Source organism: Oncorhynchus nerka, linkage group LG22 (genome assembly GCF_034236695.1).
Source record: "Oncorhynchus nerka isolate Pitt River linkage group LG22, Oner_Uvic_2.0, whole genome shotgun sequence".
In the NCBI taxonomy this organism is placed as follows: Eukaryota; Metazoa; Chordata; class Actinopteri; order Salmoniformes; family Salmonidae; genus Oncorhynchus; species Oncorhynchus nerka.
This window is the reverse complement of record NC_088417.1, coordinates 20,492,278-20,752,277: the sequence shown is the minus strand read 5'-3', so window position 1 is coordinate 20,752,277 and position 260,000 is coordinate 20,492,278. Positions and strand designations below refer to the sequence as shown.

The 260,000-nt window shown below is 42.2% G+C and overlaps 9 protein-coding genes across 16 annotated transcripts in view; 3 read left to right on the top strand and 6 right to left on the bottom strand.

Annotated features, from left to right (window-relative positions):
- Positions 1-8,718, bottom strand: part of LOC115104503 (polycystin-1-like protein 1) — a 37,585-nt gene extending 28,867 nt beyond the window's left edge. The window contains exons 1-17 of the mRNA XM_065006796.1: positions 8,688-8,718; positions 8,161-8,280; positions 7,879-8,047; positions 7,485-7,724; positions 7,188-7,320; positions 6,865-7,068; positions 6,536-6,717; positions 6,156-6,359; positions 3,327-3,490; positions 2,555-3,079; positions 2,235-2,438; positions 2,083-2,145; positions 1,004-1,069; positions 709-894; positions 468-545; positions 149-291; positions 1-65 (exon numbers count right to left, since the gene is read on the bottom strand). The exon at positions 1-65 is cut by the window's left edge and continues 56 nt beyond it. Of these exons, the coding sequence (XP_064862868.1) occupies positions 1-65; positions 149-291; positions 468-545; positions 709-894; positions 1,004-1,069; positions 2,083-2,145; positions 2,235-2,438; positions 2,555-3,079; positions 3,327-3,490; positions 6,156-6,359; positions 6,536-6,717; positions 6,865-7,068; positions 7,188-7,320; positions 7,485-7,724; positions 7,879-8,047; positions 8,161-8,280; positions 8,688-8,718 (2,777 nt within the window). The remainder of the gene's footprint in view (positions 66-148; positions 292-467; positions 546-708; positions 895-1,003; positions 1,070-2,082; positions 2,146-2,234; positions 2,439-2,554; positions 3,080-3,326; positions 3,491-6,155; positions 6,360-6,535; positions 6,718-6,864; positions 7,069-7,187; positions 7,321-7,484; positions 7,725-7,878; positions 8,048-8,160; positions 8,281-8,687) is intronic.
- A 13,399-nt stretch (positions 8,719-22,117) lies between these two features.
- Positions 22,118-26,365, bottom strand: spag6 (sperm associated antigen 6). Its single transcript, XM_029625931.2, has 11 exons — positions 26,197-26,365; positions 25,980-26,075; positions 25,651-25,817; positions 25,149-25,332; positions 24,869-25,074; positions 24,493-24,666; positions 24,175-24,327; positions 23,655-23,846; positions 23,358-23,474; positions 22,887-23,032; positions 22,118-22,695 (listed from the first exon to the last, which is right to left on the bottom strand). Exons 1-11 carry the CDS (start codon positions 26,219-26,221, stop codon positions 22,632-22,634), a joined length of 1,524 nt encoding a protein of 507 aa, XP_029481791.1. The 5' UTR covers positions 26,222-26,365; the 3' UTR covers positions 22,118-22,631.
- Positions 26,366-37,558: 11,193 nt separating this feature from the next.
- bmi1a (bmi1 polycomb ring finger oncogene 1a) lies at positions 37,559-46,607 on the bottom strand. Of its 2 annotated transcripts, none has more exons than XM_029626499.2 (10): positions 46,261-46,607; positions 42,166-42,296; positions 41,802-41,898; positions 41,514-41,569; positions 41,155-41,205; positions 40,625-40,733; positions 40,092-40,137; positions 39,424-39,522; positions 39,070-39,150; positions 37,559-38,792 (listed from the first exon to the last, which is right to left on the bottom strand). In XM_029626499.2, exons 2-10 carry the CDS (start codon positions 42,281-42,283, stop codon positions 38,460-38,462), a joined length of 990 nt encoding a protein of 329 aa, XP_029482359.1. In that variant the 5' UTR covers positions 42,284-42,296; positions 46,261-46,607; the 3' UTR covers positions 37,559-38,459. The 2 variants fall into 2 exon arrangements, with proteins under 2 accessions (XP_029482359.1, XP_029482360.1); XM_029626500.2 differs by lacking the exon at positions 46,261-46,607 and adding an exon at positions 43,080-43,471.
- Positions 46,608-47,452: 845 nt separating this feature from the next.
- On the bottom strand, positions 47,453-54,539 carry commd3 (COMM domain containing 3). 4 transcript variants are annotated; one of them, XM_029626501.1, is made up of 7 exons: positions 54,390-54,539; positions 52,986-53,059; positions 51,488-51,551; positions 49,214-49,270; positions 49,057-49,113; positions 48,923-48,986; positions 47,453-47,670 (listed from the first exon to the last, which is right to left on the bottom strand). In XM_029626501.1, exons 1-7 carry the CDS (start codon positions 54,408-54,410, stop codon positions 47,630-47,632), a joined length of 378 nt encoding a protein of 125 aa, XP_029482361.1. In that variant the 5' UTR covers positions 54,411-54,539; the 3' UTR covers positions 47,453-47,629. The 4 variants fall into 4 exon arrangements, 2 of the variants coding, with proteins under 2 accessions (XP_029482361.1, XP_029482362.1); XM_029626502.1 differs by lacking the exon at positions 48,923-48,986; XR_003859827.2 differs by lacking the exon at positions 47,453-47,670 and having other exon boundaries at positions 48,452-49,113; positions 52,991-53,059.
- Positions 54,540-92,982: 38,443 nt separating this feature from the next.
- On the bottom strand, positions 92,983-168,143 carry mllt10 (MLLT10 histone lysine methyltransferase DOT1L cofactor). 3 transcript variants are annotated; one of them, XM_065007050.1, is made up of 19 exons: positions 167,471-168,143; positions 164,140-164,219; positions 159,707-159,761; positions 143,979-144,088; positions 143,795-143,898; positions 140,381-140,474; positions 135,168-135,260; positions 130,473-130,568; positions 129,950-130,277; positions 128,160-128,831; positions 114,801-114,949; positions 104,798-104,915; positions 104,075-104,156; positions 97,528-97,718; positions 97,042-97,191; positions 96,882-96,946; positions 96,485-96,756; positions 95,149-95,230; positions 92,983-94,775 (listed from the first exon to the last, which is right to left on the bottom strand). In XM_065007050.1, the coding sequence occupies exons 1-19, from the start codon at positions 167,631-167,633 to the stop codon at positions 94,485-94,487; spliced, it is 3,195 nt and encodes a 1,064-aa protein (XP_064863122.1). In that variant the 5' UTR covers positions 167,634-168,143; the 3' UTR covers positions 92,983-94,484. The 3 variants fall into 3 exon arrangements, with proteins under 3 accessions (XP_064863122.1, XP_064863123.1, XP_064863124.1); XM_065007051.1 differs by having other exon boundaries at positions 96,909-96,946; positions 167,471-168,131; XM_065007052.1 differs by lacking the exon at positions 135,168-135,260 and having other exon boundaries at positions 96,909-96,946; positions 167,471-168,118.
- Positions 168,144-182,437: 14,294 nt separating this feature from the next.
- skida1 (SKI/DACH domain containing 1) lies at positions 182,438-188,891 on the top strand. Its single transcript, XM_029626494.2, has one exon. It carries the CDS (start codon positions 183,063-183,065, stop codon positions 185,715-185,717), a length of 2,655 nt encoding a protein of 884 aa, XP_029482354.1. The 5' UTR covers positions 182,438-183,062; the 3' UTR covers positions 185,718-188,891.
- An 18,232-nt stretch (positions 188,892-207,123) lies between these two features.
- pip4k2aa (phosphatidylinositol-5-phosphate 4-kinase, type II, alpha a) lies at positions 207,124-243,589 on the bottom strand. Of its 2 annotated transcripts, XM_065007048.1 has the most exons (11): positions 242,526-243,589; positions 214,842-214,939; positions 214,648-214,744; positions 213,903-214,055; positions 213,681-213,827; positions 213,542-213,580; positions 210,709-210,822; positions 208,486-208,599; positions 208,098-208,335; positions 207,623-207,726; positions 207,124-207,515 (listed from the first exon to the last, which is right to left on the bottom strand). In XM_065007048.1, the coding sequence occupies exons 1-11, from the start codon at positions 242,664-242,666 to the stop codon at positions 207,435-207,437; spliced, it is 1,326 nt and encodes a 441-aa protein (XP_064863120.1). In that variant the 5' UTR covers positions 242,667-243,589; the 3' UTR covers positions 207,124-207,434. The 2 variants fall into 2 exon arrangements, with proteins under 2 accessions (XP_064863120.1, XP_064863121.1); XM_065007049.1 differs by lacking the exon at positions 210,709-210,822 and having other exon boundaries at positions 242,526-243,570.
- Positions 243,590-246,161: 2,572 nt separating this feature from the next.
- On the top strand, positions 246,162-251,830 carry armc3 (armadillo repeat containing 3). The gene is given in 16 exon segments (XM_065006795.1): positions 246,162-246,209; positions 246,377-246,423; positions 246,425-246,477; positions 248,422-248,547; positions 248,735-248,784; positions 248,786-248,804; positions 248,966-249,007; positions 249,010-249,131; positions 249,238-249,420; positions 249,968-250,151; positions 250,232-250,299; positions 250,301-250,412; positions 250,415-250,454; positions 250,594-250,793; positions 251,488-251,600; positions 251,726-251,830. Coding segments are annotated over 16 exon segments (1,512 nt in total).
- Positions 251,831-259,968: 8,138 nt separating this feature from the next.
- Positions 259,969-260,000, top strand: part of msrb2 (methionine sulfoxide reductase B2) — a 4,962-nt gene continuing 4,930 nt past the window's right edge. Inside the window, exon 1 of the mRNA XM_029626490.2 lies at positions 259,969-260,000. This exon is cut by the window's right edge and continues 300 nt beyond it. The gene's annotated coding sequence lies outside the window, so the exon portion shown is untranslated.

Here is a 260,000-nt window from a genome sequence, read left to right as displayed (position 1 = left end):
CTTCCTTGGTACAGGGTCTTAGGAGGGCTGTTTCCTATACTGAAACTGTACTCATACAGCAGGTCCTAAACCACACAATAAACACATCAGTAAGATGGTGATGGAGATACATACAGTACTACTGCTGTTGGTTAGACTGTATGTGTACCTCTTTCCCAGAGGTGCAGAAGATGCTGAAGTGTGTGTGTATCTCGAAGCCACTGCTAGGCTGCACCTGACAGGTTATCCCTTGGGGGCTGGGGCTAGTGGACAGGAACAGCTGAGTCCGCCCCAGTACTGCATCGTGGGAGTCTGAGTTCAGTAACAGGAAACAAGGACACGCACTTTGATTAACAGATAAAGGGAGTGAGACATTTATTAAAAAGCAATCAGTTAATCAATACAGTAGTGAATTGATCCATCCATCTCTCATCCTCGTACAGCATCTGAGATTCAGAGGGCAGACACGACATCTGGACCTTACTCACTAGCTGTGACCTCCAACATGTATCTGCTTCCTGCTCGCAGAGTGAAAGGTCTGAACGTGATGAGAGCAGAGGAGATTCCTAGAGGCAAAAACAACAGGTGATCAGGTACAACAACGTACAGTCAATCTATCAAAACAATTCAATGTATATTTGAATTAGTTGATTTGAGACTGGAAACCTGCTGTGCACGTACACAGTTTGCACAATGCAGTAGTTAAGTGGATTGCTGATGGATGTTTACCTGTGTATGTGTAGGACTCAAACAGCTCCTGTTCTAACAGTTCTCTGGGCAGGTCTAGTAGTGTGGGGTCAAGGACCACCAGGGAGGGGCTGGAGTCCATCAGGTTACTCCCCTCATCCTCAGCTGATCCTGGGACAGCAGGAGCAGAGTCACCCTGTGAGCTCTCGAAGCTCCCACCACCCACACCTGACGATAGACATACAAGAACACACACAGGCATACACAGTATAAACACAAGCAGTAAACACACACACACAAACACACACAGACACACACAAACACAGGTGAGCCCTACCTGTTGGTCTGCCCACTGACGCTCCCGGGTCTCCCTCCTCTATCCCCAGGAAGGGAACATTATAATCTGTAGGACAGACATTCACAACTAAATCTCTGTAAAAGTATGAGTCTACAGAAAATACTTATGTTATTCAATCCAATATGTACATCTACTGAAATAAATCTGCGTGGCATTACCCCTCCTGTCTCAGCCTCCAGTATTTATGCTGCAGTAGTTTAAGTGTCAAGGGGGCTAGGTTCAGTCTTGTTATATCTGGAGTATTTCTCCTGTCTTATCCGGTGTCCTGTGTGAATTTAACTATGCTCTCTCTAATTCTCTCACTTTCTTTCTTTCTTTCTTTCCTTGCTCTTTCCTTGCTGTCCCCAGTCCACCTGGCCGTGCTGCTGCTCCAGTTTCAACTGTTCTGCCTGCGGCTATGGAACCCTGACCTGTTCACCGAACGTGCTACCTGTCCCGGACCTGCTGTTTTCAACTCTCTAGAGACAGCAGGAGCGGTAGAGATACTCTGAATGATCGGCTATGAAAAGCCAACTGACATTTACTCCTGAGGTGCTGAGCTGTTGCACCCTCGACAACCACTGTGATTATTATTATTTGACCCTGTTGGTCATCTATGAACATTTGAACATCTTGGCCATGTTCTGTTATAATCTCCATCCGGCACAGCCAGAAGAGGACTGGCCACCCCTCATAGCCTGGTTCCTCTCTAGGTTTCTTCCTAGGTTCTGACCTTCATAGGGAGTTTTTCCTAGCCACCGTGCTTCTACACCTGCATTGCTTGCTGTTTGTGGTTTTAGATTGGGTTTCTGTATATCACTTTGAGATATCAGCTGATGTAAGAAGGGCTTTATAAATACATTTGATTTGATTACCAGTGAAGTTATATGTGCCTGTCTGATTGCCTGATGGTTCTAGTGTTCCATTGGGGTCCCAGCTTGTCTCTGCTGTGGAGGGATCTGAAACAAAAAAGCAACATGTTTCATCTAGGACTTTTCAATGTCCCTTAGTTGTGGGTGTAAAATGGTTTGCTACTTTAATCTACTGTGTGTCAATAATACCAGTAACTCTTAACTGACCTGATCCGGGGAAGGGTCCTAACGCTCCACCACTGACTGACTGTCCAGGAAAGGAGCCCTCAACTGCAACACAAAGAGGACTGAACTAAGAGAAGTATAAAGACGCAAATATATCCATCCATCTATTCATTTATTCCCTTTATCTTCCTTACCAGGACGTCCACTCACATCTCCACTCTCCAGGACGGGGAAAGGGAAGTCGTAGTCATTGGGAAAATCGGGATCAATGGGGAATTCCTCGATGATGTCACTCTGGCCGAGGGGGGCAGAGTAAAGGATGCTGCCATCGTCTAAGGTAACTACAGGGGACTCTGAGATGAGGTAAGGGGGCCCACTGGGGTCAAACCCTCCCAAGTCTGAAATAAAATAAAATTTAAAATTTACACCAACATATTTCAGAGCTACGAAACCTATCAAAGAAAAGCAGTCGGCAGAAGATAATATGTTTTATTGTGTGACTCTTAACCCTTACCTGGCTCAGGTGTATCAGGAGTGAAGCTGATTGGAACAGAGATGGGCTCGGGGGAGGAGTTTGGTGAAGGGTTGGCCAAAACACTGTGGTTTGGTAAAGAGAGAAATGGAGGGCTGTAGTTTGGTGTTTGGTTGTTCCCAGCTGCGCTATTGATTCTCTGAAGTTCTACTGAACCCTGTGACCTCTGTTTCCAGGGGCGACCACCAGGTGATGGAGAATAGAGGGGGAAGGGGGGCAACGGGGTGAAGGGAGGCAGGGGGACTGGGTCGGGAGTTGTGGGGGTCGTAGTTTGTATCTCAGTATGGCTGGTCACGTTTGATGACATCAGACCGGTCACCAAGCTGGCTGGGATTGATGTCATATTTGAGGATATCTCTGTGGATGAGGACATCACGCTGGCTGTGGTTGAGGGTGTGTGTGGGGGTGATGATGGAGGGGTGAGAGTCAGGGCTGGAGGCAGGGGAAAGGTAGGGCCACTAATGATGTTGGAGGGAATACTCAGATCCACACTGTGGCAGAAGGGGACTTGAAAGAGAGGACACAGAGGTTAACATACACACACTATAACACCCCACTCATCCCTCTCAACATATTATTACACACAGATACACTCTACTGTATAGGAGTAGTGTAGGGCCTGTGTCACTCCCATTCATTTGGAATTCAGGCCTTTAGAGTTCTTATTATACACTTAGCTGGATCTACACATCAGAAGGACTGGTCTACAGACCTATCCTGCTGTAGTCTGTATGGTGAGGGATCTATGTCTTACCGTCTGTGTCCACCTTACTGGAGGAGTTGACCAGGTAGAGAGTCCAGGTGTAGCTGATGGTTCTGGGGGAGGGGCCACAGCTATCACACACTGCTCTGACTGAGAACGACTGGTCCCAGTTCACTACGTCCCCCTGGCACTGGTAACAATACACTGACACTCTCCTAGAGAGAGAGAGTGAGAGAAGGTCAAGACATAATAATACTTCTAGAAACATGGTGTCATGGTGATATAGATACTCAACGTCCTTCAGGCTATCATTAAAACATAAAACAGGACAGGGACTCACTGAGCCAGATCAAAAAGGGTAACACCCACATTTGGTTCAAACTTAACAAAGGCACAATTTATATATAGGTGCGGTGTATGTATATATATATATATATATATATATATATATATATATATATATATATATATATATATATATATATATAGGTGCAGTGTATGCTTCTCCCTCAGATTCATCTCACTATATTTGGAACCAGGGGCTCATAACCCCCATATGTAAAACATAAAAATAAAAAAAGGTAACAAATTAGACCCTAATAGCTACAGGGGAATGTGTGTCACTAGTAACATGGGGAAACTGTTCTGCTGTATTCTCAATGACAGAATACAAACCTTCCTACGACAATATAACGCTCTCAGCAAAAAAACGAATTGCCATTTCTATCCAAACACAGAATAACAGACCAAATACACACAATACACACAGTAATACACCAGCATGTTCATCAGAAAAGTAGAGGAAAAGTATTTGTTGATTTTAAGAATGCTTTTGATTCCATATGACATGATGGATTATATTACAAAAGCCTCCAAAGCGGCGTTGGGGATAAATTATACGACATCATCAAATCTATTTACTTGAACAACACACGTAGTATTAAACGGAACAATAAAAGAACATCGTTTTTTCACTCGGGGGAGGGGTGAGACACGGGTTTAAGTCCAAACATGTTCAACGTCTACATCAACAAACTAGCAATGTTGTTGGACCGACCTGCAGCCCCTGGACACCGTCAAAGATGAAGAGGTCAGATTCCTACTCAACGCAAGTGACTTTGTCCTCCTGTCACCAACAGATCAAGGTCTTCAGGAACAACTTCACATTCTTTAGGAATACAACATCAACTGGGCAATCAACATTCAGAAAACTAGTCATGATTTTCCAGAAAAAGACCAGGAATCAGAGCAGCAGACACTCCTCCAAATTAAGAAATACCATGGTTGAACATGCCCAACGGTACAACTACCTGTGCCGTTCTGAGCTGAACCCTGAAGAGAGTCCCCTATGTCATCTGTTAAAAACACTAAACAACCCTATTCTCCAAACACACAGGGAAATCAATCAAGTTGCTACAGAAATTAAAACCTCCTATTTGAAAAATTGGTACAGACTAAAGTAAATTGCTATTTGGCTCTCAAAACAGAATACAAATTGGCAGAATATCTGTACTCTGTCAGAGATCCAAAACAGAGACAGATCCAGACCAAATACAGGCCCAGCGACCACCAATTGTCTACAGAAAAAGGGAAACACAAAAAGACATGGCTACCTAAAGGGGAGTGTCTATGTGGTCACTGCACGACAGGGGAGGTAGAGACAGAGATGCACTTTTCATCTACTGTGAGAAAAACTCCCAAATAAGATCATGTTTTTTAAGAAAATATCTCAATTAATTCCCATCTTCTATGCATGTATTAATGACATGAAACTTGGAATTATTCTGGGTGAGGGAGAAACAGCCAATATTACTGCCAGATATGTATATGATTGCTATAGAGAGACCTTTTTTTAACTAGACAAGTCAGTTAAGAATTTTATTTTATTTACAATGACGGCCTACCCCGGCCAAACCCTAACGACACTGGGCCAATTGTGCACCGCCCTATGGGACCCCCAATCAGCTGGTTGTGATACAGCCTGGAATTGATTCAGGGTCTGTAGTGACGCCTCTAGCACTGAGATGCAGTGTGCCTTAGACCTCTGCACCACACGCTGAAGTATTTACATTGTATATAACTTACTGGTAATACATAGTGGAACCAGAAGATTACACAATACAACAGCTGTGGTGTTGTACCTGTATCCATGATTATATGTACTAGTATTATTATTACTACTGAAATGAATTGTATTTCATTATCCTTATGCATTGTACTGTATTTACTGAAATGCTGTACCACTATACTGCTTTGGTAATATCTACAAATTGTATTTCATGCCAGTAAAGCAATCTGAATCTGAATTTGAATTAGAGCGACAGAGAGAGAGAGAGAAGACAGTGAGAGAGAGAGAGAGAGAAGACAGTGAGAGAGAGAGAGAGAAGACAGTGAGAGAGAGAAGACAGTGAGAGAGAGAGAGAGAAGACAGTGAGAGAGTGAGGACAGTGAGAGAGAGAGAGAGAGAGAGAGAGAGAGAGAGAGAAGACAGTGAGAGAGAGAGAGAGAGAGAGAGAGAGAGAGAGAGAAGACAGTGAGAGAGAGAGAGAGAGAGAGAGAGAGAGAGAGAGAAGACAGTGAGAGAGAAGATGGAGTGAGAGAGAGAGAAAGAGAGGAGAGAAAGAGAGGAGAGAAGAGAGATGGATTATCAGTGTGTATCAGTCAAATCAATAAATTGATAAGATACATGAAGTTCTTTCATTGATAAACATTAAAACAGATGTGTATGAAAACACCCTCAAATAAAAGCTGACATTCTGTACCGCCACCTCCTGACAAACGTTATATCTCAAATCTAAAATGCTAGCTAAGCACTTCACTGTCCAAATACATATGGAGGGGAGTGTACAAAAAGTAAAGTAACATCAAAGTGTTCCCCACCTGAGCAGACTGGGTGTGACCGTGATGAAGGTGTCAGCTGTAGATGAGCGTTCTCCACTCTGGACCGTGAGCATGAACCTGAACTGGTCAAAGTCCCGTTTCAGGAACCCCACTGGAAACACGATCACAGAGAAGGAGGTGGGCACATATTGGTCGAAACAGGAGCTGTCGATGGCACTGATTGGCTTACAGGTCCAGCTATAGCTGTAAGGGGGAGGGATTTAGTAACAGTAGAAAGGGTCCGTTTCATTAAATGGCCAATCCCAAAACAACCTCTAAGAGCAGTAGGGCTGGCCAACCTGTCTCCTGGAGAACGGGTGTGTATGTAGGCTTTTGTAGGCTACTGACAGACTGACAGCCAGTGTTACTGCTGTAGTTACCTGAGGTGGTTCATGGGGTAGTCGGGGTCATAGGAGAGTTGTCCGTTTAGGGAGATAATGCTGCTGTTTCTGCTGCTGAGGAACACGTTGGTGCCTCCATGGATGAAGGAGACCAGAGGACTGGGCACCACCTCCACACATACACTGTAATTACTGTACACCACACTGCCAACGATCTGGACCTACACACAACCACAGGACAACGTTATGATAACATAATTATAAAAACTATAATATTTTGTCAGGTTTTCAATGAAAAGGGCTAGCAACATACATATTGACAACATATAGTATTACAGAAAAACAGAATCTGTTTTGACTCCACTCACCTTGGCTATAGCGGTGTAGATACCATAGTGTAGGAAGTGGCTGGGTAGGGTGATGCTCTGTCTGTCTGTGTGAACAGGAGGTAGAGGTACAGGCAGGCCTGTAGAGTTATACAAAGACCAGTTGTACTCCAGACCCTGGAACACATCACACTGGACCTCTGCCTCATACGTCACCCCCAGACCCACTGGCTCATACCTCCGTGCCTGGAGAGGAGAGGAGAGGAAAGGGAATCTGGGGTCAGTCTGAATATGACCCTGTGTCTGTCAGTCCAAATCCTTATGCCAACAGGCCCAAACCTTCAGTCTCTCAGTAACACTCTTACCTGTATCTTGAGCGGTCCCATGTTTTTAACAGCTGGAGGTTTACAGGGGCGGTCGACCACAAACATCTGTGCGGTCAGGGAGGCAGAGCTGACCAGGTTAGACACGGTCACCTCAACCGTGAACTCTCCTGTCCTGCATGGGGAACAGTCACACACTTTGCCATGTTATGTCACCGTCTGTCACATTCACCAAGACTGCAATCAGTTCACAATCAAGTGCAGGAGCAACACCATTGATTGGGTAGGACAATTATAGACTGCACCTTTAATAGAAGTTTCTAGAAGGTTCCATCTGACCTGTGGAATACATGCTGTTCTGTGTTCCCTCCCGTCCTGGAGGTTCCGTCTCCAAAGCTCCAGGAGTAGGAAAGGTTGGTTCCAGAGTTGACCCTACAGGTGAAGCTGGCGGTGTGGTTCAGAACCACAGATGGCTGGAGGAGCAATCTGTTAGGGCGCACAGCTCTCTGGACCAGGACAGGATGCACCTCGGAGGTGAAGGAGCTCAGCCCGTTGGAGGCTACCACCACCACACTGTACCTGGGAGGACAGGAAGGAGTAGACTAGATTTGTAAACCTGACAACTCTATAGGGTGTATTTGTTCAGGAAATATCAAACATGTGTGTGACCACGTGCCTACTGATTATGACTAATCAATGATTAATTGTGTTCATCAAAGAGATGAGTGAGAACCTGTCAGGTGTGTGGTATGTCTTTTTTAAGGAGCGCGACGTGGTCCGAAGTGGTCGGGAATCTCCAAAGTGCCAGAGGAATTCCACAGGGTCCGGTTCTTCTGTCCGGGCCCGGAATGTTATATCAGTATTTGTGGCATACGCCTGCTTCTCTGTGTGGATACTCACAGCTGGGAAAGACAAATGACGTACGGGAAATAAAGATTACATTTCATGAATGAATGATTTCAGAACGTACACTGCCTGTTTCTGACATAGATAGGACGTCATATGTCATACGCACATTGCATCCGGTGCAGCACAGAGACGGGGACACAGTGGCTCACACTCCCCACTTTGTTCTCAGCCAACACACACACCTCAAACGCACCCAGAGACAGGAACACGTGGGACACTACAGCACCTGGAGACACACATACACAGATAAAGCACCCAGAATTATATTCACACACATAGATAAAGCACGCAGAATTATATTCACACACACAGATAAAGCATACAGAATTATATTCACACACACAGATAAAGCATACAGAATTATATTCACACACACAGATAAAGCATACAGAATTATATTCACACACACAGATAAAGCATACAGAATTATATTCACACACACAGATAAAGCATACAGAATTATATTCACACACACAGATAAAGCATACAGAATTATATTCACACAGATTCCAAACTGATTTGAGACAAATTTTGAAATGGATGAATTGTGATGTTATTCAGTATTTTCCATAATCCATTTTGTCTGGTCTGTAAGTATGAGAACCTGTTATCACATCCAAGCCTGGTTTATACCTGCATTGACATAGGTGGTCTGGTCTCCCATACTCCAGGTGTATGAGACGTTAGTTCCCTGTTCTAACAGAGCCTCAAAGAGAACCACCTGGTTCTTATGAAACACACTTGAGTGGGCAGAGAGGTCTAGACCCGCTGGAACCTTCTCTACATAGAACACACGTTCCGTAGCCATACTTCTGTAGAACTCATTATAGGCCCACACTCTGATCTGGAACACTCCCTCTGGGAATGCAATAAAGATTCAACAGTTAGACAAATATCAACTATTACGTTGTGTCCAAAATGTCTTCATGCCGAATTTCAGGAGAATGTAAGGTATTGTTTTTATTTTTATTTCCATTTGCAAACATAATTACTTGTTTACCTTTAGTGAACTGGTGATAGGTGGATGCAGTCTTTCCCAGCGAATGAGAGACACCGTTCACATATGAAGTTGGCAACCCGTCTCCGAAGTCAAAAACAAAATGGGCGCTGTGGGAGAAGGAGTGTCCTCTGAACAGGAGGAGGGACGTGGCGTAGGTCCCAACAGCCTGCAGGTGGAGCGCTGCCCTATCCGACCCAAATGGGTACTGGACCTGAACTTGACCCACGGGGCCATGAACCCTGACCTCTAGGTGTCGGCTGACTGAGGTGTGGCCCAGGGGACAGTAGGTTGTCACGGTAATGTTATACATCCCTGGAACAACTGCCTGGAGATGAAGGGAGCTCACACTGGTGTTCCTAGGACAGAGGGAGAGATGGACAGATGATGAAGAGACAGAGGGAGTGGTGTGGAGCGAGAGAGATAGAAAGACAGACAGACAGAAAAGGGAAAACATAAAACCAAACAGAGAGAGAAACAGTAGGGAGAAAACAAGGTAAAAAAAAACGACTTTCTGTGACAGTAAATACTGTGACAGTAAATATCTTCAGGGGATAGACTTACCTGTCTGTGTGACTGTGAGTGGTGAATTCTGGGAGAGACACCTGCCACTCAAACACCATGGCCCTGCCTCTGACCACTAAAGCTGTTGCGTTGATGAAGTCAGCTAATCGGATCACGGCAGGTGTGGCCAACACTAAGAGGACGTCACCAATTGGCTCCTCCGTGGTTACCTCATGTGCTAATTTCAAAGCTCCTGATTTAGAGGAAGTAAAAGTCAGCTAGAGGGTAGTTACTAGATGACCATGTTAGAGAGGACAGGGTAGTTACTAGATGACCATGTTAGAGAGGACAGGGTCGTTACTAGATGGCCATGTTAGAGAGGACAGGGTAGTTACTAGATGACCATGTTAGAGAGGACAGGGTGGTTACTAGATGACCATGTTAGAGAGGACACTGTAGTTACTAGATGACCATGTTAGAGAGGACAGGGTAGTTACTAGATGACCATGTTAGAGAGGACAGGGTAGTTACTAGATGACCATGTTAGAGAGGACAGGGTAGTTACTAGATGACCATGTTAGAGAGGACAGGGTGGTTACTAGATGACCATGTTAGAGAGGACAGGGTAGTTACTAGATGACCATGTTAGAGAGGACAGGGTAGTTACTAGATGACCATGTTAGAAAGGACAGGGTAGTTACTAGATGACCATGTTATAGAGGACAGGGTAGTTACTAGATGACCATGTTAGAGAGGACAGTGTAGTTACTAGATGACCATGTTAGAGAGGACAGGGTAGTTACTAGATGACCATGTTAGAGAGGACAGGGTAGTTACTAGATGACCATGTTAGAGAGGACAGGGTAGTTACTAGATGACCATGTTAGAGAGGACAGTGTAGTTACTAGATGACCATGTTAGAGAGGACAGGGTAGTTACTAGATGACCATGTTAGAGAGGACAGGGTAGTTACTAGATGACCATGTTAGAGAGGACAGGATAGTTACTAGAAGACCATGCTAGAGAGGACAGGGTAGTTACTAGATGACCATGTTAGAGAGGACAGGGTAGTTACTAGATGACCATGTTAGAGAGGACAGGGTAGTTACTAGATAACCATGTTAGAGAGGACAGTGTAGTTACTAGATGACCATGTTAGAGAGGACAGGGTAGTTACTAGATGACCATGTTAGAGAGGACAGGGTAGTTACTAGATGACCATGTTAGAGAGGACAGGGTAGTTACTAGATGACCATGTTAGAGAGGACAGTGTAGTTACTAGATGACGATGTTAGAGAGGACAGGGTAGTTACTAGATGACCATGTTAGAGAGGACAGGGTAGTTACTAGATGACCATGTTAGAGAGGACAGTGTAGTTACTAGATGACGATGTTAGAGAGGACAGGGTAGTTACTAGATGACCATGTTAGAGAGGACAGGGTAGTTACTAGATGACCATGTTAGAGAGGACAAGATAGTTACTAGATGACCATGCTAGAGAGGACAGGGTAGTTACTAGATGACCATGTTAGAGAGGACAGGGTAGTTACTAGATGACCATGTTAGAGAGGACAGGGTAGTTACTAGATAACCATGTTAGAGAGGACAGGGTAGTTACTAGATGACCATGTTAGAGAGGACAGGGTAGTTACTAGATGACCATGTTAGAGAGGACAGGGTAGTTACTAGATGACCATGTAAGAGAGGACAGGGTAGTTCCTAGATGACCATGTTAAAGAGGACAGGGTAGTTACTAGATGACCATGTTAGAGAGGACAGGGTAGTTACTAGATTACCATGTTAGAGAGGACAGGGTAGTTACTAGATGACCATGTAAGAGAGGACAGGGTAGTTCCTAGATGACCATGTTAAAGAGGACAGGGTAGTTACTAGATGACCATGTTAGAGAGGACAGGGTAGTTACTAGATGACCATGTAAGAGAGGACAGGGTAGTTCCTAGATGACCATGTTAAAGAGGACAGGGTAGTTACTAGATGACCATGTTAGAGAGGACAGGGTAGTTACTAGATGACCATGTTAGAGAGGACAGGGTAGTTACTAGATGACCATGTTAAGAGAGGACAGGGTAGTTACTAGATGACCATGTTAGAGAGGACAGGGTAGTTACTAGATGACCATGTTAGAGAGGACAGGGTAGTTACTAGATGACCATGTTAGAGAGGACAGGGTAGTTACTAGATGACCATGTTAGAGAGGACAGGGTAGTTACTAGATGACCATGTTAGAGAGGACAGGGTAGTTACTAGATGACCATGTTAGAGAGGACAGGGTAGTTACTAGATGACCATGTTAGAGAGGACAGGGTAGTTACTAGATTACCATGTTAGAGAGGACAGGGTAGTTACTAGATGACCATGTAAGAGAGGACAGGGTAGTTACTAGATGACCATGTTATAGAGGACAGGGTAGTTACTAGATTACCATGTTAGAGAGGACAGGGTAGTTACTAGATGACCATGTAAGAGAGGACAGGGTAGTTCCTAGATGACCATGTTAAAGAGGACAGGGTAGTTACTAGATGACCATGTTAGAGAGGACAGGGTAGTTACTAGATGACCATGTTAGAGAGGACAGGGTAGTTACTAGATGACCATGTTAAGAGAGGACAGGGTAGTTACTAGATGACCATGTTAGAGAGGACAGGGTAGTTACTAGATGACCATGTTAGAGAGGACAGGGTAGTTACTAGATGACCATGTTAGAGAGGACAGGGTAGTTACTAGATGACCATGTTAGAGAGGACATGGTAGTTACTAGATGACCATGTTAGAGAGGACAGGGTAGTTACTAGATGACCATGTTAGAGAGGACAGGGTAGTTACTAGATAACCATGTTAGAGAGGACAGTGTAGTTACTAGATTACCATGTTAGAGAGGACAGGGTAGTTACTAGATGACCATGTTAGAGAGGACAGGGTAGTTACTAGATGACCATGTTAGAGAGGACAGGGTAGTTACTAGATGACCATGTAAGAGAGGACAGGGTAGTTACTAGATGACCATGTTAGAGAGGACAGGGTAGTTACTAGATGACCATGTTAGAGAGGACAGGGTAGTTACTAGATAACCATGTTAGAAAGGACAGGGTAGTTACTAGATGACCATGTTAGAAAGGACAGGGTAGTTACTAGATGACCATGTTAGAAAGGACAGGGTAGTTACTAGATGACCATGTTAGAGAGGACAGGGTAGTAAAAATCCCTTGGCTTCCGTCCCCTGTAGTTTCTCCATGTAGTGAGAAGGAGCGAGGATCAGATTATCAGATGTGCTTGAGAGGAATTCCACTAAAACCTTATACAATTCTGATGTTGAAATACAGGTTTAGTTGGACAGCAATCAAGAATGCAGGAATTATTGGAGGGGGAAAGCCAGGTAAGGAACTTTTTAATGTTACTCTGCCCCTGTCTTGGCAGTTTCTAATGTTACTCTGCCCCAGTCTTAGCAGGTTTTAATGTTACTCTGCCCCAGTATTAGCAGGTTCTAATGTTACTCTGCCCCAGTCTTAGCAGGTTCTAATGTTACTCTGCCCCAGCCTTAGCAGTTTCTAATGTTACTCTGCCCCAGCCTTAGCAGTTTCGAATGTTACTCTGCCCCAGGCTTAGCAGTTTCTAATGTTACTCTGCCCCAGTCTTGGCAGTTTCTAATGTTAGTCTGCCCTAGCCTTAGCAGTTCCTAATGTTACTCTGCCCCTGTCTTAGTAGGTTTTAATGTTACTCTGGCCCAGCCGTAGCAGGTTCTAATGTTACTCTGCCCCAGCCTTAGCAGTTTCTAATGTTACTCTGCCCCAGCCTTAGCAGTTTCTAATGTTACTCTGCCCCAGCCTTAGCAGTTTCTAATGTTACTCTGCCCCAGTCTTAGCAGTTTCTAATGTTACTCTGCCCCAGGTTTAGCCGTTTCTAATGTTACTCTGCCCCAGTCTTAGCAGTTTCTAATGTTACTCTGCCCCAGCCTTAGCCGTTTCTAATGTTACTCTGCCCCAGCCTTAGCCGTTTCTAATGTTACTCTGCCCCCGTCTTAGCAGTTTCTAATGTTACTCTGCCCCAGCCTTAGCCATTTCTAATGTTACTCTGCCCCAGTCTTAGCAGTTTCTAATGTTACTCTGCCCCAGCCTTAGCCGTTTCTAATGTTACTCTGCCCCAGGCTTAGCAGTTTCTAATGTTACTCTGCCCCAGTCTTGGCAGTTTCTAATGTTAGTCTGCCCTAGCCTTAGCAGTTCCTAATGTTACTCTGCCCCTGTCTTAGTAGGTTTTAATGTTACTCTGGCCCAGCCGTAGCAGGTTCTAATGTTACTCTGCCCCAGCCTTAGCAGTTTCTAATGTTACTCTGCCCCAGCCTTAGCAGTTTCTAATGTTACTCTGCCCCAGCCTTAGCAGTTTCTAATGTTACTCTGCCCCAGTCTTAGCAGTTTCTAATGTTACTCTGCCCCAGGTTTAGCAGTTTCTAATGTTACTCTGCCCCAGTCTTAGCAGTTTCTAATGTTACTCTGCCCCAGCCTTAGCCGTTTCTAATGTTACTCTGCCCCAGCCTTAGCCGTTTCTAATGTTACTCTGCCCCCGTCTTAGCAGTTTCTAATGTTACTCTGCCCCAGCCTTAGCCATTTCTAATGTTACTCTGCCCCAGTCTTAGCAGTTTCTAATGTTACTCTGCCCCAGCCTTAGCCGTTTCTAATGTTACTCTGCCCCAGTCTTAGCAGTTTCTAATGTTACTCTGCCCCAGGTTTAGCAGTTTCTAATGTTACTCTGCCCCAGTCTTAGCAGTTTCTAATGTTACTCTGCCCCAGCCTTAGCAGTTTCTAATGTTTCTCTGCCCCAGTCTTGGCAGTTTCTAATGTTACTCTGCCTAAGGCTTGGCAGTGTCCTTCTGTTCAGGCACACCATCTTAAAACAGTTGAAAAGCTTTAAACATTCGCACAAACATAGACATATTATCGTGAATCAGAGTAAAGTACTTGAGAATGACATTTTTCCTTACCATTTACCTTGGTACTGAGGGCTAGGCTGGGCCAGGTGACAGGTGGTAGAGTTATGTCCATGGTGACCGTGTGTGACCACTTTCTGACCAGCTGAACACACACGTTCACGGACCTGTTCTCAGAGGAGACTAGGTTCTCAGCTCTGACCTTAACCTCAGTGGTCCCAGTACAGTCAAACAACAAACCCACGGTCACCTCCTCCCCTGCTGTGTAGCTGTTGTTCTGGTACAGCACGGATGTGTTCGTTAACACCACCACAGACATGTTCGACCCTGTTGTGATGGTGAACAACGCTGTGGTCGGACAGTTGACCGTGACTACTCTTGGAATGTTCAACAAAAATTCTCCGACTGGATCTTGGACCAGGAAGTGTGTGTGGAAGCCAACCCAGCTGATTGGGTTGAAGGCTTTGACCGTGACCAGATAGGTCCCTGCGATCGAGAATGTCATGGTCAAGGTCCAGCCCTCAGTGATCCTGTTGAGCACAGTAGTGTTGCCCCTAGCAACTGTCCAAAGCACCTTAGAACCCATGCGGTCAGCCTGGCTGGTGACCGTGAGGTTGAGTTCTGATCGTGACGGAACCACAGCGCTCCACGTTCCAGCCGGCCAGAGGGTGCGTATGCGGTCGTACACCACCAGGGGGCAAGGGAGACAGGCGGAGAGTAGCGGCACAGCAGAATCAGAGAGGGAGAAGACTGTGGCTGAGAGGGTATACTGTCCCACGGTGGAGGGGAGGGGGTAGTGCAGGTGGAACTGGAGGTGGCAGCTGGTCTGGCCATAGGAGGAGCAGAGGTGCAGGGGGCTAGAGAGCTGGGGGTAGGAGGACAGGGAGAGGGTGTGGGTGAATTGGAGGGACACGGTGTGATCGTCATTGTCATGACCATGGGTTTGGTTGTGGTTGAGTTCAAGCGCTAGAGTAAAGTTGTAGAAGTGGTCAAGTTCATGACTGTAGGTTTGGTTTTGATTGAGGTAGTGATCTTCTGTTTGGTCATGGTTTTGATTGTTTTCATGGTCAGCATCGTCATGATTGAAGGTTTGTTTGAGGTTGTGGACATGGTCTTGGTTGACGCTGTGTTTTCCCTGGTAGGTCAGTGTGAGGTTGAGCATTAGGCTCTGTCTCTGCGTGGTGTAGAGCTGCAGGTCCACAGAAATGTTCTGACCAGCAGCCAGATGGTACCCAGACCGACTCTCCAGAGTCAAATCACACACAACACGCTTCACCACCGCCTGTACACAGAGAAAGAGCACCCCTATTTACAAGTGGAGTCTGAAGAAATCAGGTAGAGCTATCAAACTGAATGTGTTACTCAATCTACCTGTAAAATGTTAACAGACTGTTTATAAGTTAGTGCTTACAGTGGCAGACTACTCACAATATGGATGGTTTTCTCAGTCCAGCCATATTTATTGGAAGCATTGACCTTGACAGTGTGAATCCCCTCAGTTTTAAACAGTTGGCTCTGAAAATACAGAATAGAGTCCAATTGTCATGATGTCATAACAGTGAACGAAAAGTTTTGACCCCTAGAAAAGCCCAAGTCAGATGTGGTGTAAATATCTCACCACAGTGCTGCTCAGACAATCAGAATCAGGAAGGCAGTCTAACTTTACATCCCTCCTCTTCCCCTCCTCTTCCTCTTCATTATCACTGATGAATCTCCAGTGGAACTTCACCCTGATTCCAGCTCCTACATATGCCTGGAGGGTGAGGGTATCACCCAGGTAGGCCTTCTCCAGAGTCCGGGATAGGGTGTCCTGGGCTGGGTAGGGCAGGCAGGAGGGGGTACCCCCTTGCCCCTGGACCAGGCTGACCTCCAACCCCTCTGGAGAGGGACGAAAGACAGAGAGATAGAGGGAGGAGAAGAGCTTGGAGAGGAGGTTGGAGACTGAGATCTCTAGAGAGAGAGGGAGAGGGGAGATTGTGAGATGTAACATTTCTTATTCCCATTAATAAAAAATAAAACATCTATTTGTTTTTGACATACTAATTTGGTATGTTCCAGGGTTTTCCAGCATCCAATCAGAGGAGAAGGTGAAGAAGCCATCGTCCTGGACGATGACACTGTGTGAACTTTGACCTTTGTGGGCCTTCCCACTGAATTGAACATCCACAGAGGATAGGTTCTCTCCTTCCAGGCCATATATCCCTGACAACCATACAACAGTCCAATCACAAACAACAAATCAACTAATCAGTCAATTATGAGGTTATTCATATGTAATTACCATTTTACACTCTAACTTCTATAAAACCAGGTAAATAGTGGATTGATAAAAAGTTTAACTAACCTGTAGGCTGAGTGGGAGGAGCCGCCAGGTATCCAGAAACCTCCAAGAGGAAAGGCTTCCCAGAATGCACTGTGTCAGTCAGTACTTCCAGGCTGACATTCCGGATGTAAGGCCCCAGTGTTCTGTATACAGCCAACATGTCCTTCCCATCTCCACACGGCAGACAGACAGAGTCACAACACCTGCAGACAGATAGGGTATACATACAGTAGGTATCAGAGATGCTTGAATTAACATACAGTACCCAGCGGCCTAGGCAATAGTTTTGTATGTAAAAATAGGAGACAATTAATCTAAACTTCTCCTGGGTATATTCAAGTTTCAAGTTTCAAGTTTAATTGACATCGTGTAATATACATTTTACTCACTAGGGCTCTCACAATCAAAACAGCATAAAATATATATCTCACCACCCTGTAGAGTTGTTTTGTGGAACTGTGTCTGACTCCCCTTTAGTAGAGATGTCTGGACACTCCCTGGCCACAAGCCCTTCCATCCCATAATGACCACAGTAACACGTTTCCCCCGACAACGCTGCCACATCGTACCTGCAACATACAGGAAAAAATCATTACAGGTTTAGTTGTCTGATTACTTTTAAATCTCTCTAGCTCTCTCACGCTCCCTCGTTCTCTTTCTCTCTCTCCCTCTCTCTATCTGAAGAAAGTCTGTGGTTTAGGAATGTGTAGACATGCCTTACAAATGATTTGTCTTCCCTTCATACAGGACACCATGCCTGCTTAGTGAAAATGTAACTCAAAAACATCTTACACAGCATTGGTAGAAAGGGGATGTTTCTATGTATCCACATCAAGGATGCATGTCAAGTGCATCACAAGAGGTGTTTTTAATTTGTTATGTTTCTATCAAACATTATACAGTTTGTGAATCTTTTTTTTTTTTTAGTAGGCTTTATTTTCTGTGGTGATATAAAAGTACAATAACTCCCTCTCTTACCCGCCATCCAGACATCCCTGTGAGCAGGTGATGGGGTGGAGTCCTCGACAATCCGGGGCTTTAGACAGACCACTGGCCGGTCCAGCAGAACTGTTGTTATAACACCCCACAAACCACTGCAACACTGGGTTACAGAATAACAGTCAAGACACAAAAGGTAAGATTGTTTATTTGATCCAATTGGTTTACTTTAAGTGGTTGTGTAGGCTAGTCAATTATATTACAATGACTTACATAAATGAACGCAATGTAAAACGCTTAGGCCTGTAACAACTACACAAATGGTCATTCTTTGACAAAAAATGGTTTAGTAAAACACCAGGCGTTTTATTGCAAAATAATATAGGTGAATGAATCACTTGTTTTCCGTGTTAGTGGCCTGTCGTTTGGATTAATTGTATAGACGACAGCTGGGCTGTTTTTATTGCCTTAGGCCTTATTGTAAAAGCGTTTAAAAATGCCTACCTTTTCCTGAAATGGTTTCAATAGCTCCGTTGACAACAAACGCGTAAATGCAAACTATAAACGTTTGTGTGCATAAGAAATGCATTTTCCATTTGTCTGCCTCCGTTGGTGGATCTGCGTCAGATCGGGCGGACTGGCTGCAGTAAAAGAGATGCAGCGAGATGGAGATGAAGGACTGAAGAGGCTGGAGCTAAAAGTTAAAGGTGGGCGTGTTTTCACGTTAATAAGAAATGAGAACAGGTAACAGCTGCAACCCCGAAACCACTGTATGCGGAGTGAGAAACAGAATACACACTGGTGTGAGAAAATGTATGAAAGAGTGAAACAAACGATTTCACTAAAGGAAGAGAGAAAGCATCCCTTTGTACGATCATTTACAATTCTCTTAACCGGGAGCAGATTGCAGAGAATGTGCACGTGCACACACACTTTTATAATTAGCATTCCTGCAACTGGCAGTCAACCTTCACACAATCATCTATACTCTATAGTCATAGTTAGACTACATTGCCCTGCAGTCATTGCAAGTCAATACCTGCCACTACACAGGCCTTCATGTGCATGCCACATCTGGTCAGCAGGGTTGTTAGCGTCATTATGGTATTAATAAGCCTATGAATGATATTGACTTACTAAATTGCAGGATATGTGTTCTCTGTCAAAAATACGTCCCTTCATGCACCATGCAAACACTGTGTAATAGGATTGTAAAAGCCAGTAGTTGTCCTCATGTACTCTAGCCATGTTGCATGGTGGACTGTGCTTGTTGAGTTACAGTAATTGTACAGTAACATGCATCCTTATGCACAGGCCAGAATCTGTATTGCCTTCAGAAAGTATTCACACCCTTTGACCTTTTACATATTTTGTTATGTAACAAAGTGGGATTCAAATGTATTTAATTGTTGCTTTTGGCCAATGATCTACACAAATACTTGTAAGAATGTAAGAAAAATAAAACTCTAATATATCTTGATTAGATCAGTATTCACCCTCCTGGCCTCCCGAGTGGTGCAGTGGTCTAAGGCACTGCATTGCAATGCTTGAGGTGACACTACAGACCTGGGTTTGATCCCAGGCTGTGTTACAGCTAACCGGGAGACCGGCGAGGCAGCGCACAATAGGCCCAGTGTTGCCCGGGTTAGGGGAGGGTTTGGCCGGCAGGGATTTCCTTGTCCCATTGCTCTCTAATGAGTCCTTGTGGCGGGGCGGGCGACTGCAAGCTGACTTCGGTCACCAGCTGGATGTTGTTTCCTCCGACACATTGGTGCGGTTGGCTTCCGAGCTAAGCGAGCAGTATGTCAAGAAGCAGTGCGGCTTGATAGGGTCGTGTTTCAGAGGACGCATGGCTCTCAACCTTCATCTCTCCTGAGTCCATAGGGGAGTTGCAGCGATGGGACAAGACTGTAACTACCAATTGGGGAGAAAAAGTGGTAAAATGACAAAACAATAATGTTTTCAATCTCCTGAGACATTACATGTTAGAAACAGCTTGGCAGCATTACAGCTGTGAGTCTTTTTGAGTAAGTCTCTAAGAGCTTTGCACACCTGGATTGTACAATTTTTGCCCACTATTATTTAGAAAATGATTCTTCAAACCAGGTAGGCCAGTTGTTGTTTATTGCTAGAAAGACATGTTCAAGTCTTGCCTGCAACTAGACCACTCAGAAACATTCAATGTTGTCTTGGTAGGCAACTCCAGTGTAGATTTGGCCTTGTGTTTTAGGTTATTGTCCTGCTGAAAGTTGAATTAATCTCTTATGTTAACCACTATTATTGAACACAGAATGAGTTATTATGTGACTTGTTAAGCACATTTTTACTCCGGAACTTATATAGACTTGCCATAACAAAGGGGTTGAATACTTATTGACTCAAGACATTTCAGATTTTAATTTTTATTAATTTAAAAAATGTTATACAGACAAAATTCCACTTTGACATCATGGGGTATTGTGTGTAGATCGGTGACACAAATTCAGGCTGCAACAAAACAAAATGTGGATAAAGTTATAGGGTGTGAATATTTTCTGAAGGCACTTTACAGCCTTAAGCACATATTCTTGCAGCCTTTAACCCTGGTGAGGCTAATAGGCCTGAATAATATAGGACTTCCTGATTTTGTTAAGAATAATGACAAAGTGAGGGTGATTATCACACACACTGTGGGGATTCACGCCTGTCCAGGTGCTGTCCCTCTCTCTCCCTCTGTGTGTGTGTGTGTGTGTGTGTGTGTGTGTGTGTGTGTGTGTGTGTGTGTGTGTGTGTGTGTGTGTGTGTGTGTGTGTGTGTGTGTGTGTGTGTGTGTGTGCGTGTGTTGTGTGTGTGTGTGTGTGTGTGTGTGTGTGTGTGTGCGTGCGTGCGTGCGTATGTGTGTGTGTGTGTGTGCGTGCGTGCGTGCTTGAAATTATGAGTGCTTCTCTGTGAACATTAAATCCTTCTTTGTTTATCTCAAATGTTAAGATGACTGGAAATTAATAGATTACCCAATAAAATAAATATATTACTCACACGCCCTATCGAATGTTGCAAGAAATGTATAAACAAATTGTCCTTCCATATGGATGAACGTTCCAACCCCCCTTGGAAATCACAAAACGAAAACATGTTTTTGTATTTTAAATGAAAGTTAGATTTCTAAATTAGCAGACAACCTAGGTCTGAATTAGCAGACCGCCTTTCAGTCTAAAAAAGAAAATGAATTACATGAGAGCATTGTAGCGTCAGAAGATTTGTAGCCTAACGTAGTTTATATGATTTGGGGCTTTAAAAATGCAACCATTATGCTAAGGAAAATGCCTCTATTTATCCTAACAATTAGCCGGTATAAGAAGTCTATTATTAATTAATTTAACGATTTAGTGAGACAAAAAAGCAATAACACATTTAAATGTACATTTCGACAGACTTGATTCATTCTAAATTGTGCTCCAGAGAACTCGCATTGAGTCTTCTCCTCTCTCTAGTCTGAGAGGCTGCAGTGAACCTTGGATTCTAAACCATTGATTCGACGGGCCATTTCAATTAAATCCAAATTGACATCTTACCCAACCCAACAGCAGCTATTTTCATTATATTCTATACCCAAGTTTTTTTTATACAAAATATTCTGGTGGTCCTGTAATAAGGCTCCTCACCCATGCAAGTCAATAGCAGACTCGTATTATTTTTATTTTAACTTTATTTAACTAAGAAAGTCAGTTAAGAACAAATTCTTATTTTCAATGACGGCCTAGGAACAGTGGGTTGTTCAGGGGCAGAAGGACATATTTTTACGTTGTCACCTCGGGGGATTCGATCGCGCGACCTTCCGCTTACTAGTCTAACGCTCTAACCACTAGGTTACCTGCCTCCCCAAATCATTCTGCACATCATATCGGCCAGTAGTGGTTAGAAAGACTCGCACATACACCAAGCATATTTTTACCGTCAGTGCAATCTTGATTTAACCCATGTCACGGACAGTAAACAAACAAACAGGGTGTCGCCATGTGCTGCACAAAACTGTTTATAAAATGAAATGTGAGACGGGAGGAGAATGCGGCCGCCAGGGAGCAGCAGAGTGCTGCTTACAATTTATATGGGTCTGTGCGGTAGCCTACAACAACCGCAGAGGCAGATGTCAACAGCATTCTGTCTGTATGATTAAAAATGTGCCCGAATATTTCTTATTCATCTAAATTAATTTGTTGACATTCAACTGAGTACAGGTTTATAAGATGAGGTCCAACAAAGGAATCGTTAGGAAGACATTATATTAATGAAGACGATCCATGTACAGGTCATAGTTCGTCTAGGAAACATTATTTTATGGAGGAAATTCTGAATATGGAAATAACAATGCAAAGTTCGTATCTAAAATTGAGTACATCTTTATTTTCACTGTCCTGTTTTAATTAAAAATATTTATGGTGTTAGGCTTGTTATGTTTCATTTACTATAATGTTTATTTTATTTTTTGAAAGACCTGCATGTTGGATGAAAAGCAATAATGCACACAACATTACATTTCCAGTGGAAATAATCATATATCCTATAAATATAAAATAAACCTATGAATATTAGCTGCATATACAATGGTTCAATACTAATAAGTGACTTGTTTAGGCATACAGAGTACACTGTTGAGCAAGTTAATGATGCAATTCCTCTTAACAAATGCTAACACAGACCTACACAGCTATGACAATGCATATACAGTCCATATGATAATGTACTGGCCATTGAGACAAAGACAGACAACATAATCACTGCAATAATAAGAGATTGTTTTATATAGGTTTGCTGTCCTCATATTCATGGTCGGGGGTGAAATCGTCAGTAATAGAGGTATGTGAGCCCGTAACCCCCAGTAAGCTGGGCTAAGACCCTCAAACAGGCTGGTACTTCTCTACCCGCGCCAGCAGAGTCTCTGAGTAGCCAGGGGAGTAGTACCTACAGCAAGAGAACAGAGGACACATTTAGGGTTCACTTGGGGCTGAGGAAATGCCTGGTAGTGGAAACATGCTAGATGAATATGATGTTTTTGACTGAGGTTGTGTGTGTGTGTGTGTGTGTGTGTGTGTGTGTGTGTGTGTGTGTGTGTGTGTGTGTGTGTGTGTGTGTGTGTGTGTGTGTGTGTGTACCTGACTATCTCCTCAGGGTAACAGTTGTTGATAGAGTTGATGTACTCCTGCAGGGCAGATCCAGGATCAGCCTTAATTTCCTGAACCTTCTTCAGGCCTCCGCTGGTTACAAACAGACGACGAGCCTTGCTGTCATGGGGCAGCACCTGGAGAGGGGGAGAGAAGGGGAGAGGGGAGGATACAAGGAATACAATGCACTGGATTTTGAAACCCTGGGCTGTCTGAACCAAACTTTCATGGCTGGTTTCCCAGACAGAGATTAAATCAAGTCTTGCACTTATAAACTACTGATGAAAATGATGTTTCTCAAACATGTTTTAAAAAATGTCCTCAATTTATATGTATTAAAACATTCTGATTTCCATGTTGAAAAGAGTATTAGGCTGTGTGGGGCCCTTGCAGAATATTTTCTGTGATACCTAGTAGTCTGAAGAGGCCTATGTAAATAAGTGTTGAGAAATGCGCCCCCACCTTGCTGAACTGGCAGACAACATGTTTCAGGATGTTGCTGGGAGCTTCGTAGAGCAGGGGCTCCAGAGCAGGCAGGTAGGTGCACTTCTGTAGGATGCTCTTCAGAGCCTTCTTAGCCTGGGGGACAGAAGGAGGGAGGGGAGATGTCAGGATTCAGGATAATAGAGAATATGTTATGGTCTTACTTTCTGCAGCTCTTATGACCCTCAGAATTGTTTAGTAAGATCTTCAGTAGCATCCCTGCCTACTACACAGGTTTTGTGTAACCTGTGACAACATTGACCTATGACACCTTACCTTGACCTGCAGGTCCTCTGAGCTGTCCGTGTCCATGTAGAGGGCCAGCAGCTTGGGCAGGACGTTAGCTGTGGACACGGCCCTAGCATGCTCCGGGGTGTGGCGGCCGATCTGGCCAAACGCCCACGCTGTGGCCGCCTTGATGTGCTCCTCTGGCTCCTCAGACAGACAGATGGCCAGCTGGGGCACCCCCTACTGGGCCGGAGGAGCAACAACAACCAGGGAGGACAGGAGGAGGCGAGAGGTTATGGAGGAGAGGGAAGGAGGGAAGAGAGAGGTTATGAAGGAGAGGCAGGGAGCAAGAGCAAACACCTCGTAGACAGTGCACACACAAACACACACACCTTGGAGACATGCACAGTGCACACACACCTTAGAAACATGCACAGTGCACACACACACCTTAGAGACATGCACAGTGCACACACACACCTTGGAGACATGCATAGTGCACACACACACCTTGGAGACATGCACAGTGCACACACACCTTAGAGACATGCACAGTGCACACACACACCTTAGACACGATGACGGCCATGGCAAGGTTTTCAGAGTGAGCGGCCACATATCCAAGCATCATGATCCCAGGTAACCGCACGTTACCACGGCTATCACCCAGGTAGTCAATCACCGCCGCCACACCACCCGCATTCACGATCATCAGAGACAGCTATACACACACACACACACACACATTCAGGCGAGGGTAGGGATACAGGTGAGAATATGTTTTGGTACCTCTAGTGTGTGGTGTTTGGTGTAGATGAATGTGTGCTTTGAAGTGTGGTGTGTGTATCATCTGTGTACCTCTGATGTTTGGTGTGTGTGTGTGTACCTCAGGTGTGTGTTTGGTGATCTCTCTCATCAGTGTGGTAACATTCTTCCTGACGTACTCATCTGGGTCTCGGAGGCAGGCCAGGACAGCAGGGAAGATCTCTGCCTCCACCACCATCTCAGCCAGGTCCACCGAGTGCTTACTGATCTGACTCAGGGCAGAGAACACCTGCCTCTGAATGGAGGGGGGAGGACATGGGGAGGGAGAGGAATTGAAGAAGAGGAGAGGGAGGAAAGAAAGAGAGTGGGATGCAGGGTTTTAGAGGCGACTGTAACATCTAACCTAATCTCGTTTATGTCTTTCCACATGACATACATTTAATCTGCAAACCTGTCTAGGTAGGCCTTATTTTGTCTCAGTGTTCCTGCCCGCTCACCTTCAGTTTGGCATCAGGGTTGAGGACCATCTGGGCCAGGTGTGCGATGGCGCCGGTGTCGACCACAGTCTGAGCCAGCTCAGGGGAGTGCTTGGCGATGTCGCTAAGGGCAGAGGCAGCGATGCGTTTCAGGGCCACCTCTGGTTCCTGGATACACAGCACCAGCAGAGGAACAGCCCCCGCATCCACTACCGCCTGAGACAGGTCTACATACAGAAAGGGGAGGGGTGTTACTGTGTGTGTGTGCGTATGTGTGTATGCGCGTGTACTATATCCTTACGTGCATTGTGGCGTGCAATGTATCCCAGAGCCCAAGCAGCAGCCTCCTTGACCCCAGGGTCAAACTCTTCCAGAGAGATGACCAGAGCGTCCAGCGCTCCACAGTCCACCACGGCCTGGGCCAAAGCAGGGCTGTGCTTGGCCACCGCACGCAGGACAAACGCTGCTGCCTTCTTATAGAACCTCTACACACACACATACACACGCACACAAACACACCGATGGGAGAATAAAATATTTAATGCACATTTAGCAGATGCTCTTTAGCAAGAGTATACATTCAGAGCAGTGGCCAAGCACCCAGATCCCTGTGAGAAGGTAGATACCAGATAGAGAGTGAGGCCCTGCTGTGGTGTGAAAGGTGCTTTAGGCTCTGCAGTGGCCCCCTTCCCAGGGGACAATGCCAACACATTCAGTGTCAGGGACAACATTCAGCATGGTGAATGAGGGAGGGTATGTAGGTGTACACAAACACATACACACATACACAGACAGAGACATACGTTCTGCTCGGTCAGAGAGTAGACGAGCTGTGGGAGGATGTCTCCCTTGACGACGGCCTCTGCCAGGTCGTCATTGTAGTTGGCCAGTCGTCCTAGAGCCAGAGCAGTTGTCTGCTGGATGGTAGGAACCACATCTAGCAGTAAAGGCCTCAGCAGGGACATCACACCTAGAGGAGGGACAGGTACAGTAGGGAAGGACTTGTGTCGTGTTATAACAGATAACATGAGCTATAGAAATGTGATCAGAAGCACATCAATGAAAGTCACCTGAAAGAGGATATTGGTTTAGAGAGAAATGGGTACTGTAGGCGACCCAAGTCCCAACTTACCAGCATTTTGTAAAGTTTCAATGTTTTGTGGTCTTGTGGCAAGCTCAGCAATAGTCTGCACAAACTGTGTCCTTGATTTCTGATACTGCTCAAACACTAAAAAATAGATCCATTAATATTTCAACAACTGAGTCATCATGTTCTTCAAGTTTTCCCTGGCACTGCTTAGGGTTCAATCAAAACAGTCGTGAAATCATGCAACTTCGAATGATCTTACCTTGTAAAACCTGTCGTTGACTCATGATTACAATTATATATATTTTTTTAAATAACTCCACTTTTCTAATAAATGTCTAATAAATATGTGAGTTTTCCATGAAAAGCAGCAGTAAACAGTGCAGTGCAGCATCTAACTCCCGCAGCCTCAAGTTTGGGTTAGCATGTTACTGTTGCCGTAGCAACAAACCGGAAGCAAAAACTGGTTGCGTCACTGAGCTGTAACGAGATACACGTCTCTTAGCCCTCACAATGGGAGTCGTTGTCCACAAAGCGTCACGGAGGGCTGTCTAGCTCCCGCCTTTCCTTTCTTTCGATGAGTGAATACATCTCATTATTGTAAATCTTGTTTTGAATATTCGATTATATTTGTTGACGTCAACCGCCTGTATTCAATGGAGAGAGAGAGATGATATGCATACATGAATATGCATACTCTAATGGCTGCGTTTCAAACTCATTAAAAGACACCCTCCTCCACTTACCTTATGCCCTTGGGGGAATCCCCGCGGCCATCTTTGTCGTGGGTCGAAATGATTAGCCAAGCCAAGTTGACAAAGTAAGCCCTTCAGCCCTCGTTTTTGGTCGAATTTGTGAGTGTACAATTATGTTCCAGTGAAGGGAAATCTTTAATGTTACAGCATACAATGACATTCTAGATGATTCTGTGCTTCCAACTTTGTGGCAACAGTTTGGGGAAGGTCCTTTCCTGTTACAGCATGACAATAGCCCCGTGCCCAAAGCCAGGTCCATACAGAAATGGTTTGTCGAGATCGGTGTGGAAGAACTTGACTGGCCTGCACAAAGCCCTGATCTCAACTCCATCGAACATCTTTGGGATGAATTGGAACGCAGACTGCGAACCAGGCCTAATCACCCAACATCACTAATGCTCTTATGGCTGAATGGAAGCAAGTCCCTGTAGCAACGTTCCAAAATCTAGTTTAAAGCATTCACAGAAGAGTGGAGGCTGTTATAGCAGCAAAGGGGGGACCACAAGATGTTCCATAAGCAGGTGTCCACATACTTTTGGTCATGTAGTGTATATGTACAGTACCAGTCAAAAGTTTGGGCACACCTATTCATTCAAGGGTTTTTCTTTATTTGTATTATTTTCTACTTTGTAGAAAAATAATGAAGACATCAAAACTATGAAATAACATATGGAATCATCTAGTAACCAGATAAGTGGGGGTGGCAGGGTAGCCTAGTGGTTAGAGTGTTGGACTAGTAACCGGAAGGTTGCAAGTTCAAACCCCCGAGCTGACAAGGTACAAATCTGTCGTTTTGCCCCTGAACAGGCAGTTAACCCGCTGTTCCTAGGCCGTCATTGAAAATAAGAATTTGTTCTTAACTGCCTGTTAAATAAAGGTAAAATAAAATTTTAAAAAGTGTTAAACAAATCTAAATATATTTTAGATTCTTCAAAGTAGCCACCCTTTGCCTTGATGACAGCTTTGCACACTCTTGGCACATCATTACAACACTGTATATAGACATAATATGACATTTGAAATGTTTTTACTATTTTGGAACTTTTTTGAGTGCAATTCAAAGTAGCCACCCTTTGCCTTGATGACAGCTTTGCACACTCTTGGCACATCATTACAACACTGTATATAGACATAATATGACATTTGAAATGTTTTTACTATTTTGGAACTTTTTTGAGTGCAATGTTTACTGTTAATTTTTTATTGTTTATTTCACTTTGGTTTATAATCTATTGCACTTGCTTTGGCAATGTAAACATATGTTTTCCATTCCAATAAAGCCCTTAAATTGAAATTGAATTGAGTGAGAGAGAATTTTTTTTTTTAACCAGAGAGATGTCTGAAATCCATCAGATAAACAGTTTTTTTTATGAAGCTAGCAATGCAAATAATTAATCTCAGTGGTTGACAGTATACAGGACCTGTATGTTGTCAATCACAGAGATTAATTATTTTCAGGTAGCCTGTTATTGCATGTTGACTAATCAATCGCAGTGACATAACTGCAAATCTAATTCTCAGGCAAATTTGGTGACTTGGCTTGGTAGTTGGCTTGGTTGGATAGCAAGCAAAAAGTTACCCATGTTATGCTTTTGAGAAAACTGGTCCAGCCACATGGTAGCTAGCTGTCGTTGGTTCAAATCAAGCTAAATGTACTAATATGAAAGTGGAATTGTAAACTATATATAGGCTAAACCCACCATATCTTAATTTATGAATGAGGTCCCAGGCGGAGTGTTCTCGGTTGAACGTGGACGCGCATCGGACAGTCCTTGCACTTTGAAGTATAGCATGCCGACCGAGAGAAACGACGTAAAAAGTGTGCCCCTTCTGCTTCTGCTTTCCATTGTCTCACCCCCGCAAACATATATTGCCCAAGTAAGAGAGAATCAGTATGATTTTTTTCTATGGTGAAATAATCAATTTAGTGGTTGATGACTTGGCTCACACCTTCACGCACATAAAAAAAGCTAATTATAGAATAACAACATTTGAAGCTTCAAATGGTTAGCCTACACTGAAACGTTGAAGTGAGAGAGATTCTACACAACAGTTTGCAACAAGTTTGCAACAATGTAGCCACCATGGGGATATCATGTGGTGCAACTCCATTGAACCAATAGGCCTATAGACTTTATATATACGCACTAATATATATAAATATATATGCTTAGTCTATATGGTGACCAAAAAATGCTATGCCATTAACTACATCAAACATTAGGCTATAGGCCTAGCTACGGTTGATTGTAAGTACTTTTATTCCGAAATTAAACTTTATGCTAAGGAAATTAAAGTAATGTAAAATAGTAATTGTTTAGATATATTTTTGTATCTTCAAAAGTCTGACATGAATGACTAGGTTTGATTCCGTCTACTCAACCCTGCTTTAGGGCATCAGAGGAGCTGAGAACAGCGTGACAAATGAGAGTGCTGAGGGCGGAGAGTGAAGACTAGACTAGCTTTCAGGAGATGGTTGTAGCATAGACAGTACGTTATGAAGACAGGCTAAAACTGCTTCTCCAATCGAAAAACGTGTAGGCGATGTCATAGCGACTTTGGCTAGCAAAGATCATGTGTAGAACAAGTCACCGGGTCTAACGGTCGTCTGGCGCCCTGAAATGCGCGTGTGCAGGCCGTCAAATCAAAGGCACTTGACATAAAGTTGTTTTTGACGTTTCAGTTGGTCACTTTCACGAGGTTGGAGTAGTAACATGTTCAACTACTTAAGACATTGTCTCGAATCTAGCTTGATCCTTTAGACTTTGAGAAAATTAACAACTAAGGAATAATGCTTAACTTCTGTCATTGACTTAAAACAAATTTAAAAACCCGGCCTGGTCTGTTTGGTCTGTTTCGCAGGCGTTCCCGGAAGTCTTGCGATGTTGCGCCCCTTAGTTTAGAAACTCTGTGGTAAGTAGGCTGGGCCTATATGCAGCGCACCGGAGTTGGATATGACCTGGGCGAGCCAGCCTCTGTTGAAGACCATTGTCCAGCCCAAGAACTACATGTAGCCTGCTTTTGTTTTTTAAATCTCTATAATGAAAAGCGCTATACAAAATGCATATATGATTTGCATTATTATTATTAATCATTAGGGTAATAGGTTGTTTCATGAAATGAGTTCCTTTTGCATCCCTAAGATATTTAAAGTACAAATTGTACACACACATTGCATTTTAAAAACCTGTTATATTATATAAAGTGCCCTTTAATATAGACCACATTAAATATTCAATAAATACGATTTTTAATATGAATAAACTTGCTAAAGTGCCAAAGTTCAGCATTTTGACATGTCTGTCTAAGCATTCTCTGACTTCTAGGAAGATTTTAACCCCCTTAACCCCATAATTTCTCCAAGTTTTCACCATCATTGTAAGCCCTATTTATTTTGTTACTTCTGAAGATGATGATTTATTTAATGTGATTAGTGAATCATAAAAACAAGCCTCATTTTAAGGTCAACCCTGTTACATAAATTGAACTCTTGTTTTTTTATGGTGAAACTATTCCTTAAAAAAAAAAAACATTGAACATCTAGTAGTCAAATCATAGTGTTAAAGCAGGTGAGCGGGTTCTACTCTTTTTAGCAATTTTGAGGCTGCGGGAGTTCATAGCAAGTCAACCCTGTTACCTATAGATAGACAGACAAGAAATGTTTTAACAATGTAATTTTGGAGGTGAAAGCTTGCATTTATTTGCCCCTCCCTGGTGCACACAACAAGTTTCTATTCCCCCTGTAACAAGGGGATTTATGGATGGATTAAGATTAAGTTGTCAACCCTGTCATTGTCAACAGTTACCTTATTTGTCACTAAATAGGCACTTACTATAGTCATTTTTTAATTTAACCTCTTGAGATGGGGAAAAACGTTTTTTATTATGTTGAACATAATAACAGCTCTTCATGACAGAATGTAAAAATTTGGTGAAATAAAACGTTTTTTAAAATTCAAGTTACACAACGCACCTAACTGGTGGACCACCCAAATACTAACGACATTGACAGTGTGCATAACCTACGTTCTTTCAGACCTGTCAGACCAATATGCACAGCTCCAAAGTTTCTCACATATGAAACAAATTAATGAAACCAAAGTTCTACCATGTCGGCTACAAGGCTACAAGAGAAATCATACATTTGAAACGTTTTAATGAATATTGTATTTTGTCAGGATTAAAAACATTTATTATTTAATAAAAAGCTAAAAGTAAAAAAGCTAAGTCGTTTCATGGCGAGATATTTTAGCAGAATGTTAAAATAAACAATATTAGGCTAATGCACGGGCCTAATTTCTGTCAATTTGGGAAATAATCTGTCGAAATTTAGCATGATTCAAATGAATTGACATATATTTTCAGTAAATCTCATTCTTGATCAGATAAGGAATGAGTGGGGATAGAGGTTCTAACGAAACAGCCATGCAATAAATTAAATAATAAAAAATAAAAATAAACTTTGAAAATGACCTTTGAATGTCATGAAAATAGTGATCTCAAACATCTGCATTAGTGCAGTCTAAATACTGAAGGGGTTGTTGTCGATTTACTGAGAAACTTATACAGCCAATATGGTGTATCGCGTACACAACTACAAACCAGCAAGCAATTGCAAATACAATTTTCTTGGGATCTTGTGGTCGAGCACTCAAAACCGTCAATACAACCTTCACAGATACCGTTTTAAAATTGTGCAGTGCCTATAAATATACATAATAACAAATAAAACATGTTTATAAGTCATTATAATCAATATCAAAATTGCCCTTTCCATTGTTGCACTGATAAGACATACACCTATTTATATGGAATTTTCATATATTGATGGTAATTACATGTAACTAACACCTAGATTTTTTTGAAAAAAGCCTTCTATAGTAATTATTTGACGCAGTAATTATTTCACATGACTGGGCATATAGATATGCATCTGTTGGTCCTTAAGAAAAAAGGTAGGGGCGTGAATCAGAAAACCAGTCAGTATCTGGTGTGACCACCATTTGCCTCATGCAGCGCGACACGTCTCCTTCAAAGAGAGTTAATCAGGCTGTTGATTGTGGCCTGTGGAATTGTTACGTCTCTCGTCGGAGTGCATGGACCAAAGCGCAGCGTGGTAAGTGTTCATGATATTTTATTACTCAAACAACACTCAAACAAAATAACAAAGACAAAAAACGAACAGTTCTGTAAGGCAAATAAACTATACAGAAAACAACTACCCACAAAGCACAGGTGGGAAAAAGGCTACCCAAGTATGATTCCCAATCAGAGGCAACGATAGACAGCTGCCTCTGATTGGGAACCACACTCCGCCAAAAACAAAGAAACAAAGAAATAGAAAACATAGAAATTAAGAAACTAGAATGCCCAACCTAGTCACATCCTGGCCTAACCAAAATAGAGAATAAAAACCTCTCTATGGCCAGGGCGTGACAGGAATGTTGTCCCACTCCCCTGCAAAGGCTGTGCAAAGTTGCTGGATATTGGCGGGAACTGTAACAAGCTGTGGTACACGTTGATCCAGAGCATCCCAAACACACTCAATGGGTGACATGTCTGGTGAGTATGCAGGCCATGAAAGAACTGGGACATTTTCAGTTTCCAGGAATTGTCTACAGATCCTTGCAACATCGGGCCATGCATTATCATGCTGAAACATGAGGTGATGGTGGGGGGTGAATGGCACGACAATGGGCCTCAGGATCTCTTCAGGGCATATCTCTGTTCACAACGTTGACATAAGCAAACCGCTCTCCCACACAACGCCTTACACACTGTCTGCCATCTGGCCGGTACAGTTGAAACCGGTTTTTCATCCGTGAAAAGCACACTTCTCCAGAGTGCCAGTGGCTATCCAAGGTGAGCATTTGCCCACTGAAGTCGGTTATGACGCTGAACTGCAGTCAGGTCAAGACCCTGGTGAGGACGACAAGCATGTAGATGAGCTTCCCTGAGACGGTTTCTGACAGTTTGTGCAGAAATTCTTCAGTCGTGCAAACCCACAGTTGTATCAGCTGTCTGGGTGGCTGTCCTCAGACGACCCGCAGGTGAAGAAGTCTGATGTGGAGGTTCTGGGCTGGCGTGGTTACACGTGGTCTGCTGTTGCAAGCCCAGTTGGACATACTTCAAAATTCTCTAAAACGAATTAGGAGAAGGCTTATTGTAGAGAAATTAACATGACATTTTCTGGCAACAGCTCTGGTGGGTGTTCCTGGATTCAGCATGCCAATTTCACGCTCCCTCAAAACTTGAGACATCTGTGGGATTGTGTTGTGTGACAAAACTGCACATTTTAGAGTGGCCTTATATTGTCCCCGGCACAAGGTGTACCTGTGTAATGATCATCATTTGTTCAGTGTAATAACAAAATGATCTAACAAAGGTGTGTCAAAATGATTGGCACCCCTGTTTTCAATACTTTGTGCACCCTCCCCTTGCGAGGATAAAGGCACCTTTTCAGGGATCTTACACCAATCCATATATCATTTTACCAGATCCTTGATATCCTTCGGTCTGCGCTTATGGCCTGCTCTCTTCAATTCAAACCACAGGTTTTTAATGGGATTCAAGTCCGAAGACTGAGATGGCCATTGCAAAATGTTGATGTTGTGGTCAATTAACCATTTCTTTGTGGATTTTGATGTACGCTTGGAGTTTCAGCCTCCAGGCAGAGGCAACCAAGTTTTGGCTAAAATGTTCTGGTACTTTGTACATTTCATAATGTAGTTTACCTTAACAAGGGCCCCAGGACCAGTGGAATAAAAATAGCCCTGTGACATCAAAGATCCACCACCATATTTTACAGTGGGAATGAGGTTATTTTCTGCATATGCATCCTTCTTTCGAGGCCAAACCAACAAGTTGTGTGCTTGGCCAAAGAGCTCTATTTTCATGTCATCTGACCATAGCACCTGGTTCCAGTCCAAGTGCCAATGCTGTTTAGCAAACTCCAGGCATTTACATTAGTTGTTTGCTCTCAATAAAGCTGTTTTATGGCAACCCTTCCGAATAGCTTATTGGCATGGAGGTGGTGTCTAATTGTAGATTTGGAGACTTAGTGACCCCAAGATGCGACCAAGTTCTGTAATTCATCTGTGGTTTTTGGACTTTTCTTTGCCTCCTGAACCATCTTCCATACTGTGCATGGGGACAAATACACATGCCCTCTACCAGGCAAGTTTACCACTGTTCCAGTGGTTTTAAACTTCTTCATTGTTGCCCTAATAGTGGAAAGTGGTATATTTGGGTTTTCAGTTGTTTTTTATACCCATTGCCTGATTTATGAAAGTCAACAACCATTTGTCTCTTTTCATTAGTGAGTTCTTTACCTTTCACCATGGGGATGGATGATGAAGGGATTTTACATGTGTGTTACCTAATTGTTATACCCCAGTGAAACAGGAAGCCATGGAAGGCCACAATATAGTTCCTGAAGCTCAGATGAACTTGAATAAACTAGAATGATAATGCAGATTTTATTTTGTTTGATTTTATATAGAATCATTTGAATGGGTGCCAATAATTTTGGCACCTATCTTTAAGCCTTTTATTTACTTGTTAAACAAAATCTCTTTCTCTGAGTAAGTGTACGCCTATTAGTATAACATAATGTACCTTTTCCAATCCTTTGAGCATACAATTTAGCTCAGTATTTGTATTATACAGTCTTTTTTGCTCATCTTTATCAAGGGTGCCAATAATTTTGGAGTTGACTGTACATACATACTGAAGATTTATAAAATAGGTTAACATCTTTAAGCATATTTCAAATGTTTTATAATGCGCTATATTTATAGAGATTTTGTCAGATTTAAATTGAGTGTTGTCACTTGGAAGACCAGACATTTGATGAGAAACTACCTTACAGTATCTGAACCCTGTAGTTTTATTTCATTGAGTTCATCTCAAAGTAAAATCAAAGAATATGAGCCTATTTTATTTCTTATAACAATGTCCATATTATCTGATCTGCTGCCACAACCAATATGTGTTCGCCATAATGGATAAAGCTTGAAACCACTCAATGCCTCTTCAAATGTAATTTACCTTTGATAAAATCAATGGCCTTGAAAAACATATAGAGTAACATATCATCACCATGGCACACATGATGTTTGTTGTGCACTGGTCACATTTTAAAGGCTAAACCTTGGCATCTGCAGTGAAGGATTGTTGGGTGACCCATGCATTAATGCAATCCACTTGCCTACAGTGCACCTACCCATCACGCCAGTAGGCCTATAGGCTGCGTAAAACAAAACCACTTGAGGACCCGATGAAGTTCCAATCAGCTCTGTCCCAGTTAGGTGTGGAGTGCCTTGAAATAGAAATAAGGAGTAGCGATTGCATATATATATATATACACAGTACCAGTAAAAAGATTTGACACACCTACTCATTCAAGGGTTTTTCTTAATTGTTTAATATTTTCTACAACATAACACATATGGAATCAGGTAATAACCAAAAAACTTAAATAGATTTTAGATTCTTCAAAGTAGCCACCATTTGCCTTGATGACAGTTTTGCACACTCTTGGCATTCTCTCAACCAGCTTCACCTGGAATGCTTTTCCAACAGTCTTGAATGAGTTCCCACATACGCTGAGCACTTGTTGGCTGCTTTTCCTTCACTCTGCGGTCCAACTCATCCCAAACCATCTCAATTGGGTTGAGGTCAGTGATTGTGGAGGCCAGGTCATTTGATGCAGCACTCCATCACTCTCCTTCTTGGTTAAATAGCCCTTACACAGCCTGGAGGTGTTGGGTCATTGTCGTTTTGAAAAACAAATGATAGTCATACTAAGCGCAAACCAGATGGGATGGGATATTGCTGCAGAATGCTGTGGTAGCCATGCTGGTTCAGTGTGCCTTGAATTCTAAATAAATCACTGACAGTGTTACCAGCAAAGCACCATCACACCTCCTCCTCCATGCTTCACTGTGTGAACCACACATGCGGAGATCATACGTTCACCTACTTGATGTTGAGATGTGTCTGTTACTTGAACTCTGTGAAGCATTTATTTGGGCTGGTAACTGCAGCAGAGGTAACACTTGATGGTTTTGCGACTGCATTTGAAGAAATGTTCCCGCAATGACTGACCTTCATGTCTTAAGGTAATGATGGACTGTCGTTTCTCTTTTCTTATTTGAGCTGTTCTTGCCAAAATATGGATTTGGTCTTTAACCAAATAGCGCTATCTTCTGTATACCACCCCTACCTTGTCACAACACAACTGATTGGCTCTAACACATTAAGAAGGAAATAAATTGCACAAATGTACTTTTAACAAGGCACACCTGTTAATTGAAATGCATTCCAGGTAACTACCTCATGAAGCTGGTTGAGAGAATGCCAAGAGTGTGCAAAGCTGTCATCAAGGCAAAGGGTGGTTACTTGGAAGAATCTCAAATATAAAATATATTTAGATTTTTGAAACACTTATATGCACTTAGTGTACCTATGCATCATGCCAGCAGGCCTATAGGCTATGTAAAACAAAACACTAGTTACCTAATGTAGGCTACATAAAAAATGTAAACCAGCACACACATCCAAATGTTGTCTATTGCACGAAATTGTGTCAAATTAAGTCACATCATGCCATCTGCAAATCAACATCAACGTCCCAATCTGAATAACATACCTTTAACTCACCACTATAAACCGAGGACTAATACTGCGTTTATATGCTAGTTGGAACTAGGAAACTCGGACATGTCCGACTTCCTAACTGATTGAAGTCGCACGTGTCGGCTATATATAACCAGTTAGCAAGTCGGAAATGTCCGAGTTTCCTATAGTTCCGACTAGCACATTGAACGCAGCAAGACTTTCCAATATCTCTCAGCTCAGTAAGAATATGGGATGATAAAAAGGCCTACATGTAGGTTATCTGGAAATGTAAAACTACTCACATTGACCAAGACTATAAACCCATCACAAATGAGTTTGTAAAATTATTGAATGACATTTGGAAAATCGTTTGATTGTGGCTTTAGGCTACGTCAACCACTTTCTGGTTCTTTTGACCAGTATTACCACTTTGTCTCTCCTCCACGAGCAAAATTGGCTTTATAAAACCTGATCGTTTCTAGGTCAATATTTATATTTTAATCCATATTTTTAATGTATAAAATGTCAACAAATAAAAACCGGTTTATTTTTGTGGGGGAGACGAATCTCGTATGAACAGTGTACTGTAGTTATTAACATGTCTTTAATAGCATCTATTTGTAGCCAATGGAAAATGACCTCAACATTAAATCCTTAGCTATTGATACATTTTCACTTCGATGGCAGACGAACAAAGACATGCAAATATTGGAATATTTAAATATTGCAATATTCCATGTTAGTCCACAAGCAATTGACAAAAAAATATCTCGATCTGAAATGCACCTAAATGTGTAGATTTCTGTAGAAAACCTATTTTGTAATTTGAAGAAATGCTGTGTTCTTTCAATTTGTTAGCAGCAATTTCTTTCACCCATTAAAAGTATAATCCTTGCTACAGATATTGAGTGCGACGGAAAATATCTAAGTCAAGGATATTCTAGGCCTATTCAAAACACGACATATATTTGCGACTAGTAGTGGTCTCTGGTGAATTAAATTAAATCAATGCTGCGCCAGCACGAGACATCTTTTCAAAATGTCCGTGGAGGGCTGCTTTGTCTGCGATATTTTATTATTCGAAAAAAAAAAAAAGATATTTAACTTAATGCATGAATGAAACTAAAATATATTAAATGTAGGAAAATGTAAATTGTCAATTGACAGACATTTTCAAAATGCCTACAAAGAGGGGACAATACCAGATGAATGAATCACAAAATAAAATAAAAACACACCCAAAACGTCTTTAAGTGTAAAATGTTTTATTTAGATGTTATACTGTGCAACAGTAACAATACAATAGTTGTCCATACAATCGAGCGATACAAATATGCAGAACATGGGAGACATCAAAAAACATTTGTCATCTAGCATGAAATTAAAAAGGGGGGTTGTTCTGGACAGTATTTGACATAATTACTGATTAAATATGCATATATTTCGCTATATACATGGGTGTGTGTGTGGACTTTCTGAACTTCTTGGTTGCTTCAAGGGTTCAGGGATGTCGAGGCTATAAGCAATTCGATTCCACAGCAGCTAAAAAAGTATGTCCCCCCCAGTAGCCTACAGCCTAATAAAAGCTCTGTACATTTAGCAGATCTTTCATATGTTTTCTCATAAAATTATGGGCCCAATACTACAATAGTTGATTCCACATAATATATTGATTATTATATTTCTCTGTGAAATGCTTTCCAAAAGCCAATCGAAAGAACAATAGATGCAACGTTTCAAATATTAGTAAAGCCTATAGGTTTCTACCATGCTTTATCTGACAACAATAGGCTGAAATACACACTTACAAGAGTCAACACATGTATATTCTGATATGGAAAAAAAATAATTAAAATAAAGGAAATAATATAAAGGCCATCTTCAGTCACATCTGTAAAATAAAACATAGCTTTTTGGGGGCTTTCATTTTTGACCATTCATCTATCACCAACATCCCTTTCACCAACTTAATGTCACATCCCTGCTATGTTCCTATTGAAATGCTTCACTTCCACTACTTAAACAGATATCATATATTTATAACAACAACAATAACAAAAAGAGAGCGTCTACAACAATGGAACTACATTGGCATGAAGATAATAGCTGAGCGGTCTGGCGTTGGCTGTCGGCCCGGATTTCAGGCCAGTCATCCCGAGGACGCAGAAGAACCATTCAGCGAGGCCTTCCGTGGTTTTTTTCCAAAGGGGAAGGGTCTGGTAGGGGCTGGGGCTGAGGTGGAGGCTTCATTGACGGGCTTGGAGATGTGGGGGAAGTGTGGGTGTGGGGATTGCACCGGGGTGCCAGGGCTGGGCAAGGAGGAGGAGGTGGAGGGGACAGCGGCAGGGCTGCAGGCTTTGTCGCTGGCTGAGTCGCTCTCAGCAGACCGACCAGTGCTGTTCTGGCCCTCCTGCTGCAGATGACTCATCTTCATCTTCTTACAGCTCGGTCTGACGCGGTACTTCAACGGCAAAGGGCCATTCTGAAAAATATTTGTAATACTTAGAGCTACTTTGTCTCAACTTGCAGGGCAATCATGATTTTTTCCTTCATGGACAATAAAGCTTTTGAACTGCGAACTTTCATGCATTCCACACTTTGAAGTAGGCCTAAGAAATATCACAGAGCCAAATGTTGAAATAAAAAGTCATGCAATAATTTACAACAAAAAAAACATTACTTCCAACTTGTTAAAAACGTTTACATTGCCTTTAATTGCATGTTTTTACTAACTTCCCCTTTAATATTATGTTTCTTACCCTTCTCCAGGTGTAGATGTAGGCTATGTCCATTAATGTGTAGTAATCTTTCAGTGGCTCGTCTTCATACATCACTTCAACCTACATTGTAGAAATTACAAAATGATTTATAAAAATAGGCCAACAAGTACTTATTCTACTGAACTTCCATTGTCCTTCAAGAATTGCTGAATATCTTTGATCTTTTTTATTGTTTCAATAGAAGCATATGAGAGAATGATCTTGCAGTGATATGGACTAATGTTGTTAAATTCATCTTATTTAAAAAAATATATATATAATAATAATATAACATAGTGATGCAAGAGTTATGGCTGCCCTTGTGTCATTTCATATAACCAAACAAATGTTTACCTGATAGGTACAGGGGATGTCCATCTTACTGCGGAGGAACTTCCTCAGGTGCATGATGGTCATGGCTGCTGGACACTGCAGATACCTCTTATTGTTCACCTGGAGGAGGACAGAGCCAGTTAGATCAGCTCAAACCTCCATTTTACTACAGACCAAACTCAGACAGAAAACTGAAGCTGTCTGCAGCAAATACACAATAAAATAGCAAGAGAAAATAATGTAGCTACAGTTAATAAAGACAATTTAATTTGAGGGACTTTATATGCAGGTTGATGTTTATTTTCACGAGTCTTGTCCTGGAGGCAGAACTGAGCAATTTGGCTATATTGTAAAAATGTATACAAAGAAAAATGTGCTTTTTGGTTAAGGCTAGGTTTAAAATCAGATTTGTAGCTGTGCCAGCTAGTGACCACTCTGCAGAGCTGCCTCCAGAACAAGATTCATGCCGAAAAAAGGCTAACCTGCACTTTATACAGTACCCTTGTTTACAATAAAGAAAATGGAAAATGGAGATGAGACATGCAGTGAGATTTGAAGACAAGCTATTTAAGGGTCCAGATTTAAGAACAATCTTATATCAGAAACCAAGCAATAGGCTCTGTGCAGCAACAGAGTGTAAGAACTATCTGATATGGAATGCTTCTGAGCTTCAGCCGTAGGCGGCCTACCTGTTCTTTAGTCAGTTGGTCCTCAGCCACGCCGGTCTGTTCAGCCCTGAGAAAAACAATGTTACACTTGTTTTACAAAATGTGTTAGAAAACATCTTGATAATGCACTCAAGATTTTCATGGTTGGAAATTCATGCACAAAAAAAGCAGAACACTGGTAAAACCAAAGTCTCAAAATTAAAATGACTATAGAAAGGAAAACATACACTGTAATGTATTGTAATGAAACAGGCAGGGAATGGTGCTCAAACCGTCAACCTTCTGGCCCCAAGCCCAGTGCACCATCGACTGCACCACAAAAGCATGGTCGAGAGGCAACGTCGATATACACACTTATAAACCAGGGTCACTACAGAATAATAAATAATAAACACACTGACCTAATCAGTTTCTGAACACACTGAACTAATAAATATAAGTATACATCTAAATGTTCTAACATAATTGTCTTCCTTAGACCTTATGATGAATCAATAGCGAACTAGATGTAATAATTTTTAAAAAGCCTGGCTGTAACAGACTTGTTGACGTACTTGTTGTGATCGAAGAACTCAATGGAGAGGCTGATGATCTCATCGTCTGTGATGATTCTCTTGTCCTCGTCTGCCACCTCCCCTCGATCCTCATTAGACCTTGTCGTAGCTACAGACACAAATTAACAAGTTGTATGAGTTTTCACAAAAACTTGTAAAACCGTGAAAGTGAGAGCTTAGTATTCTCCTATAATGATAGGATTTCTATCAGCTAATATTGAAGTTAATTTTAGTGGCTTTGTAGAGGGAAAACCATTAGAATATTACTGGAGCAGGAAATAAATCAACCATTATTTTTGTTGTTAGAAATAAAACTACTTAATGACAATTCCCTTTTTACATCTCCAGTAGACTTGCACCCTATCTGCCCTAGGAAAGAAAGGTCATGAACCCTTTCCTTAACATTTACATTTGAGTCATTTAGCATATGCTCTTATAGGGTAGTTAGGTGAGACAACCACATATCACAGTCATACAAGTTTTAAAAAAATCTGAAATAAAGCAACTATCAACAAAGAGTGCAGACTCACCATCTACAGAAGGGTGATCTGCGTAAAAGTCTCTCCTTCTCTTCATCTCATCTAATGGGAAAGAGAGAAAAAACTGTCACAAATGTTTATTTGAATAGGGATAGAGATACAATTGAAAAATGTAATTATCAATCAGCTGATGCATTGCAACCTCATGCTTTAACTATATAGCACCCATTTCCAGAATCAGTCCACATTTGGGTTTTAAACCATTTTCCAGGGGAGACAAGCCAGCAGCTCCGATTAAACAGGATAATCAACCATTCAGGATGCACCATTTAGTAGATACAGAATACATATGTCACAGAGAACAAGACAATCACATGACTGATAAGAGGGATTTAACACATTCCACTTACTTTTGAAGAGACCAGGGACCAGCTTGTAGACAATGTCTTGTAGGGTTTTGTCAGACCTTGAAGAATGTTCATAATCAGTCATATTTACCCAGAACTCATTGCATTCTATGAGGTTTTAATAAATTGACGGATGTTGAGAAAGTAGCAACATTTGAATGAAACTAGACCAATCCTTTGACGACATCTAACTGCATTGGGTGGATTGGATAATAGCCAGAAACAGCAGAAATGCGAGAAAACAATGCAAGGCTATAGAACAAATGTAAAAGAAACAAAGTGATTAATTACCTTATATTGAGCAGAGGCTTGGTTTTGTGTACTGGCACGTCACAGATGGGGCAATACTTGCTGGTCTCCAGATAGCGCACAATGCACATCTTACAGACTGAAACCCAAGGGGAAAAAACTGGATCAGTTTCTCAGTGGATAACACAATACCCTACAGTCCAACGATGAAAAATGCCTGTTACATTTATCATATAGCGGTTACATAAATAGCCAATGCAATTATGTGAAAAGAGAATGTGAGAGTGAAATTGGTCAACAAAAACTTGAGTAATTAACTAGATACCTACTAGTGTGAATTTGCAACAGTCATATTTATCATGATTGGTCCAATTCCCATGTCTGCATTCAGCCAAGTGTCACTCACATGAATGGAGACATTCTATAATGGTTGTGGCATCGATGAAGTATCCACCACACAGCACACACATGAGGTGGGGGTTCAGCTCAGTTATCTTAATTCTGGTCGTTCGATGCATCGTCATGGAAGGAAGATCCCTGCGAGGGACAAAGGAGCAGAGTCACAATCTGACAGGAAGGTAGCCTAGATCTTGTTAATGAAAATATAATTTAGACTTGATAAATTGAGGATACTTTTGAGAAGAAAAAAAACAGACAGCAACAATGAAATGCCTATCATTGGATCGGGACTACAGATCTTTCACAGCTTGATAAAGTGGTCGTTCATTAAACCGCTTTAAACCCATTTGTAAGGATTTTTTGTTGTTCTACTGTTAGAGAAACACCCATACTTTATGATAATAGTATAATAACCAGGGAAGGGGTTGGTCGTTTTTCAGAAGCTGACCCAAAGGTTGATTGATAGCTAACAATTGGTGGGAGTCGATCCGTGTGGATTTGTCGAGGGCACAGCTACAGCCGAAAGAGCTGCGTTGTCATAAATCAATCCTTTCATTGGGATGGTTCATATAGCCTACCTCCCAGTGCTCCTCTATAGATAGATATGGGAGAATGGAGGTCGTTGGTCGCTCAGGAAATGTGATAGTACCCTAGTCCTATAAAACGAAGAAACGCTGTCGACCTATCCAACCTACATCAGGGTATATATTCTAAAGCGATTCAGTGTATTAGTGCCAAAACACAGAGGGGTTCTTACTTTCTAATATTGGAACCTGATGATAAGAAACATCATTCCGGCCAATTGCAACATTTCATATCACATTCTTCAATGAATTAATCTTTCAACTCTCGAGGATGCGGGAGACCGTAAGCTAATTGACTCGGCGTCAGGTGTAACCACACACACTTGGAAAGTCTTACCGTTTCTATGGCAACTTAGGTTCCACTACTTGGCATCTCGCCAGGGTCCAATACGGAGAGATTTGCTTCGCCCAAGATCAGATCACCGCTCGCGTTGATGATGTGACTGCGAATAATATGAAAATAAATATATGTCCTTCCCTCGCGAAGCCAATAGACTACAGTCCGTCCCCGCACCATGGCTGCCATTTTGTAAAGAACGTCTCGCTCGAAAACCATAGTGCAATTCCCGACAGGGTTTAACATTTTTTCACACCAAAGCCTGTTACGTTCAGTTCCTATGTCGCCAACCATATAGGTTACCCATGCTTTGTGCATTAGTTTGGATAAATCTAATCGTTGGCCGTCGCTTGTGTCGTTTCCGTGTACACGCTGCACAGGCAGCCTGTGTGCACGGCATAGTAGAATAACAACATCACTCGACCAAGTATGTTCTCTGGCCGTATGAAGTTGAAGCCCGAGAGAAACCTCGCCACTGTTCAGCCAACGCGACATGGATTACTAATGAAGTGCCACATAACAGTCTAGTTCAAATAGCCAGCAGGTAACAGCAATGTGGAGTAGAAAGAGGTTTAAAAACGAATGTCTGGAGGGAGGGAAATAATGAAATAAGTTTCACAATATACGTCTAGTTGTGACGCCTTTTTGTAGCCTAGACATCTTTCTTCTTCTCAATGGCTTTTTGTCTTTCTGCCACAGATAGGATGCGATCACATGAGCCGTCAGTTAAAACATGGGGAGAAATGACTGATTCTGCGTGTCAGATGCTTTTGGCTTCCTAGCACTAGGAATAAAACTCATGACAAAACAAGAAATAGTGAGATTGCCACTGGGTCATGCCTGCATCAAAGGTGACCCGCGCAATATGTTGCATGGTGGCGCTATATACATTTAAACGGATTCTGTGTGTAGCCTATGGTGAAAAAAACCCTACGGGGCTTGCAAACAGAACCATCGTCATTTTATAAGGATGCACCTTAGTTCAAATATATATAGAAACACCGATATTGGCTCTGCCAAAAGGCCACTGGTGTGGAATATCCCAGCTCTTCCCGTCAGTAAAAAACAAATGTTAATAATGTGTATTTGAATGTAATGCAGTGGAGGACCCTACAATGTCATTACAGGGGCTGTCACGCATCGTGTTTGCAATGCAAACAGATAGCCTGTTACGCTATCAATCGATTAACTACTGATGTTTGCACAACTGTTACCACTGGTAATATAGCAGAGCCTTTGTAGAGTAAGTGATACCAGGCTTTAACATGCATATTGCAACTTCATCTACAAGTATCACCATGGAACACATTTATCTGTATAGGACACAGCCTAACAACAAATAAAGCACTGAATAAAAAAGTAGTTGAGAAACTCATAGAACAGGGTATTATTAATAACGATGTTGGCCAGATTTGCTCCCAATTGCATTCTATCTGGCCTACTGTAACTCAGCTCAACCTTCTGAGGCCATGAACTGTGTGCTGCATGGTGCAACCCAGGGTTTCTCCATCTAACTATAATGAATGGCTGAAAATGGGAAGTAGAATAGGCGAGTCCTTCCTCAAACAATGTGGAGAATCGTCTGTGTATAATCTACATACAATTTACAACATTTTCGTGTAGTATGGATAAAGATGCATGTCACATTTTTCTCCATAAAGACAGGCTAGTCTTCGAGGGCTGTGGTTGTTTTGGTCTAGATATGTTGCACCATTCTCTCTATTTTTGGATGGAACCTTAATCTATTCATCAAAGCTAGATTTCCATCATCATTTCAGAAGACTTCCCCACATGGGAAAGAGGAGGCCTCACTTTATATAATTAATCAAGAACTGGGCAGTCAATGTCGAAATCTCTATTTACCTGGCTGTGTGTTAAAGTTGCATTCCAAAAAGTATCACAAACAGAAACCTTATATCAACACAAATCAGGCTACACCAGAATTTCAACTAGCACCGGCATTGGCAACCTTAACCCACCCACAGAGGATTTCTGTGAGATTATCAACTGTCAAACAGCGTTAGGCTATTTATCTTTCCCACCAAACAGTTCCCTTCCTCATGACAGAATATCACACTTGATAAACTGGTCATAACGACATTATTAAGAAGGTAAGCATAAAAATATCAGACACCATGGATCCATGCAAACACATTTCAAACTATTCAAGCAACAGAATATTCCACCACAGTGCAAACCGTCAAACATGTCTGATCTTTGCATGGTTGGTTTGTACCATACTCCTGCTTTATAAACTTGTTATGCGCCCTTGTGAGTTAACGGTCAGATTGTTGGTTCCAAACGTGGGGGGAATTACAAATCCTCAAAACTAAATGTTGACAGATGGAGGCACATAGCCTGCGCAATAAAGTCGTGACGAAACTCAATAGTAAATATATGCCTTTTACAGAGAATTCAAAGATGGTTGGCTAATTGAGAGGACCCTTGTTCTGAATCAGTCAATGGACCTTTGTACCATCTTGACATGATGGTAACAAAAATCTGAAAATTGGTTTATGCATGATTAATGTGCGCCAATATCGTTCCTTTGTCAACTTGCGTGTAGACCTATACATTAAAATCCTTCTTTAACAACTAACTGATCGTGCTGATATTTCAGTAAATCGTAAATGGTTTACCCTCCACCAGGCTACAGAGGACCGGTTCAACAAGAGGGAAGTTAAGTTAATAAAAACAAGACTTGATGACATGTGCGTAATGCAACCACACTGATCTATCCCCAACATCCAAAAGATCCTATTTCTATAAAATGGGGACAGTATATGGAACCAAACCAACCAGGAGAACCATTGGACTGTGTGCTGCCGTAAACACCTCACCAATCTCGGTCTTGTTCGATTGAGATCACTGGCTTTGTGGAAATCTAAACAACGTCACGGAAACACTCTCAATGGACACTCATAAGAGATAATTACATTAAATACTAAAGAATTCAATGCGCTGGTCTGTTGAGCGCAAAACCAAGGCTTGCGCAAGAAGGGAACACAATTTTAGAAGCAGTGCGAGGACAGAGCTCCACGTCCGTGAGTGCGAGACACAGTCAAAGCCCCATCCACCACGGGCTGGAAACGCATTTAAACCCGCAGAAAAACACATATACGCGGCGAAAACTTAATCGTTATTCATCTGTTGGTAAGAAAATATATCGAATAATACATACCTAGAGACTTGGCTGGCGATCAGCGATATTGGAGACGGAGAGACAATGAAAGTTAGGAGGCGATCAGCAGAAAATGAATACGAGCTCAGCCGCCATCTTGAAACAAGCTGCAGACGCTGTCAATTGCAGAGAGCGCCAGACAACCCGGGGCTCATTTCAGATGTGTAAAATTCGTAGTGTCCTCCTTCTATGCACTTTGGGCGCGTAGTGTCCTCTGTTGTCTAATATTTCAGACTTTTGACTGTGCGTTCCGAACGGTGTGTTTGTGTTCCCAATGAGTCTCTTCGAAAAATGCAGCAGTGTGGCTCAGTGTAAACTGACACCGTCCCCAAAATGGCTTGTAGTTCGACCGCCCCGCTTTGGTCACGTGGTATCATTCCTTAAGGGTGGCCTGGAAATTAGTGTCGGTGTATTCCGGGGGCTCGCCAATTCACGATGCTTCGTAAAATGACACAAAGAATGTGTTATCCAAAGCCCATCATGATCTCGTAATTTGCTTCAAACGTTGTAGTTGTGTCACTCAAGATATCACTGATGTTTCTAAACAATAGCCAGTGTGCGTTTTTCAAACCACGTTTCTATTATGTGCCTCTGCTGTGTCCCTTTCCAAAGACATGAGCTTGGCAAAATGCGTCTTTGTCATACATGCGTTGGTTAGGATACACTTTCCAAAGCCGATGGAAGGCTGGGGCTACTGTGTTGATATTCCTTGGCAAACGACCCCATACAATACTAATTCATGATCGTACTGAAGACGGGGACATTTAGGAAATGAAAGCATCGGTAATAGGTCGGCTACTATAGGAGGCTCTGTACGTAAACTACATGCGGTACTGTTCCCTCTGGTGAGCCGCAATATAATTTAACTAATGCATTGCCACCAGTAAACTAGATATGACACATTATACTAATCTTCGGCACGATATTCTCTCCAATTTTGATAATTTATTTGCCACAAACATACCCCTTCACCGTTATGTGGCAGTGGAAAAATCTATTTCCAAGACAAAAACTCCTATCAGTCGGAGACTGCATTGACTACACATCTAGAGTTGATATGAACTATGCATTGGACTATGGGGACACACGCATGCTATATAGCTTACTTTAATATAATTTGGCTCTTATTTTATGCCTGCAAATTACCATGCATGCATTGAACTGTTTTTTTGACAAAAATAGGCCTACATCATTGAACGGATACAAATATTTAATGACGAATGAAATGAGTATAAAATACAAAGCGGATATCAACGCCGCTTGAAATCGCTGAACTTCAGTGCTTTCAGGAGATGAGGGAAGCAGAGGAGATCACGTGAGAAACCGGATTCCACTGTTCGAGCAGGCTAGGCTCACAACTGCATAGCCCTCAAGACTCTTGGCAGCGTCTTTTATCTTTCCCACCAAATCCTGAAAACAAAGTCACATACACAGTCGGTACTCTTCCAAACAGAGAATGACGGAAAGTTTAAATCACACACCATTTAATGGTTTCCCCTCACGTACTGGAGGAGTTTGGACCACTGTTGAGTGTAAATTATAACCTTGCCTCAGTCTGAATCCTGTCAATTAGATTACCAGGATAGTTTGCACTGAAACCTGCCAGGGTGAGAGTCAATTCCATTTAAATTCATAACGGAATAGTCTTCACAGTAGGCCTGAGTACAATTCGTTCATTTGTGAATGTATTTTTGATTAATTCTAAGGATGTTCAGGTCAACTGAAATTTAATGCAACCGTTCTGGTTCACCTCATACCCCAAAGAAGGATAGATGGTGTTCCCGAACATACACATTACCAAACTTCCTTCCTCAGAACTGTGTCTTGGCAACAGGGTAAAAACATTTCTAAATATTTTTTTTCTGCCCCCTATTTCAATACTCTTAAACTAGCCACGAAGCGATAGCTACTACAGGACGTTAAAGCAGACAACCTCAAGTCACAGTGAAGATAGGTCTACAAAACATACGGGATTATGTTTACGTCGAACTCAATTGAAGGAAAAGTAAAAACAACATGTAACAAATTGAGACTTTTTTTAGGATAAGTTCATAGGCTACACTTAGATCGAGACATCACTGCCTGCCCTGTCACTCAGCGGTTATGCTTATTTCTTGGCATCACTATTCACACAGAAAGTAATGGATGGAAATACACAAATCGAGTGAATATTGAAAAAAATACGAAATACTCTGTTTTTCTGATAATTTATTTTTTAAAATTGTTTAACAAATGTGTAAAAAAAATGAAACAGTCTGCAGAACACTATTGAATGAGATTACTGCACATAGATTAAAATACACTGGAGCTATTTGCAAAGTCAGGTTTTAATCTCTGCTCAATGTGGCAGAAGTACATCTAAAACACAGATCACTGTTGAAAGACATGCTATTCAAGAAAAAGTTTAATAATCATTTAACAAACATCAAATATAACTAACATGACTTTATTTGTACTCATTCACGTGGACCTAACAGCTAGCCAATAATTATATACAGATCTGTAAAGTATGCCGATTTGGAAAATACAGTGTAGGCTATCTATTTAAATCAACTGCCACGTTCAAGAGTGCATGTAAAACATTAGACTTTCTGTGAAATTACCCTATTCAACTAATGGTGAACCCCACATTCTATATAGGCTGCAACAAAACATTAGCTACCTGAAGTTGTTCCATAGTACAGCAAAAAAAGGACTTCTTCCGACGATCCTCCGTTGTTGATATTCTGTAAAAGTATAGGCTTACGTTTGTAATGATGACAAGTTTAGATCATTGGGTTCTGGAAAGGGACATACCTCAACGTTTAATGAAATCAGATAGGACGGCTCGTTGACCTCATGCACATGCCCGTTCTGTCATGGAAACAAAATATGTTAGGGCTACGAAGTAACCAGAAGACCTCTAAACCATAATTATCCGATTCTATTGTAGTTTATTATTACCAACCAATACCTTGATAACACCAGGCGCCATGACACGTCGTTGATATGAGGAGGGCATCTCCCTATACTAAAAGGACAACCAAAATACAGATTTACCAATGGGCTACAGATGCACACAATAGGCCTATATTAAACACATATATTTACAAGGCAAGAAGCATGCATACAGGAACTCATGAATACCGATTTATAAAGGCTGTTCAACGATAACCTTATGCATTAAAAACCTTTGTTTGTTTAACCCAGAGTCATTCCACATATTAGGCTAAGTGATCATATTACGTGTGTTAAAATCAAACAGCAAAACATCTTGTCGCGGATGGAGCCCTATGGGGAACAGGGCAACACTTTTCAGCATTCTGAAGCTTGGTTGTCAGGAGGGAGACAAAAGGGGGCAATCGTGGTGATTAATTACAATGTAAAAGCAACTATCAATGCGCTACAAACAAACGCTCATCGTAAAAGAACTGCGCTTTCTCCAAAGAAAATAAACCGATTCAAAGTTTGTGAAACAAATTGTCATGTCACATTTGCAGGTTAATTCACTAATCTTAAAACGGTTACACGTCACAAATAAATTTGACCCGAGTTAGGCTAGGTCCATTCCCTAGTCTGCTGCACTCTATGAAAGTGAAGCATAAAACAATTGAAGAGATATTGTCAAGCACATTGACCATTTCTATACACTTTTTGTAGCTCAGCTGGTTGAGCATGGTGCTTGTAAAGCCAGGGTAGTGGGTTTGATTGCCGGGATCACCCAAATGTACAATTTATGCACGCATGACTAAGTGATTTTGGATAAAAGCATCTGCTAAATAATATACACACACATAGGACAAAAATATAAAAGCAACATGCAATAATTTCTAAGATTTTACTGAATTAAAGTTCATATGAGTGAATCAGTAAATTGAAATAAATTCATTCGGCCCTAATCTATGATTTCACATGACTGGGAATACAGACATGCCTCTGTTGGTCACATATACCGTTCAAAAAAATTGCCATTGATAAAATACAATTGTGTTCGTTGTCAGTAGTGCCCATACCATTACCCAACCATGGGGCACTCGGTTCACAGCATTGACATCAGCAAACCTCTCTCCCCACACAACAGCATACACGTGGTCCATGATTGTGAGGCCAGTTGGATGTACTGTCAAATTCTCTAAAATGTTGGAGGCGGCTTATGGTAGAAAAATTAACATTCAATAATCTGGCAACAGCTCTGGTGGCCCTTCCTGCAGTCAGCATGTCAATTGCACACTCCCTCAAAATTGAGACATCTGTGGCATTGTGTTGTGTGACAAAACTGCACATTTTAGAGTGGCCCTTTATTGTAAACTAATTTGTGCACAACATTTGTGAGAAAAGCTTTGTGTGCATATGGAAAATGTCTGGGATCTTTTATTTCAGCTCATGAAACATGAGACCAACACTTTACATGTTGCGTTTATATTTTTGTTCAGTGAACTAAATCTGTCAAATAACTGCAAATAATGCAAAGCAAGATTATTAAATTGACTCATCTATATTTCCTGATGACACACAAAGCTTTCAAACAAAAATTGGTGGTTCATTTAAAATGTAACTGTTCAATACATTTGAAATAAAAACCATAAAACTGTTATTACCCAACTTCAAACAAACTTTAATTATATATATATATAATGAAAACCCCCTATATTGTTTTATTGTTCACATTTTTTTTAGACTGCCCTTGATGTTTCAATGGGGATGGATATGTGTATTGGGGAAGATATATAATATGACTGGAAAAGTTCAATAGCGTGGATTTATAACATTTGTAGATCTTCAGATGTTAATGAAGTGTAAACTGCATGGTCAACGTGATGTTCCATGAGCCATATAGAGAACCCATAACAAAAATGTAAGGCTCCGATAAGGTCTTGTTTGTGTCTGCATTGTTGGCATGTGTTAGTTAGGATGTGACTATGTTCCCACAGTTTACAAACTACTATCTCTGTACAAACAGACAATGTAGTGTTTTATATTTAAATCTAATACTTTAAAATCAAGTATATTTGTCCAGTCAACACTTTAGCCACAATAACCCCATAGTCATGAATTATGGCATTTCAAATAGGCTGACTGGAAATGAAAACATCAGAAAAAGTTACCCTGACAATAGAATTTCCACATCACTTTTATATTTCTGGAAGAAAAAAAAAGAGTCCGTTTGGGGTTGAGATCTGGTATGGATTTGCATTTCTTTGCAATAAGGTAATTAAGATGTTATAAAAAATAATAAGGTAGTCATCACCTGGTATGTGATGTAGAATACATATATTCTCTCCGCATCAAACCTAACATCCTCCAGGCACAAGCTGTAATGACAAAATCAGCTCCATCATTTATCAATATATTCATCATAATTAAGTCCCTTTCACCTCATGTAGGCCTACGGATTTTATTTAGCAGGTGAAGTGGAATGCTCTTGATAACAGAGTGCTCCACACTCACACTTGACTTCTTCTACTACTTGGACTAACTTTGCTGATAGCTATTATATTGAAGAAAAATGTACTTACTATGACAGAGATATGTAGTTGTCCCACCTAGCTGTTTTAAATAGGCAATTCCACCGCTTTTCAACCTAATTTTCATTATCTCCAGCACAATACCAGTGTGTACATATGCATGTGAAAATTGTGTATTTAGACATTTTGTAGAAAACAATAAAGTTCAAAAGTTCAACTCGATGAAATTATCAAAGTTATAACATTTATAACAGTGATTTTCAAACAGATTTACAGTGATGTTGGGATTAAGAAAACTGCAATGAGTTTCTAATCAGAGGGAGTTTCCCCCCCACTTTTAATCATACCTTGTGATAACACAAGCTAGGTTTCAATTGGGGACAGATTTTCATGCAAATATTCTAAAATCCACAAAGAAAATATGCACATTTTCCCACCACAAAAACAGTTGCGTTAAATAGCAAATGTGCCTACTCTATAATCTTGGCACCTGCGCTCTAGCCAACAGCTCGCAGATACTGTGTGGTTAGGCTAGTCTACATGAGATTATTATGGATAAGAGCAAGAATGTTTATTTGTCAAACAGCAGTCAAGTATCTATCATCTTGTCACCAGAATAAGACCATTGATATTTATTGGAAAGGAGGATCAAGATCACAGGGCGGTGAAAGTGCATGGTGAAGTCTCCTGTATAACATATTTAATCTGTAGCCTAATAAACTGCATGCTTTCCCGAGTTACTGTGAGAGGACCACTTAACTTGGATATGATTGTTATTTCAATATTTACGCATAAAAACGTTTCCATCTCCATTTCTGACATACTTTACAAAAATATCCCACAATGTCAAAGGAACAAGTTATCTGTCTGCTTTCATGAAATTGTACCAAAACTGTCAGTTTCCATCACAGCTGTCCTGATTTGTTTTGGTATAAAGTATGATTTTACTCACATAAAAGTGTAGATGGAAACATTCTTCTCTTTAACCATTTTTTAGGGCCCTTATCTTTTTAACCACAGATCATAGAAACGTGCTGTTTTCACATATGTAGACACTGGTTTGGTGCTGAGATAATAAATAGGGGCTTGAAAAGTGGCAGAATTGCCCTTTAAGATGAATGCACTACCTGTAAGTCGCTCTGGTAAGAGAGTCTGTTAAATGACAAATGTATTATTTTCTAAACTTGACCCTAGTCTCTGGGGGACGAGATTAATTATTTAATAACTTCAGAGAGGTCAACCTCCATTAGCAATAATATAGCAGGACAAACCAAGCGTTACCTTACAGTGGATTTGTCCACGTTTTGTTTGACCCCCTCCAGTATGCAGGTGGTGGCAGATGAATTCAGGTTGATCTATGATCAGAAAAAAAACATTGACCAGTTATTTATTCATTAAAAAAATAAATTTGAACCTTTATTTAACTAGGCAAGTCAGTTAACAACAAGTTCTTATTTTAAATGACGGCCTAGGAACAGTGGCTTTACCTGCCTGTTCAGGGGCAGAACGACAGATTTTGTACCTTGTCAGCTCGGGGTTTGAACTTGCAACCTTCCGGTTACTCGTCCAACGCTCTAACCACTAGGCTACCCTGCTGCCCCTATCACACATATCGTAAAGAAAAAAATACACTCAAACTAAATAAATATATATATATATATTTTAAAATGGTATTAGTCCACTGTTAATACCTATCAAGTGGACTAATTTTTAAAAAAATAGCTAAATATATTTTGAGAGGATTTTTCCTTTAACTGTAGCCGAATGTCTCGGCAAGCTTTTATAGTGGGTCTAATTAAACAATAAGGCACGAGCAGTTTATAAGGTTAGCATTTTATAATAGCAACATGGCACCTTGGAGGTCCGTGGTATATGGTCATTATACCACGGCTAAGGGCTGTATACAGGTACTCCGCATTACATCCTACATAAGAACAGCCCTTAGCCGTGATATATTGGCCATATACCCCCTCATGCCTTATTGTTTAATTAAAGTATATCATCTAGTTCTAATAACCTAAACGTTTATACATACAGAGACGCAAATTACTAACAGCAAGGTGCGTACACGAACACACACACAATGAATGAAACAATTTAGGCTACGACTAGAAATATATGATTAAAATCCCATTTAGTCACTAGGGAGCACCTTTTTAGTTCCAGATTGCTTCCTACATTTTCTAACCTATTTTGGAAAAAAATGTAGCCTAGCCTACATTCTCAGTTATTTATTCTTTAACTAGGTAAGTCAGTTAAAAACAAATTCTTATTTACAATGACGGCCTACCGGGGAACAGTTCAGGGGCAGAACGACAGATTTTGTACCTTGTCAGTTCGGGGATTTGACCCAGCAACATTTCGGTTACTGGCCCAAAGTTCTAACCACTAACTTTGGCTACCTGCCGCCCCAAAATTGCTACTACTTGGTGAGCAAACTCACTGTTCGCCTGGGTACACGTTGTTGTAGCCTGATCAATAGTCATATTTACTATAACTACCACTTGAAACATAAAAGATGCTAACACTGTTACATTTGATTCATTTCAGATCCACGGGTGTTAAAAAAAATCTATCGTGCATTCCACATTTTTCAAAACGAGCCTCCAAGTCAAACTGGGAAGAAACCGGAAGCTGTGAAAGAAGCATAAATAAAAGGCGACGGTGGAGAGAGAGCAGGCTTACCGAGAACACTACGGTCGGCATGGGCGGTTAGCGAGCTGCGAAAGGTTAATTATATCAACACAGAGGAGGTCTTCAGGTCGAAAAGCGACGGGTCTGCTAGAGACTGCAGCCCTTTCTGCACCGACTCAGACAACTCCATTTTGAAACAGAAACAACTCACGAAACCGGATCACGTGACGTAATCAGCTGACACTACATGCAGGGGAGAGGGCAAAGCTCACATAGCGTTCATTCACCGCTCGTGATGGAGTGAAAAAAATCTACAGCTCCACAATGTATCACGTCTGTTTGTTTCATTTAGGCTACAGTATCTTTCATTGAGAACAAAATAAATATAGGCATAGTTTATTCTCATATAGGTCTAAATCATTTGCAGGATTGGGCATGTGAGGCTATAGGATGGAGCCACTGCATATTTTGTTGCATCATCAAATCAAATGTTATTTGTCACATGCTTCGTAAACAACAGGTGTAGACTAACAGTGAAATAATTACTTACGACCCTTCCCAACAATGTAGAGAGAACAAATATATAAATAATAGCAAAAAATAGATACAATAAATACACAATGAGTAACGATAACCTGTCTTATATACACGGGTACCAGTACCGAGTCCAAGTGTAGGGATACGAGGTAATTGAGGTAGATATGTACACATAGCAGTGGAGGCTGCTGAGGGGAGGACGGCTCATAATAATGGCTGGAACGGAGTGACCAACCTCATGTGACATATAGGTAGGGATAAAGTGACTAGGCAATTGAATAGCTAATAAACAGTAACAGCATCGTATGTGATGAGTCAAAAACGTTAGCGCAAAAAGAGTCAATGCAGATAGTTAAATAGTTAACCAAGACTAACTATTTAGCAGTCTTATGACTTGAGGGTAGAAACTGTTCATGGTCCTGTCATTTCCAAAGGTCTTAGATGGGGTCCTGATAGGAGTCACATTATTGCATTCAGAAAAGCTTTGAGGGTAGAGTAATAAAGTAGGCATACTCTTAACTTTGGTCTGGACCTTAAGTGTAGCATGCTTCTGAAGACAGGGCAGCGATTCCCCAAACTCTTTTGGATCCTTACATGGATCTTGTTTCCCTTAATTGAAAATCTGTTTTTTTAACCCAGAGGAAGGCCCATCATGTTTAGACTAATTAGGCTATCTGAATAGATATTTTAAGGAGTGAGTTGCATTGATTGAAGGTAGTCTGGTGGTAAAACAATATTCAGAAAACCACCCCAAAGACAATATAGATATTTAAAATTCTCTCTGAAAAACCTTGTTTCTGATGCAGATGGGGAGAATGGGTTGTCCATGACTGGACTGGCATCAGACAGACACCTATACCAGAGCAGTGTGTCTAGGGTTTAGAAAGACAACCTGGAGCTGATCAAGGTCAAAGTTCATGACCTCTCACCTGGCTGGCTCTCAGGTGTCATCCCAGACTGTGCAAAGGCCCCCCAACTTTTTTTTACATTCATTTTTTATTTGCCAATATCCAAATATAGGATAAACATTTAGTATTGCAAATTGTATTGTTGTTCTTTTCAGAACAATAGGAGATAACTGAAGTATTTATGTCTTCATGAGAACTCGTTTTAGTTTTGTTTTACTCAGTAACAACCTGAGTTGTTAACACTTGTCTTTTTAGTCTCTGGGGGCTATAGGCACACATCTCAGCAAAACCCGTTTTTGACACTGGACTTCTTATTTAGCTTTTTTTTATTTTTTACTTGTCTATCTGGCTCGGTCCCAGCGCTTTATATCCTCTCTAACTTGCCCACTTTTGTCCTCGGGATTCCGGCTGACCATTAATCAACCGCGAGCACAAATATTAATCTAAATTTGGCCCCTCTCCCAGTCACGCCTCGAGCAGAAGGTCAATAATCGAATCTGCATAAATCTGCATTATACCACTGACCGATTTCCAATTATCAGCACCAGTCAGAATAGCATAGCCTATATAGCCAAGATGTACATAATAATAACTTTCAAAGAAAGAAAAAAAAATGCGTTGGGTGTAGGCCTACAGCCTAATCAATAGACTATGCTCTCCACATCCAAAAAGTCAAAACAATTCATTCACATCCGTTTACTTCATATATTAATTTTTGCTGTTAGATGTTTGGTAAAATCTTGCCTGATACAGTTTCCAGGTGATTCCCCAAACAGAAGAGGCCTTTATAGCCTATTCTAACGGCTCCTATTTCTGGACAAAAGCAAGGTAGGCATATAGTGTTAATATCAAAATCGAAAGTTGTTTTTTAGTAGAAGTTCTCGTTTAAAAAGTTCATTCATTTCAATTGGTGCCTCAGGCCATCGTAATTTAACGTTGGATATCACTGATGAAATGTGTTTTGTCTAAATCTGAATTTATCAAAACCCCAGCTCATTCTTTTATAGGATGACGTTGTCAGTTTAGCCACACTGACCATACACAAACTGAAGTCATTGAATATACTAGACCTTTCCAAACCGTTATTTTAGTATTTTTCAGTCGCCTAGTCATGATTGTGAGAGGCTAGGACTCGGGTGAATAGCTGCTAATGTGAAAGTAGAGATCAACAAGTTGTATGAAGGTTTTTTTAATGTATTTTGTTTAACATTTTACAACTTTTACTCTCTTTTATACTCTTAAATCAAGAAACAAACATAGGGCTTTGGAACCCTGAACATGTCTGGAACAGAGAGAGAGATGTTGTTTGTCGATATTGCCTTTATCAAACCAAGAAGCAAAATATTTTATATTCTTTTAAACAAAATATTATACGAACGTTTTTCTAAAGTCGATGACTAATAATCATATCGTCGTTTAATGGATGGTTTATTTCGCTTTCAATTCATCAGCTGAAAAATAGTAAGGGGTCATCGAATAGTTCTGACAACCCAAACTAACCTCACTCACATTAATCAGAATAAAAATATCCTACACACTGCGGGCCCAGAGAGTATTAACTCGACAACATGTGAAATATATATTAAATAGGTCTACAAGCAAACGAGTGTAGAAAAAAAACTAGTGGAAACGTACAAGGGGTCCTACTGTGCTAAATATAAGATTCTTTAACTTGCTCCTTTAGTTTTCAAAGATGTTGTTATATTTTAATGAGGATGTATCGTAAATTGTAACTATTATCCCATAATCAGTGAAGGACAAAAGCTCTGTGGCATAAATTGTCGGGTTGGTCAATAATGGCAGGTATCACGGACCCACAATAAATACATGCATTTGGGCCTAATATGGTTCAACGTAATCTAAGTAATATGATTAAATGAAAAGTAATGAAAGTATAATTAGACTTCTGATCTAAAGACAGCCCATGCGTTTCAATCAACTCAAAACGTTTTAATTGAAGATAGGCCTATACAGTATATGGTCTTGCAATACTTTAACCAATGCTCTAAAGTGTTGATTAAATCATGGCACGTGACATTGGTGGATTGCTTTATAAATAAATCAACGATTATTTATTCACATTAATATACATTTTCTTTATTAACCACCTAGCCTACACATAGGTATGTGTTAATTATCTGTTAATGATCAAATTGATTAATTATGACTTAATGTGAATATCTTTACCATGTTTAGTTTTGGATGAAAGTGAAAAGTTCTGAGGGGAGACTTGATGTTGTTATTTTCTGTTTTAAACGTTCACACCAGTAGAAATATACTTTTTCGAGCTGAAAGACGATGGCCAGAACTTACCTATGATGTTGCATAAGGATTTAGGTCAATAAGTCATCGTCTTAGTCAAAGTGTGATATATTTGGTTTTGAAGTGACAACTGCCCACTTCGTGCAAATTCGCCTGAATGCGGAGTATTGTACTATGATATGATGCACACATTATTTTCAGCCTATATTTTGTTTCAGAGCCGGGTTTTATTTGAATGTTACCACCCACCAGTATCACAGTGTTTACTAATCAGGAACAGCTGCAAAATTATTCCTGATTGCGACTGAGATTAGCCTTTAGTCCACTTGACCGCTTGAGCCATGGAGCAAATGAAAATAGGGTGTGCAAATGTATGTTTCTGCACCTCCACTATTTTTTTTACCAGAAAAGTATAATAATTCATTAGATAATTTGTAAATGTTCACCTATTTTGGAGCTACTCTGTATAAAATATACAGTACCAGTCAAATGTTTGCAGCCCAAATAAATGCTTCACAGAGTTTAAGTTACAGACACATCTCAACATCAACTGTCCAGAGGAGACTGTCTGAATCAGGCCTTCATGGTCAAATTTCTGCAAAGAAACCACTACTAAAGGACACCAATAATAAGAAGAGACTTACTTGGGCCAAGAAACACAAAAATAGACATTCGACCGGTGGAAATCTGTCCTTTGGTCTGATGAGTCCAAATTTGAGATTTGTGGTTCCAACTGCCGTGTCTTTGTGAGATGTAGAGTAGTGGAACGGATGATCTCTGCATGTGTGATTCCCGCCGTGAAGCATGGAGGAGGAGGTGTGATGGTGTGGGGGTGCTTTGCTGGTGACACTGTCTGTGATGTATTTAAAATTCAAGGCACACGTAACCAGCATGGCTACCACAGCATTCTGCAGCGATTCGCCATCCCATCTTGTTTGCGCTTAGTGGGACTATCATTTGTTTTTTCAACAGGACACTGACCCAAAACACACCTCAAGGCTGTGTAAAGGATATTTGACCAAAAAGGAGAGTGATGGAGTGCTGCATCAGATGACCTGGCCTCCACATTCACCCGACCTGAACCCAATTGAGATGGTTTGGGATGAGTTGGACCGCAGAGTGAAGGAAATGCAGCCAACAAGTGCTCAGCATATGTGGGAACTCCTTCAAGAATGTTGGAAAAGCATTCCAGGTGACTACCTCATGAAGTTGGTTGAGAGAATGCCAAGAGTGCAAAGCTGTCATCAAGGCGAAGGGTGGCTACTTTGAAGAATCTAAAATCTAAAATACATTTTGATTTGTTTAACACTTTTTTGGTTACTACATGATTCCATGTGTTATTTCATTGTTTTCACGAAAGCTTTGCTTCCCCTCAGGCTTCTCTGCTTTGATTGGTGTAAAGTTAACTCTTTGGTTATTCTGAGTGGCATAGCGGTCTAAGGCACTGTATCGCAGTGCTAGAGGCATCACTACAGACCCGGGTTCGAACCAGGGCTGTATCACAACAAGCCGTGATCCCGAGTCCTATAGGGTGGCACACAATTGGCCCAACGTCGTTGTTGGCCGGGGTAGGCCGTCATTGTAAATATGAATTTGTTCTTATCTGACTTTCCTAGTTAAATAAAGGTAACAAAATACAAAATAAATACAAAAATAGAAATTACAAGTGTCTTTCCAGATAGAAGATTCAAGGAACTTATAGCTAGCTACATGTCATTTGCAGCATGCATGATGATGAGCAAAGTGACTGTAGCCTATAATTTCAATTCCCCTGTGAGAACCATGGGCACAGGCAGACTTGGCTTTGCTGTACCGCAGCCAAAGCCTGCCAGCAGCCTATGCCTACCAAAGGGTGCACCGTGTCCATTCAAATTTAGAAAAACACATATGAGCTATCTTTCAATAGTTATCCATATTACCAGAGTTTCATCTAATTCTTTCTAACTATTTCTATGGCGGATTTGCAGACACAATTTATGGAATATGTCCAAACTTTGGAAATAACAAGAGTAGGTGGCGAAGTCAAAGAAAGGCCAGTCGTTTCCATCTGTGGCTAAATTTTCCCTAAATCAATCTTTATAATAACAATAATGGATTGGATTTATATAGCGCTTTTCTGCTAACTGAGGTATTCAAAGCACAGTACATAGTAAGGGGGGAACTCACCTCATCCATCATCAATGTGTGGCACCCACCTGGGTGATGCATGCCAGAACACTCACCACACATCAGCTAGCATTGTGGAGAGGAGTGATACTGTATATGCTATTTAGGAATGAGGGGGTGATTAGGTGGCTATGATGGAAATGAGCCAGGTTGGGAATTTACAAGAGACACACCTCTGTGATGCTGAACATGCCAAACTCCGCAGAGCTTGGGTGGGACAGGTGTATTTCTCATCTTTCAAATCAAACAGTAGAGGCACAGCCATACTTATCCATAAAAATGTTCCATTCATAATTGACAAAAACATATCTGATCCAGAGGGGAGATTTATTTTGATAACTGGGTCACTATATGGTCAACCAATTACTATATTAAACATATACGCCCCTAACACAGATACTCCTGCCTTCATGTCAAAAATTATAACCCTGTTCAATGAGCATTGTGTCTCCTTTGGCGTGGTGGCCGGAGATTTTAATTGTACCCTTGACCCAACCCTAGACAAATCATCTCAAGTCCCCACCACAAATCCTAGATCTGCAAAGATGTTGAAAGAGATGGGACTGATAGATATCTGGAGAGAGACTAATAGCTCAACTATGGACTATACATACTACTCTAATGTCTATAACACCTACTCCCGTATAGATTACATTTTTATCCCAAAGAGTTTCATAAATTCAGCCACTTGTACAATCGGACCCATAGCACTTTCAGATCACGCCTTTGTCCACCTCCGTTTTGACCTCTGCAAAAACTTCCCGAGGTCAAAGAGCTGGAAATTCAACACCTCCATGCTATCAAATGACGTGTTCCATACATTGGTAACTACATGGATAGACAACTACACACAAGACAATAAAGATTCTCCTGTTTCTCCGGCCACAATGTGGGACGCTGCTAAAGCCACACTAAGAGGTCATCTAATTGCATATGCTTCCTCTAAGAAAAAAGCAATGGAAGCATACAGGCTAGATCTTGAGAGGGAGCTGGAATGCTGTGAAAAAATACATAAACAATCCCTAGACAGCACCTCCTGGAGTCATCTTAAAGCAGCCAAAGCCAAACTGAATTTGGACTACACTCGGGAGATAAAAAAATAAGTTTTCTTTACTAAACAGAAATACCATGAGTATAGCAATAGGCCCAGTAGATTGCTTGCTTACCAATTAAAAAAGGAGCAGTCAGAGTGTACAATCATGGCTATCCGAACAGCAGAGGACGAGGTCACATATGACCCAAAAAATATAAATGGAACTTTTCATGATTTTTACTGAAAACTATATACCTCTGAGAGAACACACGGAGGCAGAACTCCACTCTTTCCTAGAGGGAATCTCGCTACCTAAACTATCAGAGACTGACCAAGAAGATCTCAACTCCCCCTTCACTCCTGAGGAGATCCTGGAAGCAATTACCTCCATGCCACCTAATAAGTCCCCAGGCCCAGATGGATTCCCCGGAGAGTTCTACAAAGCTTTTTGGCCCCAGCTCAGCCCTATCTTCATGCCAATGCTGGAGGATTTTTGCAAAAACTGAGTTCTCCCAGACTCAATGCACACAGCTCGCATTACAGTGTTGCTAAAAAAGGACAAGGACCCCCTATCCTGTTCGTCCTTCCGGCCCATAAGCTTGTTGGATTTCGACTATAAAATAATTACCAAATTGCTTGCCAAAAGACTAAACACTCTTCTTCCCAAAATAATAAAAGCGGACCAAACTGGATTTATTAGAGACAGATACTCTTCTGATAACATTCGCCGTCTTTTTGATATTATTGATCAAGTAAACGCACAGAAGACCCCTGTCCTGCTGGCTTCACTGGATGCTGAGAAGGCGTTTGACAGGATGGAGTGGAGCTTTCTGTTTTCAGTCTTAGAAAAGTTCAATATGGGCCCAAATTTTATTAAATGGATCAAATCACTCTCATCCAAATGCCATGGTGACTACTAATGGACTGAACTCTGACAAATTCCCTCTGGAACGGGGCACAAGACAAGGGTGCTCGCTGTCCCCGCTGCTCTACTTGTTGTGGGCGGAGCCTCTGGCAGAGCTGATAAGGAGCAATCCAAGTATTATGGGTGTTTCTGCAGGCGGCCTGCAGCACAAGATTTCGCTTTACGCGGATGATGTCTTGCTCTACATATCCAACCCTGAGAAATCCCTCCCTCTCATTTTAGACACAATTGCCCAGTATGGCAAGTTTTCAGGTTATAAGATCAATTTTAACAAATCCACTGTCTGCCCTCTCAATATTACACTCACCAGCTCTATGAAGATACTTTGTCCTTTCCAATGGAAAACACAGGGGTTTCAATACCTCGGGATCTTCATAACACCAGATCTGAATAGCCTTTTTAAGGAAAATGATCTTCCACTCCTGGATCGAATCAAGAACGATCTCCAAACCTGGATCTCCCTCCCAATTAGCTTAGTAGGAAGAATTAATGTAATCCGTATGAACATCCTCCCTAGACTGAACTACTTATTTCAGATGCTCCCATGCTATCTCCCAGTTTCCTTCTTCAAAACAACTAACCAAAGCATCACCAAATTTATATGGGGCAATAAAAAACCTAGGATCATGTTTTCCACTCTATTGAAACCTGAATCTAAGGGTGGTCTTGCCCTTCCCTCCCTTCAATTGTACTACTGGTCTGCCCAAATCCACAACATGCTAACATGGATCACAAACAGACAAGAGTCAACGTGGATTCAGATAGAAGCCCAATCCTGTGGTTCATTGCCCTTAAGCTCAATTATATTCATGAATAACTTTAGTGAAGTGGGCAACATAGCCAAAACCTTTGTGATTTACAGCACCCTACTAGCGTGGAGGGACTGTAAGAAATACCTGGGCATTTCCTCCCAAATATGTTCTCACTTGCCTATAGTAGGCAACCCAGACTTGCCAAAAGCCCTGAGGGATGCCAACTTTAATCTTTGGCATACTCTAGGAATCAGGACCTTTTCAGACCTCTTTCATCAGAAAACCACTACACTGAAATCCTTTCAAGAGCTCTGCAGTGAATTCGATGTGCCAAGATCCCATTTTCTTTTTAAAATATCTTCAAATTAGACATGTAATTTCCTCATTTACCTCCAAGAGGAGGTTTAGAACTCAGTTGAATGAAGTTGAAACCCTTCTTGTCACAGCACAATCCATTAAAGGCTAAATATCTTACATCTATAGACTCCTTTCTGAGAAAGGAAGCTCCTCCTTTACTCCTTTGAAAATAATCTGGGAAAAGGACCTTGGTCTGACTATCAGTGATGAGTTATGGGCGGAGATTTGCGACAGGGTGTACTGCTCCTCTACCAGTGTAAAAATGAAAGAATCTAATTACACATTTTTGTACAAATTGTATTATACTCCTTTGAGATTCCATAGAATGAAAACAGATATGTCTCCTAACTGTAAAAGATGTACCTCTGAAAGTGGAACCTATATGCATGTATTTTGGAGCTGTAGAGAGATTGCCAGATTCTGGCAATCTGTACATACTGCTGCACAGAAAATACTAAAGGTACAGTTTGATATGACCCCGTGTATCTATCTTCTTAATGCCCAGCAGGACTTTGTTCTTGATCCTGACAGAGAAAATTTGCTTATGACTATTACATACTTTGCTAAGAAATGTATTCTTATATTGTGGGCCTCTAATACCCCTCCTACATTTAAAATGTGGATTGACCAGATTGTTGACTTTCTTCCTCTTGAAAAGCTTACTTATGACCTCCACAAGAGACAGCCCAAGTTTGATAGACTCTGGTCTCCACTATTCAACTATATTTCAAACTGGACAGAGTGAACGGGGTGACTAGGGAAATGCGCAGATACATGTTGTGTAAGGTACTGTAAAACCTAAAAACAAATTATTGGCCCGTCGTCTCAGCGAATGCTTGAAATAGCTGATAAGAACCTTGATAGTGCTGCTGCAAGTGGTATATGTTTTTTTGTGTGTTTTTATTTTAGTTTTTGAGTACATATGTATGTATATTTTAATTAATTTAACCTTTATTTTACTAGGCAAGTCAGTTAAGAACTAATTCTTATTTTCAATGACGGCCTAGGAACAGTGGGTTAACTGCCTGTTCAGGGGCAGAACGGCAGATTTGTACCTTGTCAGCTCAGGGATTTGAACTTGCAACCTTTTGGTTACTAGTCCAACACTCTAACCACTAGGCTGCCGCCCCATATGTGTGTATGTACGTATGTATGTATATATATATGCACCAAGGAAAATAAATAGATTAAGAAAAATAAATGTTTTTATTTGACTTTATCATTCATTTTATTTGTATTTTAATTTTTAATTTTTTCAAATGTATTATTATTTTTTGACTTTTTTTTTAAGCCTGTCACATCTGTGAATGTGGAATGTGTTTTGTTGGTTGATTGAAAAACAAGAAAACTTAATAAAACTTTAAATTGAAAAAAAAAAAAGATGGCCACACTATACCAATAGATGCTGGTATGCTGATGTGCTAAAATATGCTAAATATATTTTAAAATGCTTTTCTCATGAACCATAGGACCAAATTGCACCACATTTGGAATGTAGGACCGTGGCATGTCTTAACTTAGTTTGAGAAGCTAAGGGATTAGTAAAAAGAAGATGGCCGAGTTATTGACAAGTAAAACATCTGATTTTACATGTCCTTTTAAACCACTGTAAATCCACACCACAGTTTCCTATCAACTTGAAACTTGTCATTGCTATTATGGACCTCCCTAAGATGAACTACACTGAGTTGGCATTGATATACATATGAAAAAGTAACTATTAATAACTCATTTGCATATGTAATGGTAATGCTCAAAATCATCTTCTCCTCATGAACCATACATCATATTCACTCCACATTTGGTATTTAGATTCATTGCGTTAGTCTTTAATAGTTTGGAGAAAAATTGTTGCTACTTTCAAATATGGCAACACTGTAACTATAGATGCACGTTAGCACATATGCTAATGCAATTTTTTTTAAATCTTCCTCTCATGAACCATAAGTTAAACTGACTCCAAATTTGATATATGAGAATGATTAGTTGCTGCATTCAAAGTCAGACATGCTACACCCCTAGATGGCACCATATCACACCGGGGCTATAATACCTGAACCAATGGACATTTTATTTATTGAACCTTTATTTAACTAGGCAAGTCAGTTAAGAACAAATTCTTATTTAAAATGACAGCCTACCCCGGCCAATGCTGGGCCAATTGTGAGCCACCCTATAGGATTCTCAGTCACTGCCAGTTGTGATACAGTCTGGAATCAAACCAGGATCTGCAGTGACACCTCTTGCACTGAGATGCAGTGCCTTAGACGACTGGGCCACTTGGGCCATGAAATGTTATAAGTAACCTTATGTGTACACTGAGTGTACAAAACATTAGGAACACCTTCCTAATATTAAGTTGCATGCCCTTTTGCCCCCAGAACAACCTCAATTCATTGGGGCATGGACTACAAGGTGTTGAAAGTGTTCCACAGTGATGCTGGCCCATGTTGACGCCAATGCTTCTCACAGTTGTGTCTTGTTGGCTGGATGTCCTTTGGGTGGTGGACCATTGTTGATACACACTGGAAACTGTTTTGTACACTCAGTGTATGTCCTTGGAAGTTGTGTGAATATAGTCACTGCAACCTTAGATGGCTGCCCCAGACTAGTTGGTGGCACTATAGATGTCATTGGCACCAGAGGCACCATAGGATACTAGAACAATAACTACTGATTGAGTGGACTTTGTCTCATGCAAATGAAAATGTTGTTTCAATTATGTGGACAAACAATGTGATTAGTAGAGCTGTATAATCACATATTGTTGCCCTATTATGTGGTCTGAACACAAATATGTGTTAATAAAATATATTTGTTAAACAATGAAGTACAGATTCAGAGTTGTTCTAATTTCTGAGTGCACTGTGCGTTCTGTGAGGCACACGGCAGTAAACAAAGTGACCCCAAACTTTTGAAGGGTATTGTATATACTGTAGTTTGATAACTGCTGAGCACTGTAAAATTCTATATTTTTACCTCATAAATCAATTCAAATCAAATGTTATTGGTCACACACATATAGAGCAGATGTTATTGTGGGTGTAGCGAAATGTAGTGAAATGCATGTAAATGTATCCATTTATGTTGGAAGGTAAAACCAAATGATATATGGATGTGGCTGTAAATACTCTACAAGCTCTCACAGTCTCATGTCAAAACAAGATATTCATCCATGTTCCTCACACCTCAAATTTCAAAGTTGTTCCAAATGTCAAATTTCAAAGGGTTTAAGTTTAGACATTAGTTCCAAATTTGTAAGGTTAGGGTTAAGTTTAGGCATTAACTCTGAATTCTTAAGGTTAGACATGAACCCTCTAGGTTCTAAGCTGGGGGAGGGGGGATTCTAAGCTAACATATGGATTTGTTTTAAGATGGTCATGATTGATTTAGAATTTTTATAACACCCCTTAAGGTATTAAAAAAGTATATATAAGAAATGTATATGGATGAAACACTGAATTTGGCATTACTGCTATTAGCCAATAGAAATGCACTGAATACCAGATTCACTACGTGGAACAACAGATAGTCCCCCAAAAAATATAAAGGAAGTTTGTTCTGAAGTGTCTGTACTATATCTGAGAGATATAAGAAAGATCAGGAAATGTTTTACTTTTTTTTTTTTTTTTTTTTTACATGTAATTGTCCCCTTATTTTAGGCAATAAACAATCTCCATATGTGACTCGTTTGAGGAAACTAGGTGTATGTGCGTGTCACTACTTGCACCATATGAACGTAAACTTTTTTTTTCTCATCAAAATCCGTTTTTTTTAGCAAAAATGCTTTTTGGAACATGTGAACTTTCATGTGCCTTAATAACAAACTTGTCTGCCATGTATAAATACGAATATAATTGTTAAATTACGAGCCTAGTTGGTTTAGCCATGGAAAAGGTCAGCAACCTTCCCGCTAGCCATGATTGGCTGAGAAAATGAGTGGGCTGGACATGCCGAGAGATGAGTTCGGATTGGTCTGCCATGTAGCACGCTTCAGTCTATAATATGAGCTGGACAGTATGTGTAGGTAATCCTTTCTAACGTGTCTTTTTTTTAAAGATATCATGTAGTAGAACTGCATAAGTTTTGCTTTCCACTTTCTGGAGAACCAAGTTTTGAAATCAGTGGAATTAGAGTATGATAGCTAAGGAAATTGAGAAAATTCTGGCCTTTGATTGCAAATATGCAGAGTCGGAAAGAGAACACAGAAGCCTCCGGATTACATCTTCAAACTAACGGCAACCATGGCATCCGTGACAGAGAGGGAGAAGTGTCCGTCTATGTATACGGACGGGTAAGAGAGTCTAGCTAGCTACATTTTCAGATATTACACGTTTCTAATTTTGTCAGAAAGTAATTTTCATTTCAAGTTCAAGTGAACTGTTAGCTAGCTAGCTAATGTTAGCTGGCTGGATAGCTAGCTAACATTACGCGTGTGATCTGTGTAGTAATATTATTTTATCTCTGAGCCATTTGCATTGCTAGTTATAGCTTAATTGTTAGCTGGTTAACATTGAACCTGGTTGGTTAGCTACCTGCAGATTCATGCAGGGTAGTAACGTTATGAGTTGGGATTATGATGAATTGATTCATGTCTAAACAAAAGACTCCACTATGCAAGAAACTATTTCAATAGAATGTTTATGATGTCACTGTGACAACTGTCGATAGATGTAGCTGGTAAATTCGCTCTGTATATCTACTCTGATTTCAGAGCACTCTCGTCTGAGTGTGCCAGAGTGCAGAATAACTGATGAATTTACGAACGCTCAACATCCATTGAATATGGCCGGTGTCAGTAAACGTTGGGAAAAAATAGTTATTAAATTGTTGCCAGTAGCACAGTTGCAGTCACCAATACTCTGGATAACATAAAAACAGCCTAACCAGCTCTGCTAGGGTGAGTAAAATGGTCAGATTGAACTGTTCTCTCATTTGTTTCTGGAAGTAGCTAGCAAGCTAGCCAATGTTAGCCAGTTAGCTTGGGTGCTTGACTGCTGTTGTTAGGTCAGGACGCTTGGATCAACCCTACTTTTCGACCAGAGTGTGCGCAGAGAGCGAAAAGTTCAGAATTTACGAACGGACAATCTGACAACCCTCTGAGTTTACGAACGCCCAGAGCTCACTCTGCCACTCCAGATTACATTAACAAATACGTAGTATAAACCAGCCTTTAGTCTTGAAATCTTTAGTTGTTTAGAACATAGCCTCACATGTGAATCCTGAAAGAGATCGGTGGGGCTAAAGCTTAAAAGGGTGTGAAAGATGCTGAATGGGTGAAAACAAAGAAGAGCTTTCCAGTAGGTACCAAAACATTCAAGGACCATTTTCTCAAAAGTGAGGGTACAAGTTTATCAACTTTCAAAGCAGAATTACTTTCGCGTTGTTCCTCAACTTTAGTGTATGCTATACCATTTCCTAGTCTCTACTTTTATCCAATGTAAAAAAAATCACAATTTTGCTACATTAGACTGAATCGAGCCAGTTGGTCACATATATACTTTCATTCATTTTTTAAACTGGTACTGGGACCTTCAGAAGATGTATTTATCCCCTTATTTTAGGCAATAAACTATCAGAAAAAAAAAGAAGAAACCTACACACTGCTCTTAAGCTTTATCTATCGGCCTATAAATAAACTTTCTCCGTATATACTTCAGAAGAGTCTTGTGAGGATTGTGGGCAAAACGGAGAACACCATCGTGTTCGTGAGAGTCTCATCTTTCAACAGAGTGGTCATAAAAGTTGGTAGGCCAAACCGTTCAGACGCTACATACGATTTTGTGAGAAGACCGAGATTTTGTGAGAAGACCGATTTTCGGGATGTCTCATGGTCTGACAAACACCACTCTAGCTCTGCCAATATACATATCTCAGCCTAAATATCAGCGGCACAGGTAACTTCCACAAAGCTGTGAACGATCTGAGAGACAAAGCAAGAAGGCCTTTTATGCCAACAAAAGGAACATAAAATTCGACATACCAATTAGGATCTGGCTAAAAATACTTGAATCAGTTATAGAACACATTGCCCTTTATTGTTGTGAGGTCTGGGTTCCGCTCACCAACCAAGAATTTACAAAATGGGACAAACACCAAATTGAGACTTGGCATGCATAATTCTGCAAAAAATATCCCCAGTGTTCAACGTAAAACACCAAATAATGCATGCAGATCAGTATTAGGCCAATACGCGCTATTGATCCAAATCCAGAAAAGAGACGTTAAATTCTACAACCTAAAAGGAAGCGATTCTCAAACCTTCCATAACAAAGCAATCACTTACAGAGAGATGAACCTGGAGAAGAGTCCCCTAAGCAAGCTGGTCCTGGGGCTCTGTTCACAAACACAACCACAGAGCCTCAGGACAGCAACACAATTAGACCCAACCATTTTTTATTTTTTTATTTCACCTTTATTTAACCAGGTAGGCAAGTTGAGAACAAGTTCTCATTTACAATTGCGACCTGGCAAAGATAAAGCAAAGCAGTTCGACACATACTACAACACAGTTACACATGGAGTAAAACAAACATACAGTCAATAATACAGTAGAAAAATCAGTCTATATACAATGTGAGCAAGTGAGGTGAGATAAGGGAGGTAAAGGCAAAAAAAGGCCATGGTGGCGAAGTAAATACAATATAGCAAGTAAAACACTGGAATGGTTGATTTGCAGTGGAAGAATGTGCAAAGTAGAGATAGAAATAATGCGGTGCAAAGGAGCAAAATAAATAAATAAATACAGTTGGGAAAGAGGTAGTTGTTTGGGCTAAATTATAGATGGGCTATGTGCATGATCATGAGAAAACAAAAAGGCCACTGTGACTGACGCTAAATTAAGAAAAGCTTTGACTATGTAAAGACTCAATGTGCTTGGCCTTGCTATTGAGAAAGGCCGCCGTAGGAATACCTGGCTCTCAAGAGAAGACAGGCTATGTGCACACTGCCCATAAAGCGAAGTGGAAACTGAGCTGCACTTCCTAACCTCCTGCCAAATGTACAACCATTTTAGAGACACATATTTCCCTCAGAACACACAGATCCACAAGGAATTTGAAAACAAATCCAATGTTGATAAACTCCCATATCTACTGGGTGAAATACCACAGTGTGCGTCACAGCAGCAAGATTTATGACCTGTTGCTGCAAAAGGGAAACCAGTGATGAACAAACACCATTGTAAATACAACCCATATTTATTTATTTTCCCTTTCATAGTTGAACTATTTGCACATCGTTACAACACTGTATATAGACATAATATGACATTTTAAATGTATTTTCTTTTGGAACTTTTGTGTAACGTTTACTGTTATTGTTTATTTCACTTTTGTTTATTATCTATTTCACTTGCTTTGGAAATGTAAACATATGTTTCCCATGCCAATAAATCCCCTTGAATTGAATTGAGAGAGAGTCAGAGAGAGAACAAGTTTTTTTGTGCAGTGATTCTGCCCCCTACGGGTTCTGAGTGTTGCCCGCTCTCTCTCTCTCTCTCTCTCTCTCTCTCTCTCTCTCTCTCTCTCTCTCTCCAAATCATTTCATATAAATAAAAGTAATTTATTCTAGCAGGGTATATTAGTTGTCTGTCTATTAAAGTCTGTATAGGCCTAATTAAAGTTATACTTTTAAATTTGTGTTTAATTTGTCACTGTAATGCCAACGACTCTTCTGTTCTGTTGTAGGCCTAGTTCCACAAAACCTTGAAATCGATATTCTGGTCATATCCTATATTGTCCTTTATATTGATCCTTGTGAATGAAACGTCAAGTCATACGATATATATATCGTTGTCATCCAAAGAGCCATAAGATATCTGGTGACAGACAGGCAGGGAGGGATTTATATTTATTACATTTAGGGGGACATTTAGATGGATGATTATGGCTAATCATGTAAATGACGCACTCATTTTATGTATCTGATGAAAAAATGCAATGAGAGAGAGAGGGAGAGAGAGCGACATTGTATATATGCATAATATGACATTTGTAAAGTCTTTATTATTTTGGAACTTCTGTGAGTGTAATGTTTACTGTTCATTTTTATTGTTTATTTCACTTTTGTATATTATCTACTTCACTTGCTTTGGCAATGTTAATTTCCATGCCAAAAAAGCCCCTTGAATTGAATTGAGAGAGATGTAGGAACGGTAATTACCGTTTCCTCGTCAAATATCTCATTAACATATCTTAGCCTAATTAAATTATATGAATTACACCAGAAGCCTTTAGTATTAAAGTTGCTTCCGGCTTCATTGTTCTGGTGAAAACCACGAAGAGACGCATGCGTGGTGAGAACAAGGGATACGCACGGCTGAATCCGGCATTCTTTGTCTTCAAATATAGTCGATTTGTATGCATTTTCATTAGGCTACAGTAGCCGATAGGCTATATCTCTGTAAATACTCGTTTACAGTAGGATGTGATCATGTGTAGACCACTTGCCCGAGTGAACAAAGAACGCACATACAACACACGCACCACACGCACGCGCTAGTGGCCGCTGGGTGGCAGTGGTGTGGTTTGGGTGATGAGCGAGAGCCAGCCTCCCCCTCCCCCTTACCTCTCTCTCTTTTCGGCTTGTATAGAGAATCAATGGAGGGGAACAAAGAGCGGAGAGAAGAGGGGGAGGGGGAGCAGGGACTTGATCGACAGGAATTTGAATGTTTCCAAAGTTCTCATCATTGATCGAACTGGTGCACTGTCTAGATCGCCCTCCACACACACTAATACCATCATTTCCACAATGGGTGCATTGCCAGTAGGCCTGTAGACTACAATAGTTCAGGGTTTGACAGACAAACATAGTTGTGGACTGGTGATTAGCGACGAACAGTTCTTCCTTGCACTTATTTATGGCCTAATTTGTGTTAGCCTATACAGCATATAGAGATCAAGGACTTTGAAAGGGCAGGTTTCAATGTTTAGACCTAGGCCTACAATGTTAATGATTTAGGCCCTATACAACCATCTCTTTAGAATAGCTAAAGATGAAAATCCCATCAGTGTATGAATCAGTAAACCAGGAGCCCATGATGTTATCATTTGACTGTGCATAGACAACTAGCCTACTGTAGGACTCAACAACAACAACAACAACAACAACAAGCCAGTATTCACGTGAAGTCTTGGTCAAGGAGGACACAAGCTGCACTGTCTGGGTCATAGGCATGGATTTTGTGAAACCCATAGTGCAGAATATAATATCTCATTTAATGCACCTAAATATCCAACCAGTGCACACAATATTTGGCCTGTATTTTTTTTTAATGTAGCCTATATGTTTTGAAATAATGGTTACATTATTAATTTTATTAGGTTATTTTCATTATTATTAATATTATTATTATCATGAGGACTAATATCAGTATATAAATAATAATATAATAGGCACTATAAAGTTACCGATTGTTTATCTGATTTATTTAAGACCTTCATGACATTGTATCATATCTATAAGGTCATTTAATTTTTTTACAGAGTAAAACTTGTTTTTCTCCTCTTTTCTGCAGCGGTTTTTCCTCTCTCGATCTAGCTGTGGAAAAGGTCATTTAATTTTTTTACAAAGTAAAACTTGTTTTTCTCCTCCTCTTTTCCGCAGCGGTTTTTCCTCTCTCGATCTAGCTGGGGAAAAGCAGCTCTCTTCCCGGCTCTAGCTTCTCGCAGCAGCCTCCCTTGCACGCACAGATCTCGGTGTGAAATCCTATATAGCTTTACCGGCTTACGGAACATTCCACTGTGTAATAGTCTAAATACAGGGCAGTCGGTGATATATGCCTGTGTCAAGCCTGCAGGAATAGTTTAGTTGCCTACATGTTGTCAGATTTGAGACATATCCCTCGATCCACCGCTATAATTTCTCCATTCACAGTCGTAAGGCACGTTGGCATAATTTCTGTCGCACGTGCAGCCGATTCTTGCGGGTGCACACCGGGCTGCATGGGCTGCTCATGCAGATGGGCTAACACTAACATGTAGGTCTGCTCTTGTATTTCCATATTTGCAACATACTTTTTGGTCATTTGGTCCGTCTGTTTACATTTAGACACTTTTCTCTTCTACAAAAGCTGTTCACTTTATTTTTCCTTGAAATGAGGATATTTATAAATACTAGACCGTTGAATAAATGCCCAGAGAAACATAAAATAGAACACACAAGGTCAGGACCATGATTGTTTTATCTACTGAAGAAAATGTTGGACAAAAGTCCCAAAAAAATTGCTCAAAAAGTAAATAAATAAAGAATATATAGGGCCTAGGCCAAAATAACTCAAATAAGTCACGTTTTACATAGGCCTATATTTTTGTAGTGTGAAACATTTTTTTTGTAAAAATGAAGCCTATCGGCCTATATTTTATTTTAGATTTGCGTTGATTTAAAGTATTTTCCAACAGCAACAGTTGCTTTCCTTTGCATTGTCTGTGAATCCTGAAATACTTTTGAAATTAACAAAAATTGGTATGCTATAGGCTATCTGAAATCTCATTCATTCATTCAATGTGTGTGAGTGTGTGTGTCAGTCATTACCTCCGCCCTCGGGCGATACTTGGCCCCGGCGTGGTGCATGTTCCCCGGGTGAAGGTTAGCCAACTCCCGGCTCTGTGGTTGTCTGTCTGACTGGGGCTGTTGGACAAAATGGAAGCCGGGTGTGATGTGTAGGCTGTATGCCTACCTCTTCATATAGGCTAGTGGGGTAGGTAGGCTACGTCTGCACCTTCGGCTCTCTCCTCAAACAGTGAACTCACATCTCTAGACGTGCTAATTTTTATATTATTAGGCAAGTCAGTTTAGAACAAACCCTAACCCGGATGACGCTGGGCCAATTGTGCGAGCCCCTATAGGACTTCCAATCACAGCCAGTTTGTGATACAGCCTGGAATCAAACCATGGACTGTAGTGACACCTCTAGCACTAAGATGCAGTGCCTTAGACCACTGCCCCACTCGGGAGCTAATGATAGGCCTCAATGCGGCAGGGTAGCCTAGTGGTTAGAGTGTTGGACTAGTAACCGGAAGGTTGCAAGTTCAAACCCCCGAGCTGACAAGGTACAAATTTGTCGTTCTGACCCTGAACAGGCAGTTAACCCACTGTTCCTAGGCCATATTTGTTCTTAACTGACTTGCCTAGTTAAATAAAGGTACATTTTTATAAAATAAAAAAAAGTGATTCCGATCAAATTAAACCATGGCTGAGGCATCCATTGCGCACCCCTAACCCTCTTCTGCAGAGCTAAAGATCTGATTTACGTTCTGCGCATGTGTTTCTTTACATCTACTATATGCACATATTTGTGGTCACTATCCACAACAAGCTCTCACTGCAGAATTAAACGTTTAACCACGTTTCTCCAAACATCACATTACAAAGTTGCTTCAAAGGTCAAATTTCAAAGTGTTTTTAACATCCTGTAGGGCTTTCACTCACTGGTAGAATGTAGTGAAATACGGATAAATTCAAGAGGGTGCTACTTAATGAATGTCTAAACATCATTTTCTTTGCCCTCATTTTATTTAACCAGGCAAGTCAGTTAAGAACAAATTCTTATTTTCAATGACGGCCTAGGAACAGTGGGTTAACTGCCTGTTCAGGGGCAGAACGACAGCTCGGGGGTTTGAACTTGCAACCTTCTGGTTACTAGTCCAACGCTCTAACCACTAGGCTACTTCTCCAAGCGTCCAATTTTGAAGGTTAAGGGGTTAAGGTTTGGGATAGGGTTAAAACTAAAAAATGAGTGTCCACCACTGGGATCAAACATGCAACCTTCTGATCTAGAGTCAGGAGATTACACTGATCCAGAGTCATGGGATTACACAGATACACCACCTCTGCCCGCAACATCCTAGCAAAACCCAAGACTACTTGACAGCAATAGTGCTCATTGTTGTCCCTAATGGCAGGTTTTGAAGGTATTTTCCCACGTCTTCAGGACATGGATAGACATCTAATTTCGAAGTCACTCTTGAGCGATCTGCTTGCACCATCACCATCCCTTCACATTTCTCACTGTCAATCATTAATAATACTTCTTCAGATTTTACAGGTGAAATCTCCATGCAGCATCTGCATGCCATCATTTGATCTCAATCAGTTTAATGGAAATATGCATTTAGATCTTCTTGGGTTATGTACAGTGTTGTTTTCAATTACGTTGCATTAACAAACTGTAGCATAGCCTACCTGTGTTTTCCCCCAACCAAAGTGCACATTACAGATTCAAAGCAATAACACTATTATAGTTTTAATGTAATTTATTTGTAGGCAAAAACTGCATCTATCCCACATATTATACCTATAAATGTTAAGATTATTGATATATTTTCTCTGTGGAAACATTGTGAATAATAATTTATATGGAGGTGTTTATATCCTCTTCTTCTTCTTCTTCTTTTGCTGCAAACCCATCCATTCTCTCTATCTCTGGCTCTGGTTCAGTCTCCCTCTTTCTCTCTCTCAGAGGTAGTAGAGAGAGAGAGAAAGAGAAAAAGAAAGCATGCTTTTTCCATGTTCTCCCTCATAGGCAGGCGTCCACTGCTGCCCAAATTAAAGTGCTTTTACAATCAGGCAGGGTGAAGGACGCCCAGGCCTCTCAGGCATCTTGTGCAGGGGGATCAACTTTCATACATGTGCTCTGAAAGAAGGATGTTTCTTTGTTCTGTTTCCTCAATAATATCTGCTGCCTGTGTGTGTGTGTGTGTGTTGTTTGTGTGTGTGTGTGTGTGTGTAATGGTGTTTCTATTTTTAATTGTAGAATTTATTAACCTTTTACAACATTTTGTGAATTAAAATGCAAGTTTGCCGTTTAAAGATGAAGATGACCAGATAGCTTGTAAATTGTGCAGAGGAAAAAAAGTTACAATAGGACACTTATTATCAGGGTATTGGACGGGTATTATGTTTCACTAATTGGTATTATGTTTCACTAACTGGCATTATGTTTCACTAACTGGTATTATGTTTCACTAACTGGTATTATGTTTCACTAACTGGCATTATGTTTCACTAGCTGGCATTATGTTTCACTAACTGGTATTATGTTTCACTAACTGGTATTATGTTTCACTAACTGGTATTATGTTTCACTAACTGGCATTATGTTTCACTAACTGGTATTATGTTTCACTAACTGGTATTATGTTTCACTAACTGGCATTATGTTTCACTAACTGGCATTATGTTTCACCAACTGGCATTATGTTTCACCAACTGGCATTATGTTTCTGTCACGCCCTGGCCATAGAGAGGATTTTATTCTCTATTTTGGTTATGCCAGGGTGTGACTAGGGTGGGCATTCTAGTTTCTTTATTTCTATGTTTTCTATTTCTTTGTTTTTGGCCGAGTGTGGTTCTCAATCAGAGGCAGCTGTCTATCGTTGTCTCTGATTGGGATTCATACTTAAGCAGCCTTTTTTCCACCTGTGTTTTGTGGGTAGTTGTTTTCTGTATAGTTGATTTGCCTTACAGAACTGTTTGTTTTTTCTCTTCGTTATTTTGTTTGAGTGTTTTGAGTAATAAATAATCATGAACACTTACCACGCTGCGCTTTGGTCTGATCCTCTTTCTGACGAGAGACGTGGCAGAACTACCCACCACAAAAAGACCAAGCAGAGTGGTCAGGAGGAATGGACATGGGAGGACATTTTGAATGGGAAAGGATCCTGGACGCGGGAGGAAATCCTGGCTGGGAGGGATTGCCTCCCATGGGAGCAGACGGAGGCAGCAAGGAGGGAGCAATTTCACAAGGGGTCAAGGCTAGCACAGAAGCCCGAGAGGCAGCACCAATTTTTTTGGGAGGGGGCACACGGGGAGATTGGCAGAGTCAGGGTTTAGACCTGAGCCAACTCTCCGTGCTTACCGTGGGGAGCGTGTGACTGGTCGGGCACCGTGTTATGCGGTGATGCACACTATGTCTCCAGTGCGCAGTCACAGCCCGGTCCGCTATATTCCAGTTCCTCGCATTTGCCGAGCTAGAGTGGGCATCCAGCCAGGACGGATGGTGCCGGCTCAGCGCTCCTGGCCTCCAGTGCGTCTCTTTGGCCCAGGATATCCTGCGCCTGCTCTGCACACTGTGTCTCCGGTGCGTCTGCACAGCCCAGTGCGTCCTGTGCTAGTGCCCCGCAGTTGCCCGGGACGAAAGTAACCATCCAGCCAGGACGGGTTGTGCCAGCTCTACACTCGAGACCTCCAGTGCGCCTCCACAGCCCAGTGTATCCGGTGCCTGCTCCACGCACCAGGCTTCCAGTGCATCTCCCCAGTCCGGTGAGACCTGTTCCGGTTCCACGTACCAGGCCTCCAGTATGTCTCCCCAGCCTGGTAAGCCCTGTTGCAGATCCACGCACCAGGCTTCCATTACGTCTCCTCCGTCGGGTGAGACATGTTCCGGCTCCACGTTCGAAGCCTCCAGTGATGATCCATGGCAAGAAGCCTCCAGTGATGATCCATGGCAAGAAGCCTCCAGTGACGATCCATGTCACGAAGCCTCCAGTGATGATCCATGGCACGAAGCCTCCAGTGATGATCCATGGCACGAAGCCTCCAGTGAAGATCCATGGCACGAAGCCTCCAGTGATGATCCATGGCACGAAGCCTCCAGTGAAGATCCATGGCACGAAGCCTCCAGCGTCGATCTGCGGTCCGGAGCCTCCAGCGACGGTCTCCTGTCCGGAGCCTCCAGCGACGGTCTCCTGTCCGGAGCCTGCAGCGACGGTCTCCTGTCCGGAGCCTCCAGCGACGGTCTCCTGTCCTGAGCCTGCAGCGACGGTCTCCTGTCCGGAGCCTGCAGCGACGGTCCCCTGTCCGGAGCCTCCAGCGACGGTCCCCAGTCCGGAGCTTGCAGCGACGGTCCCAGGTCCGGAGCCTGCATAACTGTCACGCCCTGGCCATAGAGAGGCTTTTATTCTCTATTTTGCTTAGGCCAGGGTGTGACTAGGGTGGGCATTCTAGTTTCTTAATTTCTATGTTTTCTATTTCTTTGTTTTTGGCCGAGTGTGGTTCTCAATCAGAGGCAGCTGTCTATCGTTGTCTCTGATTGGGATTCATACTTAAGCAGCCTTTTTTCCACCTGTGTTTTGTGGGTAGTTGTTTTCTGTATAGTTGATTTGCCTTACAGAACTGTTTGTTTTTTCTCTTCGTTATTTTGTTTGAGTGTTTTGAGTAATAAATAATCATGAACACTTACGACGCTGTGCTTTGGTCTGATCTTCTTTCTGACGAGAGACGTGACAGTTTCACTAACTGGCATTATGTTTCACTAACTGGCATTATGTTTCACTAGCTGGCATTATGTTTCACTAGCTGGCATTATGTTTCACTAACTGGCATTATGTTTCACTAACTGGCATTATGTTTCACTAGCTGGCATTATGTTTCACTAACTGGCATTATGTTTCACTAACTGGCATTATGTTTCACTAACTGGCATTATGTTTCACTAACTGGTATTATGTTTCACTAGCTGGCATTATGTTTCACTAACTGGCATTATGTTTCACTAACTGGCATTATGTTTCACTAACTGGTATTATGTTTCACTAACTGGCATTATGTTTCACTAACTGGTATTATGTTTCACTAGCTGGCATTATGTTTCTCTAGCTGGCATTATGTTTCACTAGCTGGCATTATGTTTCACTAACTGGTATTATGTTTCACTAACAGACATTATGTTTCACTTACAATTTTGTTGTTTTGTTCAGAAAAGTAATGTGACTACCCACTAGTCCTGACAGGCTTGGAAACAATACGTTGAATTTATGATGTGAAAGAGGAACATTCTAAATGCTTCTTCCCCTACACAGTAGTCTGGGCTGAACCAGAAATGACAGTAGTTACAAATGGAAATATTGTATGTCATTGTTGAGACGCTAAAGTAAGATGACTGTGTAAACTATGTTAATATGGTCAATATGAGGAGAAACAATATCCCCCAGATTCTACCAGTAGATTTTAGAGTGAATATGGTCCCAGGCACAAACCCCAACAGATTCTACTAGTAGATTGCAGAGTGAATAGAGCCACAGGAGAGGATGAAGTGTGTGTGTGTGCATGGGGGGTATAGGATAAAGCAACAATATGTTTCTTTCTGATGGAAACAAACAAAATCTATTTTCTGTCGGATTCTATTTTCTCCTGTTTCTTTCACTGTCTGTTCATCGATCTCTCCGTGTCTCCCTGCCTCAGCCCCTCTTCCATCAATCTATCCATCTTTTATGTCTCACTCCATCCTCCCCCCTCTCTCTCTTGCTGTTTTGCTTTTGTCCATATCACTCTGTCCATCCGTCCATCCCCGGCCTCCATCCACAATGAAGGACGTGTGTGTGTGTGTGTGTGTGAGTGTGTGTGTGTGTGTGTAAGTAAAGCAGGGCAGTGCGAAAGAGGTCTGATCCATACTAATGTCCATTGATAGGAAAATCAATGCTGCATTGATCCCAGGGAGAGAGAAAGAGGGAGAGAGGGAAGGAGAGAAAGAGAGAGAGGGACAGAAAGGATTAGATGAGTTTTGGAGGGAAGAAGGCCAGAGGAAGGAAGAAGACAGGGAGAGCCAAAAGACAGCGAGAATTGGAGAGAGTGAATGAGAGAATGAGAAAGGAAAGGAAGGATTAGGCAGATGGGAGGGATGGAATGGGAGAGAGGGATGAAGAGCAGGAATAAGAGAGGTGGAGAAGATTTGAGAGAAAGATCTTCAGATGATTAGGCCTCTGTCAGCAAATACCCTCCCTCTCTCTCGCTCTCTCTTCTCTCTCCTTCTCCCTCCCCCTCCCTCTCCATTTCCTTTACCCTCTCCCTCTCTCTCTCTCACTAGAGAAGTTGATCAGCCTACACCTAGAACCTGAGAAGAGAAAAATAAGTGGAGAAAGAGAAATGAGGTGGAGAAGAGTTAGAGAAAGGGAAGGGAAAATCAATTTTTCCCAGACAGACAGCGGCTAATGGGGCTCTGAGGTAGAGGACATTTTTTACCCCGTGGTCCCTGGGAACCCACAGTTCTAGAATGACTAGAATGGAAATGAACAGTTCTGTTCATGAACAGTTCTATTCTATTCATGATATTCTATCAATTGTAATTCTATAGTGAAACAAAGCTCAACTGAAGGATCACAGACTGACCCGACCCAACCCAGAGAGCACAGTGTTGTTTACTACTGCATTTTATTGAGGAAATTGGACAACCCAAAGAGCAGAGCGTCAGCAAGGTTACACAACCCACTCCTGTCCTGGATCTCAGAGAGAACATCAGGTAGATAAACCTTTTCATTGGACAACATGATTAATTTATTATCATTACAGAGAAATATGTGTCTGACCTCGAAGGTCAAGGTTTTTAGACATCCAACAGTATGATGCATGATGACAATGCACCCGTGAATTACTGTACATATACTATTCTATCCATATATTCTTCAGATATACTATATATTATATCCACATACTGCCCATAATGTCTACACGTCCCATCATCACATACAGTGGGGCAAAAAAGTATTTAGTCAGCCACCAATTGTGCAAGTTCTCCCACTTATAAAGATGAGAGAGGCCTGTAATTTTCATCATAGGTACACGTCAACTATGACAGACAAAATGAGGGAAAAAAATCCAGAAAATCACATTGTAGGATTTTTTATGAAATGATTTGCAAATTATGGTGGAAAATAAGTATTTGGTCACTAACAAAAGTTTATCTCAATACGTTGTTATATACCCTTTGTTGGCAATGATAGAGGTCAAACGTTTTCTGTAAGTCTTCACAAGGTTTTCACACACTGTTGCTGGTATTTTGGCCCATTCCTCCATGCAGATCTCTTCTAGAGCAGTGATGTTTTGGGGCTGTTGCTGGGCAACACAGACTTTCAACTCCCTCCAAAGATTTTCTATGGGGTTGAGATCTGGAGACTGGCTAGGCCACTCCAGGACCTTGAAATGCTTCTTATGAAGCCACTCCTTCGTGGCCCGGGCAGTGTGTTTGGGATCATTGTCATACTGAAAGACCCAGCCACGTTTCATCTTCAATGCTCTTGCTGATGGAAGGAGATTTTCACTCAAAATCTCATGATACATGGCCCCATTCATTCTTTCCTTTACACGGATCAGTCGTCCTGGTCCCTTTTCAGAAAAACAGCCCCAAAGCATGATGTTTCCACCCCCATGCTTCACAGTAGGTATGATATTCTTTGGATGCAACTCAGCATTCTTTGTCCTCCAAACACGACGAGTTGAGTTTTTACCAAAAAGTTATATTTTGGTTTGATCTGACCATATGACTTTCTCCCAATCTTCTTCTGGATCATCCAAATGCTCTCTAGCAAACTTCAGACGGGCCTGGACATGTACTGTCTTAAGCAGGGGGACACATCTGGCACTGCAGGATTTGAGTCCCTGGCGGCGTAGTGTGTTACTGATGGTAGGCTTTGTTACTTTGGTCCCAGCTCTCTGCAGGTCATTCACTAGGTCCCCCCATGTGGTTCTGGGATTTTTGCTCACCGTTCTTGTGATCATTTTGACCCCACGGGGTGAGATCTTGCGTGGAGTCCCAGATCGAGGGATATTATCAGTGGTCTTGTATGTCTTCCATTTCCTAATAATTGCACCCACAGTTGATTTCTTCAAACCAAGCTGCTTACCTATTGCAGATTCAGTCTTCCCAGTCTGGTGCAGGTCTACACATTTGTTTCTGGTGTCCTTTGACAGCTCTTTGGTCTTGGCCATAGTGGAGTTTGGAGTGTGACTGTTTGAGGTTGTGGACAGGTGTATTTTATACTGTTAACAAGTTCAAACAGGTTCCATTAATACAGGTAACGAGTGGAGGACAGAGGAGCCTCTTAAAGAAGAAGTTACAGGTCTGTGAGAGCCAGAAATCTTGCTTGTTTGTAGGTGACCAAATACTTATTTTCCACCATAATTTGCAAATAAATTCATTAAAAATCCTACAATTTTTAGGATTGTAGGATTGGATTTTTTTTCTAATTTTGTCTGTCATAGTTGAAGTGTACCTATGATGAAAATTACAGGCCTCTCTCATCTTTTTAAGTGGGAGAACTTGCACAATTGGTGGCTGACTAAATACTTTTTTGCCCCACTGTATATTTATACTCCAGTCTCCGAAGTTGCTCGTCCTAATATTTGTTAGATATTACTGCACTGTTGGAGCTATGTGTATGTGCTATGTGTACAAGCATTTCCCTACATGTTTCTGTTGCTTGGAAAACGGTTTTGACTTTGGTCTTCCTCGCTCAATCACCAGGCCTTGGTGTGTTCTGTTTCCCATGAGGGCAAGGTGAATGCTGGCTACTAACTTACTTTTTATTTAGCTATGTCATGTGTACGGAAATGTTATGTCATGTGTACGGAAATGTTATGTCATGTGTACGGAAATGTTATGTCATGTGTATGACAGTGTTATGTTAACATTTGGGTTGAACTTCTCATATCAGTCTTGTCTGGTGTGAATATGCATAAAGAGAGTCACTGGAGTCTGGAGACTTTCATAAAGTTCTATCTTACTTGTTACAGTGATATACATAGCTGGTTTCTGTTATCACTGTTAAACATATCATTATTTTTCTCTTTGTCTCTCTCTCTCTGAGGTGACATTGGGTACCATGGTAACGGCACACTCTGTTTACGCAATGTCTCACTTCATCACAAGCTGTTGATGGGTTTGATTTGCATGTGTGTGTTCTCCTGGTTACACACACACAACTTTAAGGTCTAATCTTATTTTTTATCTTCATTGTTTTGATTATTTTCTTTTTTAGGAACGCAGCTGGTGCAGACTTTGCACTAGACAAAACGCTTAGTAAAAACTTCAAAAAGTTAAACGTTATATTGATTATTCTACCACCTGGAGAATGTACGCCAACATCACTGGAACATGTACTGGTGATGCTTCATTGTCAAACTCATAAACATTTCCGAAAGAAAAGAAATGAGTACTTTGACACATAACGAAACAGTTTATCAGAATAGTTTTTTTTTTTGTCAGAGATCTGACCTCATACACTTCACCGCTTAAGCCGGTGAAATTAGTGAAGAGGGAGGGGGAGACGGAGAGAGGGAGGGAAAGAGAGAGAAATAGAGAGAGGGGGATGGATGGAGAGAATAGGGAGAGAGAGGGAAAGGGAGAGAGGTAGGGAAGGAATAGATAGAGGAGGGGAGGGGGGTAGCCAGTTGAACCCCCTGTCGAGCACAATGAGGGAGAATAGATTCCATACCAGGAAATCCATTAGAGCTGGGAACGCTACGGAGCACGGAATACTGCCATGTTTTCAAAAATCCCTCATTAACTGTCATTTATAAATTACAATCAGCAGCATGGCCAGAATGACAAGCAGAATATCAGACTCACTGAATAACTGGGAGTATAGTTAGGTATAGGATGGAAGAAGAGAGAGAAAGAGAAAGGAAAGTGCAAGGAGTGAGAGAAGGGAGCGAGGAAGGCCTCTGGAAGTACAGAGGAGTTGTATGAAGTCCCCAGACACTGAGCTAAGGTCAGTATTGAGTTGTCCCACTCTATTGGGTACATTATGGTTTGGGGGAGAGTAAGCTGATTTTAGATCTGTGAAGGGTAACTTCTACACTCAGAAAAAAGGTGTTATCTAGAACCTAAAAGGGTTCTTCAGCTGTCCCAATAGGAGAACCATTTTAAGAGACATTTTTGATTCGAGGAAAAAACCTTTTGGTTCCAGGTAGAAACCTTTTGGGTTCCATGCAGAGACCTTTTTACAGAAGGTTCTACATGGAACCAAAAAGGGTTCTACCTGGAACCAAAATCTGCCTTTCTGCCCTTGAGCAAGGCAGTTAACCACCCACCACAACAACTGCTTCCCGGGCGCTGATGATGTGTATATTGATTAAGGCAGCCCCCGCACCTCTCTGATTCAGAGGGGTTGGGTTAAATGCGGAAGACACATTTCGGTTGAATGCATTCAGTTGTGAAACTGACTAGGTAGCCCCTTTCCCTTTCAAAAAAGGGTTATTTCTTTCTCTCTCTCTCCCTCTCTCACTCTCATTTCAATTCAAAGGGGCTTTATTGGCATGGGAAACATATGATTACATTGCCAAAGCAAGTGAAATAAAACATTACCAAAGCAAGTGACAAAACAAAAGTGAAATAAACAATCAGAAATGAAAAGTAAAAATTACAATCACAAAAGTTTTAAAAGAAGAGAAACATTTTAAAATGTTATGTTATATACATTTGCACATTGGCTATGCACAATGTGCAAATGCTCTCTCTCTCTCCTCCTCCCTATTTCCTCTTAAAAGTCCTGGTTTCCAATCTTCACCCTCTGTCAATCTCTCTACTCTCCACCCCTGAATGAGAGACAGCAAGTGGAGAGAAAGTGGAGAATGAGAGAGAGGAAGATGGATTATGGAGTGGGGGTGGGGGTGGGGTGAGAGAGACAGAATTAGGAGGGGGGAAATAGTGAGAGAGAGAAAAAAGAGAGAAAGGGTGGGACACTGGAAGAGGAAAAAGAAAGGAGAGGGGAAAAGGGTGAAGGGGCCTCTGAGAGGGAGGAGAGGAGAGGAGGTTCATTTGCACATATTAGAGAGGGCAGGATTTTTCATTAAAAAGAGATTGAAGTTGATATATGCCTGTGTGCTCCTGACACACTGTATGCTCTGATTGGGTAAGTCCTTCACAGAACAAAGGAACCCCCCCCCCCTCTCTCTCTCTGCCTCACACACACGTTCTACGGCTGCTAAAGACAGCTGTAGCTCCAGCAGCTCAATGCCTACGAAGCCTTTATGAAGCCTTATAACTGTGAATAGAAGCATTACTATTAAGCCCTCGATCTCTGGCTCTATATCTGAGGTGATAGAGACTCTCCTTGTTGCCATTCCACACCTCTACTCCCTGCTTAAGCAGCTGTTGGGTGTGTTTGTGGGTGTGTGTTTGTGTGTGTGCGCAAATAATGTTAACAATAAGAAACAGCTCTATCCTTGACGGACTGACCAACTGACTGCGGGTGCAACTAGCTCTCACAGTCTCACGTCAGAATTAGACGTTCATCCATGTTTCTCAAACATCAAATTTCAAAGTTGTTGCAAACGTCAGATATTGAAGTGTATAAGGTTAACTTTAGGCTTTAACTCTTCATTTTGAAGGTTAAGGTTAAGTTTAGGCATTAACTAAGGAATCTTAAGGTTAGGCAATACCTCTGAATGGTTAAGGTAAGGGTTAAGGTTTGGGATAGGTTGAATTTTTTTTTTTGCTGAAACAACTTGCTATCACTGCTTGTTGTTTGAATTAGCAACCTTTGAATGGTACATTTTTTGCAACCTTTGGAACCAGAAGCAGATGCTTACACCTATGCACCATCCCTGTCCACAACACTCACTGTTGCCCCTGGTGGCCGGTTTCCACATAATCTCCCAATGTCCTCAGACATCGATGGACGTCGAATACGGACTGGTATCACGGTTGACCTGGCTGGGGGGTGTGGGGGTGCAGAAGTGGCGTCTTTAAAAGAATGAATAACATACAGAATTCAGAATCATCTGAAAGATTCAACTGTAACTCACAATTCTCTCTCGCTCCTCTCTCTCTCTATCTGATGAACTCTCATTAGTAGACTGTTCTCCTTGAAGTGCCGTTTTGTTGAATAAGTTATGCAATCACATCCCCATAGTAGCACGCCCCCTCCCCTCCACCCCCCTCTGGTACCCCCTACTCCCATCTCCCTTTGTCTGGCCATTGAAAGGCCACTACTCTCTCTCTCTTTCCCTCTCGCCCCATCTCTCACTCTGCTCTCCTCTCCTTCTCAGGTTTGCCCTGCACTCTCCCACATAATAAAAATAGTACATGGTATACATCTCTCTCCACACGCACGTGCGCACACTCGCACACACACACGCACACACACACACGCGTTACAATATCAAACTTCTAATTTGAGTAATGCACTTTCCAGATTTCATTGAATCTTCCTAATTGGAGGGTGAGTCTTCAGGATCTGTGGTTTGATTCAATTCTTTAACTCCTGGGTTTTCTACTGATTAGTGTCCATGGTTGTCTGAGAGATCCACTGGTCTTAGTCCAGTTGAAGTGTATGTGTGTATGTCCTTGCATGCTTGTGTGGTCTCAAGGGCTTGTAGATTATGTTGACAAAAGGTCCACCTGGTGCCCTTAGATTACTTTTCTCCCCCTCATCCTCCATTAACCCCCTTGTTGAATTGGGAATATTTAGAGATTAGACACAAACTTAATGATACGATTTTAACATTAATGTCTGTTGAGAGGCTTGGGGGAGGCTGTAGTAGTGAAGTGACACAGGGAGGCAACAGTATAATTTGTTTGTATTTTATTTAACCTTTATTTAACTAGGCAAGTCAGTTAAAAACAAATTCTTATTTACAATGACGGCCAAACCCGGACGACGCTGGGCACCGCCCTATTGGACTCCCAATCACGGTCGGATGTGATACAGAATGTCAGTTGGGCTGAAGGTCATCTTAATCCAGCTAACCTGACCTAAACACACTGCTGCCTTTCAGAGAGTCAAAGAAGAACGAATATCAACACTAACCTCTAGAAGCCTGCATGGCCTGGTGTGTTCTTTCTTCCTTATGGCATTGATTCTCTCTTTCCTTTCTTTCTCTCTCTCTCTCTCTCTCTCTCTCTCTCTCACACTCTCTCTCTTTCTCATTTTCTCTGTTTATCCATCCCTAACTCTCCCTCTATCTCCATCATCTGTGTGTGTCCTTGGAGGGAGAACATGATTAGGATGTGAGTGTTTCTCTAACGTAGCGCTTGTCTTCTGTATGCTAACAGATGTCAAGGACCAACGTGACACAACCACACTGTTTGGAAGGGCTGACTCATCAAGGACAGCCATATATTGGAATACAGAAAGGGCAGCCTGAATTCCTGAATATGGAAGTTAGAAAGAGTTCATTAGAATAACTAATGTCTTTAAAGACACACACACCTGCTCTCTCTCTCCCCCCTCTCTCGTTCTCCCTCCTGTCTCGTTCTCCCTCCTCTCTCGTTCTCCCTCCTCTCTCTCTCTCTCTCCCTCCTCTCTCTCATTCTCCCTCCTCTCTCTCTTGTTCTCCCTCCTCTCTCTCGTTCTCCTTCCTCTCTCTCGTTCTCCCTCCTCTCTCGTTCTCCCTCCTCTCTCTCGTTCTCCCTTCTCTCTCTCGTTCTCCCTCCTCTCTCTCGTTCTCCCTCCTCTCTCTCTCCCTCCTCTCTCGTTCTCCCTCCTCTCTCTCGTTCTCCCTCCTCTCTCTCGTTCTCCCTCCTCTCACTCTCTCCCTCCTGTCTCATTCTCCCTCCTCTCTCATTCTCCCTCCTCTCTCTCGCCCTCCTCTCTCTCGTTCTCCCTCCCCTCTCGTTCTCCCTCCTCTCTCTCGTTCTCCCTCCTCTCTCTCGTTTTCCCTCCTCTGTCTCGTTATCCCTCCTCTCTCTCTCCCTCCTCTCTCTCGTTTTCCCTCCTCTGTCTCGTTATCCCTCCTCTCTCTCTCTCCCTCATGTCCTTTCTTTACTGATCCTCCCCCTTTTTTGACTACATTCCTCTCTCAGCGCTGTGCTCTCAGTATCTATCTCTCTCTTTCTGTGCATTTGTGTGTATGTGTTGGGGGTCACTGGACCTCATGTAGTGCTGCCTTTCCCCACCCTTGAGGTGGAACAGAGCCTGGTGATAGGTGGAGGGGATGGGGGAGGGATCAGAGAGAAGAGAGGTGGTGTAACAAGGCCTAGATTGTAGGCTGCAAAATAAACATGGAAAATTGCATTTATGCACAAAATCTATTCACACATCTGTACTCCCTCTCTCTCACACACACACACACACACACACACACACATTTGTTTTACTATCCTTGTGGGGACCAAACAATTGATTCCCATTTCAAATACTGTTTTTCCTAACCATTACCCCTAACCCTAAAATGACCCTTTGTCATTGTGGGGAGCGGCTAAATGTGTTTTCCTTGTTTTACTATCCTTGTGAGGAATTCAGGTCCCCATAAGGATAGTGAAACCCAAAACACACACACAGGGCCTCCCTGCATCTCCATTATAAATGAGCTTCTGCAGGTGAATGGGTCTCTGTGTGCTTGGTGCAGCCTGCGGGTGCCTGACTAAAATGGATGGCCCTCCTCGTGTCTGGAGATTACAGCCAATTTAAATCCTATCCCCTTGACATCCGTTACAGCTGGAATTATTTAACATAGCCTTATAGGAACGACTCAGGCCCTTCCTGGACTAGGTTATATTATTCATTATTATGAGTCCAGTAATGAGCCAATGACGTGTCTATTTTTACCTGATGATCTCAGATCTATATCCTGTCACATTCATCATAACCATGCAGGATTACATTAATATCTGCCATCTTAGGGTGTCTGGGTCATGAACGTCCATCTTTCATCCTGACCCTGAACCGAGAAATACACAGCCCGACCAGACCCAGTAAACAGACCCATTCACCCATGCAGCCTACACTGACTTCATAATGTGATACGTTCTATTTATCCACCAATCACAGTAATCAATTGATTAATCAATTCATGTTGATCCTTGCAGGGGAGAATTTCAAAGCATGCTATTGCTAACATTGACTTGCATTGGTTTTTGGTTAGGAAGTACTATGGTAGGGCCTACAAAACCAAAGCATGGATTTCAGTCTCCGTTGTCCATAGACTGACTTCAAGGTAAGGAAAGAAATATCTACATTTGTAATTCAGCTGAACCCTCCCTTTGAATATGATTTGAAATCTTCATCAGTTGATAGACTACAGTAGAGCCTTCTACAATAAAGGGCTCTGGACTGCAGTAGGCCTTAAACTAAACGTGAAAGCATTACAAAATAAGTACCCTAATATAATCTCGTCAGAGTGCTCAGAGTCAAAGTAGGGACAGGTCATGAAAATGAAAAGGACTATAAATAGATGCGTGTAGAGTTGGCTAACTCTGTCTAGAGACGTACCTAACCTGCTTCTACAGTCCTGCTGCTCACGTTTGTGTTTACTGCGTTGCCTGTATTTCCCCATTGCGATGGGGAATAGCAGAAATAAAACAAACCTAGTGTTTTTACTATATATGTTCCTTGTTTAAAGTGCAACTCTGTTTTAAACTGTGAGGCAATTTAGACACGGACTGACTAACAGTGATCGGTCTTCAGTTTCTCGCTTTTAATGTTGGAGCCGAAGTCAACGGTTCGGTCTGCTGCACCTCGCTCGGTTGAAAGATCAACTCCACCCCGCTGACAAATAGAAAACCGCACAACACACTACTAAACTGTGATTTAAAGTAGCCCACAGAGCCTTACAATTAACCAGACATTTTTTTCTGAAATTTACGTGTTTATTTTACGTTAAATTTAGAAGTTGCCCTCTGAAAAAAAATCATATTTAGAAATCCAACTAATCCAGCCTGAATGCATAATTTACCGTAGATGTGTTTAAGACGTTTGCCAGTAAAAATATCGAAGTTGAAATATTTGTTTTCACTAAGATATTTAAAATAGGCCTATTATAATTGAGTTTACATCATTAGATTTAGTGTTTGTAAAATGTCAAATGTATTTGTCCAATAAGAAAGTTAAATAATTGAAGGCACATCCATCATGAGGTTTTGAGTGATAATTTCCTAAATATTTCAACAAATTCTAAAATTACAAGTATTTAGTTACAGTTGAAGTCGGACGTTGACGTACACCTCAGCCAAATACATTTAAACTCAGTTTTTCACAATGCCTGACATTTAATCCTAGTAAACATTCCCTGTTTTAGGTCAGTTAGGATCACCACTTTATTTTAAGAATGTGAAGTGTCAGAATAATAGAGAAAATTATTTATTTCAGCTTTTAGAAGTTTACATACTCAATTAGTATTTGGTAGCATTGCATTTAAATTGTTTAACTTGGGGCAAATGTTTTGGGTAGCCTTCCACAAGCTACCCACAATAAAGGTTGGGTGAATTTTGGCCCATTCCTCTTGATAGAGCTGGTGTAACTGAGTCAGGTTTGTAGGCCTCCTTGCTCGCACACACTTTTTCAGTTCTGGCCACAAATTTTCTATAGGATGAGGTCAGGGCTTTGTGATGGCCACTCGAATACCTTGAATTTGTCCTTAAGCCATTTTGCCACAACTTTGGAAGTATGCTAGAGGTCATTGTCCATTTGGAAGACCTATTTGCAACCAAGCTGATGTCTTGCTTCAATATATCCACATAATTTTCCTCCGTCATGATGCCATCTATTTTGTGAAGTGTACCAGTCCCTCCTGCAGCAAAGCACCCCCACAACATGATGCTGCCACCCACGTTCTTCATGGTTGGGATGGTGTTCTTCGGCTTGCAAGCCTCCCCCTTTTTCCTCCAAACATAACGATGGTCATTATGGCCAAACAGTTCTATTTTTGTTTCATCAGACCAGAGGACATTTCTCCAAAAAGTACGATCTTTGTCCCCATATGCAGTTGCAAACTGTAGTCTGGCTTTTTTTATGCCGGTTTTGGAGCGTCTCCTTCCGGAGCGGGACTGCTGCTTGGTCCCATGGTGTTTATACTTGCGTACTATTGTTTGTACAGATGAACGTGGTACCTTCAGACGTTTGGAAACTGCTCCCAAGGATGAATCAGACTTGTGGTCTGCAATTTTTTTTTCTTTTGTTTTTCCCATGATTTCAAGCAAAGAGGCACTGAGTTTGAAGGGAGGCCTTGAAATACATCCACATGTACACCTCCAATTGACTCAAATGATGTCAATTAGCCTATCAGAGGCTTCTAAAGCCATGACATCATTTTCTGGAATTTTCCAAGCTGTTTAAAGGCACAGTCAACTTAGTGTATGTAAACTTCTGACCTACTGGATTAAGTGAAATTCTAAGTGAAATAATCTGTCTGTAAACAATTGTTGGAAAAATTACTTGTTTCATGCACAAAGTAGATGTCCTAACCGACTTGCCAAGACTCTAATTTGTTAACAAGAAATTTGTGGAGTGGTTGAAAAATGAGTGGGCCTTTTATGGGCCTCCCGGGTGTTGCAGTGGTCGAGGACACTACATCGCAGCGCAATTGGCCTAGCGTCGTCCGGGTTAGGGAGAGTTTGGCCGGTAGGGATATCCTTGTGTCATTGCGCACCAGCGACTCCTGTGGCGGGCCGGGCGCAGTGCATGCTAACCAAGGTCGCACGGTGTTTCCTCTGACACATTGGTGCGGCTGGCTTCCGGGTTGGATGCGCGCTGTGTTAAGAAACAGTGCGGCTTGGTTGGGTTCTGTTTCAGAGGACGCACGGCTTTCGATCTTCGTCTCTCCCAAGCCCATACGGGAGTTGTTGCGATGAGACAAGATAGTAATTACTAACAATTGGATACCACGAAAAAGGGGGTAAAATTAAAATAAAATAAGAAAAACAAGTTTTAATGACTCCAACCTGAGTGTATGTAAACTTCTGACTTCAACTGTATAGGAAGAGAGGAGTATGGAGAGGGGTAGGATGGGGGGATAGGCAGAGGATTGTCAGGCAGCAGAAGAATACAGACTGTCTGTGAAGAGGGATGAGGGAGAATCCTGCTGCTTCTCCTCAGGGCCATTATCCTACAGGAGAGGAACCTGTGGGGGGTAGCCTATACACACACACACGTCTGATGCCGGCAACATTCCATGGGAATCCCGTCAGCTGCTTCAGTGCTTTCCTCTCTTCAGCTCTCCTTTTTCCCCGCTATCCCCTCCTCCGTCTCGCTGTTCCTGGCCCTAAACACCTCTGTCAGAGTGATCTGGTTCTATTCTGAACAGGAATCTTGGCCAGGCAGTTTTCAGTGGATCATCCCCCTCTCGACTCCCATCCCATAATGATTTAATCCAAACTACAGCTGCTAATGGTTTTCCGCCGCACTCAAGTTATTCTAACTGGTAATTATATGATTAATTTGAATGGCTAAATTAATGTTTCATTTGAATAACTGTAGTTTAAACGAATTACTAAATGCATGTTTAATTGTTATTACTTAGGACTTATTTTAAGCTCTTCATCTGGACATTTGGGGAGTTCCCCGGGCCCAGATGAGCCTCCTCCTGGACTAAAAAGCTCAATTGTGTGTGAACCTTCAACCCTGATGTTCTGGATCTTAGTGTTAGACTTTTGATCAGGCATCTCGTTGGCCAGCATGGTTGTCCTCCCTCAGCTGTTACACACCCCCCCCCCCCCCCGGGAAGCAGTTGCTGCTGGGAGGTTATCAATGATGGACGGCAGCTCTGCTCCCACTCCTGAACGGGAATGCTGTGAATGGATTGAACGAGGGGGAGGAGAGGAGAAAGGGGTGATGTCGAGAAGACAGGGGAGGAGAGAATGAAAGTGGTAGACAAGGAGGTAGGGAGGGGGCATGTTTAAACAGCCTGGACTTGAGTGACAGGGCTGATAGAGAGTGGGCGGAAGAGGGGGGTTTAAGAGTTGCTGGGGGGCTGAGATGAGGGGAAAGTGAGCTTTTAATTTCCACGAGCAGAAGCAGATGTAGGGGAATTGTACACACACCCACACGCTGCTAGGCAGCAGGAAGTCATCAGGGACAGAGGAGCACTGTGTGTGTGTGTGTGTGTGCTGGGGCAAGGGACCCTGGACCACTATAAAATGAGCATGCAGAAACTGTTAAACACTAGAGCGAGAGAAGACGGCTAACGATATAGTGAGAGTCAAGTCAGTGTCATCTTTTCATCCGTCCAGAGATGGAGGTAAAGAGGAGAAACATGCTATTAGACAGCAGGCTTAGAGGAGGTAGATCTGTTCTTTATTCAACCAAAGTGTAAAAATGCTGTTGACAAAAAGCACTTAAACAGAGCTGTTAATCAAGCTTTAACCATCTTCTCACTCCAATAATGTTGTCCCACTGGCTACGCTGACTCTTTTTACCATCAGTCGGTCTCTTTATTTATCCAGAACATTGAATTATTTTGGTGTTTTTGAAATACAAACATTTGAGGAGGTTATGATTATTCAGTTGTACAAAATTGATCTAAACAAAAGTGAACCCAGATGGAAACATGGTGCCCAGAGGTGGAGTATAAAATGACGGCGCAAAACAAATAAAAACAACAACAAAACAATGTCCCTGCACATATAAAAATAAATTAATACTTTGTGTCCAGTCACCATCGCCTGTAGTCTGGTCCTAAGATTTACACACACAAAATGAGGCTTCATTGGCTATCCTTTATACCAACACTGCCAATCACAACCACTTATTTACACCCCACAGGCAATGAAAAATATATATTTATTTACACAAAGTCAAAACTGTGGCATTGAACCCACACCTCTTCTGACAATAACAGCTATGTACACCATCACCACCACAAACCACCTCCATTCGCCAGTAGTTCAATCTTTATCAATACACAACTTTTTTTCCCATCAAAAATGTTTACAGCAAGATGTGTGAAAAACTTTAAACAGCAGTATAAAACAAATTCTTGAAGAACAGTGGGTACTTTTAAAATATAGCATCCTGCACCCATTATAACATAAAGAAATGCTGAATAAATAAAAACAGAATTCATAAAGTTGGTTTCAGTATTTTGTGAACCCAGCAAAATACATTTCCTGGTTTCCAGCTTTTCAGAATGTGTTGCATGATCTTTTGCCTGGTCAACACAGCTTGACAGCCAGTAATATGGTGAGAATGGATGACTGACAGGTCGAGTAGCATGAGTAACCCTCCCCCTCAGCCTTAGGCACTTGGGGAATGGACCCTGACTTGCCATTCCTGACTGTTGTGGATTCCTATTGGCCGATGCTGAAGGTTGCGGGCCCTGATAGGCTGGTGTGTGAAGTAGGTAGAGCAGAAAAAGACAGTCATAGCAAGGCGTCCATAGCTGAGCGGTCAGTCAGTCTTACATTAGAGAGTGGTCTCTGGTTAGGTCTTATGCTGGTTAGGTCTTATGCTCAGACAGACAGAGGTAACAGCAGTTACATGTCCAGTGCAGGACTCCTGCCTCTCCTAAAACTACAATGTCATAGTTCCCAGACCTCATCTCTCCAGCAGAGCTATGAGTCATCAGTCAGCTGTGTTAGTGTCCTGATATTTTTGTAGTTTGTAGTAATTGTAGTTCTATGTGGGCTAACTTGTGTGCTGAAAGCACAGCACTGATCAGAGTTCATGATGGTGGAGACCCCTGAGAGATAGAGAGATTGATAGAGAGAGAGATGGATAGAGGAGAGAGAGAAAAAGAGAATGCGCTACAGAAAAAGTGAGAGAGCTGTTTTGTGGGTCAGGTCTTCTCCTGTCCAGTGAGGCCCACAGCCTTTTCAGCCAGCCGGGGTTTCTGTGCAGTGGCGTGTGTGTGTGTATCAGGGTGTGAGTGTGTGTGCAGTGCCAGGAAGGGGTTGGCGGTGATGGTGCCCTGGCCGTGGACGTGGGAGGAGGAAAGGAGGGAGGTGATGGGCAGCTGAGTGGAAGAGAGAGGGATGGAGGGAAGCTGGGAGGAGGTGGAGAGAGATTGAAGTTGATGGAGGTCCTGTTGTTGCTGCATCAACTGGTAAAACAACACCTGCTGCTGTTCCTAGAGGGAGGGAGGGGAGAGAGAGGGAGGGGGAGATAGGGAGGGGGGGAGAGGGAGGGGGAGAGGGAGGGGGAGAGAGAGAGGAGGGGGAGAGAGAGGGAGGGGGCGAGAGGGAGGGGGCGAGAGAGAGAGGGAGGGGGCGAGAGAGAGAGGGGGAGAGAGAGAGGGGAGGGGGAGAGAGAGAGGGGGGGGAGAGAGAGGGGGGGAGAGAGAGAGAGGGGGAGAGAGAGAGGGGGAGAGAGAGAGGGGGAGAGAGAGAGGGGGGAGAGAGAGGGAGGGGGAGCGGGAAAGAGATAATTAATCATGTGACCTTGGAACGCTGATAAATAAGCCTGCTGTGTTTAGTACAGTGGTGCTAGGTGTGTGTGTTTACCGCAGAGGGCTGTGAAGAGAGTAGCTGCTGTAGTTGGTGCTGGTGCAGTAAGAGCCTCTGCTGTTCAGACAAGGCACCCAACCTAAAAACACACAAAGACATACACACACAGTTAGAAAACCACGCACATTCACACACGCACACACACACTCACCTGCTTTTAGCAGTAACTGAGCTGCAGTAATCCAATAGGAAAGCAGGAAGGGAGAAAATATAAGGGAATCAATTTCAAAGCCAAAAACAGACAGACATTTCAATGAATGAAAGGAAAGGTAGCCAGGCAGGCAAAACTACCAGGTAGCCAGGCAGGCAAAACTACCAGGTAGCCAGGCAGGCAAAACTACCAGGTAGCCAGGCAGGCAAAACTACCAGGTAGCCAGGCAGGCAAAACTACCAGGTAGCCAGGCAGGCAAGACTACCAGGTAGCCAGGCAGGCAAAACTACCAGGTAGCCAGGCAGGCAAAACTACCAGGTAGCCAGGCAGGCAAAACTACCAGGTAGCCAGGCAGGCAAGACTACCAGGTAGCCAGGCAGGCAAGACTACCAGGTAGCCAGGCAGGCAAAACTACCAGGTAGCCAGGCAGGCAAAACTACCAGGTAGCCAGGCAGGCAAGACTACCAGGTAGCCAGGCAGGCAAGACTACCAGGTAGCCAGGCAGGCAAAACTACCAGGTAGCCAGGCAGGCAAGACTACCAGGTAGCCAGGCAGGCAAGACTACCAGGTAGCCAGGCAGGCAAGACTACCAGGTAGCCAGGCAGGCAAGACTACCAGGTAGCCAGGCAGGCAAAACTACCAGGTAGCCAGGCAGGCAAAACTACCAGGTAGCCAGGCAGGCAAGACTACCAGGTAGCCAGGCAGGCAAGACTACCAGGTAGCCAGGCAGGCAAGACTACCAGGTAGCCAGGCAGGCAAGACTACCAGGTAGCCAGGCAGGCAAGACTACCAGGTAGCCAGGCAGGCAAGACTACCAGGTAGCCAGGCAGGCAAGACTACCAGGTAGCCAGGCAGGCAAGACTACCAGGTAGCCAGGCAGGCAAAACTACCAGGTAGCCAGGCAGGCAAAACTACCAGGTAGCCAGGCAGGCAAGACTACCAGGTAGCCAGGCAGGCAGATTACCAGGTAGCCAAGCAGGCAGACTACCAGGTAGCCAAGCAGGCAGACTACCAGGTAGCCAAGCAGGCAGACTACCAGGTAGCCAGGCAGGCAGACTACCAGGTAGCCAGAAATGCAGACTACCAGGTAGCCAGAAATGCAGACTACCGGGTAGTCAGAAAGGCAGACTACCAGGTCACCAGAAAGGCAGACTACCAGGCAGCCAGATGTAGTGTACCTACCTGTTGTTAATGGAGCTGGAGATGGGCAGAGTGGCGCTGGTGCCCGGTGCAGAGGTATGTGTGTATGTGTGAGGGCTGGAGGTGGTCTGTATGACTCCGTTCAAAACCCCCACTATCCCCCCCATCCCTGGCCCGGCTCCACCTCCCAGCATCATGGTTCCCATGGCAACCCCGTTGAGCTGATGCGGCTGGGGGGGGCTGTGAGAGACGGAGGGGGGGGTGGACAGAGAAGAGGTAGATCCACCACTACTACGACCACATGACACGCTATCCTGAGAGAGAGAGAGAGAGAGAGAGAGAGCTTTGTTAACCAATATATCCTATGCAATATCTTACCATTCCAAAAGCTCTATGTAATGACAGCATAACAACTAGTGTGCTAGCTGGGTTCACTCACTATGTGCTGGAGCTTCAACTGCCTTACCTGAGCAGGTATGGGTAGAGAGGAATCTCTCTTCACATCTGAAACACACAACATCACACAGGCAGGGAATGAGAGTGAAAGTTTGTACGAGTGTTTGTTCGGGTGAGGTAGTAATAGGGCTGTGTGTGTGTACCTTGGGCAGCAGTAGTAGGGGTGAAAGGCACAGACAGCTGAGCTGACAGGAGCTGCAGTCGCTCTTTCTTCATGGTCAGAGTTTTAATCTGGTCCTCTAGACGCCTGTTCTCCTGCTGCAGCTGGTGGAGGGACTTCAGCATCCCCAACACTACCACATAAAGAGACAGAGAAAGAGACAGAGAGAAAGAGAGAGAGAGAAACACAGAGAGAGAAACAGAGAGAGAGAGAGAAGAGAGAGAATTGAGAGAGATGGAGAGACAGACAGACAGAGAAGAGAGAAGCGAGAGAGAAGAGAGAAGCGAGAGAGAGGAGAGAAGCGAGAGAGAGGAGAGAAGCGAGAGTCAAAGACAGGCAGAGAGAGAGGAGAGAAGCGAGAGAGAGAGGAAACTAAATTAAACCAATAAAATGGAATTATCCAAACAATGCAATGATAGGTGAGTAGATTAGATTTGATGAAAAAAGTAATGTAGGTGTGTGTGCTCACCATCTCCCTGTGCTCCCTGCTGCAGTAGGAACTGTTGTCCATCACTCCACTGTCTCTCCAGCAGCTGTTCTATAGAGGTGGCCACCGGGGGTACTGTGTCTCCCCCTCCCTGACCTGACCCTAGCCCCCCCAAACCTGACCCCAATGACCCTCCTGGGTCATACCGGATCTGTAGCCCACCTAGAGGAGAACTGGAGGGAGAGAGGGATGGATGGGTGAGAGAAAAAAAAAGGATATTAACAACCAAACATAGCATCAAACAAACATGGAGAATGTCAAATCAATTTGTCCTTAAGTGAGCTAATGAAAACGAGAGAGAGAGAGAGAGGTGTGTGTGGTGGGCACCCATGGTGCAGTAAATCACTCTGTGTGAGTTGAGACACTGATGAGTGAAAGAGAGACAGAAGATAGGGAGGAAAAAGAGTCAGGAGAGAACTTCACGGTTCTGGAATAATAAACAAACAGAGGGAGAGCCTTTTTACCATTCCATCAGACTTCTCGTTGGCGCACACACACACACACACGCACGCACACACACACACAACTTACTGGAAAAGTTCAATTAGCAAATATTTTCTCCCTTTTTGAGCAAACTGAAGGAAACCTTTTTCTTCTTAAAAGAAATACATTTTCTGATTTGTTTCATCCTTTCAAATAAAAGTACCATCATGACATTTCACTTTTCATTTGCATTTTTATAATTAATATGAATCTGACTGAAGAAGCCATGCCGGAAAAGTGACGTCAAGACAAGAACACACAAGTGAATACAAAGCAGGAGTGAAGCCACTCTCCACATAAGACGCTAAAGAACCACATCATACAGTCCTCCTATTGGTTAAGAAAAATATTTTGGCACTGAATAAAGCCAACATACACTATATATATGTACACCCCTTTAAAATTTGTGGATTCAGCCTCACCCGTTTGCAAACAGGTGTATAAAATCAAGCATACAGCCATGCAATCTTCATAGACAATATTGGCAGTATAATGGCCTTACTGAAGCGCTCAGTGACTTTCAACGTGAGTCTGTCATAGGATGCCACCTTTCCAAAACGTCAGTTTATCACATTTCTGCTAGAGCTGCCCTGGTCAACTGTAAGTGCTATTATTGTGAAGTGGAAACATCCAGGAGCAACAACGGCTCAGCCGCGAAGTGGTAGGCCACACAAGATCACAGAACAGGACCGCCGAGTGCTGAAGCACATACAAATAGTCTGTCCTCGGTTGCAACACTCACTACCAAGTTCCAAACTGCCTCTGGAAGCAACGTCTGCACAATAACTGTTCATCGGGAACTTCATGCAATGGGTTTCCATGGCCGAGCTGCCCCACACAAGCCTAAGATCACAATGCGCAATGCCAAGCATCGGCTGGAGTGGCGTAAAGATCGGCGCCATTGGAGTCTGGAGCAGTGGAAACGTGTTCTCTGGAGTGATGAATCACGCTCCACCATCTGGCAGTTTGACAGACACATTTGGGTTTGGCGAAAGGCAAAGGAACACTACCTACTCAAATACATAGTGCAAATTGTAACGTTTGGTGGAGGAGGAATAATGGTCTGGAGCTGTCTTTCATGGTTCGCACTAGGCCCCTTAGTTCCAGTGAAGGGAAATCTTTAATGCTACAGCATACAATGACATTCTACACAATTCTGTGCTTCCAACTTTGTGGCAACAGTTTGGGGAAGGCCCTTTCCTGTTTCAACATGACAATGCCCCGTGCAGAAAGCGAGGTCCATACAGAAATGTTTTGTCGAGATCGGTGTGGAAGAACTTGACTGTTCTGCACAGAGCCATGACCTCAACCCCATCAAACACCTTTGGGATGTTTTAATTTGATTGAACCTTTATTTAACTAGGCAAGTCAGTTAAGAACAAATTCTTATTTTCAATGACTGCCTAGGAACAGTGGGTTAACTGCCTTGTTCAGGGGCAGAACGATTTTATCTTGTCAGCTCGGTGGATTCGATCTTGCAACCTTTCGGTTACTTGTCCAAATATCTAATCACTAGGCTACAATGATGGCCAACCCCAGCCAGACCCTAACCCGGACGACGCTGGGCCAATTGTGCATCGCTCTATGGGACTCTCCATCATGTCCGGTTGTGATACAGCCTGGAATCGCCTGGTATCCACATACTTATGGTCATGTAATGCACTCTGACCAGATCCTGTGTTTTCCTATTTAATTTTTTTTTTTTTAAATCTTATACAGAGAGCAGATTCCATTATGCAGTTATACATAGTACTATCTGTTTACAGTGTATTCTGAAAGTATTCAAACCCCTGGACATTTCCACATTTTGTTACGTTACAGCCTTATTCTGGGGGCAGCTGACAAGGTACAAATCTGTCGTTCTGACCCTGAACAAGACAGTTAACCCACTGTTCCTAGGCTGTCATTGTAAATAAGAATTTGTTCTTAACTGACTTGCCTAGTTAAATAAAGGTTAAATAAAAATAAAAAATTCTCATCAATCTACACACAATACCCCATTGTTCCTCTCGCCCTCTTATATACTGCTGCTACTCTCTGTTTTTACCATCTATGCATAGTCACTTTAATAACTCTACCTACATGTACATATTACCTCAAGTAACTGGTGCCCCCGCACATTAAAAAAAAGGCATTTTGGTTAGGGGTTCGTAAGTAAGCATTTCACTGTAAGGTCTACACCGGTTGTATTCGGCACATATGACAAATAACATTTGATTTAATAACAAAGCAAAAACATTTTTTGTTGTTGTTGCAAATTTATAAAAAAATAAACAGAAATATCACATTTACATAATCATTCAGACCCTTTACTCAGTACTTTTTTGAAGCAACTTTTCAGCCTTGAGTCTTCCTGGGTATGACGCTACAAGCTTGGCAAACTGTATTTAGGGAGTTTCTCCCAGGCTTTAGGTGCCTTTCGGAAACTCCAAGTGGATGCCATGTGCCTTCTACTGAGGAGTGGCTTCCTTCTGGCCACTACCACAAAGGCCTGATTGATGGAGTGCTGCAGAGATGGTTCTCCTTCTGGAAGGTTCTCCCATCTCCACAGAGGAACTCTGGAGCTCTGTCAGTGACCATTGGGTTCTTGGTCACCTCCCTGATCAAGAACCTCCCTGATCTCAAGGACGATCAACGGAAACAGGATGCACCTGAGGGAAGGGGTCTGAATACTTTCCGAATGCACTGTAAAACATCCAGAAATATTGAAAGTAGTATCTTGTTGATTTCAACTACCCATCCCACAAAGTGTGTAAAAGTTTCAGTGTCCAAAACAGTCCAAAACACCCATCGCTCCACACACATGCCTTTCCCAGACATCCACACACATGCTAGTCACCATAAAAACAGAGAAAAATGCAAACCATCTTTGTAAAAAGATAAACGAGCAAAAATAAAAGAAAGTGCAGAGCTGAAGCCTGTGGGGGGGAGAGATAGAAACTCCTTTATGGGGGGGAGAGATAGAAACACCTTTATGGGGGAGAGAGATAGAAACACCTTTATGGGGGGGAGAGAGATAGAAACACCTTTATGGGGGGAGAGATAGAAACGCCTTTATGGGGGAGAGAAATAGAAACACCTTTATGGGGGAGAGAGATAGAAACACCTTTATGGGGGAGAGATAGAAACGCCTTTATGGGGGAGAGAGATAGAAACACCTTTATGGGGGAGGGATAGAAACACCTTTATGGGGGGAGAGAAATAGAAACGCCTTTATGGGGGAGAGATAGAAACTCCTTTATGGGGGAGGGATAGAAACACTATGGGGAGGGATAGAAACACCTTTATGGGGGGAGAAATAGAAACGCCTTTATGGGGGAGAGATAGAAACTCCTTTATGGGGGGAGAGAGATAGAAACACCTTTATGGGGGAGAGATAGAAACGCCTTTATGGGGGAGAGAGATAGAAACGCCTTTATGGGGGAGAGAAATAGAAACACCTTTATGGGGGGAGAGAGATAGAAACGCCTTTATGGGGGGAGAGATAGAAACGCCTTTATGGGGGAGAGATAGAAACGCCTTTATGGGGGAGAGAGATAGAAACACCTTTATGGGGGGAGAGAGATAGAAACACCTTTATGGGGGAGAGAGATAGAAACACCTTTATGGGGGAGAGAGATAGAAACGCCTTTATGGGGGAGAGATAGAAACGCCTTTATGGGGGGGAGAGATAGAAACGCCTTTATGGGGGAGAGAGATAAACACCTTTATGGGGGGGAGAGATAGAAACACCTTTATGGGGGGGAGAGATAGAAACGCCTTTATGGGGGGAGAGAGATAGAAACACCTTTATTGGGGAGAGAGATAGAAACACCTTTATGGGGGGAGAGAGATAGAAACACCTTTATGGGGGGAGAGAGATAGAAACACCTTTATGGGGGGAGAGAGATAGAAACGCCTTTATCAGAGGGAGAGTGACAGAAACGCCTTTATGGGGGAGAGAGATAGAAACGCCTCATAGTCCGACCAAACCCGTATGCGGTAGCGTAACTACAGCCTCAAGCTCATTAGCATAACGCAACGTTAGCGATTTCTAAAAATCGCAAATGAAATGAAATAAATATGCCTGTTCTCAAGCTTATCATTTTCTTAACAATCCTGTCGTCTCAGATTTTCAAAATATGCTTTAGAACCAGAGAAAATCACTAATTTGTGTAAGAGTGGTGATAGCTAGCTTAGCATTAGCGTTAGCATTTAGCACGCAACATATTCACAAAAACCAGCCAAGGAATCAAATAAAATAATTTACCTTTGAAGAACTTCAGATGTTTCAATGAGGAGACTCTCAGTTACATAGCAGATGTCCAGTTTTTCCTGAAAGATTCTTGTGTAGGACACATCGTTCCCTTTTGTTACTATGCATTTGGCTACCGAAACTAACAGAAAATTCAGTCACCTACATGTCGAACTTTTTTCCGAATTAACTCCATAATATCGACTGAAACATGGAAAACGTTGTTTGAATCAATCCTGAAGGTGGTTTGTCATATTTCTCTCCATTGAAAGCACCGTCCTTGTAGCCTGGTTTGTTCTGAGATTTGAATGGAAAAATACCGGGACCTGACTTTTGCGCACCAATTGCCACGCAGACACCAAGCGGGACACCTGGTAAATGTAGTCCCTTATGGTCAATCTTCCAATGATATGCCTACAAATACGTCACAATGCTGCAGAGACATTGGGGAAACAAGATAAAGTGTCCGTTCATTCCTGTCGCATTCACAGCCATATAAGGCGATCATGGAAAACGTAGCCTCAGAAATCCTGTGCATTTCCTGGTCGGTCATACATCTTGGTTTTGCCCGAAGCATTTGTTCTAAGGGACTCACAGTGAAAATCTTTGCATTTCTGGAAACGTAAGACTGTCTTCTTTCCAAAACTATCAATTCCAAGCATATTCGAGCATCTTTTCGTGACAAAATATTCCGCTTAAAACGGGCACGTCTTTTTATCCAAAAATGAAATACTGCCCCTAGAGTCTTAAGAGGTTATGGGGGAGGGATAGAAACACCTTTATGGGGGGGGAGAAATAGAAACGCCTTTATGGGGGAGAGATAGAAACTCCTTTATGGGGGAGAGAGATAGAAACACCTTTATGGGGGAGAGATAGAAACGCCTTTATGGGGGAGAGAAATAGAAACACCTTTATGGGGGAGAGAAATAGAAACACCTTTATGGGGGAGAGAAATAGAAACACCTTTATGGGGGAGAGAGATAGAAACACCTTTATGGGGGGAGAGAGATAGAAACACCTTTATGGGGGAGAGAGATAGAAACACCTTTATGGGGGAGAGAGATAGAAACGCCTTTATGGGGGAGAGAGATAGAAACACCTTTATGGGGGGAGAGAGATAGAAACACCTTTATGGGGGGAGAGAGATAGAAACGCCTTTATGGGGGGAGAGATAGAAACGCCTTTATGGGGGAGAGAGATAGAAACGCCTTTATGGGGGAGAGAGATAGAAACACCTTTATGGGGGGGAGAGATAGAAACGCCTTTATGGGGGGGAGAGATAGAAACGCCTTTATGGGGGAGAGAGATAGAAACACCTTTATGGGGGAGAGAGATAGAAACGCCTTTATTGGGGAGAGAGATAGAAACGCCTTTATGGGGAGAGAGATAGAAACGCCTTTATGGGGGAGAGAGATAGAAACGCCTTTATGGGGAGAGAGATAGAAACGCCTTTATGGGGAGAGAGATAGAAACGCCTTTATGGGGGAGAGAGATAGAAACGCCTTTATTGGGGAGAGAGATAGAAACGCCTTTATTGGGGAGAGAGTGACAGAAACGCCTTTATTGGGGAGAGAGTGACAGAAACGCCTTTATCAGGGGAAGAGAAATAGAAACACCTTTATGGGGGGGAGAGAGACAGAAACGCCTTCATGGAGGGGGAGAGACCAGAACCAGAGTGTGTTTGTGGGAGGGAGAGAAACCCTCAAGAGGGGGATGGGCAGAGATATTTTTGTGTGGAATGTAAATAAGGGCTCACTGGTAATAGGGGGAGTGTGTGTGGGGAAAAGGGAGAAAATATGTGTGTGTACTTACCGCGGACAGAGGGTGGTCTTGGGAGAGGCTCGTCTGGAGAAGCCTGGAGCTGCAATGCTGTTTCCATCTCCTACCTCCTGATCTACACACACAGTAAATAACACACTTACCACACTGTGATTGTGTGTCTCTCTCTTACACACACTTTCTCTCGCTATCTCGCTCTTCTCCCTCCAGGCCAGACGTCTCTTTTAATTTTCCTCTACGAGAGTAATAAATCACACATGCACACACAAACACATGTGCAAAGACACACCAGCATGCACTCGCCTCCACTTAAGACACCCTTTCCCTCTTTTATTTTCCTTTATTTTTAACCCTTTCCATTCTTCCACCAGCAGCCTGTCATTCAAAAGAACACACACACCCCCACGGTCAGTCACAATATAGTTAACCCCTAGAGGTCAGGGAGGACCAATGGCTGCAGGCAGTACTGAAACACCAGGAAACACTTTATTCCCCCATTTTCTCCTGACCCTCCCCCTTTATTTATCCCACTCCTCCCCCACTGTTCTCCCACTACCCCCATATGTACACCACCTTCACCACCCACTCCCGGTCACTAAGCGCTGTATGTGTGTATGCATGTGAGTGTGTGACGTAACCTGAGCAGTGGGTCAGTTGGTGTTGTGACCTCTGAACCCTCTGTAGACCGTGGTCTATTCATGGTCAAACACACACGAGCGCACACACACACACACACGCACGCACGCACACGCCAACCTGCGGGGGAAGCTTGAGACTGTGCGATGAGGGCAGCCATGGCAGAGTTAGGGTTGAGTCGGTTTCCAAACATGTGGGAGGGAGCCATGTTGAACACTGGACCTGGTAACCCACTCACCTGCAGGGACAAAAGAGTCTCAGTTACAATACATGGAGGATGACTGGATGGAGTTGGTAACATAAGTGAAGACTGTGGTGGAAAATGACATCATTAGTCATGCTATCCCGTGTTTTACCACTTAAAGAATAGTCTCGTTATATGCTAGTGTTTTTCTAACCTTTCTAAACTTGTCTTGGTGTGACTTAGTCATAACACTGGGTAAGTCGCTCTGGATAAGAGCGTCTGCTAAATGACTTAAATGTAATGTAAATGTAATGCGTATAGGTAAGAGACGTTTGGGTGCAACCGCAGCATGTGACATCCTATGGGTTTACTATTTACAGGAAGTCACATGCATGGAAACTTGCAGAAAGGAGTACAATATAGTGTTTGTTGTTGTGAATGCAGTTAGATGGCTGAGCCCTCGGGCTATCAACCTCATGCTATCTTAAATCTGCACAGACAACTAATTACCTTTTTCACATGATTTGCTGACTGCTACATATACAAGAAAGAAGTATTTTTCTATAAAAGCAGAGACCCGACTGTTAAGCTTTCAACTCAAACATTATTGATGGTGATGGTTGATTGATTCATTTTTTCAAATCTTATAAAATTGTTGTTTGAAAGAATCTGCAGTCTCTTTTCCTACAGAATTGCTACCACAATTTGGTGACGAGGATGGGATGGCTAACGCTGCTTGCTGATTGCGCCGGAGGAGACCGAGGTTAACTGCGAGCAAGGGAGCCCACATGCCGACTAAAACGGAGCAGGAAAGGACCCGCCTCGGACCGGCAGGGAGCGTCATTGAGTGGATACGCCATTCTGAACAGACAAAATAAAGGGTGAGACTGAATTTCTTTTGAACATCATAGAAAATCCTGTTCTGTGACAGGTTGTGCACATTGTCTTTGTTGTAGCAAAGACAATGCAGAAAGCCTGGTTAGCCAATGGGCGGGAGCACTGTTTGGTCGGCCCAATTGAGGTAGTATGTACATGAATGTATAGTTAAAGTGACTATGCATATGATAAACAGAGAGTAGCAGCAGCGTAAAAAGAGGGGTTGGGGGGGCGGGGCACACAATTCAAATAGTCCGGGTAGCCATTTGATGACCTGTTCAGGAGTCTTATGGATTAGGGGTAAAAACTGTTGAGAAGCCTTTTGGTCCTAGACTTGACACTCTGGTACCGCTTGCCATGCGGTAGTAGAGAGAACAGTCTATGACTGGGGTCTTTGACAATTTTTAGGGCCTTCCTCTGACACCGCCTGGTATAGAGGTCCTGGATGGCAGGCAGCTTAGCCCCAGTGATGTACTGGGCCGTACACACTACCCTCTGTAGTGACTTGCGGTCAGAGGCCGAGCAATTGCCGTACCAGGCAGTGATGCAACCAATGTTGCAGCTGTAGAACCTTTTGAGGATCTCAGGACCCATGCCAAAACTTTTTAGTTTCTGAGGGGGAATAGGCTTTGTCGTGCCCTCTTCACGACTGTCTTGGTGTGTATGGACCATTCTAGTTAGTTGTTGTGGACACTGAGGAACTTGAAGCTCTCAATCTGCTCCACTACAGCCCCGTCAATGAGAATGGGGGCGTGCTCTGTCCTCCTTTTGCTGTCCACAATCATCTCCTTAGTCTTGGTTATGTTGAGGGATAGGTTGTTATTCTGGCACCACCCGGCCAGGTCTCTGACCTCCTCCTCCCTATAGGCTATCTCGTCGTTGTTGGTGATCAGGCCTACCACTGTTGTGTCGTCTGCAAACTTAATGATGGTGTTGGAGTCGTGCCTGGCCATGCAGTCGTGGGTGAACAGGGAGTACAGGAGGGGACTGAGCACGCACCGCTGGGGAGCTCCAGTGTTGAGGATCAGCGTGGCAGAAGTGTTTCTACCTACCCTCACCACCTGGGGCCGGCCCATCAGGAAGTCCAGGATCCAGTTGCAGAGGGAGGTGTTTAGTCCCAGGATCCTTAGCTCAGTGATGAGCTTTAAGGGTACTATGGTGTTGAACGCTGAGCTGTAGCCAATGAATAGCATTCTCACATAAGTGTTCCTTTTGTCCAGGTGGGAAAGGGCAGTGTGGAGTGCAATAGAGATTGCATCATCTGTGGATCTGTTTGGGCGGAAGAAAATTGGAGTGGGTCTAGAGTTTCTGGGATAATGGTCTTGATGTGAGAAATTACCAACCTTTCAAAGCACTTCATGGCTACGGACGTGAGTGCTACGGGTCTGTAGTCATTTAGGCAGGTTGCCTTTGTGTTCTTGGGCACAGCGACTATGGTGGTCTGCTTGAAACATGATGGTATTACATAGTCAATCAGGAACATGTTGAAAATGTCAGTGAAGACACCTGCCAGTTGGTCAGCACATGCCCGGAGCACACGTCCTGGTAATCCGTTTGGCCCCGCAGCCTTGTGTATGTTGACCTGTTTAAAGGTCTTACGTCGGCTACGGAGAGCGCGATTACACAGTTGTCCGGAACAGCTGATGCTCTCATGCATGCCCCAGTGTTGCTTGCCTCGAAGCGAGCATAGAAGTGATTTAGCTCGTCTGGTTCAAATATATTTAGATGGAGAAGAAACTACTCTTTTCAAATTACAATGAAGGAAGACGTTCCTAACCAAATACGGTTTGTTTTGTGTATGTTTTTGTTTCCTGAGTGTGTGTATTGAGAGATTAATATTATGGATGGATGATTTTAAGAACATGGGAAAAGCCATTGGAACACAGGAGTGTTGGTTGCTGATAATGGGCCTGTACACCAATGCAGATATTCCATTAAAAATCATCCCTCTCCAGCTACAACAGTCATTTACAACATTAACAATGTCTACACTGTATTTAATTAATGGACAAAAAAATTGGGAAATTTCTAAGGGACCCCAAACTTTGGAACGGAAGTGTATATTAGTATGGTTTATTAGCGTAGTGTGTTGGTCCATTGGTCATTTGAAAATTGAGTGTAGAGGGGCACCACTGGCTAAATTTACGACGGGAAAAGTATTATATTTATTGGTGACACGGGCAGAATCAAAAGCGATACGCCAACTACCCATGTCTTTGAACATGGGACCAGTAACAATGCCCGGATAATTTTACATTCCGATGGATCTAATTTTGGGATAATTGAATAGTTGGGTAATTCTTGTGAGAATTAAAACAATCGCTAAAAGGGTGTAAATTTAAGGGGGTCTGTGTTGATACAGTATGTAGTGATTTCTTATTTGCGTAAAAAGGGACGAGGAAACTCATGCCAGACATCACCACAATAGTAAACTATTTGGTAGAGCACGGTCACAAGGCATCATATTGGAAAGTACAACCAGTGAAACAAGAGATAACATATATTTGGGGGTTTTGATTTCGGAAATCACGAAGCACATTACACCTGATCGAGTAGGAACAATGTATTTTTTTTTTGGCACAAACATACACTCCTCGCAGACTCAGGAAAACCCTAGAGGTTTTAATCTTGTGAGACACTATTCTGTCTTCCTCTAAAATAGATTTATAGAATTGAGAAAAGGGAGGAGGGGTCACGAGTAGGGTTACACATTTTGGGGAATATTCAGAGGTGGAAACTTTCCATGGGAATTAACAGGAATATATGGGAATTAATATTAATTAAATGCAGATCTTTTTTTGCATTGGATATATTTACAATAGCATATGGAGACAGAAACATAAACCTTTTACCTTATCATAAGTAGACATAAACGCAAATGATTAAATCCTTCCAATAGAATTTAAAAAAAATTAGTTACGAATTTAACTTTAATTAAATTAGTTAGGATTTGAACTTTAATTAAATTAGTTAACCTCACTAGGGTATGTGGGACGCTAGCGTCCCACCTGGCCAACATCCAGTGAGATTGCAGAGCGCCAAATTCAAATACAGAAATACTCATTATAAAAATTCAGAAAACATACAAGTATTTTACATAGGTTTAAATATGAACTTCTTGTGTATCTAACCATGGTGTCAGATTTCAAAAATGCTTTACGGCAAAAGCATACCTTAAGACTATTTGAGAACATCGCCCAGCAGACAAATCATTACAAACAGTAACCAGCCAAGTAGGAGAGTTACACAAGTCAGAAATCAGTAATCCACAGACTCAAACGCAGTCACAACAGGCAGACAAAAAAATCTCAATTGTATCCGTGAAGTTCATAGAAACATGTCAAACGATGTTTATAATCAATCCTCAGGTTGTTATTAGCCTAAATAATCAATAATATTTCACCCGGACAATAACGTTGTCAATATGAAAGGTAAACAAGAAAGGCACTCTCTCGGGCACGCGCATGAAAAAGCTCTGTGACACGGCAGGGTCCACTCATTCAGACTGCTCTTACTCCCTCATTTTTCAGAATACAAGCCTGAAATAATTTCTAAAGACTGTTGGCATCTAGTGGAAGGCATAGGAACTGCAATTTGAGTCCTAAGTCAATGGATACTGTAATGGCATTGAATAGAAAACTTTAAAAAAAAAAAAAAAATCCTACTTCCTGAATGGATATGTCTCAGGTTTTCGCCTGCCAAATCAGTTCTGTTATACTCACAGACATTATTTTAACAGTTTTGAAAACTTTAGAGTGTTTTCTATGAAAATCTACCAATTATATGCATATCATATCTTCTGGGCCCGAGTAGCAGGCAGTTTAATTCTGGCACGCTTTTCATCCAAAATTCCGAATGCTGCCCCCTATCCTAGAGAAGTTAACTCTTCACATGGGATGATTTTCACTGAACAACAAAAGAAAGGGAATATTGAATGATCCCCAATGATCCATTGCATCTCCCAAAAACGTTTTCAACATGCATCTGAAAAATGATAGTCTAGAAACTAAAGCTTGGTTGTCTTCCTCTCAGGCTTCCATGTCTTCTCCCTGGACCTCCTCAATGTCCACCTCTTGAACATCAGACTATGAAGCCTCATCTTCACTGTCACGTTCCAACCTTGTTGAGGACAGCTCGTTGTCAGGCTCAAAAAGCCTCAAATTTGCCCGGATGGCCACCAATTTTTCAACCGTTGTATTGGTCAGCCTGTTGAGTGCTTTGGTGTGTGTGTTCCCAAACAAGGACCAGTTGCGCTCTGAGGCGGCCGACGGTGGGATTTGGAGGATGATGGAGGCAACAGGGGAAAGAGCCTCAGATCCACAAAGTCCCTTCCAACAGGTGGCTGATGAGATATATTGGCATGACTGCCATATAGCATCTCCTTCTCAAAGCCTTGCTTGGAAGTGTACTTCGCCAGACTGCCAAGAACCTTGCCCTCATCCAGGTCAAGGTGGCGAGACACAGTAGTGATGACTCCATAGGCCTTGTTGATCTCTGCACGAGACAGGATGCTCTTGCCAGCATACTTGGGGTCCAGCATGTACACTGCAGCGTGTATGGGCTTCAGGCAGAAGTCTTCACGCTTTTTGATGTATTTCGGAACTGCAGTTTCCTCTGCTTGGAGCAACAGTGAAGTGGGCAGGGCAGTATGGATTTCTTCTCTTACATCTGCAAGCAGAGTCTGAAAATCAGACAGGATGGCATTGTCTCAATTCGTGAAATGGCTACTGCTATAGGTTTCAGGAGTTTCCGGCTGCTTACCACTCTCTCCCAAAATACATCATCCAGAAGGATGCTCTTGATGGGGCTGTCCATATCAGCAGACTGTGATATGGTAATTTCTTGGAGAGACTCCTTCCCCTCCAGGAAACATGACGTCAACATCACCCCAACAGGTGTTGCTGGGCAGCTTCAATGTGGTGCTCTTATTCTCACTTTGCTTGGTGAGGTAGATTGCTGCTATAACTTGATGACCCTTCACATACCTAACCATTTCCTTGGCTCTCTTGTAGAGTGTATCCATTGTTTTCAGTGCCATGATATCCTTGAGGACCAGATTCAATGCATGAGCAGCACAGCCAATGTGATGTGAGGGTAGGACTCCTCCACTTTAGACCAAGCAGCCTTCATGTTCGCAGCATTGTCTGTCACCAGTGCAAATAACTTATGTGGTCCAAGGTCATTGATGACTGCTTTCAGCTCATCTGCTGGCCGGTGTGTCTGTTGTTCCTTGTGTCTGTGCTCTTGTAGAATACTGGTTGAGGGATGGAGATGATGTAGATCATCATTCCTTGCCACAAATAGTTGACCACCCATCAGAGATGATTGCAATACAGTCTGCTTTCTCTATGATTTTCTTGACCTTCACTTGAACTCTGTTGAACTCTGCATCCAGCAAATGAGTAGATAAAGCATGTCTGGCTGGAGGGGTGTATGCTGGGCGAAAAACATTCAGAAATCTCTTCCAATACACATTGCCTGTGAGCATCAGAGGTGAACCAGTTGCAAACACAGCTCGAGCAAGACATTCATCAGCATTTCTCGGGACTACGTTCCTCCATTGAGTCAAAACATTTCTGATTCCAGGAGGACCATGAGCTGTTGCTATCGACAAGGTGTCGGATTCATAATTTTCACCTCGAATAGAAGTAGACGGACTTTTGACAGAGGTTTCTTGTTGTGGGCGCTGAGGGAACTTTATGCACTTGGCCAGATGATTCTGCATCTTTGTTGCATTCTTCACATATGCTTTGGCACAGTATTTGCAAATGTACACAGCTTTTCTCTGTACAGCTGTAGTGAAATGTTTCCACACATCGGATAGTGCCCGTTGCATTTTACTGGAAAGATGAGAAAAAAATGAATAAAAAACAACAAATACAATTCCATGTACAGATAAATACACTGCTCCAAAAAATAAAGGGAACAAACAACACAATGTAACTCTAAGTCAATCACACTTCTGTGAAATCAAACGGTCAAAAAAAATGGGTCAGTCATGGTATGGGGTGGCATTTCTTTGGGGGGCCGCATAGCCCTCCATGTGCTCGCCAGAGGTAGCCTGACTGCCATTAGGTACCGAGATGAGATCCTCAGACCCCTTGTGAGACCATATGCTGGTGCGGTTGGCCCTGGGTTCCTCCTAATGCAAGACAATGCTAGACCTCATGTGGCTGGAGTGTGTCAGCAGTTCCTGCAAGAGGAAGGCATTGATGCTATGGACTGGCCCGCCCGTTCCCCAGACCTGAATCCAATTGAGCACATCTGGGACATCATGTCTCGCTCCATCCACCAACGCCATGTTGCACCACAGACTGTCCACGAGTTGGCGGATGCTTTAGTCCAGGTCTGGGAGCTCCCTCAGGAGACCATCCGCCACCTCATCAGGAGCATGCCCAGGCGTTGTAGGGAGGTCATACAGGCACGTGGAGGCCACACACACTACTGAGCGTCATTTTGACTTGTTTTAAGGACATTACATCAAAGTTGGATCAGCCTGTAGTGTGGTTTTCCACTTTAATTTTGAATGTGACTCCAAATCCAGACCTCCATGGGTTGATAAATTTGATATCCATTGATAATTTTTGTGTGATTTTGTTGTCAGCACATTCAACTATGTAAAGAAAAAAGTATTTAATAAGAATAATTCATTCATTCAGATCTAGGATGTGTTATTTTAGTGTTCCCTTTATTTTTTTGAGCAGTGTAGTTAAGCAGTTAGATAAATGTTTTATCTTACAAAGGAGTTATTTAAACATGAAACATGTATTCAAACAGGTGAATTAACTCTCAGTTAGCAGGCTCAAGCAAGCTAAAAACTCACATGGTAGAAAAAACTAACACGCATAAATTGTTAACAAGTTAGAAATTATTTAAACACACTTTGCTGTAGGCTACTATTTACTAGTTAACAAAAAAATAATGTATGTCATATAAAATATATTCACCCCATCCAGTAATGTAATCAAAACTTACCAGAAAGCATGTAGTCCTTGGCTCAGACAGTGTAGTAGTTTGGGCTCAATAGCATCTCATTAGTGTGCAAGATCTTGACAATCAGCTGACCATGTGATGGAAGAGTGCACTGCACTTGTAATGGAAGAATGCACTGTGCATGCAGAGGGTTGCAATTCCATTGAATTGGGGATAGTTTAACCAAAACATCCCACAAGACCTGGCATTGCCTTGTGTATCCCATAAAAAAGTTCACTGTTATAAGCTAAATTTCTCTATGAATTTAAGCAAAATCCCCAAAATTCCTGGGCTTAACTCACATGGAAAATTTCTGACACTTTGCAACCCTAGTCACGAGTAATTAAAGTGGCCTCCCTGTGAACAGAAGTTATCATGTTTGATTTGACTGTAATTTCAAACCTTTTGTTCACCTGGTAAAGTAAACGTTAGACAGAAAGATAGAGGTAGAGTATGATGGTGATTGAGAGGGCTTCTGAGTTAAAGGAAACAGAGATGTGGAGACTAGTGAAGGTAACAGAGGGAATGGGAAGTTAATTGGAAAGTAAGAATTTGAATTGTTTGGACTGATTAAGATTGACCAAAGTGAAAGGCCAGCATCCTGGGGTTGCCTCTTCACTGTTGACGTTGAGACTGGTGTTTTGCGGGTACGATTTAATGAAGATGCCAGTTGAGGACTTGTGAGGCGTCTTGGCATTCTCTCAACCAGCTTCATGAGGTAGACACCTGGAATCCATTTCAATTAACAGGTGAGACATTTCTTTCCTTCTTAAGGCGTTTGAGCCAATCAGTTGTGTTGTGACATGGTAGGCTTGGTTTGTAGAAGATAGCGCTATTGGTAAAAGACCAAGTCCATATTATGGCAAGAACAGCTCAAATAAGCAAAGTGAAATGGCAGTCCATCATTATATTAAGAAATTAAGGTCAGTGAATCGAGAAAATGTCAGGAACTTTGAACGTTTCTTCAAGTGCAGTCGCAAAAACTATTAAGCTCTATGATGAAACTGGCTCTCATGAGGACTGCCATAGAGTTATGACCTAGAGTTACCTCTGCTGCAGAGGACAAGTTCATTTGAGTTACCAGCCTCAGAAATTGCATCCCAAATAAATTCTTCACAGAGTTCAAGAAACAGACATCTCAAGAGCAACTGTTCAGAGGAGACTGCAGGAATCAGGCCTTCATGGTCGAAAGAAACAACTACTAAAGGACACCAATAATAAGAAGAGACTTATTTGGGCCAAGAAACATAAGCAATGGAGATTAGATCCGTGGAAATCTGTCCTTTGGTCTGATGAGTCCAAATTTCAGATTTTTGGTTCCAACTGCCGTGTCTTTGTGAGATGCAGAATAGGTAGACGGATGATCTCCACGTGTGTGCTTCCCACCGTGAAGCATGGAGGAGGTGTGAAGGACAATGACCCAAAACACACCTGCAGGCTGTGTAAGGGCTATTTGACCAAGAAGGAGAGTGATGAGTACTGTATCAGATGGCCTGGCCTTCACAATCACCCGACCTGAACCCAATTGAGATGGGTTGGGATGAGTTAGCTCGCAGACCGAAGGAAAAGCAGCCAACAAGTGCTTAGTATATGTGGGAACTCCTTCAAGACTGTTGGAAAAGCATTCCTCATGAAGCTGGTTGAGAGAATGTCAAGAGTGTGCAAACTTGTCATCGAGGCAAAAGGTGACTACTTTGAAGAATCTCAAATATAAAATATATTTTGATTGTTTAACACTTTTCTGGTTACTACATGATTCCATGTGTTATTTCATAGTTTTGATGTCTTCACTATTATTCTACAATGTAGAAAATTGCACAAATAAAGAAAAACCCTTGAATGAGTAGGTGTCCCCAACTTTTGACTTGTACTCTATATATGTTTTGCTATTCAAACAGTTATCACTGCCATTTAGCTGCCCAATAACCATCATCCAAAATGCCAAGATCATCACAGCCCTGAGAACTCCTCTCTCATCCTTTTCTAAACCTATTTGAACTTAATATAACTAGTAGGTCTCTGACATTAATGTTGATCTGACTCTGTTCAGCACGGGCCTAGTCTGTGTCTGTGGTGTGTGTATGTACTCACATGGGGGGAGACCGTGTTGATCATGGGGGCTGTGGCAGTGAAGGGACTAGGAGGAGCTAGGGAGGCCATCGGCTGTTGCAACTCAGAGTTAGCTCCACTCATTGGAGCAGGTCCCACCCCTGACGACACATCACAACTGGAGAACGCACCTACAAGGAGAGACATCACCGTCATCAACATAACTTTTATTATCACCATCATTCTGTTTCATAATCATGAAAATAAACTAATCTTCATTGTCTCGTGTTTATATGAGTTGCGTGCAGTACAGTAGTGAGTGTGTGCATGGTACCATGAACGAGTGGGCTGGACCAAATCAACAACAAACACATTCTCACACATGCACCCTGTACACCAGGGATAGGCAACTAGATTAAGCTGCAGGCTGGTTTTTGTCAGAGTAGATAGTTAGGAGGCCGGAACAAAATTGTAATAATTTGTACACTGCAAATTTATCACAACTTAGGTGAAAAAAAAGTGACTGCCTTTGAAAATAACTAATTTCATACCTAAAGTAGATTGAGACAATCATATGTCTCTTTTTATGCGTGTGAATACATGGGAACAGATTTCCTAAATGAAAAATAGTTTTTAGTTTTCAGCTAAAGACAATGGGCTGAATTTGGCCCACAGCCGCCTGTTGCCGACCCCGGATGTAGACAAACACACAACTACATATTAAAAACACACAGTGGATGGAGACCTGTCCTGCCACTGACCCAGAATAACAAGCAGAAATCTGATGACTCACACATTGTTCTATCACACACATACACACAGCTTTTCATACTGGGGGAAAGGGGGGTGGGAACTCCATTCATATTCATGTACTTCCCCCATCACATGCCCTCTATCTGTTAAGTTGTTGCTGCTGCTGTTTTATTGATTTCACACACACGCACGCACACACACACACGCGCACACACACACACTTAACCGGTATAAACTCTGCCCCTGCCCCTTAGTGACCCCTAGGGAGAGGGGGAGTAGGAGTGAGAGGCCCCCTCACCCCACAAAAGGCTGAATGGCTGTGGGCAGCACATATTCACTAGAGGAACAAGAGTGCTTTGTGCATGAGAGTGCAAGATGGAGAACGAAGGAAAACGAGAGATCATGTACTGCAGAAACAAACACAATAGAACACATCTCCTAACCTACACAATATTGTTGGAAAGACAATCCCACAATTACCAGATATTAATGTTAAAATCAGACTAAACTGACTAAATTACACTACTTAATCTGATGCCATCATAAATTATATACAAATCTAACATTAGTAATAAGCTAGTCTTGTAATTAAAAATTAAAAATTGGGTAGAGATTGCTACCCTTACCCTTTTGCTACACCTAGCCTACATATATCCATATCCCAAAGCTAGCCTCCATTTACCACTGGGCCAATACATCAAAGGTGGAGTTACATTTATCATGTCAACACAGGAATACATGTAGTGAATATGCTTTTATGGACCCTAGTTAATTATCAACAACACAGAATAAAGGATGGATGGGTGTGTGTTCACGTTTGACTATACTTGTGAGTATACACAAGTAGGCTCCATAACAGCTTCTACCCCCAAGCCATAAGACTGCTGAACAATTAATCAAAATGGCCACCGGACTATCTACATTGACCCCCACATTTAATTTGTACACTGCTGCTAATCTCTGTTTATTATCTATGCATAGTCACTTTACCCCTACCTACATGTACAAATGACCTCGACTAACCTGTACCCCTGCACATTGACATACACAGGTTCCCCCTGTATATAGCCTCGTTATTGTTATTTTACTGTGTTACTTTGGATTATTTTTTACTTTGGTCTACATGGTAAATATTTTCTTAAATCTTCTTGAACTGAACTGTTGGTTAAGGGCTTGTAAGTAAGCATTTCACAGTAAGGTCTACACGTTGTATTCGGGCGCATGTGACAAAGTTTGATTTGAGTACCAGAATTCCTCACGAGAATAGTAACAACTATTTTGCTGGTCCTCACTTGTTAAAAAATAATTGTAGGCTTAGGGGCTAGGTTTAGGAGTTAGGGTTAAGGAGAACAGTCCTCACAAGTATAGTAAGACATAGCTCTGTGTGAGTGTGGACCAGCCCTATTAGCTCAGCTGCATTGGCGTAGGACTGTCCAATCGGGAATCAATCAAAGTGATCAATAAGGACTTACCAACATCACCTTTCTTCACCCCCTCCATATATCCCCCCTGGAAACCCCTCAACCCTTAGTAACCCTCTCAAGCCAGGGACCCACCACGTCTCAGCCTCCAATAACATATGTGTGTGTGTGTGTCAGGGTTAGCGTTAGGAAAATACAGCGCCGGACAACGTGAGAAATTTACCGGACCCATATGCATTGGGTACATAATCCATTAGGACTTCCACCCACGGTGATCAGAATGACAGAAATCACATGTAGATTATGAAAATGCATCTTAACTTCTTGGTGACAGGGGGGCAGTATTGAGTAGCTTGGATGAATAAGGTGCCCAGAGTAAACTGCCTGCTACTCTGTCCCAGCTGCTAATATATGCATATTATTAGTATTATTGGATAGAAAACACTCAGAAGTTTCTAAAACTGTTTGAATGATGTGTGTGAGTATAACAGAACTCATATGGCAGGCGAAATCCTGAGACAAATCCAACCAGGAAGTGGGAAATCTGAGGTTTGTAGTTTAATTTAAGTGATTTCCTATCCAATATGCTGTGTCTATGGGGCCAGATTGCACTTCCCAGGGCTTCCAGCAGATGTCAACAGTCTTTAGAAAGTTGTTTGAGGCTTCTATTGTGGAAGGTTGTCGAATAAAACCTGTTTCAACAAGTGGACTATGCTGAGGCCAATCAGCTGTTTACTGCGGGGGTCACGCGGGCACGCCATTCATTCTTTTTCCTCTCTAATGAATATGTTATTGTCCGGTTGGAATATTATTGAAGATTTATTATAAAAAAGACCCTAAGGATTGATTGTAAACATCATTTGACATGTTTCTACAAACTGTAATGGAACTCTTTTGACTTTCCTCTGGATTTTGCGCTCTCGCATTGTGCCTTTGGAATAGTGAACTAAACGAGCGAACAAAACGGAGGTATTTGGACATAGATATGGACGTAATCGTACAAAACAAACATTTATTGTGGAAGTGGGAGTCCTGGGAGTGCATTCCAACGAAGATCAGCAAAGGTAAGTGAAGATTCATAATTCTATTTATGACTTTTGTTGACTCCAGAATTTGGCGGGTAACTGTATGGCTTGCTTTTGTGGCTGAACGCTGTTCTCAGATGATTGAATATTGTGCTTTTTCCATAAAGCTTTTTTGAAATCTGACACAGCGGTTGCATTAAGAACAAGTTTATCTTTAATTATATGTAAAACATGTATCTTTCATCAAAGTTTATGATGAGTATTTATGTTATTTGATGTGGCTCTCTGCAATTTCTCCGGATGTTTTGGAGGCATTTCTGAACATGGCACCAATGTAAACTGAGGTTTTTGGATATAAATATGAACTTGATCGAACAAAACATACATGTATTGTGTAACATTGAGTCCTGAGAGTGTCATCTGATGAAGATCATCAAAGGTTAGTGATTAATTTAATCTATATTTCTGCTTTTTGTGACCTCTCTTTGGTTGGAAAATGGCTGAATTTTTTCTGTGACTAGTTGCTGACCTAACATAATGATATGTCCTGCTTTCGCCGAAAAGCCTTTTTGAAATCGGACACTGGTTGGATTAACGAGAAGTGTATATTTAAAATGGTGTAAAATACTTGTATGGTTGAGGAATTTTAATTATGAGATTTCTCTTGTTTTGGATTGGGCGTCCTGTAATTTCACTGGCTGTTGGCGAGGTGGGACGCTAGCGTCCCGAACGATCCCAGAGAGGTTAACAGAACATGCAACTAATGTAATGAAGCAGCCAATAAAACATCATTTTGAAACATTTGCCAAAATGCAATGTGGGAAAACTCCATTCTGAATAGCGCACCTGGGAAAACTCCATTCTGAATAACGCACCTGGGAAAACTCCATTCTGAATAGCGCACCTGGGAAAACACATCATTCTAAACAGTGCACCTGATAAATGTTAATCTCTGTCATATATGGAACTTCTATGTTAGAAACTTAGAAAGAGGAGGAATCCAAAGATACAACAACTAGGACGGGTTGCTAATATGACTAGGATTCTGCCTGTGGCTTCTGGACAATAAAAGAAAGTTGATATTAGGGCATACAATTAACACCCGCCAAAATTGGGTAGATTTAGGCATTGGCGAGCAAGAATGTCTATTTCACCAGTCACTTTGGCGCATGGTCAATTTGCAGGGCTCTACAGTGCGAGCATTTCATTCGCAAATAAAGATTGTCAAAAGTCAAGCATAAGCACATTAGAGTTAGAAAAATACTGCAGTAGCTTTATTTCTGCTGTTTTGTTTCACAGCTGCTAATTGCACAAATAAATTATAATCCTATATCCCACCTCGCACAACAACACTGCCTGGCAGGGGAGCTAAGCTCACTGAGTGAAGTGCTGATAAATTCATTTGTGGAGGCGCTGTGCACAGGCATAAAAGTTGGTCTAATTTGACTTTGTCCTTGTGTTTCTTGGCTATTTACATTGTTTTGTTCACAACCTCAGTTGTTTTTCAAAATGATAGTTTGAGTCTGCTGCTTCAACTGATAGTGAAGAGATGCCCATGTCAGATCCCAAATCTCTCACATATCGCCCCGTTACCACGGTAACCTCCCACCCTTAAAGGTGCTGTTGAACATTTTGGCTCTGATATTTTGATTAAAAGACTGAGGTCACAAAAAAATGTAATGAAATTCAACAATATACCACATTACTTCTTACTAATACATGTCTTGTTATAGAAACATTACAAAGCATGGTAATCCATTTTATTTATTATTTGTTTTGTTAAAAGTAATTATGGCCCAGAAATATTTGGGCTGGTAGATTTTTTTCCATCTACCTGCCACAGTGACTGGTGGGCCAAAAAGTACATTTGAGGCCCTGGTTGATGAAAACAAATAGAACAGGAGAGAAATAGTGGTCAGGAAAGTAAATGCAAATAGGGAAGTAAATGGAAAAACATGCCAAAATTATAGAATTACTCCTGTCTATACAGAAAGAAAATACTTCAAAATACTTCACCAGAAAGCATAACAGCCAGAGCGGAATCGAGGATCATTAGTTTCTTTTAAATTATTGAGCTGCGGTTGTAAGTGAAAAGCATAAAACGTGTGAAGGTAATGTGTCTTGAGTATAATTTAAAATGTTGAGACAAGAAGGGGAAGGGTGTGTCAAAGATATAGGCGAGTCTCTCCAGAATGGATCAGCTGTCTCCCGCCAATTCTTGCCCATTCATTGTTTCATTGTGTGAATTGTTTGCCCTTTCATACATTTTTTAAATTATTTTTTTTACATCAATTACCCTTTACATGTCACCAGTAGTAAATGTAACATTAATTCCCATTATTTGGTTACATTCATTTCTGTTAATGCCTGTATTGGTGAGTCATTTACCTTTCTCATTCTCGGAGTGGAATGCTGTTTGCAGAGTTCACAACCTGCTACACTTAAGATAAACAAGTTTTGGTTTATTTCTTAATCATTTTACGAGATGTCAATTTTTTCATGCTTAATGTGAGAAATTAGCATGTGTCTGGTTTCTCTGTGCTGATCATGTTGAATGAGTGCTCGAGCCTGAGCACTGGCCTCACGGTCTATTTTAATTTTTATGATTAACCACATGACAATGATTTTGAGAAACTAAAACGTTATTGAAATGAAACTGTTCCACAACAATGCGAATATAAAAATCACAACTGCCACAAAGAACAGTACAAATGGTAGGAACAATTTTAAGCTTCCCCAACATGTAACTCACGTGCTGCCTATGAATAATTGCCTCCACGTTTCCATGGTCGGAGTTTGCCTATAGGCTACTTTGAAGCAAGGTAAGACATGCTTCATAATATGAAAAAAAACCTCAAGAAATATAAATAAGAAATAAGGACAACAGAAGAAAGTAAGAAGCTATAAAGAGGGTCAGTTCAAATACCATATTTACAATGTGCAGGGATACTGGAGTGATAAGAGGTAGATAAGTATATGGATAAGGTGAATAGGCATCAGGATGTATGATAAACAGAGTAGCAGCAGCGTAAATTAAGACTGTATGCGAGTGTCAGTGTGTGTGAGTGTGTAAAGTCCTGAGTGTGCAGAGATAAACACAAGGGTCAACTTTGATTAGCCATTTGATTAGCCGTCTGTGTAGTCATTTTGTTATCTATTTAGCAGTCTTATGGCTTGGGGATAGAAACGGTTGTGTCAGACTTGATCCACCGGTACCACATTCTGTGCGGAAGAAGAGAGAATAGTCTACAGCTTGGGTGGCTGGAGTCCTTAACAATTTTCCGGGCCTTCCTTTCACACCGCCTGATATAGAGGTCCTGGATTGCAGGGAGCTCGGCCCAGTGATGTACTTAACTGTCTGCATCACCCTCTGTAGCGCCATGTGATTGAAGGCGGTGCTGTTGCCATACCAAGCAGTGATGCAGCTAGTCGAAATGCTCTCAATGGTGCAGCTGCAGAACCTTTGAGGATTTGAGGCCCCATGCCAAATGTTTTCAACCTTCGGAGGGGGAAGAGGCGCTGTCAAGCGCTGTCTGCCAGATCATCTAGTCCTATGGTTTCAGTGAGGGCCCTCATGCACGGTATGGTGTTGTTATTGTTGAAGGGTGCATAAAATGTGTAGAGTTTGTCTGGTAGAGAGGGTCTGGGTCTTCTTTTGTAAACCGTAATGCACTGTAGCCCCTGCCACATGGGATGGGCATCGGAGCCTGCGTAAATATGACTCCACTTTATTCCAATATTGTCCTTTTGCCCATTTGATGACTCTGCAGAGGTCGTAGCCAACTTCCTGTACTTGTTCCTATTCTGAGTTGTAGCATCAGGACTGTCTGTAATGGCCCAGTGTGCGGTAGCCCTGTCCTTTACCGTAGCACCAACCTCTGTCTTAATCCAGGGCTTTTAATTGGGGAAGCAGCAAACCTTCACGGTGGGGACAACATTACCGATGCATTTCGTTATGAAGCCGGTGACGGAGGTGGTTAGCACATCGATGTTATCAGGGGAGTCTTGGAACATATTCCAATCAGAGCTAGAAAACCGACCCCTGTAGCATAATCTCTGATTCATTTCTTAATGGCACTGGTGCTTCCCGTTTGAGCTTCTGCTTGTAAACAGGAAGCAGGAGTACGGAGTCATGATCTGATTTGCAGAATGGTGGAAAAGGTAGGGCCTTGTATGCTTGCTTGAGAGGCAAAGGAGACTTGTTGATGGAAGTTTGGAAATTAGTCTAAATGATGACAAACTAAAATCAGCGTCAATATTACCACTGTCCTGTCCACTCGGTGCATGGAGAATCCATCCAGTTGGATAGCCATTGTCCAAAAGCCATGCTTCAGAAAAGCAGAGAATATTGCAGTTTAGAGAGTCCCGTTGGTAGCAAATCCGCATTCGAACGTCATCCATCTTATTATCAAGTGACCAATAGAATGGAGGGAAGAGGTGGCCGGTTTTCCCTTCGCCTTAATCCTGGCAGGATTCCCCATTTCTTGCCACAAATGCCAGCATTTCCTCTTGGATACCCCGACAATTGGGTCAGAATTACAGAAAGAGCCCAGGGCAGATGAGTCAGTCGGAATTGAGGTAACTGCTGATCTTATGTTCAAAAGTTCCTGTCGGTTATAAGAAATGATAGAAGATACATTTTGTGAATATAAAGTACAAATAAACAACAAAATAATCACCAAATAGCAAAGTTGGGTCAGAGCTTGCAGTTTAAATGACCAGTTGAGAAATAAAAAGTTATTTTTTTAAATCATGCACCAAACCGTTTTTTTAACGCGATTGCATTTAGAATGGTTGCGCAATGAATGGGTTCATAAAAGCATATGTTTTACTCTTTAGGAGAAATCCAGCTCAAAATTGTCTCTGTATGCTGTGCGTGTGATAGTTGTGTTGGAAAAATAAAATGCATGTTGACTAACGACTATACACAGGCCAATTTAATTCCACAAAATTATACACATTAACCTATAGACCGATAAGCATGATGGTGAAATGTATTAGCATCAACTGGTAATTTCAATTTTTTTCTTACGGTCATTTTGGCCGCAGCAGTTCTACTTAACGGCTTAAACATTTTTTTGCCAGCTAATGGAAAGCCTGGTGTGTGTGTGGTTGTCTCCAGTCATCAGGTCTCTCCAGGAGAGCTGTATGCAGGTTTAGAGAGGTTTAAGCAAGGGAGAATACTACTACACTGATCCGCAGCCAACATCAGATCAGACGGCTAGAGTCCTGCAAAACATGAAGACCACTTTAACCCAAGCTGCCCTCCCGATGACATTAACCAGCACTGATTAACCTCAACCCACACACCCTCTCTGTACTATCAAACATTAACTCAGCCCAAATCTAACCCCAATTTCACCTCCATCCATCAAACACTCACGTTCACACACACAATCATTGAATTAAAACAAAAGAGAGTATGCCTATAGTGAGAAGCCTTCAAGACTGTGACCACTAAGCCACATTTTGAGACCCTGTGACTTGGCTGTGCAATTTTTTAAAATATGTTGGTCGCATCGGTGCGGGCTTCACATTCATTCACCTCACTCAAAACGTCCTCATTTTTAGGAGACTAAAATCATGATTTGGTCACACAGTGAAGTACATCACCCTCATGATTCCTGTAATGAAAGAGTCTTCCTGACTGTCCCTGTCTCACTGGGGCCTGCTGCTGTGTTGAGCGCGCCACTCTCTCCTTTCCCAAGAGGAAGAAGCGTTCTGATTGTATAAAAAAAAAAATCATCTAATTGCTGGGAACACACTGCTATCCTGTTGTCACAGATGGAGAGAGGATGTTCTCAGTTTCTGTAGATCTACTTTCTATTTCTCAACTCTCAAATATGAGCTCAATAGCAACTAATCAAAACAAATTTGATTTGTTACATTATTCGTAAAAAAACAGGTGTAGACTAACAGTGAAATACTTACTAGCGGGCCGTTCCCAACAATGCAGAGTAAAAAGAGAAATAACACGAGGAACAAATACAATAAATAACGATAACATGGCTATATACACAGAGTACCAGTACCGAGTCAATGTGCAGGGGTACAAGGTAATTGAGCTAGATATGTACATATAGGTAGGGATAAAGTGACTAGGTAACGGGATAGATAATAAACAGTAACAGCAGCGTATGTAATAAGTCAAAAGAGTTAGTGCAAAAAGGGTCAAATGCAGATCGTTAAATAGTTAACCAATAGCTAACCGGACTAACTATGTAGCAGTTTTATGGCTGGGGGGTAGAAACGGCTCAAGGTCCTGTTGGTTCCAGACTTGATGCATTGGCACTGCTTGTAGTGCAGTAGCAGAGAGAACAGTCTATGACTTGGGTGGCTTTAAACTTTGACCATTTTTAGGGTCTTCCTCTGACACCGCCTGGTTTAGAGGTCCTGGATGTCAGGGAGCTCAGCCCCAGTGATGTACTGGGCCGTAGGCACAACCTTCTGTAGAGCCTTGTGGTCGGATGCCAAGCAGTTGCAATAACAAGTGGTGATGCAGACAGTCAAGATGCTCTTAGTTGTGCAGCTGTAGAACTTTTTGAGGATCTGAGGGTCCATGCCAAATCGTTTCAGCCTCCAGAGGAATTCTGGACCTCTGTCAGAGTGACCATCAGGTTCTTGGTCAAACCCCTACCAAGGCCCTTACCCGATTGCTCAGTTTGGCCATGCAGCCAGTACTAGGAAGAGTATTGGTTGTTCCAAACTTCTTCCATTTAAGAATGATGGAGACCACTGTGTTCTTGTGGACCTGCAATCCCCCAGATCTGTGCCTCAACACAATCCTGTCTCAGAGCTCTACAGACAACTTCATTCGAGCTCATGGCTTGGTTTTTGCTCTGACATGCACTGTCAACTGCGGGACCTTATATAGACAGTTGTGTGCCTTTCCAAATCATGTCCAATCAATTGAATTTACCACAGATGGACTCCAATCAAGTTGCAGAAACATCAAGGATGATTAATGGAAACAGGATGCACCTGAGCTCAATTTCAAAGAGTCTGAATACTAATCTAAATAAGGTATTTCTGTTTTTTATTTTTAGTACATTTTCAAACATTTCTAAGAACCTGTTTTCACTTTGTCATTATGGGGTATTGTGTGCAGATTGATCAGGGGAATTTAGTTTTTAAATCCATTTTAGAACAAGGCTGTAAAGTAACAAAATGTGGAAAAAGGGAAAGGGTCAGAATACTTTTCCAATTCACAGTGTATACAAAATTATGTGGACACCTCTTCAAATGAATTGATTCAACTATTTAAGCCACACACGTTGCTGACAGGTGTATAAAATAAAGCACACAGCCATGAAATCTCCATAGAAAAACATTGGCAGTAGAATGACCTTACTGAAAAGCTCAGTGACTTTCCAAGTCAGTTCGTCAAATTTCTGCCTTGCTAGAGCTGCCCTGGTCAACTAAGTGCTGTTATTGTGTTGTGGAAACGTCTTGGAGCAACAACAGCTCAGCCGCAAAGTGGTAAGCCACCAAAGCTCACAGAACAGGACCGCCAAGTGCTGAAGCGTGTAGCGGGTAAAAATCGTCTGTCCTCGGTTGCAACACTCACTACCAAGTTCCAAACTGCCTCTGGAAGCAACTTCAGCGCAAGAACTGTTCATCGGGATCTTCATGAAATGTGTTTACATGGCAGACCAGCTACACACAATCCTAAGATCACCATGCGCAATGCCAAGCGTCGGCTGAAGTGGTGTAAAGCTCACCGCTATTGGACTCTTGAACAGTGGAAACGCGTTCTCTGGAGTGATAAATCAAGCTTCACTATCTGGCAGTCCGACAGATGAATCTGGGTTTGGCAGATTCCAGGAGAAGGCTACCTGCCTGAATGCATAGTGCCAACTGTAATATTTGGTGGAGGAGAAATAATGGTCTGGGGCTGTTTTTCATGGTTCAGCCTTAGTTCCTGTGAAGGGAAATCTTTATGCTACAGCATACAATGACATTCTAGACAATTCTGTGCTTCCAACCTTGTGGCAACATATGACCTCAACCTCATCGAACACCTTTGGGATGAATTGGAACGCCTACTGCAAGCCAGGCCTAATCGCCCAACATCAGTGCCCGACTTCACTAATGCTCTTGTGGCTGAATGGAAGCAAGTCCCCGCAGCAATGTATCAACATCTAGTGGAAAGCCTTCCCAGAAGAGTGGAGGCTGTTATAGCAGCAAAAGGGGGAGCAACTCCATATGAATTACCCATGATTTTGGAATGAGATGTTCCATGAGCAGGTGTCCACATACTTTTGCTCAAGTAGTGTACTTTTGATATTACCCTAATAAAGTCTAAAACCTTTTGTGAAGGTTTGGTGTGATGTGGCTATTAGCCTATTACACTGCAGGCCTATGATATGAAGGCAGTGGGCACATGTGCTTCAAATGACTTCGACAGTTGAACTTGAGGTGAGGAAGATTGTTTTTAGGCCTACCAGAGTCCTATAACAATATAATGCTTATCTTTATAAAAAATATTCTAATTGAAAATGAATGAATTTGCCTCCTTCTGTACACCTATATCTGTATAGCAGACACAGTAGCCTAAGTATAAAGAAATGCATGTCGGTGTCGTAGCATGCCACCGGCACATCTCCAATCTCTCGCGCTCCCTCTCTGGGGCTAGGCCTAAACTTCTCTTTCTTTATATATATATTTTTTATTTTAAATATGAATATAGGAATATAAGTAAAAAACAATAAAATAGGCTATACATTTTTGCATATGCTACAAATTGAAACAAGGATGTGTTTTTGTAATTTGTTTTAAGGACACGTAAACGTGTCTCATTTGGCCAATATCCCTTGTTTATATCCCTCGTGCGTTGGTGGACACTGGACGGCCTAATGGGTTTACGCACCCAATGCATATGGATGACCAGTAAACTTCTCAAAATGTCCAATAAATTGAAATATTCCCGGTCACTAGTCTGGCGCCGAAAACTCACACAAACTCACACATTTAGCTACAGGTGAGGAAGGGAGAACATCGAGAGAGCCTATAAAACAGGAGAAGCACCAATAGATCCGGTAGAGGTCAATGAAACACAGACAGTGGATTGGCGCACATTCAACAAATCTGACAGTCTGAAATCTAACAGAGTGGATAATCATCAAATCCATCATGATTGATGTATTGTAATAGGCCCACAAAGTGGTTACTAAAGTCTGACTTGGATATAGTTGCCAATTTTCACTGCATAACATTTAGAAGTCGTTCCTTTTCAAGTTTAGAAGTGACTGCTAAACGCCAACTCCCGTTCGTATAAGCTGGTGCCATAGCTAGCATACAGAAATCAGTGGTGGTAGTCAAAGTAGTTTCTAACTGTAATGAAGTTGATTGGTGACGATGACATGAACATGTTTTGGGGTTGAAATCCATACAAGCATTATACTACGATTTTTACCATAACATACTGTGAAATACACATGTAAACAATAGCCTGAATGTGGGCTAATTTTGCTGGGGATTTACAATGTTTGGTTTGAGATCTTTACTGCATCTACAGAACAGGAGAGAGCCTACAGAACAGGAGAGAGCCTACAGAACAGGAGAGACGGAAAGAGATAACCTGTAAAGAGGAATGAAAGAGGACATGGTAGAAATATAGAGAATAAAGAAGGCGAGAGAGAGAATAAGGGGAACAAATATGGTGATTATGAGGGATAGAGAAGAGAGAAGGATGCTAAGAGACATTTCCTGCAGCAGAAGGGAACTCCAAAGCATTGACTCGGTTGCCAAGCAACAGAACACAAGATGAAACGCACTTCAGTGTGTGTGCTGGTTTGTTTCACTCACACACACACACACACACACACACACACACACACACGTAGTGTAGTCCAGCAGGGTTCATAGCACTCTAACCCTCCTCTCTAACAGAGTCTAATACAAGAGCTACTAATTGCCTGTTCAACCCTCCTTCCCTCCCCTCTCCCCCCTCCCCCTTCCATCTATCCTCTCATGTGCTTTTCTGTTCCCTCCCTCCCCTTTAACCCCACCTTCTCTCCAGCGCTGAAGCTCAATACTCTCCAGTGATTTGCTCTCATCCTTTCCATTCCTCAGCTGCTTCAGGCAGCTCTCTATTTAGCCCACAGTTATCAGTCTTCACCACAACATTACACAGCCACTGACACAAAACACTGATAGAATTAGTTATGAAAGACAGTAAGGTAAGTGTGTGTGTGTCCTACCGGTGCCAGAGGGAGTAGAGGTGACTCCGTGACACGGCAGACTGCCGTTCCTCAGTAGGGAAGGAGACTTCTGGATCCCAACGCTAACACCCAGCAGACCTCCTCTCTCTCCTACTCTCTCTCCTCCGGGCCGGCCTGGCAGAGCGCTGGTAGAGGAGGGGGACGGCGAGGCGGATGAGGTGGAGCAGAGAGAAGAGGAGGGGAGTGGTAGCGGTGCTGTGTGGTGCTCAGGTCCGTCTGTAGCCTTGCCGTCCGGGACACTGAAGCAGGGACCGTATCGGTTCCTCCAGTTTCCTCTCTTCTTCTTCACCCCTTCTTCTCCTCCTTCCCCCATACTTGGCCCAGAGGAGGAGCCAGCAGAGGAAGAGGAGGATGATGAGGGGCGTTTGTAGCCGGCTGTGGAAGCAATGTTCCCCGTCAGCTCGCTGTGAGAGTTCTCATACAGTTTACCACCAGCTACGCCACCAGGAAGTGACATCATTGATCCGAAGGTGCTGAGCGAAGCCATGCCCTCCGAGGCCGTGACCTCACTGGGCTTCACTAGGCAACGGCTGAATGAGGGCGAAGAAAAGGAGTCCCCACCACCGGAGCGTAGCAACGGATCAGAGAAGCCCAGGAAGTCAGATGTGGGAGGAGTCAAGGTGGAAGACGTCTTATTGGACAGCAGGAGAGCTGGGAGAGAGAGAGGAGAAGCTGTTTGGAGACTAAAACACACCCAAGCTAGGTTTCCAGCCAATTGGCGACAGATTTTCATGCGAATATTCTAAAATATGCATACAGAAAATATGCACATTTTCCCACCAGTGGTGTTTCCAAACAGAATCAATGCGTGATGACAGTTATTTTTCGCTTAAGTTTTCATGTCCCGAATAAACATTGAACTTTTCTATGTGTTTGCATCGCATTTTCAACTCTACCGATAATTGAAATTGCAAACTGTTGAGTTAAATAGCAAATGTGCCTACTCTGGCACGTGCGATCTAATTAACAGTTTGCAGATACAGTGCGGGTAGGCTAGTGTACATGATGACTATTTACAGGTCAAACAGCAGTCAAGCATGGATCATCGTGTTACCAGAATAAGACCCTATCAGAAAGGAGCATCACCGACACCGTGCACTTTCACCACCCTGTGAAGTTAATATTTAAAAAGAAATCTGTAGTCTAATAAACTGCATGCTTTCCAGGGTCGTCGGAGGACCACACGCCATATCGTCGCATGACTCCAAGTTTACTTCCATATGATGGTCATTATATAAATATTTGTGCATAAAGGTGTTTTCACCGTCATTTCTCACATTTATTTTACCCCCACCATGTTGAACAAATTATCTGTCTGCATTTTAAAAAATGACAGAAAATTCCTGTATCCATCACAGCTGTAGTTATTTTTTTGATAGAGTATGACTTCACTCACATAAAAACTGTGGATGGAAAGGTGGTCACACACACACACACACAATATTTATTTGCTTTCTTTCCCTCAGTCTCCTGGACTATGACACTGTTTCCCCACTAGATGCCACTTACAACACGTCAGACCTCCAAACTTGACCCCTCGAGGCTGACACGCGCTGCCACAGGGGGCCGGGTTCAAGGGACACTCATGGCATCTGAGCACTTTAGTGTGTGTGCGTGGCAGAGCACACAGATTACAGCAGCCAGGGTCTAGCCAGGGAGACTTATCTTGGCCATACGCTAACTAACTCTGGCACTCTGGACAACATCTAACAACTGTCAGACACAGGCACGCCACAAACACGCGGACGTAAACAGCGCATCAATCTCACCTTGATGAAAGGTTCCAGTGGAGGAGGCGGCAGTGGAGGAGGTTGCCGTAGTGACCACAGCAGAGGGGAGGGGCTTCCCAGGTGTGAGGGACTTGCGTCCGCGCTGAACACCAATCCCTTGGCTAATGCTCTTCTTGCCCTGTTTGACCTCCGACCCCGGTTTGCCTTCTGACCCTGTGGGGGGGCTGTCCTTTAAACCCCCGGAGTGCACCGGCACTTCCTGGAAGTTGGCAGTGGTGAAACGGGCTGCGCTGTCATCCAATCGCTTTTGAGAGGCGGCAGGCATAGCGGAGACTACCCCACCACTGCTGCTGCTACTGTTGTAACTCTGAGAGAGGGATGAGGAGAGGAGGACAGGACAGGAGAAGAGGCGAGAGGAGGAAGGGGAGTATGAGAGGTCAGTCCTGCATAATGCCTAACAGAGCTAGTCAATGTTCATTTGACATTAAACCCACAGTGAGACGGAGAGACAGAGAACGAAAGAAAGAAAGAGAGGGAGGGAGGAGAGGAGGAGTGAGCTCACCTTGTCTGAGGCAAGCATGAGAGTTGAAGCGAGGGAAGGGGAGAGCTCTAGAGTCTTCTTGTGTTTGGGTTTGTGTCTCTCCCTCTCTTTGTGTTTCTGAGGAGAGAGGGAAGGAATGGATGATCGTTACGGAAGGACAAGAAAGCGGAGGATTAGACAGATGAGTGTCTGGGTTGTTCTGGTCCCAAACCTTTGACATGGCTTCTGAAAGAGAAAATGAGAGCGAAAGAGAAAACTGATCTTCAATTCACAGCCCCAGTCTGGTGAAAGGATAGTTATACTGAAACGAATATAAGAAAAAAATTAAGTGCTTAAGACAGAAAAAAGAGATTAAAATCTACAGACACAGGCTTTTCGGTCTTCTTGGTGAGAGATTCTACCCAACCAGATCCATGGTCTAAACACCTTAGAACTCAATTTACACCCTTAGCTACACACACCCTCACTCCTCTCACCCCACAGGGCCACACCACTGGCAGGTGTGAAAATATGCAGTGATCCTGTGAGACAACATGAGACTTTACATGCTACCGACAGACAGCACCATGACAACCATCGACCCTGGCCCCAGCATCCCTCTATCTTTCCCCTTTTCTCTCCACCAACCCTCTCTCTACCTCAATCCCTCTGTTGTCCTCCTGTCTTTTTCTTCCCTGTAGCTCCCAGGGTGTGTCAAGGCTGGTAGGTCATTGTAGCTAACTATACGTGTGTGTGTGTGTGTTTTTAACAGGGTAGGTTCCCGGGGATTCCCTTGTTGTTTCTCATTAACATTCCAGCGGTAGGTGTTGATGGACAGAGTTAGGCTGAGAGGGTCAAATGTCCAAACACACACACATCCACTTTTTCGCTTTGCACACTTGGAGAGACTCCCTCCTTATCAGAGCTGGAGACACTGAGAAAAAAAGGGAGGGAGGGAAGAGGAAAACAGGGTAAATAATCCACCCCAGCCTGGCAGGAATTCCCTTGGGCAGTTTCCTGCAGGCCCTCTGACCAGCCGGTGTGTGTGTGTGTTTCTTACAGACTGTATGAGCGGCCTGCGGAAGGAGACTTTTAGCCCCTTGTTATTTGGCTGCAGGGTTTGGAAATAGGTAGGCGCGCACACACGCACACACACACAGATCTGAGCCTTCTGACCCGTGACCCTGGAATGTGTAGGGGGTAGGAGGGAGGGGGATGGGTCCTCTTGCTAATGCAAATCAGGCTGTGTGACAAAAGCCAGGGCAAGGAAGGGAACAAGACAAATGTGTTAACTCTGCTTTTTTCACACGCACACACACACACCACACACACACACACACCATCCTCAATGCTTCATTAAAAGTATCATCCCAAAAAAACTGAGTTACAGGTTCACGCATGAGTCATATTCCAGTTGACTGACAAGGTAATACAGGAGAATGCTCAAAGCACTCACATGGTATCGTGACAATGTTAGCTAAAAACTCAAGATCTCAAAAAACAAAAGTTCAGAAAATCAAATAGGCTTTTGCAGTCCAAAAATAATACAATAAAAAAAACTACCTACAACTGAAATACAAAAAAAGCAGGCAATGGACTACAGCCACATTATCCAATCAGAAAAACACAATGAGGTGAAGCAACAAGGAGTGGGTCAATCGGGAGGGAAACAGACTGTTGGAGTGGGTGACTTCCCCTAATGTCTTAAAAGAAGAGGATACATGGCCAGAGACCATGGTCCTGTTCATACACCTTAAAAAGGTGAGCTCAGAAACATGACATCAAAGATATTGGGAGCAACATCCTGCTTACAGCCATTAACAACTAAATTCTTATCGGCCGAGGATCATTTTGGGCCCTCCCTCACTTGATGTGATACCCAACAGAGACATTCTCCGCAGTTTAAATGTTTATTGTTGGAAGCAGGAACGCCCCATACCGTAAACAAAGATGTCATATGCCTGGGTCTACCTTTAACCATGCACTTTCCTTTTTTCCTTCCTATATGTAATCACTGATCTAATATGGTTGGATAGGTGATTACACCTACAATGTCATGTAAGATCAGTGGTAACTAAGGAGGAAGGAAGGATGCATGTGTAAGGTATTAGAACAGGCCCATTGCCAGAATTGAGAATCGATAACGCTGGACAGAAAACCATACGCTCTCTCTCACACAGTAGTGGCATAGTCGGATGAGTGTATGTCACAAACAGGACCTTGACTGATTAACTCTGACTGGTTTATAAAGTGTTGGTTTGAGACCGAGATCCCTGGTGTCTCACGATCATTCTAAGGACCTAGGACAAGGGTGTCAAACACATTTTTTCCCCAGAGGGCCGCACGTACATTATATATATTTCTTTACCGTTAATATGAAAACATGCTCTATCCATCGCTTTGTAATGTTTGATGCTCCCTGACTGTCTAGCTTTTGCTTCGATCACTGTTAGCAAGTTGGACAGAGGAGAATATAATTGTAGGTCCATTATAACTTCTACACAGTTTCAAATTGGATTTTGTCATTTCAATGTTTAACGAGATTGTTTTTCTCTGGGGGGGGAAATAAATACACTGAACACACACACACGTCAAAAGAAAGAACACACCTACTCATTCAAGGGTTTTCTTTATTTGTACCATTTTCTACATTGTAGAATAATAGTGAAGACATCAAAACTATGAAATAACACATATGGAATCATGTAGTAACCAAAAAGGTGTTAAATTAAAATATATTTTATATCTTAGATTCTTCAAATAGCAACTGACTTGATGACAGCTTTGCACACTCTTGGCATTCTCTCAACCAGCTTCACCTGGAATGCTTTTCCAAAAGTCTTGAAGGAGTTCCCACATATGCTGAGCACTCGTTGGCTGCTTTTCCTTCACTCTGCGGTCCAACTCATCCCAAACCACCTTAATTGGGTTGAGGTCAGGTGATTGTGGAAACCAGGTCATCTGATGCAGCACTCCATCAAATAGCCATTCCACAGCCCGGGGTGTGTTTTGAGTCATTCTCCTACTGAAAAACAAATGATAGTCCCACTAAGCCCAAACCAGATGGGATGGCATATCGCTGCAGAATGCTGTGGTAGCCATGTGGGGTAAGTGTGCATTGAATTCTAAATAAATCAGATGGTCACCAGAAAAGCACCCCCACATAATTACACCTCCTCCTCTCTGCTTCACGGTGGGAACAACACAAAGACACAGAGGTTGGAACCAAAAATCTCAAATTTGGACTCCTCAGACCAAAGAACAGATTTCCACCGGTCTAACGTCCATTGTTTGTGTTTCTTGGCCCAAGCAAGTCTCTTCAAAATTGGTGTCCTTTAGTAGTGGTTTCTTTGCCGTATTCGACCATGAAGGTCTGATTCACGCAGTCTCCTCTGAACAGTTGATGTTGAGAAGTGTCTGTTACTTGAACTCTGAGAAGCATTTATTTGAGCTACAATTTCTGAGGCGGGTAACTAATGAATTTATCCTCTGCAGTAGAGGTAACTATGGGTCTTCCATTCCTGTGGTGGTCCTCATGAGAGCCAGTTCCATCATATTGCTTGATGGATTTTGCGACTGCACTTGAAGAAACTTTAAAAGTTCTTGAGATTTTCTGGATTAACTGACCTTCATGTTTTAAAGTAATGATGGACTGTCGTTTCTCTTTGCTTAGTTGAGGTGTTCTTGCCATAATATGGATTTGGTATTTTACCGCCCCTACCTTGTCACAACACAACTGATTGGCTCAAATGCATTAAGGAAAGAAATTCCACAAATGAACTTTTAACAAGGAATACCTGTTAATTGAAATGCAATCCAGGTGACTAGCTCATGAAGCTGATTGACAGAATGCAAAGAGTGTACGAAGAAGTCATCAAGGCAAAGCTGTGGCTACTTTGAAGAATCTCAAATATAAAAAATATTTTGATTTGTTGAACACTTTTTTGGTTACTACATGATAGTTTTTCGATATACCAAATCTGGAGTCAACCTGACTTATTTGTTTTTTAATTTAACCACTTGCCGCTCCAAAATGGTTCATGAGAAGAATATCTTTAAAGTATTTTTAGCTAGCATATGTCCTAACGTGCATCTGTTAGGTATATTTGAATGCATAATTTAAATTTAAAAAATCTAAAACATTAAAGACTGATGTAGAGTCTGACGTATGGGTCATGAGGAGAAGATGATTGCAGATAATTTTGAGCAATAGCGTTACATATTCAAACAATGAGTTGTTAATAGTTAGTTTTTTAAAGTTTTTTAAAGATATCAATACCAAATTCTGTGATTCATTTTAGGGACGTCCATGATATCTATGACAAGTTTCAAGTTGAAGGGCACTATGGAGTGGATTTACAGTGGTTTAAATGGACACATACCTTTACTACTATTTTGCATATTTTGACCAACAGCTTTTCTCAAACTAAGTTAAGACATGTACCATGGGCCTACCTACTGGTGTCATTTGGTCCCAGTGTTCATGAGAATGTATTTTAGCTTCGCTGTGAACCCCTAAATGTTTGATATCCCTGACCTAAGACAAACTCACTCAAGCCAACTAAATTAGCTAGGGCATTTCTATCCTTAGCTGTGTCTCTGTGCTGTGTGTAGTTCCCTCCATCTACAATGTGTGTGTGTGTGTGTGTGTGTGTGTGTGTTCAGAGAGGGCGTATGGTTGCTGTGTCCGTCACAGTCACGTAGAAATAGAGATACTAGATGTTGGGGCCACCTTACCTTGTCGTCTTGGTGGTCAAGGAGTTTATCCGAACACTGAGAGGAAGAGTCACTAAGGCTCTGAGCCCTACTACCTCGGGCCCTGCTCCTTCGCTAAAAGGTAGAGAGGAACTTCACGTTACTAGAGTAGACCCAAGCTATATAAATACATGAAAGCTATTTTTTTTTAATTACTTAAAAAGTAGACGGACAGAAGACCTATGTTAAATAAAGACCAAAAAAATAATTTAATTGACATAGTAAAACAAAATTATTAACAAAGACTGATGCACAATCAAAAAAACGACTGCTCCAAATCACCATTTCATGACACAGTCAAATAAATGCACCTCGTTCTATACCATAGAACGGGGACCCTTCCCCTGTTCTACCTCAGACGCAATTTACCAGCAACAGACTATTTCAAGATGACTAGATTTACCACCAATCTATCCAATAAAAACAAACGTTGAGCTAGACCCATTCTTGTCTATTGTAAGAAAACATTAATCAAGCCTCCCGAGTGGCGCAGCTGTCTAAGGCACGGCATCGCAGTGCTGGAGGAGTCACTACAGATATGGGTTCGATCCCGGGCTGTGTCGCTACCGGGAGACCCATGAGGCGGCGCACAATTGGCCCAGCGTTTTCTGGGTTAGGGGAGGGTTTGGCCGGCTGGGATGTCCATGTCCCATATCGCTCTAGCGACTCCTTGTGGGGGCCTGGCGCATACGCGCTGACTTCGGTCGCCAGCTGAACAGTGTTTCCTCCGACACATTGGTGCGCTGGCTTCCGGGTTAAGCGGGCAGTGTGTTAAGAAGCAGAGCCGCTTGGCGGGGTCGAGTTTCGGAGGACGCATGGCTCTCGACCTTCGCCTCTCCCGAGTCCGTACGGGAGTTGCAGCGATGGGACAAGATTGTAACTACCAACTGGATATCACGAAATTGGGGAGAAAAATGGGTAAAAGGCACCAAAATAAAAAAATAAAAACACCAACATAATTTTTGACCACAAAGAGGAGTATTAATCTCAAAACATCAAAATGTCACTAGTCCCAACAAGAAGACAAAACCTGTAAATGTCACTCATCAACCCATTTAGCGTCTTATGAAATCCCTTCTAATAACATTGGTTTGTCTGTCCTTTATTCCTCGTGCGTTTCTCATCTCCTCTATGCTGTACCAGCCTAATTACATCAGGCCATACAAAGCCATTCCACAGGTTCAATAGAACTACAAGCATTACTTTTTTGTGCGCGTGTGTACTGAGCAATATTTGCTTTTTGAGGATGGTTCAGGTTCCGGTTCAGTTATTAAAAAATAAATTGAGGTTTTCGATTTAGTGTAGTTTTTTAAATATTTTTTACATTAAATGCATTATGAAATAATGACATTAAAATGATTTGAGCTTTTTAATGGAAATTCCAAAGCAAAAAATGGTCAACATTCAATTGACAAAACATTCCATTGTCTCTGTCTGGTCCACATTGGGTAGACATCAATAGATAAAGAGGAAATTACTATGTAATAATAAATATTTCAGTTGTGTATATTACTTAGCTTTTATTGATGACTATTATTTTTCATTCCTTAACCTCTCACCACAACATATGGTGATCGCTACATAAATAGTCATATTAAACATTCATGAAAATACAAGTGTCTCACATGTATCGAAAGCCTAGAATCTTGCTCATCCAACTGCGTTGTCAGATTTAAAAAAGGATTTACTACGAAAGAAAACGATGCGATTATCTGAGGATAGAGCCCCATAAAAAAATATATATATATTTCAACCAGCACAGGCTAACAAAATAACAAACTGCATTAAAATAAATTGTTTACCTTTGCCGATCTTCATCTGTTTGCAATCCCAATGCTCATTGTTACACAATGAATGATCGTTTGTTTGATAAAAATCTGTTTTTATAGCCTAACACAAAACATTTTGTGAACCGCTTGTGTCGTGAATTCCGTCTCATTCCATTTTCGATGACACATTCGAGGTAAATACCCACACAAAACGTGACCTTTCCAGTCATGTTTGGTTTCATTGCAATCAACTGGTTTGTTTGTAACACAACCAAACCTGATGGGCCATTTCGCGGGACATATTGACTGAAAGAAACCGATATGAAGACAACAAGTAATGACATCACTGTGCACCAATGATATGACCACTGTTTCGTTAATTGACTGTATTTTAACCCAATGACCACTGATCGTCTTGAAATCTAGCTGGGTAGATAGCCAATAAGCTGAGGTAAACGGCAATATGCAATGGTTATGTGTTGGAAGACCAACCCATGTAGTAAACTCCAGCGTAAAGAGAGTCATTCGCTATTGAAGTTTTATACTGGAAGGAGCTACGCATATTACGCACAGCATTGTTTGGTAAACGCGCAGATTCAGCTGTTTATTTATCAATCACTATGGCGACTAAGTCAGCGAAAGCTAAATCGAAGTCTAGATATACAGGTGTACACACAATTTTAGAAGAAATTGATCGGACAAGTGAGACAGAGATTGTTGTAGGACGATTCATTTAGTGATTCCCAAGTGGAGGAATATTTTTTGAACGGAGAGGACATGTTTTGGACTGGTAAGTTCTTCTCATGCTAATGCCCTTGATTGAAATTAATAATATAAAATATTATTTGTGATTTATTTTTTAGAAGCAATATATAAAAATGTAATGCAATGAAATGTGAGATGCGTGTGTCTGCCGCCCAACCCCAACCCACATGAAATAGCCTATTTGAGGCTGTTGAGGGGAGGGCAGGCCCACAACAATGGCCAAAGTGAAATGGAGACAGTAGATACAGCTGGTCTGTTGTAATATAATAAAGAAAGTAGATCTAGCTGGTCTGTTGTAATATAATAAAGAAAGTAGATCTAGCTGGTCTGTCATAATATAATAGAGACAGTAGATCTAGCAGGTCTATAATAATATATTAAATCTTATGTTCCCTGTACTATATATATATATATGTTTATTATACCTGTTGATACTCACTTTACAGCAGAAAGAGACTGCTATGGCACCTGGCATCAGCAGCACAATATTGTGTAGAGCTTTGGCAAAGTGGGTGGGGTTATATCCTTCCTGTTTGGCCCTGTCCGGGGGTATCATTGGATGGGGCCACAGTGTCTCCTGACCCCTCCTGTCTCAGCCTCCAGTATTTATGCTGCAGTAGTTTATGTGTCGGGGGGCTAGGGTCAGTTTGTTATATCTGGAGTACTTCTTCTGTCTTATCAGGTGTCCTGTGTGAATTTAAGAATGCTCTCTCTAATTCTCTTTTTCTCTCTCTCTGAGGACCTGAGCCCTAGGACCATGTGTCAGGACTACCTGGCATGATGACTCCTTGCCGTCCTCAGTCCACCTGGCCTTGCTGCTGTTCCAGTTTCAACTGTTCTGCCTGCGGCTATGGAACCCTAAACTGTTCATATTTACTCTTGAGGCGCTGTCCTGTTGCATCCTCTACAACTACCGTGATTATTACTATTTGACCCTGCTGGTCATCTATGAACGTTTGAAAATCTCGGCCATGTTCTGTTATAATCTCCACCCGGCACAGCCAGAAGAGGACTGGCCACCCCTCATAGCCTGGTTCCTCTCTAGGTTTCTTCCTAGGTTTTGGCCTTTCTAGGGAGTTTTTCCTAGTTTTTCCTATATCCTTGGTTCTGTGCCTGAGCTACAGTCAGTTAGATTTGGGTATGTCTTCAAGCGGAAATTGAAAAAAGTAGAGGGGTAGATCTAAGAGGTTAAATGCATCATCTCATCTCTGCTCAGGCAGTAGCAGGCAGACAACCAACCATCTAACGTTATCTCTGTGCTCCCCATATGGTACGGTCTTTGACCAATTTAGCTAGGCAAGCAGCTAACTGGCTATAACTAGTAGCTGTCTAAGTAAGCTGAAGAGCTGTGTGACAAAATCATTTTACCAGTTCTTCAAAGTAAATAAGGCATACTTTCAAGACTGCTTATTACCAACTACTACAACTATCAATCGAGCAGAACTACCTCTATCCCTCTTGTCGTTGTGTTTATTCCTCTCCCATGTGGTCTGTGTGTAGGCTATGTGTCTCTGTCCAAGCCGGGAAAGAACAGGCGCAATGGATTATGGTCATTGTAGTTAATTACCATGTTTCTCCTCTGAACTAGGTAGAATATTTGCCTAATGAAAAATACAACTCTCTTCAGTCCAGGATCCCACATAGTTCTTGATTTGATTTCTCAATACAGAATTGTGCGTTGAGCTCACCTGCCCCAAAAAATGGAATGGAATTAGAGTAATTGAACCGACGTCGGTCAATTAGTTGTTTAATAACCCAGGGGGGAAAAGTGTGTGTGTGTGTGTGTATTTTCCCCCCTGACGGATGTAGGGGAGGAGCACAAAATCTGCAACACAGCAGGGGCTCTAGCTCCAAAAAGTGAAAGAGGTAAAGAGAGAGGGAGAAAGTGTATGTAAGTGAAAGCATTTATACAATGCAATGTCTGTGTGGAATGGTGTGTACTTATGTGAATTGGAAAGCATCTCTTTGCCCACTTGTAACCCTAACCCCAGTACCCCTCACCCGGCCCCCAAATTCTAACCCAGCATGGGCTTAGCACACAAAGAACGGGGGGGGGGGGGTGAAGGGGACAAAAGGCCTGGGAGGCAATGCTGATTAGATGGGGGTTGATGGGCGAGGGAGACAGTGGGGCTGGAGGGGAGAGAGGGGTGGGGGAGAGAGAAGTGCTGGAGAGGGGAGGGGGCAAGAGAGGAGAGGGGTGAAAAAGGAGAGGGAATGGGTTGATGGTTGGAGGGAGAGAGAAAGGGGCTAGAGGTAGAGACGAACGGATGGCTCCAATTTCAGCAGTTGTATTTGGCAGAGAAGAATGTCAAGTCATTTAAGAAAGGAAAGGTATTTCCCAGTGTGTGTGTCCATGGCGTGGAGTGCCAGTGTGTGTGTCCATGGCGTGGAGTGCCAGTGTGTGCGTGTCCATGGCGTGGAATGCCAGTGTGTGTGTGTCCATGGCGTGGAATGCCAGTGTGTGTGTGTCCATGGCGTGGAGTGCCAGTGTGTGTAGAGGAAGTGCAGGCCTTCAAAAAGCTTACAGTTTTTGTTCTGACAGACAGAGGGTTGGGAAGAAAAACTAGATTCCAAGTTTGAGAGATAAGACCACTCTTCTTCCCCCAGCACAGTAAGAACGTTAGAAAAGTACGACAGAAAACATACAGAGAGAGATCTTACCAGTTTGCTGTAGTGGTACTTGCAGTAGCCACAGTATTTGACGTTGTCTGCGTCCGACCCTTGCTCCTCACACAACAACCCAGCAAACTGGGCACTGAGGAGAGGAGAGAGAATATGTATCAAGAGAGAGAAGGGGCTAGAGAGAAAAGTGAAAGGAAAAGACAAGAGACAAAAGATGATATACACTGAGTGTACAAAACATTAGGAGGAATGTGATTGTCATTAGGGCTTGATGCAGCTGTACATATGATTGATTTATCCATGACGTCTGTATGTGTTTCTGCAATTGAAATGTTGGCGTGTCTACGTCAAAACGTGTTCTTTTATGGTGTATAGGTCTGGAAGTTACAGAATGTCTGATATTTGTCTCAAAACATTGTCCCCTCCGCTGCTGTCTTGGTTGGACCAGGTCTCTCTTGAAAAATAGATTTTATCTCAATGAGACTAATCTAATCCTAAGGCGTTCTGCATTAGCATCGAACAGCCCCCGTGATATGCAGCTTTTCAGGAAAGCTAGAAACCATTATACACAGGCAGTTAGAAAAGCCAAGGCTAGCTTTTTCAAGCAGAAATTTGTTTCCTGCAACACTAACTCAAAAAAGTTCTGGGACACTGTAAAGTCCATGGAGAATAAGAACACCTCCTCCCAGCTGCCCTCTGCACTGAAGATAGGAGACACTGTCACCACTGATAAATCCACTATAATTGAGAATTTCAATAAGCATTTTTCTACGGCTGGCCATGCTTTCCACCTGGCTACCCCTACCCTGGTCAACAGCACTGCACCCCCCACAGCAACTCGCCCAAGCCTTCCCCATTTCTCCTTCTCCCAAATCCAGTCAGCTGATGTTCTGAAAGAGCTGCAAAATCTGGACCCCTACAAATCAGCCGGGCTAGACAATCTGGACCCTTTCTTTCTAAAATTATCTCCCGAAATTGTTGCCACCCCTATTACTAGCCTGTTCAACCTCTCTTTCATATCGTCTGAGATTCCCAAAGATTGGAAAGCAGCTGCGGTCATCCCCCTCTTCAAAGGGGGGGGGACACTCTTGATCCAAAACGCTACAGACCTATATCTAATCCTACCCTGCCTTTCTAAGGTCTTCGAAAGCCAAGTCAACAAACAGATTACCGACCATTTCGAATCTCACCATACCCTCTCTGCTATGCAATCTGGCTGCCGAGTTGGTCATGGGTGCACCTTAGCCACGCTCAAGGTCCTAAACGATATCTTAACCGCCATCGATAAGAAACATTACTGTGCAGCCGTATTCATTGATCTGGCCAAGAATTTAGACTCTGTCAATCACCACATCCTCATCGGCAGACTCGACAGCCTTGGTTTCTCAAATGATTGCCTCGCCTGGTACACCAACTACTTCTCTGATAGAGTTCAGTGTGTCAAATCGGAGAGTCTGTTGTCCAGACCTCTGACAGTCTCTATGGGGGTGCCACAGGGTTCAATTCTTGGACCGACTCTCTTCTCTGTATACATCAATGATGTCGCTCTTGATGCTGGTGAGTCTCTGATCCACCTCTACGCAAACGACACCATTCTGTATACTTCTGGCCCTTCTTTGGACACTGCGTTTACAACCCTGAAGGCAAGCGTCAATGCCATACAACTCTCCTTCTGTGGCCTCCAATTGCTCTTAAATACAAGTACAATTAAATGCATGCTCTTCAGCCGATCGCTGCCTACACCGGCCTGCCTGTCCAACATCACTACTCTGGACGGCTCTGACTTAGAATAACTGGACAACTACAAATACCTAGGTGTCTGGTTAGACTGTAAATTCTCCTTCCAGGCCCACATCAAACATCTCCAATCCAAAGTTAAATCTAGAATTGGCTTCCTATTTCGCAACAAAGCATCCTTCACTCATGCTGCCAAACATACCCTTGTAAAACTGACCATCCTACCAATCCTCAACTTCGGCGATGTCATTTACAAAATAGCCTCCAATACCCTACTCAACAAATTGGATCCAGTCTATCACAGTGCCATCCGTTTTGTCACCAAAGCCCCATATACTACCTACCATGGCGACCTGTACACTCTCGTTGGCTGGCCCTCGCTTCATACTCGTCGCCAAACCCACTGGCTCCATGTCATCTACAAGACCCTGCTAGGTAAAGTCCCCCCTTACCTCAGCTCGCTGGTCACCATAGCATCACCCACCTGTAGCATACGCTCCAGCATGCATCTCTCTGGTCACCCCCAAAACCAATTCTTTCTTTGGCCGCCTCTCCTTCCAATTCTCTGCTGCCAATGACTGGAACGAACTACAAAAATTTCTGAAACTGGAAACACTTATCTCCCTCACTAGCTTTAAGCACCAGCTGTCAGAGCAGCTCACAGATTACTGCACCTGTACATAGCCCACCTATAATTTAGCCCAAACAACTACCTCTCTCCCTACTGTATTTATTTTATTTATTTATTTTGCTCCTTTGCACCCCATTATTTTTATTTCTACTTTGCACATTATTCCACTGCAAATCTACCATTCCATTGTTTTACTTGCTATATTGTATTTACTTTGCCACCATGGCCTTTTTTTTTGCGTTTACCTCCCTTATCTCACCTCATTTGCTCACATCGTATATAGACTTGTTTATACTGTATTATTGACTGTATGTTTGTTTTTACTCCATGTGTAACTCTGTGTCGTTGTATGTGTCGAACTGCTTTGCTTTATCTTGGCCAGGTCGCAATTGTAAATGAGAACTTGTTCTAAACTTGCCTACCTGGTTAAATAAAGGTGAAATAAAACAAATAAAAAATCTGGATAAATAAAGGTACAAAAAAATAATAATTAGGAGGTCCTGCTCTTCCTACGAGAGAATGACCATGTGAATCCAGGTGAAAGCTATGATCCCTCATTGATGAAACTTGTCCACTAGATGTAGATGAAGGGATGGAGACAGGTGAAAGAAGGATTTATAAGCCTTGAGACAATTCAGACATGGATTGAGTATATGTGCCATTCAGAAGGTGAATAGGCAAAACAAAAGATTGTGCCTTGGAACGGGGTATGGTATTAGATTCCAGGCGGACCCGTTCGAGTGTATCAAGAACTGCAATGCTGCTGGGTTTTTCACGCTCAACAGTTTCCTGTGTGTATGAAGAATGATCCCCCACCCAACGGACATCCAGCCAACTAATAGGAAGCATTGGAGTCAACATGGGCCAGCATCCCTGTGGAACGCTTTCGACACCTTAGAGTCCACGCCTCAACGAATTGAGGCTGCTCTGAGGGCAAGGGGACTCAATATCAGGAAGGTGATCGCAATGTTTTGTACAGTGACAGTCAGTGTATATTACATACAAATTGTAGGTATTTGAATGAAGCTCACAATGTAAACATGCGTTAATGAAGATGTAGGTATTTGAATGTGGCTCTGGCTCACCATGTGACATGGAAGGCTTGTCGGCAGCCATGTTTGTTACAGGTCATGCAGGCTCCGGTGGCAGCTTTACTCTCTCTGCCCTGGTCCTCACAGATATAACACTTCTACACACACACACACAGAGGAAAAAACAGTCACACACAGAAATGTAGGGACACAAACAGACAGAGTGAAGTATGTGTACCTTGTTGTAGCGATCGTGGGGTACAGACTGCAGTACGATGGGTTCCATGGTGGAGACATTAGCAAACTCCACTTCTGGGATGTAGAGGGCACACACCACATGGGCCCAACCTATAAAACACACAGAGAACAAACATCAGCCCACACACTATTACCTATTCAAACACACACCCACACAAATCCCTTTCCATTTCAATCGTGTTAGTGGGAAAGGTAGCTGACGAACTTGAGCAGGAATGGGCAGTGGGCCAGTTGAATGACAAGTCAGATGGTGGTGAATAGTATCTCCCTCCCTCCGTTCTCTCTCTCTATTCCAGGAACAACAATAAGATTCAACTTACAGTTGAACCCCTGCCCTGCCTTTGACCTAGCCGGGGCGGACACGGGGGATGAGAGGGGGAGGAGAAGAGATAGAGGAGAAAGAGGATGTTGTTTTGAAGTCCCTCCAAGAATCTGGCAGTGGACCATAAAAACAGGGCCATAAAACCATACAGTCTCCATACACACAAACAGAAATTTTCATCCTGCAGCACTAATTCCAAAAAGTTTTGGGACACTAAAGTCCATGGAGAATAAGACCACCTCCTCTCAGCTGCCCACTAAACTGAGGCTAGGAAACACTGTCACCACCGATAAATCCACAATAATAGAGAATTTCAATAAACATTTCTCTACGGCTGGCCACGCTTTCCACCTGGCTACCCCAACCCCGGTCAACAGCTCTGCACCCCCTGCAGCAACTGGCCCAAGCCCCCCTGCTTCTCCTTCACCCAAATCCAGATAGAAGTCCTGAAAGAGCTGCAGAATCTGGATCCCTACAAATCAGCTGGGCTAGACAATCTGGACCCTCTCTTCCTAAAATGATCCGCCGCCATTGTCGCAACCCTTATTATTAGTCTGTTCAACCCCTCTTTCATATCGTCAGATTCCTAAAGACTGGAAAGCGACCACGGTCATCCCCCTCTTCAAAGGGGGAGACACTCTAGACCCAAACTGTTACAGACCTACAGTGGGGAGAACAAGTATTTGATACATTGCCGAATTTGCAGGTTTTCCTACTTACAAAGCATGTAGAGGTCTGTAATTCTTATAATAGGTACACTTCAACTGTGAGAGACTGAAATCTAAAACAAAAATCCAGAAAATTACATTGTATGATTTTTAAGTAATTCATTTGCATTTTATTGCATGACATAAGTATTTGATCACCTACCAACCAGTAAGAATTCCAGCTCTCACAGACCTGTTAGTTTTTCTTTAAGAAGCCCTCCTGTTCTCCACTCATTACCATGTATTAACTGCACCTGTTTGAACTCGTTACCTGTATAAAAGACACCTGTCCACACACTCAATCAAACAGAGCTCCAACCTCTCCACAATGGCCAAGACCAGAGAGCTGTGTAAGGACATCAAGGATCAATTGTAGACCTGCACAAGGCTAGGATGGGCTACAGGACAATAGGCAAGAAGCTTGGTGAGAAGGCAACAACTGTTGGCGCAATTATAAGAAAATGGAAGAAGTTCAAGATGACGGTCAATCATTGACCAGGCAGGACCTGGTCAATCATTGACCAGGCAGGACCTGGTCAATGACCTGAAAAGAGTTGGGACCACAGTCTCAAAGAAAACCATTAGTAACAAACTACGCCGTCATGGATTAAAATCCTGCAGCGCACGCAAGGTCCCCTCTGCTCAAGCCAGCGCATGTCCAGGCCCGTCTGAAATTTGCCAATGACCATCTGGATGATCCAGAGGAGGAATGGGAGAAGGTCATGTGGTCTGATGAGACAAAAATATAGCCTTTGTCTAAACTCCACTCGCCGTGTTTGGAGGAAGAAGAAGGATGAGTACAACCCCAAGAACACCATCCCAACCGTGAAGCATGGAGGTGGAAACATAATTCTTTGGGGATGCTTTTCTGCAAAGGGGAAAAGGAAGACTGCACCGTATTGAGGGGAGGATGGATGGGGCCATGTATCGCGAGATCTTGGCCAACAACCTCCTTCCCTCAGTAAGAGCATTGAAGATGGGTCGTGGCTGGGTCTTTCAGCATGACAAAGACCCGAAACACACAGCCAGGGCAACTAAGGAGAGGCTCCGTAAGAAGCATCTCACCTAGCCAGTCTCCAGACCTGAACCCAATAGAAAATCTTTGGAGGGAGCTGAAAGTCCGTATTTCCCAGCGTCAGCCCCGAAACCTGAAGGATCTGAAGAAGGTCTGTATGGAGGAGTGGGCCAAAATCCCTGCTGCAGTGTGTGCAAACCTGGTCAAGAACTACAGGAAATGTAAGATCTCTGTAATTGCAAACAAAGGTTTCTGTACCAAATATTAAGTTCTGTTTTTCTGATGTATCAAATACTTACGTCATGCAATAAAATGCAAATTAATTATTTTAAAAATCATACAATGTGATTATCTAGATTTTTGTTTTAGATTCCGTCTCTCACAGTTGAAGTGTACCTATGATACAAAAGACAGACCTTTACATGCTTTGTAAGTAGGAAAACCTGCAAAATCGGCAGTGTATCAAATACTTGTTCTCCCCACTGTATATCCATCCTGCCCTGCCTTTCTAAAGTCTTTGAAAGCCAAGTGAACAAACAGATCACCGACCATCTCGAATCCCACCGTACCTTCTCTGGTTTCCGAGCTGGTCACGGGTGCACCTCAGCCACGCTCAAGGTCCTAAACGATATCATAACCACCATCGATAAAAAAAACAGTACTGTGCAGCAGTCTTCATCGACCTGGCCAAGGCTTTCGACTCTGTCAATCACCGCATTCTTATCGGCAGACACAACAGCCTTAGTTTCTCGAATGGCTGCCTCACCTGGTTCAAATCAAATCAAATGTATTTATATAGCCCTTCGTACATCAGCTGATATCTCAAAGTGCTGTACAGAAACCCAGCCTAAAACCCCAAACAGCAAGCAATGCAGGTGTAGAAGCACGGTGCTTAGGAAAAACTCCCTAGAAAGGCCAAAACCTAGGAAGAAACCTAGAGAGGAACCAGGCTATGTGGGGTGGCCAGTCCTCTTCTGGCTGTGCCGGGTGGAGATTATAACAGAACATGGCCAAGATGTTCAAATGTTCATAAATGACCAGCATGGTCGAATAATAATAAGGCAGAACAGTTGAAACTGGAGCAGCAGCACAGTCAGGTGGACTGGGGACAACAAGGAGTCATCATGTCAGGTAGTCCTGGGGCACGGTCCTAGGGCTCAGGTCCTCCGAGAGAGAGAAAGAAAGAGAGAAATAGAGAGAGCATATGTGGGGTAGCCAGTCCTCTTCTGGCTGTGCCGGGTGGAGATTATAACAGAACATGACCAAGATGTTCAAATGTTCATAAATGACCAGCATGGTCGAATAATAGTAAGGCAGAACAGTTGAAACTGGAGCCAACTACTTCTCTGACAGAGTTCAGTGTGTCAAATTGGAGGGCCTGCTGTCTGGACCTCTATGGGGGTGCCACAGGGTTCAATTCTTGGGCCAACTAATTTCTCTGTATAAATCAATGATGTCGCTGATCCAGCTCTACACAGACGACACCATTCTGTATACATCTGGCCCTTCTTTGGACACTGTGTTAACAAACCTCCAAACAACCTTCAATGCCATACAACGCTCCTTCCGAGGCCTCCAATTGCTCTTAAATGCTAATAAAACTAAATACATGCTCTTCAACTGATCGCTACCTGCACCTGCCCGCCTAGTATCACTAATATGGACAGTTCTGACTTAGAATACGTGGACAAGTATAAATACCTAGGTGTCTGGCTAGACTGTAATAAGTATCTCCAATCCAAAATTAAATCTAGAAGTGGCTTCCTATTTCGCAACAAAGCCTCCTTCACTCATGCTGCCAAACATACCCTCGTAAAACTGACAATCGTGCCGATCCTTGACTTCGGCGATGTCGTTTACAAAATAGCCTCCAACACTCTACTCAGAAAAATGGATGCTGTCTATCGCAGTGCTATCCGTTTTGTCACAAAAGCCCCATATTCTATTGTGACCTGTATGCTCTCGTCGGCTGGTCCTCACTACATATTCGGCACCAAACCCCCTGGCTCCAGGTCATCCTTAAGTCTTTGCTAGGTAAAGCTCTCATCTCAGCTCACTGGTCACGATAACACCCACCAGCAGGTATATCTCACTGGTCATCCCCATGCTACTCATCCATGCTACTCAGGCCCAGGTGCTAATATATGCATATCATTATTAGATTTGGATAGAAAATACTCTGAAGTTTCTAAAACTGTTTGAATGATGTCTGTGAGTATAACATAACTCATATGGCAGGCAAAAAAACAGAGAAAAATCCAACCAGGAAGTGGGAAATCTGAGGTCTGTAGTTTTTCAAGTCATTGCCTATCAAATATACAGTGTCTATGGGGTCATATTGTACTTCCTAAGGCTTCCACTAGATGTCAACAGTCTTTAGAACCTTGTTTGATGCTTCTACTGGGAAGGAGGGTGGAATGAGAGCTGATTGAGTTAGGGCTCTGCCAGAGTGGCATGAGCTGATCACGCTCATGTGAGAGTTAGCTGCGTTCCATCGCATTTCTACAGACAAAGGAATTCTCCGGTTGAAACATTATTGAATATTTATGATAAAAACATCCTAAAGATTGATCCTATACTTCGTTTGACATGTTTCTACAAACTGTAATATGACTTTTCGTCTGAACATTCGCCTGGACTTGCCCGCACCTTGTGAGTTTGGATTGTGTACTAAACGCACAAACAAAAAGGAGGTATTTGGACATAAATGATGGACTTTACCGAACAAATCAAACATTTGTGAAACTGGGATTCCTGGGAGTGCATTCTGATGAAGATCATCAAAGGTAAGTGAATATTTATAATGCTATTTCTGACTCCACAATATGGCGGGTATCTGTATGGCTTGTTTTTGTGTCTGAGCGCTGTACTCAGATTATTGCATGGTGTGCTTTTTCGGGAAAGTTCGTTTGAAATCTGACACAACGGTTGCATTAAGGATATCTAAAGTTCCATGCATAACACTTGTATTTTCATCAACATGTATGATGAGTATTTCTGTAAATTGATGTTGCTCTCTGCAAAATCACCGGATGTTTTGGAAGCAAAACATTACTGAACGTAACGCCAATGTAAACTGAGATTTTTGGATATAAATACGAACTTTATCGAACAAAACATACATGTATTGTGTAACATGAAGTTCTATAAGTGTCATCTGATGAAGATCAAAGGTTAGTGACTATTTCTATTTGTGCTTTTTGTGACTGTTTGGCTGGGAAAATGGCTGTGTTTTTCTGTGACTCGTTTGGTATGCTTTCGTCGTAAAGCCTTTTTGATATCGGACACTGTGGTGGGATTATCAACAAGTTTATCTTTAAAATGGTGTAAAATACTTGTATGTTTGAGGAATTTTAATTATGAGATTTCTGTTGTTTTGAATTTGGCGCCCTGCACTTTCACTGGCTGTTGTCATATCGATCCCGTTAGCGGGATCTAAGCCATAAGAAGTTTTAAGGCAGCCCCCGCATCTCTCTGATTCAGAGGAGTTGGGTTAACCTCTCTCTACGCTAGCGTCCCACCTGGCCAACATCCAGTGAGATTGCAGAGCTCCAAATTCAAATACAGAAATACTCATTATAAAAATTCAGAAAATATACAACTATTTTATTTAGGATTAAAGATTAACTTCTTGTGAATCCAACCACGGTGTCCGATCTAAAAAATGCTTTACGGCGAAAGCATACCTTACAATTATTTGAGAACATAGCCCAGCAGGCAAATCATTACAAACAGTAACCAGTCAAGTAGAAGAGTTACACAAGTCAGAAATAGAGAAAATTAATCACTTACTTTTGATGATCTTCATATGGTTGCACTCAGAAGACATTCATTTATTCAATAAATGTTCCTTTTGTTTGATAAAGTCTCTTTATATCCGAAAACCTCCGTTTTTTCTTCAGTAATCCACAGGCTCAAACGCAGTCACAACAGGCAGACAAAAAAATCCAAATAGTATCCGTAAAGTTCATAGAAACATGTCAAACGATGTTTATATTCAATCCTTGGGTTGTTTTTAGCCTAAATAATCAATATATTTAAACCGGACAATAACGTTGTCAATATAAAAGGTAAACAAGAAAGGCACTCTCTGGAGCACGTGATGCCGCGAAGCTGTGCAGACGTTGACAAACCGAGCTCTTCAAAGTTATTCTATTTTTACCTAAATAACAACGTTGAAACAATATTCTAACATCGGCTGATAAATTGTCAAGTACTTACCGTCCCAAAGAGCCATGGACCTCCGACCGAGAGGCAAGAAGGACGACCAAAACGTTGTTGATTCCCAAGATAACGATAACGCTACAGCTAGCAAGATTAGCATTAGCCCTCATAACTCAGACGACAGTTTCAGACTGTCTTGCGAGCCTGCCGACATGCTGGCTTACTCTCCTCCGGGAAATTCAGGATGGTAACAGAGGTCTTTCTCTGAAAATTGATAAGAAATAGTCTGAACTCCATTCTTCCTTTGACGACCTGAAATCCTCCATGAATGATCTCCTTTTGAGAACGACTGAGGCAGAGCTGCGCATTAGCACAGTTGAAGATACCATCGCTAGACATGACCAGGTCTTGATACAACTGCAAAAGGACAATGCCTACCTCAAAAACAAGGTAGATCAGATGGAGAACCAGAGTAGACGTAGTAATATCCGTGTGGTGGGATTGAAAGAGGACAGCGAGGGCCGTGATCCGGTCCGTTTCTTCACTCAATGGATCCCATAGGTCCTAGGCATAATCAACTTCACCAAGCCGCTGGGAATCGAACGAGCCCACAGAACATCAGCGCCGAAACCCCGGCCAGATGAGCCCCCACGAGCCGTCCTGATCAGGTTCCTCCGTTTCCAAGACAGAGAGAAGATACTGCAACTCGCAAGAGCCAAAGGGGACATCACCATCGATGGAAAGAGGGTCAGCCTTTTCCCAGATATGAGCGCGGATCTCGCCAGACGTCGCAAGAGGTTCAGACCTGCCGCCAAAGCACTGAAGGAGAAGAACATCACCGGCTACCTCATCCACCCTGCGCGGATGAAAGTTCAGTACAAAGGCCGAAGCCATCTCTTCAACACACCAGGAGAAGTGCACACTTTTCTCAAAGAACTGAGCAACGTCTGAGCCAGGACGGTCTCTCTGGGGGATAAAATGCAGTTCGTTTGTTTTCTCTTATCCGGATTGAACTGCTGGTATCTCCCGGTCACTATAATTGATTTGTACATTTTCAACTAACCGTATCTTTCCGGGGTGAGTTCTATTACATTTACAGGAGAGTATATTTTGGTTTAGTCCATATCTACTGGGCGAAGCAATAAGTGGGCTTAGTTAGGCCCACTGCTTTCCCCCTCATTTATGTTAATCTTTCGAAAAGAGACTCAAGCATCCCTTACCGTGGGCAGTAAATATTCAGCCATAAATATCTATTCACAACGTTTGTTTTCAATTTAGAGAGCTCGCAGGTTTTAGTTTACGCCAAGGTTTAGCTAGTAAGAGCAAGATGGAAAGCGAGCAGCAACGTATCTCTACAAGTGTATTCATGTTTGATTGTTGGGATTGTTGTTTTAGTCTGACAATCGGGGTGGGTGGGATTTTTCTTTCTTTTTTCTATGTTTATTGTTTCCTTCCTAAAGAGACACACAGGTCACTTGTGCTCAAACCAAAGTTGAAACATTGCCTAATTATCTGCATATGATAGATTTCTATTCAGTTACATATTTGAAACCCAACCTATGCTTAATCCACTAAAATATGTCACATTCAACGTAAAAGGTCTTAACAGCCCGATTAAAAGGAAAAGAGTCTATACATACTTTAAGAAATTAAAGGCTGACATTGTGTTTTTACAAGAAACACATCTTACAGGCAGTGAACACAAGAAATTGAAGAGGGAATGGGTAGGACAAGTTTTTGCATCCTCTTTTAACTCCAAAGCAAGAGGAACTGCAATTTTGATAAGTAGACACATCCCCTTCTGCATCAACAACACCATCTCTGATCCCTCTGGCAGGTTTGTTTTGGTGCAGGGGCATATGTTTTCAGAGTCTTGGACCCTATTGAATATTTACGCTCCTAACTTCGATGACCATATGTTTATTCAAAATGTCTTCCTTCAGGTTGCTCAAGCACCACCAGGATGGCTACTGGTTGGAGAAGATTTTAATTTTTGCTTAGATACAGTTCTTAATAGGTCTTCTGATAAACCCTCACTTCTTACCAAAGCCGGCAAGCTCACCATGTCATTCATGAAAGATCTCAATTTACTAGACATCTGGAGACAGTTGCACCCACAGGATAGGGACTACTCTTTTTATTCACCCCCACACAAGACACACACACACGCATAGATAACTTTTTACTTTCGACACAACTGTTTCATAGAGTGTTAGATGTCGAGTATCTCCCCAGATTGCTTAGTGACCATTCTCCTCTGGTATTATCAATCTCCATTCCTACCAAGGTAAATGGAGCATATAGATGGAGACTAAATTCTACACTCCTAAAGCAACCTGAATTTTGTGCATTCATCAAAGAGCAGATCAATATTTTTACTTTGACAAACAAACCCTCTGCTCCTGACAGCTTCATTCTTTGGGACCCATTGAAGGCCTATCTGAGGGGACAGATTATTTCCTATACTAAAGGGCTGAAGAGAAAACACGGTGCAGAACTGAGTGCCCTTGATTCTGAAATCTCTGAGTTAGAGAAAACCTACCAAAGAGGCCCGATTAAAGATCTATACAGGCTTTTGGTAAATAAAAAACTTAAATGTAACATTCTGAACACATATCAAGCTGAGAGGGACATCACTAAATCAAAACAGCGTTATTACGAGCTTGGAGAGAAAGCTCACAAAGTATTGGCATGGCAACTGAAAGCAGAGGAAAGTAAGAGGACAATTAATGCCATAGAAACTCTTACTAATGAGATATCTTTCGACCCTACTGAAATTAATAATACTTTTGAGAAATACGATACCTCTACACTTCCCAATCAAGCGATGATCTATCAGAGATCGACTCCTTTCTCTCCTCTCTCAACCTCCCATGCCTGTCAGGGGAAGACAGCGAGCGCCCGAGTGAACACTTCTCAGTTCCTGAATTGTTGGAGGCCATTAAATCCTTACCTTCTAATAAATCTCCTGGGGAGGATGGCTTCCCTCCAGAGTTCTATAAAGAATTTAGGGAGCTGTTGGTCCTCTACCTTATGGAGGTACTTAAAAAAGCCAGAGAAGACAACTGCCTTCCAGAGTCCTTCTCTCAAGCAGTGATTACTGTAATCCACAAGAAAGGGAAAACCCCGCTAAAGTGCGCCTCCTATAGACCAATCTCTCTCCTTAACACAGATTGTAAACTGGTCACCAAGATGCTATCCAAGAGACTGGAGTCATGTCTTCCCCTGTTGGTCAACCCAGATCAGACTGGCTTCATAATTAATAGATTGTCCTCCAATAATCTCAGAAGGTTCTTTGATATAATTCACCTTGCTAACAAAAACAAAATACCTAGTGTCGCAGTCTCCCTCGACGCTGAAAAGGCCTTTGATAGGGTTGAATGGCCATACCTCTTTCGCGTCTTGGAAAAGTTCGGTTTAGGTACCGTGTTTGTAAATTTGATAAAATCACTCTACAAATCTCCTAAAGCTAGGATTGCTACCAATGGGATTACTTCCTCCTCTTTCCCTCTTTATAGGGGGAACAGACAAGGTTGCCCCATTAGCCCCCACCTCTTTGCCCTCGCCATCGAACCGTTGGCTGAGGCTATTAGAACGTGCCCTGACATACATGGCTTTGAGGTGGGCCCCCATACCCATAAATTATCACTTTGCGGACGACGTTATCTTATTTCTAACAAACCCAGAACACTCCCTCTCTCACTTGCAGCCCTCTCTCACTTGCAGATACTACTACAGTGTTATAGTTATTTCTCTGGATATAAGGTCAATTTTGATAAAAGCGAAATCTTACCGTTGTCTGTCTTTGACCATCATACCATCAAGCACAAGGTTCCTTTTGGATGGTCGCCTATGGGCTTCACATATTTGGGCATAATGGTGGATGGTAATCTGAACAACAATTACTGCACCTGTACATAGCCCACCTATAATTTAGCCCAAACAACTACCTCTTTCCCAACTGTATTTAATTTATTTATTTATTTTGCTCCTTTGCACCCCATTATTTTTATTTCTACTTTGCACATTCTTCCATTGCAAAACTACCATTCCAGTGTTTTACTTGCTATATTGTATTTACTTTGCCACCATGGCCTTTTTTGCCTTTACCTCCCTTCTCACCTCATTTGCTCACATTGTATATAGACTTGTTTATACTGTATTATTGACTGTATGTTTGTTTTACTCCATGTGTAACTCTGTGTCGTTGTATGTGTCGAACTGCTTTGCTTTATCTTGGCCAGGTCGCAATTGTAAATGAGAACTTGTTCTCAACTTGCCTACCTGGTTAAATAAAGGTGAAATAAATCAAATAAATAAATAAAAACCTCTATGAACTCAATCTGGCCAGTTTGTTGCAAAAGGTGGAGGTTGACCTTTGTAAATGGATGGACTTACCTCTCACTCTACTGGGTAGAATCAATGTAATTAAAATGAATGTCCTGCCCAGATTTCTATATCTGTTTCAATCTCTCCCTATCCCTGTTCCCGCAGCATTTTTTTCCTCTCTCGACAAGCTGACCAGACGGTTTATCTGGCACGGCAAAACCCCTAGGGTTGGCCTGGATAAACTGACCCTTGATTACAGTCAAGGGGTCTTAAACCTCCCCAATTTTAGAATGTACTACTGGGTGCACAGTCTAGGTTTCTGGCTCAGAGGTTTGACAATGGTCCCTCTCCCTCATGGTTGAACATTGAAAAGCTTGAGGTAAATGATGACACTGGGGCAGAATTGTTTTACAAATGGGACAGAAAATCTATAAAAACCATCACAGACAACCCTTTAATCATACATTCTGTTCTGGCATGGTGCAAACTGCATGAGCTGTTTGGACGAGGGGGATTCCTTTCCCCTAAAACCCCTTTATGGAACAATAGATTGATCCCTATGTTTTTCCAGAATAGTAACTTTAGACCATGGTCTGATAAGGGGATCACTCTTCTGGAACATTGTTACGAGGAGGGAGTTCTTATGTCTTTTGATCAGCTGAAACAGAAATACCACTTGCCTAACAGGGACTTCTTTAGCTACCTACAACTACGAAACCTATGCAGGGATGGTGTTACATCCACATTGAACTCCAGATACAGACCGATCCAGTTTAATTTCCTCCATCAGCTCTATATCACCCCATCTAGACTGCACAAGTTCAACCCAGATATATCCTCCCTATGTTTTAGATGTGGCTCAGATGAAGGAACATTCCTCCATTCCACTTGGCAGTGTTCAAAACTACACGGTTTCTGGCAGGGGGTATGCGATACCATATCCTCAATTCACAGGATTGCATTCCCTTTAGACCCGGAGGTCTGTCTACTGGGTAACTTTACTAACACCAATCTTAGGCAAAGCCATACTATAAAGCGAACAGAAATATTTCTAGCGATTGCCAAGAAATGTATTGCCTTGAAATGTGAGAATCTCGCGCGCCCTCGTCCTTTGGCGGGCTAAAACGTTCGGGTCACTCAAAAATACATGCACTCTATTGCGCGCGGCTGATTTGGGGCACGTTCTTTTCCAAGGAACACCAATTGATATCGGTTTGTCTGTTCGCTCTGATCTTTGTTTTACACGTTAAAAACATCATAAAGCTCGATTCTGCACTTAGTTTGACCAGTTTAGTCGACATATAATATGTAATTTTGAAGTTTTGATGCGCAAGAGTGCGGGTCCAGAAGTAATTTTGGGTGCATTTCAGCTGAAGCTGTTGGCATATGCTAATACAAAGATACACAACTTGAAACCAAACGATGTATTGGGTAAGTATGACTCCTTCTACGTCTTCTGATCGAAGAACATCAAAGGTAAGGGAATATTTATGTGGTTATTTTGGGTTTCTGTGGACTCCAAACGTAGAGAAGACATACTGCTAATATCTGAGCGCTGTCTCATAGTATAGCCTAGTGAACGAATTCTGTAACGTTAAAAATAAATGTAACACAGCGGTTGTATTAAGAATAAGTGTATCTTTGTAACTATATGTAGAACATGTATATTTAGTCATGTGGGGCGGCAGGGTAGCCTAGTGGTTAGAGCGTTGGACTAGTAACCGGAAGGTTGCGAGTTCAAACCCCCGAGCTGACAAGGTACAAATCTGTCATTCTGCCCCTGAACAGGCAGTTAACCCACAGGCCGTCATTGAAAATAAGAATTTGTTCTTAACTGACTTGTCTGGTTAAATAAAGGTAAAAAAAAAATAATAATAATAAAAATAAAAAAAATGTTTATTGCTTGTTATCTGACGTTATCTGTCGGAGCTATCATCATTTGAGTAGCATTTTTTGAAATGTCGTCATAGTAAACAGAGATTTATGGATATAAATGGCATATTATTGAAAAAAAAATGTTTTACTGTGTAACATGTCATCATATTACTGTCATCTGATGAAGATTTTCAAAAGGTTAGTGAATTATTTATTTTTAATCCTACTTTTAAATTTAATATTTTCTGGGACAAAATGGCTGCCGCTTGTCTTTTGTTTCGGTGGTGATCTAATATAAATATGTGCTATGTTTTCGCCGTAAAACATTTTAGAAATCTGACTTGCTGGGTAGATGAACAAGGTGTTTATCTTTCATTTGAGCTATTGGACTTGTTAATGGGGCGGCAGGGTAGCCTAGTGGTTAGAGTGTTGGACTAGTAACCGAAAGGTTGGAAGTTCAAATCCCCGATCTGACAAGGTACAAATCTGTCGTTCTGCCCCTGAACAGGCAGTTAACCCACTAGGCCGTCATTGAAAATAAGAATTTGTTCTTAACTGACTTGCCTAGTAAAATGAAGGTAAAAAAATAAAAATAAAAATGTGTGGAGGTTAAATATTTCTAAGAATATTTTTTTTGCATTTTGCGTTATGGTAATGAGCTTGAGCCGTAGTCACGATCCCGGATCCGGGATGGGTAGCATCGGAGAAAATCACTTACTGCTTGAGGAATAAGTTAAAGACATTTTACAGAATTTGGCAACCTTTTATTGACTATATGGAGAATCTCCCCCCACATCTCATTGATTGAATCTATATATAATCCTCACATAATGTTTCACACGTAATGTATAATATGTAGCCTACGGCAGGTGATCCAATGTCTCGTTATTTATTTTTTTCTTCTTGTATGTTTGTTTATATAATTTTTTTGTTTTTTTTGTTACACTAGTCTGTTACTGTCACTTTGTCCTATCGTTGACTAATATCTTTTCACTTTTGTTTTGAATGTTCTTAATTGGAAAAAGAAAAAAAAAAGAAAAAAAAGAAAAAGAAAGGCACTCTCTTGGCCGCGCGCATGAAAAAGCTCTGACACCGCAGGGTCCACTCATTCAGACTGCTCTTACTCCCTCATTTCTCAGAATACAAGCCTGAAACAATTTCTAAAGACTGTTGACATCTAGTGGAAGGCATAGGAACTGCAATTTGAGTCCTAAGTCAATGGATACTGCAATGGCATTGAATAGAAAACTACAACAAAAAACTAAAAAATCCTACTTCCTGAATGGATTTTTCTCAGGTTTTCACCTGAGTTTTGTTATACTCACAGACATTATTTTAAACCTTTTGGAAACTTTAGAGTGTTTTCTATCCAAATCTACTAATTATATGCATATCCTATCTTCTCGGCCTGAGTAGAAGGCAGTTTAATTTGGGCATGCTTTTCATCCAAAATTCCAAATGCTGCCCCCTACCCTAGAGAAGTTAAATTACGGAAGACACATTTCAGTTTAAGGCATTCAGTTGTACAACTGACTAGGTATCCCCCTTTCCCTTTCTGTGAGCTTGTGTGGCCTACCACTTCGATAATGAGCCGTTGTTGCTCCTAGACATTTCCACTTCACAATAACAGCACTTACAGTTGACACGGGCAGCTCTAATAGGGCAGAAATGTGCCTTACTGACTTGTTGGAAAGGTGGCATCATATGATGGTGTCACGTTGAAAGTAACAGAGCTCTTCAGTAAGGCCATTCTACTGCCTATTATTTGTCTATGGAAATTACATGGCTGTGCTCGATTTTATACACCTGTCAGCAACAGGTGTGGCTGAAATAGCCGAATCAACTAATTTGAAGGGGTGTCCACATATTTTTGTATTTATAGTGTACGTTCCATCCATGTTTACAGTCTTCGCTGTGACCTCCTGGTGAACCCAGAGAGGAGCCTCCTCTCAGCCCTATTTACCCAAGCCTGGCTCGCCCCCTCATAAACACACACAACAGGCAGCACACATCCCATTAATGAGACAAAATAAGCATTGGCTAACCACAGAACCTTGTTAGAGGCCAACAGCCTGTGTGTCAATAGTTGATGGGATTACTCAGATCAAGGAGGCTCCATATCAGTGTTTCCCAAAGTAGGGGCTTGGTTCATAGAACCGGGGTTACGTCAGTAACCTCCCGCGGCCGCTAGAGGTGGTTGTAATAAACAGAGGTTTCTGTTTTCTTCCTACAAATGTGTCTCTATCTTTTGAATGGTTTAAGCTACAAAATATTATGACCCCATCACTGAGAGATAAGACTCTCAGGAACACGCATGTCTGTTTCCCTCTACAATGTCAACATGCCACGCAGGACTCATTGGAACAGAGTGGACAAGACCAGGCACTAAACCCAACTGAGGGAAAAAAGAACATCACTAGCTAGGTTTCCATCCAATTGAGACAGATTTTCATGCAAATATTCTAAAATCTGCATGATAACAATATGCACATTTTCCCACCAGAGATGTTTCCATCAAATTTACTTGTTGCGAATAAACATCTGTGTGTGATGGCGTAGTGGACATAAAAATACATTTTGTGGTTAAATTCCCACGTACCGAATACAAGTTAAAAGGGTTCCATCACATTTTCAACTGTGCTAATGGCAGAGAATCGAACATGGGGGAGACTCACACTTGAGCCTTTCACTTTCACTTTTGGTCCACCAGCTTCAAAAAGCTCTAAAACCTGCAGAGCTGCTAGCAATGGTTTGGGTCTCACTGTGTGTCCCTTACAGATGGTTCATCATAACATGAACTGAGTATTGTAGGCTTTCCCATATAAACAGAAATTGAGCAAACAGTGCAGCAACCAGGAAATGACAGAACGATTTATACATTGCCTGCTTGACCCGATTTCCACTAGATAGCATAGCCACAAAGTCAGATGCCGGTCCGGTGGGAGAAATCAATAGGCGAATATCACAGCCAATCACAACACTTGCGGGTAAGTAATACCGTGAAAGACTATCATTCCACTATTACTGCAAATATATTATAGACATTTTCTGAAATTGAAATGCAAAATTATATATAAAAATCCTGTGTAGCCCCTTTAACCATCTGTAAGGGACACACAGTGAGACCCAAACCAGTCCTGGCAGAACCGCAGCTGCATTGTGAATTCACATGGAATTGTATTACTTTTTCGAACGTAATGCCAATAAAAATGGAAGTTTAAACGTTAAGAACATTTTTCCATTTGTCACATCCCTACTCACAACACACCTATCCCAGACATATAGGTGATTCTTACCTCCGTTATCAGTCCTCTTGAGGGCGCCGTCTTTGTGGGGGCAAAGCTCACACCTCTGCAGAGAAAGAAACAGGAGGGAGGGAGACATGGGCGATGAGCAAAACTCTATATCATGCAGATATATACTATACTATATAGGCTCTGCATCTGTCCTCATGCTCCTAGACCTTAGTGCTGCTTTTGATACCATCAATCAACACATTCTTTTGGATAGATTGGAAACCAAAATTGGTCTACACGGACAAGTTCTGGCCTGGTTTAGATCTCATCTGTCGGAAAGATATAAGTTTGTCTCTGTGAATGGTTTGTCCTCTGACAAATCAATTCTTAATTTCGGTATTCCTCAAGGTTACGTTTTAGGACCACTATTGTTTTCAGTATATATTTAACCTCTTGGGGATGTCATTCGGAAACATAATGTTAACTTTCATTGCTATGCTGATGATACAGCTGTACATTTCAATGAAACATGGTGAAGCCCCAAAATTGCCCTCGCTGGAAGCCTGTGTTTCTTTTTTTTTTCTTTATAAATTTTACCCCTTTTTCTCCTCAATTTCGTGGTATCCAATTGTTTTAGTAGCTACTATCTTGTCTCATCGCTACAACTCTTGTACGGGCTCAGGAGAGACGAAGGTTGAAAGTCATGCGCCCTCCGATACACAACCCAACCAAGCCGCACTGCTTCTTAACCTCTTGCTTCTACTCGGGACGCTTGCGTCCCAACTAGAGCTCTGGAAATGCAAATGCGCTACGCTAAATGCTAATAGTATTAGTTAAAACTCAAAAGTTCATTAAAATACACATGCAGGGTATCGAATTAAAGCTACACTCGTTGTGAATCCAGGCAACAAGTCAGATTTTTAAAATGCTTTTCGGCGAAAGCATGAGAAGCTATTATCTGATAGCATGTAACACCCCAAAAGACCCACAGGGGACGTAAACAAAATAATTAGCATTTCGGCGTTACACAAACCGCACAATAAAATAGAAAACATTCATTACCTTTCACCATCTTCTTTGTTGGCACTCCTAGATGTCCCATAAACACTATTTGGGTCTTTATTTCGATTAAATCGGTCCATATAAAGCCTAGATATCGTTATATGTAGACTGTGTGATAAACGAAAAAAACATCGTTTCAAAACGTAACGTCATTTTTTAAAATTCAAAAAGTCGACGATAAACTTTCACAAAACACTTCGAAATACGACGTTTGTAATGCAACTTTAGGTATTAGTAAACGTTAATAAGCGATAAAATTCATCAGGAGGCGATGTAAAGATCATTAGCTGTCCGTCTGGAAAAATGTCCGGCTAGAAACTCAACGAAAATATCCGGTCCTAGACCCGAGGAGATACGGTGCCCTGCATGTGTTTGACCAAGAAAAAACTCGAAGGGAAATGACAAGACTCTAGAAACCGTGTGGAAGCTGTAGGTACTGCAACCTCAGTCAATTAATTGTGGTTCACCTTTATCAATGGGTTCAAGTAGCGCATGGATATATTTTCCCATTTTCAGTGATCAGTTTTTCCTGTGCTTTTCGATGTAAATGCCGTTCTGGTAAAGCCACAGCAGTGATTTAACCAGTTTTATAAACGTCTGAGTGTTTTCTATCCACACAGACTAAGCAAATGCATATACTATATTCCTGGCATGAGTAGCAGGGCGCTGAAATGTTGCGCGATTTTTAACAGAATGTTCAAAAAAGTAGAGGGTCGACTTAAGAGGTTAACACAGAGCGCATCCAACCCGGAAGCCAGCCACACCAATGTGTCGGAGGAAACACTGTGCACCTGGAAACCTTGGTTAGTGGGTACTGCGCCCGGCCCACCACAGGAGTCGGTGGTGCGCGATGAGACAAGGACATCCCTACCGGCCAAGCCCTCCCTAACCCGGACGACGCTAGGCCAATTGTGTGTCGCCCCACGGACCTCCCGGTCGCGGCCGGTTACGACAGAGCCTGGGCGTGAACCCGGAGTCTCTGCTGGCACAGCTGGCGCCCTGCAGTACAGCGCCCTTAACCACCCGGGAGGCCCGGAAGCCTGTGTTTCGGACATAAGGAAGTGGATGGCTGCAAACTTTCTACTTTTAAACTCGGACAAAATAGAGATGCTTGTTCTAGGTCCCAAGAAACAAAGAGACCTTCTGTTGAATCTGACAATTAATCTTGATGATTGTGCAGTCGTCTCAAATAAAACTGAAGGACCTCGGCGTTACTCTGGACCCTGATCTCTCTTTTGACGAACATATCAAGACTGTTTCAAGGACAGATTTTTTCCATTTACGTAACATTGCAAAAATCAGAAATGTTCTGTCCAAAAATGATGCAGAAAAGTTCATCCATGCATTTGTTACTTCTAGGTTAGACTACTGCAATGCTCTACTTTCTGGCTACCCGGATAAAGCACTAAATAAACTTCAGTTAGTGCTAAATACGACTGCTAAAATCCTGACTAGAACCAAAAAATGTGATCATATTACTCCAGTGCTAGCCTCCCTACACTGGCTTCCTGTTAAGGCAAGGGCTGATTTCAAGGTTTTACTGCTAACCTACAAAGCATTACTTGGGCTTGCTCCTACCTATTTTTCCGATTTGGTCCTGCCGTACATACCTACACGTATGTAGGTATGTACATGACCTACGGTCACAAGATGCAGGCCTCCTAATTGTCCCTAGAATTTCTATTTTAAAAAAACAGAGGCAGGGCTTTCTCCTATAGAACCATTTTTATGGAATGGTCTGCCTATCCATGTGAGAGATGCAGACTTGTTCTCAACCTTTAACTCTTTACTGAAGACTCATCTCTTCAGAAGGTCCTATGATTAAGTGTAGTCTGGCCCAGGAGTGTGAAGGTGGACGGAAAGGTCTCAGGATGGTAAGTTGGTGGTTGAAGATATCCCTCTCGTGGTGTGGGGGCTGTGCTTTGCAAAGTGGGTGGGGTTATGTCCTGCCTGTTTGGCCCTGTCCGGGGGTATCATCAGATGGGGCCACAGTGTCTCCTGACCCGTCCTGTCTCAGCCTCCAGATTTATGCTGCAGTAGTTTGTGTCGGGGGACTAGGGTCAGTCTGTTATATCTGGAGTTTTTATCCTGTCTTATCCGGTGTCTTGTGTGAATTTAAGTATGCTCTCTCTAATTCTCTCGGAGGACCTGAGCCCTAGGACCATGCCTCAGGACTACCTGGCATGATGACTCCTTGTTGTCCCCAGTCCACCTGGCCGTGCTCCTGCTCCAGTTTAAACTGTTCTGCCTGGGGCTATGGAACCCTGACCCGTTCACTGTGATTATTATTTGACCATGCTGGACATTTATGAACATTTGAACATCTTGGCCATGTTCTGTTATAATCTCCACCCGGCACAGCCAGAAGAGGACTGGCCACCCCTCATAGCCTGGTTCCTCTTAGTTTCCTCCTAGGTTTTGGCCTTTCTAGGGAGTTTTTCCTAGCCACCGTGCTTCTACACCTGCATTGCTTGCTGTTGGGGGTTTTAGGCTGGGTTTCTGTACAGCACTTTGATATATCAGCTGATGTAAGAAGGGCAATATAAATAAATTTGATTTGATTTAGATACACTCACAAGCATGTGCCCTAATCTCTTTCTAACACACACTTCTGGGTAATCAGTGATCCAACACTTATCAAATAAGTATAAGTTGGTTCCAACCCATAGCATAGGAAGGGAGGGCCTAGTTGGCTTCAAGCCTCAGCTTTTCCTACAGTACAAACATACTGCTGCCCAAGACTGCTTCCCTTTCCTGTGTGTCTGTGTCCGTGTGTTTTTATCTCTCCAGTCGTGCCAATTTCACACCCGTTACTCCACCCCTCCCACAGGATGCATGCCATCCCTCAACATCCCTGACAGTTTTTGTCCACACAATATCATAAGAGACTATGACACCACTGTTTAACCATTTCTACAGCCAGGATGAGAAATACTCTGGGGTGCGTCTTAGGCATGCCTGTTGCTTCCACGGACATGACCCACTCTGTCACTGTAATATTAACCAATGTTGTACTTGGTTTTTTTGGATTGGTTAATACAAGCACCACATGGTAGTATTTACTGCCAGGTAGTAGAGCTGGGAAATATGGACAAAAATCCATATCACCATAAATTGCCTGAATTAATGTGATAACAAAGAGCGTAAGTTTAAATTGTTTAAGTTCAAACCTCACATATCTCTAGTATAGGCTACTTACTGTAATGAACGACATATGCAAAATGCCTGCGATAAGTGATCAGTATAGTAACAATAGTTATTGGTTTACTGTCCCAGCTCTACCAGGTAGTTGCCAATTGTGTTGAATTATTTGAAGTGCCAGAGATATACCACATAATTTCCTATAAAGTATCAGCTTAATACTAGTGGAAGCTCTATCATAAAATACAGTGCTGAGAATGCATTGTTGATATTCTATTGATCAGACTCACCACTCTGGCTGCTCTCTCCTGAGATTCACACTTCCTGCAGAACCAGGGTCCAGTGGGCACCTGCACGATGCCATAGCACGCTGCAGAGAGAACACAGTTATTAACCACAATAACCTATCTCACACTAGGGCTGCAAAATATGGGCAAAATAAAATGTACGTGATTTAAAAACAAACAAATATTGTCATTTAGAGCATTTATTTGCAGAAAATGACAACTGGTCAAAATAACAAATAAGATGCAGTGTTGTCAGACCTCGAATAACGCTAAAAAAAATAAGTTCATATTCATTTTTAAACACAATACGAATGTTTTAACTTAGGAAGAGTTCAGAAATCAATATTTGGTGGAATAACCCTGATTTTCAATCACAGTTTTCATGCGTCTTTGCATGCTTTCCACCAGTCTTTCACATTGATGTTGTGTGACTTTATGCAACTACTGGCGCAAAAATTCAAGCAGCTCGGCTTTGTTTGATGGCTTGTGACCACCCATAACTAATTTAGTGTTTTTTACACTGTTCCAAAAAGGCAGAAAAATGATACTGTAAAGTAAAAGCACCTGTTTGTCAAATAATATGCATGCAGCTCTTGCTCATATATCCTCCTTTTTCTTGATCTCCTTATTATGATGATCATCCTTATAATAATATGTAATGTTGTTATCATTAGTAGCCTGGTATTACTTGTAGGCCTAAGTCTTATACTCTAACTTACTTAGGCCTATATTTCAATATGTATCAATAATTAATTTGTTCATGACATCAAACTGCATACGAGACATTCATGCTTGAAATGCAACCAAGCAGTTTAGTTTTAAAATTAAATATCAAAGAGAGCATTGAATAATTACACTATGCAATAAACAGCAAATTAATGCATGCATGCAACTATTTTTAGTCTGCTGTAATAAAGGCTTTATATATATTTTTTGTCGTTGTTAGATCAGACTCTCTGGTACACTTATTTATTTAGTGTTGTTTACACTGTTCCAAATGGTCAGAAAAAGTTATAATATTGTAATCTAACAGCAACTGTTTGCCACACATAATACTCACACAACGTGTGCTCTGATAACTTCCTTTTTCTTGATCTCCAGTAGTTTCCGCAACTAAGTCAAATGTCTTCCACAGATCTGACTTCCCCTTTCCCTCCTGAGCAACCAGTAAACATCCGCCTAGTTCGGGTCTCTTTTTCACATCCTCCGCATCCATTTTGCTGTCACGTGTTACTGTGTTTGGAGTTTGTTATAACCAATTTATTGATGTGATTATGATAGGCTATAGGTCAGACCCTATTGGTCACATGCATGGTATGCTTACATGTTTCACAAAGAGAGCAAGGGCTGAGGGAATAGGGAATGTTTTTCCTAAACAAATTAGGGACTTCAGTAACAGAACTGGTCAGTCAGAAACAAGTAAAAAACGAAATGGCTGAAATGGTGTTGCAGCTTCAGCACGGACAGCGCAATATACAATTGTTGTGCTGGGGCGCATTTTTGCAACAGTAGGGAGTAGAGCGAGACAACATGTGCTGGTCACACAGGCACTCACTTTTTTTTTATACAATGTGACCATCGGGCTAATTCTCAAGTCATGTGTGTCTTAATTATTTAATCAAAACGTGTGCTTAAAGCATCTGACAAGCTCAGTGCATATGTAGTTTATTTTATTCAAACACATAGGGCGTGTGTCTATATATGGAAAAATAAGTTAAAACATTTCGACCAATCGATTGGTTGAAAGAACAGGATGACTCTCAGGTCGACCAAGATTTTTTTGTCGGGACAGCTCTAATCAACAGAAATAATCCACTGATAATAAAAAGGGTAATGTTTATATTGTTGTGGACAGAGGAGTCAGTGATTGGTACAATCGTGTCACAATGTGTTGGTTAGCTACAGATTACATTTACACTCCCAAGTGGCACAGAGGTGTAAAGGCACTGTATTTCATTGCAAGAGGCATCACTACAGTCCCTGGTTCTAATCCAGGCTGTATCACATCCTGCCGTGATTGGGAGTCCCATAGGACGGCGCACAATTGGCCTAGCGTCGTCCAGGTTTGGCTGTCATTGTACGTAAGAATTTGTTCTTAACTGACTTGCCTAGTTAAATAAATGTTAAATGAAAAATTTAAATAATTTTGACCCAATGAATTCACATTTAAAACGAATGGGTGGGTGGGTATTTAATAACAAGGGTCTAAAGCATGTACAAATAGGTGTGTTTAGTTGTATGGGTAAGAGGCCAGATATTCAATTTACCAGAATTATGACAACTACGAAACGAAGCATGACAATGATCACGAGTTTCTCTCTCACAAAGCCAAAATCACCCGTATTGACTGGATACCAGTCAGTCAGCCTAGTTCTGATTGTGACTTTGTCAACAGAATCTGAGTACCATTGACATTGTTGTTTGGATCTGTGAAACCATCTGTCTTATTTGGGTTTAATGTGTTGCAGACAATCTTAAGCTAGCTACACAGCCTGGTTCCTTCTGTATAACAACTTAGCTAGTTCCCGCATGGCACTATTGTTTACTAAACTTATCTCGCAATATATTGGGCAAATATGATTTAGTAGTTGGCTATCATCACTGATAGTGTGGTAATGTGTATCATTGGGTAAGACCTTGTAGCCAACATGTTTGTTAAATTCTACAAATAGTAGCCAGGATAACATTACAGCCAATGTTGACAGCTGCAGAAATGTTAGTTACTTTAGCCAACTCCATACCTACTAGACAGGAAGGCTAGCTATGTAGCGTGGGTATGGAGTTGGCTAAAGTAACAAATGTCTGTAGTTGTCAAGATAGGCTGTAATGTTTTCTTGGTTATACAACTCGTAGAACTTAACATGTTAGCTACTTTATCTTACCCAATGATTAACATTAACACACTACACGCGCGCACAACTGTCGATTGAATAGAACTAAAGTTAGCTAGCTAACAATATAACCTTGGCTATTGGCTAGCTGAATAGTTCGCTAGCTAGCTAATAGCAAAACTAGCTAGAGTAGGGGAGTATTCATTACGGAAACCGTTTACCGTTTAAAAACCAAACGGAAGCAAACATAGAAAACGACCATCCCTACTGGACAAACGCAGGTAGATCACTCCCCGTTTCGTTCCGTTTGCTTCCATTTTTTTAAACAGAATCAACGTAATGAATACACCCCAGCTAACGTTGATAGCTAGCCAGCTTCATGGCAGGCGATCAACCGCGATAGCTAGCCTTAGCGAGCTAGCTAGCAACTAGCTAACGTTAGTTATCGGATGTTAGTCAAGCAAATTTCATGTTACATGCATTTGACTTTATTCAGTGTTTACCTTGATGGACTGCAACATTGCAGCCGTGACCGTCACAGTAGACGAGAGGGTTTTCTGCCCAGCCTCTCTCGTCTGAGCACACGCAGCAACCTCCAATCATCTCCTTCATATTATTTGCCAAAAAGTCGTTGTCCGCTGCCAGGCACAGCTCGCCGGAGACCATCTACGGAGAAAGTGAACATGCGAAGACAACAAAGATGAGCCTAAACCTTTGCAGAAGATCCTCATCTACCCACTGTGACAACGCTTTTGGTCTCACTTGGCCGAAATGTCATGTTTTAGTCGTGTTTACAATCCGTTTCGACACCGTATTTTTTCCACTTCAGCGAAGGATACACACCGCGCGAGCGAGAAGAAGCGGCCGGTCGGAAAGTGGAAGTGCGTAATCACGAATGGCCAGTGACAGCGCAGAAAGGATGGATGTGATTGGCTCAAAGAGTGTTGCCAGTTTGCGTGGCGCCATTTTGACTCCACATGGCCTTTTAAAACGAATGTGTTTGCTTTGGAAACTTTTGTAACACTAGCTACTGCCATGCGTGGTTTTTACAAATGGTGAATTGCGATTGGCAGCATTGTATCCACCAAATACCAACATGAGGTTTTTAAAATATGCATTATGCATACCTTATCATAACAAAAACACGTATGACGATTTCTCTATTGTTTGTAGGCTATTGTTGTCATTAAATATGTTTTTAAATAGCATAAAGATGTAGCCAAGACCTATAGTTTAAAACCATGTTTAGAAAACCTAGACATAATTTTGCTTTCAAAGAATATAATGTCATTCATTGAGCACTAAGACACTACACTGTAGGTCAACTTCTATTTGCATATGAACGTTTAATGGTGAATTGCATGATGCATGCATGGCCCAGGTTTTTTGTTGGTTGCAAACACTATTAGCCTATACACATCTGACAATGCCCACTGCCTTTACATTATCCCTGAATAAAACATAAGTGTTTGTTTGTGTCACTGTCAATTGTCTTTCCAATTAGGCCTATATATCATCCCATGTGTGTGTGTGTGTGTTGCAAAATGGTTTAAGGAATAGGCACAGTGAGGGAGAAATGTATGTGGAATTACTCTGGGCTTAGAATGAGTGGGATAATTGTATACAGTCAAATCTGCTCTCAAACATCACTGCTAGAATCTTAAATTAGAGAAAAACATGGAAGGCCTACATAAAGCATGAATGGAGCTGAAATAAAATGTTTACATGTGTATTTTTGTGTTTAACTCTTGGAAGACTCAATAGTCAAATTATGAGCTAAAATAAATCCCAAATAATCTAATAAATGTTTTTTTAACAGAACTGGGCATGTCAAATCAATATATATATTTTTTAAATTTAAATTAAATGTTCAACTCAGTAAATTACTTCCACTTTACACACATGAAATGCAAAAGCACACTTTTTAAACAAAATTGCATTACGCTTTTGTTTTGAACGTTGTTAATGACATAATCTTGGTTGAATCAATCAGAGAAACTGCACTGTGCTTGCATCACCGTCCGCGAGCCCTCAGAAGTCTCCCGCTCGCTCCCGGTTTGGTTTCCAGAGAAACGTAATGACTTGCCAATAATGTGGGAGAGCACACGAGCGTCTTCCGTGTAATGTGGAGAGCGAGAGGTCCCCGGGAGTGGTCTCCCTATTGTTGGCTTTAATTTCAAATTGCTCAAATGCTCCAGTCCACACTGGGCTCCGCACAAAACGGGGAAAAGGGGAAGAGGGGGGGAAAAGGAAAAAAAGTGAATTGTGTGTGGCGGGGGAAAACCTATTAGAGTTGGCGAGAACAAAGGAAGGCGAGGGGGGCAGCTGTCGGAGGGTTGGAGGCTACTGAAACACTGAAATAGCAAATTATTTTTACAACTTGCACTTGATTAAGTCTAAGTCTTCCCGTACATGTGCTCTCTTCGTGCTCAGAGAGAAGAGGGTTCATGCATTGGCGAGAGGAAATTACTTCTGCGCTGCTTCCTATTACAATTCAGTGCCCCTATAACAGGTTTACTAATGGAAACTATATAGCGAGGTTATATATTGGCTTAATTTTAATGACGCATACTGCTGGCACAGGGGTCAGTGTCAAATATATATGCTGTTTTGTAGAAAACTATAATATAGCCAACACATATAACATATAGGCCTATAACAAATATATGCCTATTCTGTTATTGGGTCTATGTTTGTTATTTGCCTATATGTTATTTTGCAGAAAATAGTAGGCTAACCTTGCATGCACACATGAAACTAAGATTTGTAATTTCTTAGGCCTATAGGCTAATACATGGCACAACATCGCAGTTATTTTTGGTCATGAACCTATAACAGTTCAAGAACTTCAGTAGCATATACTTAATTAAACCGTGAAAATCCACAATATTTTAAATTCCAAACTTGTATGTAGGCTATAATTTTTTACAAAGTATTTTAAAATGTATTTGATAAAATAGCCCAGTGAACTGTAATGTCTTTTTGTATCAACATCACATTTGACCATGTAAAATGTTTTTGGGAGTTCCACACCTCATGTGACTTGTTATAGTTTGTTGTGGTTAGTGTTTGAGACATGGGGGAGCCTCATGTTTAACCCTGACATGACAGATTTGATCTCCACTGATGTAGTACACTGTAACTGCTAAAGAGAGACATTTCTACATCTGACCAACTTTCCCAAATATGTTTTCTGTCATGCAGTGCCATGCTTCTTATGACTAGGATCCAAATTCATCCAAAGGCTGAAAAACTATTGCGGTTGGTTTCTTGGATTTGCTCTCAGATGTTATATATTTCAAGGTAAGGTTTTGCACATGTTTAGAATATCATTTATGATGTATTGTATTTGTCAGGGTCTCGGTAACAGCAGAAACAGTTCTGCTGACTCCAAACTCCAGCCCCTGTGAAATGCAAACCTTTTAAAATGAGAAAAACTTCAAACGAATTGACCCCATTCACATTTCCAAAACAATGCATTTAAAAAAGAATTTTCTTCTCTTTTTTTACACTTGGCCTATATGTTTTTAACCGAATTTAGTAAACCATATAATTATATATTGTCTTTGTCTTTACACAACCCTTTTGAATCGCTTGTCACGTTCCATTAACTGTAGGATACGTCTATAGGCCTATGCTCAATGATTGGGCAAATGGTTAAAAGACTAAGAAATGTTCAATGTTGTGTGAATGAAATTGTGAAATGATTCAATAATAAATATGCCTGTTAGGCAACTTTCAACGTTTATTTTAATCGGTTGGGCAGCGTTTCGAAGCCAAGCTGGGTCTTTCTCAGTTTACCCTCTAGTCCAGCATCTGGGTGTTTTTATGAATGTGCATACCATCCCACTAAAGATATTTGGGAAACACCATCTACCATCTATGAATTATTGTATTAAATATGGCCTCCTCAGCCCCTCCCACTGTTGGCTACCACTTCAGACAAATGATGACCAACGGTATCTGGCAGTCAGTCCTCTGTTCAGTCGAGAGCCTGCTTATTAACACGGGCAGAGACCATAGGCTACATTAAACCAACATGACACTGCATGACTGTCCTGTTCCATGCGACACTCATGGCGATGGGGGTTGTCTTGCATGCAGCCTGGAGGCCTAAGGGCCGTGGGGATTAAGTGGGAAAACTGCAGAGTAAAGACCTATATATAGAAGGTATGATACGAAGGAACAGGTTTTCAAAACAAATTGTGTAATCACTGAACTCTAAAAAATGAAATACATCGCATAGGCTACCTGTATAATTATGAAAATTAATATAAAATATATAACAACCAACATAAATAAATACATTTTTGTCTAAATTTCGACCAAATAATTAGCCTATTTATTTTACCTTCTGTCTTATGTTACATGTCTTACAATTATTTCCCATGCAGGCAACATTTTAAATATTTCACACTTGACTGTTCATGTCGAAAATCCTCTCTAGTTCAGAACTAGAACAAAACTGTGAATGGGACATCGGGTCTATGGGGAGACTGAACCAGATAACGTGGAGGGTAAACCAGGTTGGGGGGTGAGAAACTATAGGTGTAAAAGATTGGTTACGACCAGCCTTCATCAAACCGAATTCAGACAGCCAAATCGGCCTTGTTGTGTATGATGAACATTGACGCTAGATCAACACCGTTAATAATTGATGTTCAGATCATGGATGGAGGGGAAATGATAAACTCCTCCTTCCCCCCTCTCTCTCACACACACACACAACCTTGTTCGTTAACAAAAAAGGCCACTAAATAAATTGGATCTTATTTGTGTGTCGATTGTTAGGCTGCAATATCGAACATCATATGAAACTGTGGCGTATGGCTTTCCTGACAGAGATGAGTGGAAAACGTATGGTCAACTAATAACAAAGCTTTTATAAATGCATAATTGTCTTTTTTACTCGAGTACCTTCTCTTTTGATCTATTGTTTGCATTATTGTTCGCCTCGCCTCCATAGGTGGCTGTTGTTCATTATGAGTAGCTTGTTAACAAATATATGATTTATCAAAATGGTTTTATACTGTCTGCACTCATGTTTTTAAATAATTAAACAACATAATAATTATGCAACGACACACACACACACACACACACACACACACATGCATACACACCAACTCAAAGTTCTAGTTCTATATCGCACGGACCTGAGGATGAGCTGACGCATGGCATGGCTTCAGTGCCTCATTCAGTCATCTGTCTGTTGGTTCTAACAATAAGCCAAACGTATAATTACACGGTATGTAATGAGTAATTAGCGAGCTGGGCCAGAAAGTCTTCACAGCCATATGTAGTCTGAGATATATGGCATGTTGATACTCCTGGAAGGCACATGTTAGCCAGCTTTTAGTTAGCCTCTGCTTGGTGATCAAACTAAAATCAAATCAAATGTTATTTGTCACATGCTTCCTAGGTGTAGACTAACAGTGAAATGCTTACTACAATATGCATTGCGATGACCATCTATCTCCCTCTCTCTCTTTCTCTCTCTGTCTCTCTCAATTCAATTCATGGGGCTTGGAATGGGAAACATATGTTAACATTGCCAAAGCAAGTGAAGTAGATAATATACAAAAGTGAAATGAACAATTAAAATGAACAGTAAACATTACACTCACAGAAGTTCCAAAATAATAAAGAGATTACAAATGTAATAGTATATACAGTGTTGTAACAATGTGCAAATGGTTAAAGTACAAAAGGGAAAATAAATAAACATTAATATGGGTTGTATTTACAATGGTGTTTGTTCTTCACTGGTTGCCCTTTTCTTGTGGCAACAGGTCACAAATAGCATTCTAGTTTGCTCTGTTTTTTAATTAATTATTTCCAATGTGTCAAGTAATTACCTTTTTGTTTTCTCATGATTTGGTTGGGTCTAATTGTGTTGCTGTCCTGGGGCTCTGTGGGGTCTGTTTGTGTTTGTGAACAGAGTCCCAGGACCAGTTTGCTTAGGGGACTCTTCTCCAGGTTCATCTCTCTGTAGGTGTTATGGAAGATTTGGGGATCGCTTCCTTTTAGGTAGTTGTAGAATTGAACGTCTCTTTTCTGGTTTTTGATCATTAGCGGGTATCGGCCTAATTCTGCTCTGAATGCATTATTTGGTGTTTTACATTGTACACAGAGGATATTTTTTGTAGAATTCTGCATGCAGAGTCTAAATTTGGTGTTTGTCCCATATTGTGAATTCTTGGTTGGTGAGCAGACTCCAGACCTCACAACCATAAAGGGCAATGGGTTCTATAACTGATTCAAGTATTTTTAGCCAGATCCTAATTGGTATGTTGAATTTGATGTTCCTTTTGATGGCATAGAAGGCCCTTCTTGCCTTGTCTCTCAGATCGTTCACAGCTTTGTGGAAGTTACCTGTGATGCTGATGTTTGTACCAAGGTTTTTTGTGGGCTATAGGGCAACGGTGTCTAGATGTAATTTGCATTTGTGGTCCTGGCGGCTGGACCTTTTTTGGAACACCATTATTTTGGTCTTAATGAGATTTACTGTCAGGGCCCAGGTCTGGCAGAATCTGTGCAGAATATCTAGGTGCTGCTATAGGCCCTCCTTGGTTGGTGACAGAAGCACCAGATCATCAGCAAACAGTAGACATTTGACTTCAGGTTCTAGTAGGGTGAAGCCGGATGCTGCAGACTGTTCTACTGCCCTCGCCAATTCGTTGATATGTATGTTGAAGAGGGTGGGGCTTAAGCTGCACCCTTGTCTCACCCCACGGCCCTATGGGAAGAAATGTGTGTGTTTTTTTGCCTATTTTAACCGCACACTTGTTGTTTGTGTACATGGATTTTATAATGTTGTATGTTTTTCACCCAACACCACTTTCCATCAATTTGTAAAGCAGACCATGCTAATTTGTAAAGCAGACCATGCCAAATTGAGTCAAAGGTTGTTTTTTTTAACTCAACAAAGCATGACAAGACTTTGCCTTTGTTTTGGTTTGTTTGTCATTTAGGGTGTGCAGGGTGAATACGTGGTCTGGCGTATGATCATTTGGTAAAAAGACAATTTGATATTTGCTCAGTACATTATTTTCACTGAGGAAATGTACAAGTCTGCTGTTAATGATAATGCACAGGATTTTCTCAAGACTGCTGTTGACGCATATCCCACGGTAGTTATTGGGGTCAAATTTGTCTCCACTTTTGTGGATTGGGGTGATCAGTCCTTGGTTCCAAATATTGGAGAAAATGCCAGAGCTAAGGATGATGTTAAAGAGTTTTAATATAGCCAATTGGAATTTGTTGCCTGTATATTTGATAATTTCATTGAGGATACCATCAACACCACAGGCCTTTTTGGGTTGGAGGGTTTTTATTTTGTCCATAAGTTCGTTCAAGGCAATTGGAGAATCCAGTGGGTTCTGGTAGTCTTTAATAGTTGATTCTAAGATTTGTATTTGATCATGTATATGTTTTTGCTGTTTGTTCTTTGTTATTGAGCCAACAAGATTGGGGAAGTGGTTTACCTACACATTTCCATTTTGGATAGATAATTATTTGTGTTGTTGTTTGTTTAGTGTTTTCCAATTTTCCCAGGAGTGTATTAGAGTCTATGGATTATTCAATTACATTGAGCTGATTTCTGACGTGCTGTTCCTTCTTTTTCTGTAGTGTATTTCTTTATTGTTTTAGTGATTCACCATAGTGAAGGTGTAAACTCAGGTTTTCTGGGTCTCTGTGTTTTTGGTTGGACAGGTTTCTCAAATTTATTTTTTAGGTTTTTGCATTCTTCATCAAACCATTTGTCATTGTTGTTCATTTTCTTCGGTTTCCTGTTTGACATTTTTAGATTTGATAGGGAAGCTGAGAGGTCAAATATACTGTTAAGATTTTATACTACCAAGTTTACACCTTCACTATTACAATGGAATGTTTTGTCCAAGAAGTTGTCTAAAAGGGATTGAATGTGTTGTTGCCTAATTGTTTTTTTGGTAGGTTTCCACACTACATTCCTTCCATCTATAGCATTTCCTAATATTACTCAGTTCCTTTGGCTTTGATGCCTCATGATTGAGTATTGCTCTGTTCAAGTAGACTGTGATTTTGCTATGATCTGATAGGGGTGTCAGTGGAATGACTGTGAACGCTCTGAGAGACTCTGGGTTGGGGTCAGTGATAAAGTAGTCAACAGTACTACAGCCAAGAGATGAGCTATAGGTGTACCTACCATAGGGGTCCCCTCGAAGCCTACCATTGACTATGTACATACCCAGCGTGCGACATAGCTGCAGGAGTTGTGACCTGTTTTTGTTTGTTATGTTGTCATAGGTTTACCTAGGGGGGCATATGGAGTAGGGAATGCTGTTTCTCTCTCTCAATTCAATTCAAGGGGCTTTATTGGCATGGGAAACATATGTTAACATTGCCAAAGCAAGTGAAGTAGATAATATACAAAAGTGAAATAAACAATAAAATGAACAGTAAACATTACCCTCACTCTCTCTCTCTCTCAGCTAAGGAAGCACCTAAGACTGAAGAGAGCTGCATTTTCCTTTCTTTTCCGGAGGGAAGGGAGAGGAGACCGTGGGACAGTGGGGGAGGGCCATAACACTCCATGAATGAGATTGGGCGCATTTTCTCTTACACCCTCCACAACTGTTCAATTTAGGAATCTGGATTACCAGAATGGTCTAACAAGTAGCCTTGCTATCTCCATATTTAGCTTTTTTTATACTTTTCCCCAAATCATAGTTGACATATAGCTACAGTAGGACTATTTACATTGACACCCCCCATTTTAGCTGCTGCTACTCTCTGTTTATTATCTGTGCATAGCCACTTTACCTCTACCTACATGTACATATCATGTAAATGACCTTGACTAACCTGTACCACCGCACATTGACTCTGTACTGGTACCCCCTGTACATAGCCTGGTTACTGTTATTTTATTGTTGCTCTTTAATTATTTATTATTGCAGTTTTGTTTACTTCAGTTTAATTTAGTAGATACTTTCTTATTAACACTTATTTTTCTTAAGACCGAATTGTTGGTTAAGGGCTTGTAAGTTAACATTTCACTGTAAGGTCTACTACACCTGTTGTATTTGGCGCATGTGACACGTACAATTTGATTTGAAAAGAAACACTACCACACCGGTCCTGCCCCTCTGCAGCCGGCCTTGGTGTGTCTCAGCCTCGTCGGAGTGGAAGGGGAACGTCCCTATACAACCTCAGGCCTGGAGGGTTAGTTAATGGGTTGCACAATAGAGCTATACACCATCCATAGGCTACACAGAGCATATTTCCTAATTCTAAGACCCATTGGCGTCCTTATGAATTATTTATTGGTACGTTGATAGGTAACAAATCGCTAGACTACAGGCCATATCCCTGTCCATAAAATAGACCGTGTTCATTTATTGTGCTGTGATTTGTGATATGTTTTAGATTTGAAAGAATGTTAAAATTTGACAGACGAATAGCTTATTGCACACGAATATTGTTGGTCATCAAAAATTGATGCACCAATTCGTTGATTGAAATGTTGTTGTTTATAATTGAGGATTAATGTTAGATCAGATGTACAATTATTATAAAAAAATGTTGATGAAATAATCATGCTGAAATTAAAAATATGTTACCCCTCCACTGTCAATGAAATAAAGTAGCCAACTGATAATGGCCTATGTTTGATTGTAATGTAGGCTATATTAAATGATTGTATAGAACTAGGCCTATATTAAATTACATTTCACATCAATTAAATTATTGATTTAAATAAAAACAGCCTACAATAGCATGACGGGGCTATTAAGCTGGTAGAGATTGTATAGAGGTAAATTAATTGGGCTATGAAGTAAAAACTAAGTTGCAAGCTACATGTTGAGCTTCCCCTAAAAACATGAGAAAGTAAAATGCATGACATGCACGCGAAATGATGTGTAATATACACGAAAAATCATTTTTTGTGTGTGTGTGAAATAAGCATCCGTCCAAAACGTGTGGTATTCAAGAAAGGTCAAGGGAATGGGTCGTGTGCTTAGATCTGACAATAAATCACATCCTCCACATCTACTGGAGCAGTGGTGATGCGTCAGACACTACTGTGGCAACAGCCTGCATACCTATTGGACATAGGCCTACATCCTCTCCTCTCTGGTGCCACCCCCCCCAAGCAACAACACGCTCACACTTCTGGCTCAGATTGCATGTAAAATCGCATTCTTAGGGGGGATCCGAAAAAGATAATTTATTTGTTTTGGCATGGCTAGTGAATTTGTGCCGTAAAATGCCTATCTACAAGTGCCTCGACCAAGTGTATCCATAAAAGTCATTGCAAAACAAATGACTTGGGGCAGGGTGGGGAAAGGGACAAGGTTAATAAAATGAACACTATGAGTTGGGTGTTAGAGAAGCAAGTTGGTTTCAAGGGTTAAGGTGTTGGGATTTCAGAGTTTGGGTAGAGTGAAGCACTTTCAGAGCAACGGGTTTGCTTTTTAAGAAATCAACCGAAACACAAACGGGAGTTATTCAGCTATTTAATCACGGTTGACAGATATCCGTTTTGTGGTGTGGTTTTCCCACATGGGAAACACGCGCACTCACATACACCTAATATAATAGCTACACCACAGGTTTTAAAGTCGTGTGCCTCAACATTTCAAGCATATTTTGTTAAAATAACTGCATTTACGTTCGTAATGGGGGGCCGATTTATGTTGTTTAATCCTGAAATATTCTACTGTCTGTTCGGCCCATAGGCCTGTATTTTCTTCTTCGTATTCACTTCACACGTCTCTCAAATAGACTATACCTGAGCGCAACCACATCCTGTAGGCTATAAAGGCCAAGAAAATGCTTTAGAAGTGTAAACGAGAGGGAAACATTACTCTTGTTCTTTGTTCTTTGTTCTGCATCGTTTTCCGAGAAAAGCGCGGACGTGTGTGAGTGCGTGCGCATGTGTGTGTGAATGACTAAGTGTGTGTGTCCTCTTACCTTCCACTCGCTCTAATCCGCCAATCTCCTCCATCTGCGCAGCCATGTCTTCGCCAAAAGCACACGTGCACATTACAACAAACATATCTATCCGCCCGAGTGATGAATGTGCGCCCCGGGAAAGGCAGGAGGCTAGTCTGACAGTCGGGTCTCTCTGGTCGCGGTATTCCCCGGGTATTATTGAGCCTCCATGCAGCTCGCTGAGGTGCAGCACGCTGATGTGCTGCTCTGGGGCGTGAGTCATCTGCAGTCCACCGGCCTGACCGGCTGAGCTCAGAGGGAGAGAAGAGAAGAGAGGGACCGAGGGGGCTCCTCTCACAATGGGCCGGAGAAACGCAGGCAACAGTAGCCACAACTTCTGAATAGCCTGTAGCAGCTGATAGGAATATCGATGTTAAATAGGCTACAGAACTGCAACACAAAACGAAAGAGCAGCCCAAACGTTTAGCTTATATAAGCAAACAATGTGTAATGGGTAAACAAATGCGTGGTTTAAAAATGTCGAACTTAAAACACTATCCAGAGCAAGAAAATACCGAGTTGCAATAGGGAGGTTCATATAGAGCACAGGGGAATAGCACGGACCATGAACAAATACTCAATATACATTTTTGGGTTTCACATAAAATAATATATATTTTTTGTATTTTGATTCATTCTTTAAGGTTGTATAAAATGTTGGCCTGTATAAAAAAATATGCGCTGTAGGTTTCCCCATACCCTGAAATTACACAAATGAAATTCACAGTAGGCCTAATTTACCTTGTTACACACAATAATGATTCGAGGGTCTTTAGCCTACAATATCAGTGAATTTAGGCTATGGGTTGTAGACTATAGGTTTGGTAACGGGTTAAATAAAAAACATTCAGCCTACTTTGTCACATTTTTTAATTGCCCTTTGGGTTGATCCATGGGGCACATGCGTCTTTTCTGCACCATCACATCATTTAAATATCTATTGCAGGACAAAAAAATACCTTATTTTTACACGTCATTGATTAATTCAGGGAACGTCAATTTAAGAAATTATTGGAGAATGGATCGATGAGTAGGGGCCTACAAATCATCGTATCAATTTCTGCATACTTTTTGATAGCCCTATACATGATTCCCCCTGACCCTGTGAACGTGTCACGTTACTTAATTATTATTGTTTTATTCATAACAGGATCGTTAACCTATGACAGCAAACATATGTGTTATAAGGACTAAAAACGTTCAGTGTCCAATCAGACTAGATTTATTCTGTTGGCCTGTAAACTCAATGATTTGCTATGCCGACATTCCCTCAACCCGAAAACAGACAGGCCTTATATTTCTGTCTGTCTGCTAACTTCTTCAGGCCGAGTGACTTCAGACAATGTTCCGAACAGAACAGTGATGACATCTGCATAAAGTATTGATGAGTATTGATGAAGCTACGAACGTTTTTATATCTGCAAGGCGAGATCAAACCATATGTTTTATCCAACCAAACATTCTCTTTCTCTTTGGCTCTCTGTGGCCGGGCAGAGCTGGAGAGGTAGAGCCGTAATCCCCACGGATCAGGCCTCAGGGTGGAGCTCTGCAAACAGAGGACCCTTCTCCTTTGTCCATCCGAAGGCAAAACAATTATCCACACACACCTCAAAAGCTATAGAATACTTTATGCATGATAACTCGTTTCACTGAAGATGGTACAATTGGGAAAAGTCATGATGTGGGCTGGGTTGGATTAAAGTTTCCCCCCACCACACACACACACACACACACACACACAGGTGAAATACCAAGTGTCTCATGCATATTGTGCCTTCCTCCTTGCCTACTTAGTACATGTAGGCTACTTACCACGTATATACGCTACACACACAATTCAGGTGGAACCGAAAACCTCCTAATGACGGTGCGTACAGTTCAGCATCGATAGTAATAGCAGGCCATTTGGTCTCCCGACTCTGCGGCCTGCTGACACCGCTCAGCCCTCGATCTCAGCAGGGAGCTACAGGCCGGGATGTGCTTCCACTTGTACCTGGCCCTGGATCACAGGCTGCTAAGTAAACACACGTTAATGAATGTGCAATAGTGGTTTAGAAGCGCCTAAAGACTTGATGATAATATATGGCCCATAGAACCGGCTGTGTAGGACTGAAGCAGAGTAGTACAACAAATGAGTCAGGAAGTAGTGTATTTCTTTCTGTGGAGGTGAGACTGGAGTTCTTATGTCGGTAATATGACGGAGTCATCCATTGAATAGGGTAAATCATCACAATTACAACAACCACTTCGTTGACATTATAGCCTATAATAATATAACAAAATAACAAACAAATAGGCTAAATAAACAAACAAAGAAAACACTCCCCAATATAGCCTACCTTTCAAAAATAATCGAAGTACATTGGAGCTCCTTAGTGGAAAAGCACCAACCAACAATGCGTTCTTTATATTGTTATGGAATTAAACTGCAAGGGCAGGATGTAGAATTCCAAAGTTCTCCCTCTCACTCACGCCCCTTTTCTTACATCCTTCCCTCACCACAATCCTCTGCAACTTTACATTTAAAAATGTAACCTTTATCTAACTAGGCAAGTCAGTTAAGAACACATTCTTATGTACAATGGCGGCCTTCCCCCGGACGACTCTGGGCCAATTGTGCGCCGACCTATGGGACTCCCAATCACGGCCGGATGTGATAGAGCCTGGATTCGAACCAGGGACTGTAGTGACGCCTCTTGCACTGAGATGAAGTGCCTTAGACCGCTGCGCCACTCGGGAGTATTGGTTTATTATTGGTCAAGTATTTATAGACAAAGATTATATAGCCTATACCTATGTTATGCCTCACTATGGCTATTCTAACCCGCGACTATGTGCCTCAGAAACAGTTTCCATGATTTGCATGTTCTCTTTTCGTTAATTTCACAATTCAACGAGTCCGTATAGCGCCATCGCCGGTCATTTCTCCAGATCATCTGCGGGCTCACTGAGAGCTGCGAAGCCTAGGCCTATACCGTAAATTTACCAAAATTAGCGATAAAACCAAGGGAAATATACTTGTACGGGTTAAACCGTCATCATTAATGATCATATATATCTCCTATGCATGCTTGTTGTCTCACACGAACACACACAACAACAACAACAACAACAATTAACAACCCATTAAAGGCCTCTTAACATTAGGAGCAGGGCGCAGTTTAGTGATGATATGGCACAGTGTGACATTTCTCCTCTCAGCTTCACCCTGCTCTGCTCTCAGAATATCAACCCATTATCAACATGTGCATGATAGAGCCTTATACAGTGTGTGTTTTACCAAAATACATACTGATATGCCTATGTTCAATAGGCCTATAATAAACCTGATATTAATTATTATCACGTTTGCAGAAGAGGCCTTGGGGAAAATCAACTCTGAGCGTGCACTTTTACAGCAAGTGAAAGCTAGAGCTTTTCCCAGACTAATCGTCCGTCACGTTGCTCATGTTTTTATCGTGGTGGACCAGGGAACAGCAGACTCGGTGGCTGAGATAGAAATAGCATATCTATCGGTTTAGAATAAGACCGCGAGAAAGACTGACCATTAATACCGAGGTGAACGGCAATGCACGCTGACCCAATGTCTCTCCAAGCCTGAAAAGATACAAATACACCTTATGGAACAACGCGGACTGTGAAGAGATACACACACGCTATGGGGATCCTTAATAAATACAAAATGTAAGAGGAGGGCACCCAGACACACACACACATTGACCATTCACCAAGTTTCAACCTAAGTGCATTCAACAAAATGTAGAATGGTATCGAAAACTCATCAAATATAATAATCAAATATAACAAAATGGTGTATGTATGCCTATGTTTGTATTAATTCTGAAATAATAAGCCGCCCATGCATATATGTGTCGCTATGCGTAAAGGTTTGGCTAAATCGTCGTTAGAATGAGATCCCCTTTCACCCTTGATAATTCACGAAATAACTAAAAAAAGCTCATGCTTAAGATGAATTTCCTCGAGTACCCCGACATAACTCTACATTTGGGAGTTCAAACAGCGTTCTACCCAGGTGAAAAATGTAAATCTCTTTGTCTGAGTCCATTTGAAAGAATGTTACAACAAACCGTCACAATAGAATTAGCAAGGGGCTTAAAACAGATTGACAGACGTCTGAATTCAAACATGTCTGAATTTAACCATGAAAATTATATGCCATCTATTGGCCTATATTTCTTTGAAATGATATTTGTGCTCTCAATAATCCCACGTTGTTTGACTGACAGCGATATAGGCATAACGCCATAAATAGCCTACTAGCAGGATATAGAAGACGACTTGCCCATTTCAGCAAGTTCAGCTATACCACTTTATCTGTTAAAAAACAATATTGAAATATGAACTTGTCATAGCGGAATTATTTAGCATACCTAACAAACGGAGGTGGAGGTACAATAGTATGGTAATCAACGGGGGGTTTGAGAGGGGGGTGTCAGGGGGTGGAATATCCATTTTTATTGCATCACCTGTCAGCGGCGTCCAATAAGCTTCGAGTCTGAGGGCATTAATTGATGAAGGTGTCTCCGGGCTCGTGCACTTCCCCTCTGTCATTTTATTTGTGGCTAACCCCGAATCCAGGAGAGCAGCTGCATTTTGGCTCTTATTCTCTCTCTCTCCTTCCATCCCTCCCTCACCCCCCCCCCCCCCCCTCTCTCTCCCTCCCTCTCTCTGTGTAGCTCTCTCCCTACCCCTCTCTCTTTTTTATCCTCTCGTTGTGGCAGTGGTATACACCTTCCTGTCGTGCTGCCGGTCAGAGGGAGTGAGCAGGAGAGGAGGAGAGACAGGGGATAGCAGACAGCCAGCAGCCGGCCTGGCGGTAATCCTCGCATTCCTCCACCATGCCTGGTCCGTGGCAGGGTCCGGGGACTGATGCTGTGAACCCATCCGATACCACTCCATTTAACTCGGCATCTCAAAGTTTGCCTGTTCATGACGCAGCTTGGAGGTAGCCTACTAGGACGCATCAGCAGCGGCCGGCGAGTCAGAATGCATTGATCTCAAAACAGGGAGTTTATTCCTTTATTTTCGTGGCTGCATGAATACAACTGACCGAGTTAAATGCTGAGATTATTACAATAGAGAGTGAAAAGCAACATGGGAGACCTGAAGTTTGGGTTTGAGGAAATGCAGGGAGTGAGGCTGGGATACCTGCTGATAAAAGGAAAACAAATGTTCGCCCTCTCCCAGGTCTTCACCGACCTGCTGAAAAATATTCCCCGAACCACCGTGCACAAACGCATGGATCACCTGAACGTTAAAAAACACCACTGTGATTTGGAGGAGTTAAGAAAGCTCAAAGCAATCAATTCTATTGCTTTCCATGCGGCTAAATGTACTCTGATATCACGGGAGGACGTAGAGGCGCTTTATTTCTCCTGCAAAACGGAGCGCGTGTTAAAATCCAACAAAAGAAAAGCAAAGAAAGCCAGTTTACCGGAGGGTGTGGGCGAAGGCAAGCTCAACGCAGACACGCACCCTGCCGGGTTATGGAGGGAGAAAGTTTGGTTAAGTTTGCACAGCGTTCCACAGACTATGTCCCTCAAAAACAAAGCCGGCAGGAGAGAACAACCAACCTTGCGCCCCGACTCCAATCTACCTCAAATTTACAATAAATCCCTCGGTCGGGATTACTCCTCTGTCACCAAATCATCATGTAAACCCTTTAAAAACTATGAAACTGGTCAAATACCGAGCAATTGCGTCGCGTTTAGCCAGGGACACTCGTTTTTCCGGAGCGTGGTCAGCCGGCAACCAGTGTTGTTTCAGTCCGCCATTGCTGCTCAGTCCAGGCTCTCTGCAACCGGCGACCTACTTCACAAAAGGAAGAGGAGGCGCGAGGGGGGCGGCGGCAGGGATATGGGCATCAGCGGCGCGAGGCAGTCATGGAGCAGGAGCAGACACACACACTCACACACTTACTCTCACACACACCACCCGGTGCTCCTCGTGCAGCCCAAGTGCTGCAGAAAGCCCAAAACACACTACAACCACAACCGGACAACTCTGAGCCATTTTGACATTGGACACGAGTTTTACCTCGACCACCACGATCACCACCATCGTCACCCGCATCAACATGTGGGGGGGTTCCCGGAGAGCTACAGCAGTGACACGGAGTCCAGTTGCTACTCAGAGCGCCTCAACAACGACTCCGACATCGGCTCCAGTTTATCGACCAGCAGCAACTCCGGGACCTCTGATGAGGAGGATGAAGAGGAGAGCTCTGAGGTCAGTTCTGATGAGGAGAGTTCATCTCAGTCTGATAGCAGCTCTGTGTCCAGCCAAGTGTCTGTCCAGTCTATCCGCTTCAGGAGGGCCCGGTTCCCCTCTCTCAACACCACCAAAAATATCATCACTAGAACTCTGCCTAATGCTCAATCTCTCTCCACAACTCTCTCCAGCACTAGAAATCAGTCGAACTCTAGAACTCTATCCAACAGTAGAACTATCTCGCACACTAACGCACCTTTGCTCCTGCAGCCTACCTTCCACTACAGCCACCAGCAGCAGCCATCTAAACCGGTGGGCCAGTTTGGAACCAGCCAGGTGGACTATGACATTCCGAAGAAACAACCGAAATATGACTTTACAGCCAGGGAGGCCAAGCAGGACACACACACACACAGGTTCAGCTCGCCTGTCACCCGGGGGAGTTATTTCACTAAGAGGAGAGACAGGAAGGTTCCTGAGTCCCAGGTCCAGACCCAACGAGAGATAAAGCGAACCGAGCCCGTGTCCAGAAAATTGTACGCACTGAGCCCCTCACCTAACCCCAACGGAATAAAAGCGGTTCTTCCACACAGGACAACGGGACACGCAAACAAATGCCCCGCAGTTCTGAGCTCACACTCAGCGCCTGACAAAGACACAAAGTACCCCAAGCCTAAAAACAACAAGCTTTCATTAGCTACAAATCTAAAAAGTGAGGTGAGAATCAGCCCCAACCTGAAACTGCCCTTTCTGCTCAAAACCATTAAGACCGAGCCGGAGGAGCTATCAGTGGCCGGGGGTCCCCTCCCCGAGCGCAGCAGGGCGGTCAAGACTCCCCCCTTCAACCTGCAGAATGTGAAAATCAAAGTGGAGGAGAGCTATGATGAATACGAATACTATAGCCAAGCCTCTGGTTTCCAATGCCTAGGAGACGAGGCGGTTATCAACAATGGCCAATACTACGGCGGCGACATCAAACAAGCTGCTGGCTGTTTCAACAACGAGACCAAAGCCATTGAAAGTTCTGCTGGGGCTCCCAAGTCCTCCTCCGGCTTGCAGGAATGCGGGAGCACTCAAGACACCCCTTGTCCCGAGGAAGGGGAGTATAAAAACGGAGCTGGGGTCAGGAAAAACTACAGGAGTCTGGTGCTGGGGAAGAAGCCTGGAATTTCAAGGGTGCAGCAGAAACAGAACGTGTCTAAAGTTGACAGGACTTTGTCTTCTCGTCCCGTGGGCAAAGCTGAGATTTGCGAGGGAAATACTGAGGATCTAACAGGGGCGACTAAACGAAAACGCGCGTCCAGTAATGTAGCAGCCCCTCTGAAGAAGCCTTTCAGCTTCATGGCGAATTTCCCCGCTCCTCCGTCCCTGTTAGTGGGCAGCGACGGTGATTTAAGCCCTGCTTACTCTCTGAACTCTCTGGGGGGACCCCGACCTCCCCCTCGCTCTCACCCCGTGTGGCGATGGCAGCCTGGCGGTCTGCCTGTCCCTCCCCCACCCGCTCAGAGAATCAGGAAATGTTCACGCTTTTTTCTTTGACAAAAACAAGAGAAAGAAAAAACACCTGGATGGAAACCTACGTTGACTACAACTTGAGTCTTAAACTGAATGGGAGGCTCTAATGGCTTGCGTCCTTCCGTTGTTTTTATTTAAATTGTATCCTTTATATGATGTAGTGGATTTAAAACGTTCCTCGTTGTGGAGTTATAGATCAGTTATATACACTACTATTCTCCATATCGCGCGGACCATATTTGAGATGCTCTACCCATGCCACTGGACGATCCCTCCTCGTGGATTTATTCTGACTAACTAACTCTAAACAAGCTATCTACCATAAGCAATAGGCTACACGGTTTGGCAAAATGGGTTTACATGACTTTCTCTCGGATCTATTTTCTCTTCGCCTTGACGCTCGAGCGGTTGGATTGTACCAGGGTTTCAGTGAAGTAAACATTTTGTTGTGCTGTAGGCCTACTCCCTTTGTGGTGAGAGAAAGAGAGGGGGAGACTCCCTCTCATAAAAATCACAGCACTCCTATATGTTGGTCTTCTTTACTGTATTTTTCTAACATCAGCTTTAACTTGGGTAAAATTGGGTTTAATCAACAGATTCAGGGTTTTCCTTTGGTAACATGGTTAGGGCTACTACTATTGTCTGTCACATTAGTCCTATTATGAGCCGTGGTTGTTTTTTTCACTATAGGATTTGTAAAACCTTGTAGAAACCCTCATTTAAATTTTTATTTTATGCTTGCCAGAGTTTGGGTAAATTTGATCTAAATGTTATCTAATTCAGATAACTGTTTTTGAATTCGATTTCAAATGTCAATTAATTTATCCAAGCAAGTCCAAATTCATAATGTTCTTTGGACAGGCTATATTGAATTAGGAAGAATTGTGAGGGAAATTACCATTACTCTGGTCTGGCTGGTGCTTGCAGATTTTCCGTGTTTGTGATATGGTTTCCAGCGTTGTTTGTATTTATGAGAGTATTTCCTGGTAAACTTATGTTGGCTGTAGTAGACAGTCGCCAGCACCCATAAAGGCCCCAAAACACTGCAGGCCTTATGTACAGACAATCACACAGAGAGAGACTGCCCAGGCCTGACACAGATCAAGCCTTTCAGTGAAAAATCACACGTCCTGGACAGCCTTGCCTTTTTTTAGCATTTTGGTGGGACATGTTCCTTTATATTACACATTTATTTGTCAATTAAAACATTCGCAATGTCCTACACGAAAAAAGTATGAGAAAAACAGTGAAAATTACACTCCTGTCCAAGACGCTGGCTTAATACCAGTTTGGGATTTGCATCACACAAAAACCCAAACACACCAAAACGATGTCTTACAACACACCGAGCCTAATGTCATTTAATTTAGAAACAACACATGAAAGCACAAGTGGTAGGCCTACATGCTTTGCACTTTGACACACTCTAGGGTCCCATTTCCGCTTGATGATTGTAGGATAGCCTACATTATGAGAGAAGTTCAAATAAAATAAATGTAAGATAAGGTAGGCTACTAGCTTATGTCCATTTATAATATTTAATCTAAAACGTATAATTGGTTATTTGTGGCCATTCACATGAGGTTGAATTATTTTCTATTTGGGTCAACATGGTATTAGAGCAGTTTATCAGTTGTTTATTGTATCCTTACATCTGCAAGAATGAATAAAATGCCCAGCACAGCACGTTGCTGTGGAATAGTTAGCTATTAGCTCGGGGGTAAATGAATAATTACCTGTTAAATTCTGCTGGGAAGTCCACGGTGCTGAATTGACCTGGGAACATCTCCAGTCATACAAAATTATTAAAATAGACTATACAGTCAGTCGAAAATGTAGAGGCCCAAACACAAAGCTGATTGTGGCCCTTTGTTATGAAAGCATTGCACTCTGTTTTCCACAAAAGGCCATGTCCTTCTCCATGTCTACACTTCAATTGATTTACTCTCTACGCTGTTTTCTCACATGAATCAAGTCAGAAAAATATTTTCTAATGTTGCCACATAAACATGTATAAATCTAGCCTTTACATATGGACGCGTGATGAATGTATATGTCAAACTTTTTCCATTGATCCTTATGTTGCTAATTAATAAACTAAGAATAGACCAAAAAATAAAAATACAATTCAGTCAAATTTAACTGAAGTTGCACCTAAATATCGATCTTTTTCCACCAACGTAAAATGTTGATTTGGTGAAGTGGTGGCTAAGAATGAGCTTTTCTCCCGGTGACAAAGAGAGTCCGAGCCAGCCTGGCACATAACCACAAACAATATGCCTGATAATGTCAGGATTCTCACATCAACATCAGCAGCAAAGACAGAAACAAAAGCCCATTCGATTGGTGATTGTAGTTAAGGGAGAAAAAAAAGCCTCCGTTTCACACAATGCTCAGAGTTTGTATAGATTGATCTGTGTGTGACATGCACCTCTACCACCCCAAGCCTGTAGGCTTCCCATACCATAGTGCGCACTTCCCTTGTAGCGAAGGTAGAGAAGCACTTAAAAATGGCACATTTGCCTCCAAACTAAACACAGCCATTTTAATCTCCATTTGAAAATGACGTAATCTCTCTCCAACCTAGAGGGAGTTATGGGGAGGGGAGGGATGGAATTCATATGTTGCACGAGGGAAGCTTCCACCGCGTAATCCCCGCGTCAAAGTGTACTGGGCCAGAGGAGGGATATATACAGCCCAGTTTAGAGAGGACACACACATACACACACACACACACACACACACTTCCCGTTGTAGGTACTCGCCAATTCTCACGCCGATCACAGAGAACATCATCCGGGCAAGGAGATGGTGGTAGAGGCTTTTAGGGAAGACTAAAAGAGCTCTGACAGTGACGCTATCAATGTAAATAATTGCATGGTGTAGCAGCTCGAGGCACAGGGCTCTTTCTCGTTCTCCCTCTCGTTCTCCCTCTCGCTTTTCCTCTCAGCTCCAAACCTTATTTTAGCTTTTTGATACAATACTTGATTGAGGTCAGGGTTTTGACATGAAATTTGAAGTCACTCACTGGCTGTTTATATAAAAAACTGAATATTTATTTTTGTGAATTACTGGGTTTTGTATATCATTGTTGTTTAGGATAATGCACTCGAAATGAAAACCTTGAATGTTGGATTTCTGAAGCACTTTCCCTTTCTTCCGAGTTATGAATGACTCATTAAAGATATCTGAGTGTGAGTGACGCTGCATTCTCTTTGTTGTGAGTTGAACAATCACACACTTCATTCATATTGGTATTACACTGTATGCCTACATAGACTGAAACCTCACCAAGAGGATACCATATTGGAAGAGAATTGGTTCTTTGGACAAATGTGTAACTCAGAGTGTATTTTGGATTAGGAAATATTGGTGCAAGGGACAACTTTTACTATCCCTTATAGAAATGTAACTAAGACCCACAGAGATATTACACTGCCATGTTTGATACACACTATAGGCATACTTCTACGTAATATGGACATATTGGCCTAGTGAACATATAGGCCAAGTCAGTACAAACTTCTAGCAGTACACGCACTTCTATACACAAACCTTTTGCTTTTGTTTGCCATTAAGGCCGTACGAAGGGTTTCACCATTGATATCCACAGGAATATATGATCGACTCGTAGTGCATAGTACCCATTCACAACCGACAACATCTCATCCGCCATGTTTGTTTCTCTGCTGCGGTTTTGATTAATGGGATTTTATGGTATGGTAAACCAGGAGGTTGATGGGTGGACCCCGGGGTAGAGGGCAGTCTAACCTAGGCCAGGCCTATCTGCCTGGAGGCCCCGCGGTAGCCTACGGGTGGAGGTTAGGCAGTAGGCAGCAACAGACGACTATTGGAGATAAATTCCAATGCGGATTGCAAACCAATAGACTGTATACAATAACAAGAGATAGGCAGAGAGGGATTAAAATAGTTAAACCACTAGTTGGATCAAGAAAAAACAAGAAATTCTATCTTGCGCCATCGCTGCGTGGACAGTTATTGCATCCAAAGCACTCAATACAGTATTCTCCCTGCTGTGCTTGTTTAGAAAAACAAGTTAAAAGATTAACGCTGAAGGACACAGCCTGAATCAGGGTCAGCAGAACGCACTGAGCTATCAGACAATTAAATACGAAAGACCGATCAAAGTTGTCACTACTCTATTTAATATCTCTCAACTGTACAACAAAAAAATAAATATATATGTTGTTGCCTGTCATTCATTTCCTCTCAAAAGGTAATTGAAAAGACTATTCAAAATCCCATAATGCAAAATACTTATACGAATTAGTGAACAAATAAATAATATAATTAATTAGGCTAATGATTTATATTTTAAGATGTATAGGGCCGATAGAAAACACACACACACACACACACACACACAAGTTACTAGCTTCAGTAAAATACATTTGAATCTATATATAGGCTAGTTTTCATTGGTGCTTGTGGGAAACAATTGTGTCAATTACAAATCACAAAAAAAGCTTTGATATAAAATAAATCCGTCTGCTACTAATTCCCAGTGGCCGAGTGGTTTATCACACTACGTCTCAGTGCAAGAGTCGTCACTGCAGTACCTGGTTCGAATCCAGGTTACAGCGTCGAATTTTGAAATGACCATGCAAATCATGGGAACTGTTTCTGAGGCACATAGTCGCGGGTTCGAACAGCTATCGAGGCATAACCCTCGAACCTTCTGCATCGCTCCACATAGGTATAGGCTATATAATATTGTCTATAAATACTTCACCAATACTCCCGAGTGGCGCAATAGGGGTCATTACAGTACATGGGTCGAATCCAGGCTGTATCACATCCGGCCGTGATTGGGAAGCGCTGCGCACAAGTGGCCCAGCAGCGTCCGAGTTTGGCCGGGGAAGGCTCTCATTGTAAATAAGACTTTGTTCTTATTAACTGACTTGTCTGTTAAATAACGATAAAATAAATAAAACATTGACACACATTTAGTATCTCGATCTTATTGTAAAATGTTGCATTTATTTCAATGGGAGATTTCCGGGAGATTTCGTGTTAGGCGAGCATAAATAACTTTGGACCACACTGACTGTAATCAATAGGCAAATGCTGCCGGTGTTAACCCGTCCCATGCAGTCTGATAAAGTCTGATCCTACACATTATGAATACCAGAAATCACCTTTGCCCATGTTCCGATATGCATTTTGTGCACTTAATTGTCCAAATTACCAATAGTCTTATTTTACCAATAGTCTTTGGAATAGTAATAGGCCTAGGCTTACTTTCAACACTTCTATTAGGCCTATTTCATTATTTTCCATAGGTAAATGCAGCCAGACCAAAGTAGGACTATGTGATCGTACAGCACTAGGCCCTAGTTGACCATGTACAGCAGAAATCCACAACTGATTTGGTCATGCAGGGTGTTACACCAACGCCTGAATCAAATGACCCAACTACTGAATAATGGTAATTCCATCGACGAATTTGATTAGCTCAACAATTGAACTAATTATATTATTAAAAGTATAATTATTTTCAAATGAATAGATATTGAGCTATTGAAATCACCAAATCATGTTGCTATAGCAAGAAAGAACTAGCACTGCTGCTTTAGTCACTATACAAATCCAACACTGCCACTCATGATGATGCTGAAGCCTGTACTTCAACTTCTAAAAAGCCTACACATTATTGGAGAGTGCACCCTATGTAGGTGAAAACCAGTGAAAATGCAGTTAACCTCTTCACATCCATAGCTCTATATTGGCGACCCGTTACCCTGCATTTCAACCCTGCTACGGTAACGGCTTGGAGAGTCTTCTGGAGGTGAGGGATATGTTTTTTTAATTACACTCACGCTCATATTATAATGAGCTAGTATTTTAAAAACGTACTATATAGAGTTGCGTGTGTGTGTGTTTGTTTGTGTGTATGTGTGTGTGTGTGTGTGTGTGTGTGTGTGTGTGTGTGTGTGTGTGTGTGTGTGTGTGCGTGCGTGCGTGCGTGCGTGACCTATATAACCTCCTGCATAAGCGAAAGTTCGAGGACCCTGGCATTTGTACCAGCCTGCCCCGTTGAACCAGACGAATGTATAGGCTAAACCGCTACACCACGAACCATCATTGCACCGATAGAAACTCAACCTCTCTCAGAACAAACGTTTTCACTTCAGTCCGTATAATTCAAAGACCGTATAAGTGAAATAACCATAGCTTTTATTGTCTCACTGACAATGGTGGTTATTTACTTAACCGACGGGTGTCTGTTTTACAACGCTGACTTATGTAAACACGCTGGTTGGTCTCCATTGACAGAACAGCAGAGATAGCAGCCATGATAACAGAGGTGTGATCATAACAGCACATCTCCTATTCGCTTACATATGAGACTGACTGCCTGAAGCCTGCATGCAACCCTGCAGTGGAGGCGAAGATGGAATACGAAACATGGGCATCATTTTTTATTTTTAGGCAACTCGTGATTTAAATCTACAATTGAAGTAATTCTCCAAAGTATGTGTCTATACCTAAACTAATGTATAAATTCATGATATTCCTTTTTGCAAAATTGGTGAATGGTTAATATTTTCAGCAATTTTCTGTTATTAAGTTAAAAGTTCTTCTTCTGTTGATGTTGGTCGTGAGTAAATGAGAGCTGAAGAGGAAAGTAAATATCTAGCCTTTTTTTAATGCAATTTCAACTTTAAGCAGAAAACTATCTTAACTTTATTAGAATTTATTGGGGTGGAAATGTGTTTGTGGTTTATTGTGCAGGACACAATGCGTCCCAGATCGAAGCACGCCTCAGTCTGATTTTTGAAGACTTTTGCATTAATTTTTTATTTAATCCCATTATTCACTTTAATTACTATAGTGTAATAAAAGTTTTTCTTTGGCACTTGGTTGAAAAACCAACCCTTGACTCCTCACATTTCACAGTTCTCCCGTGGAAGGAGTTATTGAGTAGAGGCGTTATTAAGTATATATTTGCTTATACTGTCATACTATTCTTAAAGTTGTCAGTGACATGTTACAGCACACAGTATTTCTATTGTGTGATTCCATAGAGCTGCATCATGTCGTTCATCTGAGGCCAGAGAGATGCTGTGGACTGCCCAGCCAGGTCACCCGTGAGACAAATCAGTATTCGACGTCCATCCATGTCTGAGGACATAAGGAGATGACGTAAAAACCAGCCACTAGAGGCAAAAGTGAGCGCTATTAGTTTGAAGTAGGTTTTCTATTTTGTTGTGTGAACGGGATGGCGGATTGGGGTAAACGTCCGCCTCTGCATCCAACGGTTGATTGTTCGACTCAAACGATATAAAGTTGTTTTTGTTTATGATATTTTGTTTTAAGCCGATCCTAAATTTGAAGTTCGAGAAACAGAAGAGACTGTGAGAGCTGAAAGACTGTCTACCCTGTACACATTTATGCTGTGGCGAGAGAGACCAACAATGAATTTGAAAACAAATCCAATTTGAATAAGCTCCCATATATATTAGGTGAAATACCATAAGGTGCCATCACTGCAGCAAGCATAAAATATGCTTATTTATTTTCCCATAGCCTAGTCCACAATCCAGTAAACATGGTTGCCTGATCATCCTCCTCCTTCTGCGGTAAACCTTAACCTCTCCACCGCGGCGTAGCTACATTTATTTCGGTTAGAGAAAGCTTGATAAGTATCCATTAATGGGTTTAGGACAGGCCTATAGAATAACGTATTCTATAGTCAATCGCTGGTGAAGGCCGAAACGCCTAGGCCATACTGCAATCCCAGGTGAAGGCTGAAACGCCTAGGCCATACTGCAATCCCAGGTGAAAGCTGAAACGCCTGGTTCAAACTGCAAGTGAGACTGACTATTTTCCTTATTTTGCCTGTGATGCACTGTTAATATAATGACAACATATTCAATTAACATAGGCCTATTGTATCTCATTTTAAATTCACTAGGCCTAATTTTAAATGATAAACGTGCGGAGGTAATATTAGTTTTCTTTAGTCACATTTTAAAATATATAGCCTGTTCACAGTTATGTTGGAAATAACCATAGCTCTTAATGTGATTTCAATGAAGGTTTTATAATGAGCTATTTCAGTCCAATACAAACAGGCCTCGAACAAAATTGGAGAGAATAATGTCATGAGAAGTAGTCCAAATTATGTAACACATTTCAAATTATATAACAACGCATGGATGCATGCATCAAAAGACACAAAAGGCCTCCAGCGTGAAGCTGAACGCTTGCTCGCATATTGCAGCCAATGAGTTCATGAAGCCAATTTATCTAGGGCATATTTCAAAGGCGCCTGTATTCGTCTGGTTAAAATGACGTGATCCAAAGACATTTGTGAAATTATGTTGGTTTCAGAAGCACCCCAAGCCTTCACCAATATCCTCGACAGGTTGCAGGGAGAGGCTTTTCCTGATCGCGAGGGAGCGGGGCTGCATATGGGGCTCGTTGGTCGAGGGGGTAACCGCCTGGCAGAGGGTTTGAGCCTGGTCATGGAGCCAAGCGCGATTTTAAAGCTTCTTATGCGGAGAGGACAAGGAACAAGTCAGGAAAATAGTCTAGACTGAGCTGCAGATTTGCCTATATTCAATCTTTAAATAGACGTATACCTGTAGGCCTATATTTGAAGTGTATACTGTTTGATAGAACGGACCATGTAAAATAATTAGGCCTATATATGAAGAACAGACCCCCAAGGAAAATAAATGAAAATATAATGTCAAGTCAAGAAGCCACTGCTTTATTACAAGTGCATGTTTGTGTAGGTCAGGACATGGACATTTGAAAATGCAAATGTGTTAAACCTAAACTCCATGCAAAACGTCAGCCCCATGATTCAGCACAAAATCCGCATAAAACTGCTGTAGGCCTATTCTGCACTAATCTCTTAAAGCTTCGGCTATACATATATCCAGGTGCTGAGAGATCCCATAAGGGCATATAGCCTAGGGTGTATTTAGATAGATAGTTAAGCATAAATATACGAGTTAACATTTATGAGGATATGCTTAGACTGCCCAGTGCAGCCCTTATAATCTCAATATCAAATCATTTCTGGGTAAGAATGAAGTACTTTACTGTGATTGTTTTCAATCAACATGGTCAAAAAAAAAACAAGAGCAGTTTCTCAAGTAAGAATTTGTCTAGGACTGTCTCGGAGGGGTCTGAGTGGTGAGAGGAAAACTAAAAAACGATGTGTTATTGGCAGAGAGTTTTTAAACTCTATTTCTTATTGGTATATTAACCAATTTAAAGGCCAAATTTCAATGCCACCAAAACAGGTTGAAATGTCAGGTGTTTTTTCAAATAGCTCTTAGTATTATTCCAACCTCATAGTGTGGAAATGTATATAAAACAGAGGATAAATCACGTTTTTGACTGCACTGGGCCTTTAAGTATAATTAGGTTTAATTAGCCTAAGTATATACCTGCATTCATATTCAATTTATACATTTTTATCATTAAGTTTCAGGTCTTTGTATTTATACAGCTACATGTAGCCTATTTATATTGGCAATGAATACAATAACAGGATCACCCATAGGCTAATAATTTACAAACATTTTACTACTATAAACTATAAGCCTAATCAGTTCCGAAGCAGTCCTTCAGCAAAAGTGTTGCTTATGAAAGTTACAGCCGTGGAAAAAAGGGCTGCCTCGGGTCTTCTCCGAACAATCCCATTTCTGAATACCTCTGAAGCGGATTGGCCCCGAGTGACCTCCTTCGGGGTTAAAAGACTGATTTCACAACAACCCCAAACAGGCATAAACTAAAGGCTAACATACCAATCTATAGGCTTAGTAGTCCATGTTTTTATTCTAATGACTTATAATTATTATTCATATTATTGAAGAATTGTTGAAGGTATAGACTATTGTTCTCGTACGGTCCACGTTTTACCTATCTGAATTTATAGTTTAAATGGTGCATTTCTGATCCTTTTACACGAATGAGAGGACTCGTTTATTTTAAACTATAGCTTCAGAACAGCTGTTCAACAACTGATTTAAATGTCCAATTTATAGCAGTTGAAATTATTATAGTGATTTCTCAAGTATTTCTCCTCTCTTGAAGCGCCACGGTCGATGAGTCTATGTTTATCTTGATTATAGCTGAAATTCTATATAACAGGGCTGCGATCAACCATTTTATTTATTTAGGCTAAATCATTGTATTTACCAAAAATAGTCGCCAACAATTGTCAATGTTTGTCATTGACATCGTAACATATAGGCTATAGAATTGATGAAAAATGATGATATTGCACAGAGAGATAGGCCTACATCAAATCACACTAAACTGCCCTGTGATGTTTGGAATCACTTATGCCAGATGATTTAAGGTTATAGGTAGGAAGATCTATTGAGTAGGAAGGAAGATATATTGAGGCTCAATATAAACTAAGTTAAATATGTCCAGAATTGTTGTTCATAATTGCCTTTGAAATATAAATGAGGTATAGACCTAGGCTAGGCTACAAAACATTCATATTATTCTATACATTGTTATGTAGACCAACAGCAGCTACATACAATATTCCTAAACAGAATCCACTGAACTGGTGTAGCCTAATCCACCGGTTCTATTTTGACTACCTTCCATTGGATAAAAGGATAAAACGTATTTTTTTAAATTGACAAATAGCCTAATACAAAAAAGTATGTCGCTCCATTCTGCATTCTAAAATGACAGCTCAAACACGAGCATTCTCGTCATTGATAAACGCCATTGTTTGTCCGATAGGCTGTGGACGTGGCCGCGCCCGCATGCCCGCCTGCGGGGATTTATTAGGAACAATCTCGTCCAGCGGTGACCTTTGGCCCCTCATACCACGGAATCAGGCTCCGCGGTATGCGCTGGGTGAATGCCACGAACACACCAACGAATAGGCCTATATAGCTACACACATTCTATTGATCTATAGCAAAACAAATGATTAGCTCATATTTATTCATTAATTCATAGCAACAAATAGGCTAGTCTAGGTCTAACACTAGGAAACATTTCCAAAGCAACGTCCAAATCATGGATACAACCTTGCCACAGTCCCTTCATTTTGAGATTAATTATATTTTATTAGGCCTACTTTCTATCTTAAATTTTTCTTAGTTAATAACTGAGTTGTTGAAAAGTAATTGAAGTCAATTCATCACCTTTGGAATGAGCTCACAGTGAGGCCTGAAAAGGAGTGTCGCGGAAAAGGGTAGGCTATTGAACACGAAATAAAAGGAGAAACATGAAAATGTAATTTCTCTGCCTAGCAGATTTGTGAGAAAAGAGAGATGCTATATAACTCATAGAAGCCAAACACTTACTAGTGCAGCAGGCTGATACTGTATGTCAAATACATTTTTTATTGTAAAAGCTCCCTTTTTTCACTTTAAAAGTTATATTTCTTAATAAACACAATAGGACCATTGACTGTCTGGTTCTCCTATATTCTACCACTCAGGTTTCAGCCAACTTTTGGACCACTTCTTTAAATGGGGTATTTGGGTCTGGAAGAAAGGGGAAAAGCAAGGGATTCAGTCCGCATTGTATTTAACCCTTAAGGGAACGCGATGCCTATACCTGTTGTGAAGCAACTGCCATTCAACCCACCTCGTTTACGCTCCACGAAATCAAACAGGAGTTATATGAATTAATTAAATCCTTATAATACCACGTGACTTGACCCTCCCGGCGTCCCGGTTTTGATAAGATCTGCACGTCACGGTGGATGGTTAGGTTTGGTTTGATTGGAACTTGTTTGGAGGGTAATTCAACTCGGACCCAAACGCCTTGGGACACGGAGCGTCAACGGACGAAGTCGAACAGTTTATAGGCCCAATACTTCAAATATGTGGAACTTCAAAATATGTAGGAAGCTACCTTTGCTTTTGCTGGAATGAAATATGTCTAACGAAATATTCATGGATCACAATGCATACAGGTTACGCCTGCTGAAAATAAATCAAGCCCTTTTGTGAAGGTACCCAGAGCGTATAATTCTCATCCATATGTCAAACTATACAGGCTATTCTTTGATGTGTTTCCGAAACAGGCTGATGGTGAGAGGTGTCTGAAGCCAATCAAGCAATTATCATGCTAGAAAAAATATAGCCTATGATATCAATTCAGGGACTAGCTAGTGAAGAACGTCCTTTTGGAGGTTGTGTTGACAGATTTTATTATCGAAACGTGTTCAAAGTTAAGTCAAAATGTAGGCCTAATTATTTCCCAGTTCTATGAAAGCAATTGAATATTGATCAGTAAAACATCAAATCGATCAGCAGTTAGGGATGTGATGTAAAATCAGGAGGAAAAAAGGCTGGTCCATTGAGATGATTTTTGAAATAAGACAATCTGATTCCTTAATTAAGATAATGCACTTTGGTTGACACTTTGAAATGTTCCAGTGCCTTCACCTCAACTACCTCATTGGTCCTTTACTGGCTTGGCCATTTAAATGAATTTGGCTAGGTTTATTTTATAAATACATCTTTTACTGTTATAGGCAAGCCTATCCACAACATATGCTTACGACATTTTCTCAAGTTATATAATAGCATAAACTAGCATAAACAAAACAAAAGCTTGATACCAACATGTTTACGCTTTAGCAGACTAGTTTAAGTTACTTGTGGTTTCGTGTAGCCTATGCATATGCATACAGTAGCTGTAACGTTTTTATAAACAACGTGTAGGGCTTACAGTTTCACACACACACACACACACACACACACACACACACACACACACACACACACACACACACACACACACACACACACACACACACACACACACACACACACATTAGCAGTCCTGTCTTATGTATGAAAAAAAAAAGGCTTTCTGCTTTATTAGCGATTTAATCCTAAATGTTTGGCATTGGTAAATCATTTGATTCATCCTAATTGAATAAGCAGGCATATCAGGTGTATAAATAAATCTGTGAAACAAAGGATGGCATGCTGACAAACAATAAGAATAGGGAGAAACCTGGCTTCACAATTATTACCCATATCAAAACCAGATATATCACGACTAAGTTAATGATTCATTTGCATATCATTATATTGTTTGTTTGAGCAGATTCTTTGAGACTTGCTTACTTGGGAGTTCAGAGCGGATCCCTGTTTCATATTACCTGAAGGCATATTGTTCCCATGCTATATGGTGTGTGACATTCTGCAATTGTGTTCTAGAAAATACTCTGTAATGTGGTCAGTCCTTTATATGAAACATTAGAAATGAATTATTTAGGAAAATTATGGATGACTAAAATAACTATTGAAAATAAACTGCATTGAAAATGTCTTAGTTACATGGTCAATTAATTCAGTTAATACTGATAAAAGTTCATACAATTCTACTTAAACGTACACATTCTGAAATATGTTAATATATTTTTCATTCATTTAAAAGATTTAAAAAAAACTCGTTATCATGCCTAGTTTTGTCACCTAAGAAAGGGTGACAGATGCATTGTGTCACGTGTTTAAAACAGGCCTGCATCCTTGTTTTCAAAAGACTTGGCATTACATTACAACACTTTAATGGGATATCAGCTGTTACACGTTCTCTGTGCAACGTAAACAACGCTTACATAAGGCAGTAATAAAATATTTCTCCGAACTGTTCTGCTGTGCTCGGAGCAGTGGCGTTATAGAAGGCTACACCGAGAAGATGCATCTCTCCGCGTGCGTGCTGCACTCTGCCCCCCCCTAGACAGAGTTTGTTTCGTGAGCCTTGGTGGGCTGATAATTAACTGATTATGTAATATTGTATAATAAAAAATAAAAAAACATCAAGGACAACGAATTGCCTAACGGCTAAATGATTTGGACTTGATTTTGTCTGCGGTTAGACTATTCGTTGGTTTTCGCCTATGTCGTATACGGGGTGTTAATTCTATTAAAAATGTATTTTTTAACAGTGAGGATAAAATTAGGCTTCCACTCGGAAATTAAACACACAGATATTCCCCAGTCCCTAGTAGGCGATGACACAATCTACGAGCGCCCCCACCCGGCCACACAAGGGTGTAACGCGCCCTCTTAAAGGGGATGTCAGGGATACCAGAAATTAAATTTAAGGTGGAACGGGGGAGATACAGGCGCATTTCACAAGGAATCCATAGAGCGGTGAGAAAGTTGGTGTTGGTATCATGTTTCTTGCTATTTAGTGTTTTATACCGACACATTGACATTTGTAATATTGCCGGGTTTGAGTAGGCAGTGTGCATTACCTGCTGATGGATTAGAAACCATTCTAGCTTCAATCTTGGGTCTATAAATAATGAACTGCTCATAGGTGCATGGCAGTACATTAGATGCTAAATGATGCGCAGAAGTGATCCCCTATGCCAGGGTCCCCCAACTGGCAGCCTGCGTGCCGAATTTGGCCCGCTGGTTGTTTCATTTGGCCCACCAAGTTTACTGAGAATTTCCATTTTTTCACTATTGAACATAGACTAAAAACACCAGGAAATCATCTCCAAGTGATTTGAATGTAAGAAATCTGTTCCCAAGTATTCCCACGCATAAGAGAGGCACGTGATCGAATACAAATGTAAGCAAGGTTTGAAATTGTGTTTTAGGTAAAAAAAAATAAAAAAATCGCCAACAATGTCTGTTTAGTATTCTTGCGGTCAGTTTGTAGTTTACAAATTATTTGTAATTATGTTCCGGCCCAAGCATCTCAGCTCAACCGCTCAGCAAAAAAATCGGCCTGCGGCTGAATCTAGTTGATGATCCACGCCCTATGCTACCCCGTCCGTCACTATCAATAACATAAACGACACCAAGGCCAGCCAGAGGCAATTGAGAAATGTTAGGCTCTATGCATAAACGTAATCTCAGTCACTATTTCATTTTTCTATGTGATTTTCCTCTTGTCTATTTAGCTGGCTAGCCTATACTCGCCACCAAAACGGTCATATAGGTTATTATGGAAGCTATTGGTAATGTATGCTAAGGGCGGCAGGTAGCCTAGTGGTTAGAGCGTTGGGACAGTAGCAGAAAGGTTGCTGGATGGAATAAAGCTGACAAGGCAAAAATCTGTCGTTCTGCCCCTGAACAAGGCAGCTAACCCGCTGTTCCCAGGTAGGCCGTCATTGTGAATAAGAATTTGTTCTTAACTTGCCTAGTTAAATAAATAAAAAGACAAATAGGCCTATTCAAAATAAACTCACCACAGAATTCGAAAGAACTGTGTAGGCATAAAAGCAGGAGAACCGACTCTAATAGGATTAACGAAATAACTTTACGAATGTTTTTGTTGTTGTAAAAAGTAGCCTACACACAGGCTTTCTAAAGGGGGTCACAATTACAACAACAAAAAAAAAGTTATAGGTCTATCAAGAAGCCAAATGGGTTCCTCGGCTATCCCCACCCTGTGAATAAGCTTTTTACTATTATTATTATTTACAGAAGGTTCTACGTAGAATCAAAAAGGGTTCTACCTGGAACCAAAGGGGTCCTCCTATATGGACAGCCGAATAACCAATTTGTAAACATTTTTCTTAGAGTGTATGATAGCCAGTGTATATATATATATATATATATATATATATATATAACACACACACCTCTAATTGCTGGCTATCTGAACAGCGTGTTACTGGTGTTAATTGACACAGCGTTCTCTCCCACATCAGACTTTCAACTCCGGTTCCCTCCGCTGCTCTGGGGTTGATTCAACCACCGGGACAGTTTATCTGCGTATGGACGCTGGATTAAACGTGTGTGATGCAGGATTTGGGCTCAACACAAGTCACAATCAATTCAATTAGCTAAATTAAATGAATTTACTCAGATCCAGCCTACCTAGACCAATGACTAACTGGAGATATGAGTTCTCTTTTCTTTTGGGGGCTATTCATTTACCGTAGCAAATGAGCAAAACTGTATGAGCCTTGATTTATTTTTAAGAATTAGCCAAGAACACTTTTGACAAAAAATGAATAAATTATACTTAATTCCTAAATAAATAAATACAAATCAAAACGAACTATTTTGTGAACATTATCACGTGTATTTCGTTTTTGCGTGTCCCTGTATTTGATCCTGATATTTATGCCGCATCTGATGGAATTGAACACCCATTTCAGACAGAATGTTTCATTTACACGAAAAGATGACTCTTCAGTTAAATAAAAGCCCACCTTTCATAGACGAAGATGCAGATAAATATCCGTAATAATTTAAAATAATATATATTTTAAACACCACCCTAAAGTATGTAATATTTTTCGTCAAAAACAGGGCAAACCGTATGCAGGGACTAGCTTGTGTAATAGAATGTGCCTGTGTCACAGTTGGAAGAGTTTGTATATCATTTGTGATTCCATTTTGAATCTCCTTCAAGTAGCATGTAGTTTTAGTGGTATCCTGTATGTGTAGCCGCCTTAAGTCTTCCTCCCGAAAAAAAAGACGCTTCTCAATGTCACTACCTTGAAAAATACAGGACACATGAATTAATAAAGCCCAAAAGACCGTCAGATGGTGACAATAATGGAAAAGCACAGTATTCTAAGCAGACCAAGTGCTTTATTGTATTTGAGCAAATGCTTATGGAAAGGAGTTTATTATTATCATTGTGTTGAACAATAAACATCATAGAACATGAGTTAGCCTCCCTCACAGCACACAACAGTTTACTCCCACTGACCACCAGCAGACAGCAATACACACGCACAACACTTTAGCAACAGTTAGCAAGGACTCTGGGTCATCATTACAGACAGGACACAATCTGCAGGGAAGATCTCTCACCAAAACCTTTATAGTCATCTAGTCTGTCTGCCTATTAATTCCAACAAACTTATTTATTTTGTAACGGTATTTTGTTTTATTGGAGTTAATTCCATGAGTATTATCAACTTCAAATCCTTTCTGAGAAGAAATTGAGAAAATTCTGCCCCTGCAGATTCTGTCAAGCCCAAGTCATGTCTTATTTCCCAAAACAGTTAAAACTCCACATATAAACCTCACACCAGTCTGTCCCAACAGCTGTGAACATTAAACACCCATCTGTGACACACACACTCCCATTAAAAAATGTACAGATTCAATCAAACTGGTACATTTACACCTTACAATATGTTAAAGCTAATATGTGGGGTCGTTTTGACTGTAGATGAACGCACATAGATAGGAAAAGTTGCTTTTGGCAAAATGGTAGGTTTAGTAGGGGAATATTGAAGCCTTTACGCAGAGGGTGAGGGTTGAAGGACCAGCCAACAATGGACAAAACCAGCCACCTATATCCTCCTGGACTGGGGCTCAGTGAGTAAGGATATGTGTCATTGTCCAAGTCTGTGACATGGCAGCATATTCTCTATGGATCCAGCCTCCATCCTCCTAGAGCAAAAACAACACTCTGTTTTCTCTCAAAGTGTGCTCACCTTGACTACAGGAAGCCATCAAGGCCAAACAGAGCTGTATCCTCTTTTTGAGTCCTGTTCGTGAGGAAAGTGAGAGCTGGCCAGTGGGTGGAAGGTGGAGCAGGTAGACATTTCCCCTTAACCTAAAAAGGTTAGGGCTTAGTGAGCAGTGACGTTAACATTAGATGGTGGACAGGGGGGAGCAACTCCTAAGAGTGTAGTCTGCATCTGAAATGGCACCCGATTCCCTAAATAGTGCACTACCTATGACCAGAACCCATCTAACTATAATCCTTAGCCCTAAGTGGGCTCTTGTCAAAATAATTGCGCTCTTATGGGGAATATGGTGCCATGTCAGACACACTCAAACTTGAGGAAATGGTCAGAGGACAAGCCCGACAAACACCATCACGACAGTCACAGACACACCACAGCCACGACACAAACCAAAAGGTATTTACTGAGAGAAGCAGCAAGGATCAAAGGGTTAACATCAGCATAGATCTCCACACCAGGGAGGAGGTAGACGTTGTCCCTAGACACTGATCCATGTTCAGATTTGCAGTTTCCCCCCAAATGGCAAGGTTAGGATTTGGGGGGAAACTGGATCAGTGCCTAATGACTATATTCTACCCAGAAAATTACCACAACAGAGACTGACCTTTTAGTTTTGTTTGAAAACTCAGTCAATTAAATTGTCAATTTGACTCCATAACAATAATAGATTGAAAACACCTACTACACAGGGAGGGAGAAAAGGTGGAAAATAAAACTGAGGATCTCAAAGTAACCACCCTATTATTAAAAGAAACTTTATAAACAAAGAGTTTAAAAAAAAAGGTAAAAATGTAAATCATTTGGAGTATAAAGGCACACCTCTTACACAGTGTATATGATACAAATACAGTTTAAAGCATGGTAAGGAGAGACTCAGATGGGGTTAAGTCTAGGAGAGCTACAATGGATTTAAACAGCCAAGACAGGAGGAAGAAAGCGTATTCCTGCAACATGCATTTGTTTTGTTTTTACAGTACGTACAAGCATTGTACAAATTCAAGCAGTATCATTCTTCATATAACCCAACACTGTCATTCACTCAAAGGGTGGTGCTTTAAAATACAATTATATTTCATGACTTAAATGCAATGTAAAAATATATGTGAATATAATCTATGCATCTAAAACAATATGGAAGCTTTTTGCTTGTGATAGAATAGTAGAGGACAATGTTACTGGTTTTAGTTGGTTACCAATCACAGATAAAACACCACAGACTCTTCTCACTTGGTACAAGTCAGAGCCATATATATATAGAGAGAGTCAAACAGTATACACTGTGTACAAAACATTAGGAACACCTGCTCTTTCCATAACATACTGACCAGGTGAACACTATAATCCCTTATTGATGTCACCTGTTAAATGAGGGTTGATGAAAGGGAGGAGACAGGTTAATGAAGGATTTTTAAGCCTTGATACATGGATTGTGCATGTGTGCCATTCAGCGGGTGAATGGGCAAGACAAAAGATGGAAGTGCCTTTTGAACAGGGTATGGTAGTAAGTGCCAGGCGCACCAGTTTGTGTCAAGAACTGCAATGCTGCTAGGTTTTAAATGCTCAACAGTTTCCTGTGTGTATCAAGAATGGTCCCCCACTAAAAGGACTTCCGGCCAACTTGATAACTGTGGGAAGTCTGAGACAACATGGGCCAACATCCCTGTAGAACGCTTTCGACACCTTGTAGAGTCCATGCCCTGATGGAAAAGGGGGTGAAACACAAATTTAGGTAGGAGTTCCTAATGTTTTGTACACTCAGTGTGTATATGGTTCTGGTACAGGTATAATGATATTGTGTTTCCCTTGTTAAGACCACAGCAACCAGTCAGGATCGGATGCATAACATTTGGTTCCTTTTTGTGCAAAATATACAAATTTACCAAGTCAATTCAAACCTGCCAAATTCAGAGAAACAACCTTTCAAAAACACCAACAAGTCTGAATAACAGACAAATGTTAAAAGGAGAGGCTGACAGGTTGGCATGACGTCACCACTTAAACAAAAGCATATTTTTCTACAACCCAGCACCTCTTCCCCACCCTCCCCTTCTCCCACTCTCATGAAAACCTGAGACATGTCCGATTCAGGCCTAAACCATATGTAGAGATCTTTGTATGTCTCAGGGTTTTCCAACTCCGGTCCTGGAGAGCTACTGGGTGTGCAGGCTTTTGTTCCAGCCCAGCTTTAAAACACCTGAAGCAACACAAACATAGGCGCAGACATATTCATACGCATTACACACAATCGTACACATGGATTTTGTTTGGTAGATATGTGGTAGTGGAGTAGGGGCCTGAGGGCACACAGTGTGTTGTTAAATCTCTTATGAATGTATTGTAATGTTTTTAAAATTGTATAACTGCCTTAATTTTGTCAGACCCCAGGAAGATTAGCTGGTGCCTTGGCAGCAGCTAATGGGGATCCATAACTACACGTACAGATTCAAATAACCAACTAATCAAGGTCTTCAGTTTGGACCAAAATTAGCTGAATCAGGTGTGCTAGTGCTGGGCTGGAGTAAAAACCTGCATACCCAGTACCTACTCACTACATTCAGGCCCTGTCCCAAACCCACCTGTAGTCCCTCCTACTCCCTAGTGCCTTACAGCCAAGACACTTTCCCTCATCCCTACTACACTTTCCCTCATCCCTACTACACTTTCCCTCATCCCTACTACACTTTCCCTCATCCCTACTACACCCCCATCAAAAATCTTGGGGCACAGTTCGATAGCTTCAAACAGTGCTTTTGTTGCAGCACATGTAACAGAACAAAAAATCCTATGTTTTAACAACATAAAAGTGCAATGATTTGTTTAAGGTGCTGATGGCAATGCAGGATCAAAGGTCCATGAAGGATCACACCACAGCCCTGCCCTTTCCCATAGGAAGTCACACACCAACTTCCTGGTAACTATCCAGAATGAGACAAACCAGATCAGTCAGTGATGTCATAAATCACACACAGCTCTATTGACCAGCTCCCCATCTTATTAAACACAGCCCTACTGACCAGCTCCCAGTCTTATTAAACACAGCCCTACTGACCAGCTCCCAGTCTTATTAAACACAGCCCTACTGACCAGCTCCCAGTCTTATTAAACACAGCCCTACTGACCAGCTCCCCGTCTTATTAAACATAGCCCTACTGACCAGCTCCCCGTCTTATTAAACACAGCCCTACTGACCAGCTCCCCGTCTTATTAAACACAGCCCTATTGACCAGCTCCCCATCTTATTAAACACAGCCCTACTGACCAGCTCCCCGTCTTATTAAACACAGCCCTACTGACCAGCTCCCCGTCTTATTAAACACAGCCCTACTGACCAGCTCCCCGTCTTATTAAACACAGCCCTACTGACCAGCTCCCCGTCTTATTAAACACAGCCCTACTGACCAGCTCCCCATCTTATTAAACACAGCCCTACTGACCAGCTCCCAGTCTTATTAAACACAGCCCTACTGACCAGCTCCCGTCTTATTAAACACAGCCCTACTGACCAGCTCCCGTCTTATTAAACACAGCCCTACTGACCAGCTCCCCGTCTTATTAAACACAGCCCTACTGACCAGCTCCCCGTCTTATTAAACACAGCCCTACTGACCAGCTCCCCGTCTTATTAAACACAGCTCTATTGACCAGCTCCCTGTCTTACTAAACACAACTCATCTTAACTTATCTTGTATATGGAGGGAGGGGTAGAGGAGAGCAGTGTGTGTGACAGGAGGATAGCAGTGTAAGGTGAGAATGGAGGAGTAACATCCACTGCCAGGAGGAGGGTCTAAAGGGAAAGTGATGGATGATGGGACAAATAGGAAAGTAGCTTTGGCTGGGGCAGGGCTGTACTAAATGGCGATTGGATGGTCTGGCTGAAGGCCTACTGGAAGACTGCTTCATACTTCCTGAAGACGAGCACTTCATCCTATACTATTTACTCAGAGTGACCGCATTATTGTTATCCAATCACAGCCCTGTTCATCCTCATTCTAACCCCCCAAACAGGAATGCAGAACAAACAAACAAAAACAATGCAGGTTGAGGACGTGGTGTTAAGAGGCAGTAAAAAAACAAATAAACAATCCCAAAGTAAACAAAACAAACTAATAAAAAAGTACAGACTAGAACCTAGAATAGCAGTTCTCCTGTTCAATGTAACATCGGAGAAGATGTATGTAAACGAATGATGGTATTAGCTGCTGAGAGGGACTCCCTTGCTGACGGAGAGATGGAGCGCAATACCCCACCCTCACCCATCCCTTCTCTCCATCTCTCCTCTCCCTAAGTGCCCCCTCCCCTTCCCCTGGGGGCTATGAGAGAATGGTGGTGATGAAGTCGTAGAACCTCTTGGAGTACTGCTCTGGGTTTACCGTGGAGATTTCAGCTCCCGCCTGCAGGGGGAGACACACGGTGGACGACAGTCAGTCAAGGGAAGAAACCCAAACACACAACATTTACACCAACACAGAAGTAGGCATGTGACCTCACACACACACACCCCATGTTTGACGGTCTTAGCAGCATGAGCAGCCTTCTTCTTGGCATCGTAATGCTGCAGAATGTCAATGACCGCCATGAAGTACACCTCCTTCCTAGGAGCACCTGGACACAGACACACAGGATTATCCCTATATTATGAACTGGGTGGTTCAATCCCTGAATGCTGATTGGCTGACATGTTGGTAACCAGTTTATAATAGCAATAAAGCACCTCGGGTGTTTGTGGTATATGGCCAATATACCACGGCTAAGGGCTGTATCCAGGCACACCATGCTGCGTCGTGCCTAAGAACAGCCCTTAGCTGTGGTATATTGCTTAATTATATAACATGAAGCCACGAGAGGGCTACAACCATACTGCTCATCTATTTGGTATTTTTGACCCACTGTTTTGAAGTGAACCGTTTGCTTTTTAGTCTTCTGTACCCCTCTATCCCTTTCCTTCTTCTCCCTCATTGCCCCTCTCCACTCACTGTCGTTGCTCTTGATGGCATAGACATCTATGGTGGGGTCAAACTCCCCCGGGGACAGGGGCTTGGTGCTGTCCAGGGTGTTACTGGGGGAGTCCGGGGGAGTGCCAATCCCTCCGTCACTCTCCCCCTCATCATCCCCCTCGTTATCCTCACTCTCCACCTCCTCCTGCTCAGCCCGCTCCACGTCATGGATCCCCACCAGCAGACTGTAGTCCATCAGCTTCAACTGGGCCAGGAACTGGAGGGAGGGAGAAAGGAGACATAGAATAAAGTAATGGAGAGTAAAAGGGGAGAATTAAACTTTTGGTAAGAGGATTAAGACCAGGATTAATCCAACCCAAGTATTTATTCACTCACACCAGAAGAAATAACAGAACCACACACACACCTCCACGTCTTTACGTAGTTTCTCCAGGAACATCTTCTTGTTGTCATCGTCAATGTAGATCTTCTGTCCATCGTTGATGAAGTCGTTGTCCTTGTAGGTGGGCAGCTCCTTGGCCTGACGCCCCACACAGACAAACACAGTCAGGACAGCAGAGGACACACCTGGACTCTATAACTAATTACATTATTAGAAAGGAGTCCAAATGTACAATCTATAAAATGATCCAACTAACTGACTCGTTGAATTAAGTGATCTGTGACATATATAACAACAGTTAAAGACAGTGGGAGTTATATGGAGGCTTGTGAGTTTCCTTTGAGCCATCTGGCTACAGCACCATGTGTGGTCTGCAGGGCGGGGGGCTGGTGTCAGGAGGGGGTGTTATTCTGTGGCACAAAGGAAGGAGTGAGCAGGAAATGAGGTCACAGCAGCAGCACTGCTCAGAGAGCTGACAGAAGCAGTTCTACGGCAGCAAGGGAAAAGCGGCCACACAAACTCACACACATATAGCAACAAAGACCACAAACAATGCTGCAATGGCCGAGGCTCTCTTGCACACTCAGATAGGTGAACGTTATAATAATGTTGGAGAGTCAACAAGCAGGTAAAGGCACACTAGTACCAGCTACAGACATCATCCTGAAAATAATATACATTGCAAATATCCATCCACCCACTCTATGCATCCTCATTCTCTTCCCAAACACTCATCTTCCTGATCAACCACTCTAAATCGCTCAATGATCAGTTCAGATATCAGAGAAAGTATAGAGCAGCTCATACAAACAGTAGATCAGGTGCTGTACGTAATGATTGTGGTTCAGAGGTAGACTGGGCTGACATGGTAGAGTAGCAGTAATAGACAGAATAGATGAAGTGAGATGAAAACAGCCGAGAGAGAGAGAGAATGTGAGAGAAAGAGGGAGAAAATGAGAGAAAAACAATGAGAGCAGAGTAGAGAAAAGATCGATCAGAGGGCCATTGCACAAGGCCTGCAATCAGGTGACCGAAGGCAGTTTTTTTGAACGGCATCATCATAGAATGACATGAAGGATCTCTTTGAGCTCTATCATTACCAGTGTGCTACAGGAAGTTTGTGGCACATCGGATGTGAGTGAGGTCGCTTGATAGTGCATTTGTCTCAGCTTGGCGAGAGAGAACAGGAGAATTGTAACAGATCACCAACTGAAGTATCAACAAATATACAGTCAAACCTCCAGGTAAATAAAAGGTCAATAAAACCAAAAGCGGTCAGTGAAACAGCTTGGTGTGATGATAGTACTGCAGGATTGTGATTATTGGTCAGGAAGGACAGGAGAGGAATGGAGAGGCCAGGCCTGGTGGTGAGCAGCTGCAGCCCAGTGGTGCTGTGCTCTGGGCATGCTCAGACAACAGCTGTTCTAACCAGTCACGTGTCTCTCTCTGCCTACCCGTCAACACCGAATGGGAATCTGTGTCAGCTACACACAGGTTGTGTCTGAAATAGCACCCGTTTTCCCTATATAGCGCACACTTTTAGCCAGGGGGACTGATGGGCCCTGGTCAAAAGCAGTGCACTATATAGGGAATAGGGTGCCATTTCAGACGCTGACACACACACTCCGAGGAACAGCATCATTATACTGTGTGTGTGTATTTCTGATTGACAGGAAGTGAAAGTGATTGGTTGAGAGTCAATAGCCATAGAGGAAAGGGGGAAAAAACAGCAGTGTGAAAAACTGTTCCAGAATAAGCCAGTTCCATCTGCCTGTTTCCTACATGTCAGTTCATTGCAGGTGTCCTGTATCCGTCATTACATGAATCTGAAAAAGCTATGAAAATAAAATGATACGATTGATCTGATAAATTGAGCATGCCTGGACTTGGTTCTATAATATGATTTGATAGGTAGATAGATTGAGCATGCCTGGACTTGGTTCTATAATATGATTTGATAGGTAGATAGATTGAGCATGCCTGGACTTGGTTCTATAATATGATTTGATAGGTAGATAGATTGAGCATGCCTGGACTTGGTTCTATAATATGATTTGATAGGTAGATAGATTGAGCATGCCTGGACTTGGTTCTATAATATGATTTGATAGGTAGATAGATTGAGCATGCCTGGACTTGGTTCTATAATATGATTTGATATGTAGATAGATTGAGCATGCCTGGACTTGGTTCTATAATATGATTTGATAGGTAGATAGATTGAGCATGCCTGGCCTTGTTCCTTACGTCTCTTACGTGTTTCATGGCGCAGTAAAAGCGCGTGGCGATCCGCAGCGTTTGCAGCCTTTGCTGAACGTTAGATTTGGGCCGCGGTGGCGCATCCTCAGGAGGGCGTGGCTGCTAGAAGAGGGGAGCGAGGGAGGGATGGAGGTAGGAGGATGAGAGGAGAGAGGCGGGGACAGGAAGGAAGGAAGTTTTAAGGAAAGGCAAGTGTTTAAGAAATATACAAACTGTATTAGTTTAAAGCGCGGAAAGGAAAGAGAGCTTCTGAAAGAGTGTACAGCCTGGCAAGTGCTGCTAGAAAAGCCAAGGTTACAGGTTCAATTCCCGCAGGGATCACATACACATACTAAATTGTATGCTTTCACTGTACTGCAAATCTCTTTGGATAAAGCATCTGCTAAGTGTAAACAGAATCTGCATATCCTCCGGTTTTGTGCGCATAAGAAAGCGCTGTAACAGCTAGGGTGGCATTTCAGGTGTTCTTTTAGACTGCTGCTAAGACAAACTGTGTCAGGTAAAAGCCATGTCGCCTGTAGGGAGGGCCAGCCGGTAGCTAACAGTGTTAATAACACCACTACCAGCTGGCAGGAGGAACCCAGGGAGAGGAAACAATAACAACGTTAGATAGCAGAGATCTAGTGGTAAACAGGTACCATGACAAATCTCTGGACCCAGGGGGAAGCTGGGAGTGCAGGCTTTTGTTCAAGCCCAGCACTAACACAACTGATTCCTAATCACATCACTATTCATGGTCTAAACATTGACTGTGACGAGATCACTTGAATTAGGTGTGTTAAGAGCTGGGCTGGAACAAAACCCCGCACAGTGCATACTGCAGCCCCATTGCCCACCCTGGCTGTAAAGTATGAATATGTTGATGTGAAATAAAAGTCCAGGTTCCATGTGAGGACAGTAGGACAAGTGAGTCTACAGCATGCAGAACAGAGTGGTTGGTGGAGGTGTTGGAGACGAACCTAGAGATGTAGGACCATGCAGAGAACGTGCATGGGTGGGTGGGGGGGGCATGCAATCAGTCAAGAGTGCTTGTTGTTTGTGTGTGAAACACTACACACCATACGGCTGTTACACACATTACACCACCTAACACATACTAACTACCATGTACCTCAACACACACCAAATACCTTGTAACTCTATTCACCCCTCCTGTATTCATGAATACACAGCAGTGCCTATGGATACCACTCAGTCACAACTTTTTACCAACTAACCAATGAATCAACCTAACCTGAAAATGTAGAACATTTGTATTTAAAGCCAGTTTGCCATTAGAGATAAAACATGATAGTGCAAGTAGTCAGGCCTGAACACACACACACACCCACACGACTACTCAATGTGAGAAGGCCTTTAATTCATTCACAAGTCATGTATTGAACAGTGATGGTGGGTGGTCATGGCATGCCTGTTCACGGATTTCTGTGAGCATACAATGTGTGTGTGTGTGTGGGATGTCAAACTTTTAGGAATAAACTGTGAACAACTGTGAATGCTGGGACTGTGGTAAAAGCAGCAGCAGTAGGTACTTGTCGTAGTACTGCAGCCGTTGTGGTTGTAAATTGAACAATTCAAGTCGTTCCACATCTTGGCTAGTCCGTTATCGCTGATCTGTCAGAAATAACTATTGGCATTCTGTAATAGTGACACATTAAGCTGAGAGAAGAGAGCTTACTGTGTAGTACAGTGTGTGAACAGCTTCTGTACTTCCATTTAAGTCCCTATTCTCTTCCTCAGAGGGCTATATTTAGACTGAGGGGTTCCCCGAAGTTACAACGCCCCGCTGGTTTTGGTGTTCCACCCGGCCGAGCTTCTACAGTTTTAGGAGGAAAGAGCCGACCTGTCGGGTTCAAATGATGATCTAGCTACTCAGACACGCACACAAACTCGTGTACACACACACAAAAACTCGTGCACACACACACACAGTCTAAATATGCCGAAAAGTTCAGTCTCACACGCCAGTTCACACCACATCGCACTTTCCCACACTGCAGGGAAGATTCCTGCCAACAGGGAAGGTTGCAGAATCACAAAGCCTGTGTTCTGTTTGTACAACTGCCATTGGCTGAATCAGAGCCATATATTTAGACCACACAGCTCTGGGCTGATTCACTCATTCACTCTCAAAGAAAGTCTGCTCTCATTACCAGAAAACTGAAGCATACAACAAACAGCATCTGATCAAATATTCCAGGAATGTAAACACACACACAAAAAACATTCACTCTCTAGAAGACAAACAAAGCATTTGGCACACACATCTCTGTCTCTCACACACAGACAGCAAGCAGGGGAAGCAATGGGACTGCTGTAGCAGCAGCAAACTGAAGACACACGGAGCGTGCAAGAGTATGGTGAGTATAATGGGCAGGGGTCTTAACAGAAGAAGATGAACAGTTTGAACTACCCCCACTCCCACCCCAAAAACCAAAGCAAACCAGCTCAGTAGAAGTGGAGCCATGTAGTTGATGACATAAGGAAGGGCCGATAGGTAATGGACAGAAGCTGTTGGTTTAATGGACCAGGTGTTACCACACAGCTCTCTCCCTCCCTCGGTCCCCTCCCTCGGCCCCCTCAGTCCGGTCCCCCCTCGGTCCCCCCCTCGGTCCGGTCCCCTCGGTCCCTCCCCCTGCCGTCGGTCCCTCCCCCTGCCGTCGGTCCCCCCCCCTGCCGTCGGTCCCTCCCCCATGGCTTTTTTAGGACAGGGGATGGCCAGGAATCAGAATCAAACTCCGTAATTAGTGTCTATATCAATACACTAAAACACACCATATATATGTCTGGTTGATTTGTGTGTGTGTGTAAATTACTGTACCTTCTCCTTGTCGCTGGCCTCCCTGGCCACAGTGGAGCCCTGATAGACAGAAAGATGTCAGACATTTCTTTTTCCTTATGAAAGTCTCCAATTATCCCCTCCCACCCCTACCTACCTACCTACCTACCTACCTACCTACCTTGAGGTCATATTTTTTGTAGACAGAGAGGCGGTGGGAGAAGACATTCCTGGTGACGATCATGTAGGTCTCGTCTCCGTCCACTGTGAGGCGGTACATCCCCAGGAACTGAGGCAGCAGCGTGTTGCCATGACACTCCACTATGAACTAGAGAAATAGAAGCATTGGAGGAGAGTTGGATTGTACTTTGGTACTTCTTGAGGTGTGTGTGTGTGTGTGTACCTGGTGGTACTTCTTGAGGATGTTGTGCATCTCAGCCACATCCTCACTGGTGATTGTTTTGATGACGTAGCGTTTGTCGTAGGAGGTGTGGAAGCGAGCCCCACTCCGACCCTGGGAATCACTGTTTAACGGAGCTGAACGGGTTAGGGAGTTCTACAAACAGAGAGAGAACAGTGAATCACACATTTCTGTAAAAATCTGAAACTGTTTTTGAATCTATAGAGAGAATGTGTGGGAGAGAGAGAGACAGTGTGTGATTGTCAGAGACAGCTGAAGTCAGGCAGGCCTCTAAGGCCCTTCTATCCATCGCTCACACCCTGCACCAGCCCAGCCACTGTGTGTGCGCTCGAGTGTGTGTGTGGACAGACACCCCTCCTTCCCCTGGGTGTGTGCCACCCTCCTGCCCCCAGCACACAGCTGATGCCCTCCAGAGCAACCCCAGAGACACATCACTTCCCTACCCCACTCCTCTCTGTAACCCCTTCCCCCCTCCATGTGTGGTTCTTCCTACACTCACCCACTCTTTCTCCCTCCACCGTGATATAAACATGAGACAAAAAGACAGCTTCAGAGGACCAGAAGACAGACTTCCCTATTGCCAACACAGAGCACACACTCACTCTGTGTGTAAAACTGTATTCCGAGGGTACTGACAAAGAGAGAAACTTGGCAATAAACATGAAAGAAATATAGCAAGATTCAGAAGACAGAGAGAGGAGTTCAGTCTGCTTCTGCGTGCGTGTACCTGGAAATCCTGGTCATCGATGCCAAAACGTTCTCTAAGGTTGCGGAACACCAGAGGACAGTACTCCTTAAACTTGAAATGGCTCGGCATGTTTTCCCTACACACACACATACACAGTACAAGCTGTTATTGAGATAGACATTTAACATCAGAGCATTTTGATTAGTGTGTGTTGTGTGCGTCTGTACACTTACTTGTTGAAGAGGTGATTGTCCACCTTGATCTTAGAGTAGGCCTTGAAGTCATCAGGCATCAGCATGATAGGGATCTGAACATGGCTCAACTCATTGATCTGAGAGCGAGAGAAAGCATAGTGTTATTGTAGAGTAATGACTAAACATAAACATCCGATCAGATTGAACTAATGTTAGTCAAATCCAGAAGCTTGTCCTTTTATTCAAGATGAGCATACAGCACCTCTGACCTCCATACTCCTCACACCCCCTTCATCTGTCTTAGCTCAGTGCAGGCTTTTGTTTCAGCACAGTACTAAAACACCTAAACAACAACGTTGACTAGACATTCTGTATTTCCTCTACTGCAAGAAATGTGAAACAAGGTTTTTGAATCCAACACGAGACAGTGTGTGGGGAGGCGGCGGCGGGCAGGGACAGGGTTGTAGTCAAGCTAGCCTCAAGACAGCAGGGATCTTTAGAACTGCCTGCAGGCATCAGTGCCTGTGACTCACACAGATTGAGGGATGGGGCTGGAGACAGATTGTCATAATCAGTTTCCAGCTCTGTGTGTCACTATGTGCGTGTGTCATGCTGAGAGGCTGTTCAGGTCCACACAGTCTATGGTTTTATTAACTACTTCATGAACTACTTACTATAGCAGCCACTCTAGTCTTACAAACATAATGAGGCCAGGGCCAATGAGACAATGGTTTTACAATTACCCAATGAGAGTCATTTCCATGTGAAAGGACCCATGAGCACAAACAAGTGAAGGTCATAGGATCATGTCAAATTGGGTGTCAAATGAAAGCTAAGAGTCTATATTTGAGACATTAAGGCATTATACATATTTCCACCCAAAACATTTGATTTCTGGTCGAACAGATGGAAAAGGGGTCTTAGAAAAATCATCTAGCAGAAAAAGTCCGAAACTCTCAACCCCAATCTCAGCCTTTGCCCAACCCCTTCAAATGTAAAAAAAAAAAAAAAAAAAAACGCATTCAGGTGAGAAGTTGGGGATCAGGGAACTGCTCATAAATATACATTTTGGGGGAAGGTAAATGTAGTTCAAATCAAATTTTAATTGTCACATACACATGGTTAGAAGATGTTAATGTGAGTGTAGTGAAATGCATGTGCTTCTAGATCCGACAATGCAGTAATAACCAACGAGTAATCTAACCTAACAATTCCAAAACTACTACCTTATACACACAAGTGTAAAGGGATAAAGAATATGTACATAAAGATATATGAATGAGTGATGGTACAGAACAGCATAGGCAAGATGCAGTAGATGGTATCGAGTATATACATATGAGATGAGTAATGTAGGGTATGTAAAAAGTGGCATAGTTAAAGTGGCTAGTGATACATGTATTACATAAGGATGCAGTAGATGATATAGAGTACAGTATATACGTATACATATGAGATGAATAATGTAGGGTATGTAAACATTATATTAGGTAGCATTGTTTAAAGTGGCTAGTGATATATTTTACATCATTTCCCATCAATTCCCATTATTAAAGTGGCTGGAGTTGAGTCAGTGTGTTGGCAGCAGCCACTCAATGTTAGTGGTGGCTGTTTAACAGTCTGATGGCCTTGAGATAGAAGCTGTTTTTCAGTCTCTCGGTCCCAGCTTTGATGCACCTGTACTGACCTCGCCTTCTGGATGATAGCGGGGTGAACAGGCAGTGGCTCGGGTGGTTGTTGTCCTTGATGATCTTTATGGCCTTCCTGTAACATCGGGTGGTGTAGGTGTCCTGGAGGGCAGGTAGTTTGCCCCCGGTGATGCGTTGTGCAGACCTCACTACCCTCTGGAGAGCCTTACGGTTGTGGGCGGAGCAGTTGCCGTACCAGGCGGTGATACAGCCCGCCAGGATGCTCTCGATTGTGCATCTGTAGAAGTTTGTGAGTGCTTTTGGTGACAAGCCGAATTTTCTTCAGCCTCCTGAGGTTGAAGAGGCGCTGCTGCGCCTTCTTCACGATGCTGTCTGTGTGAGTGGACCAATTCAGTTTGTCTGTGATGTGTATGCCGAGGAACTTAAAACTTACTACCCTCTCCACTACTGTTCCATCCATGTGGATAGGGGGGGTGTTCCCTCTGCTGTTTCCTGAAGTCCACAATCATCTCCTTAGTTTTGTTGACGTTGAGTGTGAGGTTATTTTCCTGACACCACACTCCGAGGGCCCTCACCTCCTCCCTGTAGGCCGTCTCGTCGTTGTTGGTAATCAAGCCTACCACTGTTGTGTCGTCCGCAAACTTGATGATTGAGTTGGAGGCGTGCGTGGCCACGCAGTCGTGGGTGAACAGGGACTACAGGAGAGGGCTCAGAACGCACCCTTGTGGGGCCCCAGTGTTGAGGATCAGCGGGGTGGATATGTTGTTGCCTACCCTCACCACCTGGGGGCGGCCCATCAGGAAGTCCAGTACCCAGTTGCACAGGGCGGGGTCGAGACCCAGGGTCTCAAGCTTGATGACGAGCTTGGAGGGTACTATGGTGTTGAATGCCGAGCTGTAGTCGATGAACAGCATTCTCACATAGGTATTCCTCTTGTCCAGATGGGTTAGGGCAGTATGCAGTGTGGTTGAGATTGCATCGTCTGTGGACCTATTTGGGCGGTAAGCAAATTGGACTGGGTCTAGGGTGGAGGTGATATGGTCCTTGACTAGTCTCTCAAAGCACTTCATGATGACGGAAGTGAGTGCTACGGGGCGGTAGTCGTTTAGCTCAGTTACCTTAGCTTTCTTGGGAACAGGAACAATGGTGGCCATCTTGAAGCATGTGGGAACAGCAGACTGGTATAGGGATTGATTGATTATGTCCGTAAACACACCGGCCAGCTGGTCTGCGCATGCTCTGAGGGAGAGGCTGGGGATGCCGTCTGGGCCTGCAGCCTTGCGAGGGTTAACACGTTGAAATGTTTTACTCACCTCTGCTGCAGTGAAGGAGAGTCCGCATGTTTTCGTTGCAGGCCGTGTCAGTGGCACTGTAACAACAAACAATTCAAAAATGTTCTAAATTGATTTGCATTTTAATGAGGGAAGTATTTGACCCCTCTGCAAAACATGACTTAGTACTTGGTGTCAAAACTCTTGTTGGCAATCACAGAGGTCAGACGTTTCTTGCAGTTGGCCACCAGGTTTGCACACATCTCAGGAGGGATTTTGTCCCACTCCTCTTTGCAGATCTTCTCCAAGTCATTAAGGTTTCGAGGCTGACATTTGGCAACTCAAACCTTCAGCTCCCTCCACATATTTTCTATGGGATTAAGGTCTGGAGACTGGCTAGGCCACTCAAGGACCTTAATGTGCTTCTTCTTGAGCCACCTCTTTGTTGCCTTGGCCGTGTGTTTTGGGTCAATGTCATGCTGGAATACCCATCCACGACCCATTTTCAATGCCCTGGCTGAGGGAAGGAGGTTCTCACCCAAGATTTGACGGTACATGGCCCAGTCCATCGTCCCTTTGATGCGGTGAAGTTGTCCTGTCCCCTTAGCAGAAAAACACCCCCAAAGCATAACGTTTCCACCTCCATGTTTGACGGTAGGGATGGTGTTCTTGGGGTCATAGGCAGCATTCCTCCTCCCCCAAACACGGCGAGTTGAGTTGATGCCAAAGAGCTCCATTTTGGTCTCATCTGACCACAACGCTTTCACCCAGTTGTCCTCTGACTCAATCAGATGTTCATTGACAAACTTCAGACGGGCATGTATATGTGCTTTCTTGAGCAGGGGGACTTTGCGGGAGCTGCAGGATTTCAGACCTTCACGCCGTAGTGTTACCCATTATTTTCTTGGTGATTTTGGTCCCGGCTGCCTTGAGATCATTGACAAGATCCTCCCATGTAGTTCTGGGCTGATTCCTCACCGTTCTCATTATCATTGCAACTCCACGAGGTGAGATCTTGCATGGAGCCCCAGGCCGAGGGAGATTGACAGTTATTTTGCGATTCTTCCATTTGCGAATAATTGCACCAACTGTTGTCACCTTCTCACCAAGCTGCTTGGCGATGGTCTTGTAGCCCATTCCAGCCTTGTGTAGGTATACAATCTTGTCCCTGACATCCTTGGAGAGCTCTTTGGTCTTGGCCATGGTGGAGAGTTTGGAATCTGATTGATTGCTTCTGTGGACAGGTGTCTTTAAGAGTGTGCTCCTAATCTCAGCTCGTTACCTGTATAAAAAGACACCTGGGAGCCAGAAATCGTTCTGATTGAGAGGGGGTCAAATACTTATTTCCCTCATTAAAATGCAAATACATTTTTTACATTTTTGACGTTCATTTTCTGGACTTTTTTGTTGTTATTCTGTCTCTCACTGTTCAAATAAATCTACCATTAAAATTAGACTGATCATTTTTGTCAGTGGGCAAATGTACAAAATCAGCAGGGGATCAAATACTTTTTTCTCTCACTGTACATACATACATACATACATACACATAGGTTGGAGTCATTAAAACTCGTTTTTCAACCACTCCAAAAATTTCTTGTTAACAAACTCTAGTTTTGGCAAGTCGGTTAGGACATCTACTTTGATAATGACAGAAGTCATTTTTCCAACAATATTAATATTGCTTAATATTGCGTAAAGATTGTTGCATCCATCAATGTAATTGTCTGCATCATTTCCAATCCCCCATATATTTTTTGGAGTAAATATGTATCCATATATACATACTTTTTAAAAGAATATATATTTATTATTCCCAGCAAAACCTACCACCCTTCCCCCAATTGGAGTAAACTAATAAACAATAACACTTAGGCTTCTACCTTCCGTTTCTACATATTACACACATTTTACAATCTATTTTTACAATAGTTATATTTTGTTTGTTTTTAGTCCTTCCTCTATTTCTGATGTCCATCCAGTTACATTTACATTTAAGTCAGTTAGATTTCTATTTGTAACTGTGCTATTTCAACATTTCTGAACCTATATACATTTTACAGACCCCGTATGTTTTACATTAGTTATCTTATTAGTCCCACCCTTCAGCTCCATTCAACCCCTCCCATCTATCTCTCAACACCATCCATTTTGGATTTCTATTTGCCATATATTTTTCAACTGTGCTGTGATGCTTCACAAAAGTACTGAACCTTTCTATTCTCATAGCTTCTACAGAGTGTAAAATAAAAATAAACATTTTTGCTAAAATAATTATTCTATTATTGATTGATTGACTATGGCTTTTTAAAAACAACCAGTATTGCTATCTGCAGCGTTAGTTCTAGACAAATGTTGCAATTCTTCAGCCATTCCTGGACCTGTGACCAAAAACGAGCTACATATGGACAATTATCTAATGACTGCCTCCTCACAGCAAAATCTGCAGAGCTGGGAAGATTGTATCCCCCATATACAGTGGGGCAAAAAAGTATTTAGTCAGCCACCAATTGTGCAAGTTCTCCCACTTAAAAAGACGAGAGGACTGTAATTTTCATCATAGGTACACTTCAACGATGACAGACAAAATTAGAAGAAAAAAAATCCAGAAAATTACATTGTAGGATTTTTAATGAATTGAATTGCAAATTATGGTGGAAAATAAGTATTTGGTCAATAACAAAAGTTTCTCAATACTTTGTTATATACCCTTTGTTGGCAATGACAGAGGTCAAACGTTTTCTGTGAGTCTTGCAGATCTCCTCTAGAGCAGTGATGTTTTGGGGCTGTTGCTGAGCAATACGGACTTTAAACTCCCTCCAAAGATTTTCTATGGGGTTGAGATCTGGAGACTGGCTAGACCACTCCAGGACTTTGAAATGCATCTTACGAAGCCCCTCCTTCGTTGCCCGGGCAGTGCGTTTGGGATCATTGTCATGCTGAAAGACCCAGCCACATTTCATCTTCAATGCCCTTGCTGATGGAAGGAGGTTTTCACTCAAAATCTCACGTTACACGGCCCCATTCATTCTTTCCTTTACACGGATCAGTCGTCCTGGTGCCTTTGCAGAAAAACAGCCCCAAAGCATGTTTCCACCCCCATGCTTCACAGTAGGTATGGTGTTCTTTGGATGCAACTCCGCATTCTTTGTCCTCCAAACACGACGAGTTGAGTTTTTACCAAAAAGTTATATTTTGGTTTGATCTGACCATATGACATTCTCCCAATCTTCTTCTGGATCATCCAAATGCTCTCTAGCAAACTTCAGACGGGCCTGGACACATCTGGCACTGCAGGATTTGAGTCCCTGGCGGCGTAGTGGGTTACTGAGGGTCGGCTTTGTTACTTTGGTCCCAGCTCTCTGCAGGTTATTCACTAGGTCCCCCTGTGTGGTTCTGGGATTTTTGCTCACCGTTCTTGTGATCATTTTGACCCCACGTGGTGAGATCTTGCGTGGAGATCGAGGGAGATTATCAGTGGTCTTGTATGTCTTCCATTTCCTAATAATTGCTCCCACAGTTGATTTCTTCAAACCAAGCTGCTTACCTATTGCAGATTCAGTCTTCCCAGCCTGGTGCAGGTCTACAATTTTGTTTCTGGTGTCCTTTGACAGCTCTTTGGTCTTGGCCATAGTGGAGTTTGGAGTGTGACTGTTTGAGGTTGTGGACAGGTGTCTTTTATACTGATAACAAGTTCAAACAGGTGCCATTAATACAGGTAACGAGTGGAGGACAGAGGAGCCTCTTAAAGAAGAAGTTACTCGTCTGTGAGAGCCAGAAATCTTGCTAGTTTGTTTGTTTGTAGGTGACCAAATACTTATTTTCCACCATAATTTGCAAATAAATTCATTAAAAATCCTACAATGTAATTTTCTGAATTTTCTTTTCTCATTTTGTATGTCATAGTTGAAGTGTACCTATGATGAAAATTACAGGCCTCTCATCTTTTTTTTATTTTATTTATTTATTTCACCTTTATTTAATCAGGTAGGCAAGTTGAGAACAAGTTCTCATTTACAATTGCGACCTGGCCAAGATAAAGCAAAGCAGTTCGACAGATACAACGACACAGAGTTACACATGGAGTAAAACAAACATACAGTCAATAATACAGTATAAACAAGTCTATATACAATGTGAGCAAATGAGGTGAGAAGGGAGGTAAAGGCAAAAAAGGCCATGGTGGCAAAGTAAATATAATATAGCACAATAAAACACTGGAATGGTAGTTTTGCAATGGAAGAATGTGCAAAGCAGAAATAAAAATAATGGGGTGCAAAGGAGCAAAATAAATAAATAAATGAAATACAGTTGGGAAAGAGGTAGTTGTTTGGGCTAAATTATAGGTGGGCTATGTACAGGTGCAGTAATCTGTAAGATGCTCTGACAGTTGGTGCTTAAAGCTAGTGAGGGAGATAAGGGTTTCCAGTTTCAGAGATTTTTGAAGTTCGTTCCAGTCATTGGCAGCAGAGAACTGGAAGGATAGGCGGCCAAAGAAAGAATTGGTTTTGGGGGTGACTAGAGATATATACCTGCTGGAGCGTGTGCTACAGGTGGGAGATGCTATGGTGACCAGCGAGCTGAGATAAGGGGGGACTTTACCTAGCAGGGTCTTGTAGATGACATGGAGCCAGTGGGTTTGGCGACGAGTATGAAGCGAGGGCCAGCCAATGAGAGCGTACAGGTCGCAATGGTGGGTAGTATATGGGGCTTTGGTGACAAAACGGATTGCACTGTGATAGACTGCATCCAATTTGTTGAGTAGGGTATTGGAGGCTATTTTGTAAATGACATCGCCAAAGTCGAGGATTGGTAGGATGGTCAGTTTTACAAGGGTATGTTTGGCAGCATGAGTGAAGGATGCTTTGTTGCGAAATAGGAAGCCAATTCTAGATTTAACTTTGGATTGGAGATGTTTGATATGGGTCTTGATATGGGTCTCTTTGTAAGTGGGAGAACTTGCACAATTGGTGGCTGACTAAATACTTTTTTGCCCCAGTGTATATAACATTCTATTGGTTGTAAGAATTTTGTATAGTAATTTAAATAAAAAAATTAGACGTTTTGAATCCGGCGTTGTTTTGCGTATCAATTCATAAACCATGTGCCATGGAATGGGTACATCGCAAATCTCTTCCCAACAATTTTGCAATTTATATGGCACAGCTGTTTTTTGGTCCTTAAATGAAATTGGAAAAAAAGTTTCACACTTTTCTTTAACCATTTAGGTTCTAATGCAGGGCCGACATACAAGTACCATACTTTTTCCCCCTTCTACTTGCCTCTTCCATTTTTGTGGTAATGCTGCAATTAGTTAGTTGTAATTTTGGGTAGAGCAGACATTTCTATATGTCTGTTTGCTGCATGTGTGACATAACTCCACCAATCCTATTTATGGTATCATTCCCTAAAATTATATTTTTTCCGAAAAATACGTTTATTTTTTCAAATCAATTAGTATATTTGAGTTTAACCACAATATTTGTTGTATTATTTGTTATGTCTTTTCAGGTGGATTAAACTGAAATTGCAACCAACTTTCTAAGGCTTGTTTAATAAATTACGACATTTTGGAGATGATTTCCTTTTCAAAACAACTGAAAGTGAGCAGGTGTAATCTGAATAAAGGGAAAAAGGCCATTCTTGAACATAGGATGAGACATTCCTACCAATTTACTAGAGAACCAGTTTGGATTTAAGTATAACTTTTGTATGACTGATGCCTTTAGTGAGAGGTCTAATGCTTTAATATTTAAGCATTTCTGCCCTCCGAATTCATATTCGTTATATAAATAAATAGGCCCTTTTAATTTTATCTGGCTTGCCATTCCAAATAAAATGGAATATTTTTGTTCATATAATTTAAAAAGCAGGTCACTAGGTGTAGGCAAAACCATAAGCAAATAGGTCAACTGAGATGACTAAAGAGGGTGATTTTTCCACAAATAGACAGGTAATTTCCTTTCCATGGTAGCAAGATCTTATCTATTTTTGCTAACTTTCTATAAACATTTTTTGGAGTGAGATCATTTTTCTTTTGGGATTTGTATACCGAGTATGTCCACATCTCCATCAGACCGTTTAATTGGTAAACTACACGGTAATATAAAATTAGCATTTTTTTGTGATCCAATACATAATATAGTACACTTAACATAATTTGGTTTTAATCCTTAGAGGATAGCAAAAGTATCTAGATCCTCTATGAGGCCGTGGAGAGATTCTAATTGTGGTTTTAAATGAAAACATGAATCATCAGCGTACAATGACACCTTTGTTTTTAAGCCACGGATTTCTAATGCTTTAAGATTGTTTGATCTAATTTTAACAGCTAACACTTCGATGGCAATAATACATTGATATGCTGATAGTGGACAACTTTGTTTTACTCCTCTAGATAGTTTCAAACTTTCTGAGATGTAGCAGTTATTTACTATTCTACACCTAGGGTTACTATACATAACTTTAACCCATTTTATAAGACATTCCCCAAAATCGAAATATTCTAGGCATTTATATATAAACTCCAGTCGTACTTTATCAAAAGCCTTTTCAAAATCAGCTATGAAAACAAGGCCTGGTGTCCCCGATATTTCATAGTATTCTATTGTTTCCAGTACTTGTCTTATATTATCTCCAATGTATCGTCCATGTAAAAAAAACTTTATGATTAGGATGAATAATATCTGACAATACTTTCATTCTATGTGCCAAGCATTTTGCATCACAACACTGAATGGACTGGACGTTTATATATAGACCACTTGGGTCCTGTTTCAGTAATAATGATACCAGATCTTCTTGTTGCGTGTCTGATAACCACTCCTATGTAAATGGTAGATTAAAACATGCTAATAATGGTCCTCTGAATATATATTTTTTAAACAGTATGCCATCCAGCCCTGGAGTTTTCCCCCACCTTAAAGGCTTTAATTGCACCAAGAAGTTCCTCCTCTGTAATTTGGTCTTCACATGAGTCTTTCTGTACAGATGTTCATTTTACATTATTATTAGGAAAAATATCCATACAATTAGTTCCAGTTAGTGGAGATGGAGGAGACTGAAATGAAAACATATTCTTAAAGTACTTTACTTCCTCTTTCAAAATATCATTTGGTGAATCATGCGTGACTCCATCATTTGTAACAAGTTTCAATACATTTTTTTGGTAGCATTTCTATATTGAAGATTGCACCAAATTCTTTTTCATTTTTCCCCATATTCCATCCAGTTCGCTTTATTTTTTATAATATATTACACTGGATCTTTCTTGAATAAGTTATTTTTCCTCTAACTTATTTTGTGCCTCTATGGTACAGTTTTTATTGCTATATAGCTGTGCTGTTAGTCCTTCAAATTTCCTTTGTTAATATGGACTCTTGATCTAAATTTCTTTTGTTTTCTATATGAATACTGAATTGCATGGCCTCTAAAGGCACATTTAAAAGTGTCCCATACAGTAAAGGGATCTGCTGTACCTATGTTATGTCTGAAAAAGTCAGTTATAAATTATTCTGTCCTAGTTCTAAACAATGAATCTAGTAGGCTTTGATTACATTTCCAATATCCTAGCTCACGTGGAAATTCTGTAAGAGTAATATATATGCCAATTATGTGATGATCTGACCACATTCTGTCACCTATCAACACTTTTTAAACTTTTGGTTCCAGAGAGAATGGTATAAGAAAGTAGTCAAGACGACTAGCTTGATTAAGCCTCCGTCATGTATATCTCACTAGGTCAGGGTATTTAAGTCTCCATATATCCACTAATTCCAATATATCCATGACATTCATGATTTCCTTAAGTGCCTGAGGGTCATAGTTTGTAGTGTGATTTCCTTTGCGGTCCATAGAGGTATTTAAGACCGTATTAAAATCTCCCACCCTAATAATAATAATATAGTCTAGTGTTGCCTGTAGAGTTGATAAATTCTTAAATATATTTTCAAAGCATGGATCGTCATTATTTGGACTGTATAGGTTAATAAGCCATATCTGTTTATTGTCCAATAACATATTTAAAATAATATATCTACCTTGATGATCTGTTTGGACAATTTGCACATTTGGATCAAAATTACTGTTAATTAAAACCATCACCCCTTTTGAATTTCTTTGCCCATGGGAGAAATATATTTCCGCACGCAGTCCTTTTTCCACAAAATTTGAAACTAAAACTGTTGAAAGAGTTTCCTGTAAACAATAGATATTATATTCCTTCTCTTTTAGCCAGGTAAATACTGAACGTCTTTTCTTATTATCGGCTAAGCCATTACAGTTGTGTTACTTTTTAATGATAATAAGAAAATACTTATTTCACCACTTACCATAATGAGACAACTTTCAATTCTATTTATCAAAATATATGTTTATAAACGTACCATTAAAAAGTAACATGATGATTGAGTGTCTATATAGCTGTACCATGATATTTGCATTGCTACTAAGTAAACCTCCAATTGGTCCCCACTATTCCACCCGCTAAAAGCGCTCCTCATCCCGAGTTGGGTTGTCATCCCAATGCCCGGCAGGCCACCCCCGACCCCCCCGTATCCCATAGCCCTGAAAAGACTGGAATCCATCCTTCGAAAAGAGCACACAGTGCCATTTACAGATCAGAAGTAGATCAACCGCCAAATGCATTTCCATCGCCCTCAACTCGATTTGTATTATCTATAGCAATAAAAAAATATATATATATACACATTTTTAAAATCCTGTTTCTTAATTGCCATAATTAGCTATTAATATTTGTAGTAATGTAGGCAATTTATGCAAAGGAGTTTACCTCTCACCAGTCTCAAAATTACCAAAATTAAATTTTTGCAAGTAATTATTATATTAGCAAACAATTGTGAATCATCCTATTTTGTCCCTAAAATCTTTTACTCCTTCGCAACAGTTGTGGGATACACACATACACCCCCACAATCATACACATTCAACCCTTTCCCCCCACACAACCATAGGCTCACATGCTCAACAGTTGCACCATCCCAGAGCCCAACTCAACAAAGGTCTTCATTTACGAATGCATATACAGTTGCAGCTGTATGAGAAGGCCTGCAAGACTGTGCAAAAAAAAAAAAAAGGGCAGGAATGGAGACATTTTATTAACCATTGTCACATCCTAGATGGAGGTCAAATGTACACCTTTTCCATGAAAACACCCACAACACGGTCCCCCGTATTGACCATATTCCCAAGCATCTCCATGCAGTCAGACTTTTGATTTTGTGCCACAATAATATACCCCCTCTCTGAATTTTCGAGTGTGACCCCCTCCCCATGGGTTACTGCAGATAGTGTTGACAGCACCCCAACAGACTAATTATTTCACTTAATCAAAATTCCAGTGGGTCAGAAGTTTACATACACTGACTTGACTGTGCCTTTAAACAGCTTGGGGGAGAAAAAAATGACGTCATGGCTTTAGAAGCTTCTGATAGGCTAATTTACATCATTTGAGGTGTACCTGTGGATGTATTTCAAGGCCAACCTTCAAACTCACTGCCTCTTTGCTTGATATCATGGGAAAATCAAAAGAAATCATCAAAGACCTCAGAAAAATAATTGTAGACCTCCACATGTCTAGTTCATCCTTGGCAGAAATTTCCAATAGCCTGAAGGTACCACGTTCATCTGTACAAACAATAGTATGCAAGTATAAACACCATGGGACCACGCAGCCGTCATACCGCTCAGGAATGAGACGCGTTCTGTCTCCTAGAGATGAACATACTTTGGTGCGAAAAGTGCAAATCAATCCCAGAACAACAGCAAAGGACCTTGTGAAGATGCTGGAGGAAACTGGTACAAAAAGTATGTGTATCCACAGTTAATCGAGTCCCATATTGACATAACCTGAAAGGCCGCTCAGCAAGGAAGAAGCCACTGCTCCAAAACCGCCATAAAAAAGCCAGGCTAAGGTAGAGGTTGACCGATTAATTAGGGCCGATTTCAAGTCTTCATAACAATCGGAAATCTGTATTTTTGGACACCGATTTGGACCATTTTTAATATTTTTTTACACCTTTAATTATTATTTAACTAGGCAAGTTAAGTTCAAGTTAAGAACACATTCTTATTTTCAATGACGGCCTAGGAACGGTGGGTTAACTGCCTCGTTTAGGGGCAGAACGACAGATTTTCACCTTGTCAGCTCGGGGGATTCAATCTTGCAACCTTACAGTTAACTAGTCCAACGCTCTAACCACCTGCCTCTCATTGCACTCCACGAGGAGACTGCCTGTTACGCGAATGCAGTAAGCCAAGGTAAGTTGCTAGCTAGCATTAAACTTATCTTATAAAAAACAATCAATCAATCATAATCACTAGTCAACATGGTTGATGATATTACTAGTTTATCTAGCGTCTCCGGCATTGCATATAATCGATGCGGTGCGTATCGTTGCTCCAATGTGTACCTAACCATTAACATCATTGCCTTTCTTAAAATCAATACACAGAAGTATATATTTTTTAAACCTGTATATTTAGCTAAAATAAATCCAGGTTAGCAGGCAATATTAACCAGGTGAAATTGTGTCACTTCTCTTGCGTTCATTGCACGCAGAGTCAGTGTTTATGCAACAGTTTGGGCCTACTAATTTGCCAGAATTGTACGTAATTATGACATAACATTGAAGGTTGTACAATGTAACAGGAATATTTAGACTAATGGATGCCACCCGTTAGATAAAATATGTAATAGTTATGTTATAACTAAGTCTATGATTTGATAGAACAGTCTGACTGAGCGGTGGTAGGCAACATCAGGCTCGTAAGCATTCATTCAAACAGCACTTTCGTGAGTTTTGCCAGCAGCTCTTCGTTGTGCGTCAAGCATTGCGCTGTTTATGACTTCAAGCCTATCAACTCCAGAGATTAGGCTGGCAATACAATAGTGCGTGGTGTGTTGGTGTAACCAATGTGAAATGGCTAGCTCGTTGGCGGGGTGCGTGCTAATAGCGTTTCAAACGTCACTCGCTCTGAGACTTGGAGTGGTTGTTCCTCTTGCTCTGCATGGGTAATGCTGCTTTGAGGGTGGCTGTTGTCGATGTGTTCCTGGTTCGAGCGAGAAGAGGGACGGAAGCTATACTGTTACACTGGCAATACTAAAGTGCCTATAAGAACATCCAATAGTCAAAGGTTCATGAAATACAAATGGTAGAGAGAGAAATAGTCCTATAATTCCTATAATAACTACAACCTAAAACTTCTTACCTGGGAATATTGAAGACTCATGTTAAAAGGAACCACCAGCTTTCATATGTTCTCATGTTCTGAGCAAGGAACTTAAATGCTAGCTTACATGGCACATTTTGCACTTTTACTTTCTCTCCAACACGTTGTTTTTGCATTATTTAAACCAAATTGAACATGTTTCATTATTTATTTGAGGCTATATATACGTTAAAATAAGTGTTCATTCAGTATTGTTGTAATTGTCATTATTACAAATAAATATATTTTTTTAAATAGATATATTTTTTTTTAAATCAGCCGATTAATCGGTATCGTTTTTTTTTTGGTCCTCCAAGAATCGGTACCGGCATTGAAAAATCATAATCGGTCTACCTCTAGACTACAGTATGCAACTGCACATGGGACAAAGATTGCACTGGTCCTCTGGTCTGATGAAACAAAAATAGAACTGTTTGGCCATAATAGCCATCGTTATGTTTGGAGGAAAAGGGGGGAGGCTTGCAAGCCGAAGAACACCATCCCAACCGTGAAGCACGGGGGTGGCAGCATCATGTTGTGAAGTGCTTTGCTGCAGGAGGGACTGGTGCACTTCACAAAATAAATGGCATCACGAGAAGGAAAATTACGTGGATATATTGAAGAAACATCTCAAGACATCCGTCAGGAAGTTAAAGCTTGGTCGCAAATGGGTCTTCCAAATGGACAATGACCACAAGTATACTTACAAAGTTGTGGCAAAATAGCTTAAGGACAACAAAGTCAAGGTATTGGAGTGGCCATCACAAAGCCCTGACCTCAATCCCATGGAAAATTTGTGGGCATTACTGAAAAAGCGTGTGCGAGCAAAGAGGCCTACAAACCTGACTCAGTTACACCAGCTCTGTCAGGAGGAATGGGCCAAAATATACCCAACTTATTGTGGGAAACTTGTGGAAGGCTACCCAAAACATTTAACCCAAGTAAAACAATTTAAAGGCAATGCTACCAAATACTAATTGAGTGTATGTAAACTTCTGACCCACTGGGAATGTGAATAAATAAATAAAAGCTGAAATAAATAATTATCTGTATGTGTATCTCTCTCACGCACACACACAGAAATGTCATTGATTTGAAAAGAAAAGCACATTTTTTGTCCACTAAAATAACATCATATTGATTAGAAATACAGTGTAGTAGTTAATGTTGTAAATGACTATTATAGCTAGAATAGCTGATTTTTAATGGAATATCTACATAGACGTACCGAGGCCCATTATCAGCCACCATCACTCCTGTGTTCCAATGGCACGTTGTGTTAGATAATCCAAGTTTATCATTTTAAATGGCTAATTGATCATTAGAAAACACTTTTTCAACTATGTTTGCACAGCTGAAAACTGTTGTTCTGACTAAAGAAGCAATAAAACTGGCCTTCTTTAGACTAGTTGTGTATCTGGAGCAATGGAGTGAAGAGTCCAGGATGCTGGCCTTCGAGGCAGAGTAGCAAAGAAAAAGCCTTCTCTCAGACTGGCAAATAAAAATAAATGATTAAGATGGGCAAAAGAACAGACACTGGACATTATCCTGGAGTCGCCTCCTCACTGTTGACGTTGAGACTGGTGTTTTGCATGTACTATAAAAGGAAGCTGCCAGTTGAGGACTTGTGAGGCGTCTGTTTCTCAAACTAGACATTAATGTACTTGTCCTCTTGCTCAGTTGTGCACTGGAGCCTCCCACTCCTCTTTCTATTCTGGTTAGAGCCCGTTTGCGCTGTTCTGTGAAGGGAGTAGTACACAGCGCAATTCTGTTGCCGTGGAATTGCCCAGAGTCAATATTATAATCTGCCATTTCTGTGAGGGCTTGATTTTAAAAATGTGCAATAGCTAAGTGTTTATGTTGTAATCCAATATAGACAAAAAGTATCGGTATCATCTTATCATATCATCCTGTTTTAATAGGTGGCGGGCCAATATGCCCCTGTCATGTGGGATTGATGCCTGCATCTCTCGCCTAATGCTGAAGGATCCAAACAACAGATGGTGTAGAACATGGTCTCAGCAGGACTCTCCTCCACCTCTAGACCAAATGAGGTGTGATAACATCCGGGAAGAGAGCATGCAAGAGAGAGAGAGAGACTGCAGCTTGGCCCAGGAGGAAAGGAGACAAGGTAAGGAAGCTAGTGGATTTCAGGAGGGGGCAGGAACTTGATAGATGTTAAGGAGAGAGAGAGTGTCAGTGATGTGGGGTGCCAGGTAACAATGTCACTCAGAGACTGTCAGCATCCTGTGTACATCAGAAGACGTCCCCACATAAAAAAACAATTTCACACACATTACAAAGGCAGGAAAGACGACAATGCCCTACACACACACCTACACTTCCATTCTCCTTCCTGTAACTGATCAAATACACATGCAAAGCAGGTGATGCTCTCCCTTGTCATCAGAGGGGAGATGAGAGACATGACCTCTGTGAAAGTAGTCAGTCATTCAGTCAGTCCCCCCCCACACACACACACACACACACACACACACACACACACAGGGCCAACCTTCAGGAGGACAGCACAGAGGCAGGCAACAGCAGCAATGTATTCTGGGGGTTGACGGTGACAGAATACAAACATCTCCCCTGAAGGAAGCAGGATTACTAGTCTCTCTGTCTAATTATATCATGGTGCATTCATATGTTCAGTCAGGCAGGCAGGATTTAACCCAGAATGAAGAGAACCACATAGAACAGCATTTCCTGGACCTCCAGGTTTTGAATACCTCAACAGGATGTGTTCCAAATGGCACCCTATTCCCTTTATAGTACACTTTAAACCAGGGTCCAAGAGTAGTGCACTATAAAGGAAATAGGGTGCCATTTGGGATGCATCCTATTATTCTAGTCACTGTGTTCCTTGGCCTGTTCTTATCACCTCGGAGTGAAGCTGAGTGGTGCAGAGTGGAGCTCTCATGTTTATGTTGTGTTTAATCTCCTTCTCCTTTGATGATGGCTCTTATCTCTCTGCAGCACGCTCTCTCTCACTCTCTCTATCTCTATCTCTATCTCAGCCTGGCCAACTTTCACAGTTCCACTTCCTGTTCTTCGTTGCCTTGGTGACGGAGTCTGGGGTTTCCGCCACGGAGCAGAGTGAGCATGCTCCGTGGCCCCAGTGGACAGGAAGTGGGAGAGGAACTCAGCACAGGGAGCCTAATTTCTCATAACACCGTTCTCAGACAGACAGACCGTTCTCAGACAGACAGACCGTTCTCAGACAGACAGACCGTTCTCAGACAGACAGACCGTTCTCAGACAGTCAGACAAACCGTTCTCAGACAGGCAGACAGACCATTCAGACAGACAGGCAGACAGACAGGCAGACAGACCGTTCTCAGACAGGCAGACAGACCGTTCAGACAGACAGACCGTTCTCAGACAGGCAGACAGACCGTTCAGACAGACAGGCAGACAGACAGGCAGACAGACCGTTCTCAGACAGGCAGACAGACCGTTCTCAGACAGACAGACCTTTCTGACAGACAGACAGACCGTTCTGACAGACAGACCGTTCTGACAGACAAACCGTTCTCAGACAGGCAGACAAACCGTTCTCAGACAGACAGACCTTTCTGACAGACAGACAGACCGTTCTGACAGACAGACAGACCGTTCTGACAGACAAACCGTTCTCAGACAGGCAGACAGACCGTTCTCAGACAGACAGACCTTTCTGACAGACAGACAGACCGTTCTGACAGACAAACCGTTCTCAGACAGGCAGACAAACCGTTCTCAGACAGGCAGACAAACCGTTCTCAGACAGGCAGACAGACCGTGCTGACAGACCGTTCTCAGACAGACAGACCGTTCTGACAGACAGACAGACCGTTCACTGACAGACAGACCGTTCACTGACAGACAGACCGTTCCCTGACAGACAGACAGACCGTTCCCTGACAGACAGACAGACCGTTCCCTGACAGACAGACACACCGTTCCCTGACAGACAGACACACCGTTCCCTGACAGACAGACAGAGACACACCGTTCTCTGGCAGACAGACAGAGACACACCGTTCTCTGGCAGACAGACAGAGACACACCGTTCTCTGGCAGACAGACAGAGACACACCGTTCTCTGGCAGACAGACAGAGACACACCGTTCTCTGGCAGACAGACAGAGACACACCGTTCTCTGGCAGACAGACAGAGACACACCGTTCTCTGGCAGACAGACAGAGACACACCGTTCTCTGGCAGACAGACAGAGACACACCGTTCTCTGGCAGACAGACAGAGACAGACAGAGACACACGTTCTCTGGCAGACAGACAGACAGAGACAGACAGAGACACACCGTTCTCTGGCAGACAGACAGAGACACACCGTTCTCTGGCAGACAGACAGAGACACACCGTTCTCTGGCAGACAGACAGAGACACACCGTTCTCTGGCAGACAGACAGAGACACACCGTTCTCTGGCAGACAGACAGACACACCGTTCTCTGGCAGACAGACAGACACACACCGTTCTCTGGCAGACAGACAGACACACACCGTTCTCTGGCAGACAGACAGACACACACCGTTCTCTGGCAGACAGACAGAGACACACCGTTCTCTGGCAGACAGACAGACACACACCGTTCTCTGGCAGACAGACAGACACACACCGTTCTCTGGCAGACAGACAGACACACACCGTTCTCTGGCAGACAGACACACACCGTTCTCTGGCAGACAGACACACACCGTTCTCTGGCAGACAGACACACACCGTTCTCTGGCAGACAGACACACACCGTTCTCTGGCAGACAGACAGACACACCGTTCTCTGACAGACACACCGCCCTGACTGGCAGACAGCTGGCTGGTGTACCTGCTGACAGATCACTGGTACTTAAGTCAAGATAACATGTTGTTACATGTATGGTAGATTTAACAAGTACAACCAGTCTATACTCAAACAGAGCTTGTAGGCTAGACATTTCTATGGTACAGCCACAGTACATAGGCCTACAATAGCAGTTGGTGCTTACTGCCTGATTTGATGTTTGTTTGACTATAAGGGACAGATTTAGTGTACCTGGTATGTCATCTCTCCTAGTAGCACTAACAGAGATATACTGCTCTAAACCTGGACGACACCAGTCAAGGCTAGTGGACATTAAGCACAGAGATCCAGCACATTTCACGGGTCAATTGTGTACAAATCAGGCACATGAAAAGATGCCGAATGCACAGTTAGGCTAGTTAGCAGTATTTCCACCACTGGGGTAAATCCAATAGGGTAAATCCTGTTCAATCGGTCTTCTGGACCCCCCAACCATAACATCTCAAAGAAGAAAGACAACCCAGGCCTTGTGGTGATTAACAATTCAGCCTGTTAGTCTCATTTCATTCACCATCATGTGAAGAGAAACACGCATCACTGCGTTTAGTGTAGAATTCAATTATCGGTCTCCCTAAACCCTATAAGCCCACCTGCAGCCTCAAGTCAGGCACTGCTTCTCCACGCCCCCTGAAACAAGCTGGGCTGCTTGGCAAAAAAGTGCTTACAGCTTAAACCACCCCCAGCATCTAGAATGCCCTCCCGGACCACCTGAAGATGGGGCTGGGCGATAGATCGAATTAATTCAAATGAATGCTTTTGCGCAATATTCCAAATGCCTGCATCGGAACAATTAAATTGTTTTTTAAAAAGCGTTTTATGTTCACTTGTCTTCTTTTTGGTCTTGTCTCCTTCGTTCCGTCTGTGCACCTTCCCATTTACACCAGAGATCTGTATATAATGACGAGATGCACATGTCTCCGCCTGAACAATGGGAGTCTTTCTCCCAAAGGCAGGAAGTCAGGAGACAAGCTTAGGTCCAAAATAAACCCATTGGGCTTATTTGTCAGATTTTTGCCAGAGTGAAACCTCACGTGTCGCCTCTTTCTCTGGTTTACACATGCCACTGACAACAACAAAGATGAGAGATCACGTCTTCCTCTCTGACATGCGGTTTCAACTCGCTATTTGCATTTGAGGTTTGGTCCAACAGAATGGGTCATATGGACACAGAAACACATGGAGACATTATTTTACTGTAATAGAGGATAAGTTGAACTTTCTACTGACACTACTAAAATGAAAGTATCAATGAACACTGAGTCTGGAAAATGAAAGCTCAGTTTGTTGTGCACGGCATTGCGGTACCAAGTACCGCTAGCAGCATTTTAGCCAAAGACTGTTATACTAGCTGTCTAGTCTGTGTTTCATAAACGCGCAATAAGCATAAAAACACAAATAAGGAATTGGCAACTCGTTCTCATTCTGATAAATAAGGACACTTTATTCCAACATCTGAACAAAGTGGACAGGCTAACATGCTGTTCAAACAGTTGGAGACAGACAGCATGGTGCGTTCATAACAATTCAACTGTTCTGCCTTGTTAGCTAGTAACAGAAAGATCCAAGTTGGCTAAACTTGACATATACAGATTAGCAGGCTACTCACTAGCATGTGGGCTTATACTTGAGAGAATGTTTAGATTAGACCGGTGTTCATTTTCTATAGCCAAATGCCTGTCACAAGAAATGAGTCATTATTACTGAATGTGCATAATGTTTTTATTTTGTATTTGTTATTTAGCAGATGCTCATATCCAGAGCGACTTACAGGAGCAATTAGGGTTAAGTGCCTTGCTCAAGGCACATCAACAGCTTTTCTTTTTACCTAGTTGGCTCAGGGATTCGAACCAGCAATTTTGTTTATTGAACCAACGCTCTTAACCACTAAATGGTTACATTTGTAACAAAAAAGGGCATTTTCATGAATACACTTGAAACCCAGATTAGTCATTGCAAAAAAGCAGGTTAAACTATTTGGATTAAATAATTGTCTAGTGAACAGGGAAAGGAAAGGGGGATACCTAGTCTTCCGCATTTTAACCCAACCCCTCTGGGTCTTATGGTTGTGGAAGGCTTACGTTTAACTTAGGTATAACTTCACAAGCCCTGAATTTATTAGGATTATTGCTGACTGTTTGAAAATCGAGATCTCGAATAATATTTTTAGGCCATATCGCCCAGCCCTACCTGAAGGCACCACAGACTCGGGGCTCCTTAAAAAAGGGCCTGAAGAACTTGTTCTTTAGGAAGGTTTTCAATTGATCGCTGTGCTCCTTGGTGTCCTCGTCTCTTGTAGCGTCAGTGGTGTTCTTTATGTCAGTTTCCGTGTATAGTTTTTTATTTTTTATATGCACTTTGAGATGATTCTGTATAATGAAAAGCACTTTACAAATGTAATATATGAAATTATTAACCCTGTGTGTGGTTGTACTGTATTAGTAGTAGCCTTTCATGGGGGTGTAGCCTAATTCTCTCTGACTGCAATAAATCAAATCAGGACCAATTTCACACTATCATACTAATTACACCCTCAGTTACATAAGATATACACACCCCACTAACACCATTTCATGGTCTGTTCCCTATTCATATATCCATGCCTACTGTACTTTTAAAGGAAATCAGAGCCCTTTGTGACACTACTGTCATGGTTCAGGTATGCACCAATGATTAGATTTTTTTTTTCTTTTTTTCCTGCATATAAAAGTCTTGGACGAGCCGCTTAAGTGTTTGAAATGCAAACATGTCTACACCGCCAAGATGGGGGGCCTCAAATTCTCTCTAAAATTCAGCCGTGCCAACCACTCTCCCTGCCACGCCCACCACCTAAATAAAATCCGGACCTCGCAGTCTATGATGATGTCATATGGCTGAGTCTAACTTTAAAGCTTTGTTGGTGGTATGATTTGAGTGTGTGGGGAAGAAAAAAAGTCACATGCAGAGAAACTTGAATGGTCAATTCACCAGACATGTTTAGGGAGTAGCCAAGATATTGAGGCTATAAAGGTCGCGGATTACAACTGTATAGAAACCAGGGGACCTGGTTGGCCTTTAAACAATGGGACCACTACCTCATCAGCCTCTACTGTACATTAGCCTATTCATCATCACAGGCTGTAGACAGCATAGGCCCTATGCAGACAATCACCAGTCAACATGACCTGTTTATTATTTTTATTACCTTTATTTAACTAGGCAAGTTGAACAAATTCTTATTTACAATGACGCCCTACTCTGGCCAAACCCTAACCCGTGGTGCACCGCCCTATGGGAATCCCAATCACGGCCGGCTGTGATACAGCCTGGATTAAAACCAGGCTCTGTAGTGATGCCTCTAGCACTGAGATGCAGTGCCTTAGACCACTGCGCCACTCGGGAGCCCCATCACAATGTTAATAACTTGAATACAAGGAACCTGCCCTGCTCTTATCACTCCCTGATTAACTAGATTACTCAGTAGAGGTATAAATCATATTAGCAATAGAGTACATCTGTTTTATTTGTTCCTGACTGATATGATGTGAGTGAGGAGAAAGGTCTGTATTGGCTAGGGGAGTATGAGGGTCCTGCCAGCTAAACTAAGCTAACTGCTAGCTAGGCTAATCCCGTGAGGCTATAAGGAAGGAACCCTTTCTGTTTCAGGGTCAGAAGCCCTACAAGTAGCTGTTCTTATTTAAACATTGCTAATTTAGCAGGCTCCTCTCACCTCATTCTCTCCATCTCTCTCATTACTCCCTCGTTTCCCCTTCACAGCAGAGGGTTAATGAGCACACACCACTAGGGCCGAGCTATGATAGGGAACGTACACATGCACTCTATTCGCTTCTCTTCTCATGGGGCCTACTGTACACACATTGATAGCCATGTAGGGCAACGAGGGCACACGTGTGCTGCAGTTTTAATATCTACTGTCGGTGGCTTAATGTGGCAATCAGCAGTTGCTACGTCCATTTTTAGACTTAAATTAATTATATGTATGAAGACTTATAAATGCCTCATGAGCTTAGTTCAAAAGGTTACATTTCTCCAGCCCCTTCCCACAGCTTCTTACAAAAACATGGGAGAAGCGTTGTTATTGTTACAACTGCTGATCCACAGTTTAAGCTATATTCAGTTTACATCAATGTCATGCAATGTCATTGTCTCCTCAGACATGACGCATTATATTTACTTCTGTTGTATGGCAAGCTAGTCATATGCTGCGGAAGCGTGTCTGAGAGACCACATGCACACACACAGTGGATGTGCTTGTCTGGTCCCCAGGGACTCCAGGTACTTTGAGATCCCATCTATTCTGTTCTTCACCCATATTCACCACATATTAGTTGCAGGTCACTCTTGTGGCTATTAATAGAAACAGCCTCTTACGCAACACACAGACCCAGACAGTCACTGGTTCAGAGAAAGGGGGAATACTTTGATCATGTTTCGCTACTCACACACATATTTAGCAGATGTTATTGCATGTGATTTGATTTTTAATGTTCCAAGCGTTACAGCACTCCACATACATTCTCTCACTTCTGCTTGGTTACTGAGTGACTGTACATTCCTCTAGTCTTTCACTGATTTATAAATGTATAATGCTACTACATGTCAAATTATCACTGAAATAGTACATGTCTACAATGTGCCCATTAGAGCCAATCTCTGTATGTATGATGATTCGTCAGAGATTTGTACAGACATCCTAGAGAGCTTCTGTCCATGGATGGAGCACTACAGGTCTCTATTGTACGGCTGAGCTACGTGTCAACAGTCAGTGTCTCTCTCTAAGCTAAGTCCTATATCCTCAAGGCCTTAAGACAGTAGGGATGTCTGTGAGGCTTTGGCTGTCAGACTGAGTTAGTTATCTCGCCACACGAGGAGATTAAGGATTATAGACAGAGATGTCTAGCTGCTGTCACTCATGCACTACCACCAATCACACAGCTGGAAGGACCGAGGCACAGCGGAGGCTAGCGCTTTAAAAATCACAAATTAAATTTGTGCTCAAACAACTACAGTAGAGGTGCTGCCGCAAATCAAGAAAAGTTCTCTAGCGACTTCTCTCAGATCCTCTCTACCATGGCCGTCTAGTGACTAACAGTTTAATTGTCTAGTCCTGTCACTGGTTTCCCATGATACTAGAGCTGCAGGAATGCAGTGAGCTGGTGAGTTTCCAGGAAGTGCTAGTGAGTGGATGGGTTTGATTCATGTGTCCCTGAGGAGATAAGGGTTCTGTTTAGTTGCCTGCCTTAGTGTGTGTGTGTGTGTGTGCGTGCGTCTTGCCTCTGCACAGTTCTACTGGTGGACCACATTGTCAGGCCTCCCCTCTCCCCATTCCATTCCAGTGTTCCGTCACTAGCAGACATCACATCTGAACCCTATTCTAACTTGGGCATAGACATCAGCTCAAACACAATCAGCAGGCTTTCTATTTCTAACTATCGCCCTCACTAACTGACCAATTTAGAGCTTGTTGCAAGTCTGCAAGAAAGAGAAAGTCATTGCCACCATGAGGAGTTTAACTGTAAAGCAAGCAGCTTCACGCATAAAACATAGTTATCCGTCACCCTGAGAAGTTTGAACATGCAGGCTACGCCACACTGGCCGGGAATCAAACACATACTGTCTGTGTGACTAAAGTGGACCACATTAGCCCACTGAGCTAAAGCCTAGGGCATTAACTCTGGGAGCTAATAGAAGTATTCCTGTCACAGGTGTGGTCACGACGTCACATGCAGTAAACTACCACTGGGATAGAATACCATCTAGGCTAGGCTGTTGTGGTCGTGACACACTTATTGTGTAACCTCCCTTGGTTCCCCTCCCTGGCTTAACACCGACATTAGTTAGGGGCAATTCCATGGTAACACAATTATGCTGAAATGCAGATTTTTTTTGCACAATGACTACTTTGAACAATTTACACAGTAAATAAAATAAAAACATTTACTAGAAAAACTATAAAGATGCAAAGTTTGGTAACAGAATTACAGTCAAATCTCCCTCAGTTTTATTCTGTTCCCAAATGTATTTTTGTAATTTTCTTCTTTTTAAAAAAAAGTTTTTTTTTGTTTAACTAGGCAAGTCAGTTAAGAACAAATTCTTATTTACAGTGACGGCCTAGTGGGTTAACATCCTTGTTCAGGGGCAAAATTACAGATTTTTATCTTGTCAGCTCAGGGATTCGATCTAGCAACCTTTCGTTTCCTGGCCCAACACTATAACCACTACCTGCTGCCCCATATCTGTACAGTTCTTCCTGTAAATGTGTTTCCGTAAAATGTTAGTAGTCCTTGTGCATACATTTTATGGGTGGTTAAACTTTTAAAATCTATGTTTTTTGTTTGGTATACATTTTAAAGGGAAAAATCTGAGTCTCAGCATAATTCCATTACCATGTAATTGCCCTTAGGCCCTGTGCAGTGGAGAGCATAGCACAATCAAGGCTATTTCCATGAGAGAGAGAGAGTGTGTGTGTGTGTGTCCCCTCTTCTCATTCACATTAGTAACCCTGCACCAAAAGAGAATGTTTTATTATAGAAGTTTGAGCTGGGCTGACCAGCCTCTGATGCAGCGTGAATGAGGGAGAACAACTGAGGGGGGTGAGGGGGCTCAACATCTGTCTGGAACAGTAGAGGACCACCACATGGACCACTAGAAAGATAGCGAGACCACCACTGTGTCTGGCCAACACTTCACTGTTAAGGCGTCAGCATGCTTCCGTTTGGCTGGCACCTAGCCGAACTCAGCTAGCTGAACTGAAAAAATGCCTTTGTTTGGGGCCTTCCGAATGGCGCAGCAGTGTTAGGCACTGCATCGTAGTGCTAGAGTCTTCACTACAGATCCAGGTTAGATCCCGGGCTGTGTCACAGCTGGGATGTCCTTATCCCATCGCGCTCTAGCAATTCCTTGTGGCGCCCGGGCACATGCACGCTAACGTCGGTCGTCAGCATTTCCTCTGAGACATTGGTGCGCCTGGCTTCCGGGTTAAGCGAGCAGTGTGTCAAGAAGCAGAGCGGCTTGGTAGGGTTGTGTTTTGGAGGACGAATGGCTCTCGACCTCGGCTCTCCCAAGTCCGTATGGGAGTTGCAGCGATGGGACAAGACTAACTACCCTAACAAAATTGGGGTGGAAACGAGGTGAAACATTTTTGGAAACAACAACAAAAAAAAATTATGAATGAAAATTACCATTTGAAAAATGACCCAAAAAAGTGGCAATAGTACCGTTTGTCCATTTTGCGACACTGTAGCCAGTATAAACTTCCTTAAAATAGTCCGAATTAATTTTAGATAACTTAATAAATCGGTCATTCATTTTGACATTTTTTCTGAAGAGATCTTAGTTGCGCAATTTTACATCTAGCTAAGATGTTTGGTGCAGTATCTTTCAATTAAAAAAGCGTGCATGAGGATGAATCATCTCTCGTTGAATGGCAACAAAGACATTATTGAAGAATCGCTACTGTTGACCAATCACCGACGAAGGGGCGTAGACTTCGGCGCCAAACTTCGGCTTGCATCCTGAACAATTTGAGTCTGAACAGTCGGGAAGAAAAATCACTGAAGTCCAAAACAAACAAAAATGTCACAAAATGTCATAATATATGCACAAACTCTACCAAACTGTTCCGGCTGAGAAGCATGCGGACGCCTTTACAGTAACACAGCCAAGGTTTATTCTTGGGCTTCTTTTCTGTTTAATGTAATCTCTGGTTTACTCTTTTGGCTAGGCTGGAGTAATCATTTCATGTCCATCTACTAAATAACCTCTACTCACTATTTAAAACTCCTCAGTATATTTTTTACATGGCATACAGTGAGTAAAAATGTCAATTATTTTAAACTGCCAGTGTAGCATTGCAGAGAGAATCTACTGTAATGCTGACATACCCAGAATATGGTGATCATTCACTCTTTGCATAGCCACTCTTCCACAGACGTATGCTATAGAATTCAGCAAACTCCATTTGAGGTTTAGAACTTCAATGTTGTATCCAAAACAATAACATTCTAGTAAAAATGCTAATTAGTATTTTATGTAACATGGGGACAGTGACCCAATGTTAAACTACATGGCTCCGACTGCGACTTCCTTCTGTGTACAGTGAATGACAGAGGAAGGGACAGAGAGTGATGATAAGCTCTGACATGGAAATATCTGCTCTCTCATGACACTGGACCCTGGGAGCTCGGAGAGCTTATACTACACACACACACACACACACACACACACACACACACACACACACACAGTAAAAGCACATTAAAACACAGAGGGTAAGCTACTTAGTGTCACATTGAGAATGCAAACAGTTATCATAATATTAGTCTATCAGCAATTCACATTTACCCAGGCAGTGTGGTATGTCTTAATACGTGGAGTTGGAGAAATTACACATATGGCTAACAATCTAGCCCAACAACATGAGAATGCCCACTTAGCTACCTAGTTAGTATTGCATTTCTGCCAAAGCTCTATTGAAAGCCAACAAACGTTAAACTTCAATTCAAAATCAAGCCAAATGTGACCAGATGCTGATTTGCATTAACAGGACAATAACCACTGCGAGCAGTCATCCCTGATTTGCGCCTGCCAGTCTCTAGTATGGCAAGTCAACCACATACTGACACATAGATGATACTATTGTTAGCTAGCTGAGCTTTAGGTTTAACTTATTAGTAGCGTTACAGGGCCATGAAACATCGATTTTCCCACCACCAACGAACCGACTTACCGAATGGTTGACTCCCCACATAAGGACGCTGAGCAGAGGGTCACTGGCTCGGAAAAGCTTCACTTTCTGAGCCACGAAGTGTTTCTTCTTCGTCTTCGTCTTGCTCGCAATAGATGCGGCAATGCTGCTCGCTGTAGCCATCTTTAGTTATGTGAAATAGGCTGGATATCACTCAGTCAGTGACAGTTATTTATGGAGCTGAGAGAGTAGCCACTCAATGATCACCCTCCCTCTGCATTTAGCTTGCGAGCAAGCCGAAAACAACAGTATTTTCTGTATTACCTAGCCTCTCTAATTTGCATTAGCTTTTAGTTAGCTGGTTAACGAAATGACGGTCGTTGATAATGTATTGTAAAATATTAACGTTATTTCCTTCACTGTCAGCTAACGCACCACTAGCTCATTAACCCAACACTTCCCCCCAACATCGTAAGTCACCTCTTCCTTCCTCAAACTCCTCACCCCCGACACGACAGCCTCACTGAGTCGACGTCGTCACGTAGCATTGCTCTCTGGCTAACCAAGCTACTGACTGGACGCATCCAGGCAAAACATTTAGGAAGCTAACACCGCAATGGTGAAATAAAATAAACATGTTAATGCAACCGTAGCAATCATTTCCCCAACCAACTACACTAAAATGCCAACGCAGCTCGCCTGCCTACTGGTACTGCACACTCCTACCGAACGCTTTAGCAGAGCAGTGGCAGCACTGGCCAAAGCTAACGGTCGTTAGCTTGCTAACTAGCAACTAGCTAGCTATTCAGTCCTTTTGGTTTTTCTCCCTCCTACGCGTTTGTTGGTCAGCCTCGAAATATGACAGTGGCCCAACCGTTCCAGTGCCAAAGAGGAGAAATCTAAAATCTACGTTTGATCAAAACTGTGTTCTTTCCTACGATGCTTTCGGCTCGGTGTTGTACTGTCAACTGACAGCTCCAGGGAGGTATGACAGCCAGAGCGACATTCCCTCGTGCAGACAGATTGGACAATAGTATCGTTCCAGGTAGCCTAAATTGTATTACGCCTTGCGCAATTGACCACATTGTTGAATCCAGTTCTGCATTTATATAGATCTTAGAGATTACAGATCTGTATCAGATATCTCAAAATACGGAAGTAATGTTTATCATTGCAAGAACCCCAGCAATATGACTTAACGATATGACAATATGCGTCATGTAGGCGGCCTGGAACGTTCCCATTCTACTCCGTCTTTCGCTCTTGCTAATGTTGCGTTCAAGACAACTCAGAACACGGAATCCTCCGACTTCAGAAAAACTGGCATCTTTCCACAGCTCCAACATTCTGACCTGAATTTCACTGACGTCATGATTTGTCTTCTTTTTTTCCAAGTTCCCAGTTGTCTTGAAAGCACAATGATACCCGGGTTTCCCACTTGGGATGTATCAGAATCAACCAACAGGAAGCTCCACGCAAATAACTTACATGACGTGAACGCGACATTAGCCCTTTTTTTCTCCATAGTTCCCAGTGTTCGTGAACGCACCAACACACTGCAGTCCAACCTCCCCAAGTATGGTCTCGCTCTCTCTCGCCCTCTCTTAAATGTGATTCCCTTCTCTCAAATAAAATACTGTATTCATTCAAAATGTGACTCATTTTAGAAAAATGACATTGATAAATGCTGGTCCTTTTTATTTTAAAGTCATATTATCAACCGTGTGCATGTATGTGTGTCTATGTAGGCTACTGTATGCATGTCCCTTTGCAAACCTTAATAATACATTAGTGAAAAGCTCTAAAATATCTGCACACCCCCATCCCCTAATCTTGAACCTTTATTTGAGATGAATCTGTATCACTCAGGGCAGGCAGGCCGCTGACAATGTAGTGACAGTGTCCCGCAGGGCCAGAGGTGCTGTGATGCTTTTAGAGGTCGTTTGAGTGTTTTGGTGCAGAGCAGTGCAGAGTGTGCTGTTTCGAGCCGCTGTGCTGTGTCAGGGCGTCGTTGTGGTGGAGGAAGCCTGCTCTGTCTGCTGGTGATGATGTGGAGCTCATTTGGTTTATGACTCACCCTCCTCATGCCAGGAGCCTCTTGTGCTGCTGTGGGAGACAGGCAGGCCAACTCTTAAAGGCACAGCCACACCATTACTGCGAAATAGAATAGAATAGTGGGTGTGGGTGACATTCAGACAGGCAGACAGTAAAATAAATACACAGCAGCACAATGACATACATGTATATTGCCCTATATAAAGGTAAACCAATAATCCCTAACCAAACAGTTCATAAAATGTTCAGGTTGTTATTTTAATGCAAAATTAGTCTCCAAGCCACTAAAAATGCCAGTAAGCTTTGCAAATCGTTATTTTGTGTTAGCAGTGTTAACTGTACAAGCAGTGCATGCAAAATAAGCCTACAGGGCAAATATTATCATCTGCTGTGTGAAATGTAAATTGTTCTTTGTGTTGCCAAGGCATGCAAAGCTAACATCTTGCTGAGGATGTTGGCAAATGACCAGAACAACCAGTTGATAAAAAGCCACAGTATGTGATTTGCAGTAATTAACTGATGAAATATAGTCTCTTGATTTTGTATGACGGTCATCATCAACCAAATAAAGGACCTACCTACTCTATCGTTTTTACAGTCATTCCCACCACTTCAAGTGCAACTTGCATGTAAAAATGTCATGGAATGCATTTTATTGTTTGTTTTGGCTTGTGGTCCAATCCATATAATTAGGAATTAAAATACAAATCCTTATTATTCACATAAAAGAGTGTGGCACATTCTAAACCAAAGGCTTTCTTTCATTTCATGAAAATCTTCCAACTTCTAGCTTCCAGTTTGTTCCACACACACAAAAAAAACATAGAATTAAGAATTAGATAGGATCTCTGACTAAAATTGTGGCATTCGTCGCCTTGGAATGAAATGTCAAACTTGCTTTCCAAAACATTATTTGCTAGCTAACAGACTAGCTGAAAACCTGTATGCAAGATAGCTAGGTACTGATCGTCCGCGGAAATGAAAGTCAGCGGAATTGAACAACATTTAAGAAACAGTTCATTATTCAAATGGTAATCAGGAAGGTAATCATACATTTCCTAAAAGCAACCTCATTTGGACATCCAGGGTAATTGTGTTAGCAAGCTCTCTTACAATCTTAGCTAGCTAGTTAACGCGTTTGTCGTATGGAATGGACCAAGGTGCAGTGTGGTGAGCGTACATTTTTCTTTATTTGCAAATGTCGCTAACAACAACAACAACAACAACAACAACAACAACAACAACAACAACAACAACAACAACAACAAGCTCCGTAAGGCTATACATGCACAAACGAAGACAAATACCCACAACTCCCAAAAGGAAAAAAAGGCTGACTAAGTATGATTCCCAATCAGAGACAACGATAGACAGCTTTCCCTCATTGAGAACCATACCCACCAAAACATAGAAACAAACAACATAGAATGCCCACCCCAAATCACACCCTGACCTAACCAAATAGAGAAATAAAACAGCTCTCTAAGGTCAGGGCGTGACAGGGTTAGTTAACAAGCTAAGTTCAGCCAGTGCATGCCAAAGTTGACACCCATGTAAACATTGACAGCATGTTATAAATGGGTAAATAAGTTTTCTGAAAAATATGTTGTTTGTAGTTTCAGGATGGGGAAGAAAATGTAGAAAGAGAGTGAGTTCTCATCTAAGGATCTGGTAAGAAGATTAAGATATGTGGTGGTGGGGGTCAATTTAATGAGAAGTCAAACAACTTAATCTCTCCCTCTATCAATTAAATTCAAAGGGCTTTATTGGCATGGGAAACAGATGTTCACATTGCCAAAGCAAATGGAATAGTCTCTCTCTTCTTCCCCTCTCTCTAGTTTGACACTCTGCTGATCAAGAGTAAGAAGGCAGCCCCTGTGGTCCTCTGAAGAGGTTTTGGCTAAAGCTTGCTAAGCCATCCACAAATTTGCAAGGAAAGGCGTTTTTACCCTTGATGTTGCTGAGAGAACTAACGTCATAGCAATATGGTATCCTTTCTTCATTGAAATAATCACATTATCTGAAAAAACTGGACTGTGGAAAGCTGTGCAATGAAAGCGATATATTCATTTGAGCCTGGACCAAAGCTTGGGAGCAGCTTACCTATTGAGCATAAAGCCCTATCCATCTATCTATATATCTATCTATCTCTCTCTCTCTCTCTCTCTATCTACAGTGCCTTGCGAAAGTATTCGGCTCCCTTGAACTTTGCGACCTTTTGCCACATTTCAGGCTTCAAACATAAAGATATAAAACTGTATTTTTTTGTGAAGAATCAACAACAAGTGGGACACAATCATGAAGTGGAACGACATTTATTGGATATTTCAAACTTTTTTAACAAATCAAAAACGGAAAAATTGGGCGTGCAAAATTATTCAGCCCCCTTAAGTTAATACTTTGTAGCGCCACCTTTTGCTGCGATTACAGCTGTAAGTCGCTTGGGGTATGTCTCTATCAGTTTTGCACATCGAGAGACTGACATTTTTTCCCATTCCTCCTTGCAAAACAGCTCGAGCTCAGTGAGGTTGGATGGAGAGCATTTGTGAACAGCAGTTTTCAGTTCTTTCCACAGATTCTCGATTGGATTCAGGTCTGGACTTTGACTTGGCCATTCTAACACCTGGATATGTTTATTTTTGAAACATTCCATTGTAGATTTTGCTTTATGTTTTGGATCATTGTCTTGTTGGAAGACAAATCTCCGTCCCAGTCTCAGGTCTTTTGCAGACTCCATCAGGTTTTCTTCCAGAATGGTCCTGTATTTGGCTCCATCCATCTTCCCATCAATGTTAACCATCTTCCCTGTCCCTGCTGAAGAAAAGCAGGCCCAAACCATGATGCTGCCACCACCATGTTTGACAGTGGGGATGGTGTGTTCAGGGTGATGAGCTGTGTTGCTTTTACGCCAAACATAACGTTTTGCATTGTTGCCAAAAAGTTCAATTTTGGTTTCATCTGACCAGAGCACCTTCTTCCACATGTTTGGTGTGTCTCCCAGGTGGCTTGTGGCAAACTTTAAACAACACTTTTTATGGATATCTTTAAGAAATGGCTTTCTTCTTGCCACTCTTCCATAAAGGCCAGATTTGTGCAATATACGACTGATTGTTGTCCTATGGACAGAGTCTCCCACCTCAGCTGTAGATCTCTGCTGTTCATCCAGAGTGATCATGGGCCTCTTGGCTGCATCTCTGATCAGTCTTCTCCTTATATGAGCTGAAAGTTTAGCGGGACGGCCAGGTCTTGTTAGATTTGCAGTGGTCTGATACTCCTTCCATTTCAATATTATCGCTTGCACAGTGCTCCTTGGGATGTTTAAAGCTTGGGAAATCTTTTTGTATCCAAATCCGGCTTTAAACTTCTTCACAACAGTATCTCGGACCTGCCTGGTGTGTTCCTTGTTCTTCATGATGCTCTCTGCGCTTTTAACGGACCTCTGAGACTATCACAGTGCAGGTGCATTTATACGGAGACTTGATTACACACAGGTGGATTGTATTTATCATCATTAGTCATTTAGGTCAACATTGGATCATTCAGAGATCCTCACTGAACTTCTGGAGAGAGTTTGCTGCACTGAAAGTAAAGGGGCTGAATAATTTTGCACGCCCAATTTTTCAGTTTTTGATTTGTTAAAAAAGTTTGAAATATCCAATAAATGTCGTTCCACTTCATGATTGTGTCCCACTTGTTGTTGATTCTTCACAAAAAAATACAGTTTTATATCTTTATGTTTGAAGCCTGAAATGTGGCAAAAGTTCGCAAAGTTCAAGGAGGCCAAATACTTTCGCAAGGCACTGTATCTCTCTCTCTCGCTCTTTCTCAATCCCTCTCTCTCCACCATCTATCTCCCTGTCTCTCTGTCTCCACATGGTGGTAGGTGATGAAAACAGGAGCTCTCTGCTGGGGCTGGGGACAGTGGAGCCTCTGTCTCACCTCATATCCCACGAAGACAAGCTGGTCCACCGCAACGCCTTCATGGCCCTGGGGGTCATGGCTGCCAACAGTAAGGAACCCTTCTCTAGTTACTGATGTAGGATAGTAACAACTGCTGATATAGGATTAGTAACACAATGCAGTAACAAAATCAGTTATTTAGGGTCGGTCGCACTGTAAACAGTGGTGAATTGTGGCTGAAGACAAGATTGTTGCCAGAAACATTAGGTCATTTCGTATTCTGCTCTGTTTGAAATGTGATGTAAAAGAAATTCTGAAGAAACTGGATGTCAATGCTTCTGTAATCGGGAAAGCTGTCACCTGAAAGTATGCTCTTGCTGAGCGTTTGGTGGCGGTGTGGCTCTCATCTTCTTGAGTATCAATCATATGTTTCCACCAGTCATTAAATCATTGTGACATTTCACATTTCATTGTATCTGTATGTATCTTTCTCTGTGTGTGTTTATATGTGTGTGTTCCTGTGCCAGAGCATGTGGTGGTCCATGAGTTGTGCCTGGCCTCCCTGTTGGTGGCTTCAACTATAAGGTCCAGATCTCGGACCAGGAAGGACTAGAGCCGCTCATACAGCTGCTATCAAGCCCTGACCCTGAAGTCAAGAAGAACTCTGAGGAGTCTATCTACAACCTGGTGCAGGTGTGTGTTTTGTGTGTGTGACCGATGGGGCTTGAACTCAAGTCTTCTGCTCGCCACGAGACTATATTAGCCTGCTGAGCTAAAGCCCCATTTTACATGTGTGTAGGACCTCCCCAGCCGCGTGTCTGTGCATGAGATAAATGGCGTTCTCCTCTCCTGTAGCTGTTGAGATCTGATTTCAGCAGCTTGCCTGAGGACCCCGGCAAGCGTAACCATGGATAACAACACACAGGTCACCTTCAGGGAGAAGCAGGGCTTTGACAGGCTGCTGGAGTTCCTCTGCAACAAGGTCTGTGTGGGTCATATATTTATATTTATCACATACTTGAATGTACTGTACTTGTGTGTAACGATTGTCGTTGGGAGAAGGAGAGGAGGACCAAAGTGCAGCGTGGTACGTATCCATAATGGTTTTAATAAAGATGAATAAACGAACAAAAACAACAAAATGATAAACGAACAGTTCTGACAGGTGCAACAAACACTAACCAGAAAATAACTACCCACAAATCATAGTGGGAAAACAGGCTACCTAAGTATGGTTCTCAATCAGAGACAACGATCGACAGCTGCCTCTGATTGGGAACCATACCAGGCCAAACACAGAAATACAAAACCTAGAACAAAAACCTAGAATGCCCACCCCAACCAAACTAAAACAGAGACATAAAAAAGGAACTAAGGTCAGGGCGTGACATTGTGAAGTATTTAAGGTGCTTTTGATCAAACTTGTAGTTTGATCTTTCTATTGAATTCATTCTACCAGGTAAACTAAATCAAGCAAAGCTCAAGTATTTTAAAGAATTTGACTAATTTCTTGTGTTTGTGTCTTGTAGTTGTTCAGTGATCTGCATGTAGCAGCTCTCCAGGTTGTCTCTATCTGGTTGGAGGACAGAGACCGTCTCCAGCTGATCCATGAGACTGGAGAACTCCAGAGGTTACTGCAGTTCATCACCACTCCCAACCTGCTGGACATTCAGACACACGTTGTCAAGGCCATGTCCAGGGTGGCTCAGAGCTGCAAGGGCTAAGTGTGTGTGTGTATGTCCACCCCCGTTATCTCTTCATTTTATTTCAATAAATGAGTGTCATTGGCTTAGTTCAGCAGCTCCATCACATAATTCCCGGTGCGGTGGCTCACGCTGCGGTCATTCTCACCAACATGGCCTGAACGGGAATTCCTGCGTGGCAGCATCATGTCCCACGGGGTCATGGCCGCCCTCCTGGAGCCACTGCAGTCTGTGGACATACACACCCTTGTCAGAGCCATGCAGGCCCTCGCGGGCTTGCCTGCGATGCTGAGGAACAGGCAGAAATGAGTGTGTCTTTGTCCGTAGTGTGGGTTTCAAATCTGGGTCAAATAACTCAAGAATTTGATGTTTCCCGGTAAGATGGAACCAATGAAATATTCCCAAAAGTACAAACTCCCTCCTCTCATTCCATCTCTTCCTGATTTGCTGAGAAATGCGGAAGGCCTTGTCCCATTGGTCAAACTGCTTACGGTCCAATCACAGGAGATACGCCGCAATGCATGCTGGGCTATCAGCGTGTGCACCAACAATACCGTGGAAATGTGCAAGCTGGGGTGAGTGTGGACGGGTTTAACTATACATGTGGGGACCAGGAGTACCCACAAGAATAGTAAACTAACACAAATTGAACCAACTGGGGGCATTTTGTTAGTCCCCACAAGGTCAAATGCTTTTTCTAGGGGGTTAAGGTTAGGGTTAGGATCTAGGGTTGGTTTTAGCATTAGGTTTAAGGTTAGGTTTTGGGGTTAGGGTCAGGGTAAAGTTTAGGGGTTAGGGAAAATAGGATTTTGAATAGGACTGAATTGTGTGTCCCCACAAGGTGGAGAGTGTGTGTCTGTGCGTGTGTGGGTTAAGTGTTTTCCATTATTAAATGACTTTGGCTTCCATACAATACCACAGATGGATACCTAGTCAGTTGTACAACGGAATGATTGCAACGGAAATGTGTCTTCTGCATTTACCCAACCCTTCAGACATTTCACGACAGATTGCATAATGAAATGCTTTTGTTTTGAGAGATTTACTAAGGGACCAGCAGATGGCAGTATAGCTCTGTAATAGTTTTTGTTTAGCTCTGTAGTAGTTGCATTTCGTGTCTGCCCTGAAGTTGTGAGTTTATCTGTGTGTATTGTGTTGTGTAGGACACAAATGTTTATTTTGTTTGTGTGTGTTCTGTATGTTTGGTGTGTTTGTCCATGCGCGCGCGCGCGCGCGCGCGCGCGCGCGTGTGTGTGTGTGTGTGTGTGTGTGTGTGTGTGTGTGTGTGTGTGTGTGTGTGTGTGTGTGTGTGTGTGTGTGTGTGTGTGTGTGTGTGTGTGTGTGCGTGCACGTGTGCGTGGATTCCAACCTGTCTCTCGAATACAGCCTGACCAACACACTGGCCTCCAAGGACATCCCTATGGACAGCTTCTACGACCCCGGACAGTAAGGGAGGACTGTGTGTGTATGTAACATCTCAGCACTACCTCCTCCATTCTCTCGCTCTCTCTGACTCTCTCTGTCACTCTCTCTGTCGCTCTATATCTCTCTCGCTCTGTCTGTCTGTGCGTGTCTGTCTGTCAGGCTCATTCTGGCCAGAGGATATTTACTCTAGAGGATCTGTCGAAACAGCCAGTCAACCAGCGATGGCCTGTCATTGCTATTAACCCCAAACCCTCCGATGTGTGAGTATATCATCGCTCACACCAACCCAATGACATGTACAGTATTTGACTTAACCGGGTGTTTGAATCCTTAGTTTAGGGCTGATATATCTGCGTAGCTTGTAGAGTACCTCTTTTATTTGTTCTGGACCCCTCACTGCCCAGGGCTGTGTTCCAAAACTCTTCAAACTCTGGACCTCCTCTCATTTGCCTTAGCATTGTTTGCACTCCCCTCAGTGTGTCTGGTCTATGAGCCCTGACTCTGAAAGCCATCTGATCTTTCTTCCACTGTGCCCTTCTCCTCTCCTGTCGCTCTCCTGTAAAGATAATACTTTTTTAAATTGCAGCTGCAGAGTTTTAAAACAGCCTATCACTCGAATATCGTTGCTTTAAATCAGTGCACATGCGAGCCCCCTTGCAGTCTTTCTCTCTTTCTCCATCAACTCCTTTCAAATTGCATCCAAAATATTTCATCCTGTTCAGTGGTGATTTTAGCATGTAAATCTTGGTCGGGCAAAACAAAAACAAAAAAGTGGAATGCATGCCAGCAAAGCCACTACACCACACTAAATACTACATTAATTGCAGTATAACCTTGACAAACGGTGCCCACAAACAGTTAGGGCTTACATAAAGCTGTCCCAACACCTTACCACTGCTACACCTGGCTATCAGTGGAGCCTTGTCTGGCAGCAAAACAGTTAATTCTGCCTCATTTACTGCCTTTAAAAAAACATAGCTGATATGGCTGACTTGCTTAAACAAATGTTTAAGCAAATCAGCCATATCAGTATATGCAGTATATGCTAAATAAATCTAGCATATACTGTATGCAGACAATGAAAGCTCTTACAATATTCAATGATTACATTTCTCTAAAACAGGTTATAGGCTACATGTGCACCACCAAGTCAGAACAGTAGGCGAAATTAAGAGGGGAAATAGACCAAATGATTAGGGTGAGGCAAATGGGCTACTAACAGCTTACTACACAACATACACTTAGTATTATTTTCTTAGCTACAGTATACATATCTCCCTGGCATATTACATAATTTATGCAGAAGCATACAATACATTTTTGGACTCACCTTGTTGTGCTGTGCTCACTTGAACAGGAAGGTGCCGCAGTGGACCTTCGTGGGCAAATTTTGTCATCAAAGTGGCATTCTCTGGATTTATGGTGCTTTCAAAACAACTGGGAAAAAACAAGGTTGAATCATGATGATGTCATTGATCTTCAGGTTGTAGCTCTAGAAAGAGGTCGGATTTACAATTCCGAGTTGGATGACCGTTCAAAAGGTATTTTCCCAGTCGGAGCTCGTGTATTCCCGACATCCCAGTTGTCTTGAACTCACTGAAGTCAAGTTTTCGCAGTTCCGAATTTTGTTTGCGGCACAAATCATGCTTCATTGACAGCATGGCCAATGTTGAATGTTTATCATTTTAAACTTGGAAAAGAGCCCCTTAATCCCAGATTCGGGACCACACAACCACTCCACTGAATAGCAGGCTAGTGATTGCTTTGCAATGCTTGCAGTTAGCCACTGTCACTGATTCCTTCCATTGTTGAATTTGCAATTTCCAACCGATACGTTTTATTTAGAATTTCTCTTCATTATTTATCTTCATATGCCAAGGATGAAAAGGATTTGCCAGTAGATTGTCGACTTGATTCATGATGATGACTGCTAGACAAGATTTTGAAAGTATGATGTTGACATGATCAGGCCAATCAAAGCTACTCTACATACAGTATAACGTGATTTGATGTAATTTTATCTGTGGCCAATTACCTTGAGCCTTCTTGGATGGGCACTTCTAATGTAACTATGGCAGCACCCAACGGGCTAGAATTTTCTAGCTCTACCCTTATACTTGGCGGTGACGTAGTGTCCCCATGAGTGGTAGAATACTGAGCCAATCACGGCGCAACGCTCCGTATTGTCACGACTTCCACTGAAGGTAGCTCCTCTCCCTGTTCCGGCAACGCTCGGCATGTCTTGGTTTTGTCTTGATTGTTTTCACCTGTATCTTGTTTGTTGTTAATTAGGGGCTATTTAAACTCCCAGGTCTCGCCTGCTCTTGTACGGGTTTATCCTTTATGTCAGTGGTGTATTATTGTTTGCTCTTACGTGTTTGCTGTCCGTTATTTTCCCTGGTTGGGGGACCTATCGGTTTATTGGTCATTTTTGCCTGGTTATTGGCTGGACCCAGCTGAATAAAACATATTCATTGGAAGCACTGCTCTCTGCGCCTGACTCCACACCCACCACTCCTAGCGATCCGTGACAGGTATTATCTGCTGGCTTGCCCCACCACCACAGAAAGCACTGAGCTAGGCTGAAACACTTGCATTTTGGAGCTGCCTTACTCAAGAAAATAAAAAAGAGACCATGTTTGTATGCGGCTTTATTAACTCAATGATATACAGTATATATATATACAGTGGCGCAAAAAAGTATTTAGTCAGCCACCAATTGTGCAAGTCCAATTGTGCAAGTAATTTTCATCATAGGTACACTACAACTATGACAGACAAAATGAGAATTTTTTTTCTCCAGAAAATCACATTGTAGGAGTCTGAGATGTGGCTTTTTCTTTGCAACTCTGCCTAGAAGACCAGAATCCTGGAGTCGCCTCTTCACTGTTGACGTTGAGGCTGGTGTTTTGCGGATACTATTTAATGAAGCTGCCAGTTGAGGACTTGTGAGGCGTCTGTTTTTCAAACTAGACACTCTAATGTACTTGTCCTCTTGCTCAGTTGTGCACCGGGGCCTCCCATTTCTCTTTCTATTCTGGTTAGAGCCAGTTTGCGCTGTTCTGTGAAGGGAGTAGTACACAGCGTAGTACGAGATCTTCAGTTTCTTGACAATTTCTCGCATGGAATAGCCTTCATTTCTCAGAACAAGAATAGACTGACGAGTTTCAGAAGAAAGGTCTTTGTTTCTGGACATTTTGTGCCTGTAATCGAACCCACAAATGCTGATGCTCCAGATACTCAACTGGTCTAAAGAAGGCCAGTTTTATTGCATCTTTAATCAGGACAACAGTTTTCAGCTGTGTTAACATACTTGCAAAAGTGTTTTTCGAATGATCAATTAGCCTTTTCAAATTATAAGCTTGGATTATCTAACACAATGTGCCATTGGAACACAGGAGTGATGGTTGCTGATATTGAGCCTCTGTATGCCTATGTAGATATTCCATTAAAAAAATTGCCTTTTTCCAGCTACAATAGTAATTTACAACATTAACAATGTCTACACTCTATTTCTGATCAATTTGATATTATTTTAATGGACCAAAAATGTGCTTTTCTTTCAAAAACAAGGACATTTCTGAACAGTAGTGTATATTTATTTAAATAAAAAAAATTGCAGAAAATGTGGGGCTGAAAACAGGTGGGGCTCTGACCGTTCGCCACTGACCCTGTTATGATTGATATATAGCCCTATATGTAGATGTACTAGGTACCAGGTAATACATTCAATGCAGTATTAGCCTTATATTTAACTAATTAATGATAATTGTATGCATAATAAGCTTCTAACTTATAGCCTCTGTCTGTTGCGCAATACGCAAGCACCTGCGCTCCATTGGCCTCTCCTTAAAAAACCATCCCATGCTTGGAGTCCCATGCAGGAAAAATTAGACTAGAATAGCTTGTTGGACATCCTATTTTTAGAATTTTATATATCAATAGACTATTTGAAGAGGGATGCAAGCTCTTTTTTGCTGAACGTTAAATACAGAAGCCAAAAGAACTCACGGGTAGTTTGAAAGACGAGTGAACACATGATGGTGGTAGGCTATAGTAGTTTTTATTCAGACCCATAACCATTCAATCTTCGTGAAGAGATGTGAAAGCCTTCTGCATCTAATTCCAGTCCTATATTTTTCAAGGATGTCCTTAGAAGGACAAAATGTATTTAATTGAACTGTTGAAAGCAAGGAAAAAATGAAGCAACAATCGAGAAAAAGGAGGTAGGCTAATAACATTAGGGGAATATTATGAAAGATATATTATACCCTACTAATTACAGGCCCTATTATATTTCAAAATGTAAATCCAATTCGCTAGTCTATACTTGTAACTTTGTAGGCAGCATGTGGTGCACCAGAATCACATGTTCTCTTCTGCTTTATCATGGTTTGAACGATGTTTTTAATTCCGGTCCATATAATACAGTGTAATACAGTAATACAGTTCACACTCATAACAATTAGCCTTGTTTATTTACCCAAGAGAGTGTATAGCTAGCTACATCTATGGCCTTTTATATTTTTCTGTTGTGGGTAATGTGCAGTATCATATTCACTAAATTGACAAAAGTATGTGGACACCCCTTCAAATGAGGGATTTTAGCTTTTTCAGCCTCACCAGTTACTGACCGGAGTATAAAATTGAGCACAGAGCCATGCAATATCCATAGACATAAATTGGTAGTAGAATGGCCTTACTGAAGAGCTCGGTGACTTTCAACGTGGCATCTTCATAGGATGCCACCACTCCAACAAGTCAGTTCCTCAAATTCTTGCCCTTCTAGAGCTGCCCCGGTCAACTGTAAGTGCTGTTATTGTGAAGTGAAAACGTCTGGGAACAACAATGGCTCAGCCACGAAGTGGTAGGACACGTAAACTCACAAAAGTGCTGAAGCGTGTAGCGTGTAAAAATCGTCTGTCCTCGTTTGCAGCACTCAAGTTCTAAACAGCCTCTGGAAGCAACTTCAGCACAAGAACTGTTCGTCAGGAGCTTCATGAAATGGGTTTCCATAGTCGAGCAGCCGCACACAAGTCTAAGGCTGACATGTGCAATGCCAAGCGTTGGCTGGAGTGGCGTAAAGCTCGCCGCCATTGGACTCTGGAGCAGTGGAAACGTGTTCTCTGGAGTGATGAATCACGCTTCACCATCTGGCAGTCCGATTGACAAATCCGGGTTTGGCGGTTGCCAGGAGAACGCTACCTGCCCGAATGCATAGTACCAACTGTAAAGTTTGGTGGAGGATGAATAATGGTCTGGGGCTGTTTTTCATGGTTCGGGCTAGACCCCTTAGTACCAGTGAAGCGAGGTCCATACAGAAATGGTTTGTCGAGATTGGTATGGAAGAACTTGACTGGCCTGCGCAAAGCACTGACCTCCACCCCTTTGAACACCTTTGGGGTGAATTGGAACGCCGACTGCAAGCCAGGCCTAATCGCCCAACATAAGTGCCCGACTTCACTTATGCTCTTGCGGCCGAATGGAAGCAAGTCCCCTTAGCAATGTTCCAACATCTAGTGGAAGAGTGGGGGCTGTTATAGCAGCAAAGGGGGCACCAACTCCATATTAATGCCCATTATTTTGGAATGAGATATTTGACGAGCAGGTGTCCACATATTTTTGGGCTCATTAAATGTCGGTGGGCTCATTTAAATGTCGTTCATGTAGGGCTCATAAAATGTATTTAATATATGGGTCATCATGCTGATCAAAGCTTTAATCAAAAAATGATAATGCTTTTGAATGACACTTCCTGTTTTGGCAGGAAATACCGGGTTACCCGGGAGAAAAATGATTTATTCTCTGGATGGAACATTTGTAAAATGGCGGGAAAATATTGAACCCTAATCAGTACCCTCTCACCCAAAGATTGTGTGTCTCCATATTCATTTGTCTCATATTTAATATTCAAATATTTCTGGTTTTACTGTAACCTAGACCTTGTTGTTTTCATGTGGTGTGTGTAGAGTTCTGGTAGTCTGTAGTGAGAGAGTGGTCAGTAGGAGCTGTGCTTCTGTTATTTGTTAGAGTATTGAGGGAGAGGGGAGAGGGGAGTGGACGTAGGACTGATGCTGCTGCATGTTAAACAGGCCTGCTCTGGCTGAGAGAGAGGCCCAGTCAGGGACAGGAGCAATGGAGCCTCAGAAAGACACAACCAAATCAAATTGTATTTGTCACATGTGCCGAATACGTCAGGTGTAGACTTTATCGTGGAATGATTGTTTAGAGTGTAAAAAGTAATCTAAATTAAAAATAGTAACACAGGGAATAAAATACACAAGAATGACGCTATATCGAAACAAAACCCAAACAAGCCGTACTGCTTCTTGACACAATGCCCACTTAACCCTTTAGCCAGCCGCACCAATGTGTCGGAAGAAACACCATACACCGTGTCAGTGTGCACTGTGCCCGGCCTGCCACAGGAGTCGCTAGTGCGCGATTGGACAAGGACATCCCTGCCGGCCAAGCCCTCCCCTAACCTGGACGATGCCGGGCCAATTGTGCACTGTCCCATGGGTCTCCTGGTCACGGCCAGCTGCAACAGAGCCTGGACTCGAACCCAGAATCTCTAGTGACACAGCTAGCACTGCACTGCAGTGCCACTCGGGAGGCCCCTCGATGTGTTGGTATGCGTGTGTGTGTTGTGAGTGAGCGTGTGTTATATACTGTATAGTCTTGTGAGTTTTCATAGGGTCAGTGCAGATGGACAGGGTAACCATTTAATTAGCTATTTAGCAGTTTTATTGCTATTTAGCAGTCTTATGGCTTGGGGGTAGAAGCTATCTCGGCGGGGTGTATGGATGTGGGTACGCAGACCCACGAGCCACTCCGGCCCCTCATGCTGAGTTCTGTTGTTTTGTGTCCCCCCACCCCCATCAAAGTTGCCCGTCCTTGTTATAGACCATAGACCTCATACACTACCCTGGGAGGCTGCTCAGGACCAACGTACCACACGACCCCAGGTTATACAATACCAGACTATACCTTACCAGTCTGAACTAAGCTTTTATCAACTGTCTAAACTAGACTGTGCAGCTATCCCATTCTATCTTTGTGCTAAGTTGTTTTACCCAGAAGACACTGTTGTCATTCAAGTATTATTCAACATCACATGACTCGATTGATTTATAATTCTCAGCGTCTGACCTTAGTAAATTTGGGCAATGTCTTGTCAACAAACCACAGACGATGTTGAAATATCTGTTCCCAAGACAGACACTGTGATTGTGAATGTTGTGTATTCACCTTTGGCATGGTTCCATGGTGTAAGGTTGGGCCCGCGACTGTTCCAGATCAACCAGTCAGTCCTTCTATGCAGGCTGGGGCTGTCTGCTTATCTGTTATTTCAACTCCAGGTGAGTTCGAAAGTGTTTAAAAAAATATTAATTAGCTTCTAACGTCATGTAGTCTTAAGGGTCAAATGTGAATTACTCTTTTGAAATGCTTCTCCCCCCACCTCAAAGTAAAGTCTCTGGTATTACTCTCTGTTGTGTGTGTGTGTGTGTGCAGTTTACAATTGGCTCATTCAGCCCCCTCCTCTCCCCTGTAACTGTAACTATTCCCCAGGTCGTTGCTGCAAATGAGAACGTGTTCTCACTTACCTGGTAAAATAACGGATAAAATAAATAAATAAACTGGACTGGAACGAATTGCAAAAATCGCTGAAGTTGGAGACTTTTATCTCCCTCACCAACTTCAAACATCTGCTATCTGAGCAGCTAACCGATCGCTGCAGCTGTACATAGTCTATTGGTAAATAGCCCACCCAATTTTACCTACCTCATCCCCATACTGTTTATATTTATTTACTTTTCTGCTTTTTTGCACACCAATATCTCTACCTGTACATGACCATCTGATCATTTATCACCCCAGTGTTAATCTGCAAAATTGTAATTATTCGTCTACCTCCTCATGCCTTTTGCACACAATGTATATAGACTCTCTTTTTTTTCTACTGTGTTATTGACTTGTTAATTGTTTACTCCATGTGTAACTCTGTGTTGTCTGTTCACACTGCTATGCTTTATCTTGGCCAGGTCGCAGTTGCAAATGAGAACTTGTTCTCAACTAGCCTACCTGGTTAAATAAAGGTGAAAAAAAAAAAAATGAAAAAAAAAAAAGTACCTGTTAAATGTTTGGACACATCTACTCATTCAAGGGTTTTTCTTTATTTGTATTATTTTCTACATTGTAAAATAATAGTGAAGACATCAAAACTATGAAATAACACACATGGAATCATGTAGTAAGCCAAAAATATTTAAATAAATCAAAATATGTTTTAAATTTGAGATTCTTCAAATTTAACCATCCAGCCCAACAACAAAAGAAGGAATTGTCCTCTGTCACTGTTATCTTCCTTATCAACTCTGACCTATATAATATATCTAGTTTGTGACCGGGTCTTCCCAGAAGCCTACCGAAT

Bases quoted from the DNA above. Each gene is read 5' to 3' on its own strand.
- spag6 (XM_029625931.2), bottom strand. From the start codon at position 26,221: ATGAGTCAACGACAGGTTTTACAAG. The intron at 25,075-25,148 runs GTAAGGATATAG...TTCTGTATGTAG, and splicing joins CATTGCACGCCACAATGCAC to ACCTGTCTCAGGCGGTAGTG. The intron at 24,667-24,868 runs GTGAGCGGGCAG...CCCTCCATTCAG, and splicing joins ACCCTGATGCCAAACTGAAG to AGGCAGGTGTTCTCTGCCCT.
- bmi1a (XM_029626499.2), bottom strand. From the start codon at position 42,283: ATGACGATGCATCGAACGACCAGAATTAAGATAACTGAGCTGAACCCC. The intron at 41,570-41,801 runs GTAATTAATCAC...ACATTCTTCAAG, and splicing joins AAGCCTCTGCTCAATATAAG to GTCTGACAAAACCCTACAAG. The intron at 38,793-39,069 runs GTAAGAAACATA...AATATTTTTCAG, and splicing joins ACATCTACACCTGGAGAAGG to AATGGCCCTTTGCCGTTGAA.
- pip4k2aa (XM_065007048.1), bottom strand. From the start codon at position 242,666: ATGGCTACAGCGAGCAGCATTGCCGCATCTATTGCGAGCAAGACGAAG. The intron at 214,745-214,841 runs GTAAGTGTACAG...GTGTGTGTGTAG, and splicing joins GACAATCACCTCTTCAACAA to GGAAAACATGCCGAGCCATT. The intron at 213,828-213,902 runs GTACACACACAC...CTATTTCTCTAG, and splicing joins TCCTCAAGAAGTACCACCAG to TTCATAGTGGAGTGTCATGG.
- commd3 (XM_029626501.1), bottom strand. From the start codon at position 54,410: ATGCCGACCGTAGTGTTCTCG. The intron at 51,552-52,985 runs GTAACGCTTGGT...TTGTCATTACAG, and splicing joins GTGGACAAATCCACTGTAAG to CTTGTGCCTGGAGGATGTTA. The intron at 47,671-48,922 runs GTAGCTAATGTT...CTTTGTTTTCAG, and splicing joins GTACTATGGAACAACTTCAG to GATTTGGTGGGAAAGATAAA.
- skida1 (XM_029626494.2), top strand. From the start codon at position 183,063: ATGGGAGACCTGAAGTTTGGGTTTGAGGAAATGCAGGGAGTGAGGCTG.
- mllt10 (XM_065007050.1), bottom strand. From the start codon at position 167,633: ATGGTCTCCGGCGAGCTGTGCCTGGCAGCGGACAACGACTTTTTGGCA. The intron at 159,762-164,139 runs GTGAGTCTGATC...CTTTCTCTGCAG, and splicing joins AGGAGAGAGCAGCCAGAGTG to AGGTGTGAGCTTTGCCCCCA. The intron at 94,776-95,148 runs GTAAACACACAC...CCCTCCCTCTAG, and splicing joins TCTCTTCACAGCCCTCTGCG to GAACAGCAGCAGGTGTTGTT.